A 288,358-nucleotide genomic window follows, 5' to 3' on the forward strand; every position below is an offset into this window, starting at 1 on the left:
ATTTATTATGGTCGAATGACCACATTAATCTGGAAAGTGAAAAACAATAGTCTATTATTTGGCAATAAAATATATCCAGCCTGGGAACAAGTTTTAGTTAGGCGTTTCGTTAGACAGTTCTGATGGGAACCTTTGGGAACCTTTGGGAACCTTTGGGAACCGCTGTTCTCCAGAAAAGCTTTGTTTTATATGAACTTCATTGATTTAGGAAAATCACCGCCACTTCAGTGAACATATTAATTTGTCATCGCTTATGGTATTACGATAGACATGTCACTTACTTTATTACTTATTAGCCGCCAGGGAATTGCGTTGATTGTTACGGCTCGATGGTCTTTCAGATCGATTTACTTTCGGTAAACAAATCAGCGCGAATCAGAACATAATGTTTGCATTACCTGTAGATTGCATTGTCCTTTGATAAGATACTTCGCTATACTGACTATACGGTAGTGTGGGCCGACGATGATGTTTTTTGATTTCGCATCCGCAATTGGTCAAAAAAGTGCGTTTTTAAATTCTTCTCTTATCGTTTTCTACTTACATTTACATTTTTTCAATTTTATTGTAATTGGTTTTTCGCCCGGCTGGGCCTTTACATGAATTATAAGAACAGAATATACCTAATGACTTGTGAGATATCGAAAATTATACACAATGTTCTTACGGCATGATACAACGTTAAATTGATAAACTAAATGTGTAACAGTATTAGTAATTGTTACCCAGATTGGTGAGTTTGTCTCATAGTTGGTTGTGCATGCATTGCAGAAGAATGTTACATTTTCTCTTGTGTACATAGTCGCCACATGGAATTTAATAGTGGCGACGATGGCAGGGCTGTCAATTAAGTTGCTGATTTTAAAACCTATTCTGATATAATTCTTGTCAGACATCGTTATTATATGCAATTGATTCATCAAACAGACATAATGAATGTATTCAATTGGAATTTCGAGCGTAAAAATGATGTGTTTTCCGTGGTTTTCAAGGTAGCTCCTCCTCGCATTCTTGCGCTGAACCGACGGGCAACGTTAAGAACATGACATGATATGGTGATATATTTGATCACTCAAATACATCCCCGATCTTCCTCTGCTTCTCCCGCCAAAACACTTTGCCAGTGACCCTTCAGGCTGGAGTCCACAGTTCAGCGAGCGGCGCAAACTATCCGAGGATACACTCTACAGTTGATGGCCTATTGGTTTGGATGCATAGCTCTTAACAATCCTAAGCATTTTCTCTTGCATCATATTTCGAGGGCGTTAGCGTCGCGTCAATCCGCCATGATCATTTCACAGATATCGTAAAAATTACGTTATTCCTTTTTCTCCTGCAGTGAAATGTTTTTTTTTCCAGCAACTGTACTATTTCCTAATTATTTAAACTAACTAACCATCACACCATTTCCCCACAAGGGTAGGCAGATAAGATACGATCGCCACACAACTCTGTCTCGGCACACACCCGTTTCTTCATTCAAAGTATTCATATGAGTAATATAACAATATGAGTGAGTATAAGTATAACCTAAGATAATTTGTTATATAATTTCATTAACCTCACTAGATGTAACCTGTTCTGAAGTATTGGCATTTATATTTTATTGATCTTCCTTACTTGCTACGCTATCTAAGGCCGTGTTGCAACAAATAGTCTACGACTTCATTTTGGGAATGATAAAAGTAGAAACTCAAGTATTTCCGACTAGTATTTGATCAAATCTTCCTCAAGCTTCCCCCACTTTCTCTACCGTTCTACATGCACTTGTCATATTTATAAAAGATCTTCCTTACATTAATTTATTTGTTAATTCATACTACATGTCAATCTCAATCAGTTGAAGGTCTTTCCAAATCTTCACATTTATCACACAGCCATACATGAAAAACAAAACAAACAACATCACACTACCATATTGTCCACTTTATTACAACAATATTACACTACTATACCGTCAATATGTGTTACCCTTCTTAGCAACAATATTACAATACCATTTCGTCCACTTTATGTTTTACTTCATTACAACAATATTACACTACTATATAGTCACTTCAAAAATCTTCATTACAACTTGCTTGTAAGTTTATTTCTCTTCGTATTTTATTGGTATTTTGTTTTGCCTACGTACAGGCAGTGCCTTTGTGGGTTCCCTTAACTTACCTGTTTTTAGCATTATATAGCAATGAATTTTATTATTGTAAAAATGTGTAAACTTACGTCTAACAAAATTTTTTTGGGAAAACATAAATGAAAAGAATCTCATTTCCCTAGCTTTCTGTTTACTTTCATCCTTCCTTTGCCATTTCCACGCCACAGGGTTAATATCAGCATCACATCAGGGTTGGTATCAGCACTCTATTGTTGATTACTGGCTTTGCTTCTTCGGACATTGTTTTGATTAGCCCCTAAACCGCGTTCATTTCTCCATTAATGGAATTTCCTGCCTTTACCCTTCATTCCATAGCCCTCTAATCTCTCGTTAAGATATTTATCATTTACAATAATAAAAAGTACTAATTAATAACAATAAGAATAGTATTTTTAAACGAGCAGTAAATATTTTACTTTCATACTCTCAGAATACATTTTTCATCTTGAAAATGTCCACCTTAATTTTCAACACATCCTGAAAAGTATCCCACATTATTTGTGAAAATACCTCTTTTCATTTTGAGTCATTGAACAAAAATAAAAGGGGTGTTTGTTTCAAAACACATTTTTAATGAAGGATTATTTGAGAACGCCAAATAAATAAAACACGTTTGGATGAATCGATGGGGTCCGTTGGGCGAAGGCATTTTATCTTATGGCGGATGTGGTTGTTGACTTTCATTTTTGGAAATTTTCAATTAAGTTCCTACCTAACCAGTGACGGAGGGTGACTGGGGAATGTGAGGAAGGGTGGATTCTCGTAACCTGTACAATTTATTTGTTTAAAAAGAAAATTACTATTTTTTATGTGAGTAACGCAGGAGAGCATAGCTGACCAATTGACATCCTCCATGATCGAGGGCTAGGGCTCTCGATTAGCAAGCTGGAGGTCACTGGTTCAAATCCCGGCGTGCGCAAGTAAATTTCATTTGATTAATTTATGAGTTAATAATAATAATAATAAATTTATTTCACACAAAAATCATACAATAAAACATGCGGAAACTTTGACTAGCCAACTAGGAATGAATCCTGTTTTAGGCCAGTCAAATTGACAAGTTTAGTTCATATTATAATTTAGTACTTAATATGAAACAAAACCGGTAAAGTAAATAACAGCCAGATAGTAGTAATAAAAAGACAGATCACCACAGGAGTTGTAAGGTAGAAAAAAATGGGAAAGGTAGTTTATAAGTTTATAATGTAGTTGGATGATTAGAAAATAATCGATAGCATTGATAAATAAAGCACAGATTAATACAGAATTGACAATTGTGTTGACTTTAAAAATTATGTATCAGTGTTTTGACAATAATGTACATATATTTTTTTTATAATGAGATTATCTATTGATCAACATATCTTCACTTTTTACCCTCCCTAAATCAAGGAGCCAGTCGTTGACCAATTTGCGCAAAACATTTGTACTTTTCGTTTTCCAAGCATTAGGAATGATATTAAATAATTTAGGTCCTAAGTACGAGAATTGCCGTTGCCCAAGGGACGTCGTGGTTTTTATTGGGACTATTGGATAATCCCTTGAGAGTCGGGTGTCGTGAAGGTGGTCGATGGAAGGGAAGTGCTGACGTTGTTTTTGTGCAAGTAATATAATCTTTCTAATATACAGTTGTCTAACATCGAGAACTTTTATTTCCGTGAATAATGCATCACTGGGGTACCTGAATGGTTTTTTGAGGATGACTCTTAGTAGTGATTTCTAATATTGGGGAGTCTAATATTGTTTTGGCACAGCCACCCCAACCTAGGGATGCATATTCGAGTAAAAAATTACACATGGAATAGTATATGGATTTCATATCTTTTACAGAGAGAATATTTCTGATGGTCATAAAGAGGTGGGTAAGTTTTCTGACTTTTGAGGCAGTTGAGTTAATGTGTTCTTCCCATCTCAGATATTTGTCTATGGTGATTCCTAAATATTTTAAACTATCTACGGATTCTAGGTTTTTGCAAGTACAAGTATTCGGTTCATTACAAATGTAAATAGTAATATTCACTATTTCCTTGGGTTGTCCCGCTTGAGTTGCACTAAAACGTATAAATTTTGTCTTTTCCGTGTTGAGAGTAAGGAGATTATTATCTAGCTAATGTTTAACATTGTTTATCCCAATTTCGGCTTTTCTATGCGTTTCGAGCCAGTTTTTCGCCTCAAATATTAAGACCGTATCGTCAGCAAAAGTGATGATATGATCGGCAAGGTTACTGTTACAAAGATCATTGATATAAATATTAAACAATATCGGTCCTAAAGTACTTCCCTGTGGAACACCAAATTCGATATTGGCTGGATCGCTTAGAGTGCCACTAATATTAACTCTTTGGCTTCGATTTTCTAGATAACTTCCTAACCATTTTAGTTATTTTACTTTTTTTATTTTACAATAAAATATAGTATATTTGCGGAAGGTTCCAGAGTGTAAAATACTCTCAGTATCGCCCTGGAGTAAGACCACCATTCGGAATGGCTTTAGCCGTGGTTGGCGAATGTCACCGGGGAACAAAATGTATTTTACATATTTTACTCCAAATAATGTCAGGAATCACTGGTGATTGAACTAATGTTTATAAGACAAGGTTTTTTATGTAAAGCACAAAAGATAACAAATTATTGTAACAATAATTAGGAATACTAACGGGACATTGCCATCTCAGGAGACACATGCAGATATTGAGAGTGGAAAACACCAATAGATGCAGGAAATGTGAAGAGGATGATTCTGATGTCCGGTCAGGTGCACTGGACCACTGAACTACGTCAGCTAATTTCCAACACGCCAAATGATTCAATATGTACTAGTACTTCTATCAACAATTACTGCTTATTATATTTTTTTAAGAAATTTATTCTTACTCGGGAGATATTTTCAATTTGCATTGATATTTCAGGCGACCAATTATTGCTTATAATAATTTTATATTACTTTGTGTATTTAGGTTAAAATGCTATGGCGTCTTAAACAACTGGAATTGGGACCTTTCAGCAACGTCCTTAGGTAATTTATACTAATTTTATAACTATCACTCCATTCCACGCAGGGGTGTGCAGATAGGATGACGCTGTCTTGACCACTGATGAGATAGGCAGATGTTTGTTGTGGGCATTTTCGGTGAGTACGAAGTACGGTAAATTGTTGCTTTACTTAGCAGCGAAATTGATCAAAACTTGCCTAACTCATTTCTGGAACATTCTGAGAGGGAGGAAGAAACAAACCTCCTTGGACATGTTTTTTTCTAAACTGCCTACAGGTGAAAGCGGGAAAAATGTAGCGAAAAAGGCAAAGACCAGTAAGGATATCTAATTTATTTATTTACATTCTCTTTTTTGTTTTTGCACAATAAATATTTGTCATTTATAAATACGTTTTTACTATTCAAAACCACGTAACAAAAATAACTGGGGTGAGATTTTGGGGGTTGGAACGGATTAATGGTAGTCTAATTGTTTTGTATGGGGAAATCTGCTTCGATATACGAGTAATTCAAGATACGAGCAATGTTGTGGAACGAATTAAACTCATATGTCGAGGTACCACTGTATTCATAAAAACTTCTGTTTAAAGAATTTAAAGTCAGAATTTTATCAGCATTATACATCTATCATCCAACATTACACATTTATAAAGATAATTTTCTAAATTAACCTGCACCTCTCAAAAATAATAGAAAACTCAGGTAAATATCAAATCTGCTCCAAAATAAAAAAAAAGTATCTGTACTTTTTTAATACGTTACCAGAAATTATCAGAAATATAAATAACAATAAAGATTTAAAATTTCAACTTAATAAACACACTGAAAATATAAACTAAATACTTTAACACACACATAAAGAAATAATTAACCTAATAACAGGTTCGTTATATAACATGTACCACCATAATAAAGCTAGACTTCTGTGTATGGGGAATCTGTCATTAGGCTCGTTACATAACATGTACCACCATAATAAAGCTGGACTTCTGTGTATGAGGGATCTGTCATTAGGCTCGTTATATAACATGTACCACCATAATAAAGCTGGACTTCTGTGTATGGGGGATCTGTCATTAGGCTCGTTATATAACATGTACCACCATAATAAAGCTAGACTTCTGTGTATGGGGGATCTGTCATAAGGCTCGTTATATAACATGTACCACCATAATAAAGCTGGACTTCTGTGTATAGGGGATCTGTCATTAGGCTCGTTATATAACATGTACCACCATAATAAAGCTAGACTTCTGTGTATGGGGGATCTGTCATTAGGCTCGTTATATAACATGTACCACCATAATAAAGCTGGACTTCTGTGTGTGGGGGATCTGTTATTAGGTTATTTATATAACATGTACCATAATAAATCTAGACTTTTGTGTATGGGGGATATGTTATTAGGTTCGTTATATAAATTGTGTTACCATTGACTTCATCCAATTTTCATCTGTAGTATGCTTGTTTTGTTGTTCGTATTATTTTTGTACACCAATTCCGATATCTTTTATAGTATTCCAACAGTTCTTTGTTATAGATTTCTCTTCTACATTTATTGTGCAATTTATCACGTGTTCTGAGGCATTTGATTTTTCCAACAATTATCCATGGTTTTAGATATTTTCTGTAATGTTTCTCAATTTGTACTAACGTACAACTTTGCACATGAGTTTTCAAAAATTTAATGAAATTATCTGTTGCCAGATTGACGTCGTTCGTTGATAGTACTGTATCCCAGGATTCGTCCTTTAATTTGGTCTTCAAAAGGTTGTTTTCAACAACAAGTTTTGGTTTTCCATTATTATTTGAAATATTTTTAAGAGTTAAGCTCATAAACTTCATCAAAATTGCAAAATGGTCTGTTATGCCAGTAGTAAAAACCGCTCCCTGTGGTTTTAATTTTGATTTCGCCATAATATGATCAATGCAGCTTGATTTGTTAGGAGTTACTCTTGTTGGTGAGTTTATTATGGGCTTAATACCATGAAATGCTAGAAGTGATAGATATTTTTGTGTTTTTATGTTCTTCAAATTTAGAGTATCAATATTTAAGTCCCCACATAATATAATCTCCTTATATTGCAAGCTTAAATTGTAAAATTCTTAATTTCAAATAAAATATAATTTCCGTCGATAACAAAAGTGGACTGGAGTCCACTCGGATAAATTATAGTTACTTCACGAAACAAAGTATATTTGTAATATAACTGACTGGAGTTCACTCGGATACATTAAACACCTACCTAGTTACTTCACGAATCAAAGTATATTTGTAATATAACTGACTGGAGTTCACTCGGATACATTAAACACCTACCTAGTTACTTCACGAATCAAAGTATATTTGTAATATAACTGACTGGAGTTCACTCGGATACATTAAACACCTACCTAGTTACTTCACGAATCAAAGTATATTTGTAATATAACTGACTGGAGTTCACTCGGATACATTAAACACCTACCTAGTTACTTCACGAATCAAAGTATATTTGTAATATATCTGACTGTAGTCCACTCGGATACATTAAACACCTACCTAGTTACCTCACTTTTATATAAATTTATTCCAGTCATTTCGTAGACACCTGTGGTAGGTATATAAAAAAACGCTCCCCAATTATTGTTGGTATGACAAATATACACTTTTTAATAAGATATTAAAATTTTCAGAGTGGTATTCATGCCCGAACTATTAATTATAACTAAACACAAACACAGATTACCTTTGATTAGCAATATTGTACAGTTTGGCAATAAAATGCAGAAATGTATTCAATTTGAACTAAATCTAAAACTTTCATGACTATGGCAACACCAAGCTACTAAGTTTGTCATTGAAACTTTCTTCGTAATCAATGTGTGAGTGGTTTACTTATGATCGATATTAAACGTTGTAATCTACCTAAGTAGCCATCATTTAATAATAAAATAAACTTTTTGCAATTTAAGCTTTAAAATTGCTAGATGAATTATTTGTCTGCGCGAGTACACACGCATTATGAATATGAATAAGTAGTTGTATGCCTTTCTTGAAAGCATTATCGTACGAAGTTTTTATACGGACAAAACTATTTATTCATATTTGTATGTACGGGCACGAACAAATGTCTGTGGGCACGAACAAATAATTACAAAAGGTATATTAAGGTTAAACGCAACGCTCGTTGTATTCTACGTGTTCACAGATGGCGTTAATTAATTGATTTTGTTTAAATACGCTTTTGCAAGGTATTGCTTTACAGTATTAAGACAAATTATTTGTTTGCGCCCTCATATACGCAATATGAATATGAATCAATAGTTTTGTCCATATAAAAACTCAATTCTATCGAGAAAGGCATACAAATACAATATTGGATTGAATCATCGGTAAAATATTGTATTTCTGTGCCTTTCTCGAAAGAATTAAGTCTTTAAACGAACAAAACTATTGATTCATATTCATATTGCGTATATACGGGCGCAAACAAATGATTTGTCTTAATATTGTAAAGCAATACCTTGCAAAAGCGTATTTAAACAAAATTAATTAATTAACGCCATCTGTGAACACGTAGAATACAACGAGCGTTGCGTTTAACCTTAAGTGAAATTCTTAAATTTGCGCCATCTATGAAAGAGCAGATTATTAATTCTTTTAAAGAATTTGTTCTGTGAATTGGATATTGATTTGACATTTTCTAATAAGTGGCTATGTTGGTACTTATTTTTTTTATTATTCATCTAAACATAATTATTATAAACATTTATGTAAGTGTTTACAAATATTGTATACTTACATACTTTTGTTCTCCAGGCTAGGAGTTCACAGTTCACCTGTTGTGGGTTTACTTTACTTTACTCTATTTACTTTTCAAGATGAAGAATAAAAGATTCCAGATGAAGATAATAATACAAACCATTTAAAAAATAAAATATAGGAGCGGTACAAAGTCAAGATAATTAAAAAGTGTACATTTTATCAGGGGTAAATTAATCAGTGGAAAACTTTAAAATAAAAATAGGAAATAATTTAAAATAAAAATAGGAAATAATTAAAAATAATACGAAAACAAATTTCGCTGCATAAAATTTCAATATTATTATTTGATAAAAGGCCTTGATCGAAATTTCAATTTGTTGCACTTTTCCCGCTTCAAGTTTATAAAAATACTCCTGACACCTGTTGAGAGAATTTGAAGTTGATGACTAAAGTGATAAAATTTTTACTTTTATTTTATTTGAATGAAATCTAAGTACCGAAATTGATCATAAATAATAACAACAACAAATCACATTGTTGTTATGAATTAAAGCCAAAAATTAAATGAGGCTTCTTGCAAAATAATATTACATTTTTACAAAAGTTACTAGCGCCATCTGTTGATATTTAGATTTAAATTATTAAAACAGAAATCTGTTTGAGTTGTTACAAAATACATACACTAATAATAATTGTAATTACATAATAAGTACGTACTTTCATAATATTTATATTCATTATGTTTCCATAATGGTTTTCATATTTTTACTGGAATGATCAATGTAGTACGTAATCCAAACGAAACAACGATTATATTTATGGAAAACACCTGTAACCTCATTTTAGCAGCAGCGCAGCAGGAAAGACAAACATCTTTATTCGAAAAACAACTCCTCCTGTGTTGCATTAAAAAAACACACGTTTTTTTTAATATGCATGCCTGATTTCTAACAAACAACTCAACAAGGTAACATGATAAAAATACGAAAGATTTGAACAAGTAGTATCCGTGATTGATAATAATACAGAACACGTGCGCATCAGTGTTAGTTCGACATTCTGCCGCCAGGGACTCACCATTTTACGTTTGCCGTCATATCGCAACATATGTTTTGTTTCTTGAGATTTTTACTATCTTATATCTTATGTACAATGGTGTAGCCGCAGTCCACCACTGTGTTGTTTTAATATTGACACAATTACATTATTTACATTAAATTCCAGTGTAAAATCGTCGGGTATTAGTGGAGAAAAGTACCTACGCACGGAGAAACGTCAAAAGTGTATCGAATCGGTACCTAACCGCACTTTTCCAGGTAATTTAAAGTCATAGTATTATTTTTTTCATTAGAATAAAGTGTTATTTGACCAGTGATTCGAGATAATGTATCCGGACGTGGAAGCGGGCAGTAATTTGCGCTGTTGTCAGTTATCAGACAAATTCTACCAAGTTTTAAGGCAATTAAAAGCTATTATCAGCCCGCTTGACAACAGTGTATACACATACAGTAGTGATGGGAATTTTCCTAAAATCATTTCGGATCGAATCTTTTGCACTCGAGATATTTCGTCGTCAATGTAATATTTTGTTAAAAAAGTAAATTCAATGTTTCTGTCAAGGCCACACGATTGCCCTGTTATTTTATAGAAATAAAAATGATGCTTTTGCGTTTTTGGTTAATATACGTTTTGACATTACATCAATACATGTTTTATTTTTGTCGATCGCTGTCATTATTTCGTATTAAATTTGTCAAAAGGCATCTAAAAATCTCTAAATAGTATACAACTCGCTATACGCTTCTGTCTGAACGAACAAAAATTGTATTTTTTTAATGTTTAAACATAATTCGTTTCTACTACTCGTTCTTGAGAGTTGAACATCTCGGCTATGGATCGATTTGCCGGCCTCTGTGTTTGCTCCCGCCTACTAAATGACTCTCTTCAAGACTTCTTTCACCCTCCACACAGCATCCTCAAAGATGACACACCCCCTCACGGATTTTTTTTTCCTCAGGGCCAGGAGGCCATGGAGACAATGTAAAAAATATGATTTAAGATTTTCACGGCCAAAAGTATTTTTGTTATTTGTTTTTGGGGTGCTATGCCGTGTTGCGCTAACTCCTTCTTTAGCCAACGTTTCGGACAGCATTGCAGTGTCCATCATCAGGGCAGATGATGATTATTGTACAATAACACATCTGCCCTGATGATGGACACTGCAATGCTGTCAGAAACGTTGGCTAAAGAAGGAGTTAGCGCAACACGGCATAACACCCCAAAAACAAATAACAAAAATGTAAAAAATGATTTTTGTTTTGTAAACAAGGTATTGAAGTCGCAGTGGAATATAATTTGAATTTTCACTAGTGAGTCGTCCAGTACATCAAACGATAATTATTATTACATCATTATATTATCAAAATATTGTACGATTTACGCTCGGTTTTACGAAAAGATACAAAAGTGTACCCAAACAAACGTTGATCTGTATTCAATGTTTTGAATCAGTCTCCAAAATTTGAATATTTTTTTCGTGTTCGTTAATGGTGTAGACTGATGAAAATTTATAGCTTTTATTGATTTTACCTATAACCAAAACAAAATTTTCGTGAATTTGTTGATTTATCCATTGGCACCCGATTTACACAAAAACGGCCGAAAAAACTTTATTTGAAAACACCGACTTTGCGGGTAGCAAACGTTTGTAAAATAGGTATTGTGGTCCTTCTGTTAAAACATTATCACTGATTTAATACCCCGTTGTATTGTACAAATTAAATAATTAATTAATACATCAACATTTACTTCAAAAAAAATCATCTATTCGTCCCTTAGACCCACCTTTAGCCGGCTGTGTTAAATTCTGGTGATTAGTCGCTGGACTCTCATCTCCCGATCTCGACCGATTTCATTGAGTATTAGTTTCACCTTTGATATATGTGATAATTTCTAAATATTATTGTATAAAGCAATCACTTTGTGATTTGACAAATTAAAAAAAATAAAACAATTATTTTAATACATTTCTAAATATTTTTATGACGCTTATATATCATAAAAAATATATTTTTTTGTAAGGACATCAAAATTGCAAAGAAAGTGACGCCAGGACCGACTGGAAATCACAAAATATTTATCCGAAAACAGTGTTTTTTTTATAAATATTATTTTAAGGTGCCAACCAAAGATATTAGAAGAACGAGATGTGCTATGCGCAGTTCGTACTGAGTGGAATTGTTTTGCCGAGTGTCGCCGGTTTTGTTCACCAATACTACTGCACACCTTCGCTTGCGCTAAGGTATCCGCACTAATACATAGAACAGATTTCTGTGCGTACACGTCCCGATACCGTTCAAAGTACCCTAATTAGGTAGTACTCCGGCTACGGTCCGGCGGCCAACATAACATATCTCGTTCTTCTAATATCTTTGGTGCCAACCAAACACGGTATATAAATATGTAATTATTTTCCGTTTTCCGGTATTGTAACAGTATAAGAAATTGGACATAGCTCTGTTCTTCCAATTAGTTGATTGCCTGGATTGAATTTAATTGGAAACATGAGTCTCGAGTGTTCTCGATATATTTATGTCGATTATTACAAAATATTTATATTATATATACAATACATATCAGATTGCGCATCACTAGTGAGAATTGAAAACAACTTTTGCGGGAACATCATATTAATTCTACTATACATAGTGTAGGTTCGTCAATTATGACGGCGTTTTATTGTAATATTTTCCATTTTAAACACAGACGTAATCACCGTTTTACGAATGGATCATAATAATGATGTGTGCAAGTTATAATCCCTGTTCAAATAATGTAATGTTTACCTAACAGAAGTGTTACCAAGCATAAGTTGTGAAAAAACATTTGGAGGTTAAACCCGTTTCTAGATCTAGATAAACTATTAAAAAAAACCAAAAGGTTACGCAATATACTGTTTCAATGTTGGCTGAACAGTAATTCGTTTTTATTTTATTTTTGTTTTTTGATATTTCAAAATGTCGTTTTGAAATAATTAAAAATACTAATTTCAGTTATAATTCTGTTTCAATGAACTCTGTTACTCGGAATTGCATTGGATTTAAGTGTCATTTTGAATGACAGCAATATAGTAGTTAATTAGGTACCTACCCATAATATAATATTAACAGAAAATGATTTTTCAAGGGTCTGCCCTAGTATACAATAATCGAATCGGCACCTCCGACATTGATCTTCGAAATCAAACGGTATATCAATTATTCTACCTAAAATATATGTAGACCCGTGAAAAATCACAAAATATTATAAATTTATAAAAGCACTAACCATTTATTGGATACCCATAGGTCACCCCAAGTGGTTTGTCTAGGTCAGGGCGGCGGATGCGTGTTGAGAGACTGGTTGAGGGAGACCTTTTGACATCTCCGGCCGGACTCTTTCGGCCACCGAAGTGAAAGGATTCATTCAAAGGATGACTCCAGATTCCAACCCACCATTCATACCTGTTTCCTTCCCAGAACTTCCTTACATTCCTTTCCGTAAAAAGACCCACACGGGATCCCCGAATATGACATAGGCTCTGAGGGAATTTTTTAGTCCTCAAGTTTTCGAGAAATTTGCGATATGTCTGAGAGGGAAACTTTTTTTAAATTACCTTGAATTTATGACTATAATGCACCAAATACATAACATCAAACATGCATATTTAAAAAAAAATGTAAATTTAAATACGTACTATAATTACTTTTGTAACTTTATGGCTACATATTATAATACACACTATTTTAAGATTTAAAAAATAACGGGAAAATCTCGGAGCAAAATGGGGGAAATAAACCTGGTATTATTATTTGTTTATTTTTATATTATTGCACAGTATGATTCCATTACCATGAAATTATAAAGAAAATAGTTAATAATTTCTTATGTTAATCTCTGAAGATTGCATACTTATTTGAAGATCTCGTTAAGGTGGTATTGTGTCTGGGTCTGGAATAAAATTTGTATTGTATTGAAATTAACCTGGATTGTACTGTATAACACGTTCGTTCGTTGAAATTAGTAAAAAAAGAATGGCGTCTTCATCATCATTGATTCTGTAGACATTTTGACAGTGACAGGTCGGTCAAACAAAGTTAAACAAGCTGAGATAATTAGTGAACTAGTTACTTTTCTCTAAGGTTAAACAAGCTGAGATAATTCGTAAACTTCGTAAATCGTAAACTTGTGTTGCGTCGTGAAAGAAGCTGCAGAATGAACCGTGCAGTAGTCAAACAGTTTTAGTTTGGTTTCGGTTTCCTCGTGAGTGGAAGGCCTTAGTCTTTCTATCACCAACTTTTGGAGGTGATTCTACACGTTGGTAGAAGTAAAAAAACACTTTAAGAATTCCATTGTTTAACTTACATACATTTTTTCCATAGAAGAATATTTATCTACCCATTCAAACCATTCAACTAAACTTCTTTTAACCTAAAAACTACCTTAAAACATTGGAATTTCGTAAAAAGTTGTTTTCAGTGATAATTTGCACTATACCACTGACCGCAGTGAGTATTCAAGAAGATCAAACTACAACCTTGTCTTTAGTGACAATTTGCACTATACCACTGACGGCAGTGTATATGTAAGAAGGTCGATTTACAACCTTGTCTTTAGTGACAATTTGCACTATACCACTGACGGCAGTGTATATTCAAGAAGGTCGATTTACAACCTTGTCTTTAGTGACAATTTGCACTATACCACTGACGGCAGTGTATATTCAAGAAGGTCGATTTACAACCTTGTCTTTAGTGACAATTTGCACTATACCACTGACGGCAGTGTATATTCAAGAAGGTCGATTTACAACCTTGTCTTTAGTGACAATTTGTACAATACCACTGACGGCAGTGTATATTCAAGAAGGTCGATTTACAACCTTGTCTTTAGTGACAATTTGCACTATACCACTGACGGCAGTGTATATTCAAGAAGGTCGATTTACGAACTTGTCTTTAGTGACAATTTGCACTATACCACTGACAACAGTGTATAAAATAATAATAATAATACTTGGATGACTTGTATAGCGCCGTTTTTGTGCAAAAACACCTCAAGGGCGCTGTACAAACTAATAATACATTTCTACAGTGATCTATGTTATTAATTAACTATTTATGGAGAAAATATACAGTACAATACTTACCTGGTAGGTCACTTGAGATTAACACTTAATTAACATTATCTAGTTGTATATTCAAGAAGGTCGATTTACGACCGTGTCTTTAGTGACAATTTGCACCATACCACTGACGGCAGTGTATATTTAAGAAGGTCGATTTACAACCGTGTCTTTAGTGACAATTTGCACTATACCACTGACGGCAGTGTATATTCAAGAAGGTCGATTTACGAACTTGTCTTTAGTGACAATTTTCACTATACCACTGACGGAAGTAAATATTCAAGAAGGTTGATTTACAACCTTGTCTTTAGTGACAATTTGCACTATACCACTGACGGCAGTGTATATTCAAGAAGGTCGATTTACGAACTTATCTTTAGTGACAATTTTCACTATACCACTGACGGAAGTAAATATTCAAGAAGGTTGATTTACAACCTTGTCTTTAGTGACAATTTGCACTATACCACTGACGGCAGTGTATATGTAAGAAGGTCGATTTACAACCTTGTCTTTAGTGACAATTTGCACTATACCACTGACGGCAGTGTATATTCAAGAAGGTCGATTTACAACCTTGTCTTTAGTGACAATTTGCACTATACCACTGACGGCAGTGTATATTCAAGAAGGTCGATTTACAACCTTGTCTTTAGTGACAATTTGCACTATACCACTGACGGCAGTGTATATTCAAGAAGGTCGATTTACAACCTTGTCTTTAGTGACAATTTGTACAATACCACTGACGGCAGTGTATATTCAAGAAGGTCGATTTACAACCTTGTCTTTAGTGACAATTTGCACTATACCACTGACGGCAGTGAATATTCAAGAAAGTCGATGTACAACCTTGTCTTTAGTGACAATTTGCACTATACCACTGACGGCAGTGTATATTCAAGAAGGTCGATTTACGAACTTGTCTTTAGTGACAATTTTCACTATACCACTGACGGAAGTAAATATTCAAGAAGGTTGATTTACAACCTTGTCTTTAGTGACAATTTGCACTATACCACTGACGGCAGTGTATATTCCAGAAGGTCGATTTACAACCTTGTCTTTAGTGACAATTTGCACTATACCACTGACGGCAGTGTATATTCCAGAAGGTCGATTTACAACCTTGTCTTTAGTGACAATTTGCACTATACCACTGACGGCAGTGTATATTCAAGAAGGTCGATTTACGAACTTGTCTTTAGTGACAATTTTCACTATACCACTGACGTAAGTAAATATTCAAGAAGGTTGATTTACAACCTTGTCTTTAGTGACAATTTGCACTATACCACTGACGGCAGTGTATATTCCAGAAGGTCGATTTACAACCTTGTCTTTAGTGACAATTTGCACTATACCACTGACGGCAGTGTATATTCAAGAAGGTCGATTTACGAACTTGTCTTTAGTGACAATTTTCACTATACCACTGACGGAAGTAAATATTCAAGAAGGTTGATTTACAACCTTGTCTTCAGTGACAATTTGCACGATACCATTGAATACTGATACCAGTGAATACTCCAGAAGGTTGATTTACAACCTTGTCTTCATTGACTTTCTGAAATTGTGTTTAAAAAAAATCAAAATGATGTTTCCCAAACTATTGTCTACGAGATCGTTGAGAATTCACAATAATTTTTATTTATGTTGACTGCCACACAAGAGCCCGAAATGTCCGGAGCCAGTAGGACTATGGTATCCCCAATTTGGGATATGTTATTAGTATGAAAAAGTGGGAAGTTTCCTTGAAGTGGGGGAGAAAAGGAAACGTTAGAAACTACCTGATTATTCAGATCTAGTCACTCGGCATGTTCAGAGCAACAGACCGCCATTCAGAATCGACGCTTTGCTTTGAAATCATTTTAGCCGTGCTCGGTGACAAGAACTGAATAACCAGGTACTTCCCAGATGACCCCACCTTCCTTCCCCGCGTAGCCTTACTAACCCCACCGCTTCAGCCTTTTAAGAAACCCTAATGAGGATGCCACAGTCCCACTGGCTCCGGGCTGTTGGGACTCTTGTGGGATATTCAGATTATTAAAATAAATAAATAATATGAACATAGCTAGTGATTTTAAGAAACGTTTCGATTCCGTACCGTAATCTCTCACCAAAGCGATACTAGGAGTATTTACCATTTTTACTCATACTGGACTGCAGAAAAGTTTGGGAAACAACCTTTAAATAATCTTAATCCATTTGAAATATAAATCCGTGAAAAAATACTTTGTAAGGCGAAATTGAATATTTAAATTTACTTATCGGAATGCAAAACATGGCAACATAATTAATCAATTTATTAATATCTTAGATTAATTACTTTAGAGTAAGTACTTGCTCAGCTACTGCGTGACGTTAGCCGTGTAATAACTTAAGTGCATGGAGTTATAAAATTACGGGGTCGCAAGGAGAACGTCAATATCACACAATAAGAGGTCGCTTAAGTTTAAAGGAAGGTAGATCATTTGAAGATTTAAACGAGGTCGCCAATCTCCCGTCCATAAAGAGGTCGCTCATTACAAGTTTAAAGGGAGGTAGATCATTTGGAGTTTTAAAGGAGGTCGCCAATCTCCCGTCCATAAAGAGGTCGCTCATTACAAGTTTGAAGGGAGGTAGATCATTTGGAGTTTTAAAGGAGGTCGCCAATCTCCCGTCCATATAGAACAACGCTCCTTACAAGTCCATAAAGAGGTCGCTCATTACAAGTTTAAAGGGAGGTAGATCATTTGGAGTTTTAAAGGAGGTCGCCAATCTCCCATCCATAAAGAGACTTGAACTTCTTCCTGAACTTTATTTTTGCTTATATTTACTCAATTTTCACTTTCTTCTTGAACTATAACTAATTAACTATCACGCCGTTTTCCCGCAGGGTTCGGCGAAGATAACGGACTGCCAAACAACTCGGTCTTGGCACAACCTCCTTGCCTCATTCACATTCATACATAGTTGCATACATAGTCTTCTGTTATTCCGACTCTTAACATGGCCCGACTCAAGTATCTGATTCACTTGGTCGTGCCATGTCTTCCTCGGGCGGCCCAGACTTATTCTACCATTCAAATTCGCGTCATATATTCTCCTTACACTTCTTCGTTCATTCGCTCTACATGCCCAAACCATCTAGGCGTCCCTTTCTTAATCTTTTCATTACGCTTACATCAGCCTTGAATTCTTTTCGAATCTCCACATTTCTCACACGATGATACATGTTTTTATCACACATACGCCTCGGGATCTCATTTGTAGAGAATTCAGTTTACTTTCATCTTTCCTCTGCCAGTTCCATGCCTCATTGCCATACATCAGGGTAGGTACCACCAGCACTCTATTGTGGACTGCTAGCTTCGCTTCTTTGGACATTTTTTTGTTAGCGCCAACTGCGTTTAGTCCTCCATTAATGGAGTTATCTGTATTTACCGTTCTTTCAATATCTCTGTCGCATTCTTCGTGAACCATACTGCTATTTTTTTACACAATATTCTTAGACTGATTTTCTGTTCTGTTCAGATTTCGATGATTTCTTCTTTAATGTCCTGCCCACATTGTTTTGTCTGGTATTTTTTATCTTTTGTCGAATTAGAATATTATTTCAATGTTTTGTAACTTATCTCTTAAAGACTGCCCACGTAAAATTGTGTGCCATCTAAAGGTAAAAAATTTAATTTCTTATTTATGTCTACCAATAATAATACTTAGCTATTTTTTAAAGCGAGTTCTAACCTCAAGGGAGCTTTATAAAAGGAGAAAATAACTAAAAAGCTTTAATTGAAAATCTTTTAATTAATTAGGCCTAGATGTTTCATCTTTTAGCTTTGGTTTAACTAAAAGTAATCTACCTTTAAAGGGTGTCGTAGTTTCTGTGACTCTGAGCAGAGAAATTTTTGTGTTGTATTCAAGGGAAAATATGTATTTTGGTGATGTACTACGTTGCATAATAATAATCCTTGAACACAATTTCTCCAACAACTGGTGAATTAGTTATACAAGAACTAAGTTATATCATTTGCGTTACTGATTAATTCTTTTGAAATATCTCTTGCTATTTCAAAACACTTGTTTTAAGTTAAGTGTAAAGATGTTTAATTTTTTGGGTTGCTATGCCGTATTGCTCTTCCTTCTTTAGCCTTCCAGTGTCCATCATTAGGGCTGATATGTAGATTGTGTGCCTGCGTGTGTCTGTGTTTATGTATGTTAAGTGATAACGTGTTGCTCGCGCTAATCACCTTACGGCTGGTATTTCAGTATAGCAATTAGTGAAATTAATGCGGTTTTCGGAGTTTAGTTTTGGTGTAACCCTCAAGTACCGATACCAATAACTATTAAGCTTAGCCCCGTCCATCGTCCCTATTAATAATATTAATGGTGTTTTTGTGGATTTCAATTGCCTCCGTAATTAGACATGCTCTATGAGTTGATAATTTAAATGCGAAACATTCAACGTAAAAATAATTCGATATTTTTGCGTAGTTTACATTCAAGTCTCAAGTGCTTTTGTGGAAGATACCTCCTCTCGGTATTGTATTGACGAATAACTAAAACCACCACACCATTTAGGATCAAAACGTTGCTTGTAATCGCTTTAGCCATATTTGACTAGATTTGAATAGCCAGTAACTTATCAAACTTCCTCTTCCCCAACACTGGCTGCAGACAGGGACTCTCGTGCGATAGGTCATATAAAATATTATTTTAAAAGTTACTCATATTGGTACCTACAGGTGACTTTATAATACAGCACGATGTATTTGACTTCACTAATTGTAACATATATAATAGATATTATTCATTGTGCCTGTGTCTTTTATTTCCATTGGATACATGAATACATTGCAACACAGAATAGATCTTTACTTGGAAGCGGTTCATCTAAGAAATCAAACTGTTATTTTTCATCGGTATTTGTAGCGGATATAAATTATCGATAGGCAGTCGTCTCTAACGATAACTCTCATGTTCTATTGTTTAACATGCATATGAATCGTGTTAATGTTACATATTTTATTGTAAGCATAGCATAACGTAGGCTTCGATCAATCTCAGTCAGTCATTGTTTCAGTGAGGTTTTGCTAGAAGCCTCGAGTCTGATCTATCATACTCAATTACAAATATATTTAGTTTCTTGCAAAGATTTGATCTACATAACAGTTCCTCACCATGATTCCACTCTACTTTCGCAGGAAGAAGAAGGAGAAGAAACTCCAAGACCAGAAAAGGAAGAAAGTCAGAAGCGAGAGAAGATAATCAGTAATTAAATCCTCCTGATCTAACAAAACCAAATTAAAAAATTATTTCTTCAAAAGAGATTTCTCCTGAAATACCTCCGAAGATGCAATTTGCCCTTGGATGAGTATAAGTGCTAATTTTTTAAACATGGCTGAACCAGGCCCTAAGAAGAGGAGGATGGAATCACCGATAAGGGAAGACAGTGAAGAAATAATAGACGAAAAAGTGGAGATAGAAAGACTGATCACATTGATGAAAGTCTCGACGCAAAATTTAAAACCCGTTCTTGCGGACGATCTGGTGGGAGAACTGCCAACTGTAAACGTGTATGTAGGTACAGTATTCGAGAGAAAGTCTATACATAAAATCATAGTCTCACTGACCAGTTTGCTGCCGCTTGCAGAGCTTCAGCACTTAAAGAGAGCTAGAAACACTGAGATACTTATTTGTCCTTCGGATGGTGAAAATATTGATACTATAATAGCTTCTTTGAAAGATAGAGGGTTTGATTTAAAAACACATCTTCAAGATGATTTCAAAATTGTAGCTGTTGCGTCAAAACCTCCACAGCTCAAATGGCAACATGAAAAGGCCCACAAAATATGGCCTTGCAATTTCCACCCAAATAAGTACACGGAAAAATTGGTCAGCGGTGATTTTTTTTCCAAGTCTGAAGTTGAACGGCATAGAAAGTATATGGCTCTGGCTTACGAGGTGGCTGAAGTGTACGAAGGGACCAAAGATAGATCTGAAGAAGTTTTTAAAAATGTTGCTTCTTTTGAAAAAGCCCCCAGTAAAAGAATTGCGAAAGATGCTGAAAAAGATGAACTGATTTCAGTAAAGGATACTCTAAAGCCTCTTGAGTCCATCAGGAAGGAACTAGCACAGCTTAAAGGTGTTTTGATTGTAGATCCCGAATTAGACTCTATAGTCGCAGTTGGTTACGACAGAAGAACCACTAATCCCTGTCAGCATCCTGTCATGATTGCAATTGACAATGTTGCCAGAAGTCAGTTCGGAGGAGCGTGGAATGATAACAGCATGTTTGCTGAAGAAATACCCGAAGAATGTCTTTCAACTCGTGAAGAGCTGGTAAAAGACGGAGTTCCTAAGATGTTCCGGAACATATTGAATACTAGCCATGCTGATTTGAAGTTTGGAGCAAAGCGATCGATAAGAAGAGGCGAAATGCCAAATGAAACTGCTGATGATAAAGATGAAAACGCAACGACAGAAGATGAAAATATTAAACGGTCAGAAACAACAAAAGCGATCAAAGTATTAAGAAAACGGAATTCAGACATAAGTGATGAAGATATGGGACAAATAAAGTCTTTTGGAAGCTCTATGAGTATCGGTTCGCAAAGCGTATCACTTTTGGAGGATTCTGGACCTTCTAAGCCATCTGGTCCTTATTTATGCACGGGATATGACGTGTATACGACCAATGAACCATGCATCATGTGCTCCATGGCTTTGGTTCACAGTAGGGCTAGAAAAGTGATGTTTTCTTTGAAGACCGAAAAAAATGGAGCATTGACTTCCACAAAACTGCACACGATACAAGCATTGAATCATCGCTATGAAGTATTTACGGGATTCTTTGAGGAACCTTTATCGTAATAATAATCTGCTATAGCGAATACACATCGAGATGTAGATCTCCTATCAAGGCTGATTAAATCTGATTGATATCTATTCCGCCAGTCCTAGATGTCTCCATAATACACCGCGGGATCTACATCGAGATGTAGATCTCCTATCAAGGCTGATTAAATCTGATTGATATCTATTCCGCCAGTCCTAGATGTCTCCATAATACACCGCGGGATCTAAATCTCCTATCAAGGCTGATTAAATCTGATTGATATCTATTCCACCAGTCCTAGATGTCTCAATAATACACCGCGGGATGTAGATCTCCTGTCAAGGCTGATTAAATCTGATTGATATCTATTCCACCAATCCTAGATGTCTCCATAATACACCGCGGGATCTAAATCTCCTATCAAGGCTGATTAAATCTGATTGATATCTATTCCGTCAGTCCTAGATGTCTCCATAATACACCGCGGGATGTAGATCTCCTGTCAACGCTGATTAAATTTGATTGATATCTATTCCGCCTACCTTAGATGTCTCCATAATCTTCACACACCAATTAACTAACTATTTTTATTTCAATTACCCACAAGTATTTTTATTATTTTCTCTTAATAATGCCTTTAAGGGTTTCCTGTTCTTAATTAAAGACTGAACAACTAATTTAACTCTTTAAAGTTTTTTATTGTACTTTTTGGTAGATGATTTGGTAGATTAGATAGATTAATTATCCATATACAGACCTACAGATTTCTTAACAGTTGAGAAGATAGGATTGAAAAAAAGGTTTAAGGTTATTTGAAGAGTTTTATTTTTAGGAATGGTTTCATTCCATTACTCTTATTATGCTCTGCTGTGCTTGATCATTCGTTCTGCCGTGTGGTATCTTGAAAAAATCGTAGAGACGACTACGGCCGATGTTTTCACGCACGTATTTAACGTTTCGGAGGCGGGCTTGGGTACCGCCGCCCTGGTAACATTTTTTTGGATAACCCTCTACCGTAGAAATTGAAGAAATTCTGAGTTTGAAATATGATCAACAAAATTGACATGTTAGGTATTAGGTCCCAAGGGTCGATTGGTTAACGATGTTGGTTCAGGAAAGATTCGATTCCTAGTTGAGACCGTTATCTTTTTTTTTATTTTTATGTGTCTTGTTCTGTTTCGTTTAGATTTAATAGTATTTTCTTCAACTTCAAAAAAAAAAATAATACCGCTCAAGAGTCCCAATTGCCAGAAACCGTGAAATTACGGCATCCCAAATTTAGTTTTGTTGTGAGGTTCGATGTACAGGGTCTAGAAGAGGTTGAAATTACCTATAATACTGAACGCCTTCATTTGAAATGCTATAAACACATCGGTGTTGTTTAACTGTAACGTCATAAAAGTCAACCTACAGAACATGACGTCACTTCTTATAGGTTTTTTTACGGTTAAAAAACACAAACATGTTTTGGTCATTTCCAATTGAGTTTAATTGTTTAATGTCTGAGAGCAGAATAAAAAAACCTCTGCAAATTGGAAAAACAAATTTGTTTGTTCCAATTTTAAATATTCACGCTTTACACCTATCTTGTATTTGGAGTATCTGTCAAATAATATTACAACGTTAGAATGTTATATTTTTTAGGTGACCAAAAGAGAAAGTAGACATTTTTAATATTATGTTTATATTTTTAATTATAACATTATTTTTTTTTAAATTCGGCTATTGGAACGTATGGAATACACATAGAATATATGGAATGGAACACATAGAATATATGCTATCATAGAAACCGTTGTCTCTCTTACCGTCAAAGTTAGAAATATGAACTAAATGGCGTTAGTAAGAGAAAAGGGCACTAAGCTTTATATTTAAATACAAGAAGTAAACCACGTTATAATTAAAACTAGTAATAATTAAAATGAACATCTGCGGTCGGAACCTTTGGTTTCAAAGGGAAAAATTTGTGAATTTAAAAAAATATATTTTGTAATGTTAATAATGTAAGTAAGTCATGGTGTTTGAAAGAAAGAGAACGAAAACAGTGTGTAATATAGTTTGAGAATGAGAACACTTAGAACAGGTGGATGAGTTTGTGTATTTAGGAAGTATGTATGTTCTAGAGAGATGGGAAGGCTGACAGAGATATTGAAAGAAGGGTAAATGCAGGTAACTCCATTAATGGAGGAATGAACGCAGTTGGCGCTAACAAAAAATTGTCCAAAGAAGCGAAGTTAGCAGTCCACAATGGAGTGCTGGTACCTACCCTGATGTATGGAAGTGAGGCATGGAACTGGCAGAGGATGGATGAAAGTAGACTGAATGCTTTACAAACGAGATCCCTGAGGCGTATGTGTGCTAAAACCATGTATTATCGTGTGAGAAATGTGGAGACTCGCAAAGAACGCAAGGCTGATGTAAGCTTAATGAGTAAGATTAAGAAAGGGACGCCTAGATGACTTAGGCATGTAGAGCGGATGAACGAAGAAAGGAGTGTAAGGAGAATATATGACGCGAACGCGAATGGTAAAAGAAGTCTGGGACGCCCGAGGAAGACATGGCACGATCAAGTGAACCAGATACTTGAGTCGGGCCATGTTAAGAGTCGGAATAACAGAAGAGTATGTATGCAACGATGTATGAATGTGAATGAGGCAAGGAGGTTGTGCCAAGACCGAGTTGTTTGGCAGTCCGTCCTCTTCGCCTATCCCTACGGGAAAACGGCGTGACGGTTAGTTACTTTTATTTTATATTATCAAGGCAAATGCAGGTGCACGAACACGTGTTCCGATATTAGGAATTTACAGTTTACATAACAGTTTTTTAGGAAACGGCCTGCCATCCCGTTTTTACCCGGATTTTTTTAAAATTTTTATATTAACTCCACACAGGAGGCCCTGTGTTAAGGCGATTTAACCAGCGGACGAGAATTCAAATTTCGTTAAAAGACGATCTCGCGATCGGACGTTTTTTTAGACCGAGACAGAAATACCGAATTCATTCCGCTGCGAGCCGTACACTCGCGCGGCTGTGAAAACTACAGCATGGTTCCGATGAAATAACAATTATTGTTGTTTAATTCTTGGTTGTAGCTTTCTTCCTTATAAGTAGTTACATACATATTTGTAAATTATACGTCGGAGTGCGTAAACATAAATAAATACAAATGCAGTTTGTTGACATGGTAGATATAAAATATGTAGGTATATAAATATACATTTAAAAAAATTTCAAATATTTGTTTAATTTGTTTTTTTTTAAAATATTTTACACGAGTTTTCCAAAGGTGAGTAAAAATCTTTTGTTTTACTTATTTATTCGTTTGTCCGAAAGGTATTACCGGTAAGTTTTATTTCTAATACTTATCTTCAAAGTATTACTTGATTTGATATGTATGACATTGAGAAGAGGGTTTATTCCTTACAACTGAAGTAGTTTATATATTAAAACTAGGTTTTATTTCCAACTATTTTCTACGGTACCTACCTACATATGTAGTTATGCGATTGCATAATATTGTATCGCTTTCATGTATTTGTTTTCATGATTAACGGAGCGACCTGACTCGTCTAATTTTCGAAATGTCATTAAATTCACGAGTAAAAATCATAGGTTTGTATGTCAAAAATAACCTTGTTTTTTTTCCTAAAACAAGAAGCTCAATTCACAATATGACATTATGAAACTGACAAAAAGTAACACAAAAAACATTAAATATGTTGAATTATACCAATGTAATAGTGAATTGGAAAATAAAATAGAAATTATGAACAAAAAAATTATTTGAATCGCACATCACGAATCGAAATTCATTTGGTTCGTGTCACTTTTTGACTACCAATCACAAACAGTTTCACGTACTTTGGCATAAGTTTTAACATTTATACATGAAAAAACGATAACAGACATAAACTCCTGTCCATAGTTGATTCTTTTCCCTGGAAATTAAACAACACAAAATTATCGCCAAATGTTATAAAAAATATGTGCTTATTCTGACTGATTCTTTCGAACGACCCTGTAGCATATAAGTACGAACAATGTACACGGATAATTAAATATCACTAACCTTTGTTTTTTCTGAAAATATATCTCCCACGTACGTTTTTGATGTCGTAATTTGTGCTATCTAATATAACTTTTTTTCGAGGGTATTTTCCTCCTCATTTTTAAGCGAGGAATTTCTTTAAAATGTTATCAAGTAGACTGGCGTGGAATAGACGTCCGCTCGCCGCCCTGTCGCAGCGGGGAATGATAAAATTTCGGCTTGCGCCGGGGCAAGACACAAACAACAAACGCGAATCGAAATTAATTACTATTATATACTTTAAGAATATATTGTTTGGTCATAAATTATTTCTAATGTTTCAATTATGTCTTGGTAAATTATTTTTCTAAAAAAATCTGAACTATACCAATTTGTAAGACCATAAATAAATAGTCCAATTGAGGGATTTTCGTCACAAAACGCGTGCTCGGATTTATTTATTAGTAATTTTATTTGAAATAAAAACAAAATTCTTATACATACATATGATAGATAATTTATTGATTGTTTATACATTATTATTCAATGATTTGAAATATTTGTTGTATAATACAACTTCACCTTTGAAAATGCAACAAATCTGCGCATCGTCCAACGGTAACACTTTATTATGATATGAAAATAATATTATTTTTCAAAATTTTACATCTTACTTTGCAAGATAAAATAACGATCTTTCGAAATCAATTTGTGTTTTTTTCTAGAAAAGTGTCCATACGTCTAAAAGTGGCCTCAAAAATGCCAAATTTCAGGTCAAGTCTACCTATTTCGCCTTAAGACAAATAATGTTAAGAGATATCTAATGATACATCACTAAGCAATACCCATTTTGTTCCCCCTGTTTGGAAATAATTCAACCGATCCCGGTGTGCTTTTTAAACAAATCGACCTTCAAAACAGGACGAGTCACCGTCGAAATGATATTTCGTAAAACCACCCACTCCTCTTTTCTACTCCTTGAAACAGAATATTGACACTTCAATTTCATTTGACGATCAAAATAAGAGGAAAATTACTGTCTAATCTAATTCCTAAAAAAATCTGCTTGAATCCCGGGCAACTTCGGGGACTAGTCTTAAACAAATCTACAGTTTTGTTAAGCGATTGGTGAAATTTTACCCACTAAATTAACTTCAAAACAAAATAATGCTAAGATTTCTGAAACCTAAACTCACTCCCTATTGAATTTTGATACTTCCTAACCTAACCTAATCGAAACGGTACTGTGTGTATCTGATTCCGAGAAATTCTTCGTAACTTACTGGACATCAGTTAGTCTATAGACATTCTTCGTAACTTACTGGACTTCAGTTAGTCTATAGAAATTCTTCGTAACTTACTGGACTTCAGTTAGTCTATATAAATACAAATGTAAATGTTTGTTTGTTCAAAATCTTAAATTTCCTCAACTTTCCTTCTTCACCGATTGCTTTGAAATTTTGACACAACGATGCATTCGAATACGCATGTGCTTTTATATGCCTATATTATAAAAAGGTCACCTGTGACGGGTAAAAAAACATGTTTTTTTTAGAACAGTGCCATTTTTTGGACGTAAAAGCAACGCGCCCTATTAATTTACTATCTGCACAGACAGACTGAGCCACACCGCAAAAGAATCCCAACTATCCGAAGCCAGTGTGACTATGGCAACCCCATTTGTGGTATTTTGTGAGAAGATGTGGGAGAGGAAGGTTGGGAAGTAGGTACCTTTCTATTCTAGAAAAATAATTTCCCTCAGGGCCTATTTCATATTTGGGGATGCTGTGTGGAGGGTTTTTTTAAGGAAAGCAACGAGAGGAAGATGTAGCAAGGAAAAATATAAATGGGTACAAATCTGAGGTCAGTGTGTCCAGGAGTAGCGGACGTTTGAATTCATTCCTCCCAGTTCGGTGCAAGGCGATGGATCTAACTCTATGTCTTTCTAAAGAGAGACTGCTTGAAGGAGACGGCCCGCCACACAATAGTTGTCCACTCGTAATCCAAGCAAATACTGAGAGTATATACCACTCTTGCCTAAATGCCTCACTGCCGGCATTATTTATTTATTTCATATCAACGGTATAAATATACCATAAACAATGATAACATGTCACAGTTAAATTCGTAGATTATGCCGGGTTCACACAAGGACAGGACAATACTATCTTGTCCCAGTCTGGACCCATTGTACTAGTGTGAACAGTAGTTTGTAGGACAGGACAATGAACCAAGATTTTGTCCCAGAGATAGACGGGTAAGATATTTCCTCAGGACGCTGTCTTACCCTCCACCACCGCGCCCGGCTGTTGTAAACGCGCTTAGGACAATACTCTCGGCGCAATGTAGCGTAAATGGAACAATACAATACATCTTGGTATAACATTTTTCGGTTCTAACGCGCATCGTCGTGTATTCATTTCCGCAGCGTTCAGCGTTTGAACTACGGTAGAATTGTTGTATTGTCCTATTATTTTTCCCTGCGCAGTCGAGGCTGTTCACGAAGCAGGGACAGAACAATATTGTATGTATTATGTTCTGTATTATCCTCGTGTGATCCCAGCATAAAGTCGGTAGAATTGTTGTATTATCCCATTGTTTCGCCCTGTGCATAGCCCAGTCAATGAAGGGAAAAAAAGACCCAATGTCGGAACTAATTCCCCGGAAGCTGAATTTTTCACAGATGTTAGAAGACCTTTAGACATGTATTTTTACAAAAGTCCCCGACTTTCCCCCTTGTGCTTCCTTCCCCACCCCCTCTTGAATATATTTTTCAAGGCCTTTTGGAATACGCTAATATCTCCTTAATGGTTTTATTAAATCAAATTATTTATTTTTTATTTAGTTTGTAATTAGTTATTCTAAAAAATTGTATTCTTTCATTTTTGCGAGAAAAGCTATACAATCTCTACAATTTATTAGTAAAGGAAAAATATCAGTTTTTAAAATAGTATTTCAGAATATATTTGCACATAACTTTTTTCTGAACCCGTTAACGAAAAAAAATAAATCAACAAAACTTGTAGACAATATTTCTAGCTATAAAATAATGTATATAATAATGGGTTTTAATTTATAATAAGGCACGTAGGCTGTTAATAAGGAGCACGGCGCGCGGCGGCTCGACCGCGCAGCGGTTCGCGGCGCAGCGAGAAGTTACAAAAACCTAAGGAAAGTAATGATTAATTCGTGTGTTTGCTTTATTTTTATAACAAATTCATCTAACGTTGAAGAGTTTTATTGTTATTTACGTTTGATAGTTCGGAGGGGAGGGGGGGAATATAAATATTTTCCCCTGCCCAATGAAGCGCTTTCATTATCCACTAACCGCCGTGCCCCGGTCTGGCTAAACAGTCATATTATGTTGTTTGTTTGTTTGTAACTTATTATTTAAATAAAGGTATGTGGGAAATTTATGGGAATCAGTTTACGCGTCCTCAAAAGTAACCCACATGCTCCAGGAACATGAATATTCTCGGGCAAACAGAGCCTACACTTTAACAGCAGCGTCTCTTGTCCACGTAATGAGAAAATAATACCGAGATATTGATGGGAAATTAAGACAAATAGAAAATATGTATCAAGATTTAGTTACGTGGAAAAAAGATATGGAGGAGGTTAATAATTATGACAATCTAAAAGAGACGATTCCATATACTGAAGCAAGTGAAGACAGGATTAAGGAATCTTTTAGTAGGACTGCCAAGTTGTGGCTTTACCTTCTACATTGAATCGACCTCATGCTTAGATTTATATTTGTCCGGGAATCGGAAAATGCACTTAAATACTATTGTTGATAGGCTTCAATTTTTCCACCGGCAGGACATTTACCATACAAAAAATCAGCACATATGTATGTTCAAAGTATGTTGCAACTCGAATCAAGAATAACTAAAGAAGAATATTAACTATTCACTGAAAATGGGTGCTTTACAATAAGAAGAAGCGACAGATATTGGTCCGGTACGTGGACGGAAATGATCATCGAGCAGTGTCTCATGCGACCAATGAAGTCAGTAGGAGGTTTGACACATGGGCGCGGAATCACTGACAGCGCTTTGTCAAAGTGGAAACTTGGAACCACTTACTGCGTGAAAGTGCAAGAGAGCATTGAAGAATTCATCGGTATAGAATTTCATTTTACTGAACAGCATGTTGAGCTGCGCGAATCACGGAAGAAAAGGGATGAGCTAGATATAGGAAAATATACATCATGGCTAAGACACCACAGCCCGTTCACCAAGCTCTCAGGGGAGCTGATGTCCTCTATCTTCAGGATTCGTTTCAGATAATAGTGTCAATTGTGATAACGCCTATGAGGTGGGCCTGGCAGCAATGCAAAAAATGAAAGGGTTTAATTTTGGAGATATACGACTGAAAAGGAAATACATGGTGACTACCCAGCAAGATTCAAATCCGCAACTGTTCGGACGAGACAAGTTGCAGTAAACCCCCAACAGCTATTTAACAGAATACTGTGCATTATTGATAGTCCTAGCAAGCTTTAGACCTACTTAGGATATGAATTGGCTTCAAGACCCCTTCTATTTTTGATGAAGTCTCCCTTCGTAAAGGAACAAAATCATGTATGGCGAAAGTATTTAGCGAAAGTATTCTTGATGAAGTTGATTTGGAAAATGCTGCAATAGTCCTCGATGGGGGATACCTCCTATACTCTGTTGTTTGGCAAACTGAAACAACTTACGGAGACATCATTAAATCATACTCACGTTTCGTCCATACTAAATTTGGCAAACATTCTATTGTCGTTTTCGATGGATACCCTGAAGAACCAACTGTAAAATATGAAGAGCAAATACGTAGGTCGGCTAACAACTCATCGTGCGATATTGAATTAAACTTCACTATACGTTGTTTGACTAAGACGGAAGCTTTCTTATCTAATAAGAATAATAACAAAAAATAATTATTGAAGCACTGTGTCATGAATTTAGTGAATCTGGTTTGAAAACTGTCACGGCCGCAGGTGATGCCGATATTGGCATTGTACGTACCGGCATCGAACAACTAAACATCTTCTCACAAGTGATTGTTGTTGGCACGGATAGTGATCTTTTGGTATTACTTGTAAGTCTTGCTACTGAAGAAAAATCTATTTTTTTCTGTAAAGATGTTGGTGGAAAGGCTTCTTCAAGAACTTTCTACATCATAGAGAAGCCTATAATGTTACTTAAAGATATTCGAAAACATATGCTATTTACCCATGCCATTACGGGCTGTGATACGACCCCATCTTTATATGGGTTAGGAAAGATAAAAGCTGTTGATATGATGAAAAACAATCCCGAAGCAAAACGCGCAGCGAAGCATTTCTGAAAAAAGATGCAACTGAAGAGAACTTTTTGCAAAATGGGGAAAAATTCGCTCTCGCCATGTATGGTCTTGGTAGCTACTCTAATTGAAACGAAGCTCGATACTATAAGTTTACCAGACTAACGACAAAATCAGCTTTTAAATATAAATTTGACTTGACAAAACTACCACCGACTTCAGAATCGTGTCATCAACATTTTTTGAGAGTTTATTTGCAAGTACAGTTTTGGTTAGGAAACAAACTAAACCCTATAAACTGGGGATGGAGGTATGAAACTGTAAATGAAAATGGTGGAAAGAAGAAATTTTTGAAACCATTTGCTCCTGATGACCTTCTTTCTCTGGTGTCCTGTTCCTGCAAGTCTGGATGTGGAAATTACTGTGGCTGCAGAAAATCTGGATTTACCTGCTCTGCCATGTGCTACAACCGTAACTGATTATCGTATCTGAACCAATGGTCTGAACACACCCCAGTATGATGAAGAAATGGAAGACTCTCTTGACTAGAAAATTATTTGAATATTTGCCTAATTTTGTCATAGATAATATTTATATATAATATAATTTACAAACCGTTTTGTCATTATAATATTTTTAGGTATATTTTAAGAAGCTTGTTTGAAAGTAAACCATTTTAGATCTATGCTCTATTGTAAGTGATTTGTTGCTTCGGTATTTTATTGTTGATAGGTGCACATAATAAAAAAGTGAGAATTACCACAAAAGATTTTTTAGAACTTCGCCATAACATAAGGTCTGCAACATTTTAATGTGGTGAAAGGGTAGTCCCATGCTGTCGTAGGTATTTTTGGCTTATTTCACATAACTTCATTTAAATAATGAGTTACAAACAAACATACAACATAATATGACTGTTTAGCCAGACCGGGGCACGGCGGTTAGTGGATAATGAAAGCGCTTCATTGGGCAGGGGAAAATATTTATATTCCCCCCCTCCCCTCCGAACTATCAAACGTAAATAACAATAAAACTCTTCAACGTTAGATGAATTTGTTATAAAAATAAAGCAAACACATGAATTAATCATTACTTTCCTTAGGTTTTTGTAACTTCTCGCTGCGCCGCGAAACGCTGCGTGGTCGAGCTGCCGCGCGCCATGCTCCTTATTAACAGCCTACGTGCCTTATTATAAATTAAAACCCATTATTATATACATTATTTTATAGCTAGAAATATTGTCTACAAGTTTTGTTGATTTATTTTTTTTCGTTAACGGGCTCAGAAAAAAGTTATGTGCAAATATATTCTGAAATACTATTTTAAAAACTGATATTTTTCCTTTACTAATAAATTGTAGAGATTGTATAGCTTTTCTCGCAAAAATGAAAGAATACAATTTTTTAGAATAACTAATTACAAACTAAATAAAAAATAAATAATTTGATTTAACAAAACCATTAAGGAGATATTAGCGTATTCCGAAAGGCCTTGAAAAATATATTCAAGAGGGGGTGGGGAAGGAAGCACAAGGGGGAAAGTCGGGGACTTTTGTAAAAATACATGTCTAAAGGTCTTCTAGCATCTGTGAAAAATTCAGCTTCCGGGGAATTAGTTCCGACACAAAACCTTCATTGACTGGGCTAGCAGTCGAGTTGTTCACGGAGCAGGGACAAAACAATATTGTATGTATTGTGTTCTGTATTGTCCTCTTGTGGTCCCGGCATAAAGCCACGGGTACTGAATAATGTTTAACGATCTAATCGCGGTTTTAAACAATAGTCTTCTTATTCTAGTGATTATTGATTTCAATTAAACTCGTGGTTTTTAATTAATTGGTTGTTTTAATTCGCTGGTGGGTACCAAAGTGGATTATTGCGTCATATCGTTTTATCCTTGCCAATGTATGTTACTATGGGCAGAAAATTCCCAGAATAATAATGTTTGCTCAACTTTATATCGCGCCATAGTGATTCAATCAACTCACGTGCCCTTTACATTGGTTATTTCTTCTAAAAAAGTTTTTTTTTGTTTCAAATTGCACATTAGCTATCAAGCTGGTGGTCACGGGTTCAAATCCTGGCGTGCGCAAGTAAATTTTATTTGATTAATTCAACTCATTAAAAATAACATATAGTATATTTCCGACATGTTCCAGAGTGGAAAATACTCTCAGTATCGTCTTGGTACGAGACCACCATTCATAATTGAAACGTTGCTTTAAGTGGCTTTGGACGTGTTTGATGACCAGATCTGAATGGCCAGGTATGTCCCCCCTTCCTCTTCCCCATCTCCTTCCCCTCTCCAGTACCTTCAGCCTCGCGACATACCCCAATTGGGAATGCTGTAGTCTCACAGGCTCCAGACGGTTGGGAGCAGATGGGACTCTTGTGCGGTCTCACATTTAAAAAAGGCCCAAATATGCATTAAGCTTATACATTGAACAAATAAAACAATGTCAAACATTGGAAATTTAAAACATAATCTTCTATATATATATAAATGTAAGTTTAATGAACTCAATGCCGATGATACTACACGAAGTGAATGGTAGAAAAATTAGGGGATGTATATAATTATTTGAGGTAAAATGAGGCGTACGTGATGCACGAAGAAACATGTGTAAGGTGCGTGACGTGTACGTGAATGGTAGAAGAAAAGTAGGGGAGGTAAATAATTATTTGAGGTAAAATGAGGCGTACGTGATGCACGAAGAAACATGTGTAAGGTGCGTGACGTGTACGTGAATGGTAGAAGAAAAGTAGGGGAGGTAAATAATTATTTGAGGTAAAATGAGGCGTACGTGATGCACGAAGAAACATGTGTAAGGTGCGTGACGTGTACGTGAATGGTAGAAGAAAAGTAGGGGAGGTAAATAATTATTTGAGGTAAAATGAGGCGTACGTGATGCACGAAGAAACATGTGTAAGGTGCGTGACGTGTACGTGAATGGTAGAAGAAAAGTAGGGGAGGTAAATAATTATTTGAGGTAAAATGAGGCGTACGTGATGCACGAAGAAACATGTGTAAGGTGCGTGACGTGTACGTGAATGGTAGAAGAAAAGTAGGGGAGGTAAATAATTATTTGAGGTAAAATGAGGCGTACGTGATGCACGAAGAAACATGTGTAAGGTGCGTGACGTGTACGTGAATGGTAGAAGAAAAGTAGGGGAGGTAAATAATTATTTGAGGTAAAATGAGGCGTACGTGATGCACGAAGAAACACGTGTAAGGTGCGTGACGTGTACGTGAATGGTAGAAGAAAAGTAGGGGAGGTAAATAATTATTTGAGGTAAAATGAGGCGTACGTGAAACTTTACTCCAAGCCATTAATTACCCGAGCAACGCCGGGTGCACGTCAGCTGGTAAGAATACATTTAATAACAACAGAAAGAAAAGACGCTGAACCGTATTGCGTATACAAATATTGTTATTAAATTAAATGGATCCGAGATTATAATGTCCCGATATAGTTAACGATAGTTATAAACCTCAAATGCACCAATCTGCCGTATTGCAACACCATATGTTATAAATGTTGCCAATAAAAACATTGTCTATACATTTCACATGATTTTTTCCCTGACAAACTCAGCAAAAAGTTATATGCAAATATTTAGAGAAATATTCTCTAGAAAACTGAAGTTTTCTCTTTATTAATAAATTGCAAAGAAAGTATAGATTTCATCGCAAAGTCGGGGAGGAACTATTTTTAGAGAAAATAATTGAAAATGGAACTGAACTAAACAAATAGTCTGACTTTATACAGTGGTTATTGGAGATATTACTTGTTGATACTTTGATTGAGCGGTTGTATTAGTCTGGTTGGTGCGAGAATTAACTTGCTTGTGGGATACTACAAGTAATATGTACTCTGATGTACAAGGAACGAACCTTTTGTGATCCTTTTAGAGCAGTTCAAATGTATGTAGGACGCAACGAATCAAACCATAACGCTTGAACCAACCAAATGGTTGGTTCTGTGAAAAATCCAACTTGCGGGGAATTATTTACGACATATAACCTTCATTGACTGGACTATATATAAGGTATATCTTTTAATGACTGTGGATCAAAGCACAAAAATGAAACATCTTGCTGTGTACAATAAATCAAAAAATTCACTGCTTACAATAAATTTACCAAATTGTCTCAAATCCGGTCATAATAGATTATTATTTTAATGACGTCATATTATCTTATCTGCGTCAGTTTTGATTATTTGAGTAATTTTATCGAACTAAGATATCATCAGCGTCGAGATAATGTACCTATTTTCTTTATAAAAATCATTTTGTTTTATGTTTGACTTTCTTTATTAGATATTATAATAATAGCATGATTGATATCCGTTTCGTTTATTGAATGTTCAGTTGTACGTAACACACCGTGTTTTATTCTCAAACCGCGCCATTTCTGGGTGTTTTATGTTAAGTTTTCTTTCGGCTTGAACACCCTACCAAACTGAAAGTGGGCAACTTTAATTATTTGTGACTAAATGGAAATAACAACAACAAAAACTATCTTGCTATCAAAACACTTAACTCGGTTGTCTGTGCTGTGCGTTAGTTAGACCTGTGTGAAATCTGATTCAATGAACTAAAATTTGCTTTAATTAAGTGTATTTTTCAAAATTTGAACTGATTGTGTGCAGAATTAAGACAAGTGATAAAGTAAGTACCTACCTATAATACAGTATTTGATCAGAAAATAATTTATTGTATTTTTTTCAATTTGTAATTATAATCCCAATAATATATCCCGTGATTTTTCACGGGGCGGCTCTAGTATAAAATAAATAGTTACAACCATGTTGGACAAAAAGTTGGGCTATGTTGAGCCGCTCTGTGTGAGTGCTCAAGGCAGACCCCCAACCAGTTATCCCGTACTCTATTAGCGATTGACACAAAGCGTAGTACACTTTTTGGGCTATATTGAGCCGCTCTGTGTGAGTGCTCAAGGCAGACCCCCAACCAGTTATCCCGTACTATATTAGCGATTGACACAAAGCGTAGTATACTTTTGGGCTATGTTGAGCCTATAACATACATTCCTAAAGCAGAAGTGAAAACAATCTAATGCAGAACTGAAAACAATGTATTGCATACATTTCTAAAGCAGAACTGAAAATAATGTATTGCATACATTTCTAAAGCAGAACTGAAAACGATGTATTGCATACATTTCAATAGCAGAACTGAAAACAATGTATTGCAAATGTTATTTCTAAAGCAGAACTGAAAACGATGTATTGCATACATTTCAATAGCAGAACTGAAAACAATGTATTGCATACATTTCAATAGCAGAACTGAAAACGATGTATTGCATACATTTCAATAGCAGAACTGAAAACAATGTATTGCATACATTTCAATAGCAGAACTGAAAACAATGTATTGCAAATGTTATTTCTAAAGCAGAACTGAAAACGATGTATTGCATACATTTCAATAGCAGAACTGAAAACGATGTATTGCATACATTTCTAAAGCAGAACTGAAAATAATGTATTGCATACATTTCTAAAGCAGAACTGAAAACGATGTATTGCATACATTTCAATAGCAGAACTGAAAACAATGTATTGCAAATGTTATTTCTAAAGCAGAACTGAAAACGATGTATTGCATACATTTCAATAGCAGAACTGAAAACAATGTATTGCATACATTTCAATAGCAGAACTGAAAATAATGTATTGCATACATTTCAATAGCAGAACTGAAAACGATGTATTGCATACATTTCAATAGCAGAACTGAAAATAATGTATTGCATACATTTCTAAAGCAGAACTGAAAACGATGTATTGCATACATTTCAATAGCAGAACTGAAAACAATGTATTGCAAATGTTATTTCTAAAGCAGAACTGAAAACGATGTATTGCATACATTTCAATAGCAGAACTGAAAACAATGTATTGCAAATGTTATTTCTAAAGCAGAACTGAAAACATTTAAGGTTTTGTATTGCACTGCTGAAAATTGTGATTTTTCAACAAAATTTTGCAATGAAAACAATATAATTATATTGTGCATCGTTGTAACATTCCATCTACCACAGAAATCAAAAGATATAATATTTCTTATATGAATGAACAACTTGTCCATATAATATGCGTGAACTCTTCACTGTGTAAAAGGAGCTACTCATAATCTGTCCTGCCGGTGAGATTCCATCGTAGCCTCTCTCTTCTGTTACATATGTCGTTTATGAGAAAGAGAGAAATGCTGCAACGGACCTATAAGCGGTTCGCCTTTAATTGATTGGTTATTGACTGAAAAGTGGACAAACGGGTTTTACGTGAGCCGAGTACAATCCACTTCTTGGCTCGTGATAGGTACCTGGTATCACCAATAATAATATACTCTTATTATTAATTAATACACTTGTTATTATATATTTCATATTTTTTCGTGTTAACCTTTTATAGTTGCATTAATTTAACTATGTCCTATTAAACACCCAATCTGGCATAGAGTTTTGTTTAATACAAACATACAAACATTCATGGTTATTTTTTATAAATATCAACAAAGTAACTACACATTGCTCTGTAATTACTTTAATAGTACCATATTTTGTACTTTTTTTATTATATGAAATTATTGAAATCCTGCTTTATTGTTCATACTCAGTTTATTGTGTAATGTACTATACACTTATCCACTCGAGTGATTTTCGGCATATAATGCCGAGTTTGCAAAACGTCTTGAGTGATCGCACGCCATAATATGCCATTTTTGTATCTCAGAATTCGGGCATTTACGATTTTTTAATATTTTTTTATATAAATGGTAAAATAAAAGTGAATCTATTGGCTGTGCAGCATTATAATCAGTTTATATGTCTACCTATTAAAATAGAGAAATTTCCAACTCGAACGCCAATCAATCGACTCATATTCCAGTTATTGACGCGAGCACTCGAGTGGTTAATATTGTACCCCAGAACAACTTACCTGTAACAATGTGTATATGTAAATTTCCAACACGAACGCCAATCAATCGACTCATATTCCAGTTATTGACGCGAGCACTCGAGTGGTTAATATTGTACTCTTACAACTGAGCAATTTACCTATAACAACGTTATGTAAAAGCCTCCAAGGCATAAAAAATCATTATTATTTCACTGAAGGTGTATTGTATCACTAGTTGTTTTGCGAGTAGACTTCGCGTATTGTTGATTATTTTGATTTGACGGATCGTGCATGAGCGTGCTCTGGCGGAGTAAAAATATACTATCAAACACGGCTACCACCTTGAATCCGGTCAGGACTGACCTGACCCGGAACACATATACATATTTACAGACAGACGCAAAGTGGTCGAGTGTAAAGAGGACTTCGCTAGGCAGTCAATTAAAAAACATTAGAATTTAATGCTCCTATAATACTTTAAATAATACGTAGGTATTATGTATATCATGTTAATTTCACAATTTTTTATAAGATCTGAAATTCCTTGATATCGCTAAACATTAGACGTGGGCAATAAGGACGGGTTGTTTCACAGAACTTTTTTTGACAGAACTGAAATAATAATAGAACTAGAAAAAATCTTTCACAGAACTTGAAAATTAACTTGAAAATCAAATTTTCATGACGGGTTGTTTCGAAGAATTTGAACAATTCATCAAATTTCAAAGTTGATTTTTAAGTTCTGTGAAGGTTCTATTCGTGTTTTGTTATTATTTCAGCTTTTTCAAGCAACTAGCCTATAATGATATTATAACATGACTTGAATGAGACCAAATAGAGCAAAACCCGAAAATGAACGTTGAAATTTTAAGAATTGTTTAATTCTCCGAAACAACCCGTCCTTAATTTTCTAGTTCTGTTGACAGATTTTTTCTAGTTCTATTATTATTTCAGTTCTGTCAAGCAACTAGCCTATAATGATATAATAACAGAACTTTCACAGAACCCGAAAATGAACGTTGAAATTTTCCGAAACAACCCGTCCTTAGTTGGTGAAAGACCATAATTCATTAGTGACCAGATCGGAATAGCCAGGTACTTCCAACCTTCGTCTTTCCCGTCTCCTTCCCATCCCTACTCACTTGATGATGCAATAGTCCCACTGGTTCCGGTCAATTCGAACTCTTATGCATTATTCAATAAAAATAAACGTTTTTTATGATTGCAGAAAAATCGTGGTTAAATACTCTATCGATTATTATTATTATTGACACATATTTTCTTTATTATTTTTAATATTTTCCACTTTTAAATGTGAATACTGCACAAGTTTCCCAACTTTTTTTTAAAAATGTTTTTTTATTCATAACAATATATTTGGATACAGGTTTTTTACATGCTTTTCGACTACCACACTAGACACATGTCCGTATTATGGTAGTCGAAATTTGTGTATAATTATATAAATGCAATACATGATTCATTTGTTAATATCTGTACCCGAGAAGCATACGGATGCAAGTCCAAAATTTGAAGAAATGAGTTTTTGATGAAGACATGAAGTAAATTATCATGTTCATTAGTGGCAGAAAGATGCAAGCCCTATCTTGAATGTTTATGGTATTTTCAAAAATATTATAAGGATGCAAGGACCATTAGCACATTCACACCGTAGAAGCATAAATATGTACATTGGACTTGCATCTTTCTGCCTCTAACATTACTACGCTTTCCATGGAAGTAAACATTCGAATGTAGACTCAAGTCCATTTTGCGTCCTTCTGCCTCTAATTTCTATGTTTTCTGTGGAACTAAACAGAACAATCCCAGTGCTCTCATCATTATTTATTGCATTCCTGCAATGAATAATGATGAAAAAGAGTATTTCCGTGTATGAATGTATGACGAGGCTCAAGAAACAGAATTCTTCTTAAAAGACTGATGGAAACATAGGTGGTGATATTATTATTGAAGACCTGACCATGTCACTTATTTATTTATTTACTTACATTTACCTTACCTCATCATTATACTACTGAATGGACTATATAGGGATGGAAAACAGGTGACAAATGAAGTAGCTTCTTGCCTCTTAAAGTGGATATACAGCGATATGGGGAATAATCTTGAAGAAATAACCGTATGGTCTGACAACTGTGCAGGTCAAAATAGAAATATAACAATAGCCATATCCTACGTATGGCAGGTTTTATAAAAAATTAAAAACCTCAAGATCATTCATCTTAAATTTTTATTACCTGGAAGTAGACTCTGTCCATTCAGCGATTGAAAGGGCAAAAAAAACTACCCAATTCCAAATATTTTACCGCACGACAAAAAAAAATTAAAGGGAACAATTCATCAGATATTGCAAAACTAATAATCAGTACATTGTACACTCAATGAACTTAGAAAATTTCAAATATTTAAATTCCCTTTAAAACTGGTTCACAATCACCTTTTGTATATCGAAAGAAGAATATGAATGGTAAGGGTTTCCTAATATCAACGGTATTATGGCTACGAGCTGACGTAAATGTGTCGGGGATGCTACTGTATAAAAATGGTTTTCAGGAAACTGAATTTAAATATTATTATATTAGAAGAAAAAGGAGAGGTGTTTTGAGCGGTGACCGGATAAATCATCAAAATGATAATTCGTGATAATTTCCCATTTTTAAAAAGTTATATAAAGTCATGAAAAGTGATGGTAAAGTGAAGAACAAAATCTCTATTAACTGGGTTAGGTTAGGTTTAATTTATTTTTTTCATCGTTTCTAATGACTTTATATCACTTTTTAAAGGTGTGTTGAATTGTCGATTTATCATTGAACCGTTTTGAGCACCCCGGAGGTATTGCCCCAGGTAAATACAATTCCAATCGCATTAAATACACCAAATTTTGGTGTCCTACAAAAGATGTTACAGTGGGTACCAGAGCCACTGCACTTTTTTTACACTTATTTTTTTTAATCTCGTTTTCTCTGTCAGATGACGAAGATATGGAAAATACCAATAATTTGTAAAAATAATTATAATTAAATAAAAAAATATATAAATAAAATAGATATTTATATATACCGGTTATACAGGGTGTCCGGAAACTCGTAGTACAAGCGGGAAACTGGTGAATCTACATCACATTTGGAGTCGATTTTGTAGTATATTTTTTTTTATTTGAGCTTTCGTTATCGAGTAAATCGAGTTTGAAGTTGATTTTTTTATTTTTTTTTTTTTATTTTTTTAATCAAATTCTTATAAATTATTACTTAAGATCAAAGTACCCAACTAATTAAAACTATTTGAAAGTAAAACAAATGAAGAAACTCGGATTTGAAGCATTATTTTGAAATCACCCTTCATTTAACCCGGTGTAATCATAAAATATTTCTGCTCTGCAGGGTTAAAACATCTGTTATTCAACCCTAAACACCAGAAAAAACTTTAAACCTAAAATAGCCGAAAAATATTTTTTTTTGGTTTTTTTTTTTTTTTGAAAATGCTCAAATCAAAAAACTTTATGTTTTTTTGGGTTCCCCATGTGGTGTAGATTCTCCAGTTTCCCGCTTGTACTACGAGTTTCCGGACACCGTGTATAGTTATTATTTAACTTCCAAATTAAATTTCAACATTGATCTATTTTATTTATATTTATATTTACCTATAAATATCTATTTGATTTTTTATTTATATTTACCTAGTAAATATAAATATTTATTTTATTTATAGGGAAATATAAATACAATAGATATTTATATTTACCTGTTATATAGTTATTATTTTACTTCCAAGTGAAGTTTTCAACATTGATCCCTTTATAATATACCATGTGTCATACCAAAATATTCAATATCATTTTGAAGCAGAAGTACTCAAGTCCACAATGCTTTTCATTTTTTTTAGGCTTTGCATATAAAATATTTTATTTTATTTTCTCATTTTCGATACAAAATTAATTGATTCAATAGGATAAAAAATAAAAATCAATTATCATGAATATCCGCAGAAGTTATGAGACCAAACTTACAGAAAAAAAAGTATTTTGGCTCTCCTGAACATTTAGCTTTTTGGACTTGCATCCGTATGCTTCTCGGGTACAGATATATTCTTTTGTGAAATGTAATGTATTTGTGAAATAGGTAATACTTTAACTGAAAATAAGAAAGAGATGAAAATAATGATGAATTAATTAATTTTTTTTAAATGAAATTTTAAACAGAATTTAAATGAAAAGAATAATAAAGCAAATGAACTTAATTTAATCATGTCAGGTATTCTTTTAAATAGTTCCTTCCCTTCATAAATAACCAATTCTGAATATATAATATTAGGTGCATTTTACAAACCATACTGCACACAAATTCTAACAAAATTACAAAATTTTACAATTTATCATAATACGAAATACTAATAAATACTATAAATTTTTCAACACATATAGTACAACACTTATTTTTCTATTTTTATATTACTCATTTTTCTACTACTATTTTTCTTATTATTTTTATTCAACTATTTTTTACTAAACATTTGGTTTATATATAAATTGTTAATTACCAGCCTCAGAACAGACTTTGTCTAGTGAGGAGGGTAATGAAAAAAAAACATCTGTACAGAACCAACCTTAAATAAACGCCCGGGTTGCCGGCACTGAAACTTAGGTAGATTAAATCTTGTAAAAATAAAGATACAAATAAAAATAAGGTAGGATACAAATAACAATAATAGATAATGTTAGGAATAATAGAAATAAAAATAAGAATATAAGAATAATCGCATCAGCGTAATATAAAGTTTTTGTTGAAAGTTAATTTAGAGATAAATTTTTTACTCAAGAAATATGAAAAAATAAGAACCGTTTTAAGATGTAAGGCATTCTTTATAATATTTCCTTCCCTGAGCAAATAACCAGTTCTGTACACTAATGGCATAAAGATCATCAGTTTTCGATGTCTTAATATCAATATGAGTAAGTTGAACATTTTAGGCGCTATATAAGATAACTGTCCGGAGCTAGAGGGAAGCTATCCCCAAAAACTGAAGGAAGTGGGGAGGGGCAGAAGATGAGCAAGAAGAAGTAGGTACCTGGTTATTCAGATCTGGTCACTCTAAAGCCGTTTCAAGCAAAGTTTCTATTCTTAGAACATTAATTGTTTATAATAAAACTTAATATCTATTTTAATATCAGTGGTATCCCCTATCTACAGTAGCGACGCCCCTGTCTGCATAGTTTTACTGATCGATCCGTTCCCATAAACCGCCAACCTCTGTGTCGTCACTCCATTATTTTAATTTAGCAATTAATAATTCAATTAAATCGTTTGCAAGAGATTTAAATGAAATCGTTATCATAATAAAATAAATAATAATATTTATTACAATTTTCTGAATATAAAAATGGTTGTCACGTGATCTTTGAAATCATGTGCCGTCATAATTATTAACGACTGGTTTCTTGTTATAGAGAGCTTTAAAAGTCCCATTTATTTAATTTTACTCTCAGCTCCCTGTTAATTGGGTGAATGTTAAAATTCCCGGTTAATCGAACGTGTTTATAAAGAAGTACTAACAATTATTAAGATTTCTGAAGAGGTAAAGCGTTAGAGGTGTGTTGTATGCCGAACGTGAGGTCAATTTGATCTTACTTTGGATGAAATCGAAAAATATTAAAAAATGGAAAAATTTACTTAAACAAATAATCATTTTAGTTTCGCCTGGAAGTAGACAGCGCTTAGAAAGTATTGTGTACAGGTAAATGCTGAAAACGAGTAAAAAACATTGGTCACGCTTAAAATCCGTGATACGTCCATTACAGCCGGCAGACCGCCGCGCCCTACACTAAACTATCGACCGCGCGATACACAGAGCGAAACTCGTACCCCTCTCGTTCACTACCACAGTTATTATAATCTAATCTAGTCTCCTTCAACAGAAGCAAACCACCCAAAATTCCTTCCATTGGTATGCTTGGTGTTACCCTAAGTGACCAGCTCGGGCACCGAAGTTCCATCTCAGAAGCAGGGCGTCCTGTAGACCCGCGGATACTGACTGTTGAATTTGTCAGCCATCTCTGATCTGGAACCCAAAATATTACAAATAAAACCTTTGACTATGCAGAAACAGACGATCCGTTTGATGGATTCCCCTATCTTAACAAACGGTTTGCAATATTTAAAGCATAGGCGACAGATGGGAATGCTGTCCTTGTTCTACCGGTATTGTCATTGGTCCCCTTCGGCACCGGGCAACACAGTGAACACGGATCGTTTCTACAACAGCTTGGCTGTAGAACAATTTTCTGGCTTCTGTGTTCCCTCCCTCCTACAACATCTCTCTCTTCTCTTCAAGACCTATTATTTTATCCTATACATAAATTTTATGCATTGCTGCGGGACACCTAAACTATGAACTTATATTTGCATTTCACATCCCTTGCATGTAAATGGGAATTGAACTATATGTATATATTTTATTTTTTTATTTTTATTATTAATATGTAAATCTTATTGTTTATGTAAAAACACTAAAGACGTAAATAAATAAATAAATACATACATGTTTACTGAGCCATTGAAATATTGAGAAGCAAATCTGTTGTCAGCACCGATAAGAAAGTCTTAAATATTATTATTGGTTGTAAACATATAATGTATTATGTTTAGATGAGATATGAAGTGAAAAAAAGGTTCCAAGATTTTCCGTCCAATTGTTCGATTTGACCAACAACGCTCCCTACGCTATGCGGACCGACTGCTCGCCGACCGACAGGAAACTTCAAAATCCAGTCTAAGCGCAGTGCGCACCGATTATCGCTAATGGAACACGTTTCGAAAAGACGTTAGTATGCAATATCGCCTCTAATTATATAACTCTATGGTTTGAAATGACAATGAAAATTCACTATAAATATGATGCCCGGTTAAATACACAGTTATACCTAGTTTACACTGAGCTTTTTGTAGAATTAGCGCATATATTAAAAATACCAGACAGAGTTGGAAATGAGACACGTTTTGAAGGCGTGTGTTTTTCAACAAAATGCTTGGGATTTTCCCGTTCTCTAAACGTGTTTGTAGGTAATGTACAGAGTACCTGGTATACATCGGAACTGTCACTTGATGTGAACTAATAGAGGAGAGATTCAAGTAAAGAAGTTTATGAGCTGTTTGGAAGTTTGGAAGAGCCATCTTTAAGGGGATTTACAAATCTGATGAATTTATCGGGCAGGACGTGTAGCAAGAATGGAAATTAGCCGAAAACCAAAGAGGCCTATCTGTATTAAGCCCGAAGGAGTGCTTAGAATGCTATAGAAATGTGAGGTGGGTGTATGGCGTACATACACACCGTTAGTGGCTGAGTTGGCATCGCGTCCGGTTTCCACCCAGGAGTCGTGAGTTCAATTCTTGGGCTGGTCCTGCTGTGCAGCTGGTTCAAGTCCTCCATCACTACGCAAGCAACACTCTCCGATTACTGTGATGGTAGTGGGAAATTTTAAAATATTGTTAGGTTTCGTGACCAGGTAATGTTCGTCTTTCTCTAAAAAAATAAAAGCGACGTGAATCGATTTATAGCCGTGGTTCCAAAACTTTCCATATTTTTCCAAAAAAAGATATTTTCTCACTTATTCGAATGAAAATATCCCTCTCACTTTTTTAAAATCCATGTGCTTGACTTCCCAGATTGTACTTTCTGTGGGAACTTTAGATCACATCTTTTTTGGTTATCCCTCTCTAAACAATTACCTATCCTCTCTTTTATCGAGTCTTATCTCAACTGAACTTAGTCTGAACTGGATCACAATCTTCCATATTATAATTATGAAAGTTGCCCATTTAAATAAAACCTATATATCATTTCGGTTTCCCTCTCCATAATTTGAAAAGATGGACTAGAAAAAAACCCTTGAAGGGTGAAAGCCAATAAAAATATATGACGTTATCTATTATTATATAGCAATGCATCTGAGTGGGCTCCCAGTCATAAATATGGCCTTATCTATTATAATATATAATATATAATATATAATATATATATATATATTATAATACCAGCCTCAGAACAGACTATGTCTAGTGAGGAGGGTAATGAAAAAAAAATCTGTACAGAACCAACCTTAAATAAACGCCCGGGTTGCCGGCACTGAAACTGAATATTGAAATGCATCTGAATAGGCTCCCAGTTATAAATATAATAATATTTAATATAAATATTGTATAATATCATTAATATTTATTAATGACAATAATTTTAATGTTGAACTGAAATGCAGGAACTCTTTGTGAAAACTTTGTTTTTTCAAATATGAAGATATTTTTGTTCAGCGATTCAAGCGCGATTCTCACCTTCCTTTTAAATAAATATGGCTTTTCATATTTTTTTCTTGTTATTCATCATATCTAACAGTTAATTGAATGTTCATTTAAAGATTTTTATAAAATATTAACCACCAAGTGAAATTCATAGCAGATATTTTTTTATATTTTTTTTTAAATTTAATTAAAATCAAATTTAATAATATAATTATTAAGTTTTGCAAGTATTTTTTGGTTTTTGTTATTGTTACAGCTGTTTCAATTCAGCTGTAACAATAACAAAATGCAAGGATTCTACAAAGTGAATATAATTTGATCCCCGCGTAGCCTGGCCTGTTTGACCAGACGATAGGCCACTTGCAAGGATTTTCTAATGACTTGGAAAAAAATGAGTGGATAGATTTCTCTACTAAGATTACGAAAATGTTACTCAAAAAATTTTGAAATGTATAGTTTTTTTTAAATAAAATAAATAAATCTGTTATTTTTGGCTTGTGACGTCACCACTTGAAAATGTTCCGTCTCCAATATTATTGAATTAATTTTTGTAAAATTCCACACTGATTATTTTTTTTATATGGCAACACCTTGATTTCCGGCGACTTGTGAATTTGAATATTGACACTTGTTTGGGGTTTGGCTGTTTGTATTGTAGTCCGCTAACTTTGTTGAGAAATTAAGCATATATTATTTGGAAATGATTGAAGTAGGTTTTGTTCAGGGTCAGTCTGACAATTTGCCGAACATAGATTCATTTATGATGGCTACTTTTCTAAGTAATAATATGAATTTCATTGGAAGCGAAATTAGAAATGTCAAAACAAAAAGGTTAGTATTTTTTCTGTATCTTCTAATATACGAATATTATGTTATATATTTTGACAACATTTAATATGTACTTATATATTATGTTTCCGTCAATTATTATTATTAAGACAATTGTTAACATTCAGTTATATGCAACTGTCTTTTGTTTTCAACGTGTTATTATTATATATTTTAAAGGTCTGCACGTGAAAGTTATGGTGATAATGCTATCGGGTATGTGCAGGTAAAAAGAGAAGGTCCTATCTGCACAGTGAAAGCAAAAATAACCCCCGAGCACCGTGTCCGCCAAAAAGCATACTCTGTTGTACTTTTGTGTGATGAGATGGAAGATGAAATACAAGTCTTAGAATGTCAAGACTGTGCAGCTTCTAGAGGTTAGTTGAACTGTATGTCGCTATATTGTAAAATATGTTTCTCTCCTCTAACCTCTACACTCTTCTACCCTATGGAGATGTGGGGAAGAGCAAACTCTTGTGTGATGTAACAAACACAGAATCATTGCGAGGGTCTCTGCCAGCTACCTGTTGACAAATAATTTATATTTGGAACATTTTGCTTTCAGGTGGCTGTAAACATGCACTGGCATTTCTAACATGGCTCCATAGGAGAAGTGAAGAACCAGCGTCGACATCTGTCGACTGTTATTGGAGAAAATCAAAGTTATCGTGTGTCGGAACCTCCCAAAAGTTCATTCTGGCATCCCAAGTTGGCAAGAACGCAGTAAAAAGCGTGGAAAAAGGTAATGGAGATTTCCTGGCAGCAGTACTCCAAAGGAGTCTTAAGGAGGGGCTTCGATGCCAACTGACTCAACTTTACATGGATCCGAAGCCCACTGACTGTTTGTCCATGCACAGGATGATTTCTGCTTTTAAGAAAACACGAAACCTGCACAATACAAGTGCTACAGATTTCATCAATTTTATTACATGTGATCTAAATATTCCTCCAAATATCTTCGAGGAAGTTTTTTCATTAACAAGAAAGCAGGCTAACTGCCCGTTATGGTACGAAATGCGATATGGCAGAATTACTGCATCCAAACTATACGAGGCAGCTAACTGCAAAACATTGGATGGAACATTGACTGAAGTCATCTTAGGGGCAGCCAAGATTCCAGACACAAAGGCTATGCAACGAGGTCGGCTTTTAGAACCTCTGGTGTTAAAGGTACTAGCAAACCAACTGGGACACAAATATAAAGAATGTGGTTTCAAAATCAGTTGCAAATTACCAATTATCGGTGGCTCCCCGGATGCAGTCACTGATGATTATATTGTTGAGGTCAAGTGTCCAGTCAAACATAGTACAATGAAAAATTACTTTTTTGAGGGTGTTGTTGCCAGAAAGTATTATGCACAAATGCAAATACAAATGTTCGTACTGAACAAATTCAAGGGAGTGTTTTGTGTTGCTGAACCCAACTTTGAATCATCTGGCAAAATAAATGTTTTCCACATCGATTACGATGAAGAATTCTGTGTCGAAGCTATTAATAAAGCCATGCTGTTTTGGTCCAGAGCTATATTTCCTGTACTTAAAAAAAATGTATAGGTATACATTATTTGAAATAAATCACGTATTTACTGCACTACACTCGCTTCTTTATTCATAATAATACATGATTATATTGATTATGTACAATAGCATCATATTATTTTCATCCCATCCACCATAGTATAATATGTATTTGTATAAAGTGACAGAAAAACAAAAACAAAAAGTTTACATAAGACATATTTTTACATTTATACCTAGTATTTATTTGATAATACGTACACATGTTATTGTATTATCGCATAGATTTTTTTTGTATTTATTATTGGAAGTAAGAAAATGATTACAAAGTGGAAATTCTAACACAAATAGATATGTATTAAAAAGTGGAACATGATCACTTTGCTACAACACAACTGTATTTATATAAACTTGATGTAAAAGTAAGGCGTAATGAATGAATAGCAATCAATCCACTCTCAGTAAAATATTGGAAGCATTATTATAGTCAGTACTTGCACTGACTGGTAACGCTGGCCGCTAGATGGCGCTAGTGTAGCATGTTGCATTTCTTCGGGACAATACAAACCTAATGGCGGGCTTTAATATTCTTTTTACGTGTGAGCATAAGAACAGTAAGGTCGTATGTAGGTTACTAAATATTTTATTTTCGACTTATATAATTTATTAACGTAAAATAAAGAAAACATTTCAAATAACATGCATTAAAAAAAACCAACCCACAGAAGTCACGGGGCTAGGAGGCGCTAGTATAGCATAATCAGAATGTATGGTAAATGTAAGAAGTTGAAGGTGTTAAACATAAATTATTCTACAGTATTTGATATTATCCCTTTTGGTGGCTTCATTGCCTATAAACTCTAAGTAAAAGCTCCAACATATGTTTTTATAAAAAACACATACTGGCGCTATAATTACATAATATTATACACTTTAGACTTATTCTATATACATTACATGAAGGATAAACAAAATTACACTGGTACATATTATGAATATTTATATTCAAGTTAAAGTTTATATGATAATGAAGCGCACATAACATTTTAAACTAAGCATTAGCGTAGAGCACAAAACACTAAAAGACTAATAATATTAATAAGACTAATATGATCAAATTATTGGTTTTTGTAGATTTATGAGTCCACATGCAATCATAACAATATGGTCAACTTGTTGAGTCAAATGGAAGTCTATACAAGAATGTGGCTTTAGAATATTATACTCTCTGAGCCGGCTTATTACACGTTCAACGTGTATACGCAGGGCTGCTATTTGCTTGGATAACTTCACCTCTCTTTTAGTGCTATTTACACCTGTAACAACACTTGGTGGACGCACAAGTTGACAATGTTTGCCTTCTAAAATAGTAGCTAGTTGCTTAAAACCTCTATCTGCCATCACCGACATGCCTTCAGACAAGTTGTCCAAGAAGCCGCACTTTTCCACAATCATCATATCTGTAGTACGTCCACCAAAGCCCTTTGAAATGAAGTTAATAAAGCCATCAGGAGTGATTGATATTAGGTACTTGAGTGTATTGCATTTTTTATATTCTGACCAAGTTAGTGCCTGCTGCAGTGGATTTGATGGCTTCTCTATCTGAATTTCAAAACAGTCTATGATTGATACGACATGTTTGTATCTTGCTCTGAATGGAATTGGTAGTAAGGCTTCTATTGTTTCTGACTTAGGCCAAAATACCAGTTCTGCAAGATGACGAGATAACTTCGGTAAACTTTGCTTAAAGATTCTTGAAGCTTGAGCCTCAGAAAGGCCAAATTCATCACCTAAAATGCTGAAACTAGAGTTTAATTTAATTTTTTTTAAAACGATTAAAACATTTAAAATGTTTATATTTTCAAGGAGTGCTAGGGTTTTAACAATCCAATAAAAATCTTTAAGGATTCCTAAATACAGCTTTGGTTTGTTTTCAATATGCTGCAGAGTTAATTTCAATGACAGACTTTTGAAATCACTACTTGAACTACTATCAACGTACGAATCTGACGTAGCTTGTTGGGAGTATTCTGAACCAGATGCCGATTCCGAGGCAGAACTGTCTGGCTGAAGAGTGACATGCTTTAGTTGTACATTCTTGGTATTTTTATTATGCTTCACAGGAGAAGTACTTACGTCACGAGTAGTTAAACACTCGATTGGACCCCTACTGTGTTCTTTTCCTGTATTTGTCAATTTACTTTTGAATTTCTTTTTCAAATTGCATTGAATGGCTTTCGAATCAGTTGCGTTCTCAACTATCAACATGTGAAAGTTTTCTTCGGAGCTTGATGTATCTTGTGGTCCATCCACATGTTGTTGAAGTATTTGGAGTCCAGAGCATTGAGGCTTCTCGAGAGGAAACGACACTTCCAGTTCAACGTAGTCTTGAGGTTGATTGATGATCTGTTGTGGCACAGACTCATCCACATCAGACAGGCAAGGAGACATTGGCTCGAGACTTGCAACAAACACTTCACCGCCTTTAGATGAGCTTGGATGCTGATCCACCACATTGAGTAGATCTCGCCCATCAGCTCCAATTTGACATTCAAATTTATGAGGAATGGTTCCTTTTTTTAAAAGCACCCTTTTACTTAGATGTTGGGGCCATTTCCGAGCATCCACGCTTAACTGAAAATAAAAATACAACTTATCAAGAGACATTGTATTTATTCAATACAAACTTAACAATGCAAATATAATAAGTATCTTCATTTGAGAATAGCCTGCAAAAGTGTAACAATATTGTAATGTGTGTAGGCTTGTTGTCACTAGGTAATAGACCCACCTACTCAACCTACTGTACTATTCAGCAAACTATTCGTGAAGCATGCAACAAAGAAAAATATGTATTTTTTAAATATTGTGTTCAAACAATAATATTGTAAAAAATATACTTACATTAAAATGATCTTCACAGACATATCGTACGGTTTTATTTGACAGTTCACCCAATTGACTGGACCTATGAATTGCAATACACCATTGTTTTCTAATTGCTGAAATTCGCGGTACAACGAAAAATCTTTTTTCCTTAGTAGTCGCCGAAGTATTTGGGCACAAAGGAACCATACAATATTTATAATTATTTTTACGATCTCGGATCCTACGGTTACTACACGAATCCATGTTTAATTAAATAACAAAACAGTAACAAAACGCAGCGTTAGAATTGGAAGTACTTCGTTTTGACATGACAGATATTATTCAGAAGTGACAGATGTTATGATGTGAAAATCGTACAGATTATCCTTCCGTGGCGGCTGTCTTAGAAGTATAATGGTGATGGTCCTGATTTTAACAAAATCAAATTTTATAATATATTATTATGAGTTTATGAGTACAAGAATAATTTAAATCGCAACATTTGGATAATATCAAACAAGAGGTACAATATCAAGTTATATGTTATATAACTAGAATGTGCAGCTGTTAAAAATAGTCTCATTGCAAAAACAAAAACCAACCTTGGTACATATAGAATATATAGGTACTTCGACCAACTAAATATATTTTATGAGAACCTTCTTTATACTTGTTTATATATTTCATATTGTTGATAAACCTTCCCCTTTAATTCATTTAATTTTATTTACATTAGGTTTTATTGTAAAATATTTGGATTAAGTGACTGAACATTATAATCGTATATATTCACCAATCCTATAATATTGTGTATAAGTATATTTATATTATATGTCATCTCATTTAATATGGCAGACTGAGATTGCAATATCCTCCCAGTACTGCTGGAATAAAACTTTAAATAAATTAATAAGGATTAATGATCAATAAGAAGGTTCAAGGAAAAAAATATTTATGAGATGTAATATTTTTGGTATGCCTCGTTATTCTCCTCTGCCATTCGTGTGAAATGCGTCGTTTTTTTTTTTAAATGTTTTTGGGCTATGTAATTATTTTGTTTTCGCACCCATAAATTATGTTCCGTCTTTCCGGTTTATGAAAAAATGGTCCGATTTTTCGGATTAAAATTTTCAAAAAATCGCCATGGTTTCAAAAATACGATTAAAAAAAAAAAAAAAATACAGAATGTCTTAGAATATTTGCCTAAACCGGAAAATAAAATAAAAAAATGGGGTGCAAGAGGCCTATTAGGATGATAACCTTCGTTTCATTTGAAAAAAACCTGTTTCATTTAAATTTGCACATGTATTTACTCTGTTCTCGGCACACTAATCGAACACAGAGTTCGTACACCTTTCTACGAGGAGTTTTTTAGCTTTCAAATTCCATACAAACACTGAACATATGATACACCGTTAGAAGTGTATCGAGGGCGTGGCCGTGTGCCCGGTGTAACCATTTTTTTACGAATGTTGATAAGAATGTAACCTTTTTTATGCATTACAGATTGATTTAATCCTATTACAATACACATGAAATATACAAAGCTTTAAATGAAACATTTTACAATAACCGATATTTCAGCGCCCTTGAGGTGATTTCTCACGAAAACGGCGCTATATAAATTAGCCAAATAATATTTAGAGTTCTTGCCTAAAATGACTTGAAATCTTCAAGGCCAATGTTGAAAATGTCAAGAGACCTAGAGGTATCATTTAGCAGCACCATACCTCTTGTCATGCTATGCTGGGCCATAACGGACATAACTGGGATACCTCATTCTAAGGTCACATTATACATGATTTTTTTAGTTACCTTTTGTGTACTCAAATATGACAGGAGGAAAAGTATAAAGCAAAATTATAGCTTGAAAACATAACGGAACGTTAATTTTGAGATTCTGCTGTTGTCTCCACAACATGAAGTACACACCCGCTTTTCATCAAACCTGGTATGCGTGCTCCTTAAAACTAGAACCACATTCGTTCAACGACAATTCTGGTTCATCGCTCCTAAAATATATAATGCATGGAACACCGATATAAAGTCAATTAAATCTAAATCCCTTTATACTATCCGTGTTTATTAACATTGGATATTTGAAAGGGGACGAGCTTTCTTTAAAGAATAAAAGAGTTTCTAACACTGTTTAAAAATATATATATTTTAAGTCATCATTTATTTAGTTTTATTTTTATTTTTATTTCTAAAATGGTTTCTATAATAATATGCATTTTTTAAATTTAAGTTTTACCATAATAATTTCCTATTCCGTTGTATTGTATTATTGTTATTCTTACATAAATAATCATGTACGACTACTAGGGTGTCCCAGGACATAAGGAAGAATTTTTTTTCATGAATTTAAATATGCATACCCTATTATTTTATTCCATTTGATTCCAATAACTCATATAATAAATATTATTTTGATTAAACACCGGCAACCCGTGCCGACTTGATGCCAAACATATGGTACAGAGTTAATATGGAAGGATTTTCAACTTTCATTTTTGTCGGATAAATAAAATTTAAAAATGCAAAAATGTTCAATTATGTAGTATTTTATATTTAAAAATGGTTTATTGATTACATTTTTCTTCATAGTTTGTTTTTTACAGTCAGGATAAATCTTCCGGTGTTCCTAAACGCATCGTAACAAAAAATATTTTTATTCCTCTTCGACCGTGAGATTAAGCCATGAAAATCTTGCATTGACTTAACAGTTCTTTCAGCTGTATCATTCACTACCCTCAGCGGCGACACCTTCTTTCTGACTTCTTGATACGAAGCATTATTTGACCACATCGTAGGGAATTCGTTAAGAAAACTGGCATCTGTTTTCAGACGATCTAACAAATACTTGCTCTTGACTGAAATGAAGTCGTAAATATTTTTCTCTGAAACAAAAGTCACTAAATTATGATATGAATAAAAACCTCAATACAAAACATAATTTAAACTACTTAATAAACTTACCATACAATTTACCATCAAGATCTTCCTTCGATGGGATGTAACGTTTGTCATGGGTTGATAAATTATTTTTTTTTATATTTCGAGCATTTTTATTTTAGTTGTTTGATTCACAGCGTCGTCAAACAGCGATGAAATAGATCTTTCATCGGTCAAATACCATAACTGCTTACTGAACAGAAATAAAGCTGCCATTGAGATGTTTTCATCAATTTTTTCTTAAGCCTTCATCGATTTCAAAAAGCACAAATCCTGGTAAGGTGCTTTAACTACTATAATACATTGTAACCATGGCTTGACATAGGATGTTACTATGAACAGGCAAACGTCTAAAAGTGCCGCCTTATCCTTACCGGTAATTTTAAATTGCGCACAAATTAATGATATTTTCAAGGAATAAAGCGCCTTTGCCATCCATCGAGCACCTGGAGGCCGAATCTTAAATTTCCTCGCTGTATCTCCTCCTAAAACTATCACATAGAGCTCTAAAAACTCTCAATGGTCATCTACAAGAATTTTTGTTGTCAGTGCAGTATGGTAAAAGTCAAGCAAATCATCGATTTCGGAAGCGGTTAGGTGCAATGTGAGATTTTCTCTGTAGCACTGAATTTTATCGGGATCAACATTTTTACAGTTATCTCGATCCTTTTTGAAGAGTGGTATGTCAGGGCTTGTAGTCACTTGACTGATTTTTACTTCAAACACAGCTTTCAATACAAACTATGGCTATATTTGGTATGTATTGACAGTTAAATTCACTTTCCGGATATTGTAGAGCAAAACTTCAAGAACTTGTCCATTAGATGGCAGTTTAGAACCCGATATTTGGTGTTTTACGACTCCTATTAAAAATATACTCTTTTTAGAAGTGCGTAAATCTAACAACATCTTGCCTGAACGAGTGATTTTCGTTTACTAACAAAATAGCAAGTTACTACAAGCTCATCAACACGTTTGCTCGCTGGCGTCTTAATGTACAAGTACTGACATCTTTCGATGCAAGTCGGCACGGGTTGCAGTTGTCCAAAGTAAACGAAATTTTTTAATAAGTGTTTTGTCATTATTAAAACAAAATGGGTATTGAGGGTATGCGTTCAAAAATAACAACTTTAATTTTTTTGGGACACCCTAACGACTACCCTAATACGGGCACGAGCCTAGTATGGTGGTTGAGAAAATCACAAAAATTGTAGTTTGAAAAAAAAAAAAATATATATCTTTTACTTTGCAACATTGTACCTATATTCTTTCTTCCCGTATGTTCCCGTGTCCATAATCCATATCTTAATACTTCTTTTGAATTCGGTTATTTTTTAAAGAATTTTATTGCAAGATTAAATAGTTTTATATTGAAATGTCGCAAATTTCTTTGCCCAAAAGTAGTTTTAAATGTGACAATTATATAATAACTAGTGCAGGACGATATTGTCTGTATCTTCCATTCCGGAAAGTGCCAAAGATATACTATATATTATTTTAAAAGAGTAATTTGTGAAATAACACAAATAAATCAAACAAAGTTTTCTTGCGGGCGCCGGGATTTGAACCCGCAACATCCAGCTTGCTAGTCGAGAGCCTTACCCCTCGACCACCGAGGCTGTCAAAGGTAGACATACAATCGAAATTAGGATGTTTGATGATTCTAAGCATGGATTAATTTTATTTTGCGTGGTAGTATATTGAAAGTACGAGTATCGCGTACACTCGTGTGTAAATCTTCGTTATTCTATGAATGTACGAGTATTCTACTGTTTAATTTACTTGAGTGCTTGATTTCGAATCCGCAACCTCCGGGGCTCAGGGCCAAGGATCTTGCCGCTCTTCCGCGGAGGTCATCGAAATAAAGTTAGCTTAATAACATAAATACCTTTAATTCACTTTGTACAACATGTGAAGGTCATAAGAACTAGCAACATAAAGGTCAGCGATTTTGTCATTATTTGTTTCGAAACCAAATTTGAATCTAAACCTTTTTTCTTTCTCCTTTTGTTATGTTTAGCATGATTCGTAGACCTCCGCGGTAGAGAGGTAAACTATGAACCCAGAGGTTGCGGGTTTAAAACTTTGTGCAATCTTTCAGCGAAAGGTAAAAAAATATGCTTCATGGGGTGGTTTTTCGAAATCTCGTGTTTTGAAGTCAAGTGTAAAACTGAAGATTTGTATGAAAACAAAAAAAGCGCAATCTGTAAGTCAATCTTTATGTTATTATAGTGTTTAAATATGATTTCGAGCATATGGGCGCCGTGGCTGGCTCGATTAAAGCAAATTCTGGATATCTAATTTTCGAGCAACTGGATGTTCCACTTTTTACTTCCAACTGACCTCCAACGCTCTAATCTACCGAATCCGGAAACACATTTCGAAGAGATATCAGTACGCAATAGCACCTCTAATTGTATATCTCTGTGTTAAAATAAAAGCACCGTGGTTTAGACAATAATATTTGTGTATTTCCCTTTGAATTCAGAAGATCTAACATTTAAAGAGAAATAACTTAATGTGATTGAAATGACATCCCTTAGGCGTACGTGTTGCGAACCCGTATAGGTAAATGTAATTGCAAGATTGATAAATTGATGCTTAGATGGTTTGTACATGAAGAGCGGATGTACGGTGAAAGGCGTGTCAGGATCAAGTATCTTATATTACGCGCAAGCGGATACTATCACGTATGTTACAACATACTCAATCGGAAATGTTATAGTCCCATTGGATTCTGACAGTCGGGAGAAGTTGGGACTCTTGTGTGATGTTGTGAAAAATATCTAAAAATAATCAAATCGGGTCAAAACGAGAGTCTGAATAATGTCAATGTGGACGAAGCAAGGAATTGTCTAGCATCTCTGAAAATCCCTGCAGCAAATATAGCATGAATATTAGTTAGTTAAGCTAGGTTTGATTAGGTACGTCTTTTAAAAACTTACTCCAATTAATTTCCAATATATAATATGGATTCTGTTTCTAATGTTCTAGATCAGAGGCTCCCAACCTTTTTGGGCCCGTTGCCCACTTTTCAAGTATATTTTTCTTCAACGACCCCCCTTCCTCCCATTCAAAGAACATGTCGTCGCGTACTCTTATCAAACGGAACCTATTCTGAACATCAATCTAAGCGCGGATAAAGAAAACGTCGCAGGCGAAAATTTTACGATGTCTAAAGACAAACCAATAAATGCTGTAGATTCTTGTCGTTTGATGAGTTTTTTTTTCTTCTTTTATTCAGTATATTTCAGCACGGTTACCCAGCACGAAGCACTCGGTCTTGGCACACACTCCTTGCCTCATTCACATTTATACATCGTCTCGTACATACTCTTCTATTACACCTTACATTTACATAGGTTTATATACAAAATTATCGATAGTTTTTTTTAATGTTTTACTCATTTAGTTATTTACAATCTCGTGGACTATATTATTCTGACCTTATTGATATGATTCTCTGAAAAGATGAGTTTGTCGAGTCCGTGAGTATTTCCAAAACTTAGTAGGTGGATGGTGCTAGCTTCTATATCTTAATATATTGCTTAGGTTGGGAATCACTGTTTACTATTCGAAGTTGATAAAATCTTTTCAAGCTAATTAAGTAATAATATTGGACGAATAATGTGTGTCGCCGGTTGTGAGTGCTATTTCATTTAATTTACATTATTATTATCAATTAACACAGCCTGGTCCTAAACTTTTTTCACGTTTTTCGAAATTTGCAAAAATCATACTTTTATAAAAAAAACTTTTTCTTCACTGGATTTGAAAATTCCATCTATCAACCAACGTATTATAAACAACTTACTCCATTTTCAACTCAAGTTATGCATAATTCTGATTAATAATAGCTAGTTTTTTTCTGATGTGCGTTTGTGCTGTCAACTCCCATAACAAAGATAAGAAAATAAGACAAATTAGTTTTTTTCCACACTTACACAGCGCGCTATTAAAATTCCGCGATAAAAATCCACCAGCCCTTATTAATCCTGCCCGAGAACTAGTCATAAATAATTCCCATACGTGCGTTATGAATTCAGCGACTATGGGACTGTATTTTCTAAGAAAAAATCATACAACACATACTAGTGGCGCATCATCGATAAAATGTGTGAACTTTGACGAATGATTGTTGACAAACGCCACCATACGAGATGTTTTAAGTCAATACTGTATAGCTAGACAGCTCTATCTATTTATTTATTTCATTTCAACAAGCATAATAGAAATGACAATGTATGTGGAATGCATAGTAGGTACTATAAATCACATATCTTTATGCTGTTACCTATCCAAGGAAGAACCGTGAATACTTATTTACTTCAAGATCTGTAGATCTAGGTAAGAGGTGTATCTGTAGTGTGATATTTTGTCTACTTAGCCAGAATCGCTGTTTACATATATTAATCATGATAACGCCAAATGTGATACATATATATACGTGCCGGATGCGCAGCGACTGTAAGATTTGCTTTCACCAAATGTAAAACGCATCCCTGGATGCGCAGCGACTATGAAATTTGCTTGCACCAAATGTAAAACACATGCCCGTATGCTCAGCGACTATGAGGTTTGCTTGCACCAAATTTGTACGGAATTACGTTTTGCAAAATCGATAGACTTTCCTGTGATTATCTTGTTTAAAGTTGTTATTAAAATAAGTTAATTAGGTACGGAAGATGTTACCTTTTCGATTTTCATATTTAAAACTACTTTTTATAACCTTCGACATTAGATTCTTTCTTCTAACACAGCAAACTTATTTTGTGGCACCATTTTAATTGAAATTAATTTCAATTAGATTCTTTAGCCACAGACTCCTTAAATGATCGCCAAATAGTATCTTGTTGCTAGGTCGCTAATCTCTGGTGCACTGATATGGTGAAATTCCCGTAGGCGTGGGAAAGAATATATACAATTATGCAAAACAACATATATGATCTAGATGAGGTAATTTTATTTCATCCTTCTTTAATCTCTGATTGAACTACCAATGAGATAGACCACGAACCGCCACTAATGCCTAGTAAAGAGGTCTGTACTATTTATCTTATGATTTATAACCGCCACTGATGCTCTGTACCATGCGAGTATATCTTGGGATTTATAACCTCTTAGAAAAAATGTTTTTTTTTTTATCACAATACATCTATTTTTAACAATATGTAGGACCATTTTTGCTTTGACTATAGATTGAACCTTCCCTCCCAGGGATGGTGTCAACCGCGCTAACAACGAATGAGTGATGAAGAAAGAAAGAGGTGTAAGGAGAATGTATGACTTGAAATTGAATGGTAGAAGTCGAGGACGGCCGAGGAAGATATGCCACGATCAAGTAAAACGAATACTTATTACAATATAACAATATTATCTCCACCATAAAAGTACACCCGTTTTTCGGGTAGGTATACTAGAATTTACAATATCAAAACTTTACTCCAAAATTCATATCCGAGCGAGGCCGGTAAAAATCAGCTAGTCACGTATAAAACTGATAAAAATAGTATATTTTCTGCACACTCGATACTTTGATCTATAATTCTATAAAATTAGCATATTTGAATTTAAAGGATTTTGATCCGAAACACGAGCGTCAGCCCATTAGATGGTGTTCAGTGTTCACCATTAGATTGCCATTAGTTTGCCATTAATAATTATCAACCATCGCGCTGTTCAAAGGTTTTGTAACAGTTTTGTGGCAGAACTCGATTAAGGAGGTTTCGGTCGCATCATCACTTGTGTGTCTCCGACGGGGTAGGCGGATAGAACTCTTCTCAATAGGGTGAGCCATCCTTTGTCATATTGTTTCAATGTGTACCAGTGACAGTGACTTGCCGTGACTTTTAAATTCATTGTTTTTTCAAATCGACTTTTTTTATCGAAAAAAAATATTCCATAAAACAAATTTGAATAACGGCTTTTCTGGATGGATATTTTACTGAATTAGTGGTATTTTTTAAATCCTGGATGTTCCCGATTCGATTCCCTCCGAAGTGAAATTAATTGTTTTTCGCCTATAAAGGTCGCGACACGGTCCTGTTACGTACATATTTTTAGTTTATTTGTTGAATTCCGGATGTTCCTGATTCTAATCCTTCCGACGTCAAATAATGATTTTGAATATTTCTGTAACTGAGATCTCCTTCTCTCTTTCTGTTACATGACAATTTTATGAGAAAGAAGAATATCAGTGTTAGTCCGTGTGTTGTAATTTATGGAATCGGGATGTTCCTGGTTCGATTCCCTCCGAAGTGGAATAAATTGTTTTTTTTTGTTGGAAAATTATTGCATTCAAAAAAATTATTGTTTTTTTGTTTGTTAGTTTAGGGTAGATTATCTTTTTTTTACTAATAGTCGGTATTTCATATAGACTAGAAACTCATAATTTTTAAAATATGTGAAATTTTGAATGTGTTTAGTGTATTTCTGTGTATATTTTTCATGTGTAATTTTATCCTTTTGTAATTATCGATGTGTAATTTCATCGCGTAATTGTTTGCATCACTCTCTTTCGTATTCTAACACTAGTTCTCCGTGTTTGTCAGTTTCCGACGGTACCGGCATCGCGACGCTAAATCAACCTAACCTCACATTTCGCCACGTAAGTATCATTTTATTTTCTCCTCATCGGTGGCGGTGGAATGACGACTGGTATTAGATTTTAAAAAGCGTTAATACTCTTAGTATTGCCCTGGTGAAAGAGCGCTATTCAGAATGTATAACGTTGCTTGAACGTTACGAAATTGGCGGTCCGTGTGTTATGACTCCCCTTAACAAACGGATTACAATATTTGGAGCATAAACGTCAGTTAGGAATGTTTTCCTTACTCAACACTTACTGGTATTCCAACAGAAGATGCTTTGAAGAACTTACGTTATTGAATTCTTCGCCATCGGTAGACAATCGGGAAACGTAGTTGAAATTTTCCATAGGAGAGCAGGTCCTTTCTTCTCCTCGTTCTTGTGTTTATTTTTGTCTTATATTTAATTTAGTCATAATATTTGATATTTTGTAATTATCCAGATAGCATTTTACTTTTTTACAGCTACTATAACAATATATTATCTATTTTTATGTATAAATAAAATGTAATGTCTTCGTTTTTTCCAAATCTTCAATCTCTGAAAGTTCTTGACCGATCGCTTTGATTTTTTGATATTATACATATAGATGTTTTTTTGTATTTCTTGGGCATTAACTGTGTAACAATTTCTAGACGTTTTTGTTTTATTGAATTTTATTCTTCAATTTACAAACTCAATAAAACTGTTTTTCTTCACTGTTTCTCCACTGCACAGACAGACTTCGGGGGCCACAGCTAGAATGTATTGAAATTAGAATTTCGCAACTTTGAGACATAACCCAAGATAATAGAATTCTATAATCTGAGGACAAAACCCTTGAAAGGTTATTATTTAATTAAGGTAAGCCTAATCATCTAGTGATGACCCAAGGGAGACATTATGTCCTTTGAAATATACCACACCATATCGTCACCTCAGTTGGACAAGGTTCTAACTGACATTATGACCTTTGAAATATACGACAACCTTTGCTCAGAGACACCATATCGACACCTTAGTTGGACAAGGTTCTAACTGACATTATGACCTTTGAAATATACGACAACCTTTGCTCAGAGACACCATATCGACACCTTAGTTGGACAAGGTTCTAACTGACATTATGACCTTTGAAATATACGACAACCTTTGCTCAGAGACACCATATCGACACCTTAGTTGGAAAAGGTTCTAACTGACATTATGACCTTTGAAATATACGACAACCTTTGCTCAGAGACACCATATCGACACCTTAGTTGGACAAGGTTCTAACTGACATTATGACCTTTGAAATATACGACAACATTTGCTCAGAGACACCATATCGACACCTTAGTTGGACAAGGTTCTAACTGACATTATGACCTTTAAAATATACGACAACCTTTGCTCAGAGACACCATATCGTCACCTCAGTTGGACAAGGTTCTAACTGACATTATGACCTTTGAAATATACGACAACCTTTGCTCAGAGACACCATATCGTCACCTCAGTTGGACAAGGTTCTAACTGACATTATGACCTTTAAAATATATGACAACCTTTGCTCAGAGACACCATATCGTCACATCAGTTGGACAAGGTTCTAACTGACATTATGAACTTTGAAATATACGACAACCTTTGCTCAGAGACACCATATCGTCACCTCAGTTGGACAAGGTTCTAACTGACATTATGACCTTTGAATTCAAAATCATTCCTTTTGCTCATTTCTATAACCAAAATGAATTTCATATAGGTATTTGTATTATCAAGTTCTAACATCAATTTTAAATAAATATCCGTGCTATTTAAATATTTTTCACAAAATTCAACCTCAAAATCTGAAATCGTCCTTTGCAAAGTTTGACCCCTCTTAACTCAAAACAAGGTAAAGTGAAGTTAGAACCCTGTTGAACTCAGGTGAATTTAAATATAGCACCTCACGCATACAACAAACTGCCACTACAGACCGTAGCAATAACTAATATGTATTCCTTTAACAAAACATCACTGAATGACTAATGAGAAAAGATCACAAGGAAGGAAATTGAAGACCTTGTAAAATAGAACTTGTTTTTCTTTATCATTGCTGATAGTACTGTATTGCATTGTCATTTTATCATTGCTAATAGTACTGTCTTGCATAGTCATTTTATCATTGCTAATAGTACTGTTTTGCATTCTCATTTTATCATTTCTAATAGTACCGTCTTTCATTGTCATTTTATCATTGCTAATAGTACTGTCTTGTATTGTCATTTTATCATTGCTAATAGTACTGTTTTGCATTATCATTTTATGATTGCTAATAGTACTATCTTGCATTGTCACTTTGTCATTGCTAATAGTACTGTCTTGCATTCTCATTTTATCATTTCTAATAGTACCGTCTTGCATTGTCATTTTATCATTGCTAATAGTACTGTCTTGTATTGTCATTTTATCATTGCTAATAGTACTATCTTGCATTGTCACTTTGTCATTGCTAATAGTACTGTCTTGCATTGTCATTTTATCATTGCTAATAGTACTGTCTTGTATTTCATTTTTTCATTGCTAATAGTACTGTCTTGTATTGTCATTTTATCATTGCTAATAGTACTATCTTGCATTGTCACTTTATCATTGCTAATAGTAGATACTGTCTTGCATTGTCATTTTGTATTATTGTATTTCGATTCACAACTGCTGACCCTGTACAAATCGCAAGTGCGCCCTACTGTCGAATTTGGCAGCCATCTCTGGTCCGGAGCCCCAAAATACCTGAAAAAACCCTCGACTCTGTGCAGAAACGGGCGGTCCGTTTGATACTCGTAGATTCCCCAATCTTAACAAACGGACTGCAATCTTTAGAGCACAGGCGTCAGGTAGGTATGCTGTCCTTGTTCTATCGGTATTACAATGGAAGATGCTCTGAGGAACTAGCGTCATTGATCCCTTCGGCACCGGTGCGTAGTCGGGATACACGCCAAACGCGCGCCCAACATTTGTACACGGTTGACATTTGTCACATGAGAACGGGTCGCTTCTACGATTCGTTCTTAAGTTCAACAGCTCGGCTGTGGAACGAACTGCCGGCCTCTGTGTTTCCTCCCTCCTACAACATGGGACTCTTCAAGACCTATGTTCACTCCTTCCTCTCCACAAAAAGACCCTCCACACAGCATCCCCAAAGATGACATAGGCCCTGAGGGAAATTATTTTCTTCAGGGCCTCCTGTGTGGAGTTGATATAAAAAATATATAAAAAAATTACCTAATCGTCGACTTTTTTTTTTTTTTTTTCTTTATTCATGAAATATTAATGTGTACAGTTTTTACATGCTTTTCGACTACCACACTAGACACACGCCCGTATTATGGTAGTCGAATCGAATTAACCACTTATTAACCATATGTCTAAAAGTATACTGTTTTTCTTCTTCTTTTTCACACTAAATACTTTATTAATTTGTCTCATTCAATATTTATCTAAATTTAACATTTTCTAAATCTGCCAGTAACATAGCGATGAAATATTTCGACTGTAGGTACATTTCTGTCGCCTCTGTAGTTAATGTAAAGCATACAATTAAATTGTAAACAATATTAATTACGGTAACAACTAATATTGTTTTACATATCTGTCCAGTAGCTTAACACGCCATAACACTATAATAACTAATATTGTTGGTCTCTTTTTTTTGTATGAAAGTGTAAATATTATATTTCAATAAACGCGGCACAAACTGAAAATAAAATTGTCATTTTCAACAGGGAGTTTTTATTTTTTTATTTTATTTTTTATTCTTTATTTTGGCTTTCACCCATTAAGAGTGATCTTGGCCATACATTACAACATTTTTCTTATTAATAAATACAACAAATTACAGGATAAAATTGACATGATTGACAAAACAACATTGATAAAACAACATAACATAACATAACGTAACATAAATAAACCAAACATAACATAAACATAACATAAATATAACATAACATAAACATAACATAAGCATAACATAACATAAACATAACATACTTACAGTGGGTTGCCATATTAATAGGGACACTTACGGAAAATGTGTTTTTCATACTTTGTGTTCATAAAACAAAGATGTTTATAATTTTAGGTGCGGTTATTATTATTTGTTAACAAGGACATTGAATTTTGAAAATTATATACACCGTATTTGTCCTTAATCTGCGATTATTTTTATTTTTTATTATTTTTAAACATTATCGACCAAAAAGTTAATATTTCGTAATTTCGCCTTTAGCCGCAATAACAGCTTGTACACGCCGTGGTATACTCTCAATGTACAATTTTGCTGTAATCTTTAGTTCAGGAGAATGATGCCACACCCGGATGAGGGTTTCGATGAGCTGCTGCTTCGTTTTGACCACATCCTTGGCAATCTCCCTCTTGGTGAGCTCTTACAGGATTTCAATAGGGTTCATGTTAGTGGAATTCCCCGGCAAAGGTAAAACTGGCACATTTTTTTCAGCCAGAAGTGCACTGACAGTCCTAGCTTTATGACAGGGTGCAGAGTTGTGCATATAAACGTATTCCTGGCCACCAGGGAACCATTCTCCGACTTGAGGCAGTAATCGATTTTCCAGTATTTGTCTGTACTGATCCTGCCTCATAGTCTCTTGCACGATGTGGAGGCGCCCCATCCATTTGGAAGAGATGACTGACCACACCATGATACTGGTAGGGTGTTTGATCGTCTCAACAAGGCAGTCCGGATGAAATTTCTCTCCTGGGCGTCGTCGAACGAACGATGATTTATCCAACAAAATTTGGAATATGGACTCGTCGGAGAAGCACACCTAAAAAAAGGCCATAATCAAACTAATGGAATTTTTTTAAGTTTGATAACCACAAAATTGTTAATTACCATATTCCAGTTCTCTATAGTCATGTTTTGGTGTGCGTTGGCCCATTCCAGTAGTTTTTTCCTCATATCTACAGTGAGGCGAGGTTTTTTAGCTGGCCGATGAACAATGAGGTTCTCCTCAGCCAATATCCTTTGGACTCTCCTTTGGGAGACTTCGATATCATCTTTTTTGATCATCAAGGTTAGACGAGCCACACTCTTTTTGCGGTTTTGGAGACAGACGTCTTTGATTTTGCGGTCAGTACGAGGTGTAGTGATTCGTTTTCTGCCACATTTCCCATTGTGATTCAATTCAAGGGGCAGGTTTTGATTGATTTTCTAATTTATCCTGTTAACCACAGACTTTGAAATACCTTTAATGGTTGCTATTTCCCTTTGGGAATGTTGATTGTTTAACAATAGTGACTTCACTTCCGCACATTTTCTTTGGGACGTGTCTGAAGACCTAGCCATACTGAAAAAACAGAACATTGGACTCAATATGGAAAAACTATTCACTGAAATAAGATATGAAAAAAAAATTACAAAATTAATAGATATTTAATAATTACTTACAATTTTGTACAGCTAAACTGTTAAAACTCTTATATATAATTATTATGTATATTTATTTACCAGAACTTCAATCACGAATTTTCACAAAAATGCTTACCACATGGAAAAAACCTTAAATTTTCGAGGGATGTGGCACTTTGCGAGTGTTGCCACTTCTTAAAAGTATCAGTGGTGATACCAGCAACAAAAATAACGAAGGAATGGCCATCATATCCAAGTTATTTAGAAGTAGAGACAACGTAAACATAAAAATCAGGAAATATTAGAACTGTCCCTATTAATATGGCAACCCACTGTAACATAAACGGTACAGAGCTGGTAACAGTAGATTATCACAAAATTATAAAAATAGGAACCTGTGTACAATATAAGTGGGCGCTTTTCGTTATTAAACCAAAGATTTTTCTAAAATTAGTAGCGTTTTTTAAAAATAGAATTATGAAATTGGCAATCTTATAAACAAACACAGCATATGGGAGTAAACAAATGTGATTATAAAACATAAAGAAAAACATAACACAAACATACTATGAACATAACATAAACATATCATAACATAACATGCACATAACATGAACATAACATATCATAAACATAAACCTACCATAAACATAACATGGGTGTAACATAAACATAACTTAACAAAAACAATACAGAGCTGGTAATAATGGGTAATTACAAAATTATAAAAATAGGAACCTGTGCACAATAGTAGTGGGCATTTTTTGTTATTTAAAAGAACAGATTTTTCCAAAATTAGAAGCATTATTTTTTTTAAAACAGTTCTATGATATGAATATAAACAAATACAATAAAAGAATCAAGAAAAATATACAAATGCATAAAGAATAGTGTTTTAACTCAGTCAAAATATGCAGAGTTGGGATTAGTAAAAATAGATGAAAATAGGAACCTGAACAAGTGAATACAAATGAAAGTGAAAGAAATTTGGTTTATATTTATTATTATGGTCAGATATTAAGGCCATTTTTATAAATAAATTTTGCCAACAAATGGTAAATTTCAGGAGTGTTTAAACTAAGAAGGCAGGGAATACTGGTAGGCAATTTAATATCAAGTTTTACCAATTCATGCATGAAGTTTGGAAATTGGTCATTGATAGGACACTCAAAAAAATTATGGTGCAGAGTATCCTCTGACCCACAATCACAGTACGGCGAACTGACTATGTGGAACCTGGCAAGATGGCTAAGACAACAAGTGGGACCCAGCCGCATTCGGGTTAAGGAAGAAATATATTTTTTAGGCATGGTAGTGTATTTGTGAAACCAGGGCTTAACAGGAATAGAAGGTTGAATTCATCAGGGAGTTCAACATTATAATAAATTTACATGTAGGGAGTTTAACATTTTAATACATTGATATGTAGGGAGTTTAACATTACAATAAAATGACATGTAGGGAGTTTAACATTTTGATAAATTGACATGTAGGGAGTTTAAAATTTTAATAAATTGACATGTAGGGAGTTTAACATTTTAATAAAATGACATGTAGGGAGTTTAACATTTTGATAAATTGACATGTAGGGAGTTTAACATTTTAATAAATTGACATGTAGGGAGTTTAACATTTTAATAAATTGACATGTAAGGAGTTCAACGTAATAATAAATATTATTTTGTATTTTGTGTAAAAGCCTAATATCATCGCAATTTCTCGTTAGGGTAGCCATGAACAGCACTTCTTAAAGGTGGGTTTCCCGGTACTAAATGTATTAAAAACATTCAAACATTAACAAAGTTACGTGTTTTCCATCAACCACATACAAATATATATAGCCAGGCTCCAACGTTGCAAAGTTTTTTTTAAATATTGGGTTCGCAAGAGACCCAGATTAATTAACACGTAATTGGGTTACGTTTTATTCTTTAACTTATAAATAAATACTAGGTTATTGTAAACTAAACGTTGCCACACATTTCGCATATTTAGATGTATTAGCTTTTGCTGTGGAATGACTTTCCGGCCTCTGTGTTTGCTCCCTCCTACAACATGGGACTCTTCAAGGCCCAGATCAACTCCTTCCTTTCTTCAAAAAGACCCACCACACAACATTCTCATTTTGTGTGGATTTAAAAAAACAGTAACCTAAAATAATATAGAAACTAGAACAATACTACATATAAGACAAATCACTAACAGTGCATTACCACCGCTAATCTAATTTGTAGGATTCAACAATAAATATATCAATAGTTCCTACCTCCGAACTTGTTGCCCAGATCATGCATCCTAATGGTTAGTGAGTGTGTCTGATAGTTGGTTGTGTATGAATTGCCGAAGAATGTTACATTTTGTCTTGTGTTCCTAATCGGCCGTGGAATTTAATAGTGGCAACGATGGAAGGGCTGTAAATTAAGTTGTTAATCACTCTGTGTAACACAAGCAGGTCAGGCATAATTCTCCTGTCATGCTGCGTTATTAGATGCAAATGATTCATCTAACTGACATAATTAACGTATTTAATTGGAATTTTGAGTGCAATAATCTCATAAAAACCATAAATATGTATAAAGAGTAGTAGAGTAGCGGGCAGGAGGGCAGCCTGGCTTTGTTTACCCGTAGGGGTAGACGGAGAGGATGGACCGCCTCACACCTACCTCTCTATATGTACAAAGAATAGTGTCTTGGTAGCGGGCGGGAGGGCAGCCTGGCTTTGTTTACCCGTAGGGGTAGACAGAGAGGATGGACCGCCTCACACCTACCTCTCTATATGTACAAAGAATAGTGTCTTGGTAGCGGGTGGGAGGGCAGCCTGGCTTTGTTTACCCGTAGGGGTAGACAGAGAGGATGGACCGCCTCACACCTACCTCTCTATATGTACAAAGAATAGTGTCTTGGTAGCGGGCGGGAGGGCAGCCTGGCTTTGTTTACCCATAGGGGTAGACAGAGAGGATGGACCGCCTCACACCTACCTCTCTATATGTACAAATAATAGTGTCTTGGTAGCGGGCGGGAGGGCAGCCTGGCTTTGTTTACCCGTAGGGGTAGACAGAGAGGATGGACCGCCTCACACCTACCTCTCTATATGTACAAAGAATAGTGTCTTGGTAGCGGGTGGGAGGGCAGCCTGGCTTTGTTTACCCGTAGGGGTAGACAGAGAGGATGGACCGCCTCACACCTACCTCTCTATATGTACAAAGAATAGTGTCTTGGTAGCGGGTGGGAGGGCAGCCTGGCTTTGTTTACCCGTAGGGGTAGACAGAGAGGATGGACCGCCTCACACCTACCTCTCTATATGTACAAAGAATAGTGTCTTGGTAGCGGGCGGGAGGGAAGCCTGGCTTTATTTTTTAGATTGTTGAAATTTTGCACACTTGAAGTTCAAAATAAGTGGAAAATTACTCTCTACTTTTTTTAAAAAAAAAAACTCTTCGTTGATACCGAGCAAAGACGGGAACGTTCGAACGTCGTCGTCTCAAACAAAATGTTCTGTTATACCTACCGATATGAACCGACTTAAGGCGACACAAGACGGGGGTTTTCTCGATAATATATGTTTTTTGATCGATACCTAAGTAAGTTATTTATATTTAAAATTAATAAAAAACAGTACCTTAACATTAAAATATTTTATGTAAAACGGTTTGAAAATTTTATAAAACGTTTTTCAACCATGAAATTACCAGATTTTATTTTTCAAGGCGATGCATTAATAACTTCCCGAAACATCTGATATTTTAGTAACACGTTCATCAGAAATAATTCAAATAAACCCCATGGATATATCAATGTTCTACGCCTGCTAGGGTAAACTGCCCGTCCATTGCGACAGTCCGCGCGCCGAATATTTTTTTACACGACTTCTTCACTTATGAGCTTCCCACTTTATTTTAGAGATTTGCTAGGGCATATTTAACCGTAAGTCTGTCCAATAAACCAGGACCGGGCGTCGTATATTTTGTGCATGGCTTTTTCACTTACGTCGTTAAGATTCCAACTTTATTTTTGTTGTTTAATATTACATGTAACCGTAATCATCATATAGAGGTCTCCAAACTTTTTTAGTACACTCCCCATTAAATCCCAAGGGCCAAGGCCTACCTTTATTGTACCTTCTATAATTCTCTAGCTACCCCAGTTGAATTTGGGTGTAACCGGGTAATCCAGGTAACCCCCTCCCCCAGAAAAATTTGAAAAATCACGGCAGGACGACCCACTGGAAAAATGGTACTATTTTTTTTTAGAAACCAGTACCTCAATCAGAGAATCGGTTTACCCCGATTAAATAAAATAAAAATAGTAATTCAGACATCAACCATCTCTAGTCCGGCCCTTCGATTATATTATAAATAATATCCAATGGCCCTTGGCAGCAAAAGGGTCAGTCCGCCACTGGTCTAGAGTTGTCATCGCCTGTCACTCTAAAACTTTGAACAAAGAACACTGTTTTCTTCATTCAAGACTTAACGGACTTCAAAATATAAACATCCTAGCTCAAACCCGTGAAAATTGAAGGATTGATAATTGCATTTTAGCCAAAAAGCTCAGTCTTTTTAAAACCACGAAATCTGACATTTGTTTACTTGTCAAGATACACTCTAAGATATTTTAACAAAAGAAATACTCGCTTCAAATGTAGAATTTTAATTTTCTGATAAAAAAATAGTTTTTTTTTTATAGGTAGGTAAATGTTTTTTTATTTTTATAAAGTATTTGTCAAATGAACCCTATGCGGCCGCCATATTGTTTTAAATCTGTCAAAACGAAAACACATTTTTTTCATTATTGGCTATAAAAAAATAACAAAAATAAAAACCGAGTTCCCCGGTAAAACATTGAGGATCTTACAGAAAAGTGGTTCTTAGTGATTATCTCGGAACTACTTAACGTGAAAACAGCGGAAAGTGATTTCTACAAAAACATTGAGGATCTTACAGAAAAGTGGTTCTTAGTGATTATCTGAACTACTTAACGTGAAAACAGCGGAAAGTGATTTCTACAAAAACATTGAGGATCTTACAGAAAAGTGGTTCTTAGTGATTATCTCGGAACTACTTAACGTGAAAACAGCGGAAAGTGATTTCTACAAAAACATTGAGGATCTTACAGAAAAGTGGTTCTTAGTGATTATCTCGGAACTACTTAACGTGAAAACAGCGGAAAGTGATTTCTACAAAAACATTGAGGATCTTACAGAAAAGTGGTTCTTAGTGATTATCTCGGAACTACTTAACGTGAAAACAGCGGAAAGTGATTTCTACAAAAACATTGAGGATCTTACAGAAAAGTGGTTCTTAGTGATTATCTCGGAACTAGATACTTAACGTGAAAACAGCGGAAAGTGATTTCTACAAAAACATTGAGGATCTTACAGAAAAGTGGTTCTTAGTGATTATCTCGGAACTACTTAACGTGAAAACAGCGGAAAGTGATTTCTACAAAAACATTGAGGATCTTACAGAAAAGTGGTTCTTAGTGATTATCTCGGAACTAGATACTTAACGTGAAAACAGCGGAAAGTGATTTCTACAAAAACATTGAGGATCTTACAGAAAAGTGGTTCTTAGTGATTATCTCGGAACTACTTAACGTGAAAACAGCGGAAAGTGATTTCTACAAAAACATTGAGGATCTTACAGAAAAGTGGTTCTTAGTGATTATCTCGGAACTAGATACTTAACGTGAAAACAGCGGAAAGTGATTTCTACAAAAACATTGAGGATCTTACAGAAAAGTGGTTCTTAGTGATTATCTCGGAACTACTTAACGTGAAAACAGCGGAAAGTGATTTCTACAAAAGCATTGAGGAACTTACAGGAAAGTAGTTCTTAGTGATTATCTCGGAACTACCTAACGTGAAAACGGCGGAAAGTGATTTCCACAAAAACAATTTGTTTACTTAAATAATAATTCTAAGAATACCATCTTGCGAATCTCAAAATTTAGAAGAAAACAGATTAGATGTATTTTTCATTGGTAGATATATCATAATCTTATCCGTTTCGCAAATTGCATCGCCATTTTTTTTTTAAATCTCCCACTCGTTAATCTGCACTTAATTTTATGGTTTCTCTTTATTCCATTAAAATAGTTTAGACGTTCAAAATCTGATCGAATGCAGTTCAAATCAATTTCATCGGGATTACATATGGATAACCTTTAAAAGGTGATTAACTTAATCTTTTAAAGGTTGAACGGGGATCAAAGTGAATCTACTGAAACGTAGTTTCTAAAATCAATAATCTTTATATTTTTAACCCAAGTAGATTATAATTTACATTACGCTACCACCCGGCTTTACCCGGGCTTAAGTTTTCGAAATGTTCCCAATTTAAAGTTTAAATTTGTAGTTGTATTTATTGTGTGGAGGGTTTTTTAAGGTAAGAGAGGAGACGAAAATCAGGGAAGGAAAAAGGTATGACATCAGTGTATCCAGATGTGACGGACGTTTGAATTCATCCCCCCCCCCCATTGCGGTGCTAGGCGATGGTCGAGAGCGTCCTGCTGAAGAAGTAAAAAGATTTCCTTCAACCAGTTTCTGTGCAAATGACACTACGCCGAAGCTCTAGAATCGAGAGTGTTTGGTGTTCCGTCCATACAGATTTACACTGCCCACTTACTTTATCTACTATGCGGATTCGAACGTACTATTTTTAAGTACCTACCTATAGTTTTATGGGTAACCGGATAACATTATTATGATTTAATAATAGGTTAGGTTATCACTTTTCTTCAATGTTCTGTTTTCTCATTAAACCTTTTTTTATTCAAAATATCTACAATGGCGATACGCCGACTGCGAAGTTAACTGTGTCGATCTGTACCAATGATCTTCAGAGTCACTCGTGTTGCTCCTAAGTCTTTCGGATCTACGCTGATGACGTCAACGCCATCTTCAACGCAAATGAACCAAAGTGTCTGATTGGTTGACCAATTGACACCAGGTTCATTCTAGTTAGACTGACTTGATGGAATAAGATGTAAGAAGTGCTATAGATATTATTATAAGTTCCGTGTAGGTACTCGTACTACTGCGCCAAGACTTGGTAAAAGAAAACTCAATTAATGAACGAATGAAGGGATGCGGTAGTCGCTAATAAAAGAAAAATGTCAAAGTAGCGAAGCTAGCAGTCCATAATGGCACGGAACTGGCAAAGGAGGAATGAATGAACGAATGCAGCAGTCTCTAGTCTCTAGTAAAAAGTTGTCAACCGCGAGGTTAGCAGTCCACAACGGAGTGTGACACATTGGTTGTATTACAGGGAGGCGTGGAACTCGCAGAGAAAGTACGAAAGCAAGAAGAATTGAGGCAACTGTAACAATGGAGGACTGAATGATGCAGTCACTAATCAAAAGTTAAGTCAATAGAAGCGAGGCTGGGGTGTTGATACCAACAGTATTGTAGGAAGGCATGAACTGGCAGTGGAAGAAAGGAAGTAGACTGAACCATATATTATGAGATCCGTGTGTTTTGTAAAATTAAATAGGCCGTATTACGAATGTTGAGATCGCAGAAATAATGCTACATGTATCTTCTTTAGATGAATGTGTGCTAGGAAAGTGTTACGTGGCGGTCCATGTTCTATGTCTCCCAGTTCCTTGTCTTTCTTCGGATGCCGTCATATATCAGCGGGTTAGCTATTGACAGGACAAGCGATTGGAACCCTGTTGACTTCAGCTCGGAACAAGTTAACAAGTGTGTACTTATATAGAAGCATACTGTGTTGCGCGCTCCATCCTCTTAGGGACGGTATTTCAATATAATTAGTAAAAATTAATATGATTTTCGGCGTTTAGTTTTGGTGTAGCCATCATGTACCGGACACCAAGAACTTTTCAACTTGGCCCAATTGTCTCCATTCAAATTTTGAAAAGAGCAAATAAATTAATTTTCTGGTAAAATATTATGTTATTGGTAAGTACTTTAACGATTTATCGCTTTATTACAATCAGTTCCAATTTTAAAAATTATAGATTCATTCAAAGCAGCGATTCATTCCGAGCTCTAGAAATGATTGTCCCATAGTTACACACAACCGAATTTAGTTTTTTTGATACCACTATTCTGACACGTCTATAATGTTGACAAATAAATAATGTGTAAGTTCCTGCAGAAGTGGTGAAAACAATTTAAAACTCGTTTTCGTATGTCCCTGACCGAAGTATACACTTAAATCATACACAAAAAGCAATTCCATTGTAATTCTAGTATAGATTACATCATAAAAAATAATTTACTCTGTAAAATAGTACTAGAAGTGTTTTTTGGCGGCTAATATTTAAACTTAATTAAAATATTTTATTAACCCTTCAAGCCTCTGGCATATTGATGCTGACAGAGAGACGGAGAATTCGTGTGTATTTCTGCTTCGCAATAAAGTCCAAATAAATGGCATATTTCTGAAAGTATCACAAACTAAAAACTGTTTTTGAAAAATGATGAAAAACGCTTTCTGATTATATTAAAAAATTAAAATTTTTAAATCAAACAAAAATTTTTCACCTTACGGTTTTTGGTCTAAACACTGAACTTAAAATACTGATATAAATTACTGTCATCTCACTTTTTGTTGTTTCATATAAAAAAATAATTAATAAAATATTTACAAAGTTTCATAAATTTGTCTCAAATTGCGGTCGGAACCTTTGGTTTCATAGAGGTATACATTTTTATTATTCTGTACTTTACTTTTACATTTTAATATAAGGCTTGGTGTTTTCTCATTCTAACTATGACGGTAATGGACAACGATTTCTATGAGCTGTTCCCAAAACCGAACAAATTAGCTCGAGGAGTTAACGTCTGTAACATAAACCTTCACGCGTCTCGTGCCTCATACCCAAGATGCGTTACCCAACTTTAAAGTTTAGATCTCAAAGCACCCCTTAATGCAGGTCCTGCAGGTTTATTAAATAGAAGCCACTTTGATGGTCGACTATCTTCTATACTTGCTCTATTTATCCTGCCCGGCGGACCTGTCTCAGCTTTATGAACATTGTTATTGACGTCTCCTCAAACATTTGTAACAATGGTTGTACCATTGTTACAAATTATTTATTTAAATATATTTATGTTTAAATTGTTTTTTCATTTGTGATAATTTTTACGTTTCAGGTCTTCGTGAACATCGTAAAGAATGGAGGAAAATCTACAACTAAAAATAATCGAGTAGTTTACCTTACGAAATTCAATCCTAAAACATACATTCATTAACCGTGTCACAAATGGCTGTGGAACTATTCTCAGTGACAAAAACATTAATTTAAAAGTACACATCTCAGTACGTATTTAAACGTAGCAACTGTTCGTATTGTTGAAACTGTAGTTAGTTAGTGATCTTCGGGAATTTGGAATTGCAAATTTGAGCTTCCACGTTTTGCAACGCATCCAGTCTGCCTGAGAATTCTGGAAGAGAATTCATTAGCTTGCTTTTGCTACCATAAAACATTGACTTATGTCCGCTACCTCAAATTATTGATTGATTGAGGTTTGTTAGTCCACTAGCTCAGAATATTGACCTACTGTAATTTGCTGTCACAAAATATTGACTCGGTCAATTCAATGAATATCTTCGGTCGTAGAGAATCGTAGTGCAGGTAAAAGCTGTTACTCTTGACCCTTTTCAAATATATTCTACGATATCAGTGAAAGAAGAGTCGAGAAATATATACAGTATTTCTATCAGTAATAAACGGGTGGCAGAAACTTAAGAAGGAAAAGGCAACCCTTTAGGGCTAGGCTATCGAATGGCCCAAAACGAGAGGCACAGATTGGAGACGAAGAAGAGGAAGGTTGATCTGGTGGCTGCCTACCTGCTCTGCTGAGCGGACCTACTTACAGGTAAATATGCTTTCTTCTGCTGTTTTGTCAGGAAATTCTCTAGTTTCGCTGTGGTAAAGACTGTAAATAGAAGCGTTGCTTGAAATTACTTTAACCGTGTTTGGTGACCAATTCTGATGAGCCAGGTACTTCCCAACCTTCCTCTTCTGATACCATTCTGCTCTCCACTCCCTTCAGCAACATACTCCAATCATGGATGCCATAGTCCAATTGGCTCTGGACAGCGGGGAGCAGTTGGGACTCTTCTGTGTTATTCACAAAAATGACGTTTTTGGGGTCTAGAAGTTGATAGTTCTGTTACTTATGTTAATTAGTGTCATTTTTTTCAAATAGAATCTGTTAAGTGCATGGATAGTGGAAACAGGAAAGATTGGCCATTAAAGCAGGCGCACAACGCGTGTCGCCAACATCGTTCGCCCATACTACTGCATTTCGCGTGTTCGTGCAACATGGTTTATGATACCATCCACACCCACACACCAAACGGATAAATTTCATTGCACAGTCGCTTTCATAGTCCCTGGAGTTCAATTCCTGGAATTGGCGACAATCAGAACGCTTCCATGCCATAGCTCCCTGTGTTTCTATTGGTCTAATGGTATTCCTACATATGTACATAATGTAACCTACGTCCTGCTTTTAGGAACCCCGCCCCGTTGTCCCATAAAAGCATCGGGGTGGCGAATTGTCCCGTTATCAGAAACCTGGGCACTCACGACATCGAATTGAGAGCTAAATATTATTATATAAACTAGACATCGTCATAGAAAAACGAATAGTGTTTAGAAGTGTTATCTATACCGATTTGAAAGAGAACTGATGTCACAACTTAGATGATTAAAATATTTATAAAACTATTGAAGTCCTAGGCCTAAGGCAGACAATGAAATTTTAATACCTGTTAAAGAAAGACTTTCGACATTTGTAAATATTGGAATTAATACAAGCAATAATTATTAGCCTGATATATATATTTTTAAATCTTCCGAGAAATAATAAATGCCGCCGACGGAAATTGAACCAGCAGCTTTCCGACTGCCCATCAGCTCCTCTACCATTACGCTTCGTCGGCTTATTCTAATCCCGCCAAATAATTCAGTATATACTAGATTATTAGATTTTTCACCTGAAAACAACCTTTACTTTATTTTTATTGGAATGGCTTTGTTATTGCCAAATTTTCCACTGGTGAAATATTGTATTAATATTTTAGGCTAATAATTTGTTATCCTTTAACCTTGTCTATAAACATTACTTTATCATTATAAAATAATAAACCATGCTGTGAGCACGCAACATACTTCCACGTGTGTGTATCGTGGGTCCAATATCTAGAGATGGTCCCGGTGATTTTTGGTGGGGGTGGGGGTTCACAACCAAATAAAGAGTGTTCATCTCTACCAATATCCCGTTTTAAGGCCAAAAAATGTGGTCTCCTTATGTATATCTAAATGACCACCTTAAAGTAAGTATCCACGCATTGAATGTCTATTTCTAAACATAGCCGTCTCTAGAATAATCATTAAGTCCTCCGCGTTGACTTTGGGACCTTGACCCTAGCTCTGCCGGCAAACCATAATGATCTCTGGCTAATTCAGGATGATCCCAATGGTCCATCGCAGCCTCACTTCATCGCGCTAATTGAGGCTGATCAGATAAGGCAAAGATATGACAGACCATAAACAAAATAATACATCACACGAAATCCACAATAACAATTATAAACATAACTATAGTCATACGTGTTTCGTCTCGCAATGAGAATTTTTTTAATGTGAGTTCCACGCAAGAGACCCATCTGATCCCAACCGTCTGGAGCCAGTGTGATTATGGCATCCTCAATAATTGTGGTATGTTTTGATGCTGCGAAAGTTACTAGAGAGGGCAAGGAGATGGGAAGGAGTAAGGTGGGGAAGTATCTGGCTATTCAGATCTGATCAAAAAACACGACGAAAGCCAGCAATTGCACAGTTTTTACGTTACTCAAAACTACATCGTAAAATGATAACTGTAGCTTCAATTCAAGATATACGAGTATTTAGGATCATTGTGGGGTTCTCTTCCCGCGCTGTGGCGATACTGACAGTTTTATTGCAGATTTATTAGTTTTCGAATGGAAATCAAATATGTCACCAGACAATCTACATATAATGTTTCTGTGATAGTATGTGTGTGCTCTTCATTGCTCGTATTAACATTAACAATACTAGGGAGCCGTAATACTGGGGAGGTCTCGTAAGTCCAAAGTTGCCGTGTGCCAACATTTATAATTAATTTGTAGCAACTATTTAATATTCTGGGAACAGTATTATTTATAGTCCCTAAAAGTGTTGTGAGTTGTGATCGCTATCGTTTTTGAAAGATGACATAGCCAATTTTAAAATACCTGAGACCTTTGGCTCGTAAATGTTTTTAAATATTTGGAAAAGTTTACCGTTAATTGAGATTGTTTTTGCTTACTTTCTCACAATTTATTTCTTCAGTGAGTATATTTCTTTTATACACGGTGACCGGAGCTCGTAGTACAAACAAAAAACTGGTGAATTTATATCAAATTTGTAGTCGATTTTATGGTTTAACTTGTTTTATTTAAGCTTTCCTTTTCGAGTAAATTGAGTCCGAAATTGGAATTTTTTAAGCCAAATTTGTAAAATATCAGCTGTGAAATGTCTTTTAAAGTGTTTGGAAGCGTGAAGCCGAATACAAAAATGTTTTTAACTCTAAAATTTTTTTAAAAAGATCGAAAAAATTAGTTTTTAAGGTTCTCTGTGTTATGTAGATTCACCAATTTTCTACTTGTACTATGGGTTTCCGTACACAGCGTAGATTGGTTATAAAGATGCAAAATTCAACAATGGTGTCTGGAAACTCAAAATAAGAGGAAAATATTTTTTTACATCTGATTTCTAAAAACTCTGTCTAAAGCCCGGGTAACGCCGGGAAGGACAACAGGTAAAATATTATAAAGTTGACCTTTTTTAAATTTATTTTTAACTGGTATCCCCAATTTAGGGTGGAGTGAGAAGCTAAAAGTGGTGGTTAGGGGAGTGAGTTATGAGACGCTAAAAACGACTTATTCTATTTAAGCCTATACAGTATCAGTACCCAGCATACACTAGATCTAGGTCAAGGCTAAATAAACAAGCACACTATTATAATAATGATATCCTGACTTGAATCTCCCGCTTGGTTGCGTAACATTTAATTAATACTATCTTTGGATAATATTAAGTTGCTGAAAGAATTATTAATGAATTGTATGTAATATTTTTCGTGCTGTTGCGTTGTTTCTGTTATAAAATTCATTATTTTTATCACCAGCTCTGTCCTCCTTGTATCTAATACAACAGTAGGTAATTTAGTAATTATAAAAAGATTTCTATTTTTCCACTATTAGTTACAAACAAGTGTTATTCCTCTAGAAATAACAAAATCGCAGGAGATTAGTAGTATTCTTCCGGTTGGATTTAATAAAATGCGATTATTTTTCAGATCTTAAATGGAAATGTTTAGCATATTTTCTTTACTCAAATTTAATTATTGCTAAAATAGAAAGATTACAACTAGAACAAATTTAATCATTGCTAAAATAGAAAGATTACAATTAGAACAAATTTAATTATTGCTAAAATAGAAAGATTACAATTAGAACAAATTTAATTATTGCTAAAATAGAAAGATTGGAATTAGAACAAATTTAATTATTGCTAAAATAGAAAGATTACAATTAGAACAAATTTAATTATTGCTAAAATAGAATGATTACAATTAGAACAAATCTAATTATTGCTAAAATAGAAAGATTAGATTTAGAACAAAATTAATTATTGCTTAAATAGAAAGATTAGATTTAGAACATTTTCCGATAGAAAATACTTTTAACAAAATAAAAATATTATCTCTCAGAAATTACTTTCATTTTAGGGTTTATTGTGTTTCCATCAGAAAATAAGGTTTATAAATACATCTACGGAAATTAATGCACTTCCCTACTTCATAGGGCAGATAGACTCGTTGTAGAGAACAATGCATTCTATCAGATTTTAGTGTACGCACCCGCAGACATACACGCATTTCTCTGAAATCTAATAATTAAAGCAGTTACTATACGAAATAAATCTCTGATCAGCATTTGGCGAGGTAGTCATTTGTAGAAGGAGTTTCAATCTTCAGAGAAGAAGCCACAAAATATTATGTTTCAAAAGACATTTTAAAATAGATGCCTTATAGTAAAAAAAAATTGAAAATAAAATTCACTATTTCTATAAGTTTACGGTAAAAACTACAATTCTTACGCGAAAGATCGGTATTTCTCCAAGATCTACAAAAATTATAAATATTCAATATATCCATTTTTATCAAAAAAATAAAAGTAGCTTTGTATTTTTCTATTATGAGTTGAACGTTGAACCATAATAGTCAAATTCCATAAATAAATGCATGTTTTTTTCCTTACGAAATACAAACACGCAGAGATAAGAATTTTTCCGTTAAAATAATATACAAACTTCTAAGAGATTATAACTTTTCCGTTCCGAATTACAAAAACCATATTCTACCTCAGCCTGGTTAACAATAACGCTTCTCTCTAACATTAGAAAATATAAAAAATAAAACTATGATCTTTAATATTTACATTATCTCCAGATCTTTTCACGAAACATAACGTGTGTTGCTAAGGGATTTAAGTAGTTATAGTAGCCGCGTGACCAAAAGCATCAGGTTCCTAACCAAACATCGCGGGTTCAATCCTTCGCTAGCCAAGTCCTCCATAATTAATTACACAGGCAAAATTATTATTTATTCGTAACCTGGGAATATTCAAAATACTAAAAAATATATTGGTAAATTTTTCGCTAACCGCCGCACTTTTAATAGGAACAGACTATGGAAATTACATTTCGTTTCAACTTAATTACTATAACAACGATTGATGGCAAAAGTTGCATTAAAATTCCATTTTTATTTAATCACAGTTCAAAATTTATCTTATAAAACGATCCCTTTTGCACTTTGCCATTTTGGACTTTTTAAATCTAAATAAGCATTAATTATTTTTGTTATTTGTTTTTGGGGTATTATGCCGTGTTGCGCTAACTCCTTCTTTAGCCAACGTTTCGGACAGCATTGCAGTGTCCATCATCAGGGCAGATGTGTTATTAACACATTAATTAATAACACATTAATTAATAACACATCTGCCCTGATGATGGACACTGCAATGCTGTCCGAAACGTTGGCTAAAGAAGGAGTTAGCGCAACACGGCATAATACCCCAAAAACAAATAACAAAAATACTTTTGGCCGTGAAAATCTTAAATCATATTTAAGCATTAATTACTTTATTTACCCATACCAAGAACCTAATAACTTATTTTTTTTACATGTAAATAGTTGTTTCATGTAGTAATTCTTGAAATACAGCGTCATTTCCATAATCTGTGTCTAAAAGTGCAGCGGTTATGGAAATAATTACCAAATTATTGATGTTGTCTCTTTTCATCGTTAAACTGGCGGCATCCATTTACTCTCTAAAGTTTTGTTATAGATAGGTACATATATAACGTACTACAGAGCACGTTGTGTGATTGGTGGAGTGCGAATTGTATTCATATTTGTCTTGTTCAATTCAGCAGTCGACACTGCGATATTGTTTTGTACCGCATTCTCGCCATTGTGTCGTGTTATCGTGATACACCACCTTGTTTTTGACTGAACAAAAAAAAATAATTACATTTCACTTCGGTGTTCAATAAATCAATGTTTATTTAGGCTTTACAAATAGTGTGTAGACTTGCCCATAAAGTATAGATGGGATCTTTATTACTACGTTATTAATAAATGGTACTTTTTAAATCAAGCCTTTTAAAAGTTTTTTTAATAGTGATTGCGTATTAATTGTGTAAAAGTTTTTGTGAATAAGTTCTTAATTATGTAAAAAAATCGTTAACTTTTTAAAAATTAAGTTTTAAAACATTTTAATTTGTGTCTAAATGAGATTAAATATTATAAATATAACTTGTCCTGCAAACGGAGTTAAGTAGTTATAGTAGCCGCTTGACCAAAAGCATCAGGTTCCCAACCAAACATTACGGTTTAAGACATACTCCGGCTACTCTGTGCATAAAACTCTCGCGTGCTTTTCCATTTTCTTCTCGGTGCATATCTAAATAAACATTTTGATAATTTAATTAAAATTTTGGAAAGTGATGTATGTATTTGTAGGTACATACCTACACATACAATGTTATTAAGTATTCAATATAACTATTTCCTCACAAAGTTCATAATTTCAAAAATAAAAAAAATCGCTATTTTAGCAGGTGCCTATTTATCTGTGAATCAAATCGCCATTTCAGTAGATGCCTACGTATCTGTCAATCAAATCGCTATTTTATTAGGTGCCTATTGACTTATCTGTGAATCAAATGGCCATTTCAGTAGGTGCCTATTTACTTTTCTGTGAATCAAATATCTATTTCAGTAGGTGCCTACGTAACTATCAATCAAAATGCTATTTCATTAGGTGCCTATTCACTTATCTGTGAATCAAACATTAATTTCAATAGATGCCTACGAATCTGTGAATCAAATCGCTATTTTCTTGTCGACAACTTAACTTTAAGTTATCATTATATGTATATCAAATTAATAATATTTGAGTTCGAAATTTTTTTTTTATGATGATACATATTCATGCCAATTATAAATCATTGCATTTTGAACTTTTCTCAAATTTAAACAAAAGTGCATTTTAAACGGAATGTTCTTATTAATTTACGTATTTAATCATGGTTTTATTTGACAGGATAAATTTAAAAAAGACTATACGTAATTCGGCCATTATCAAAGGTGATATTTTGGTCAATAAGTGAAAACGAAAAATATTTAAAAAAAAAAATACAAACAGTCATAATTAAGAAAATTAGAGTGATTTTTGCTATAAACAAAAAAAAACAAAAACAGGTGATAGTTAAATTAGCATTTCCTGCTGATTAAAAAATTATAAAAAAAATACAAGAGAACATTATATTTTCGTGTTTTAACAAGGCGGACAAATATGAATTTTGAGTGATATAACAAATCTAAAATAAGATATATTTGTTCAATAATATTAAAAAATATTTAAAACTAATAATATTTTCACGTAAATAAGTAATAATATCAGTTTAAACTAAAGTGAAACAGATAGTTTGTTTGATGTCACTCTCTTATGTGTGGATAATTAGTTAATTTGGTGTACTGGCGGCCTATCTTCAGGACAAATGTATTTCATACTGATCTACAAGCAATATCTCATGCTGACCATCAAATAGTCATGGTGCTTACGTATGCGAACAACCATGGCCTTAAAGCAGGGACGGGATAGGCAGAGAGAAGTTGAGGAAAAGGTTACTTTCATTTTTGTTTTTCGTAGAAAGCGATCACTTTGTGGTTTTGACAAAACGTTATCAAATAATTTGTAAGGTTTCGCTTAAACATTTATGCAACAAACATTTTGTACCGAGGTTTTAAATTATCTCTCGTCTGTAATTTATTATTTAGTTAGTAAATATTTATCGTTACTACTTATTTATTTTATAACTAAAGCAAGAATTTTTGTTAAGCCAAAGTTGTCCCTAAAATCATGGAAATCAATTTTATGACCTATGTTTTATAAATAAAAACAAAAAATAGCTATCAATACATACAAGATATGTGGCCAAACCTTTTTAATAAGTAAAGATCGTTCAGTTTTTCGTTGAGTATTATTATTATGAGATGTTAGGCCCTAAATCCAAATTACAGTCTGTTAAAATAACTGAATTGTCTTGACGCCACAAACTGGCGTGTAGTCTGTTAAAATACGAATATTTTATTTGTCATTATTCAACCAGTCCAGTTGTAAATTATGCAGACGCTGTGATTATCGACAGCTTCGATAATTTACAATTTTTGATTAAGTCATTTCTATCCCAAAATCCCATCAAATTGCAAAGAACAACGTAGGAGCGATTTGTTTTCCAATGATAATCTGCTGAACATTTGAATTAATTAATGTCAGCTGCAATAAAAACCTTGTATTAAAATTTTGTAATTAAATCATACATTTACATAATATCCTGATTATCGCCAAAAACGTGTTTTAATATTTGATTTCCGTCACTTTACTAGAACTTTCATATTAATAGGATTTCAGATTATCAGTTCGATTTAAACTGAGGCGTTTCGTTCAGTTGAATGAATTCTTCGTCACGTGAATTGTTTCGGTAAAGTAATTTAACTGTAGTTTTGCAATTGAAATAATACTTTGACGAGTAGACAGTAACTTCAAGTTAACAACCATCCTTCCAAAATCTGTTCTTAGCATTTCTCAAGAATTCCCGCACCCTTCGTTAATCCGCAGAAGAACAACAGTTTTTCTGTCTCGAAAGCATCCCTGTACCCACCTACCCACCTATCTGTAGAATATAATATAGTTTGTTGTAACATTATGTATACAGGTGATTTAAGATATATATACCGCATTTACTTTAACCAATTAAATTAAAATAAATCATCGAATAATTAGGGTCGGGTTGGGATATTGGGCGCACGGAGAAAAATTAGTGATGCTGATTTATTAAAAATCACTTCACTTATTGGTACTTCTGTTAAAAACGGGACTACAAGCCGTTTCCTGATAAAGTCTTAGTAAATTCGTAACATTATCGGAACACGTGTTCATACACCTGCGTTTGTCTTAATAATATATCTTGACGAAATTTGGTATTTTACTTACAGTTTATCAATCCATTCGTTAGTGGCCTTCAATCCCGTTTTAACTGGAATACGAATAATTTAAAAAGATTCTTAATAATTTAGCAATATTTTGTTATCAGGAGAACGAGAAGAAAAACGAAATTTCGTTACATTTTTTCCTTCAATAATGTCAGAAATCACTGGTTAAAGTGAGTCAGGTAGGTTTCTTAACATCCTGTGTATGAGAAGTCTATTGGTATGATCATGATTGGTGTTGGGGGGCATCACTCCGCAGTTTCCATCATCCGAGCATCTCCACGATTGCTTGAAATGTTGGCTAAAGCGGGGGGAAGCGCAACATGGTAACCAACTTTGATAATAACCATGTTAATATTGTTTGTCATTTTGCAGGTCTGTGCCTGAGGCACCGTGTACCGCTATCATCCGTTGTGACCAGCCGCCCAAGGCCGCCCCACGAAAGCCCTCCGCCCACGCCGCGCACTATCAGATGGACCCCGCCCTCCGCGGCCGGCTAGACTACTGGAGCTCCTGGAGGAAGGCCCATTGCCATCGCGACTCGCCGCCACCGCAGCCGGAATCCTTTCAGACTTTTCCTTTAATGATGCTACTCCTTGCGGAGAAATCACTTCTTCATAGCCACAGGCAGCGGGAAACAACAGGCATCAAGAAACTGTACAACTCTTTCTTCGTCTTATTTTAACTGGATTGCCTCTCCGTACCGACAAGCGAAACGCTCTGACGGGGTGTTTTCGTTTATCGTCACTCTCCTTTCTCGAAGCTGAGTGGAACTTTGCGGACTTTTCCAAGTCCTCCAGTGAAATACTGGATGTTTGGAGACTTTACAAGTTCTCCAGAGAAGACTTTAGAAGTGCTCCAGTGAAGTGTTGTACCTTTGAGACTTTAGAAGGCCTCCAGTGAAGTATTAGACCTTTGGTGACTTTGTAAGTCCTTCTGTAAAATACTGGACCATTGGAGAATTTACAACTTTTTAGACTATTTGGGTTTGCCGAAGTTATCCCCTGTAGTGAACCTTCATCGGGTTGTTTTGGAGTCGAGTGGATCATTTCGTGTTCGAAAGTGAAACATTTTCAGTTGTTTGAAGTCGTGTGAATATTTTCGGGTTCTAGTACGTGGACGATTGCTTATTCTACTTTTGTTCATTTAGTTTAACGACTGACTCTGTGGCGTTACGTGTTTTTAAAATCTAAGGTTAAGATAAATGAACGCGGCACTTGTACATAAGTGCGGATCGAAAATCGAAGTGTTTTTAAAAGTTTCGAATCTTCTAAAACATACTGCAAATCTTACCATTTAAGATTTTATTTAGCAATCTTTGTTTGAACAACAATTGTGTCCACGTTTTGACAAAGTGCGATAAAACAAAAATATCCCCGCCTTATCAAGAAGTGTGAAAAATCGTTTGTTTAGCAAAATTTGTGCTTCATTCGAAGATAGATAAGTGTTTTTTTGGACCAAAAATTCGTGTGACCTCATTTATCTGTCGAAAATTGCAGTAGTTATCATATAATATATTGTTTAAATATAAATAAAATAATATTTCCATTTAACAATATCAGTAATTAATGATTTTGGTGGTGGAAGGCGTAAAGCCAAATTCAAAATACTAAATATTGCTAAAACTAAGACATTGTTTATAGAAGAGTGTTTTTTTTATTAAATAACCGTAGTATATACATAGAAACAAGACTTGAAGAATTTATGTATTTTTGGAGTATTGTTTAATAATATTGTATTTGTTTACAATTTGCTACAAGGCACATAATTTCTTTTCAAGGGAGATTATGGAACTGCCTATCTTCTCGTACTTATCAGCAGTAGGATCATATAGTGCTCAAACCTTCGAATTTGTCGGCCACTCGCCCCTGTCCGACAGCGACAATAGCATGGATGCTGGGGTGCAAGACGTCTTGAAGTTAAAACAGACCCCCGAGGAAGACTTCTTCACCTGGGCCGGAGAAATAAGAGTATCACTAGACGAAGAAAAGAACAACTACGAAGATCAGCAGAGCAAAAACGATCAAGGTACAAAGAACCCACAAATCGCAATCGCGTTCCCTGATCAAAGAATTGGACTATACGAAAAGAATCAAATTCCGTACAGGAGAGACCAGATCTCCAGTGAATACAGCAATATAAAAATAAACAACCAATTCAACGGCGTTTTGACAAAAAGCCCCAACAGCTTTGAAGGACCAAACATACACTTGAGCAAGAACTTGGAACTTTTCGACAAAGACAGCCCAAATCAACGCCAAGAATTTGACGCTAAAGAACAAGAACGCATGAAGGACGAAGACCGCTTTACCAAGAACTCTTCGATTGCTGGACATCAGAAGGTGAAACTCCTCATGAAGGGGGGGAACTGCAACAACTCCGACGGGGGAAGGGCGGAAATAGACATGTACCTGGAGAAGTCACAGATGGCAGCCACCGGAAACCAGGTAGAGACGTCCGAAAACGGCGTCGCCAGGAAGCGGAAGCTGGACGCGGCGCCGTCTTGGCAGGGCGGGAAGATCGCCAGAGTGGCAGGCGGCCAGGGGAACCAACGTGAGTTACTTATTTTATCAATTGTTTATCAACGGAAACTTACCTCATTTATAATGACGTCGGCAACTAATCGATTATAATACTAATACTGTAATTGTTGCGCACTTTAAACAACGATATGTATATTAGGTATATAGGTACAGCGTGTTGCAAATCTACGACCTTGTTAAGAATTTTCAGAAAAACGATCCTTGGTACACAAAACTAAATAGTTTTTAAAATAATATAAAACGTATATTTTTCATAAAATAAATAGAGGTTTAATACATAATAATAATAATTTTACATTTGTATAGCGCAGCTTTGTGTTTTTTTATTTTTATTTTTTTTATAGTGAATACCTCACAAGAGTCCCAACTGCTCCCGTCTGGAGCCAGTGAGACTATGGCATCCCCAATTCGGGGATGTTGTGAGGCTGAAGGTAAGTGGGGAAGGGAAAGAGGAAGGTGGGGGAAGTACCTGGCTATTCAGATCTAGTCACTAAACACGGCTAAAGCCATTTGGAGCAACGTTTCAATTCTTAATGGTGGTCTTACACCAGGGCGATACTGGTAGTATCTTCCACTCTGGAACGTGCCGCAAATATACTATATATTATTTTAATTAATTAATTGTGAAATAACACAAATTAATCAAATAAAATTTATTTGCGCACGCCGGGTTCGAACCCGCGACCTTCGGAATGGCAGTCCAATGCGTTACCACTGGACTATGCCGGCCGTCAAGCGCGTCGTTTCACTTCAAGCGCGTTTCAGGGCCATTTCGTTTTTTTTACAGTTGAAAAGTCCCCAATTAGCAGAAGAGAACAACTGTCATGTTGATAAGTTTGTCAGCTTATTACAATTTGATAGAAAGCTGAAACGCACCTAGAACCTTTCAAAGGCGCGAAAGACCTTAATTTTTTTGAAAAAAAAATAGATTTGTTCGTAAATTCAATTTATTAAATTCTCCCCGAGCAGGGATGGATAGAGTAGGTACCTTAGAGATCTTCGCGAATCGTTCCTGCGATTTGTCACACGTGATTTTATGATTTTACCGGAGTGTTCACCGAAACCGTTCCAGCTGCGGAACAGGTTACTTCCTTCATGTTTCTTCAGAACATTTCAAATTCACCGCTGCGATGTGTCACATGTTTTAATAGTTCATTTTACCGGAACTGGTTACACCAAAACTGTTTCCACTGAGGAGCATCTTGCTTCTTTCATATCTAGGTAATGCCACCCTTTAAAATAAATTCACCCCCAGCCGGATGCTTCCATCTTTGTGACTCGTTCCTGTGATTTGTCACATGGAATTATGTGATTTTATCGAAACGAGTTCCACTGGAACTGTTCCAACTTTTTCTTTTCTACTTTAGAACCATGCTGTTTGTATCAAGGCACTTTTGATCAATACATTAGCTGGGGGAGAAATGTGTGTGTATGATTATAAAACGTATTGCATAAGTAATCCTTATCACCATTTCATCGCGATGCACAGCTATATATGACGTAACCTCTCTAATTTAAATAATTGACTGTTAATCTTCGCTTATAATTTTTTTGGCGTATTTGTTTCGAAAGCGGGAAAACAATTTTTTGCCTTCATTTGTGTTGTATCTGCAGGATTTTCTTACAAACTCTCTTATTAAATGAAACTCCGACTCAACAAAACTCTTTGAACTTGAATGTGATATATTGACAATGGGCTCTGATAGGCGCTTGGAATAATATGAACCTTGAGGTAGCCACTTTATTTATTATCCACTCGGTCTCTACATTACTCGCTAGTTAAACGCCATCTATGGATAATCTAATTGAGATTTTCAAATATATTGACTCATCTAGTGCCATCTATGGGTGAGCTCTTACCAGAGATGTGCTTTATTTCAAATAAATCCATTTCAAATGGAAATGCAAAATGCAAAATGGGTATTTTCCATTTTGCATTTTAAATGCTTTTCTAAAAACCATTTTGCATTTTGCATTTTAAATGCTTTTCTCAATGCATTTTCCATTTTAAATGCTTTTTTGCAACATTCTTCCTACTTTCTCCACTCATCTTTTTTCATAAGCCCCAAATATCAGTCAGTCCTCAACCTCGCTATGAGAGATAATTTACATTTGTCAAGTTGCTCCCTGGTAGGAGCCCTGGCAATTGAGTGATACCATTACAAAAAATACTGATTCAAATACTGAACATGGGGCCATGACGCTGTAATATTAAATGTTAGATAGCAGTTTATATGTTTTTACGTTGGCAACATTAGTCCCGCGCAAATTTTTCGTGGTTTCATAATCTGTAGTCGTTGTGTTTTTGGATTTACCATCATGTAATATGTTTGTTCTACATTGATGTCCATTATTAAATGACAAAATTGTTTAAAAATTCTATAATTATTTTAATTGTTTGACCTGAGAAACCATTTTGCATTTTCAATGCATTTTGAAAATAGGTATTTTGCATTTGAAATGCTTTTCTAAAAACCATTTTGCATTTTGCATTTTCAAATGGAAAAGTTTTGACCCATTTCCATTTTGCATTTCAAATGGTTTTGGGTACCCATTTTGCACATCTCTGGCTCTTACACTAATATCAAGGATATTACAAATTGTCTGGAGACGTTCTAGGAAGAGATAACAATATGTACCTACGTCATGATCAGGCAAATAAAACATTTTAGTCGGATCATGTCAAGTTTCATAAAAACAGAAAATCGCGGTTGGGACGATTTATGGTGAAAATGGTGAGGTATACACTGTGAAATTAAGTATTGCTGATTTATTGAAACCCTGTTGAAAACGTGATCCTGCAGGTGTTCTTTTCCTGGATAATATAATTACGAAATTTCCATTTTCTTTACAAAATCTTTTTATTAATTTATTCTATTGAGTCAGTGTAGTAGCGACTAGCGAGAGATTACTCCAGACCGATGCGCACGCAGTTGGTGTTAGTCGACGGTGAATTCCCCGGGCCGAAAATCGACACTGCTTCGGTGGATGTAGTCAACGGCGAATTCCCCAGGTCGAAGATCTACCCCAGATGTAAGCGGAGATGATGGTGGGGGTTTGGTCGAGGCAACGAAGTCGGAACCTTGATACCGCGTCAGTGGAGACCGGACTTGTAGATGGTGTTCATTGTTGACATTGAGACTTCCTGGTACTCAAAGAGAGCCGAAGATGCTGTGGATCTTGTGGCCCTGTGCAGAATCGTACAGGCACAGTCGCGGCACGAGGGGCTGGCCGAAACGGCCTCCCGATGTTTAACTAGTAGGTTCTAAGGCGATGCTGGTCGCATGTATGAACGTTCTCGAACCTTCTAGTAGCTACCGCTACAGTTCTACAAAATATTATTTTGTCTTTCTTACACAAATCATGTACGACTACGATAATACGGTAATGAGCCTAATATGGTAGTTGAGAAAATCACCAAAATTGTAATTTTAGAAAAAATTATAAATTAGTAATAGAAATATTAGTATTTTTATGAACACGTGTTCCGCCGTTCTCATTACACAGTCGTGCTTTACTGATACTTTGTTAGGAAATCTGTAAATTCATTCGTTAAATACGAATAGTTTGACCAGATTTTTAATAAATCAACAATATTTTATATCACTAAGTTTTCTCCGTGTAGATCAGAAATCCCAAAACTTTTTTGTCCCGTAGACCACATTCCGATTTTTTCAGTTTTGGGTAGACTCCCCTGCTTTTTTTCCTAGTATTGATTTTAGGACCGAAATTTTCCTACATTGTTACCGTGGGATTAAGTGGCAACAAATAAAAGCAAGGATGGGTTTTTTATTTAGAAAAAAAAATTAAGAATACTAAAAATGTATTACCACAAAAAAGACCTCGTAAAAAAGAAATTAATTAGCATCCTACTATATAATCTGTCTGGCGCTGGGCTTGCATAGGTAAAATGAAGGTGTGATACCAGTTCGTTCTTGATGCGAAGTAGTAGATTACGGTTCTTCACAGCAACTCCCAGTATAATTTATCCAAAAAATAATCTTTTAGTCCAATGCAAAACAGCCTCACGCTGCTGGTCTCCAAAAAGGGTCCCTCTTAACCAATGAGGATCTCGGACGCCATCCGATTCCATCAATCTAATGGCCAATGCTCCATATGCAAAGCTTATGCTCACTCAGGAGCGGCGAATGTGTTCGTCGAACCTCAGCCAAGATGAATGCCCGCTACTCTGGGCTGGTGATCAAAGAATGACTACTGCTTCCAATGCAAATCACAGATCCTTGCTCCCTCAGGTTTCGCAACTCTCCAAGTCAGAATTCCAGGGCTGTCAATTTGACCAATAGCAAAATGACAATGTGTAGGTACTTAAAGGTCCCACGCACCATGTGATGTAAGAAAAGTGATGCACACACACCTTGTTACAAATCTTATATGTAACAACATTTAAGAATGGATTTGTATGTATGAGGTATTCTCGATTGCTCAGTACTGGTTTCCCCACAGTATTTTAGAATCCACTAATTCCCCACACAATATTATCAAATTCATGAAGGTGGGGAGGGTAGCTAGAGATTTTTTTAGAATAGTTCCTCAATTCCCCACTATATTTGAGAATCCACTATTCCCCTACACAATATTATCAAATCCATAGGGGGTGGGAGGGGTGATTAGAGAATTACTGCGAATAATATCTCACAATATTTTCAAATGCATGGGGGGGGGACTAGTGAATTTCGAAATAATTAATTCCCCACAAAATTTTCACAAGTAATTTGGAATGTTTCGAGATTTTCACTAGAATATTTGAGATTTCCCCAGAATTTTATATAAATATCACATCAGTGTTGAACTTTCAAGACTATTCCTTATGAAACCAAAAAAATATGGACTAAAATTAGCCTAAATGGGACCCACTCTCATGGCCCCCATTTACATATCATGTAGTATGCACCCCCAAAATTTTCATTTGCATGTACCCCCTGCGGGTTAATCTCGACCCCTGGGTGTCGATATAGACCACTTTGGGAATGACTGGTGTAGATGAAGCAATAATGCTTTTCAGGACGATTGGCCAGGAATAGTGGACGTTCCATCCCTTCTGCCTACCCCCACAAACAAGACTAAAATTATATCAATTATTGAATAATTCTGTAGGTATTATAATAATAATAATTTTTAATATGTATTATATGTCAATTATAATGTATAATAGTTTTAAGTCATTGGAATATATTTTTTCTTGAAAGTGTCAGTGTTGATAAAATATAAGGGTTTGTTGGTGAAAACCTACAATTACTAAGGTAATTGATTCACAAATGTGGTAAGGTGGTTAGTCACACCGAATTAATTCAGTTCTTCTTCGATTGAATAAATCCTCTGCTGTATTTATATTGTCAGCAATTGAAGGTGTCAACCGGTTTATTGTCTGAATTGATTTGTTGCAAAAGCTACAAGTACAATTCACTCGTGTTGTGTCAATGAAAAATTAAACTTAATGTTATCATCCGGGTGCGATAAAACTTTGTTCTAGATTGTTCTAGCACCCCGAAAATAACATTCAGGTATTATAATTTATCATCTGATGCTCTTTATAGAAAAGTCACATAAAATATAGTGGCGGAAATTCCCTAGGGAAGACGTCCAGATTTCTAGATAATTGGGGAAACCAATTCCAGAGGGGGGGGATTGACTTGCTTCGGAAGTAGCCCAGGAAAGGGACTCCCGGAGTCGAATCCGGCCTTGCGACCATAATGCGACCACAAGGGGAAGAAGATAAGATGAGATAACACTGGCGGTTTGATTACACCTTCTTCTGAAGTCTAAACAGATGACGCGTGTAATAACGCGGTCCCTCGTTCACCTCCAGTATTTCTAGTGCTAGTGATGCTATGTCTAGGGAGAAGTCCCCAGGTCTGGGGAATTTTGTGCAACGGTAAAAAATTTGGTTCAGTAGCCATCTGTGAGCGATGTGTCGAACGTAATTGTCTCAATTGGTTTAGATGTTGATCAAAATCTTCAATCACCGAAATTTCTTCACCGATTGCTTTGAAATTTTGACAAAATGTTACCTATATTATATAAATGTCACTTGTGATAGATACAAACATGCTTTTTAAAAAACAGCGCCATCTGTTGTTCGTAAAAGCAACACTCGCTGTTATTTCTCTACTTGCTGTACAATCTAAGCCACAGCAACGCGTGGCGGGGAAGATCTGAATGATTTTATAATTGAGTGATTTTTACGTCTGCCAAGTTACTCTCTGGCAGGAGCCCTGGCAAGATGAGCCTAGTGAGACCATTATGCAGTAAAAATAGTGATGTACCAGCCCTATTTCTACCGGATGTCCTTTGTTTTGTTTCTTTATTTCTTCTATGGCTGTTGCGCCTGTTTTTGGCATTGAGGTACCGTATATTTCGAATTTGGGGAGTTTTTTATGAAATCTGGGAAGTTATTTTTTTGGGCATTATAGCATCACTTGTCTTTACCTTCCTGCTACAGTCCTCTTCCACGCTTTTATCCCATTCGCGGTCTGCCTCTGGATAGATCCGAACTGCCATAATTGAACTGACATTAGCCATAATTGTTAGTCTCCTGTCACCTGTCCTTTCAACACTTCCAGCCAATCGTAGTCTTTGGGACCTACAGAATGTTATTAGTCTCCTCTCATCTGGTATTCTTTCAACTCGTCCATCCCATCGTAGTCCTTGGGACTTACAGAATCTTACGATGGTCTCATGCTCAATTAGATTTCGTGGTTATTTTTTTCACGGTATGATCCAATAACATCCACTAATTGATTTCTGCGTTTTGTCGATTTATTGCCAATTTTGTATCTTCATTTTGGATTGGGCATCATGTCTCAAAACTGTTTAACTGCTGGTCTTGTTTTCACGGAAAAAACTTACTGATATAAAATATTGCTAATTTATTGAAATCTGTACAAATTATTCATATTCCTGTTGAAAACGGGACTGCAGGCCTTTAAAGATGAATTGACAGATATCCTAAAAAACTATCAGTGAAACACGAATGACGTTTAATATGAGGATGTCGGAACACGTGTTCATTAAAATCAAAATATACTTGCGTATCGTCGTTCTGAATTTACTGATATGTTGTTGGGAAATGGCGTGCAATCACGATTTAACCAGTATTTTAATAAATCATCAATCCTCCCCATTAAGTTCAGCCTCACAACGTACCCCGATGGGGAAGCCATAGTCTCACTAGCTGCAGATGGTTGATGGTAGTTGGGACTTTTGTGCCGTTTCACATAAAAAAAAATTAAAGTTGATTCGATCACTTTTTGCAAATCGCCCTCTTGCTACTAATAGTTGTAACGGCTCACTCCATCCTGCTATCAGTTATTTACATATTGTTCATGATAATTATTATTACTGCAGATAAGGCTAGAGGTCATATTTTTGAACTACCGTCTCAACTGATAGCGGGACAGGGTTAAACAACCCCGTTCATTTTTATTCCGGTCGTCTTTCAAAATACAATAATAAATTATAATAAAAACCACTTTTGACAGTATTACGTAAGTATGTGGAAATCCGGAAAGAATGCATGACTGATGAAAATGAATAGGCTTACAACAGAGACACTTTGATGGTTTGGATATGTAGAGCTGATAAACCAATAAAAGAATATACGGAGAATATATGATCCAAAACGAATTGTAAAAACAAGTTTGTAACGCTCGAAGAAGATCATCAAGAGAATCAAATAGTTGAGTTGAGTCGGGTCATGTCAAGAGTCAGATAAACAGAAAATAGTTGAATCGGGTCATGTCAAGTGTCAGATGAACAGAGAAGAGTTGAATTGGGTCATGTCAAAAGTCAGATCAACAGAAAATAGTTGAGTCGGGTCATGTCAGGAGTCAGATCAACAGAAAATAGTTGAGTCGGGTCATGCCAGGAGTCATATCAACAGAAAATAGTTGAGTCGGTTCATGTCAGGAGTCAGATCAACAGAAAATAGTTGAGTCGGGTCATGTCAGGAGTCAGATCAACAGAAAAATATGCTTACGATGGATGAATATGAATGAAGTTAGGAGTGCAATTAATAGATATATCGTGATAAATAATAAAATAATCAACAAATTTAAACCCTCAGACTCCGATCAGCAGGTCTAGCACGGACGATCGATAAAGGCATGATCGATTTGCGAGCATGGTCAACATATGATTTCGACGGTTGGTAGACAAAAGAGGCCTCCAAGGTGTTGGATAAGCTGTCAATAAGCAAAACTTTTTGGATAATGTCGTTTATACAAAATAACTGCCATATAATTCCAACATCTGCGATTGCCCTCCTCTAGAAAAAAACAGAACAAATAAAGTATCTAGGAATCTTAATTGACCCATAACCTTAGATGGATACCTCACATCAAACAAATTACAAATAAACTTCTCAAAACAATACACATTTTCCTAAACATAAGAAACATGTATAAAATAAAACAATTGAAAACAATATATTTTGCACTTAGCCAATTAATAATAGAATATGGAATTATTGCTTGGGGAGGAAAAACAAACTCGGCTATCTATTACATAGAAGCCGCACAGAAAACGATCTTAAATGTAATACTAAAAAAACATAGACTGACTGATACGGACTAAATATTCAACAGCTGTGACGTACTAGATATACGCCAATTATACGTTAAAACACTACTAAACTACATTTTTGACAAAAAAAATAAATTTCAACATACACAAAATAACACTAACAGACCAGTTAGACAAGCGTACAAAGAAAACATAAAAACTTCGACAGTAAATTAAGGCTTTAGACAAAGAAACTACCAATACCATGCTATAAAAGCTTTCTACAGTGTAAAACTTGAAATTAAAATTGAGGAAAATAAAAATAAATTCACACACAAAATTACAAAATGGATTAAAGAACAAAAAAGACAATATTACCAAAATGTCATAGCATAAAATAAAAATAAAACATACACAAAACCAATATAAACACACATCACTCACAAACACACAAGATTATTTTCAATGTATTATTTTTTTTAATTTTAACTATGTATTTTTAATTTTAAATGTATTATTTTCTCTTTAAATGTATTATGTAGATTATATTTTCATATTATAAAATGAAGGCCTCAGCACGGGCAAGCCTCCCAGTGAGGCCTACATTACTGGAAAACTTAAAATGTAAAAAATATTGTATCAAATAAATAAAAATAAAAAAATTGAACATGGTTTGAACATTTAAATTGGTAGACGAATACGGTAAAAAATCACGTTGTTGTCCCTTTTTATATATAATATATACATCTGAATGAAGCAAGGAGTGACTGTCAAGACAGATTTGTGTGACTGTATATCCTCTCCTCCTACCCTTACGGGAAAACGACATAATGGTTAGTCATTTAGATAGTTAGTTAAATTTATGAAATCTTGCCAGACACACTTGAAGAATCAGGTATGCTACCCCTGGCCGAAGGTTGCGCGAAAATCTATGGCTTGCAAACTTGTTAAATGCTGAAATAATGTTTTTAACAATGTTTTGGATAGGGTAACGCGTGACTATTATAAAGTAGTCCCAGAGATAGATCGTATGTGACGCCATCAAAGATAGTCATAAGTATACATAAAAATCTTCCTTCTCACACCTTTGAAAAGACACAAGATACTAGAATGATGACGTCACGTACTATCTCTCTCTAGGATTTTTATTCTGTCTTTATTCATATAAGTTATTGTCCAAGTTTTTTTACGTGCTTTTCGACTACCGCACTAGACACGTGCACATGCTTGTATATTTATAATATTTTTCCAGGAAAGAAATATTTGGGAACTGCTTCTTCTAGATAATAAATAAACCATAATGCCTGCGACAGACTACGCTATATTCTCAGAATATCGCTCGACATACATTCCCTTAAGTAGTGTATTGTAAGCAATATGCTGAAAAAATCCAAGCCTTGATGCGTATACCGTAATCTGTCAGCTCCTTGATGAGTGTACTTCATTAACGCATATAAAATAGTATCTTGTCTCCCCCGCTATTGCAGCGCTTCGACAATGTTTTTGCCTCTACTGAAGATCTTTTTTCTCTCATTGATCAACCGAAAATATGGAACATACAATAATACTATTATAGCTTCTTTTCTCATTGTTTGACGGTTAAATGGATTGAAAACTCAAAAGTTCATGTTGGAAATGACGTTACGATCTGTAAATTCACTTCATTCAATTGTTTGTGCCGCTTCATACATTCAGGTTTCTGCTGTGTAGCCAGTAATAATAATATTTGGCTAATTTATATAGCGCCATTATCGTGAAAAATCAGCTCAAGGGCGCTGGTATGTCGTATGTTGGAATGCTAAAGGGAGTTGGGAGGAAAAGGAGATGGGGAGTAAGGTTGTGAAGTACTTACCTGCTTATTCAGATCTGGTCACCAAACACGGCTAAAGTAATTTCAAGCAACGTTTTGATTATTATTATTCTAATTTATTACATATCTTTTTTGGAAAGGCAAAGGTCGTCCTGTGTATTTTGTATCGGTGTTTTGTCTGCTACCGACAGTTCTGACCTACGTCATTTATCATTTAGCGCCTACAATTAGAATGCCAACATTTAACAGTGCTAGGTGTATGTCAATAGTACTTGCAAACAATTTGCTGAACAAACACTGCGAAGTAGTGATGGCCATATTCGAAACTTTTAATAATCGTAATTTTCCCTTTTTAAAACATTTTTACAATAGAATGGTGTTTCGAATTATGTAGGTATTAATATTCAATCAACTTTACATTTATTTTATTGGAATAACTTTTGAAGTGTTGTACCCATCAATGTAATATTTAATTACATTTTACATGTTTGCATGAACCAGTAAAGTTCCATATTAAATTTATGTTCAGTTAATGATCTTCCGCTTCAATGATTAAACTTAACATTTAAATTAATTTTGGTCAGAAACACTAGTTTTCTGCCACATGGGCCCACTCAATGGGCTAACCAGCCATCTCTCTTCGCTTTATTCACATTAATAGATCGTCTCGTTCTTATGTTCTTATTTTCCGACTATTACATAACACTATACGGATATTTGTTTCATTTAATCGTGTCATGTCTTTCTGAATCGTCTTCAACTTCTTCCATCCATCCGTTCTAACCAACCGACTAAGCATCCCTTTCTTAATCTTGTTCACTGAATTACTTCAGTTTAACATAGTTTTTTTCCGTATTCGTAACAGGTTTGTATGAATGTTTAAAACTTGCTGTGTACGCCAAGAAAGAGTTGTTTGATGATATATCCTATCTGCTTGCCCTTTCGTAAAACGGCACGATGGTTACGATTTTTTTTTTAATGTTACGATTTTTAAATTAATCGTTTATTTCGCAATGATTATCGAATATGCCCATCCCTAAGGTATGGCCGAGGATTGCCCGCTGTGCCGCGTTGTGATGTTTCGGTTTTAGTTGATTAAACTTTTATTGAACGACATTTCTAACTAAAAACTTGATCAACTTGAACAACCAAAGCGAATTCACACTTGTCAATATGCTTTCAAGTAGAGAGTTGATCAACTAAAAATGAAACCTCTGAACGAGGTGTTTTCCACATTAGTGATCCAACCATTTTTCCTTTTTTTATTTATATTTTATCCCATTAGTACAGTAGAATTCTTGATAGAGCCATCTTTTCTTAATTTATAGTAATCATGCCTAACAATGGGCATCATGGCAATGTATCAAAACTGTTTTATTTGACACATTAAAACGAACGTACCGTTTTTTTCTATTTCTACTGGTATTGGGAAAATTAAGCATTCTGATTTTTGGTGGAACGGATGAGAAGCAAACATTTTCTCTTTTGACCCCCATTTAGCGTAGTAAATAATCTCCCAGAACCCGGTTTAGACCTGTACTCAAAAAGTATACAAATTTCTCAGTAAAAAGTATTTAAACTCGCAAAACTCTTACGTGCAACTAACACAGAGTAACATTAACAGCTGCTGTCACTCGAAAGTGTTGATTGTTCATAATGGAGATACTAAGGATACTGTTTCAGCAACTTTGCAAATTTATGAAAATATAATGTGGTGCCTATTTTCCAACAGCCTTCCAAAGGGTTAAAACTTAGTAAACTTACATATTTATTTTGTATTATTTCAATAGCTTGTACACCCAAATTATAATTGTTATTATTTTAGGCTGTTTTAAAATTTGATTACAATGTTGTCATTGATTGTCCAGTTTGGCAGATGTCTCATTTGAATCGAGAACTTACTATAATAAAATCGTCTTATCTTTTGCCTTGTGCACCGACCTGCAAACACCTAACACCCACATATTATTGGAGTATTTCCTTATGTTCGTCATTTTAATGTTTGCGGTTTTGTAGCGCTTTGATGAATGGATCTCAATTTAAGTATCTACTCAATTAATTATGTCACAGCATAATTTTAAAAAAAATCTAATTTATTGTAAAGTTCAATTATTAACCTCACTAGGGCTAAACCTGTACAAACATATTCACATTATAATTCTAGTATCACTCATCGTCGTCATCATCATCCCAGAGTGGGAGACGCTTCCAGTATCCCCCTGGTGAAAGACTACCATTTGCTTACTTCCCCACCTTGCTTTTCCACATTTTCTTCACCTCTCCACTACCTTCTGCCTCAGTGCATACCCCAATTATTACGGATGCCATTATCTCTGGCGGTTAAGAGCAGTTGGGACTCCTAGATTTAGAGCATGGAAGGCCGTTGAAGTTATCACTCCATCTACTCGTTCTGTTTTAATTTTCTACGATATTTTTCAAGTCAATCGTTATAATTCTGTTCAATAATGTAATAATTTCCCCTTGAAGTTATCACTCAGTCTACACGTTCTGTTGTAATATACTCCGTATTTTACAATTCATTCGTTGTAATTCTATGCATTAATGTAATAATTGTGCGTGATGGGCCGTTGAAGATATCACTTTATCAACGTCATTTTCTCCGCGATTTTTCAATTCAATCGTTGTAATTTTATTCATAATTATGTAATAATGGTGTGTGATTTTTTCGTGGAAGAAACAATTTCATAAAGAATATCTAACAATGGGCCAATGGGGACATTTCATACATCTATGACGAATTACCACCGCCACAGTCCGCACTTGACACTTGTAATGATTTATAATATTGGAAATTAATGCAAATATGTTGTGGCTGACATGAACAATGTTCATATTTATCATGCCCCATATTTCTTAATAGTTAACTCAATTCAAAACAATACGTTAACTCTTGTTTCAAACGAAACAGCTCTTTTGAGGCCTTGAATAAAATAGTCTCCCTCGGGGTCTGTGTCATCTTTGGGGATGCCGTATGGATGAGGAAGTACAAATGTATGATGGGCGGGTAGGAATCTAAAGTCAGTGTATCCGGGAGCAAATGAAGTTAACTACGGTGCAAGGCGAATTAAGTGTCATTTTAGAAATTGGATCAGAACTGTTCATACAAGCGATTATTTAATTTTTTTTATTTTACAAGCGATAAAGTAGGTTACCTACATTATTTAACAGACCGGCCGGACAATGGCTCGGTTGACATCGCGTCTCTTTTCCACCGAGACGTCATAATTTCGATTCTCCGGCTGCCTAAGTCCTCCATCACGATACAAGCGACATTTTTCGGTTTCAGTGATGGTAGTGTGAAATTAAAAAAAATATTGTCTTATTTTTCATAACCTGCGAATGTTTCTCTTTCTTAAAAAAATAATGACTACCTATACGTATATATATATATATTATTTTTTATACACACACATTATACATTCAGTATTATACAGCCCTGAAGAAGCTACGGGTTGTAGCGAACCAGGTCGGCATTGTTTTATTTTAAAATATAAACGATTCTTTATTTAAAATATATATTAATTTTGCTCAAATGTTTGACAGATGCTCAGATGAATTAGAGATTGGACAAATATCGTAATTTGTCAAGTTTACCAATATTCGAAAGGTCTTCTTTTGAAAGGATCCTGGACCAAATATTTTAATGAACACTTTCAGCTAAATCCTACAATTATAATATCCCGTGATTTAACACGGGTCTGCGCTAGTAAATAATAATTGCGTTTCATTCTTGATTTCTTATCAGTGGCAACATAGTAGACACGTCCTTACACGGGTATATTATGATAGTATATACTCGTAGCTATGCACACGTACATATCTGTATAATGTACAACACACATACATACATATTCGGACATGCAATAGGCTCTGCCACACATACCTACACTTCGGAGCGGCGAAACCATGGCGGTACCACGCGCCGCTCCAGGCCGCCGCGCAGAAAAGTATCACAATGGACTGTGCTGTAAACCGTTAACCTTACTTTCGGACTTTACTTTTCTGCGCGGCGGCCGAAGTGTTCGCGTGGCAGAGCCTAATACCATACAAACACAATAATAACATACATTGACATGTTAAATTCAATGCATGTTATTACAGATGTGTACAACACGCATACATACGAACACAATAATAACATAAATTGACGTGTTAAATTGTAGAGAATACAATTTTTTTTTACTGTTTTCTTATCGTGTTTTATAATAGTGTTTACATTGGAATTACTTACAGTAGTGGATACGTAGGTACTATCAGTTTCAAACTGTTGAAATCCATCATTCAGATTAGAATTTTTCTTGTAATAGCCAGGTAGGTTTGGGAAGTATCCCAACCTTCATCTCTCCGTCTTAACTCACCTACTTGGTCACCGCATTATCAGCTTCTCTCAGATTCTATTGAAAAATGCAGCACAAATGTTTAAGACATATAAATTATAAACTTAATACTCCTATTGAAAATATAAACCGTAGCTGATAAATCATTTAAAATAATAAATAAATAATTAATAAAGTTGTCCGACAGAAGATTGGTATCTGATGTCATTTTTATTTTTCAATCATTCATTCCCCTATTGATAGCCGTACATTATTGCAATTAATTTCCTTTCATGTTCCTAATAGAGTCACACGAACTAAACATATCTTTGAATGCAACAATAATGTCAATACCAATACGTTTTATAAAGTCCCTCAGCTTATGTAGGTAACCAGTATGCAGGAGTAGCAGATATTTTTAATAGCACCGAAAGAACTGGCAAACAATTTATTTTATTTATTTATTATTGAAAAAAAATTATACATACGTAAATAGTTACATAAAATATTGAAAACTTTATAAAAAATATTGTAATAAATGTACTTAATTAAAAAAAAAATCCCACGAAGGCGAAGCCTGAGTGTGGGTATTATAAGTATTTTTATCTTATTTCCGTGGTTTAAGTGGAGATACAATATCAAATAAAAACAATAAATATAACAAACAATATCATTTAAGTTATTTTAAAAGAGTTACTGTAGAGATGCAATACAAGAAACTTAAGCATGAAATATGTAAGAGTTTTAAAATAACACAAAAAATTAGGTAAATACTAGTTTTTAAAGAAGACATCTTAAAAAGTGAATTAGCAGACAAAGCATTACAAACAATAAAATATATCCACTGTTTTGTATGTATGTGAAATAATAAAAAATAATCTGTCCATGGATATAAACATTACAGAAAGAAAAAAATATCTAGTTCAGTGTTTTTTAGCCAAGATTTGATGTAGTTTTTAAAATATTGAAGGTTTACACACATTCATTTCACTAATCTTAAAAAAAACTTATTAGTTATCATTTTGTTTCCTTTAGCCAGATTGAAAAATGTAGTTATCATACTAGTTTGTGTACACTGTGTTCTAATCCTTAATTTTTCTGTATTTGAAGCTATCTGTACCGTAAATAAATAAATGTCCTTCATTCTCACAACTAGGGATGAGGAAACTTGAGAAGTGAGAACCCGGCCCTTCAGATCTGGTCACCAAACACTACTAAAGTAATTCCAAAATCATCTATTGACATTCACGGTACGGTACAAATAGCTTTAATGGCGGTCTCTCACCGAGGCGATACTTTTTTCATGTGAAACCGCGCTAGAGACCCAACTGCTCCCAACCGTCTGGAAGCAGTGAGACTATAGTGGCATCCCAATCGGAGTAAGTTGTGAGACTGAAGGTAGTAGGGAGGGAAAGAGGTAGGTGGGGAAGTACCTGACTATTCAGATCTGGTCACCAAACACGCCCAAAGCCATTTCAAGCAACAACGTTTCAAATCTTCACCATGGCGATACTGAGAGTAACTTCCGCAAACATACCGTATATTATTTCAAATGAGTAATTTGTGAAATGCCACAAAACAAATACTGACACTGAAAATATAAGTGTTGTACATGTTCCTAATAAATCTGTATCCTGTCCAGTTATATTGTCCATAGAACGTAAACACAAAATCGCGCAACAATAACTTAGCATATTGCACCTAAAAATATGATTTTCTTGACAAGGTAAACACGACATTAAGTTGTGGCAAATAGTCAAAATGTCATTTTATTTGATTTTCAATAATTTTACTGTAATTAATGTTTTAAAAAAAATTTATTCAGCTAAATTATATTTTTTTACGAAATTATTTTCCGATCAATTTATTGTTGGACGAAATTATTGTTGTACAAATTTACTGTCAAATTAATTTATTGTTTGACGAAATTATTTTTGGACGAAATTCTTGTTCGGTTAATGTATTGTTTAGCTAAATTATTATTTGTCATGTTCATTGTTTTACTAAATTAATGTTTAGCTAAATTATTGTTTTACGAATTAATTGTTTAGCAAATGTTTGTTGACTTATGGTATCTGAGACATCAAATCTTGACACTAAATAGGTCTATTTCAAGCCATTTCAAAGAAAAACGTTTCGGTTCAATGATAGTATTCCACCAGGGCTATCTCTCAACCCGCTGAGAGTATCTAATCTACCGCGCTGCCCTTGAAAAATAATAGCTGATTTTATTAATTTATTTTTTGCCGAAGTGTCCTGATTTTACTGGTGCGCGTTTTAATGCGCAATCATCTGTCTGGCTGTTATCACATTTCTGAATCGTCCGGACAACGCTTGGTACTTAGTAGTTAGCAGCTAGCGTCGGGGTACGTTGTCCTGTGTTGTCTAGCGACAGTGTTTTCGCCTTGACACCCGGAAGGGTCCCGCAGACCTACCGGGGTTTACTCGAGCAATTCGTGGGTCTCCGCTACCTGTTGCCACCGCCAAATGTTGTTGTCCTAGTGAGTTTTTAGCTGAGCAAATAGTGCTTGTGTGTTGACCGACTGAATTATAATAGCTAAATTAAACACATAAAACCAAAGTTCGCTGTGTTTGTGTGACGCGTCATCTGACTGTTAGTTACTGTAGTGAATTGTTTTATGTTTTACCAGAGTCAGCTGTTATTGGAGTTAACCTTTATCGAACTGATTTGTTATTGGAGTTCAAATTGAGTAAATGGGGGTTAAGTCAGTCCAGAACTAATCAATGAGGCATACCTTTATTAAAGTGATTTGTTATTGGTATGTAAATTGAGTATATTGGAGTTAAGTCAGCCAAGAACTAATCTACGTATAATTTGTGTCTACATAGGCATCTGTTAACCGTTCTTGGAGTGTAAAATATGAGTAAAAGGGAGTTAAGTCAGTCCAGAACTAACCAATTTTCAATTTAGTTGTCGTGTCTACGAAGTCCGCTGTTATTGGAGTGTTATGTTACTGGCGTGAATTGTTATTGGAGTCTGTTCAATTGAGTGAATGATAGTTGAGTTCGGAGTGATGTTGGATTAGTGGATTTTTATGTTGTGTTAACCCTTTCCTTCCTGACGGTACAAATTTGTACCTGTTGATTTCCTGCCTAAAATCTATGCCGCATTATCGTCTATACCTTTACTAAGCCTGACGATACTTTCTAGTACCGTCTAGCTAGCCAATAACAGCAAAGTATTTGACATACGGCGATTTGGCGCCAAGTAGGGCAAATAATAAGTCTTCGCAACGACGACCGTAATGCGTGGTGACGTGCTGTTGTTTTAGAAAATATTTAAAAATAGTTATTACTTGGTAAGTGCCATTATTGTTAATTACACTTGGAAATTAAGGTTTTGTTTATGTAGTAAATGTGTTTTTAGTGCATAATTCTAGTTATTAGTGTTTGAATAACTCGAAAAATCGTTAAGGACTAATAAGTACCGTCAGTAACTTCTTGTTATACTTTATTTGTTTGAGACATGAGTGAAATTTATTATTTTTATATCGAACAAGTCCACGAATGCATATGAGACAACAATTTTTTTTTTTGATTTACTAGATTCTTATATGCCTTGAAGAGGTGAATCATTTAAATTTACTGAATTTAAAGTTAATGTTCTTTATACAAATAGAACGGCGTCATATGCGCCTCGCAATTTTTACCTCATGTGGGTATTTTAAAAATAATTTTTTTTATACAATCGTCCCGTACAATTTTTTTACGCTTTTTTCAGGTCTTCGAAATAGATATTTCAAAAAATAATGCTTTGATTGAAGCATTACTTTTAGAAGACCTTCCGGATTGCGATGCGAATTCAGATGTGGAGTTGTCTGACGAAGAAAATATTGAAAATATGCAACTACATACATCTATAACGTTTGATCAAATTTTCGAGGAAGCGTTGGAACAATCTTAAGATCAAGCTGAACTTGAGGTTACAAATGAGATCGAAGAAAAAAATGGAGAAGTAAGTCAATGCGCATTACCCTCCGGTTCTTCAGAAACTGTTGCTTTGATACCATCTAAAAAGAAGAAGAATATTGAGCCGAATCGTAAATGGAAAAAACGCGATTTAGAAACTTATCTTCCAGAATATTCTACAAATACGGGTGTGGTCGAAGAATGTTTTGCTGGATGTAATACACCCACCGATATTTTTTTAGTTTTCATTGATGATATTCTGGATATAATTATATATCAAAGTAACTTATATGCAGTCCAACATGATAAGGTCCTCAACCTAAAAAAGGAAGAACTGATGGCTTTTATTGGAATGAACTTTTACATGGCCTACAATACTAGACCTTCATGGACAGATCATTTTTCGTCGGCTCCTGATTTGAACAATCCTTTGGTAAGCAAGACCATGCCCAGAGATAGATTTGCAATTATTTTGTCCAACCTCCATTGCAATGATAACTCTCAACTGCTTCCTAACTGCAAAGACAAACTATACAAAATCAGACCTATAGTTGATGCTTTGAACAAACAATTTCAAGGGTGCTACCACGGAACGAGAGAAGTGAGTGTTGATGAATCAATGATAAAATTCAAGGGAAGGTCAGTCTTGAAACAATATCTTCCGATGAAACCAATAAAGAGAGTGTCTGGCTGACCAAAGAGGTTTTATAAAAAAATTCATGATTTATCAAGGAAAAGACGAAGTAATGAATGCAAAATTTTCCGATTGCACTTTAGGAGAAAGAGTGGTTTTGGAATTGACAGAATCTGACTGGGGGAAGGATAAAGTAGTTTACTTCGACAATTTTTTTACATCGGTAGCTCTACTGGAGAAACTGAAGACTGAAAGAACTTACGGATGTGGAACAATGAGGGTTAATCGTAAGGGTGTACCCAACAATCTGTTAGCTGACTCTAAATTGAAACGTGGAGAATGTGACTATCGATTTTCTAGTTTGGGCATCGGGTTTTAGAAATGGAAGGACAACAAAGTCGTAAACATTGCTTCGAATTTTCATGGCAACGAAGAAGAAACTGTAACTCGCAAAGAAAAAAATGGATCCAAATCGACAGTATCTTGTCCAAAATCTATCAAAGACTACAACTCTTACATGGGCGGTGTAGATACAGCTGACAGATTGAGGGCCTTGTACTGTGTAGACCGAAAGTCTCGAAAATGGTGGCACAGATTGTTTTGGGGAGTTCTGGATATAGCTTTTGTAAATGCATATGTTGTTCATGGGCTGATACTTGAAAAGACTTCTGTAAAAGAGTTTAGACGGTCAGTTGCACAAGGATTGATGACAAAAAAAGATCTTGACAAGAAAAAAAGGTTATCGAGGGAAAACCAAACCAGCCCTGGCCCATCTAAAAGGCGCAAAGCAAACTATTCGACATTGAAAGATGTTAGGTTGGGTAACAGAGGCATACACTGGCCTACTTTTGTAGAAAACAGAGGCAGATGCGAAGTATGCAGCATCAAGAAGATACAGTCAAAGCCTCACTCAAAATGTTCTCACTGCAATGTATTCTTATGTCTAAATGAAAAGAAAAACTGCTTTACTGAATACCACGAGATTCATTTTTAATTATTTGTAACTATTAATATTTATTTAACGATTTAATTAGTTTAAAAAAAAAAACTTTGTTTTAAAAGTTCCTATTATACACATTACTATGATACACAAAGTTCCTGACGGTACAAATTAGTCCAGGTCACAGTAATAATACCTAGAATGCAAATAAAAATCTTAAAAAATTTTATGTGTTTCCTTTATAACATATTATTAAGAATCTCATATAAAACCATTAATTTTGTACTTTTTTCTCATAGCCGTTAGGAAAGGGTTAACGAAGTTAGTTGCTACCGCTTTGAATTATTTGAGTGTTACCGGAGTTAACTGTTTTCGGAGTGTGCTGAATTGAGTTGATGAGCAAGAAATGTTGAAATTTTGAAAAGGCTTCTAAAAGAAAAAAGTACTTCTAAAGTACTGAAATGTGATATGATATGTCAAGTGCGTTAGAGTTAGTGAATAAGATTTAACTCCAGTCTGAAAGTGTAATTTTGTGTGAACGGAGTTTGTTGTTGTTACCGCAGTTGAAATGTTATCAGAGTTAACTGTAATTGGAGTGAACCATAATAGTAAATTTTAACGTTATGTAATGAGTGGGTCAGTGTGATGTTTTGTAAAATGAGTGTTTGTTTGTTAAGTTTTATTGTTAATATCTATGTTTGTTGTTTATTTGCAAAGACTTGTTTATTTAAAAAACAGCGCCATTTGTTTGACGTAAAAGCAGCACGTGCTATTGTTTCAAAGACAGACACACACAGAGGCACAGTAACGCGTGGCGGAGTACAGCTAGTAATATATAATAATTAACAAATGTGCATACCTAAGTACATTACAAAATAAAACTCTTCTAAAACAAAATATCTAGAAATTGTTACAAAAAACTAATCTACCACTTTGGCTGGATATATTATTTCCCTGAAAATTTATTTTCAAAACTGGCAAAACATACTTGTGTTTTTGTTAAACAAACAGAATTTATTTCTTTTTTCGCGATCGCTGCGCTCATGGGTCCGAAAATAACATCTCAAAGTTTGCACTGGAAATTAGCTCCTTGCGGGAAACTTGGGTATACGTCAGTAGGTGGCCACGACAGGCGACCGGCATCAGTTGAAAAGGCGATTTGTCGCCTATTTGCGATTTTTTGGTTATCATTGTGAATGTTATTTACAAATAGAAAGAAAGTCCTAGGGCGAGTTACTTATATTATAAAGGTCACCAAACACTGTCTGATTTCAGTGTATGTCATTTATCCGGCAAAGCTGAGATTTCTGTCCACAGGGTCAGGGCACTGCATCAATGTCATACTCACATGGCATTATTGATGTTGTTGTAGCTGAAAACAATTATTTTTTTTGAAAATTTGATTTTTTGTATGAAAATTTTCAGGAAATTTCAGTTTGGCCGTGCGCCACACGGATTTCCTGAAAATCTTCATACAAAAAATCGATTTTTTATCGAATTAGCACTCTAGTACAGTGGTCCCTAACCCCCGGTCCGTGGAGCAAATAGTACCGGGCCGCGAAAAAAAACTTATTCTGTTGAAAACATCTTTACGCTAAGTAACCGTCCACACAATACCGTTGAACACAATTAAATAAAAAATATTAAAAACGTTCTAGAATATTAACATTTAATTTAACCACCCTCAGCAGCCGCGGTAAAATTTTCGGACGTTGACCGGTCCGCGGCGACGAAAAGGTTGGAGACCACTGCTCTAGTACACCCAAAAGTCAGGAGCCGCCCTGTCACTGGTTTGGTGATTATACAGTAAATTCATACCTGAGGACCCATAATTCCTGTCATAACTGATCTAACGTTTCCTGGCAATCACATCCTCGGGGCTGGGTCTGGAGAAGGTCGGTCGCACCCTCGACTTGCCGATATATTTAATCTAGTTTTTGTTTAATCACTTTTCATGACTTCATCACTTTTTAAAGGTGTGTTGAATTACCAGATTAAACATATTAATTTCGGCTGTCGGTGCATGTGTGAAGTGATTTGAATTTATTGTATTCTTGCGTAATGTGAAAAATTAATGAAATAATGTTGAACATTGGAGTACCTATAATTCGTATCAGACAAGCGATTAAATGGGTACCAAAATTATTTCGTTTATTTGAAATGTGTTCTTCTTTTGTCGTAATTTACTCGAGTTTACTAACAAAACTAAATTTCTTCTTTTGAAAGGCAGATCCTGGGCAAATATTTTTTCTCGTTAAAATAAAACTGCACGTTTTAAAAATAGACTCTTCAAACACGACAAACGTCAATTCTCCCAATTTCAAAATGTGCGATGAGAAAATGAAGACAATGTTGGTAGTTCTTATTTGAAGTATGATAGAGTTCAATATGACCGAAGGGGATAGGGTCCCATTAGCTCAGTGGTAGAGCGGTGCCCCGGCAAGGCAAGGGTCCTGGGTTCAAGTCCTAGATGTGAACGTATCTTTTTCTGATTTTTCTCTTTTAAATTTTCGATTAAGGATCGCCAATATTGTCTTCAATAATTCAATATTATAATTTTAAGTTTTACTCATTATCAAGTTATTCCAAAAATAAAATAATAGCTTTATATTTGTTTTGCCGAAACGTCAATTATATGAAATTCCCTCGATAGAGAAAGATCGCAAAGTGAGCTCCGAAAATTATTAAAAACACGTTTTGTTTTGTTACTTTATATGTTATAACATGAAAAATGTATCTTTAAATGCAACTAAAGCTTTTGTCGAAAGATTTTTTCTCTTTTTCAAACGAGTCGTGTTTTATTAAATATTTTCATTTTTTTCGCTCAATTATTATCGTTTTTTTAATATTAGCGCGCTCCCTCTAACATTCTTATTTACATATCTCCCTTTCAAACCACCTTTGATCGCTTACTACGGGGCCTTCAGCTAAGCCTGCACAGAGGTGGAAGAAATGATTCAACACTGTTCTATTGTTTGGAGGACTTCACTAGCGGAAGATTTAACCCGCGACGTTCAGTTGGGAACCCTACGCAGTTGTTCACTGAGCTACTAACCGGTTTTCTCCCTACGCGAGAAGCATATAAAGGTATAAACATATACCTAAACAATGTTTGGTCGCTTAGCAACGCTTGACTGCATTTGTTTTCTGTCATGCTCTCTAAAACCCTGGTTAATTCCTTTCTTTCTTCGAAATTATTCTTCACACACCATCTCCAAAATTGCTCAGGACCTTATGTGTGGAGTTAATATTTTATTATATAAGGTCTTTTTTTAGAAAGAAAACTATGTTTTTCCCATGCTTGCTGTCGAATCCTCGACATGTAGTTTCGAAGCCAGAGAGCTTATCGCTCTGTCATGAAAGTCAAATACATTTAATTACCCTTTTCATCACCGGTGTCAGTATTACTATCATTATAACGTTCGCTTTTCTTTTTTACACGTGTCTATAAATGACCAAGAATTGAAATAACCCTGAAATTCTAGCATATAAATATATCATAATATTACTATCAAGTACCTACCTACTTTATTGAATTTTAAAATAATTATATTCAACTAAGAAATAACAGACAATCTACAATGCGGAAAGTGCGATAATAATTTATAAATAAACCTTTTTTATTACTTACTATTACTGTACGTGTACCCGCCCTTGCTCGGGGTTGGTTAGGAATGGTTTAGAGTGGAGTTTTGAGGTTGTGAAGTGAACCTGAAGATTATATCTATTTTAAGCTGGAAATAATATTATTCTTTAAAAGTTTTTGTTTCACTTGATCGTGCCGTGTATTCCTCGGCCGTCCCCGACTTTTTCTACCATTCAAACCACCCTTTAAACAACACTCCTGGCACTAATAAGAACAATCGTTGAAATTTTCCGCCAAACCCATCCAGTACTTTAGTAATCTGCAGTCTGCAGGGCACAAAATAAACATATATTTATGTATATGTAGATTAATTTGTGTTGACTTTTTTTTCAACTAGTCGGTAACATTGTTACGCGTGAAAATCACGGGATATAACTTGACTAATTGACATAATTCCAGTTTGTAAGTGGCCTGCTAAGGGAGATTTTACCTCATCTATTCTATGATGATCTATTTCGTAGAATCTATGAAATGGATCAGTAAGAACGTCCGGTGGAAATAGAAACCTAATCTTGAATCAACTTCAATTTTCGTTATATAAGACACCCACAGAACTGTCGACTGCTTTGATTTTCTTTGCGTGAAAAAATAACATTGCAACGTTTTTCCAATACATAAATTATTACTAAGACCGAGAGAAAATAAATATGTTGCTGTCAAAGGGATATTTGCATAATGAATTATCGTTATTTGTGTAGGTGTTTAGTTTATAATATTAGAGCAACATGGTAACAACACTTATGTGAAACTTGTTAAAACGTTCACAAATTTAAATATGTTGAATACATCAGTTTGATAATGCATTAGTTATTCCATTTATAATAAATATAATGACATAATGTAATAATGTTTGTAAATTATCAGTATTACATTTTGCACTGCTAACTTCGCTTCTTCCAACAACTTTTTAATTCTATTCTTTATATATTTTTTAATTAAATGCTTTTAGTAAAATACATCTTGTCCTAATGATTGCATTTGCAGGACGTTTTATCAACTGTTGGGGCAACACGTACCCATACAGAACTCTCTATGGTAACTTGTATTGTACCTGCTTATATAATTCGTACTCAGTTTATTATGTAATGTACTATTTATTATTGTACTCTTGAACAACTTACCTACAACAATGTACGAGTATGTTAGCCTGGTTTGAAAGCTATCTTACTGGAAGACAACAAATTGTTAGAATAAAATCCTCCCTGTCGGAAAAAATTAATGCAACAAGTGGAGTTCCACAGGGTTCACACCTTGGCCCGATCTTATTTTTTTATTTAAATTAAATAAATATCCTTAAATTGTCAGACAGAAGATTTTCACTGACTTGGAATTTCTATGTAAAATTTCTAAATGATTTAGTTGATAGTCCGGTATTGCTAGAATTGATAAACTTCCGGATTCCACAACGTAATACTAAAAGTCAGGATTTATTTCAGGGCAGAAATTCTGGGACTAACTACCATATGTATTCCTCTTTGCTCAGAATACTAATGGAGGGAAACAATTATACCTAGTCAGTGGACCTCTTCAATTTATCTTTAAACAAATATGAAATGTTGTTAATGAAGCAATTCAGTTACGTACAATAAATAATGTATATTTCTTAATAGTCATATGTAAAAGCCCCGGAAAAGGGCGTTAATTAATAAATAAATAAATATCTCGGAAATCGGATGACATTACAACAATTTATTAATATATGAAATAAATATCGGTAGAGTTGACGACTCCAGTTCCTGGGTAGGAAAGTTCAATCCTCTGCAAATCCCAAAAAAAATAAGAATTTAAAATAACTTTGTTTTTTGCGGGTTGATTATTATTTGAATTATTCAGTTTGGTTCAGTATTTTGGCCTCAAATCCATTTTTTGTTTGAAAGGTCCGCGCAATTTCCACTTTTTACAAACCTTTTTCGGATTTTTGATTGTATTCCGTAATGTGGCAAATTACGATCTTTAGAGGTGATCGAATTACATTTCAAAATACATGACTGAGCTTCACAATAAAAAAGCCGTCACGGGACGCCTGGCAGATCTGAAACATCGAAATTGATTTTTATTGAAGAAAGAAAAAAATAAAGTAAACAAGTATTTATATTTTTGATATTAAAACAATACAATTTATACAATGCGGTTAAGTGGTATCATCAGTTGTATCGTAAACGATTTTTCTTCTCAACAAAGAAATACATCAGATTTCTCAAGAAAATATTTATATTGAAGAAAGTCTTACTGGACAACAACAAAGATTACTTTGGAATGAAGAAAAATATTTGAGAATAGCACCAGGACAACAAAACATCTCACAAAGCTCACTCTTCGATTAGCCTTCCCCGCACAGAGTTTTGGCGGCCGGGCAGAATAAGCCGACGAGCCGCGAGGCTGGCCGAATGTGGCGTCGTTCCGTTCTTACCACGCTTACTACGCCAGAGTCGGAAGGAATAGGCACCATTAGGCGCGCCAAAACATGTTTCACATCAATAAAGTATTCATTTTGACTATGTTTTTTGTATCCATCGAAACAGTGTCAATTTCAACCTTATTAATCTTTCAATGTTAATGTGCCAACTAAAACTTCCACGTAACGCCAATGATAGATGCCCATCATGTCCGCCATGATTGTTTGTACGCTGTCTATGTGTCCATATTAACTAACTAACTAACTAACCATCACGCCGTTTCCCCGCAGGGGTAGGCAGAGAGGACGGACCGCCAAACAACTCGGTCTTGGCACACACTCCTTGCCTCATTCACATTCATACATCGTCTCATACATACTCTTCTATTATTCTGACTCTTGACATGGCCCGACTCAAGTATCTGATGCACTTGGTCGTGCCATGTCTTCCTCGGGCGTCCCCGACTTCTGCTACCATTCACATTTGCATCGTATATTCTCCTTACACTCCTTTCTTCGCTCATTCGCTCTACATGCCCAAACCATCTAAGCGTCCCTTTCTTGATCTTACTCATTACGCTTACATCAGCCTTGCACTCTTTGCGGATATCCACATTCCTCACACGATCATACATGGTTTTACCACACATACGCCTCAGGGATCTCATTTCAACAGCATTCAATCTACTTTCATCCTTTCTTTGCCAGTTCCATGCCTCACTTCCATACATCAGGGTAGGTACCAGCACTCCATTGTGGACTGCTAACTTCGCTTCTTTGGACAATTTTTTGTTAGCGCCAACTGCGTTCAGTCCTCCATTAATGGAGTTACCTGCATTTACTCTTCTTTCAATATCTCTGTCAGCCTTCCCATCTCTCGTAAACATGCTTCCTAAATACACAAATTCATCCACCTGCTCCAAGTGTCCATATTTATAAGGTATTTTCGATAATACATTACAATCGCCCGCCGCCACTGTTTGCCGTCCGTCCATTCCACCTTTCGATGTTTACCAATAATGAGATGTTTGCGTTTCTACTGTTTTCTGGTCTTGTTCATATTAATGTATCAATTTCGTATGGACTCTATAAAGGCTCTTTTTCAAAAAATTCTCTTATTTATTCTTTTAAATTTACTCCACAGAGGCCATGTCTGTTTATATTATCTTTGTCCGAATTAGCCTCTCTTATCGGGGGTTGGCTATCATCGGGGTATTCCCTCGTACCAGTCAAGTAGACGTTGATTGTGTAATTTTCTTACGCGTGACAACTGACAACCCGTCTTGTTCTACCATCTATTAACTATTTTTGTATTAAAACAGCTATTTTATGCGATTTCCATGCCACATTTTCGTCACAAAATTAATCAACATACAAACCAAATATGTACATTCTAGCTTGTCTTTAACACCACGAATAAAGGGAGGTAATATGCATCAAATCAAGAAATAGTACTTTTTATTTATTTTGTGAGTCAAAATGTTAATTTTTGTTTGTTCAAAATTGTTCGAAAGTCTTTTACTGATTGCTTTAAAATTTCAACACAACGTTGCATTCGATTACGCGTGTGTTTTTATATACCTGTATTTTATAGATGTCACCTGTGACAGGTAAAAACGTGTTTTTTTTAAACAGCTCCATCTCTTGGACGTAAAAGCAAAACGCGCTATTATTCCCCATCTGCACAGACAGACTGGGTACTGCTAGTAGGCTAATAAGAATGAAAAAGTTAATTGAGGTAACCATCACAAATAATCTTAGACATAAAATTATATTGTTTAAAGTTGTTTCTTATAAGCGTTCATAATATTTTAATTAAAAAAATAAATTATTATGTAGTTATCGCTTATATTTGTTAAAAATTAGAAGGCTTCAAAATAATGCAAAGCTTCTTTAGGTATTCTTAATGTGAACCGATTGTTAGTAGCTACAGATTATTCGAAAACGGTAATTTCACTGATAGCTTCGCCCTTATAACCTACCTTTAAATCAATAGCTTTAATATAATTTAAGCCATTACATTTGTTATTTTGAATACCAAACAAAATGAATTTATGCCTCCGTTCTTACAATAGCTGGTAGTTTAATGGTCAGCATAATTGCCTTTTCTCAGCATTTGATCGGGGTTCAATTTGTCAACCTTTTTTTTACATTTGTGTTTTTAATTTAATTTTTAAGAATACGTTTTTTTTTACCCGTGATTATATATAATATTGTTTACCCCGTTATTACATATTATGTTGCTGAAAATACCGAATGTTGGTTGTTAACAGCAGCTGTTTGAGTGTTTGGTCAAATGGCAAACTCATCAAACTTACCTATTTACGAACCAAATATTTCTATTTCTGAAACTATTACTAATTAATGCAGCAGTTTTTGCAAAAATTGTGTGTGCCTTTGTAATCTTTAAAAAAATTTCAATGTCTCAACAAGTACACAATAAAGTTTAATTACTTACTAAGCCCGTATTATTCATTATATGTAGTACAACTCACGAGGGATCTTTCATAAGTAATCGCGTATTCCTCGTGCCGAAGCCTGATTCAAAAAAGCTATCAGTGTAATCAGTAATTTCTATTATATCTTTCTTTTGTTAACCAAATAACGGAAATCTCTAACAAGGGCTTACAAATGTTGGGATTCAGAACTAGGTGAACTAAAAACTTCAACAATATTAAGTATATTAAACTGTTATGTTTTGCCTTTGTAGAAGTCAACTTGAGTACGATTCTCCCGTCTGGAACCCACATTACAATATCCGAGTACAAACTATTGTAATTAAATACTTCATAAATTCTTACGTTTTCTAAGTACCTAAATGGGTATTCCAGCAATTTTGTTGAGCTACAACAATCTTTTAAATTAAATGCATATGTTTAAATTGTCTTTCAGAAGGATTTTTACTGACATAGTATTTCTGTATAAAATTCTTAATGATGCATTTGACAGTCCAGAATTGCTTGCTTTGATAAGCTTTTAGATTCCACTACGTAATACTAGAAGTCGGGATTTATTTCAGTGCAGAAATTCTGGTACTAACTACCATATGAATTCCTCATTGTCCAGAATACTATTGGAGGGAAATAATTAAACCGAGTCAGTGGACATCTTCAATTTATCCCTTAAAAATTACAAAAAATTGTTACTGAGGCAGTTTAGTTATGTATAATAAATATGTAGCTACTGTATTATTTTTTATGCACTATAATAATTTTTACTTTTCATGTGTAAAAGCTCCTAAAAAGGGGGTTAATAAATAAATAAATAAACGTTAGGGGAGACCGGGGCTAGTTGACCCACTTTTCACTTCGTGATTTAAAAAAAAAAATTAAGGCTCGTCACCATGGACTGTTAATCCAATAATGTAACATACACATTTGACTATGTGATCAGTTGATAAAACAAGTTAAAATATCCACCTACAGGTCAGCAATTATGTTTACAAAAAAAACCTCCCACTGAGTCAACAAACCCCGGGTGTGGGGCTATTCGACTCATAGTAGTGGGTTAGTTGACTCAAATGAGTCAATATCGAATTGAAAAAGAATACAGTCAAAATTTACACATGAAAATTTATTACACATTATAAACATTACATATCGTCATCTGAATTACAGTTGATTCATTGGTAGTAGGTAGCGTTGCTAGATACACATTTTTTGTGAGCCCATAATTGGCAGATCATACACTTCACCCATTCTTCCCCAGGAACATTACATGTGTAGAGCTCATTGATGTATTATACTAGATTGGCCCTGTCTATATTAAATCCATTTTAAAAATGACCCCACATAGCGCGTACGTCACAAATATGGAGATGAACTTAACAACCCAACTCTGTTTAAACTCTTTGTACAACCGTTCAAACTCGTAAGCGAAACCACGGAGAATTTGTTGTCAGAGGTGCTGTAATATGGACATAAAACCAAAAAGAAACTAACACTTACAGCAAATTTTATGTGCTGAATAAGGGCTGAATCAGGAAAAGAATTGATAAAAAACACAAAATGATTTTAATTTATTTTATTTGTGTTTTTGAATTTTATACAGGTCCTATAGAACCAAAAACGTTTATATTTTTATTACTGTGCATAGGTTTTTTTTTTTAATTTACCATAGTTTTTATATAGAATGGTATATAAATATTGAAGAAAGCAATCACTTTGTGACTTCACATCATTTTATTTTCTTTGGTTTTATTCCCAGTCGGGCTTTTGCATGCATTTTAATACAGAATATATCTAGTAAGCTATCGAAAATTATACAAAATAATTAAAGCTGATGAATATAAAATAATATTAGTAAAACGTTTAACAGTAACATAAAAATTATAGAGACTAGAACAACACTATGTAGTATTAAATAATTATACCACTATCATTCAATTAAAGTTATTTTGTCTTCAACCACTTTGTTAGAATTGAGACATTGTGTCAAATAGTTTATCAACCTTCTTCAAGATAGCATTATTGAAAACTAACCTAAGTACTAAACGACTTTTCATTAAACATAATGTAAGATTAACATAAAGAGAGAGATAAATCATATAATGTTGCGTGTTCACAAGCGAGCTGAACCACGACTTATTAAGAAATATAAGATTGCTTCGTTCCTTTCCCATAATTCGTAGTTCGGCTCGCGTTCCGGTTCGCAAATGAATAAGCAGCAATGATGAGGACAGAGCTTCAGGGATCGTATGGGAGAGGGGTAAGGGGGGAGGGGGTGGAGGTTACATGATTACAATACATACTTATTTATTTATTTACGCCCGTTAAATAGAATTTTACGTGTTATTTACGGCATTCACGCACATCGATTGTTGCGATTCTGGTAGAGGAACAACCGGCTTGTCGATTACAGAAGAAGTTTCAGCAGGATCCAGAACCAGTCCTGTTCGAGAAGAAACAATGACGGTATCTCCTTTCGCAGGACCTGTGGCCATGGTGGACAGCAACTGTCCAATAAACAACGACATTATCAATTAAAACCTGTTTAAAAAAAAACTTAAAAATTAAAACCAATCAATACATAATAAACTTGCTTAAGTTTTCACACGAAAATCAAACCAAATAATTACCGGAATAACAGGCAAAGCTTTTCAGTCTACACGTCGGAAGCCGCTTGCAGTTGAATAAATATGTTTGGCGTGAAAATTATTAGAGCAAACGCGGTTTCCTGCTGATGGTACCCAGTTATTGTCACATAATTGAATGCGGATTGCTTCTAACCATTTCTCCATTTTTTTCCGGTTTATGTGGAAACCTAAGCGAAAATACACAAAAAATAAATGAAGTTATTAAATGACGCAATTTTATTTCTATCAATTCTTCTGCAAAAAATCGAAAAGGCGAAGCCCGAAAGGCAATGACGACTTAATACAACCCTGATTAGCAAAATGTACGGACCAAATAAATCACACATACACATGAGTTGTCGCGCCTCTCAATGCGTGTCAACGCTAGACGACTAATACATCCATAAGTATCACGCGTTGGTTGCGTGATTTTCGTATGCTCACCATGTGATAATAATTAACTTGAATCACCCTATTGGTCGAATCACTTGGAGGTGTGTTATGCATGTGACGTCACAAATTTGCCGGAAATAAATCTAATCTCGTTGAATTTTTCACATTTGTTAATACGCTGCCCTCAATCGATCTGTAAGGTACTGATATTTTTTTGTATTCAGATAGCTGATTACATTTCCTAAAATAAAGTCCGCGATGGGTGCAATCTAAAATATTTGGAACTGGGTTATTTTTGTGATTGAAAAAATGAACTTGCCCAGCATAGCTGACACGCAAAATAGCTTAACTCTAGACCAACAAAAGGTAAAACGCAATGCACAGTTGCAATTTCGCATTGCGACACAATGCGTGCGCCTTTTCATAAATGTGCACGTGAACCAAAACAAAATTGAGTTGGTGTTATTTTTCACTGGTTACACCTAGTCTAGTTGTATTTAGTCTATGGTAGAGCTCATCGAAAATCAGGCATGATGTTTCATCTTCAGAATCCTCGTCGTCATCAGTAAACAAAGTTTTGGTAGCCATTGTTAATTTAGTAGTGTTGGATTTCTTTTTTTGTTAGTTTTTCCAGATTGCTTCTCTTTTTTTATTTGTATCGCAAGTTTTCCCCTTATCGGTTTTTCTTTTGTATTTTCTCATTGCGAATATCTATCGAAATGAAAAGTTCTCTGTTAAAATTATACGTATACTAGCGACATACAATTATATGGATTACAAAAATAAAATATTAAGTAAATATGCAAATAAATTCAACGCGCTGGGGTTAGTCGACTCAGCGAGTCGACTAACCCCAGCGCCACTGAGTCGACTAACCCAAGTCGCCATTTTTAATTTTAAAGCATTATTTCCAGTAAACGACCAGTCCCACAAAAAACACAACTATCGCTATTCACTCACAAAAGAAGCACAATTAGCACCCAGTTTATGTTTATATGATCTTGATTAATTAGGGCACAGCAATGATAAAATAAATTGCAATAAAAAAGTTACTCACCAAAGCAAAATATCGAAAATCAGAACTATATAAACCGACACGTGCGTAGGGATCCAAAGGAACACAAATACTAATCCGCACCGGCTATTTAAATGATGGGAAGGACTTACAGCGCCCTTTCTTGAGAACCGTTCAAGTTATCACCGCTGAGTCTACTAAGGCCTATAGTCAACTAACCCCGGTCTCCCCTACTGCGAATCGGTGTTCATTACGAATACCAAAAAAATAAGTTTGGATAAATTGAATCCAGGCTGTCTCTCAGTCAGAGACAGCTTGGATTCTCACTGCCTCGTAAACTCTGGTCCGCCATCAATAGGATAAGTTCATCCCACAGCCGCTGTGCCAACATGATGTACAGGTGGGGCCTTAAAGAGGCGATGTGTGAATGTGGTGCGGTGCAGACAACCGAACATGTAGACAAATAATGCCCGCTGCATTCATTCCCCGGCGGGATTAATGACTGGCTCACTAACCTAGCTGTTCTCCTCTGAACCCCCCACCATCCGAAAGAAGAAAAGGATAAATTGAAGCTTTCCCTATCGTTTCGCTTGAATAGAATGAAAATAAAATTGTTTTTTACTCTAGATACATAAGGGTAAATTTCAAAATAATGTTAATGTTTAACTAAATAATTAAGAAGGCATATAATAAACAACTAAGAAAATGCGATTTGATGGCAAGATTATGTGTAACGGTTTCACTTGATTAACTTTTTTTTCTTATTAAATTATTCACAAAATAAATATGAACCACTTTTGCGCTTTAACCATTTCGGGACTCCGTTTGCCAAGCGATTTTTATGCCTATTACCTTTATTCGTAGTGATATATGACACAAAGAATAGACATATTTTTGGATTGTGTATTCCTCTCAATTATGTGCGATTCTCGAATAACGTACGTTCTTCAATTTCTACAAGTATAAACACTGGTTTGCTTGTTTACAAGCTGGCCCGTCCGACGCGCTACTGTTACAACCTCATTATTACATAACTAGCATGGCGTTGCTCGGGCTAATGGCTAATAAATGGCTTGGGGTAAAGTTTTGATATTGCGAGTTCTAGAGTAGGTACCTGACAACTGGGTGCATTTTTGAAGAGGAAACAATAGCATTGTATTGTAATAATGATTTGTTTCACTTGATCGTGCCATGTCTTCCTCGGGCGTCCTAACCCTCTTCAACCATTAGATACCTTTTACTTTTTTTTATTTTAAAAGAAAGACAAACAGTCCCGGGTTACGAATAATCTGACAATATTTGAAAATCTCCTACTACCACCACAGTAAGCTGAAAATGTTGCTTGTGTTGTGATGGAGGACTTAGCTAGCCGAGGAATCGAACACACTACGCCTGGGTGGGATCCAAACGCGATGTCAACTCGGCCACCGACCGGTCTTTCAATTCTAAGACATACATTCTCCTAATCCATTTTCTATGTTCATCACTTACGTCTCATTTTACCACGAGTAATTTTGATGATAAACTAATGTTTATAAGACAAGGTTTTTTTATGCATAGCACAAAGGATAACAAATTAAACGACGACTAATTATTGCTTATAATAATTTATTACTTTTTCCTGTCTTCCTCGGCCATCCCCGACTTTTCTACCATTCACTTCATGTAGTATCATGAAATCAACATTGTTACTGTAAAAAACTACATTATGTCGTCTTTAATTGGACTTCGTATCTCATTATAAGAATTTTACGAATATTATGCAGAGTTATTGGTATTCCCAGTCAGTATCTATAGTGAAAGACCACCATTTAGAATCGAAACGCGTTGCTTGAAATGGCTTTAGTCGTGTATTGCGACCAAATCTGAATAGCCATGTTCTTCCCAACCTTCCTCTTCACTTCTTCTTTCGTTCCCCACTTCTTAAAACTATTTAAGGCGAAGCTTAATGCTAAATCACTATTTTGATAAATCTTTATAACGAATTGGTTTACATTATGAATACCAAAAAATATGCTTTAGATAAATTGGAGGTTATGCTATCACTTCGCTTGAGTAGAATACAAATAAAAAAAATAAATTACTCAATAAAAAATATAAATATAAACTACTAAAAAAAACATTTTTTCAATATAAATGTATGAATGCGTAAAAGAAACAATTTTATAAAAATACAGTATTATAGCTAAGATTATCTGTGACAGTTTCACTTGATTGACTTTTTTGCTTTCTTGTAAAATTATTTACAAAATAAATAAAAACCACTTTTTTGCTTCAAATTGAACGTTTCTAGACTCCGTTTGTCAAGCGATTTTAATGCCTATTACCTACAATATAAGGTATACCAAGAATATACACATTTTCGGCTTGTAGCTTCCTCTTAACCTCGAAACAAATCACAATTTGTGGATACCAGTCTCACTGGCGACTCCGCGCAGTCGGGTCTCTATTTTGTTACAAAATTTGATAATTACATTTTTGGTGTAAGCATTAGAATTTTTAGATTTTTTGTTAGGTTAGGTTTGATTAGATTATATTACCTACTTCTATCTATTTAAAGGACGCTTAAATAATATGGCTTTCAGATAAATACATAAAATAAGTCACGAGTGATCCCATGAAAACAAAAACAAAAAATATTAAAAACATTTTTAAATCAGTCTTACTACAATTTTCGTCAAAGTATAAAAATCAAATTGTTGTTCCGTGAAGTGTTCAAAGACCTTGAGCGGCTTAACCTCTTGAGTGCCGCGGCATGACCATAGCATAAAAATATGAGGCACTACAATTTTCATCAGAGTTTAAAGAGCGAATTATTATTTCGTGATGTGTTCAAAGACCTTGTGAGACTTAACCTCCTGAGTGCCGCGGCGTGATCGTAGTATGCGCAGCGAGTGGTGTTCATCATGGGGAAAACTATGAAGAGGTTAATACAAGAGTTGGGGGGGATGGGGAATATCAATGGGATGGGGCTGACACCACGCCATCATCATCCCCACCCGCAGGATTATGGTAAGCAATTTAATATTAAAATATATGTAGCATTAAGACGCCACAATACCCTAAAATAAAGTCACAATCTTAAGGTTTGACAATTTGGCCGCCAAGAAATGTTTCAGATGCTTTAATTAAATACTGCAAGTAGAATACATATTGACCTTTGAAATAATCGAATATTTTTTAGATAAGTCTTTTTATAAGCCCAGAAAAAAATAATGTAAAGGCCCATGAAAACTGCTTTAAAGTTCAAAATGTCCTACTTACGAACCCATTTTCGGTTATAATTTTATTGTATAATGTGGAAAATTAAGTTATTTATAAAATGATCAAAAAAAAAATAAATATTTATGCCTGAACATCCACAAATTAAAATAAAAGGCATTTTTTGGCCATGTTTTTTTCTTGGATAAATCAAAACAGATGGATGGTGTGAAGCGGGAATTTAAGCTTTATCGCCATCTACATAAGGGTTGTTATTGATAGCGGCTCAATTTAAAATATTACACGACGTAGTGCATCGCCTTAATAATTGAAAACATTTTAATAATAATTGAATGTGAAAATAAAGATTTGCCCAAAATCGAACTAAGAACTTTCCGCTTCCCCCGCCCTCCACATAATTTTTATGGACCGATGTGGGCTCAAGAATAGGTAACCACAAGAATGAGGTGTTTTCGACCCCAATACTCGTACATAAAGCCGTATGTCAATGCGGTTTTGACAAAATCCGTGATCTATGGTCAGTTAGCGATATTTGTAAGCACGGTCATTAGACAAAAGCTGCTGCTTTAGCGTGGCCTCCAAGGTGTCGGATAAACTGTCAATATGCACGACTTTTTGGATAATGTCGTTCGTTATACAAAATAACTGACGTATTCATAAATGTGAAGTGAACTAACTAAGCTCTTAGATTTGAAAGAAATATTCGTATACACGATCCATGTACTTAATTAATTCATCTAAGATGCGATCAGTTGATTCTGTTCCAGCCTGGAGAAAAAAAAGTTGTGACTAAAGATCTCATGAACTAGTTAACTCTTTTTTTAGTGTCAAAAAGTACATGCGGACTGCCAATGTATATGAAATTTATCATTTCAATTCGAAATTGTCTATTTATTAGCATTTTCAACTTTTCAGCTGAACGTTTAGGTTTGTAAATTCATAAAAAATGCCTCCAATGTTGCACGTGTATGTCGATTTCTAATTTATTGCATTATCAATATCTGTCTGGCTATCGATTACTCGACCGTGCTCGAGAAATCGGTTGTTACACCTGTCGATCCGATATTGTAAAGTTATCTATTTCACTGTGCTAGGTAATCAGTACCTAGTCCTTTACAATTATTTATAGAAGAATCCACGTCTGCTTCCGGCATTGAAGAGATAAACCAATAGAAGGGGTTTCTGGGCGTGTCCGTGTGCCCAAAGTAAATATAATTTTTCCTTACCTTTGGTGAAATTAACCAAAATTTTAAAATATGGAAGTTCTTTTTCTGGAAAACCGTTCGTGCACCAGTGACAAGAATTTTTCCCCGCTGACAAACCGTTCCTGAGATGCTGGCATTGGAATTTCGCCTTAGCTGGAATATTTTGATATGCGATTTAAAGCTATATGCCATGAGAAAGTGCACAAAATTTTTAACAGAATCGCTTGCACTTGTAACACTTTAGAGTTGTTAATTTTTGATTTCCCTCAAAAAGGGTTTGGTGTTCCAAAGGGAACCATATCGAATTTGCTCCGAATTCAGCTTTTTTTACAAAATTTATTTAAATGTGTTTTTTCTTTTTGTTTCTAGGCGACATGATAAGCGCCGGGCGCATTTCCGCCAGTTGGCAAGTTGATGACCTGGACATAGATCTCCCTGGAGAACTCGCCAGTCCTTCATACATCCCCATGAAGTGAGCCTATTATTTATTTTTACTTGGATCCTATATTCCAAGCACATGTCACGGGCTCAATCCTCTGCCTAACTACTCTACTTACTCCTCTATCATTTCCCAAGCAAGTAGTAGGAGGAATTCAAAAATTGTGTGAAAAAAAGCAAAAGTCCTCGATTCGCCCCAGTTTTGTAAATCCTGGGCTTGTGTGGTTGTCTGTTCAATTTAACAGTAACAGTTCTACAACTTCAAGATATCCTTTACTTGGAGCTAGCATTAGTCACTATCCCTTGTGTGAATGTCTGCTCCATTTAATAGTAAGAATCGACCTCAAGATGTCCTTGCAGCTAGCATTAATGTAGACCAGCCTTCATTATTCCTCGCGTGGACGTCTGCTCCATTTAACAGCAAGAGTTGTACGACCTCAAGATGTCCTTTAATTGCATCTAGCATTAATGCAGACCAGCCGTAATTTTTTTTAATTTTTGTATTTTGGTACAATATTTTTTTACATTTCATAGTTATCCAGTAATGTTGACCTCACTGAGTGACTTACCCGTGCTGAGACCTTCTTTCATTATTCCTTGTGCGGATGTCTGCTCTATACAGACATGCTCAATTCTGATTTATGTTAAAATTATTTTCAGTGAAGCGCTTCTGTCTCTGCCGACCTTCAAGCAAGAGGCTCCGTCTCCCACCGGGGGTGCCAGGGACCCCTCCAGTCCATCATGGCTAAACAGGCAGAATGTCATGGTGAGTTTTTTTTTGCCTCATTGATTTAATCAAGAAATCTTCCTATATCCTCTAAGATTAATCAAGCCTCTAAATCGTTCATTCACCTAAGTGTAGGCCTCCGAACACAACCTTACGCGCTGCGTTATATTGACACCACATTTATAAGTAAGGTGGTTAGAATTTAACCCATCTTGAACCTTAATCATCCTTTTTTTTTCAGATGAACAACAACATTGCTTCTATGAATGGGGCCAACTGCAGCCCGGACCAACACTCCCCCAACCTGCAGATGGGGGCATGCAGTGCTGCAAATCAGCAACAGCAGGGTACTATCGCTACTACCTAGATATCTTTTAGTTTACCTCATCATTATAATTTTTATCCCCTTTTTTAAATTAGATCGGAGACCCATTCTCAAAGTGCGGTGGGAATGATGTCCTCGTTCTTCGTTGATCGATGCTCTTGATTGAGCTCAAACAAAAAGCTTATCGTTGATCCTTTTGACAGCGGTCGACATTTGCTGTATGAGAATGGTTCGCTTCTATGACTTGTTTTACGTTAACTCCACACAGGCCTATGTCATCTTTTGGGATGTTGTGCAGGGGTCTTTTTAGGGGAAGGACGGAAAGGAAGTTCTGAGAAGGCAAAAGGTATGAGATGATAGGATCAGTGTATGTATAAGGAAGAATGAATCTATCCTTCTCGCTGCAGTCGAGAGAGACCAGTTAGAGAGGTGGGGTGAATAGGAATCAGGGGGTCAGTGTGTCCAGGAGAGATGTATGAATCCATCCCTCCCATGTCGAGAATCCGGCCTCTCGGGATCCGGCCCGCCACGCAGTTTCACCAAACGTAGCGAATCACTTGGAGTGACCCATGGTAGAGGTGTGTGTTGGTTAGCCAATAAATGGTTCCCGGTGGTCGTATTTTCAACAGCTCGACTGTGGAATGATGTACCGAACATGACTCAATCATTCCTTTCCTAAAACAAAAACTCCACACAGGATCTCCGAAGATTGCATGTGGAATTAATATGTATTTATTTACGTACGTTGTGAAATTCTTGTATGTAAGTCTTTTTCGGTGCTATTAAAAATATCTGCTACTGGTATTCTTGTCTCTATTACGAACATGAAATGAAATCAATTACAATAATGCACGGCTGTCAATTAGGGATGAGAAACCAATCTTCTGTCAGACAGCTTTATTAATTTTATATTGTTTATTAGACAGTTATAGTTTATATTTTCAATAGGAATATGTATTAATTTTATAATTTGTCTGAGTGAAAAATGTATGAGTGAAATCTTACTAAAAATTTGAAGTAGATAATATATTATAATATAATCGGTTTCAATTCTAAAATGATTTAAGATTTTCACGGCCAAAAGTATTTTTGTTATTTGTTTTTGGGGTGTTATGCCGTGTTGCGCTAACTCCTTCTTTAGCCAACGTTTCGGACAACGTTACAGTGTCTATCATCAGGGCAGATGTGTATGACACTGTAACGTTGTCCGAAACGTTGGCTAAAGAAGGAGTTAGCTCAACACGGCATAACACCCCAAAAACAAATAACAAAAAAAAAGAGGTTTCAATTATTATTATGAAACCAAGCATTTTCATTGCGTTATATGTAAGTGACAATTTTATTTATTTATTTGTAATCAAATACTATCCCCAAATAACTTATTTCATCGACTAAAATGAGTATTTATAAGTAAAAATTGTTGTGTTTGCCGCTGTTCCTATAATAAAGTTTTGTGTTGACATTCCAGCCATGCAGCAGAATGCCCAAATGAGCATGCACGGAGGCCTGAATCAGCAGCAAGGCAATGCCCAGCACATCATGTCTGCCTACGCCAGCAGTGGCCAGATGCCGGGCAGCGGGAGCCAGGAGCAAGCCGTCATGGACGTGGCTAATGGTGAAGACAATCTCCAATACTATTTATTTACAAAATAGTTTTTCTTTAAAACATCACATATATCTTTAAAAATAATACTTATTATATTTGAATGAAATTTTTTTACATAGTATGTAGTCGACAACACCCAAACTACAAAAGTACTGTGAAATTAAAGTCTGTAATACAACTCCATAAAGTGAAGTCAAAGTCAGTTTTGTGCCATTTAGTTTGTAGCATGTGTAAAAAATTGATGTATTTTATTGCATTACAAAATATTTGGTTTTCACTTTTGCACAAATCATTGAAAAAAAAGTACGATTTTCACATCTCCTGTGCCATAAGTTATTGGAGTTATTACCCATTCTACAGGTTTAATTTAGTTTCCTCATCTCCAGCTTCAGGAGCATAAGTGTATGAATGTTATTACCCATTCTACAGGTTTATCACTTACTCTATAATTTAGGTAATCCTAGAAACAGTATTTGGTAATCGATCTGCTTTCAAAAACACTATCCCATTACTTTTCTTTTAAGACTTTAAATAATATCTGTCAAATTCTCTCGAAATTACTCATATGTTCTCCCCCAGTTCCCCATTACTTTTTTAAAATTCCTTGCCGCAAACAAACCACTAGTGCAGACATTTTACTGTAAAGTAAAAATAACATATCGTTGAGTTATGCTCGATTTCGTTTTTTATATTTTGCAATACTACTTAATGATTGACCGCTGGGTGAAGATGGGCGATGTCTGGTTAAAACAGTAGGTAGAAGCCAATATCTGAGTTACTGGAAAGGGCAAAATGAATATTAAGAGACACGACGGCTCCGTGATGTATGGGGGGGATACCATTGACCTGTGTTTTTGTTAACTCCATGTATGTTAAAGTCAAGGGATTGGTCTACCGTCAAGGATAAAAGGTGAAACATGGGATGTAGCACGATGGGTCATGGGTCTATGACCTGCTTAGCTATGAGACTGTCTCCTTATCATATGTACCTGCATAATGTATTTATTTACATAATGTAATGTTATATAAGTTGGCTGAATACTGTACAAATTACTCATTTAGTAGTATAGTTTAAAATGCATATGTATACAGTTCAGTGATTGAATTTAGAAATACAAACAAAATAGTAATGCAGTTAGAGAAAAACTTTAGATGTATGTATACACTTAGCAGTATTTTACACTTAGCAGTATGTAAAATTGCACCTTTGTGTGATAATTAACAAACAACATTAATTTGTATCCTTTCTTTCAGGTTTGTTGCTGTGTTCTCCACACGGGTCCATAGAAGGCTACGGGAGTTGCTCCATGAAGCCAGTTCATCAGCAGCCCGATTGTATTGGATCTGCAGACAATCGGTAAACATTATATTGTTACGCTCATACTTTAACTACAATATATGGATGTATCTATGTTCTTGAAAACCAAAAGAGAAGGGAATACGTTGCGCATATTTAAATCTCATTATTGCCTGATAAAAAAATTCTTACAAAAATTAGTTCAATGTATCGCCACTCAAAACGAGGAAGGGCGCTAGTGTTCAAAGGTACACAAATAATATTTAGGTAAATTAGTGGAGAACTTTAGTGCATGACCTGGATAGATATGTTTTATGTAAGCATGTTTTTCACAGTCAAAAGTTTGCAAATAGAAATTCATTATGTACTATCAAAACATGAGAAAAGTAGTGCGCACATAAATGGTCTCAATATCTTATAATGTACCTTCTTTTAAAAAAGTACACATAATGATATTGGACAAAAGAACAATATACAAACTTAGTTGGATTGGATTTTGCCTCTTCCTCTCAGTGCGAATTTTAAACAATTAATCTAAATTAACATTGAATAGTATTTCTCCAGTTAGTCACAGTGCTTTTTAACCTTTCATCTTCCTGAATTATTTCTAATCTGTCGTAAAAATACTTTAATGCTTTATCACAGGGTGTGAGACGCACAACCATTCTACCAAAATAGGTGAGAGTTAAAATATGTATACATTGAAATCTCTTTTTTGATAAAACCTTAGAAATGAACCGTCCGGTAAAGAAGTGCTTTCGCTTAAAGAAAAATTGTCATGTTATCTGGCAAATTATTTAGGAATCTCAGTATTTTTATTTGAATACTTTAATTTGTACGTGAAAAACGTGTCTTTCTTTAGGATATTAAACATTTATTTATAAATATAGCTTGCTTCCATTGTTTTTCTGCATTCACAGCACCTTTTAAACATAAGTTCCACTTCCAGAAATAGTACATTGTAATTAAATTTAACATTATTTGCTTTGCAGTTTTCAATACGTGCTGGCGGCGGCCACCTCTATTGCCACCAAGTGCAATGAGGACACCTTGACCTACCTCAACCAGTGCCAGTCCTACGAGATCAAGCTCAAGAAGCTGGGTGATCTAAGCCACTACCGGGGGAAAATACTGAAGGTATTGCATACATACTTATACAGTTGCATATATGTACTAGTAGACCTCGCATCCAATTAAGGTGGTTTCTAATTTTCTCTTCTTTTATTAATCAAAACCATCATTTCTTCTGAGATCATAAGAATTGTAAGTAGGTAGGTATGTATTTAAATACCATTACATATTTCATGTCAAATTTTTATTATTTCATAAAAGATATACAATTTGTCGAAAGAAACATCACTATCTCAATGACAATTCTTTTTTTCAAACTTTCTTCGGGTAGGTAGGTACCATCATAATGAAAAAAAAACAAAAGGAATGTCTAAATAAACAAGACAATTTCAAATTTAATTAAACATATTTACTGAACCATTAAAACGGCCACTATATTGAACTGGAAACAGAACGTACAAACAAATTAACGGAGATGAAATGCAAAATGGTCGAGTTTAGACAGGGCTTCGCTACGCTCAGTGAATAAGTCACTTTCCCTTTGATGGAAGAATCATGTTGCCTATTTCTGTAAAATATGTTGACTCTTAGGCCCCAGAGGGGCTAATAAAACTGATTATATATTCAAGCAAGAATTTCGATATTTTAAGATGTATGATCGTTTAACCCGAAACAAGATAAAATTTACCTTTGGATACACAGATGCGCCCTAATCATACTTCTGTGGGTTTATCAATTTCATCGTTTATAATAATTTAAAAAAACAGAATAGTTGGTTAGTGTGTAATAGACGATGGTGTTATTTACCATTTTGGCTAGAGTGAAACATTTTGAATGCATTTTCGTTGCTTTGTTAACCAACCAGAATATTTTTTTTGTTTGCAGAGCGTCATTCGCATCTGCTTCCACGAACGTCGCCTGCAGTTCGCCGAACGTGAGCAGATGTCCCTCTGGCAGAGTGAACGGCCGGGAGAACGCATTGTGGAGGTAAATTTGCATTACATTTTGTTTATTCACATCTGCTTCCACGAACGTCGCCTGCAGTTTGCCGAACGTGAGCAGATGTCCCTCTGGCAGAGTGAACGGCCGGGAGAACGCATTGTGGAGGTAAATATGCATTACATTTTGTTTATTCACATCTGCTTCCACGAACGTCACCTGCAGTTTGCCGAACGTGAGCATATGGCTCTCTGGTAGAGTGAACGGCCAGGAGAACGGCCGGCACGTTGTTTTCCTTCAGATTTACCTTCAATGAGTAGTTGAAAACTTTGTTTTTTGGTCGTTATTCAACTACCGGCACGTTGTTTTCCTTCAGTATCACATTTTAGAAATTTATATTGTCCTAATGCTTTTTTTTATTTCCAGGTGGATGTACCACTATCATATGGTCTGGTCCATGTATCACAGCCCTCTGACCAGCCTCTTCTCAACACCGTAGAATTATACTGGGACCCTGTCAAGGAAGCCGGTGTTTACATTAAGGTATATATTTCTAAAAAATTAAAGAACCTGCCGATATATTCTAGAAATGTGATCTATACCGATAAGAAAGAAAACTGATGCCTTTCTAGTCCTCGGCTCCAACAGACCAATGAATTGATTTTATTTTCAAGAAAAAGATTGTTATTTTATTGGGACTCAAAGGAGAACGGGATGTTTTGGACCCACCCCTAAATCACCCATCCAATGTCAAAGCCGGTGTATTTGGCTTGGCGCTCGAGTCTAGGTACGTGGCGGACTAGTAGGAATATCGGCAAATGGCAGAGCTTGATTTTGTGTTTGAAACTAGTAATAATAATCAAGCGACAGATTTCTGAGAGAGTACTCGCTGTCCTAGTTCTTGTATGTTCAATAGACCTTTTTTTGCAAAACTGAGTTATGAATGCCAATATGTACTATTGCGCATTAATGAAGTTCAAAAAAACCATATTTTTTGGTTTTTAAGTGACATTTTAAGCATTTTTCGAGTGCCAATATCCACTCACGGAATAATGTTTCAGTTCTTATTTGTTCAATCTCCTGGATATTGAACATTCAAACACTCAAAGTTATGAATATAATATTTTTTTAAAAGTTCATAGATATTTGTTCAACATCCCGCAGAAGGTTGAGGTCTTGAATGTTCAATCTCCACTGTCAACCAATCAGGAGCCGGCTAGTTAAAATGTGCGGCCATGTTGATTTTTAGTTGTTTTCTAACAACGAAATTGTTCCACTAAAAATACGTTTAATTACGAATATATACTGTTATTGAACTAAAAAATGACTTCACCGACTCCAGAATCAATAAACCTTAGAACAGTAGCTCAAATAGAAAGGTAAGTCTTAAAATTATGTCATTTATATGCTTTTTCACCATATTTTACATGTACTTCTTGAATTTGCTAGGCAAATATACAGGATGCTTCATTTATTATTTATTTATTCAATTATTTATTTACAAACTTAGGACTTTTAACTAAAATGAGTATTAATTAATTATATTAGTGCATTAAAACTTATTTTTATTCAAGAAATACAACAAAAGAGCCAGGAAATGGAAATGTGCAAAAAGTCGACTGTCCTCATAGTCTGATTGAAAGGCATCTACGACACATATTTTGTCCGTTATCACTGCTGAAATCGCTGATGAAAACGAAGTCCAAATATTTCAATTTTGAATTCATTCAATTAAAAGTTTCTGATTTTTTTTTTTTTTAGTCACATAAAAAACAATAAACATATTCTTATGTAGGAACTACAATAAAACCAACTAGGCAAACGACTAACAACAATAAATGTAATGTTAAATAGCGCACACCCATAACCCAAATCGCGGGATATTGTAATTTTAGGATTTTAAGAGCTGAAAGTATTTAAAAAAATAATATTTTACTCACGATAATCAACATAACTTTAAAAATTACATTTATCAAATGTAGGTAACGAAACAATAAAAAAAAACAAATTTTCAACTGAAAATTGAACTTCAATAATTTTACGCATCACTCGGGATTTTTTTTTCTACAGTCTCAACTGCTCCCAACCATCTGGAGCCAGTGAGACTATGGAATCCCCAATTGGGGTATATTAGTATATTGTGAGGCTGAAGGTAGTGTGGAGGGGAAGGAGATGGAGAGGAGAAAGAGAGGATGGAAGATGAAGGAGAAGAGAGATGGTATGTGAGTATCTATTCAGGTCTGATCACCAAACACGGCTAAAGCCATTTCAATTCTTATGTTGGTCTTTACACCATATCTTCCTCTCTGGAACATGCCGCAAATAGACTATATGTTATTTTAAATGAATAATTTGTGAAAATAACATAAATGAATCAAATAAAATTTACTTGCGCACGCCGGGATTTGAATCCGCGACCTCCGGATTTCTAGTCAAGACTACCCCTAGACCACGGAGGCCGTAATACGTACGATGTAAGAATATTTCACATTACGCATGCACCGACAACCGATAGTAGTGTATTAGCGGTAGGTACCTTTGTACTTGTGCATTGTTTTCAAACTTCCAAAATATTGGATGATTTATATAGAGCAGTTTTTGTGAAAAATCAACTCAAGGACTCTGTTTGTATATTTTAAAGTAATACTTTAAGTCAACTACTAACTAAGATAAAAGTAAAGTATTTGAAATCTGAAAATCACCCTGTATATACAATTTACCACTAATTGGCTAATTGAACAAAAAATACCTCAAACTTATGGGAGCCGAATTGTTCAATCTCCAGACGATATGTTCAATATGCAAAATAATCATTCATCATTTTCATGCCATGTTCAACGTCCACCTTTAAAGTCATAATATGGGCATATTATAGCTTCAATCTTCGAAAAATGATCTTTAATAATTTTTTAGAATTTGCCTGTAAAAACAAAAAAAACGTCTCCTGTAAAATTTGCTAAATGGTCTATTGAACATACAAGAACTAAGGCAGCGTACTGTATACACAAATGGATAGAAAATTAGATACTGTTTCCACATATCTCAAATGTTTGTCTGTTGGGAGTTATACTGTCTTGAAAGTGATCTTAATCTAACATTCTAATGTACCTAATATGAATATCACTTTCAAGATTCAATAATTCCTCACCAACAGACTACTGTTTGTTAACAACAGACTAATGTTTCACTTTAGAAAAACCTCTACATTGGTATATCAACTATGTATTACTGTAGGCTCAATTATTTTATTGAGGTATGGTCACTTTAATTTTCACCCATTCTTCTTTGAGCTGAACGTTTACCAAGGGTTAACATTACGCCATTTTCCTCAGGTGAACTGCATTTCCACTGAATTCACTGCCAAAAAGCACGGGGGCGAGAAGGGAGTCCCATTCCGTATCCAGGTGGAGACCTTCCTGCCAGGGGAGGGCCCCCCGGGCACAGGGGCTGCCAAGGGGCCTCCGCAGGCGGACCGCAGGCTGCACGCCGCTGCTTGCCAGATTAAGGTAAATAATACTTTTAAAAAGAAAGTAAATATTCTGCCTGGAGCCGGTGAAATTATAACATGTTTTGAGGCTGAGGGAAGCGGGGAAAGGAAGGAGATGGGAAGAGGAAGGCTGGGAAATACCTACATGGCCAAAGTATATTCAAGCAATGTTTCAATTCTGATTGGGGATCTTTCACCATCTTTCAATATAAATTAGAACGTGGAAATTAATAGAAATTCTGTTAAGGTTAAACATAGCGTATGTTATATTCTACACATTCATAGATGGTGTTAATTAGTAATAAAAAATTATACTGTGCAGATTAAATATCGCTATCTCTTTCCAGGTTTTCAAACTGAAGGGAGCTGACCGCAAGCATAAGCAGGACAGAGAGAAGATCCTACGCCGCCCGGAGTGCGAACGAGATAAATATCAGCCCAGCTATGAATGTACCGTCTTCACAGATGTGAGCTGAATCCTTCATTTGTTATTTCCTGATTACATTCTAATAAATATAAATAAAGAATAACTGAGTTTTATGCTGCTTATGGTATATTTTTTAAATATTATTGTTTATGTCTTTTCACAGCTTCCAAGTGATGCGGTGTTCTCTCCAATTGGACTTTCAACTGGACAGCCTTATTCTCCTGAGCAATGGTGAGTGCCTTTAATATTTATTTTTAGGTTTTAAGTACTCCTTAATTTAGAAAGAGAAACAGATTTTGTCCGCAGATGAGATGTGCTGATGATTTAGAAAACTGAAAGAAACTGAACTTCGGATGAGTAAAAGCTGTCGAGGATTGGCAAATCTGGAAATATTTGAATGTCTGAAGATGGACGCCAGAAGGCTCATGAAGAAGAAGAATGACTAATATTAAACAAAGTGTGCGAAAATTCGTAGTACAAGCAAGAAATTAGTGAATCTTCATTATACCGAAAACCCTAAAAATATATGTTTTATCGATTTTTTTTTTTAACTAAAGCTCAAATAAAAAAAGCTACACAACACAATTGACTCCAAATGTGATGTAGATTCACCTGTTTGCCGATGTATTACCGTGTCTAAATAATGGCTAGTCGATCTTCATGGTTGAGAAATCTCCGAGATTGGCTGCATCACAACGTTTACTTTGTCAAGAGTTCAGGTTTTAATGATTGCTGTTCAACTTAAGGTAGGAGCGGTACATCAGAGACTCGTTGTGTCTTAATAGCATGAGACTGACTTTTTCATCCCCAACGCCGTCAGCTTGAAGCGAGTGTGAAGAGAAGGAGATGGGTTGGGAATCTAGTCACTAAACATGGCTTTAACCATCAGCAATGTTTCAATTGTGAATGGTGTTTATCCAAGGTGATACTGAGAGTATTTATCACTCTCAAATGAGCCGCAATTAACAGTATTCTCTCTTATAATCCGCCCTTATTTTTACTAGTTGCAAGCACAACATCAAGTTCTGTAATTTTCCAGTATTCTTATATCGCCGCGTGCCTAGACTTGAACACCATGTTTTCTTCACCGACGGGTTGGGTTATCATTGTTTGTTTTCATATAATATTACGTAATATTAGTCGGTGGCTGAGTTGACATCGCATTTAGGTCCCACCGTCGTAGTGTGTTCAATTCATCGGCTGGCTAAGTCATCCATCACAAACACAAGCAACATTTTCCTCTTACTGTGATGGTAGTAGGTTATTTTAAAATATTGTCAGGTTATTCGTAACCCAATAATATTTGTCTTTCTTTTAAAAAAAAGAAGAAAAAAAAGTTAATTGGATTGCACATTCCACATAAAATTCTTACCTATTCTTTGACTATGGTACATGAATATACTTACAAGCTACGTGACTGTACTAGGGTACCTACTAGATATTTGCAACACCTTTCATTTAGTATGGTTATAACCTGTAAGACTTAACCTGTTGAAGGCCGTAGCATAAAACAGAAACAATGTTTATTCAACTTCAGAGAGGTGCAATTCATAAAAATCAGAAGTGTAACCTAAAGTTTTATTAGCGCAAATGATACTTTTTGTTTTTCATACATTTTTCAAAGCTTTAAGGTCAAAATCACAACGCAAATTATTTTACCAAGGATAATACTAGAATGCTCGCATGTTCTCCGGAGTAGTCCACTGGTTAAATATAAATACAATTTTGTGTGAAACACGGCCCGACCTCTTAATGTGATTGGAGCGTGTTGTGTAACGTCCCATCTTCGGGTAAAATTCCGTTTAGGGGAGTCACTCGAATAACCGAAATTGAACTTGATTTAGACTAATTTAGGGCTGGGGAATCCGAATCTGTAAGAATTAGGTGGGGGTCGGCACTATTAACTGAGTTATAGGGTCTTGAAATTTTGTACGCGATACATAGAAACCATGTTTTATTTATCAACTATGACTTAAGAAAATCAAATTAATAACTATTTACTTCTTTCGAAATTTCAGTAGTGCAAACCAAAAAAAGAAAAGTGTTGCCATATAATAATAATATCAATGCATGGAAAATTCTGAAAATTAAATATCATTTGCCAGATTTGTAGTTTATTATTTAAAATCTTGTAAATAAATCCCTAAATTAGTCTAAATCAAGTTCAATTTCGGTTATTCGTGTGACTCCCCTAAACCGAATTTATTCCCCATCTTCTCTGCCTATCTACCTACCTACCTCAGATAATTGGTTGGTTTGACCCAGGTGTTTAAACTCTGGTCGCATTTGACGTTGTCATAAATTTCAAATATTTATTTATTTTACTATACATAACTTAACTGTCTCAGTAACAATCTTTTTTTATTTATTTATCAATAAATTAAAGATGTCCACTGACTCAATATAATTATTTCCCTCCATAAGTACTCTGGGCAATGATGAATACATATGGTAGTTAGTCCCAGAATTTCTGAGGATTTCTCTGCAATGAAATAAATCCCGACTTCTAGTATTACGTAGTGGAATCCGAAAGCCTATCAATGCAAGCAATTCTGGACTATCAAATGCATCGTTTAGAATTTTATATAGAAATACGTAAGTCAGTAGAAATCCTTCTTTCTGATAATTTAAGCATATTCATTTAATTTAAAAGAAAGTTGTAATCCACCAAATTTGCTGGAATACCCATTTAAAACTTAGAAAACGTAAGAATTTATTTAGTATTTTTTCAATAGCTTGTGCATGAATAATGTAATGCGGATTCCACTTTTGATACCGAGCCTCAATTTATTAATCGCAGATTTTCGGCCATTGTCAAATTTTATTAATTGACAGTTATGCTTGACGGTGAGCTAAGTCCATAATTTGAAGTAGCTATTGTTATTGTTAAACAAATTGGTGTTAATTATTGCCGATTTGTGAAGATATCAAATACGACGGATGTTCAAACAAATATGAGATTCAAACGACTGCTGTATTGTTTCAAACTCTTCGTCACAATTTATGACCGTCGAACGCCGATTCTCAGCCCGTTGTGGCTAGAGGTGGGTCCTATGAGTACTTTTCGTTACTGGGTATAATGAGTACAGGTACAAATAAATACCTGGTAAAAAATACCGGTGACAAAATACTCAAAAGTATTTAATACCGACCTGAGGAGCGATTAATTCAGAATAAGTAATTTCTAAACTGTACTCACATAAATTCTACCCACATATTCCCCACAAATTTTCAACGTAAACTTGATTCCCCCACTTGGAGTGTTGTTACAGAACTTCTGTGAATAAAAATTTCCCCACAAACAAAAATTCATGTTTTTGTGATTTGTTTTTGGGGTGTTATGCCGTGTTGCGCTAACTCCTTCTTTAGCCAACGTTTCGGACAGCATTGCAGTGTCCACCATCAGGGCAGATGTGTTATTTAATGTGTTATTCAAATAACACATCTGCCCTGATGATGGACACTGCAATGCTGTCCGAAACGTTGGCTAAAGAAGGAGTTAGCGCAACACGGCATAACACCCCAAAAACAAATCACAAAAATACTTTTGGCCGTGAAAATCTTAAATCATATTTAAAAATTCATGTATTCCTCACAATAATTTTTCTAAATACATGGGGGGGGGGTGTGGCCGCGGAATTCCCTGACGAAAAATTCCCCACATTTTTCTAATCAAAAATTAAAAATACCCATTAAAGATACCCATCAAAAATACCCATCAAAAATACCCATCAAAAATACCTATTCAAAATACCCATCTAAAATACCCATCAAAAATACCTATTCAAAATACCCATCAAAAACACCCATCAAAAATTCCTATCAAAAATACCTGGTAAAAGTACCTATTAAAAATATTTAGTCCCAGTATAAAATACTTGTGAGTATTTTGAAGATTCGTCACAAGTACAAAGTATCGCATGAAAATACCCGGTACTTTAACTGGGTACGATAAATACGCCTCACCTCTAGTCGTGGCCTTTGAACAAATTGTGATCTACTGACAAGCATAGACACACAATAGTTACGCTTGATAACTGTCACATTCTGATCAAACTCTGGAGGAAAGTGCTGAGGGTCGGAATTTAAAAAAGACCATTCAAAAGTCAAAAAATACAAAATGGCGCCGAAACACCCTAGCCTTAGTTAATACGAGTTGCCTCAAAATATAAACTAATTGGCCTCAAACTTCATTATAATATGACGCTATAAAATATTAATATTCTCACTAGCCTTCAGTGCCTTATCGTAACAAAGAACAATTAGCCATCGAAAACCAGGACTAAGCCAGTTAAATCTAGTATAAAAATATTTATTTTACCTGTAATTCAGTTAAAAGTGATAACTCACTGCTTTCAAGAGATTATATCCAAGTAGAATAATAAAAAAAAAACAATTATTTTTATTTTCGGCCGAAAATTTCAATGATCCTCGTAATAATGAATATAATTACATTCTAAATTATTGTAATCTTCAGTTTATTTGATAATTTTATTTTCTCTGATCAATTATGTCAATTTGTCTAAACACAGGGTGTCCCAACATTATACTTTGAGGGCTGATGAGAACTGATCAACTCATGATGGACCAGAATATTATAACTTGGCTTTTATAAGAAATTTACAAGATATTGGAATTTTTATTAATTTCATTTTTGTAGTACATTTTCTACATTATGGTGAGACGAAGTTATCTAATAAAAAAAATAACTTACAAATCACACAATAATGTTCTTATTTTCAAAAGCCGTATGCACTTGTATTTTTACTTTGGGATGTGATCAATAGTGGGGCTATTCAGGGTTGTGTAATAAAATTAGTTTTACTTTGGGATGTGATCAATAGTGGGGCTATTCAGGGTTGTGTAATAAAATTAGTTTTACTTTGGGATGTGATCAATAGTGGGGCTATTCAGGGTTGTGTAATAAAATTAGTTTTACTTTGGGATGTGATCAATAGTGGGGCTATTCAGGGTTGTGTAATAAAATTAGTTTTACTTTGGGATGTGATCAATAGTGGGGCTATTCAGGGTTGTGTAATAAAATTAGTTTTACTTTGGGATGTGATCAATAGTGGGGCTATTCAGGGTTGTGTAATAAAATTAGTTTTACTTTGGGATGTGATCAATAGTGGGGCTATTCAGGGTTGTGTAATAAAATTAGAATGTGAAATTTTGTAGCTGTGGCACACGAAAAATAAACTCATAAAAGTGGCAATATCTCGTAAAATAACGAATTTTTACTATAAAGTCATGTTATGATATTCTTTTAAGTCCGTCATGAATTGATCTATCAGCCCTCCAAAGGTTAACATTAAGCTTTGGTTCAACCTGTGCAATTTTAAAAAACTTTTTGATTGGCAAGCACTATACAACCCACAATATATAAATATATCTACAGGTTTGAAGGAAAACTGATGTTGCCAATTTACATAAGATCTTTCGACTCCCAGGCCCCAGACAGGCCAATAAAATTGCTCATCCGCTCGAGACAGAATTTTTGCATTTGAAAATGTTTGATCAATTTCAGCAAAAATAAGGGAAAATTGAGCTTAATTGTTTACACACGGACACGCTCACCATATTCTATCCATTTATCTTTTCAGTGTAATTGGAACTTGGAACCGTTGAAAATATAGTTTTTTTAAGTAAATTAACACTACTATGTGGTCGTTAGTTTTTAGCCAGTTCAAATTAGTTTTCTCCTATTCATTAAATGTTTTGTACAAACATCAGTCAGTTTTCAGAAACAACGTAAGTCCATAAAAATTACGTGCTAAATTATATGTATTCCCTTTTGCACAGGCCTAACCCAAATTAATCTGGACTTATTCAGATTCCGCAATTCTTTAAAGAACAATAAAGGATTATTATTCCGGACTTAACCAGTTTTCACAATTCTTTGAAGCCTAAAAAATAATAATTTTACGACCTTTCCAGATATCGCAATTTTTTAAGCATAAATAATTAATAAAAAATAAGTAAAAGCAATATAAACTGCTAAATTCTACACAATTTTTCGGTTGGAATAAAACATTTTAATTCCAGCTTAGGTCCATTTACTAAAAATAATTTATTGTTGCATAATATTTTTAATAACAGATTAATATATTTATGTCATGTGAGGTGAACCAAAATATATTTTTAATATCGATTCGATTTTAGACCACATATTATCATGGAAACATAGGTAATCTCAAATGAATGTTAACAAAATTAAGGTATTTCACAAATATTAAACATCTGTCTATCTAGGTAAGTTTTTAGATTCTCACGGCCAAAAGCATTTTTGTTGTTTGTTTTTGGGGTGTTATGCCGTGTTGCGCTAACTCCTTCTTTAGCCGACGTTTCGGACAGCGTTGCAGTGTCCATCATCAGGGCAGATCCGGTAGACATCATACACACATCATCACACATCTTCGGATCTACCGGATCTGCCCTGATGATGGACACTGCAACGCTGTCCGAAACGTCGGCTAAAGAAGGAGTTAGCGCAACACGGCATAACACCCCAAAAACAAACAACAAAAAAAATCTGTCTATCTAGTCTATAAAGAAGGGTGTCTGTGGCGGGAGGCGTGATTTGATTTTTATTCAAATCTACACTTTTATTCCGAGATTGATGAAATTTTGCACACTTAAACTTCAAAACAAAAGGAAGGTGACTGTCTACACGAGATTTTGGAAAACCACACCATCTCCTTTCCTTCTTCTTCCTAGCACTATCCCAACTCATTGCCTAGGTAGGCTGTTGGGGTCGGCTCTTCTCGTTCTCAGGTTATAGCTTCTTCGGTTCTGAGTGGCGCTTTCATCTAGGCCGTTTCTTTGTAGGATTTTGGAGCATTGGGTCATCCAGGAGTTCTTTGGTCTACCTCTGGATGACTGTCTTTGAAGCTCTATAGACATTGCCTGCTTCACTGTGTGGTCTGGTGGTCTCCGTCTTATGTGCCCATACCATCTTAACTGTCGTTCCTCTAGCTTACTGTTTATGTCAGTGACACCCAGGCTACCACGAATGCGTGAGCTTTTAATTTTATCTTTTAATGATACTCCTGCCGTCCATCTAAGCATTCGCATTTCTGCTGATTCGAGTTGCCTAGAGTAGGAGTTGTACATAGTCCAGCATTCGGAGCCATACATTATCGCGGGTCTAACAATAGTCTGGTATGTCTTTCCTTTAAGTTTTATTGGCATTTTCGTGTCGCACAAAATTCCTGTTACGGATCTAAATTTCATCCATCCCACTCCTATCCTATGGTTGACATCCGCTGCACATCCTCCGTCTCTGTGGATGAGTGAGCCCAGATACTTAAATGAGTCACAGTTGGCTAATGTTACTCCATCCAATTGCATCGAAGGAGTTACAGCATTTGGGTATTCAAAAGGTAAATACAAATATTCCGTCTTTTTCCTACTAATTTTTAGTCCATTATCCTCCAGGATCTTTCTCCACCTTTCCAGGCTATTTTGTAGATCACAATGATTTTCTTCTATCAGTACTACATCATCTGCAAAAAGCATAGTCTTGAGAATACTGTTCATTTCTTGACTCGTTAGGTAATTCATGACCATTATGAATAGCAATGGGCTGAGGACAGATCCTTGTGTACCCCCACTTTAATTGGAAATGTTGGTGACATCCCTGATGTGCATCTTACTTGTGTTTCTACGTCTGTATACATATCTTGTATGGAGAGCACATATCCTTCTGGTACGTTTTGAGATCTCAATCACACCATCTCCTTTCCCATCCCAGAATTTCGATATTCTTTAAATTTTGAAATAAGAGGAAAATTACGGTCTACATCTGATTTCGAAAAACTCTGTGTAAAGCCCGAGTAACGCCGGAAACTTTCGCTATTATTATAATATAATGAAAAGTGTCCTTTTAAATCTACAGTTTTTTTTCAAAATTTATAAAATTTATGCAGTTGACCTTCAAAACAAAAGAGAGGTCACTGGTCTACATGAAATTTCAAAAAACCACCCTCATCGCCCTTCCACTCTTTAAAAAAATATATTTCTTGTTGAAGTTTTTGCGCACTTGACGTTTAAAATAAGAGGAAAATTGGTGTTAACGTCTTATTTCGAAAAACTCCTTGTAAAGCCCGATCAACGCCAGGAACTTCGGCTACTATTAAATAAAAAAATAGTTTACAATTCGTCAAATAAACGTTTATTAGCTAAAATCGTAAAATCCAACGCCAACCAATAATTTTAATAGTAAAAAAAAATATTTTTTGTCTTGTTTTGTACAACAAACATGATCATTTTCACGTAGGAGCTGAGAACACGTATGTATAGTGTATACGCACGTTTTATTTTTGCTCTTTGTGGTATTTCCTTCTTCTTAGTCAAAAAACATATATTAACGAATTCAAAACGTATGTAAGCGTTATTTTTTGTTTTTTTGTGTTTAGAACTCCATTTTTTTTAAATTTTATTAAAATCAAATTTAATCAATATAATAATTATAATTAATAATGTTCTGCAAGCATTTTATTTTTATAATTTTATTATTGTGATAGCTGTTTCGGCGTTCAAGGTCATTTTTAAACTGCGGTTAGGTCACGTTGAGACGACTTATTTATATGATTCTATTTCAATTTTTCATGATGTCTAAAATGCTTTGTTACCGGTTAAACCGATTTACTGAGAAAATAATTGTAAATAACAATAAATTCTCTATTCTGTAGGGTAATTTGAAATCTATTTTTCCCACATTAAAGGGGTTGACAAATTATGCTATAAGTACAAAGCGTTTTATATAACTCCATATTGCTCGCCATACAATCCCATACAGACCTGTCACACCTAAAAAGATGATGTGTTATAAGTTTTAAGTGTGCGCAGTAATCAATCTGTCAAAAAATCTGTCATCTGTCAAAGTGACAGATCCCATACAAAGAAATGATATTCCGCGGCAGTTCCCCAATTGATCTGACCCTCTCCTGAGGAAGATTATAACGTAGTGTGTCACCCCGAAAAATAATATGCCACGCCCAAATTATGCGCGCATAATATATCTTAATGTGTCTAAGGCTTAAACGGTAATTAAATGTGTTATATTGTGTAGGTCTTGTGAACATACTGAGAAGTGGGGAATAAATAATTTTCCTTGGTGATTTCCTTGAGGTGATTTTGCACAAAAACGGCGCTATACAAGTCATCCAATTATTATTATTATTATTATTATAGTATGTAAGAGGCTCAAAGTTATGCGGGGTATGGGCGTGTTAATTATTTGGTTAGTGATTCGCTATTATGTTTGCTGGGTGATTTAATCATAATTAAATAAAATTCTCTCATCAACTCGCCCCACAGTTAGTTAGTTCATGCATTGAATTAATCATAATTGAAACGGCCAGCGTAAAACCGGCTGGCTTGCGTAGCCCATTCTATATCCACCCAGCCAGCGCGCCACTCAGCGCGAGTCACAACACGGCACAAGTCACCGCTCGCGCTACCGCTGTCCGGAGTACGCCGGTTGAATCCGGATAGCGCGGCCGCTCCCGCCCGCTCTCGGCTGCCGGGCCTGGCTTGTTTTCACAACTGTGGCTCGCTAAACCGGAGATTGTTTGGTATTAGGCATAATTAACGTGACCATCCTGTATCGTTGTCCGGTTACTGAAAGCGGGACACTCACGGCATCAAATTGAAAGATAATCTAATAGATATATGGTATTAGGTACGAGTATATAGCAAAACGACTAGTGTTATTATTAGAAATGAATATGCTTAATTTGTAGAAGGATTTTCATTGACTTGGTATTTCTTTATAAAATTCTAAATTATGCATTTGATAGTCCAGAATTGCACGGAGAAAAAATACTGATATTGAATATTGATAATTTATTAAGAATCTCTTCTAATTATTGGTAATCCAGTTAAAAACGGCATTGCTTGACCTGAATGAATTTATTAATTTCCTACGATGTCGGTCATAAAAATTCTGATATTTCTGCATTTTATCATTGTATATTATCAAGGCGTGAACCGTTATGTTAGGAACTAACTAGTTTATCGGGAAACGGGTTATCAATAATTTGAACAGATATTTAATAAATTATCAAATCTCATTTTTCTCCGTGCAACACTAGAAGTAGGGATTTATTTCAATGCGGAAATTCTGGGTCTAACTACTATATGCCCAGAATACATATATTTGGAGGGAAATAATTATACCGAGTCAAGTGGACATCTTTAAATGATTGAAAAACAAATGAAAAATATTGTTACTCTAATTGTTACTAATATGGTCATCTTCAATTTATCACTTATAATGCAAAAGATCAATTGAGGCAGTTTAGTTATGTATAATAAATACTGTATAATTTTTTGTACTCGTATGTAAAAGCCCCTAAAAAGAGCACTAGTAAATAAATGCCAATTTGAAAGAGAACTGATGTCGCCACTTTTATAAGCCTTCAACTCCCAGACGATTACGTTTGCATATCCGCTCTTTGGGCAAACAACACACTTAATAATAACATTTAGAGAGTAAGTTTCCTCTTATTTTGATCCTCAAGTGTGGAAAATTTTGTCAATCTCAGAACAAAACTTCAGATTTGTATAAAAATCCGATCCACGCCACACCACGCGCCACACGCCACGGAAACTATTCTTTATATTAAATAGATTCATAGAAGATTTCGCAGTTGGGTACTTATTTCGTATTATCATAAGCTCTGAAAAGCTTTGGAAAATCTATGTTAACTCTCTAAAGTAAACCACAATATCTTGTATTTGTATATTGAACTGTTAAATACGAAATAAAGTTTTGTAACTCGGGCAAAGCCGGGTAGAACTACTGATACGAGTATAAAAAAAAAACTTCATCGAATTTGTTATCTTATAATACAAATGATTGATTGAGGCAGTTTTATTTTTTTTAGTTGGGTAGGTACCGATAAGAAAAAAGTTTGATATTCTTCAGTCTAGCCATGCCTCCGAGGTTAACAAACAACGCTATTCTCAGTTGTGAAAATTGTTGGTTGTTACATTGTACGTTGTCGTTGTCGTTGTACGTCTCTTGCCTCTAGTTAAACTATTATAACGCGAACTTAAAACTCTACCTTACTAGAATCGCTATTAACCAACAGTTGCAACAACCTACTCTTAAAATAGAACATACTTATATGTTAAATAATAACTTGTCTATGTATCTAAGTTAATATTGTTTACGGCAAAAAGGTAAACTTTGAGTGTAGTGTTTATAAATACCTGTGTCTTCGTGTGTTTATTTATTCAAATAGTGCTGTTTATAATTTAATAATAACTTTTAATTAAATTTTCGTCTTATTTTAATAATATAATAATTTTCTATAGAAAACTTAATTTTTATTTGTGTCGTCTCTATAAACACGAACTTAATTATGTTTTTTGTTAATAAAAATGGTTCACTTTATAACTGATATTGTAGAACTTGTAATCTTATTAAAAAGTAAAGGTTATCTTTGTTAATTTAGTATATTATTGTGAAAGTGGTGAAATTGTAGCAAAAATTTACTGCATGTGTATTTTATAATGCTAGTAAAAAGTGACTACCGGCTTTGCTTGAGTTCGAACTGTTTTATTTTTCTTTTTGAACAATTCAAAAATGTTGAACAAACAATATTCTTGTTTTGTTTTTTGACAGCTCATTGGATATTTCACAGCCCCATAGCGCTGATAGAGCTGATACTGAGAGATAAGAGCGTTGCGTTGACCTTGAAATTCCGGACAGAAAATGATGTGCATATTTCACGATACCGAAGTTTTTTTTGCTTCATACAATCAGATTTGTACTTAGTTTAGATTATAAATAAATAAACGGGGTTAAGGATTTTAGATAATCTCCCCATTTTCTTGTTACAGCCGTGGTTTCGTAATAAGCGTACACGTTATAACCAGGTTCCACTACTGAGTCATATTTAATCGCTTAATTAATGTTTTCCATCAGCAGATTACCGAGTATTAATAGCTTTTATTTGTTATCGCATTATGTGTGGTTTGTTTACATTATTTTTCATTTATCCGTCGCTTGTTTAGGTCGTTCAGATGGGTTAGGTTAGGTTAGTTCTCGAAAGTTCCAGTTTTCACAGGATTTATATTATTTGTTTTGCTCGGCGTTATCCGGTAGGCGTTTGTGTATGTTAAATTATTCATTCAGTTTCGGGCCGTGAACCAATGTGTGTGGAGCGCTTACTTTAAAAAAAAATAGTGAAACCCGCTTATGATGAATACGCTCATAACGAGATCATGTCTGTAGCGATAAAAAAGACAGTTTTTTTTTTAATTTTCGGAAATCTCCGTGGCTTATCTCATGGTTATATTTATAACGCATGTGCTTCATGAATATATCAAGCAATGTAGATACACCATTGGAACACTGCAAATAAACGTACCTAATTGATAAGAAGTTCTCAATTCTTTGAACAATTTATCATGAAAATTGGTTGGTTAATATTTTTTTACATTCTTTATTACGAACATATAGTCCGTGTTAATTCGTTCAATGAATGTTTTTATAATTGATTAGTGATGACTTCATTTTGAGAACTATTTATATAAGAGCTCAAACTAAAGTAAATGGTAAACCTATTGGAAATCAAAATAGAACCAAGGGATACCCTGATATAGCACGGTCAATCAATTAAGGATTTTTAGAACAGTTCACGTCGAATAAATTAAGAACACTTATGCACTGTTGCTTGTTCGTTGCTCGGGAACGACCACAAGTTCCAACAGTGTCGATAAAACCTCTATCTATGGACAGGCAACTCTATTTATACCCATAACTTATATGGAAATTATTTAAATACATATATGGTCAATATTAAAATGTGGATATTTTTATGGAGTTAGATGGGTCGGATTAGGTTAGTTTTAATTGGTTAGGTTAGGTTATGATCCTATCAAATCACGATTTTGTATGTTATAACGTATTTGTGAGCGATTATGGAAAGTATAATTTAATTTATTAATTAACGCCCTTTTTCGGGGCTTTTACATATGAATATTAAGAAATATACATTATTTACTGTACATAACTAAATTGCTTCATTAACAACATTTTATATTTGTTTTAAGATAAATTGAAGATGTCCACTGTCTTGGTATAATTATTTCCCTCTATTAGTATTATCATATGGTAGTTAGTCCCAGAATTTCTGCACTGAAATAAATCCTGACTTCTAGTATTACGTTGTGGAAACCACGTACAGTGGAAATCGTACTAATTAAAAATCCGTTAAAACGTTTCTTAGTTCCTAATAAATGCCATATGATTTCATACATTTATTCACACTTTGTAAACGTTGTCAGTTCCATTGTTATTAATTCGTGTATATTCTTTTAGTTATTTCAACTTCAAAGCTTTTGCTGAAATTTTTGTTTATTTCAATTTTTATTTTTATTTATATAGTTACAATACAAGATTTCTTATTTTGACAATATTTAGTATGGGAATATAGCTAATTACTTATTTTACCATGAAAAGTTTAATCCACTGATTTCTACCGTATTCTAATAGTTATATCGTATGATATAATTATAATACACAAATAATAAAACATTGAATAATGACTCGGTGACTTTACCTCGAACAACTTAAAATATGTTTTTGATAATCTTGCAGATAATCGGCAATTTCAACGGCATTAAATTTATTACTAAGGACAATAATATTTGGATAATTTATATGGCGCCATTTTTGTGAAAAACCGCCTCATCTGTTTGTATTAAATGTGTACCACTTATTAACGTCACTTCTCTAAAGACTCTTCTAATTACACGAACTTCTTAACATCTAGCTTCAGACAAATATCTCTTCTAATTACATTACCCTTTTAAGATCTAGCCTCTTCGTATTACATGAGTTTCTTAACATCTGGTTTCAAAAATGTATCTTCTAATTTCACGAGCTTTCTAATACCTAGCTTTAGACATAGGCCTCTTATAAGTACCTGAGCTTCTTCTAATTACATATAGCTTGGGAAAAATGCTTCTTCTAACTTCATCTAGCTTTGGAAAAATGTCTCTTCCAGTTACATCTAGCTTTGGAAAAATGTCTCTTCTAATTACATCTAGCTTTGGACAAATATCTCTTCTAATTACATCAAGCTTTGGACAAATTTTTCTTCTAATTACATCTAGCTTTGGAAAAATGTCTCTTCCAATTACATCTAGCTTTGGAAAAATGTCTCTTCCAATTACATCTAGCTTTGGACAAATATCTCTTCTAATTACATCAAGCTTTGGACAAATTTTTCTTCTAATTACATCTAGCTTTGGAAAAATGTCTCTTCCAATTACATCTAGCTTTGGACAAATATCTCTTCTAATTACATCTAGCTTTGGAAAAATGTCTCTTCCAATTACATCTAGCTTTGGAAAAATGTCTCTTCCAATTACATCTAGCTTTGGACAAATATCTCTTCTAATTACATCAAGCTTTGGACAAATTTTTCTTCTAATTACATCTAGCTTTGGAAAAATGTCTCTTCCAATTACATCTAGCTTTGGACAAATATCTCTTCTAATTACATCAAGCTTTGGACAAATTTTTCTTCTAATTACATCTAGCTTTGGAAAAATGTCTCTTCCAATTACATCTAGCTTTGGACAAATATCTCTTCTAATTACATCAAGCTTTGGACAAATTTTTCTTCTAATTACATCTAGCTTTGGACAAATATCTCTACTAATTACATCTAGCTTTGGTCAAATGCCTCTTCTAATATCTAGCCTCTTCATATTAAATGAGCTTTTTAAGATCTAGCTTCAAAACATGTATCTTCTAGTTGCACGAGCTTTCTAATACCTAGCTTTAGACGAAGGCCTCTTCTAAGTTCCTGAGATTCTTATATTTACGTCTAGCTTTGGACAAATGTCTCTTCTAAATACATGAGCTTTCGAATATCTAACCTCTTCATATTAATGAGCTTTTTAACATCTAGCTTCAGATACAGTGATCAGTGTCTCTTCTAACTGCACGAGCTTTTGTAGGAAATATCTAACTTTACGCAAAGGCCTCTCCTAATTCCATGAGCTTTCTAACATCTAACTTTAGACACGGGCCTCCCCCAAGTGTACCCTATCTTGTCCGCTCTTCACCAGGATTTCACTTTATAATTTTTGGAATCCTAGTTTAATCCATTTTAGCGGAATTTCGGCACTGGTTTTCTTTTCAACGTGCTTAGTTCTCTAGCTCGTGGTGGAAATGATGTAGCAGTTTTTTAAATGTGAATACCGCCCAAGAGTCCCACAACTGTTCCCAACCGTCTAGAACCAGTGAGACTATGGCATCCCCAATTTGGTATGTTTAATAGGCGGAAGGAGGGGAAGAATGGGTGGAAGAGAAAGGTGCGGAAGTACCTGACTATTCAGATCTGGTCACCAAACGCGACTAATTCAAGCAACGTTTCAATTCTGAATGGTCGTCGTTTACCGGGGCGATACTGAGAGTATCTTCCACTCTAAATTAATTAATTGTGAAACAACACAAATTATTCAAATAAAATTTACTTGGTGCGATTTATGTGTGCGACCATTATTTACTATCTATTTCCATTATCTTCGTTATCTATGTAATATTTTCCTGTTGTTTTTTATATTTTTATTTCAGGCGATGTATATTTTTGCCTTTATCGATTGTTTTCCCGTGTTCATTGGTCACTGTGGCCGGTGGCAGTCGGCCTTAACCGGTTCAAACTATTATAAACTGTTTCAAAACGTTTCATCCAAATGTAATTTTGCTTAACGTCGATATGCGTAACGTATCGACGCTGTTCCTGTACATCAAATCGGGATCCTTCGTAAAACACCTAATAGTTGTTGGTAATGGACAAGTGGTCCAAAGCGTCGGGTTCCCAGTGTTCCCACCCAAGCATCGCGGAAATCCTTTGCTAGCTAAATCCTCCATCATTACATATTTTCTCACTATGATGATAAAAATAACTAACCGTCACGCTATTTCCCGCACGGGCAGGCAGATATGATCAACCGCAACACGACTATGTTCCGTCACAAACTCCTTGTATCATTTACATGCTTTTTTAAATATTCCCAGTTGAGTTCTTTTGGACTGAATTTCTATTGTTTATTATGTATTAATATATTTCCTTATTTTCCAAATGTGTCGCATCTCAGAGAAAATTCAAATTAAAAACACATTTTTTACTTTTTAATTTTTACATCACGATTTACGCATTATGATTGTGGTTGAAGGTTCCTCGTATCTTATCTTTGTTTAATATTTTTATTGTTTAACCCTCATAAAAATTTCCATTATTTGTGTTCTTGTGATGTCAAGTATGATCCTGAAAACGTCAAAATTTTAGAGATTATAGAGATAAGTACAACGTCTACTTCGAATCTCATTAAAAACTTTTCCGATGCATCTTGTGATAGAATTATATACAACGTACATTATTATCTTGTGATAGACTTACATACAACATAACATAACATAATTATCGTCCCACGACTTTCGTTGGATTCAAAATATCGCCTGACTGCAGATTTTTTTTATAATTGGATTTAACAATTTAATTAAACTTTCTGTGATGATGATTAATAATGATTCGCCGAATATTATTCTTATGCAATTTTCGAAACTTTTTTGGAGTTGTTTTTTTATGTGAGTTTTCAAATATTTCCGTTTTTGAAAACATACAGTACAGACGAATCATACATTTCATAAATCTTCTTGAAAAAATTTGGCTTGTTTATTATTATTTATTTCATGGAGTCGATTCCTAATTTATTAAGAATCTCCTGAAATTATTCGTAATCCGGTTAAAGACGGGATGGCAGCCCTTAACGAATGAATTGACAAGTTTCCGGATTTTTTATTTCCGGTTTACTAATGTATTATCACGATGTTGGAACACGTGTTCATAAAAATCCTAATATTTTAGCATTTTGTCATTATATAATATCAAGGCAAATACAGGTGCATGAACACGTGTTCCGATATATTAGGAATTTATTAAATGTTTATCAGGAAATGGCCCGCAATCCCGTTTTTAGCCGGTTTGCCAATAATTTGAAAAGATTAAGATTCTTAATAAATTTGCAATATTTATTTTTTTCCTTGTGTTTGACGAGGAACGTAACCCCCACTACAATTTGTATGGTGGACAAGCCTCCTCCACTCCTCGCAGTTCTACGCTGCATGGAGAGCCAAGGACCTTTCTCTGCTTCTCCTGCCTAACACTTTGCCATTGACTATAGTGACTATGTGTTTCTCCATGTTGGAGTCCTCAGTTTGGTGAGCTTCATGCCGAACATATTTTAAAATACATTGTAGGCAGACGTTTGATAGGTTGATAGCAAATACCTACCGTAGATGGCCTATCTCTTCCAGAATGGATTCATTTGTACGCCACGAATGCGCCCTATCTTCTATCTATTTATGTATAGGAAAGTGTCTGGCGGGTACCTGGTGAGCGGCGTGGATTTCATTTGTTACTAATTTGGCCTCTTTGCTCTTTACTAGTAAGCCGGGGTTCGAAGTACATTTTATTAATCTGTGTTATTTAACAATTTACTCATTTAAAATAATATATAGTATATTGCGGCATGTTTCAGAGTGGAATATACTCTCACTATCGCCCTGGTGTAAGACCACTATTCAGAATTAGATCGTTGCTTGAAATGGCTCTGGCCGTGTTTGGTGATCAAAATAATAATCTGAATAGCCGGGTACTTCCCAACGCTCCTCTTCCCCTCCTCACTACCTTCAGCCTCACACTGTTGGAAGGACTTGGTACTCTTGTGCGGTTTCACATAAAAATAAAAATCTTCAGTTTTATTTCGAGACTGCAGAAATGTTGCACACTTAACCTTAAAAGCATGAGGAAGGTCACTGTCTGCATTATATTACTTCTATACGTCACGTATGTGTAGGTACTGCACCGACTGATAAATGTGTAATTATCAATTTGGGCGGAAATAAATAAATTAATTCGTCTAGGCCCAGAGCCTAGTGCGCAGTGTAAGTTGCACGTTGAACCGTAGGAACCAAGGTCTTTGTTCAATAGCTGGTGAAGAACCAGTTTGAGCTGGTATATTGGTTTCCTGCCTTCCGGATGCAGCCGATTCTCTCCGGTTCAACTAACCACCACGTCGAATTCGGCTTTAGAAAAACAAAAACAATTTACAAAAAATCAATCCAAAAACTGCGTGTTAGATTGTCATCATGAAATGTGTCTTTACCTCATTAGGTGTAGTCCAAGTAAGGAATGAATACGGTTTTCATAGAAACTTTGCATCGTTGCATATGTCCGGGTGAACGGTGGTTTTTCGGGGTGGTTTTACATCACAAAAGGTGAGCAAGGTTATTATTCAATCTATACACAGATAATTTGTATGCAATAATTGAAAGAGGTGGGCTAGGGCGCGAAAATGAGTAATCTGAAAGTACGATGCCTGTTATTTGCTGACAATGCGGTGCTGACTGACTATCTAACAGTATGGAAGATCTACAGTCTCTCGTGTCTAGGATAAACGAAGTATTTTGAAGTCAAGAGTCAGAAAACTGAAGGTTATGTATGAGACGATGTATGCACGAGAATGAAGGAAGGAGTGTGTACTAAAGCCGATTTTTTTAGCGGTCCATCTTCTGCCAACCCCTCGGGAAACGGCGTGACGATTGTTTACTTAGTTAGTCTTTACATTTCGTCTCACAAGAGTTCCAACTGTCCGGAGGAATATAGCATCCATAAGTGGATGTTATGAGGCTGAAGAAAGTGGGGATGGGAAGGAGGGTAAGGAGACGAAGAGAGGAAGGTTGGGAAGTACCTAGATTTTCAGCTCTGGACACTAAACACGGAAACAAAATGGCCGGTTAGTAGCCGAGTGTACATATTTATTTTAACGAAAGACAAACATTCCCCGGTTACGAATAACAATGGTTGACAACAAAGATATTAGAAGAACGAGATGTGCTATGAGCAGTTCATACTGTGTGGAATTGTTTTGCCCAGTGTCGCCGGTTTTGTTCACCAATACTACTGCATACCTTCGCTTACGCTAAGGTATCCGCACTAATACATAGAACAGATTTCTGTGCGTACACGTCCCGATAGCGTTCAAAGTACCCTAATTAGGTAGTACTCCGCCTACGTTCCGGCGGCCAACATAGCATATCTCGTTCTTCTAATATCTTTGGTTGACAATATTTGAAAATCTCCTACTACCACCACAGTAAGCGGAAAATGTTGCTAGTCGAGGAATTGAACACACTACAAACGCGATGCCAACTCAGCCACTGAACGGTCATTGCGTCGGTTTTTCACCAGGCGTCGCGGGTTCAAACCTCTGCTAGCTCATTATTATTGCACAAGCAATATTTCAGCTTATAATTATGGGATTCGAAGTAATCCGGGGGTCTTCGTGACCTTTTTCATAAAAAAAATTTCCATTTGAATTTGCGGACAAAATGCCCAACCAAAGTAAATTAATAATTAATCATAAGGTATTGCAAATATCTAGTACGGGAATGTCATATTTTATTTGTTTGTGTTTTAAATAATTAATTAATTATGCCATTAAATAATTTAATTTTTCATGATTTTAGAGGTCACGTTGTAATTTTTTTGTAAGTTAATTACAATGATTAAAAATAATAATCTTGCCCTACCCCTGCTGTAATACTATAACGAAAAATCAAATAAATAATAAGAAGTCTTAAAAAGTGGTTTTTTTTATAGAAATTTTAATGTATTTATCGGTCGTTTGTAAGTTGATTTTACGCACATTAAAATTATTTTTGAATCATTTTTATTAATAATTTAAAACACAAATAAATAAAGTAACCCATATCCTATATAAACCCATCCCTACTATATTTATTTATTTATAATATTGATTACATTTTATGCTTTTGACTGTCCAACTAGGAAGGATTCCCGATTTAGGACAGTCAAATAAACATCCCTACTATACCCATCCCTACTTTATATACACATCCCTACTATATATACACATCCCTACTATATATACACATCCCTACTATATATACACATCCCTACTATATATACACATCCCTACTATTTATACCCATCCCTACTAGTTATTTACTATATTTTGATTTTTTACTTTTTTATGTAGTTTGGTTGGGTATTTTGGCCTCAATTTGAAATAAAAGTTTTGTAGGAAAACGGTACCAGGACGCAGCCGTAGTCTGTTCCCATATCTGATACACAATCAGTGGCGGATCCAGGGGGGGGGTCACGGTGGTCATGACCCCCCCCTGGGCCCCAGCCCAGGGGGGGTCATGACTACCTAGGTCCTGGGCCCATCCAGGACCTAGGTGGACCACTAATTAAAATTGTTAAACATAATGTTTTTATATATTTTTTGTCACAATATAAATTTTATTTAAGTACTTTCAATATTTAATTAATTTAATATAATACTTTGTTTGACGGCAAACGCATTATTCGGGAACGAAAGCATCGAAAATTCGAATGTTACCTCGTCACCGCGCACCGCCACCGGCGCGCGCTCAAATTCTGCAAATGCAGAATGCTACGGATATGGTTGGCGAGTGGAAACGTTTTAAGCAATCATTTCTTTTATATATGATGGCGAATAACTACAACGAGGAAAAGGAAATTCAAAAAGTTGCAAGATTCCTACACACAATACTATGTTGAAGACACACCTGACACCATGTTATATTGTGGTGAAATAAGAACACGATTAATAATTGTAATCTGTACTGTATTGGTTGACAATTGACATTACACGAGCCTACGCCGCACAGTGGGCTGAAAATCGCCTTTCATAGACATAGAGACTTGAATTTTCAAGGGTATTTTTTTTGGCTAGAAATGGATTCTGCTGATCATTACTATGCTATAAAATGTCGTACGAAGCAATTGCGTGTACAAATGAAGGAGTTATAATTTTTTTAAGAAAAATTTGTATGGCGCTGACATTAAAAATGAGGCTATCTCTGGAATCATAAGGTTGGCCGTTCTATCCTTACACACAGATAATAATATTATTTATTTGTATTTTTTTGACATACTTCATATTGTGGCGCAAGGTGCGATTTTTTTAAAAAAAATCCTTAAGTGAAAAAAAAATCTTTTTTTTTGTTGATGATTCATTTTAATGCTTAAATGCTTTACATATGAGTATGCTTTGTCTAGTTTACAATATTTTATTTACACTGCAAGCCAAAACACTGTGCACAGTGGGCTGAAAATCGCCTTTCATAGACATAGAGACTTGAATTTTCAAGTGTATTTTTTTTGGCTAGAAATGGATTCTGCTGATCATTAATATGCTATAAAATTTTGTATGAAGCAATTGCGTGTACAAATGAAGGAGTCATAATTTTTTTAAGAAAAATTTGTATGGAACTGACATTAAAAATGAGGCTATCTCTGGAATCATAAGGCTGACCATTATTTCCTTACACACAAATATACTACTATTTATTTGTATTTTTTTGACATACTTCGTATTGTGGCGAAACTTGTGATTTTTTTTTTTAAATCCTCAAAGTTGAAAAAAAAACTTTTTTATGTTGAAGATTCATTTTAATGCTTAAATGCTTTACATATATATGAGTATGCTTTGTCTAGTTTACAATATTTTATTTACACTGCAAGCCTAAAAGCGTTTAAGCATTAAAATGAATCATCAACATTAAAAAGGGTTTTTTCAACTTTGAGGATTTTTAAAAAAACATCGCACCTTGCGCCACAATATGAAGTATGTCAAAAAAATACAAATAAATAGTAGTATTATCTGTGTGTAAGGATAGAACGGCCAACCTTATGATTCCAGAGATAGCCTCATTTTTAATGTCAGCGCCATACAAATTTTTCTTAAAAAAATTATAACTCCTTCATTTGTACACGCAATTGCTTCGTACGACATTTTATAGCATAGTAATGATCAGCAGAATCCATTTCTAGCCAAAAAAAATACCCTTGAAAATTCAAGTCTCTATGTCTATGAAAGGCGATTTTCAGCCCACTGTGCGCCGCCCGGGCTTGCGGAGCAAAAGACAATCTTAATGATATACCTAGTGTTACCATATCCAACAATACCTACTTTTTACTTGTATATATTATTATCAAAATTAAATTATAACTTCTTGTAACTGTAACTGACCTCCACCACAACACAAGCAAGCATTTTCGGCTTTCTGTGGTGGTGGTAGGAGTTATTGTTGGGTTATTCGTAACCCGGGAATGTTTGTCTTTCTTTAAAAAAAAAAAAAAAAACTTGACCACGACTACGTGACCCCCCCCTGGCGCCAAAGCTGGATCCGCCCTTGTACACAATGGTGTTTGTATGTTTGCTCTCGTTACGAAAATTGGATGACATCATTGATTATACATAAATTATAACCAATCATAAGTGCCCTTACAAAAGGAAGATTAATTTCAATAAATAAACCACAAAAGTCTTAATCAGTTCTGCATATTTTCATTAGCAACAATGGATCGCCATCGTTGTCAACTAATTATAATAAAAATAACACACTCATAATAAAAATAATAATAATTCTATATTTAGAAGACCTTTGTGTCTTGTGATCGAAATTAGAACGAACTGACCGGAACCGGTTCCTCTCAGTACTCGTTGGTATCGGAACGGTTCCAGCTAAGTATAGGATTATTTACATGAGACGTTACATCACTACTGGATTTATCGGCGCTACCAAAAATAGTGAGCTTATAATGAATATCAATATATTTCTAAACATTTTATTTCCATATAAAGTAATCGATTATACATGGTGTCCGGACACTCGTATTACAAGCGAACAGGTGAATCTATCACCAGGTTAATCTATATCACTTTTGGTGTCGATTTTATGGGATAAAATTTTTTTTGAGCTTTCGTTTTTGAGTACCTAAATCGAATCCGAAATTGAAATTCTTTAAGTTAAATAAAATCAGCTGTGTTGTTCTTTAGTGCGTCGACATGTAGACCAGGCCCATAACTTTTTAAGCCTTTAGTTGTCGAAAATAGTGCAAAAATTATGAAAAAAAAAACGAAATGCTTAGATCTAAAAAATAAAGTTTTTTGAGTTATGATTTGGATATGATCGACTCAAAATTCTAAATAAAATTTTTATCAAGGTAATGGAACGTTTGATCAACGACAAACTGCTCACACACCTCGAGAAGAACAAAATTATTAACGACGATGGATTGCAGTGAAAATCGTGGACTAAAAAGTGTGTGTCAGTATCGCTTTAATTTATAAATTTCTGCCATAAAATTCTCAAGTTCCACGACGCCAAATCTCATAGTTTTTCTTGCAAATAAGTTTTATGCTCTCTTTTTAAGATTTGTTTGTATCCAATGCATCTTGGTTAGGCTCAATCTGTAGGTTAAATTTACGGAAAGAGTAAAAGTAAATTCATATAAAAAATATGTTCATTTTTACCTTTGTATTATCCTAATAAATATTTCATTAATTTGTCTTCCTATATCTGAATTTACAGGTAATTAAATATCTTAAATCGGTGAAGCGTTTTTAAAAACAAGTGATTTGAAAACAAATATTGATAATATAAACTAGGTGAAGTCATTTGTTATCCGATTAATAAATTGTTACTATTTATTTAAAGGACAAAGTGTATAAACAATTATAATATAATGTGGTCGAACAATTCAGCGACATTTTTCAATAACTTCGTGTTTCCCCGATAACAAGATCGAGTTTGGATTGCCCTTAAAATTGAAGAAATAATTGTACTTGCTTATCTTGATATTGTTGTGCATTTCGCGAACGAATGCCGAATCAATGACTCAAAAGTAGTACTTATTTCGTTTAAAATCTAACAAAGAAGGACTCAACAAAAATACTTTTCTTTCTTCCTCGATAGATAACCAGAAAATACTTGCTCTGTTCGAGAAAGGTAACCAGTGAAGTTTTAACTTTGTGAAACCTCTGCGCTTTACGAGATAAAGAGTTAATCCCAGTTTCCGTAAACCAATCACCGGAGAAATCCTGACTTTTCCGAGCTATTACTGTAAAATCGTGTATTTTCTTACGGTACATCGAGAAAACTAGAATTTTCCGAGACTCTTACCAGTGAAATCCTGAATTTTCCGTTGAAAAACCAGTGAGAACCAGCCTATTTCGTGAGTTTTCCAGTGAACCACCGCTTCCTTTAAAATACCACTGATTTGGTGGAAGTGCAGCCCAAGAATTCGTTTAACTGCGTCGCGCGACTTCGTGACAATTGACCGCGAGAAGGCGGAGAACTCTTCTAGGCTGGCGTACTTGATGGTCGGAGTTGTCGTTCACATGGCTGTAGGCAGACCCCACCGTCGTCCCCGAGCTTTCAAAAGCGTGAAAACGGCCGAGGAAGTTCGCAAGGTGTACAACGATCTGAATTTGAATCTGACAAACATCTGACGTTAGATTTGACGGGCCTAACATAGGATAAAGGGGCCTTAATTTGACGGAACCGACAGTAAAGAATACTCTCAAGCTGACAGACTGGAGAGCTACGACAAGCCTGATTTGTGACGTAGATGACAAACTTGTGTACATGGGAACGCGTCATCTGATTCTACCGGGCTGGAAAAGAATACCTATTCGAGTGTATTGACGAAAAATTTAACCGACTGGAAAGCTACAAATCGCCCATTTTTTAAAGGATTGGACTTTGATGACAGACTATTTGCACCAATTGAAGACAAATAGAGTAAAGTCCTTCTATAAACGAAGGAAAAATACATCAAACATATCTGAGGAAAAGATTGTCTCCTTTTGACTGGCTGTTGCGATGTAATTTTGACAGACCTGAAAAAGTATCAAAAGAGTTACAGTCAAATACGGAATCGATAATCTTAAAAGCAAAATTATCTTCAAATGCTATTTTTGCACGAGATTTCGAACTAGTCAAATTTGATATTTAGATGTTTATAGTGCGTTTGCAAAAAAGATTGGGTTGAAAACAGTATTAAAAGAGCAAGATTTGAATATTTGTAAATCGAACATAAGAGCAAGATTCTAATATTTGGAAATCGAACATAATAGCAAGATTTGAATATTTGTAAATCGAACATAATAACAAGATTTGAATATTTGGAAATCGAACATAAGAGCAAAATTTGAAATACACCAAAATGTGCTACGTAAAATCGTTTGTGATCGTCGAGGATAAGCGCTTTGCACGCCGCGTGCTGTTTGTTCGCACGACGCGCATTTCGCGCGATAGACTGCGCGTGCGCGCGCTGCTTCTTGTGGAAGGGGTCGGAGCCGGAAACGAGACCTTCAGAGTCTGCATGTGGGTTCCCTTTTAATAAACATAACCTTTTTATAATGATCTATTTTGTAATAACATTATTATCCTGTCTTATTACTATGTTGTCTAAAAGAAATTCGGCTTTGTTTATTTAAGTGGGTACTTTTATTAATGTTAGTAATGAGTCTTTTGTTAAATATCAATAAAGAGGGCTTCTGTGAATGTATCTGTATTTAAGTATTTTATTTAGTCATTGGTCTGTATATTGATATGTATACTGGTACATTTCACCAATAATTTTCTACATTTTAATCATTTTTCTAAAACGTTGAACATTAGGTAGACGACACATTACGCTATACGCATCATGGCTTGGCCTATTTCAGCATATCGCTCGCCACACAATACCAATGGGAATGAATGATAGGCCAAGCCACGAGAATGAAGCGTGGTCGGTCAATTATTATAAATATCTGTTTAAATTAACCAAATAGTTTGTTTCCTTCATTTTATATTCTAAAACGCTATTTCATAGTTTGTTCACTATTTAATGGGCCTTTTGATTTATTGTTATTTTATCATTGATAATAAATAATAATATCTAACTGTACTTTTGTCTTTTTTTCCAGTGGTGGCACACTGCCGGCTCGTCCGTCCGCCCCATCTTCTGCTTCACCACCCCGCGTCGATGGACCTCTGCAACAATTGTGTTAGTTAAATCTTTACCAATATGACCCATTATAAATTCAATAGGGATGTTATTGCAACGCTGTACCATTTTGAAGTTAACACTAACTACCTTTGGACAAAGACATATTAAATACATGGCGTGCAAATCATACAGCTTAGACAAATAATAAAAACACTGACTAAATTTAAACTCTATTTCAGGGGCTTAGGATCACAGGAGCCTAACTACAAAAACTATTGTTTTTAAATTAACACGTTGACTGCCAACTACAAGATAACTCGAGACTACGAGATAACTCGTAGTGTGTTTACTTGCCATATTCGCTAAAATACGATAAAATTCGTAGTATATCAGTGCTAATATGGATAGATGGCTTCTGGGAAGAGAACAAAAAATCAATGCTGGCTTACAGAACAGAAATTTATTAATAAATTAACAGAAAATATAATTTTAAAAAAAAAATTATAATATAATATGATTAAACGAAACTGGCTTTTTAGACCGGAATTCTGAAAATTGCCGTGGCAGTCAACGTGTTAAGCTTGGTTTCGGTAATGCCATAATCTTATTTATTTATTATTTTTTTTTATATTAACTCCACACAGGAGGCCCTGAAGAAAATAATTTCCCCCAGGTCCTATGTCATCTTTGGGAATGCTGTGTGGAGGGAATTTATTAGTGACACGAAGCTCTATCTTGTACATATAGCTGTTTAAGAGATATAGTAGGACAATATTTATTTGTGTTTATCTCAAAATTATATTTTTATTGATAGGCCCCTGTGATCCTAAATCCCCGTTATTGCAAACTACTGTAAAACATATGCTTAAATGCAAAATATATATTTTACATGGTTCCATGAGAATTCAACACACCTTTAAAAAGTGAAAGTCATTAAAAGCGATGAAAAATAACGAACCTAAGCTTGTTTTTGTTTCATAATTTTCCTTTTTTCATATTATCCGAGGTATCCGGTTACTATTTTACATACAATCTATAATACCTAAACATACACCTATTCATATAATATCTTAAAACTTAGCTTAACAGAGTGTCTCTGGGTAAAGTCACAAACTTTGGGAGGTAATTCTAAATTACTTTTTTTCCATAGAAGAATATTATTTTTTCCATACAAAAAAATCAACTTTTGTACCTGGAAACAACCTTAAACCTTAAAATTTCAAAAAAATAAATATTTTTTACTAGTACTAACATGTAGAATCACCTCCCGTAGTTTGTGCAATTTCCTCCTGGATACCCTATATATTTTATTTCATCTTTTTGTTCTCGTTTTTTTTACATTTTTTCATTTAAATTTCTTTCTTATTTTTAAAAATTACCTATTATTTACCTGAAAACATCTGTACACAGGAATTTCCCAGTAAGACACGCAATGAAAAAATAATAATAATCTTTTATTGTTCCCTGTTTCCAGTATTGGGATCTCCTCAAAATGATCTGAAGTTGGAGCAGACACTAAGCAGAGTTAATTCACAGTAAGTTAAAAGTAGTGGAAATTATTTACCTTTTATAAATTATGAAATTTGTTTTAGTCACTTTTAAATACAAAAATTTACTAGTTTCGTCACTTTACTGTAACATTTTACGCGAAACTTCACTCGTTTTACCAACCCAGTAACTTGTAATATTATTTTAAAATTTTATTATAACTTTTTTTTCCTGAATAAAATTAAATTAAAAAGAAACAATGTTAAAATCAAAACACGCTTTTAGCAAAGAAATTTAAAAATGTAAATAAATGTTTAATTATTAACCAGGAAAAATTAAATTTTATAATTATTGTGGGATTTGTGAAGCTGAAAGTATTTATTGAATACCTCAGAATCATTGCCCATCAAAAACAAATGTTGTGAATTTTCGTTATATTATTATAATATTTTTTTGTTAGAGAGACAACCAGAATTGCCTTTCAAAAGAACACCGTTAATAAACTTTAAAAAGAGTCACAGAGACTTTAAAATTCAGATTTAGATCTGTCAAACATTTAAACCAATTAATTTCAAGTATCAAATAAAGAATTATTTATTTATAAAATAATTTTGATACCTGCTTTATCGCTTGTCTGATATGATCAGTTCCAATTTTTCAAAATTAAAAGTTCATTGAACTTGATTTATTGTTTCATTATGCAAGAAAACAATTTCAATGTCAAAAATTCTAAAAGGAGGTGATGGTTGTTTTGATGGCCATCAAAGTCAAACATTCTAAATGGAGCTGATGGTTGTTTTGATGGCCATCAAACGTCAAACATTCTAAATGGAGCTGATGGTTGTTTTGATGGCCATCAAACGTCAAACATTCTAAATGGAGCTGATGGTTGTTTTGATGGCCATCAAACGTCAAACATTCTAAATGGAGCTGATGGTTGTTTTGATAGTCATCAAATTTAATGTGAAGAGAGTTTAAAATAGCCCAACACTAGCTTTAATTCATTCCGTTGAACTTTTGAAAAAAAATCCACTAATAAACAGTTTGTTTGTCACCATTCCAGCGGATCTTCTTTGGACTGTGATGACGACATCCCTTGCAGAGCTCTGGTACAAATTACTCCAGCTAGTCCAGGAGAAGTTTTCGAAGTAAGTTGACGACTAACTAACTAATCATCAAGCCAGGCAGAGAGGTTACACCGCCACACAACTCTGTCTCGTCACACACTTCTTGCTTCATTCACAATCTCCTGTTATTCTGACCCTTTCCATGATCTTACATATGATTCAGTTTCTCCGATAGTTCTTGATTTTGCCTGATCAGTCGTTACTATTAATGTGAGTAATCCAGTCAAATTTTGAATGGTTAAAAAACATTAACTGAAGTTTGTCTTTCAAACCTATATCTTTTTCCTATCTATTAATAATATTAACTATTATAAAAAAAGTTAACAACATTTAATTTGATTAAGGTAGATCGTTTACCCGTTACTCTCGGTGTTCCGATGCTCAATTTTCGCCATCCGCCAGTTGATCCTATTTTCGTAATAACTTACTTGCTTTTTGCAAAATTATATTTTTTAAATTGTACCGTTTTACCAGATAGTGTGTCTATCTATCTATATAAATAAACATGTAATTGTTCGTTTATTCAAAATCTTAAATTTCCGAAAGTTCTTCACCTATTACGTTGTAATTTTGACATAACGTTGCATTTGAATACACATGTGTTTTTATATGCCTATAATGTATAGATGTCACCTGTGACAGGTAAAAACATGCCTTTTTTTTAAACAACTCCATCCGTTGGACGTAAAAGCAACATGCGCTATTGTTTCTCTATCTGCACGGACAGACTGAGAACTTTATTTATAAAAATAGTATATAATTCCCAGAACAACTCGGAGAAATGTTTCTTTTTACTGTGCCTATTGGCAACCACGGAACACATTGGTTAACCACAGTAGTAAAAGTGTGACTAACTAACATCACGCCGTTCCCCCGTAGGGCTAGGCAGAGAGGACGGACTGCCAAACAACTCGGTCTTGGCACACACTTCTTGCCTCATTCACATTCATACATCGTCTCATACATACTCTTCTATTATTCTGACTCTTGACATGGCCCGACTCGAGTATCTGATTCACTTGATCGTGCCGTGTCTTCCTCGGGCGTCCCCGACTTCTGGAACCTTTAAAAAAAGTGTGTGCCTTCAAAATTGTTATGGTATGAGTCTGAGAAAGAACAAAGGCAAAAATATTGCCGATTCTGTTGCTGATTCCATAGATATGGCGTAATAACAAATGGTTTTTATAAATGGCGTTTACACTTGCCTCTGATTTAAACTTACCCGACATTACTAAATTTGATTCAGTAATAACTGTTGCATCCGAAACTGCTTACGAATTACAACTTCAGATGAACATGAAAGTGAACTGTAAATAATTTAAACGAGACCAAATGAATTTGTGTTTGCTGGAATCAAATGATAGTATGTCTAGGAATGAACAATGTATGGAAGGAAGTAAAAAAGGATGACCAATCACTTACCACTGTATCTCTGCGAACGAGCACACAACACAATCACAATATAGTGAGATCCACGCCTCGATGCCTTCTCAAGGTAATTATTGCCACAACACAAGAGAATGAGTACTTAAAAACGATATTATGCACTTCCAAGATAGTCAACTTCCTTCTTCTTACTTTTCAACGAGACTATGTACACGAAAAACAACAAAAACTTGCTTCCAAGGTAGTCCCAATCCTCCTTCTATTTTCAAAACAAATGCACTCGAATTTGCACTATGTTATTGCCATTGTTCCAAATTTCAAATACTTTTCCAGCAAGGTGATGGTTAGGGATAGGTAGGAACTGGATGAATGACATCCTGGTAGGAACTAAGTGTATTCCCACTCAAACAATTACAGTGTAATACTGTAACAATGTAAGCATCGTTGTCTTGGAATGTTAAAACCCTACGATCTGATACATTATTATTTATTTCCAGACTACCGCCTTGACAGAATGTGCCACGGCTGCGGAAACCAGGGCCTGGCTCTCGAAGAACAGGTTCGCCGGGCTCATCCCCACCTTCACCAACTTCTCCGGATCTGATCTTCTCAGGTTTGTCGCAGTTGTTTTGTACGCGGCGCGTAAGGTTGGAAAAGTGAAAACCTTATCCACACGACTATCCTTCTGCGTCAATCTCCATACGGAGGGTAGTATAGCATATTATGTGATCCACGAAGTTTCACTAAAACTAAATACGCTATTATATTACAATAAAACACTTATCAAACTTCTTTCTACAACTTCCAATGTATCTTTATATCTTTCATACTTTTTCATGTGCACCTTTTATCGCCGTAATAATTTAGTTATGTTCTGTAAAACACCCAATCTAGCGTAATAAAGGTTTGTTAAATACAAACATGATTAACAACAATCTTTTCATTTTACTACAAATTGCTCTGTAACTACTTTCATAGTACCTTAAGTACTTATTTTTTGTAACTCCTTTGTACAACAGAACTCAGTTTATTATGTTATGTACTATACACTTATTATTGCACTCCTAAACAACTTACCTTCAAGACGTGAATAAATAAATAAATTGTATGAAAACATGGTGGATGGTTAGATTACGTTGAAACTGCATGATATAGCGTTGTCACGGTTGTTGTTTGTTATGAATTTTAAAATAAATAATTATTGATTATTGGTTTTTTTGTTTTCAGGTTGTCGCGTGATGACTTAATTCAAATTTGCAGCTTGGCTGATGGCATTCGGCTCTACAACGCTCTGCATTCTGAGTGAGTATTATTCTACTTAGAATATGTATTATGTAATATGATAAGCTAAGCCATTTTTACATACACAGGTAATAAATTCAAGGCAGATGGGCCATGCGCACACCGTTGCCTCGCCTTTGTTTCTACCCGCACACCAAATGCATAACTGCCTTTTCTTAGCTGCTTTGATCACAGTTTGGTCGTAACTCGGTGACAGTCGGCACGCTTCGATGTCGTCTCTTCGTTCGTTTCTATTATCTATGGTTTTATTTGAATTTAACATGCAAGCCATTGCAAGTTGAAAGTTCACAAGAACACAATTTGAAGGGGATTTTAGTGAAGACAAGAACATACAGTAAAAAAAATAGAAACAATGTTAATTTAATTTTTTACCTTTTTCCAGACATGCACCAGCCCGCTTGACCTTGTACGCCAAGAAAGGCGGAGAGAAGCCTTTCAGTGCGATCTACCTGAGGAGCTACCAAGCTACGGAGCTGCGGAGAAAGCTGTTCACCCTGTTCCAGGTGTGTACACAAATCAATTAATAAACATTAACTGATGTTTGTTGTTCAAAATTTTTTTTCCTACCTATCCATATTATAAAAATGTTATCAACATTCAATTTGACTAAGGTAGATTGTTTACACGTAACTCTTGGGGAGCTGATGCAAAATTTTCACTGTCTGCCAGCTGATTCTATTTTCATAATAACTTATTTGTTTTTTGTACAATTATGTTTTTATGAATTGTACCGTAATAATATTATTATTCTTCAATGAGCAGGCAGCGTTCTTTAACAGTAATTTGTTTTAAATTTTAAATAAGTTATTCTTTTCTTCTCTTCAGATTACAATCCAATAAAGCTTTAAATTAAAATTATAATTAATCGTTACTCTCCTTGATTTCAGGATGGCTCTAGTAGAGCGGAGATTTCAAACATATACATGGCTGGACCGAACGGTATAAAGATTCATCTGACCGATGAAGTTATTCAAAACCTCAAGAATGACTCCATGTTTCGTTTAGAATCCATCGAAGGAGGTATCCTAATGAAACCGGCATAAATATATCATATCTTAAATCAAAATACTCACCAACCATCCTGCCATTTCACCACTTTCACTTGATCGTGCCACGGTTTCCTTGCTCGTCTCCGATTCATTCTTTAATCTGCATCAACGGCGTATATCAAAAGTTGAATGGAAGAAATATCGTTTATCACTGCTCAGATGTCTGGTTTAATGCCTGTCACTGCAGTGGTAGGCAGAGACACATCTCCACACACCACTATAGTTGTGGCCATGTTGTTTGCCTTCTCTTCTTCCAATTCCCTTCATCCTAGCAACATTTCCCTAATGAGGGTATTGTAGTTACAATAATTACAAACAATGTAACTGTTGTGTGGCGTTACAATGAAAATATAGGTAATTGTGGATAATTAATGATGGTTTCATAAAATACATCTGAAAATAACATCCTATTTTGACAATTTTTGTTAATAGAATTATTGGGTGACCTAGAAAAATCTTTTGTGAAATGAAAAGAAAAGAAAAAATCGTCAAATTGATATTATATACAAGTTGTACAAATGTGCAATTAATTTAGCAATATTCATAAGAATTAGATATGGTAATATTATTTGATTGTAAACATTTTAATTCATTTTATATTTGACAAAGTGTTTTTTTTTCAATAAAATGTCTACATATTTCTATTTGGTAAATGAAAAAAAATATTTTTTATTTTTCTAATATTGAAATATATTATATAAAATCAATGTTGTGTATTTTTATAGCTATATTTTTATGGTATAAAGAATATATTTTTAAGCTTACATATTATTAAAAAATCATATTAGAAATATATTTTTTAAATTTTATACGAACTTTGTCTATGTTAATCTAAAGTGCTGGGTCTTTTACAGTTACGGTTTGATTATTAGAGTTATTTGGTGATAGCCAACCTCCAATGGGAGAGGCCCCAGAAGAAGAAGAGTTATTTTGATTGGGATGTGCATTTTGCAGGTACAGTGAAACCTCTATCGATCGTTCCTCAAATAATCGTTTTCCCGGATGTATCATTTATTTCTTCTAGTCCCAATTCATTTCATACAAAAATAGATCGCATCGATCGTTTCTACGTCCACCATTTTCCCGCATTCATCGTAGGAATTACGTCGCGTATTTGATATATTTTGTCTATGTTTAAACGGCGCCAGACAGCACTTGTTACGATGCGCGAAAATTGTGAGAGAGAAAGAGAAAGAATAACAGTTTGTCGCCGCCATCAGTCGCTAGTTGTCTTCAGTTGTCGCTAGATACCCGAACTTAGTGGAGTGTTTGCAGTTATCCTTTTTGAGCTTTTAAACTATCTTCGAAATGAGCCGTTTGATGAAAAAAGTACGTACTCTTCAAGAAAGATTGAAAATTATCAAAGAGGTGGAAAAAAACCCCGCTGAAAAAGCGTCGATATAGCCAAGCGTTTAGGAATCGCGGCATCCACGTTAAATTCTATTTTCTTGAAAAAAAACGAAATTCGGGAGCAAATTCAAAAGTGCGGAAAATCTTCGAAAACTAGAAAAACCAGTAAAGAATTAAAGTTTAGCGAACTGGAGAAAATTCTTATCTCTTGGTACCAAATTTGACAAATTTTAACAATTTTGTTACTTTCGACGACAATATTCCAACTTGTGGGATAGAAACTATCGAAAGCTTGTGTGACGCAAGATTGACGGAGACAACAAAAGAGGTCGATATTGATGAAGAGGAGCCGCTGCCTGTACCTTCATTTTCAGAAACATGCATACTCTTTGAAAGATTGAAAACTTTCTTCTACGCACACTCAATAACTGATGCCGAAAAGAATATCATTTGCAAAGCCGAAAATATACTGTTGACTTGCGGAAATAAAACAGTAAAAAAACAAATGTCGATGAAAGATTATGAATTTACAATGCAATAAACTTTAAAATAAATTTTCTTCTGTTTAGCTTTGTATTTTTTTAAATAAATACATTTATTTACATCTAAAACTTATTTTCTTCTTATAATTTTAATCTACCAACGGTTATGCAGATTGGGAGGACGGTATCTTTACTGGATTGTATCTCCTTGTGTTTTGTCCTCTTAATCCCGCATTCATCGTTTATTTCGATAGGTCCCTTTAAAACCAATAGATAGAGGTTTCACTGTAACAGAAAAGCTCACTAAACTATATTTTTGTAGGAAGTTTTATTGTAGTTTTATTTTTAGGCAGCTTAATGTATTTTTTTAAATAAAACATGTACAATACCGCCAGGGGAAAACCTGGCAAGTGTCAATTAGTGAAAATGACAGATTATAGTGCAAAATATGTTATAAATCAAAAACAGGTACTTTGTAAAATCAAACGAACATCGCTACATATATTTCGTAAAATTTAATTTTGTTTAAAGTTAAGATGCGTAGCTTGCGAGAAGATACCATATCAACTTACAAACACATGCGACAGTTGCTAGAATTCACAGAGGACTTAGGGGGTATTTCACTATCTCTGATTATGTTCTGACTAAGCACTAATCCACGGATTAGTCATTTTTTCGTTTTCACTATATCTGAATAACGCTAACGCTCGGGTTAAAGTTCGATTTGACTAATCAGTGCTCGAACTTCACGTTAGGCGCTATTCCTCGAATCAAAGATGGCGTCAAAACATTCCGAGTTTGACAGCTGAGAAGTGAGTCGAATTTTGTTGAATGAATTTGAATGCTTGTATGATCCATCCTGAATTATTTGATTGTGTTCAAAATAAGAAACAATGTATTAATTCGACACGAATCTATCTAAAATGACCTGATAATCACTTAACAAACCTTAACCTGATAATCATTTAAACACTTAACATAACATAATCCTTATTCCCTAACTTAGCGGTATAGTATGTAAATAAATAATTAGTATGATCTATTTACTAATAATTTGAGTAATTCTTATAATCTTATAATCTTCTTATAATTCTCTAACGTCTTCATTCTCTTCTTGCAACCCTAACTAGCTCTTCACAATTTTTATTATTATTTTTTCATACCATAGTAATGTATAGATTCTATTCAAACTGTAAAATTCACCCGCCATAACACAGGGTCATCCCTAGCATGGAGGGTGAAATATCAAAAAAACTATATGTACCCTCTAAGTCTTGTATTAATAAAATAAATAAATAAATAAATAAATAAATAAATAAAATCAACATAATATAACCAAAAAAATGCACACTTCGCGGTGTGCGGACTGTGACGCATGACAGCCGTGGCAGTAGATGGAGAAACTGCAAACATTTTGCGATGTTGCCAGACTATTTCGAGTGTTATCTACCCGGAAGCTCGGAAACAATGATGAAACGGTCGCCGTTGAATAACGAAGTTATTCTGATCTTCAAAGCCAGCCAACGGATAGCTAGTCAGATATTTAGCCCGACATAGTGAAATACCCCCTTAGTGGTAAGGCAAGCTAGACGACAGTACAGTAACTGACCGTGCAAGAGTAAGATAACCCAACCCGGTCGCATCGGTGCACAAAGCTTGGCGCTCGCGTCCTGGTACTCGGTTGATTGTTGAATTTGACGATATGAATATGGACGAATTATTGATTGTGTGCTTACAAGTTGTCGGGATTGTTTGAGAGAGTATGGTTGTTTTTACTTGGTACTTGTTTAAGTTGTGCGCTGACATCAGACTTTGTATTCGTTAGGGTACACTTCCCGGGGTAGACTTTACTAAAATGGCTATTGAATATTGAAAATATTTGTATCCTTGTATTTTACATGATGACCTCATCAGAATATTTGATATATTTTTGTAATTTGTAAAGTATAATAGAAAACCCTATTCATTCGGTGCAATTTGTATTTATCCAAGGCAGCAAAAGCACTCCAACGGAGCCTGTCATAAAATTTGCACGGCTTTATCAGTGTGTAAGTTTTACGTCGACGCAACTGTTTTCAGCTCGGGACGTTATTTCAATAGTTTTTTTATAAAATAGGGCTAGACATCACATCATAATTAGATCTTTATAATTCTCTTTTAAATCTTTGACCAAGCGGTAATAAAACTAGTTATACAAACTGTGTACAAATTATGTAGCATTTTGATTTTAACATTAGAAATTATAGACAAGGCTTCAGAAGTCTAGTAAGTAAGCGTACCAGACTTCCCTTCAAGCATTAAATGCTACTGTGTGACGCTCTCATCATTCATGTAAACAAGCCATTTGTTAGTAATATTATATTGACGGGATATCAGTAATATATTTTCTTAATATACTAAACATTTCAATGAATGTGGTAGTACGTATACTATTAAGTATTTTTAAAAGGTTGTTTTGCCCCGTTATTGATTGTTTTGCTCAGCTTTATTTTAGAAATTGTATATTTTATTGTGCTTTTTGAAGACACAGACATTATTAAAACTTATTACATAAGTAGCTTATCTTTAAATATATCTCATTAAGTGGCTGGTTCATTGAGGTTTTATCAAATTTGCAAGAGATTATGTATGAAATCATTTTAGTGTTTTTATTTGATGTTATTATTAGAAATAAACATTAGCATAGTTAGGTACTTTTAAGAAATTACTTATTATTTAAAATTTTTGCTCAGCAAGTAAAAATAAAAACTAAAAGAAATTGTTGTTATAATATAGATAATGGTCACGGATTACTATTTATTATAACATTGATGAATAAACAATTTCGTTTTATATTATGGTGCTGACAGATAACGTCAAATGCATCCTGGCTTGGCCTATTGCTTATATCATGAGCATTATGCTGAAATAGGCCATTCCATGAGAATATAGCTTGGTCTGTCACAGGCTTCATACTGTCAGAATATCAAACTAACAGGAGATTAAACTGACTCTGTGTAAAAGAATTCTTGCAATTTACATTCTTTGTCTTATTATTTTAAATATAATATTTGCTAATGAGATAGATGGGCAGCATTTCACGTAAAATTATTACATCAACAAATATTATTGTATTATATGCCGTTATTGCAATTTTTTATTAAATTTCATTTCCACCGTGGACGGTCCGTTGTCAATTTAACGGTATTATGTTATTATTTATTTGTAATTGTTGTAAAATGTTCTTTTTTTCTTTTTGCCTACTGTCAATGAAAAATTATTATTGAATTTTAGAAATGATTTTTTTTTGTTTGAAAAATAAGAATGAGAATTGTCTTGAGGGCTATTTCAAACATGACCTTTAGCCAAACGGCGCCTGGAGCTAGTAAAACCTCAAGGGCGCTGGATTAGGTTATTATTGGTGCCTTTGCAAGAGGACGCCCGGAGCAGACTGCCGCATAGGACTGGTCCTACGTCAGGGTAACCAGATAACTCAAAACAATGACAATTCAACACACCTTAAAAAGTGATATAAAGTAATGAAACAAAATCTAGTTAGTTGTTTTTCATCGCTTTTAATGACTTTATGTCACTTTTAAAAGGTGTGTTGAATTGTCATTATTTTGAGTTATCACAGAATCGCCCACAAGATGTCACTTCACAATACATATGTTAAAGATGAAGTCTGAGAAGGTGTTGCAATTGGTTAAATACTGGATATATTTTATAAACATTTTTAATGTTGTCTAACAATCCCTTTTACAAGTTCAGATGAACTTATCTATAAAGTAAATTTAACCATTGTTAATTATGATAAAAATATATTTTTACAGATTGTCTAACAATAGTTTATTTTGTATAATATAGTGTATACATGTAGTATAAAATATATATTTGATATTGCAGGTACAATAAATTTAAAAAATCATTCATAAAGGCTTAGTTACGCCTGTATGTTATTTAGTATTATTTTTAAGCTGTTTATTTTAATGTGTAGTTTTTTTATGGCATTGTATTGTGTTGTCTAAAACATGAATTTAAATCTATACTGTTAAGTTTACGCCAAATTTGGTTTTTCCGCAGAAATGTTTAGAATTTTTTGTATTTTAATCTAAGTGGCCATATACTTTAAGTACTACCTGTTAATTTCAATAAATATGTATATTTAGATATAAATTGTGGTCTCTTTTGATTGAAGCAATCTTCCCAACAGCCCCCCATTGACTAATTTGGTGCGAGTTTAAGTGACCAGCTTAGGCACGGGAGCTCATTTGAAGCCAGAATTAAGTTTCAGAGTAAGCCTCAGAAACCGAGCGTACTGTACCGAGCTTGCAGATTATCGGGTAAAGAACATCACAGGAAATGTAATGGGTGTGTTTGTGTTCCAAAAGTCTGGCCAGTCAGATTTAAGTCTTCAGGCTGATTTCCTAATTCACCGCTGCGTACACCGAGTACACCTCTACCAAATCAAAAGTTCTGACCGCAATTTGACAAAAATGTATGAAATTCGTGAATTTTTTATTAATTTTTTTTATATGAAACGAAAAGTATTTAGGTGACTAATGTTTATGATGATGATGATGATGATACATTTGTCTAATAAATGTGCGCTTTTTCATTATCAGTCATTTTAGTTCCGTGTTAAGATGAAAACACGTATGGTGAGTCATTTTTAGTACTTTTTATGTTATATTTCAAAAATGATATTTTTATTGCAGATAATTAAATTTTAAAGTGTTTTTCATCACTTTTGAAAAGCGGTTTTTAGTTTTCGGAACAGTGGACATACTCCGACCTTCTGACAAAATATGTCAGAGGCCTGACAGGTTAGATTTCAAACACAGAACTGTTATTCATTATCACTTTGAAATACAAATGTGATGGTGATATACGATGTCAGGCAAAACGTAAGAGAGTCAGAGCGCATGTTAAATGGACTAGAAGCTAGAACCAAAAGGTATTAAGTTAGTGGTGACCATAGACATATGAATATTAGTAGACCTGCCCTAAGTGATTAAAAGCGTATTATTCCCCACTCCCCATACCGGTTCCATTGGAGCCGGCTGGGCTCGCGTATGGCTTCCCGTGAATCTTGAGAATGTGACGTCATCATTCTTGTTCGAACTAGCGTCGAGCTATGGTCGAGGCATTTTACGAAATAACACGGCAAAATGGTTGCTTGTGGTATGAAAACTTGTAAAAATAGATGTGAAAAAGAGAATAAACCCAATTGTCGTATTACATTCCATATATAAGCATTATTTTACTTTATTTCAAGCATATTCACATTGTATAATATGGATCAGTTGTAGAAACATATACTATCACAATGAGATACGTCTGAACACAAAGCTGGTTGGTTGCTGGGAAGTAAATTATGAACATTTATAAAAGTGTCTTAACTAAATACGTAAACGAAATATTCGAGTGTGAAAATAGAAGAAATTTATTTTGCCGAATTTGGACTTCGCAAATTTGTTCATAACGTGGCGAGTAATTTGCGCTCCCATGTAAAAATGTCTATTCATTCAAAAGCAAATTTTACTTTTAAGAACTAAATGGTATTATTATAATGCGAGATGCCTATATACTGTCAGATCGATTTATTGACGAATCACAGTCAGTTTTACCCTCTTCGTTCTTCAACAGTTGATTTTACCCCTCATCTTTAATTTCTAGTCTATATATTCATATGTCTGTGGTGGTGACTTTGTTTGCCTTGCAAATCTACGTGGAAGTCATTTGTAGTATATAATGTTTGGCTAATTTATATAGCGCCGTTTTCGTGAGAAATCACCTCAAGGGCGCTTATCTACTCAGTGTTGCAGACACTATTATGTATAGTTTGTTTGTTTTTGGGGTATTATACCATGTTTCGCTACCTCCTTCTTTAGCCAACGTTTCGGATAGCATTGCAGTGTCCATCATCAGGGCAGATATGTAATATCAAATCAAACCTGACTATTATAGTTGACAAATTCTGACCCTGTACAAATAGACAGATAAATGGATGCCCAACATTTCCCAATCTTCCTCTTCCTCACCTCCTCAACCCTCACCCTTCAGCCACGTGACATACCCCAATTGGGGATGCCATAGTACCACTGACTTTGAGCAGTTAGTATTCTCGTGCGGTGTTTCACATAAAAATAAATAAAATCCAGGTGACATTAATTTATCATTTCAGATAAAGAGTTTTACAGCTTGTTGTTCTGATGAACAGCTTGTTCTTGTGGTGAACAGCTTGTTCTTTTGGTGAACAGCTTGTTCCTGTGGTGAACAGCTTGTTCTTTTGGAGAACAGCTTGTTCTTGTGGTGAACAGCTTGTCTTTCAAATGATCTACTGGCTTTTGTGTTTCCTCTCTTCCTACAACATGACAACAACATTCACTCCCATTTTCTTCAAAGATCCTCCACACAACATCCCCAAATATAATATAGGCCACTGAGTGATACCGCACAAGAGCCCCAACTGCCCAAAGCCAGTGGGACTCAAATCAAAATCCCCAATCGGGGAATGTTATGAGGCTGAATAGAGTAGGTAGGAGAATGACATGGGGAAGATGAAGGTGGGGAGTACCCGGCTATTCAACACGGGGCCCCAACAAAGCCAGGATCAAGTTAGCCACCTCTGGTCCGGAGCCCCAAAAGACTGTGCAGAAACAGGCACTCCGATCTGAATGATGAATCTTTGGAGTGCAGGCACCATTTGTATACGGTTGACATTTTTCATGTGAGAATGAGGTCACCTTTACGACTCGTTCTTGAATTCAATAGCTCTGCTATTAAACGAATTGCCGGACCTCTGTATTTCCTCACTCCTACAATTTATTATTATATATACGAGGCGTATCCAGAAAGTAAGTGTACTGAATTTTTGTAGGTTACAAATCTTTTTATTGAAACAAAAAAATTACATGGTTACCGTAGTACATATGTAAGCTATTTTTCGACATAGTCGCCATTCCTCTCAATGCAGGTGGTGAAGCGGGGGATCAACTTTTTGATGCCTTCCTCGAAATAGTTTCCCGCCAACCGCTTCGTCCACTTTTCCACCTCCTCCTTTACCTCCTCGTCGGTTAAAAACCTTTTTCCACCCATGTACAGCTTCAGGGAGGTAAAGACATAATAATCTGAAGGTACTCGGCTAAGGGAATGCGCGGGGTGGTTCAGGATATCCCATTTAAACGAAGCAAGCAGTTCCTTTGTGGCGTTGGCCGTGTGTGGTCTGGCATTGTCGTGCAGCAGGCTGACTCCCTTTGTCAGCATGCCTCTCTTCTTGTTATGAATCGCCTTCCGCGATTTTTTTAGGGTCTCACAGTATCTTGCAGAGTTGATGGTCTCCACTTGAGGCAGATATTCAATCAAAATTATGCCTTGACAGTCCCAAAACACGGATGCCGCGATTTTCTTGGCTGAAATTGTGGTTTTGAACTTTTTGGTGGAGGGTGAAGAGGTGAGAACCGTTTTTAAACTCGCGATACCACTTGTACACACTCGTAAAATTCATAACTTTATCACCATATGCAGTTTTAACCTCATTATAAACCTCAAACGGAGGTTTTTCCTTCCAAACGAGATAACGGATGACGCCGCGTATTTCGCATTTGGCGGGAGATTGGATTGACATTTTTCACGAAACGTGTTGTCGCGTTGACACTTCTCAACGTACTGACCTTGAACAGGTCTCGTTGCGGAGGGGAAGAGTCAGGCTACACGTAAGTGTAGCCAACATATCGAAAATATAATTCATTCGGTCGTGAGAGCCTCAGTACACTTACTTTCTGGATATGCCTCGCCCATATTTTTACTCTTTCCTCTCCTCAAAACAAACATCCACATAGCATCCCCGAAGAAGACATAGGCCCTGAGGCAAATTATTTCCCTCTAGGCCCCCTGTGTTAAGTTAACATTGAAAAAAGAATATTGATACGAGATGAAAATGAACCAAAACCCCGCTACTGGAAAACACACCAACCAGACCGGCGCAGCGCCAGATTGGATTAGTTCGAATGCTACGACAGCGGGACGCCTGTCCCGCCGCAGCCCGCCATGACCCGCGCCCGAGCGGTTTGATAGACAAGAATTTGGCTGACTTTTAAAGCAAAAGTGAGTTCTCCCGGAGCTGCTGACTCCAGCAGGTACCAGCAGTTAGCTGCCAAACCTACCACGGACTGTCCGACCGTGGAAGTTCCCCCTCAGGACTGCAATCGCCTGTAAAATTAATTTATATAGGCTAAATTCAGTGCCCTCGTACAAAAGTAATTTGTGTCAAGGATTAATTACAAAAGTAATTAGTCCGTTTGTGTACAAATTCCAATTAATAGACTAAATTCAGTGATAGAGACACTCAGTAGTATTAAGAATCGTTGTGAAATAGACACCCCCTATCTTTAAGAATATTATATGTGAACTGTTTAAATAAAACTACCATCACAAAGACACTTGTTTTTTTTCCCGAGCCTGATTGATACCTCCCATCAATGTAATTGAAGAATCCCAACTGCTCCCAACCATCTGGAGTCAGTGAGACTATGGCATCCCCAATTGGGGTATATTGTGAGGCTCAAGGTAGTGGGGAGGGAAAGAAGATGGGGGAACACCAAACATAGTTAAAGCCATTTCAAGCAACGTTTCATTTCTGAATGGTGGTCTCATAAACTTGATCTTCATCAAGGTGACACTGAAAGAATCTTCCAACCTGGATCGTGCCGAAAATTCATCAGACTAAATTTTCATGCGCACGCGCGGATTTAAACCTGCGACCTTCGAAATGCTAGTCCAGAGCTTTACCCCTCGACCACAGCTGCCACTGCGGAGGATAATGTATTTGAAGGGGAGATCCATTGTGAAATTATTGCCACAATGCAAATGTACAGGACACACAGTACTATTCCACACATTTAATTACAAAACAAATGTAGCATCTAATTTCCCAATCAACCGTGCTCTTCATACATCAATAATATTTGTCTATATTCTAACATCAACATTGAGTAGTCACCGAACCTCGGTAGTGTGCAGTTGTGTTTACCAGTGCTCTGTGTTTGACGGCTTACTGACGGCGGCGCGGCGTACAGATAAGATTTATTTATTGTTACCTTGTCGTATTAATTATTTTTGTTTCTATTATTGGTTTGCGACGCAGTTGCGTGTATTATTTCTATAATTTATTATTTCTTAAATAGTATTTATTGTTTAATTTTTTTTTAATTTGTTGAAATGGAGGAGGATGAAAATCGACCGCCTGACCCTGAGTCCATTTCTAATATTGCAGACGTCTACGATTCTGATGATTCCCAAGCTTCTGTAACCATTCCTTCCCGAAAACGACGACCTCCGCTTTGCCTTAATGTACCTCCTAAAATTAAATCTCTTTCACAAACAAACGAATCCCCAATCTCTAATGGAAGTTATAATGATACCATTCCTACAGAAGCAAAAGCCATTGAGCTTATGTATTCTATTTCATCTTCAGCTCCATTTATTGTTAATGTCCAAAGGACTGAACAGGGGAAAATAATTCATCCCCTGGATTTTGGTAAATTTATTTTTAGCTCAAAACTCAATAACCTCGGTATTATAAATGAATCAATAAAACCGGAAGTTCGATACAAACTATCCATAGAAATTAAATCCGCCACATTAGCTAATGATTTTGTTAAAAAAATAGGTTCTCTTTCAAATAATAAATTTAAATCTTTCATACCTACTTTCAATTTAACCAGAATGGGCAGAGTAAGAGGTATCCCAACCGATCTATCAGAAACAGAAATAGTAGACGCTCTTAATGACTCTCAATTAACTCCAAAAGTTTTAAAAGCACGTCGTTTGAATTTCAAGGATACTTCCACCGGCACCACTATATGGAAACCTTCTCAATCCGTTGTTATCACTTTTGAAGGTCAAACATTACCATCCCGTGTATTTATTTATTATATCAAATCAAATCAAATCAAATCAAAAATTATTTATTGTAAAATTAAAATTACAAAAGGTATAGCTTATGGGTAGACCCCATTTCTTCCAGCTAACCACATTTATTTAATTACAATGTTTATACACATAAAATAACAATATACCAATGAAAAAATAAAAAAATACAAATATATATACCAATAAAAATAGGTGTTTCATTTACGTGAGGTATTCACTCAACGTGTAGTGACATTTATTAACAAGGAAAGTGTTTAGTAACGTTTTGAATTTGTGTGTATCTTGTATTTGTTTAATGTTATGTGGAAGGTTGTTTATAAGTTTAATTACCCTATTAATTACGATCCTTTCAAATAACAATAAAGTACCGTCCAACGCTGCCGATTATATGAAATCTTTACTCTCTAGCCTTCCCGATGTAGCCGCAACTGAGCAAAATACTTCAATGGAATAGTAGAAGTCTATTCGCCAACAAAATTGATCTTGTACAGTTACTTGATGAACATAATATTTCAGTTGCTGCCATCTCCGAAACGTGGTTAAAACCCTCATACCAATTTAAGATTCCTGCATATCATTGTCTAAGACATGATAGACTGGATGGCAAAGGTGGCACTGCTCTTATTATACATAATTCTATCCCTTTCAAACAAATTATTTTCAACACTCTCCCCAATAATTTTCAGATAGTAGCAGCTGTTGTATCTGATATTACATTACTATCAATATATATCCCCCCCTCTACAATTTTTGTTGAAAACGAATGGTCAACATTTATATCCCAGATTCGCCCCCCGTATGTGATACTTGGGGACTTCAATGCTCATTCTCCTTCTTGGGGCAGTGAGTTAACAAACCGTTCTGGCCATAATCTATTAGAATTTATGGAAACCTATAATTTATGTATTCTAAATGATGGATCTCCAACTCGTTTCACTGCCCCTCAACATCGGAAAAGTGCAGTCGATTTATCTCTTTGCTCATCTTCGGTGATTCCCATATGTTCTTGGAAAATTCTTAAAGATCCACTTTCCAGTGACCATTTTCCTATAATAATTACCTTCCACCATCTATCTTCCACGCATTCCTTTTCGATAAACAATAGTTTTAAATTTAAAACGAAAGACGCGAATTGGAGAAATTTTTCTTCAGAATTAGACTCCATTGTTCAAGCATCTAAGTCTTCCCTTGTCAACACTTGTTTACAATGTGAATTATTTCCTAGCATGATAATAAAAGCTGCAGAAAAAACACTTAAAAAACGTAATGTAAACATTAAGATAAAACATTCCACCCCATGGTGGGATGAAGAATGCACTAGTGTCGTTAAATCCAGAAGAGAAGCAATTTCCATTTTCCGTAAATGTATGTCTTTCGAAAATTAGGCCCAGCCCAGGCAGAAGCGAAACGCGTTTTGAAAAACAAAAAGCGGTCTGGATGGCGAAAATTCTGTGAACGCTTGTCTCCTGAATCTCCCCAGTCATCCGTATGGTCCAACATAAAAAAATTCGGTTCGTCATATACTCCCCAGCGTACCAAACATATTCCAGAAGAAATTATTATAGGTTTTGCTGATAAGATAGCTCCTCCGTCAGTTGCCAGATGTGAGGAAATGCCTTCCTTTATTTCTTATCCATCTCACTCTAGCTGGCTGGACTCTTCTTTCTCAGTAAGTGAATTAAATCGAGTAATCAATTCCCTTCCAGACTCTTCTCCTGGCCCTGATGGAATCTTATATAGTTTCATTAAAGCATTCTCAGATATTTCGGTTGAATATTTTTTATCCCTAATTAATTACATGTTCGCAACAGGATTTATACCGGAAGTCTGGAAAGTTCAAAAAATCCTTCCGATTTTAAAACCAGGCAAAAATCCATCTGAAATCTCATCCTATCGTCCTATTGCTCTTTCGTCATGTTTAATGAAAGTAGCAGAACACTTGATAAAGAACAGATTGGAATTGTTTGTTGAAAATAACAGAATTATCTCTCCTAATCAATATGGCTTCCGGAAAAAGAAATCAACCATAGATAATTTAAGTGTGTTAACAACAGACATCCGTATATCTCAGTCCCTTAATTCTTGCACTCTGGCCACATTGCTTGATCTTTCGTCAGCTTACGACGATGTATTAACTAACACTAGCAGTTAAAAACCCGCTCCGCGGGTTTTTGCTGCTAGGCCCTGCGGGCGGCACTTACTTGGGCTTCGCCCAGTTTATGTGATACTAACAGTTACATTTAATAGGTAGATATTAGATCATTGGGTAGATATATAATAGAAAGACATTCTGCACCATTAAACACCCCTCACCCCAACATAAATCTCGTCAATGAGAAAAATGTTTCCTCTTCCATACCACCGAAACGATTTAATTTTTAAATCGAAATTAAATTGCAAAATATTTATGTATATATTTTTTAAATTTTTTATATTAACTCCACACAGGAGGCCCTGAAGAAAATAATTTCCCTCAGGGCCTATGTCATCTTTGGGGATGCTGTGTGGAGGGTCTTTTTGTGGAGAGGAAGGAGTGAACATGGGTCTTGAAGAGTCCCATGTTGTAGGAGGGAGGAAACACAGAGGAAAATCGGTGCACATGTCAAAAGGTCATTGATGTGCAACAAAAACAAAGTCGGAGACAGAACCGATCCCTGTGTGACGCCAGCATTTATAGAGTGTGAGGATGAGGTGAAACGGTCAGCAACTGCCTGAATCGACCTATCCCTTAAAAAGTCAGCAATCCACGTACACAGGGATGCGGGAAGTCCGTAAGAAGGCAATTTGTTGACAAGTCCTCGGTGCCAGACCCGGTCAAAGGCCTTGGATATGTCTAGTGCGACCGTTTGGGTCTCACCGTGACGTTCCAGGCACCGCCCCCAAACATGCGACACATACGCGAGAAGTACACCGCACGAGCGGTTCCGCCGGAATCCGTATTGACGGTCGTTGATAATTTTGTTCTTCTCGAGGTATGTGAGCAGTTTGTCGTTGATCACACGTTCCATCACTTTGGACAGAACTGATGTGATCGCTATGGGGCGGTAGTTGGCCGGGTAGGAGCGGTCACCTTTCTTGGGAATAGGGTGAATGACCGTTTTTTTCCAACCAGAGGGCACAGTGCCACACTTCAGGGACATTTTGAAGAGCTTTGTCAAAACTGGAACTATTTCCGCAGCACACCTCTGCAATACCAGGGCAGGTATTCCATCAGGTCCACTAGTTCATTTGTTAATCAAACATTTTCCCTAATAAGTTAGCCTTTTCGCTGGCGGTGTTTGCTAGTGAGCCGTCAGGTCTGGTAAGAGGTGGCAAACTGGGTTTGCAAAAATTCCGACCTATTGAGCCCGCAAGGGACCAGAATGCTCTGCTGCCATGCGGGCAGGCAGCCAGCTTTTTGCTGATCTGCAGGTCGTGTTCAAATTTTGACCTTTTAATGATTCTCTTGCATTCCTTTGCCGATTTGTTGTATGCTGATCTGCTTTCGGGCGTTCGAGATGTGTTGTAGGCTCGGTAAGCCGCGTTTTTTCGTCGAACTGCTTCGGAGCATTGTCGACTGAACCACGGCTTTGAGCCCACACCAGTTTCTTTAGTAGTCGATTGTATGAAGCCATCCATCGCCGATTTGATGACTTCACCAATCTCCTGGGCACATCTTGAAGGGTCCGAAGTCCGAAAACAAACAGCTGACCACGGAAAAGCGTTGAAATGGGCCCGCATACCGAACCAATCTGCTGACCTATAGTGCCACACTTTTCTCCTCAGCCTCTCATTGGTTGGTCTGAGGCTAACGGGGATTGATGTCGTCACTAGGCAGTGGTCAGATGATCCCAGAGGCGCTGTGACGTCAATCTTATAACCGTGTGGCACAGTAGTTAATAATAGGTCTAACAGATTGGAACGGTGAGTCTGGACATCAGGAACCCTTGTAGGCTCCTGAACCAGTTGCTCTAATCCGTAGCAAATCGCAAAGGATTCCGCCTGTCGGCCAGCCGAGTCCGTTGGGCCAGAGAACTTCAACCATGGTTCGTTATGAACATTGAAGTCCCCCAGAACAATAAACTCGGCCGAAGGGTAGCGGGGCAAGAGATCATCAATAGTATCTCTTAAATGTTTGAAGAGCTCGGAAGTGTCTGATTCGCTATGGTTCGGGGAGCGGTATAGACATGCGTAGAATCTTGCCGTACTGGCAAGATTGACGCGCACCCACATTACGTCGAATCTGGAGTTTTCCAGACTCAATAGTCGTACACAGTTGACGTCAGCTCGACTGTAGAGGCAGACTCCTCCTTTGAGACGGAACTTGCTTGCGAGGGTAAAGCCCGGGCAGTCCAGATAGGAGGAGTCTGGCGGCTCGGCTATCTGAGTTTCGGATAGGAAAAGAAGGTTGGGACGTTGGGACAAAAGATGGTGATGAACAGAATTTAAATTAGTGTGCAGACCGCGAATGTTGGCAAAATTTACCAACAGTTTTGGCCCGCACCGGGGACGCCTGCTACTCGCCGCTGTAATGATGTTAAGTTTGTTTTTATGTATATTCATGATTTTAATTTTGTTTTTCTTTTTTAAGGGTATGAAGTGAAAGGAAGGTCTGGAATGGAAAGGTATGAGGGGTGGGTAGGAATATGGGGTTCAGGCTGTCCAGGAGTGATGAGCGTTTGGTTCCAGCCCACTCACTGCGGTGCTAGGCGATAGGCTGGGAGAGTCCGGCTGGAGAGGGCATCCAATGCGCCCCAAACGCTGCTGCTGGGTCCCCTCCGGTCACGAACCGGCACAACAGCAGTGGCGGGGTTTTTTCACTCGCTGATGGGGCAGCCCACCCTTAGTCGTGAGCCTGAGGGTCGGGCCCCTGTACTATCGAGCGGCCCGGACAGCGGTAACCGGTTGTAAAGGGTCTCCCTCAACCAGCATCTCCCAACCGGCCCGCCACGCAGAAGGTGGGCCGACGCACCCGCCACCAAGACCTGGGCAAACCTTAACACATGAACCCGGGCACCCCTGCTAAGTCACCAAACGTAGCGAACCACTTGGGGTGACCTGTGGCAGAGGTGTTGGTCATCCAATAAATGGTTCCCAGGGCGGCGGTACCCATCCCGCCTACCAAATTATGTAATTCGAAAATAAAAAAAATTCAACATATTACATATAACTTTGGTAAAATAATATACTCTTACCAAAAGACTGTCAAAGTAATTACATATATTAAGAATTATTTTATTGGGATAAGTCCTAAAAATCTACATATTTGGGTGAAATAATATTACGCTCTTACCTAACGATTGTCAAAGTAAATACACCAAAACTCTCTTAATTCTTAGGCGGGAAAACCTTACAGGTTTTTTTTTTTTTTTTTTTTTACAGTATTACCGCACAAGAGTCCCAACTGCTCCCGTCTGGAGCCAGTGAGACTATGGCATCCCCAATTGGGGTATGTTGTGAGGCTGAGGGTATTGGGGAGGGGAGGGAGATGGGGAAGAGGAAGGTGGGGAAGTACCTGGCTATTCAGATCTGGTCACCAAACACGGCTAAAGCCATTTCAAGCAACGTTTCAATTCTGAATGGTGGTCTTACACCAGGGCGATACTGAGAGTATCTTCCACTCTGGAACGTGCCGCAAATATACTATATATTATTTTAAATTAATTAATTGTGAAATAACACAAATTAATCAAATAAAATTTATTTGCGCACGCCGGGTTCGAACCCGCGACCTTCGGATCTGTAGTCAAAAGCGTATACCACTAGACCACGCCGGCCGTCAAGGTGGGATAAATTGAGTCATTTTCATTTCAAGGGACACAAAAAACAAAACTTTTTAAGCAAGTACAATTTATTATACTTTTATTTTTTACAATCTACAACATAATATTATACACTTTCATTAGGAAAAAATATCTTTATAAACAATAATATCCGTATACCAATCAGTCAGAATTTGTATAAATAACGATGACTGCGCTCAAACTGTTCATAAGAAAATACTGGTTCAGGAAGTAACAGTCCACCCCGTTCAAAAGTTTGTCCTTGAGATTTATTTAATTTAATTTGACTGGAAACTGTTTCCTGCACATATTGAATTATATTGTAACATCCGACAAAGTGTTTTAAATTCTAGGAATGAAATGTACTGTACCTTTTCTGTTCCCTGTAATGATTTTGGCTTGAATTAAGTTACAGCTGAAATTTTTATAGCACCGCTTTTGTGAGATATCACCTCAGGGGCGCTTTCCGTTGAAGTACATCCTCATTGATTGCATAAACATGACTATTTTTAGGGCACAATATGGTACGTTGACTCAACCCTAAGGCATCAGCAGTTGTATGTGTCTCACCGTATATATAGTGAATCTTGACAAATATTTACATTGGGAATAAGCACAGATGACTCTAATGTTCCTTCTACAAAAGGAAGTTTGAATTCTTCCAAGTCCAAAAGTCATTTAGAAAATATATTTTCACTTTCTAAAGCTCAGACATTTGTTTTTAATTGAAAAGTTTTGAAATGGTACCAAAGTGTGCTGCTTTTATGCAAGCGGCAATTAATTGTCCTCGTGAAGCACGTCGACACACTGGAAGGATCTGACGAAAGTCTCCGCCCAAAACAATAACTTTGTTACCAAAGACAGAATCACTTCCCATGATATCACGTATAGTACGCTCAATTACTTCTAAAGCTACACCTGTCATCGGTGCTTCATCCCATATTATAATATCTGCTTCCGTTATAATTTTCCGATTCTTTGATGTGACCTTACATGTTGTATTGTCCTGTAAATTGAGGGATAAATTAAAAGCAGTATGACACGTTACCCCACCTGGAAGCAAGAGTGCTGCAATGCCTGTCCAAGCGACTGATAAAACTCTTTTACCTTTTCGTCTTAGAGTGTGAATTAAAGTTTAGTAAAGGTATGTTTTCCCTGTTTCGCCTGGGCCATCAATGAAGAAAAATTTATTGTCATCATTTTCATGTGAAAAAAACTTATTCAAAATAGAATTATATGCTTGAAGTTGTACGTCATTGAGTTTGGCAGCCATCAATTCACCTAAAGTGTTTTCAGAAATTACATTAAAATCAGATACTTGTCCAAAACTGCAACTTTCATCAGGTTCAGGTAAGCCCTGCATTCTGCAAGATGAATTCTCCTTCATGAGAATATCCTGTATGTTTAAAAGACAAAGATTAATAGCTGTTTCTTCAGCAACACCATGATGAAAAAAATCTTCAGCCGAAGATCGAAGGGATACATTGTATTAAAATTAAAACAAATAGATGTCTAAGAATTTTAGGCGTCAAATACAATGAAGCCTCCGTCATACTGCGACCATTCTCGTATGTCATCAATGAGCTTCAGTTCACGCGCCGCATCATGAAAAGTAGCTACATAGTAAATTGCCATCAACAGTTCGCAAAGATTCAAAGGATGTAGCTCCAGCCACCTTTATAAGAATCAGCCGTAAATGATACAGTTCTATATTTCTAGGAGAAATTGAAGGTATTCATCCAATGATGTTTCCGCCTCCCCGCTGTCGCCTTGTCCACTTTTTACCAGCTGTAAAGACATAGTTATTTGGTACATCTTGATAGAGAATAGAGCGTCCCTCAATATCTTGAAGATTAAATTGGAACCACGCTGTTAAAGAGGTGTTCCTTGTAGATGCTTCCCTGAGAGCCTGTTCCTCCCGCCCAGAGGGGAGGGAGGAACAGGTTTATTTTGTAGAGACAAAATAAACATGTTATAATGGCTGTCGGGTAAATGTAAAGCCAGAAGTAAAATTGAGTGAGATTGATCATGTATAGATAAATAAATACTATCCAAAGAGGAACAAATTTTAACATTAATATGAGCATCATATTTTTTGCTAAGGAATGCATATATGGAACAACAAATCGATTGTCGATACGTATATCCCGAATAACGTGATTTTCAGAAAAATTATCACGTCTCCTGTAATCTGGGTAGCCTGCGGAATTATTATCAGTAGCATCTTTAAATGATTTGGGGAATTTTTTAGAGCACTTACCGTCTACCATGCAGACTGACCTTGGATTAAGTACGCCACATGGTCCATGAATGTTATTTTTTTAAATAATACGGTACAAAGCCGAATTCTTCGGATGGAGTAGTTTTGCAGATACGGCATTATCAATATCAGAAGCTGTATACAATTTATCTTCGCTGCAAAGTGTAAACACACCATGTACATGAGGTAGTCCTCTTTTTTGCTGTTCAATTGTATACACCCAACAAATTACCTTTCCAAAAACATGTTTCTCAGTCATATCATGAATAAATTCCTTGACTTTTAGATGGAAAACCTTGGCTACTATATCAGGCCTGTCCGCGGCCGATTGATAATGTTCCAATTCGGTTGGTATTTCTGGCCATTTGGGATTGCATGTAAAAGTTATGACGACGACAGGACGACCAAATTTACGTACCATAGCCATTGAAACTTGATAAAGTTTATTCACATGGCGTGGTCCACCAGTAAATGAAGATGGAAGAATGACTATATTACCTGCACATACTCCTCTATCAGTGGCTAAATTTCTTACATGGTTTTGCAAACCTTGATAGCATTCCACTCTGAGGTGTCGTTGGTTTTTCCCAATGTAATCTAGTCGACCAGATTCATAAATAATGATAATAGATATATTAACGATACTCTAAGCGATCCGGCTGATATAAACTTTGGTGTACCTCAAGGAAGCACTCTAGGACCACTTTTATTCAATATCTATATAAATGAATTATGTAACAGTTCATTTGCCGATCATATTATCACCTTTGCCGATGACACAGTATTATTATTTGAAGGCAAAAATTGGAATGAAGTTCATAGTAATGCAGAAATTGGTATTAACAAGGTAAAACAATGGCTAGATAATAATCTTCTCACTCTCAATACTGACAAAACTAAATTCATTTGCTTCAGTGCAACTCAAGCGGGACAACCAAGAGAAACTCAAAGAATTATTATACACCATTGCAATGACCCAAACACTTGCAATTGCAATACCTTAGAGTATGTGGATAGCATAAAATATCTAGGAATTATTGTAGACAAGAATCTGAGATAGAATGAACATATCTATTCAATCTCCACAAAGGTCAGAAAACTCACGCATCTTTTCATGGCGATTAGAAATATTCTATGCGCAAAAGATCTAAAACTAATGTACTATGCCATGTGCAACTCTTTACTTGAATATGCATCTTTAGGATGGGGAGGATGTACCAAATCAATTCTGGACCCCTTAGCCAAAGCACAGAAATCACTACTAAGGGTCATACTTAAAAAACCATTTAGATACCCCAGTAATGATTTATTCAAAGAGATAGGAGTTCTGGATGTGAGGCAACTATTTATAAGAAAAGTTATATTATACACACAAAAATATCGTCACCTCTTCCCCTCCGTAGAACATTATCACAACACCCGACATGCAGGGAGGAATCCAATAGTTCCACTTGCTACTATGACATCCCTTGCTCAAAGACAATATTCTTACCTAGGTCCAAAAATGTTCAACCTTATACCCGGTTCTTGGAAATTGAAAAGTGGAAGCGTCCTGCGTAAATTAGTCAATGATTGGATTCTAAACTTATGGAGAGTCGAAAGTGAACGTATGCTGTATAACTGTTAAACAAAATCACCAAATCAACTGTTAAACAAAATCACCAAACTTCTGATGTTTTTCAACCTAAGATTTATGGTTATGCGCCCCTGAAGCCTGTCTGCTCATTAGGTACATCACTACTGTAAAGCGTATCACATTTGTACGTCGCACACTAACTCTGTGTGAAACTTGGTACCTACTACGGTAATGATTTATAATAAATACATAACACAATATGGCGTACGAAGTAATGCACCAATTTCACCAAAGTAGCACTAAATCAGGTACTATGTATTTATATTCATAGTTTATATTTCTATCTATATATATAGTTATTGTTTTTACATTTTAGCAGTAGTTCAAGAAATGAGCGCGGTATATATTCGTATTGCCGTATAATATAATTTGTTCTGAATTCATGTTTTAATTCAGTGAAAACAATCATGCACATAATTTATTACACATTCTAGTTACAACGCTTACCTCATACTCTGTAAATTTTAATATTTTATGTTACCAGGTTAATTCGGTAAATCCGATTATAATATATGCTACCAGATTAATTTTTTCTACTTCTCACAAAACAATGTATGTGTACTTATATTTATTATATACATTTTCTTTATTACACAACTTAATTTCAGAGAAAAATGAAACTTTTTTTTGGTTTTTGTTATGTAATTATGTACATTTCAGTAATAATATGAACTAAACATGTCAATTTGTCTGTCCTAGAACGGGAAACTTTCCTAGTTGGACAGGCAAAGCATCCAATATGTAATATGTACTTTCTTTTGATAAATAAATAAATAAATAAAATAAAGATAAATAATGTAAGCATGAATTAAATACTGTTGAAAAAGTTTACCCGCATAATGGATTGGATTAAATATGTTTCTTCGCACTGCTAATTTACTTGCATAAAACTACATAGCAGTTACAGTATAATATTGAGCAGTACAGAAATCAGCATGATGCTTAAAGCCGGGGGTCCAACCACATTCACCTGATGGAAATAGTAGTGGGAAAACCATAGGATCTAAATGCTTTGATAAAGTTGCCATCCTTTGAAGTCCTTAACATTTTTAGGTTAAACAGCGATATCTATACCCGATGGCAAATTCCCGTCTGTCTGCTACGTATACCATGGCGATATCGTGAGAACTGGTTGGAGCATTTTACCTCTGATGAACGTGTAAATAATAGACGTATATCTCTCACCTGCCCACCCTCAGCCGCAATGCGTATTTCTTCTTCCTCGACAGATTCTTTTAGTTTCTTATACTGATGAGGGCTTATTTGGCGTATTTCACTATTAGTCCAGTCAGTGGGGGATAAAAAAGGGCTCCACCTTGCAAAAGGTTAGGTAGTAGCGATTTTCACATATGTTGTTAAGATTGGGACTCTAAAGAAAAAAAAAAGTTTTCGACCTTGGGAGGGTCGAGCTCGATCCGCCATCTTGGATTGAAGGTGCCAAAATTTGTTTTTTTCAAAATAATTGTGAAGTGGTCGTTTTTACAACCAAATTGTTGAAAGCAAACTTAAAGACAACTAAATTACCTACATTTTTTGTAGAAAGTTTTTTTTTGTAAGTCTAATAGGTAACGAGTTACAGTGGTTGAAAGAAGAAAATTTTGACAAAAAATTGTAAAACTCCAGTTTTCTTGATAAATTTTGTACGAACATATTACACAATATCATTTTAACAAATTTCTACGTTACAATATACTTATATAGCATCATCCGTGTGCTCGATGACGTTGATTTGTTATAGTGGGATCCTAGTCTACAGCTGACTTGGCAACACTGATTGAGTCGGGGTGGTTACAGGACGTTGCCTGGATGCTCGGTCACACAGTGTGCTCGTGCGCAAAGGTACGAAATCATCATTTTTTTATGGTGTTTTCGAACAACTTCCAGAAGGCGTGCAACTTGAAGGTAGCAAAATTAATGTTGTAGATGGAGGATATCTTTTACATAAAGTTGTATGGAATCGGAATGATTATTTTGGGTCAATTTGCGAGAAGTACGTTCACTATGTAAGAAATCACTATGGATCATATGCAGTCATTGTTTTCGATGGATATCCGCTTGATGATGGTGAAAAAAATACGAAAACCGCAGAAAGACTTCGCCGATCGAAGAAGCACATGTCTGCAGATGTTCTTTTCGATTAAACAATGCCAGTTCAAGTTTCACAAGAACGATTTTTAGCCAATGAAAATAACAAAGTCCGTCTGATTTCGATGCTTACAAAGCAATTTATACAGGATGATTTTACAGTTAAGCAGGCTGAAGAAGATGCTGATGAGTTGATTGTCAATACTGCGATTTCCTTGTGTTCATCATATGACGCTGTTTTCATTATTGGCGAAGACGTTGATCTCCTAGTTCTGCTGACAGCATGACAGCATTAGCACCACAAAAAAATAGTATATATCTTCGCAAACCCGGTAGAGGCAAAACTTTTGAAAGATTGTATTTCGCGAAAAGTGTGAAATACAAAGAGGCGGCTGAGAATATTCTGTTTCTTCATGCCTTTAGCGGCTGCGATACAACATCGTCCTTCTTCAACCAAGGAAAAAATAAATTTAGTTCGCTTGTGCAAAACGACACAAGACTCAATGCCATGATAAGAATCTTCAAACAACATGATGCAACACCAGAAGACATAGCAGTTGCAGGAACACGCTTTCTTGTTGCTTTATACGGGGGTGACATGGATAAGGAAACCTTGGAAGAAGTCCTCTACAAACGTTTCGCCATTGTTGTCGTTGTCGACAACAAAAAGCAAATTCAATCTTGCCTCTTTGCCACTAACGAACGACTACACGGTACCATGCATTTAGAACGTACCATCAAGTCCAAAAATGGTATGGAATCCAAAAAAATCCAGAAAACTGGGCCTGGAAACGTGACATCAACGGGCTTGTTCCAGTAAGAATGACAAAGAAACCAGCACCCGAGACTTAAAATTTATTTCATGCAATAGTAAAAAAGGATGCGGCGTTGCATGTGGCTGCAGGAAAGCTGGATTTAAGTGTTCTATTGTATGTGGGTGCTGTAATGGTCAAACATGCCGAAATTCGCCAGAGGTTCACATCGATGTCGAGGACGAAGAAGAAGAGATTTTGTCAATGGAAGCCCAAATATCACAGGCAATGAGTTAGATGATGACATTGATGACGAAGACTGTTATTAAGTAACATAATTTATAGTAACATAATTCACAGTAATGTAACATAATTTACTGTAGCATAACGCTGGTATATCTGTGGAGTTGACCTACTGGGGATACCACAATAAAAAAAATGCGCAATGTTCTCTACCTCATGGTGGTGTGGAAATGAGTTAACAAAATTATTATAATTATGTAATGAATAACCCGCAAAAATTACAGAGTTGGGAATTTCATCACTTTTTTGAAAAATATTTACATTTCCGCCACTGTAACTCGTTACCTATTAGACTTACAAAAAAAAACTTTCTACAAAAAATGTAGGTAATTTAGTTGTCTTTAAGTTTGCGTTCAACAATTTGGTTGTAAAAACGACCACTTCACAATTATTTAAAAAAAAACAAATTTTGGCACCTTCAATCCAAGATGGCGGATCGAGCTCGACCCTCCCAAGGTCGAAAACTTTTTTTTTTCTTTAGAGTCCCAATCTTAACAACATATATCAAAATCGCTACTACCTAACCTTTTGCAAGGTAAAACTCCCCACTGACTGGACTATATCAATTATTTGCATTATATTTTTATAGCAATCGGCATTAGATGGATGACTCATACGCACTCTAACAGCCTCATCAGGATCGTATAGATAAAGCTGAGCATAGGAAGGTATTTCACCTGCAACTTGTATACTTCTGGAAGTGAGATGATAAACCTAACCAGAAATTTTTAAACAATATGGACCATTACCTGGGATATTAGCTATTTGCGCTCCAAATGAGGCAAATCTATTAGCACTCTTGTATTGACAAATAAAATTCCTAAAGCTTTTAGATTGAATACAATCTCCTGTCAATAATTCGGTGCTGGATAATAAGCTAAAATTTGTGGTATTATTTTTCCAGTATGGACAGCAAGAATGTAACAGTTTACCTTTTTATATGACGCCGAAATAATTCTGTTCTAGAAGCACATAATTAGGATTATTGAGCACACTTCAAGAATAAACTACTATCGCTTCGCTTGGTAAATTTCCCTCTCATTCGAACATTCCGAAATTCGACCAATTCTGGTAAAATATTGTCCACATTCCTTTTAGCCATAGTAATTAAATTGGGTAATTATTCGGAATCGCTGGACAAGGATTATATTAAATATTTTTAAATAAAACCTTCTGATTTACCTTAATTACTATAAAAGGAATCTGACTGCATTTGGGATATTTTTAATTATAGCATTTTAATTTTTAATTGAATAAATCGAAAATTCACTTTCGTTGTATGGGATGACAGCTGGAATGATTTCTGTTGATAAAATTTTCTTTTGTTGATTTGCTGATACGAGTGGCTATATTTTTTACCATGTGCAAATACTAGGTAGGTACTATTTAAGCCAAACTCGAAAAATAAAATAAAGATATTTAGGTATGTTTTATAAAATAGAAAAATTAAAAAAAGGTGAGGTTATTATAGGTTAGGTTGGTTTATTATTAGGATTTAGGTTAGGTTAGGATATATTGGATATTATAGGTTAGGTTGGATTATTATAGGTTAGGTTCGATTATTATAGGTTAGGTAGGATTATTATTAGGATATAGGTTAGGTTAGGTTAGGTTGGATTATTATAGGTTAGGTTACGTTGGATTATTGTAGGTTAGGTTCGATTATTATAGGTTGGGTTGGATTATTATTAGGATAAAGGTTAGGTTAGGTTAGGTTGGATTATTATTAGGATATAGGTTAGGTTGGATTATTATAGGTTAGGTTAGGTTAGGTTCGATTATTATAGGTTAGGTAGGATTGTTATTAGGATATAGGTTAGGTTAGGTTAGGTTGGATTATTGTAGGTTAGGTTCGATTATTATAGGTTAGGTTTGATTATTATTAGGATATAGGTTAGGTTAGGTAAGGTTGGATTATTATCGGTTAAGTTAGGTGTGTTGGGTAAGGTTTGGATATAGGTTAGGTTAGGATTTAGGTTAGGTTAGTTTAGGTTTGGTTATTATAGGTTAGGTTACTATAGTTTAGGTTAAATAAAACAATAATTATAATAATACCTAAATATAAATAATTTAAGTTTTTTAAGTAACATAGAAATATTTTATTTTTCGAGTTTGGCCAAAACAGTACCTAACTAGAATTTGCATTCTGAAATGATTCAAATTCTAGCTACTCGTATGTATTCTAGGTACTACTACCAGAGAAAATGTCATCAACAGAAATCATTCCAGCTGTCATCCCATACAACGAAAGTGAATTTTCGATTTACGTAATTAAAAATTAAAATGCTAAAATTCAAAATATCCCAAACGCAGTCAGATTCCTTTTATAGTAATTAAGGTAAATCAGAAGGTTTTATTTAAAAATATTTCATATAATCCTTGTCCAGCGATTCCGAATATTTACCTTTCTTTTTAGCGATTCACAGGTAGTTTGTAAACAAATTTCTTGGTTATCACGTCAATAATTCTGTAATTATCACATATTATGACACATATCAAACATTGACAGCGCATGGTGGCGCATGGGGTCGGTGTTGTAATATCAAAAAATAATTAATTACGTATTTAAGTATCGAGTGGAACTGGTTATTTTAGCAGCCGGCTTTTTAATGGTGGATTTATAATAATATATTATATTTATAATTATATATTTGTATATATATATATCTAACTTTAAAAAATTACACTGACATTGTACATTGCTTGACACTAACTGGCTATAAAGGCTTTTTGCATTGATTGGAAATCGATATACGCTGGCAGCACTGAACAATGTGTCTTTCGCGTGAATAATGATAAACGTCAAATTTCAATACGTAATTGTGGATAATTTTTACTGTAATGTAATTAATCCAATGGATTGTGAACTTTCTAAAACATATTTTGTTCGATATTATCCAAAAATTATATGAGCATCGTGTCTTAATTTTCAAATCGTGTTAATTTTCAAGTTAGCGGAATTTAACCGAAACAGACAATTTAAATTTGACCAATCAGAGGGCCTACATCGTCCAGACGCTGGAGTATTAATACTATCAGATTTTGAAAGAAAAATTAATTAAAATAAAAATTCCCTTAAAACTAGTTCAATTTATTATTAATTTACTAACAGACAGATCCATTATTATCCACTTTTCCTCAAAAACGATAAATCGCAAACTATGGAAGGGGTTACCTCAGTGGTCCGTAATCAGTCCATTATTATTTAATATATATATAAGTGATTTAGACAATGTAATTCCTTCATCTATCAAGCGACTTTATTTTGCTGATGATTTCCTTATATATTTATCACACAAAAATCTATCGCGCGCTGCGAAGGAATTGAATTTGGCTTTACATAATATTAAAGTTTGGTTGTTGACTAATGGGATGAATTTAGCTACGTCTAAAACCAAAGTAGTGGCTTTTACGCGCAAAAGAAAAATACCCCCCTTTTTTGTCTGCTTTGATAATGTCCCTCTTCAAATCGTTAAGCAAATTAAATTTCTTGGACTACTTTTGGATCATAAACTTTCCTGGCTCCCGCATATTCAGAACATTTCGGCTAAGTGTGAAAAGGGGCTAAATATTATGCGAGCTGTTTCCAGAGTGTGGTGTGGATCTCATCCTACTACTCTTAAATTAATGTATGGTGCTCTAGTGCGAAGCCATTTGGATTATGGAACATTTCTTATCGATCCTCTTCCTAAATATTTGGACAAAAAACTTGAAAGAATTCAGTCGAAAGCGCTCAGAATAATTATTGGAGCGATGAAATCTTCTCCAATTAATTCTCTCCATGTAGAATGTGTTGATCCCCCCTTAATTTTGAGGAGACAATTCCTGGCTGATAAATATATTTTTAAATCTTTTTTCTGTATCGCGTCACCCTTTAGAACAAAGCCTTGATTATTTCTTCAATAACTTAAATAACGAAAAAAGATCGACAGATAAAAATCGACTTCCTCTCCTTCTAAAAAGTTTTCTTTCATTCAAATCTCTGTCCTCTTCCCTCCAAAATCTACAAAAAGATCCTATCCTTCCTATTTTTATTATCCCATTTGATTCTATCAATTATATCCCCAACGTTATAACTTCAGACTTCCGAACTGATATTTTAACCTCATCTAATCAAAATGTTGAGGAAAAATTTAAAAACATTACATCTTCTAAGTTTCCAGAATTTTCACTCATTTACACAGATGGTTTTAAGTCTGATAACAAAGATTGTGGAGCTGCGGTACACATTCCCGAATTCGATTTAGATTTGTCTTATAAATTGCCTAAAGAAATTTCTATATTTACTGCAGAATGCTTCGCAATTGAACAAGCTTTGAGCCAAATCCAGCTTTTCAATATTCGACGAGCCTTACTGTGCACTGACTCACTAAGCGCAGTGTTGAAAATTTCCTCAAACATCCATAAACCAGAAGACTATATTATTTATAATATCAGAAACACCCTTAAATCTTTAAATGAATTAAATTTCGAGACAATATTGGTTTGGGTCCCTGGCCATTTGGGAATTGAGGGTAACGAGAAAGCCGATTCTCTAGCTAAACTTGGAACAATTTCTGGCTCTAATCCTTTAGATTTTAGAATTCCTATCTCTGACGTCATCCCAATTCTTAAATCCAACATGATTCGCTCCTGGGAAGAAAATTGGTCTAATACGAAAACCCGAACTGGTGCTTTTTATGCTGGAATACAAAATCATATACCAAGTAAACCTTGGTTCCACGGCAAGAAAAAATCCAAAAGATTTATTTCCTGTATCTCGAGAATGAGAATTGGTCATTGCTCCATTGCATCCCATTTGTTTAAAATCCGGGTCCTAGATAGTCCACTCTGCCAGTGCGGCATGGAAAATGAGACTCTTGATCATGTTTTCTTTAACTGTAAAAATCATTCATCTTTCAAAGGCATTTATCGTGTACTTATAAAAATCACCCACCAATCTCCCCTTAGTATTCCTTATTTACTTTCTCTCAACAATTCTCGCATTTTCTCAGTTCTATACAAGTTCATAGACTTGAATGACTTCAATATTTGAGATTTCCTATTCCCGTATAGATTTCCCATAAAATTATAACCATCTCCCCTAACTTTAACGGCACATAGCACTCTTTTTAGGGTGAATTGCCTAATACAAAAAAAAACATCAACATTTTTCGGATTCACTGCATCATGTCAATAATATTATAAACTGTTCAATGATCATACATATACCCGCTCTCACACATACACTTATACACTACACATCTAACCCAGTAATTAGAGAATGTACATACCACTTAAAAGACATTACAAGGAAACATATCTTAAGTACCTTCCTTGAAATATTTAATATCGGTAAATTGTTTCATCACTGTAACTAATGTACTGTTTTTTCTATAATTATATTCTAACTAGTAAGTAAAAAAAATTTGTTAAAATTCTCGTGGCACCTGAAATCTTTTTTCTATTTGTTGTTTGAATAATAATAAAATTGTTGCTATGAATTATTAACATTCTAAATAAATTGAAAACAATAAATTATTGATGCATTTGTTAATATAATATACTCACTTTATTTTCAAATAAATATCTGTTTTACAGCTTTTAACTATTGTTACAATAATTTAAGGATATACATTTAATAAAATTTTTGGTAAACATAATAGGTTATGTTGTTATTTTTATAAATATTCTACTAGCTTGGCTATCAACACAGCATTAGATTTAGGCCAATAAGGAATAGGAAGCAGTTGTAATACCTTCATGGAAAAAAAATCACTCATTTTTAAAGTGTTCTGTAAAATCTAAATTATCATGGACAGCTAGGTTTCTGACTGCTATGCTGAATTGTGTGCACTGACATCTGTTGATTATTTTATGAAGCATTTACCATTAGAGTTTTCTGTCGATAAAGCAGTTTGTGTTTGCAATTTAGATTTTGTTTTTCTCATAATGGTTTTTGGGTATATTTAAAAGAATTCATAATGTGCTCTTTCATAGATGGCGTTAATTTAATTATTTTAGGAAAATACACTTTCTGCATGTTGTGCTTAAAAATATGAAGACGAATTATTTATTTGCGCCCGTATAATATAATATGAGTGCGAATAAATAGTTTTGTCAGTGTGCAAACTCAATTCTTTCAAGAGATGCATACAAATACGTAAATGTTGTATCGGTAATTCAATACAATATTGTATTTAGATGCCTTTCTTGAAAGAATTGAGTTTTTATACGAACAAAACTGTTTATTCATATTCATATTACGTATGTACAGGCGCAAACAAATAATTCGTCTTCATATTGTAAAGCATAACTTGTAAAAGTTATTTCAATAAAAATAATTTAATTAACGCCACGAATGAACGCATAGATTATAACGTACGTTGCGTTTAACTTTAATGCTATGAATTGAAGGGAAGGTAATTTAAGTGTTATTGTTAAAAAATCAATTTTTGGAATGAAAGAAACAATATTTTAAAAAGGAGATTACACGAATCACAGACATATTAATATTTTATCGTAAAACTTATGTCTACGTAATATGAATTGATATGTTTTATACCACAAAGATCTTAATATTCTACTCACTAATAAATAGTTTTCAATGCCAAGACAATATCTGCTTTTTTGTATAATATAATTATTTTAAATATCCAACATTTTAGGCCTCTACTACCTGGTTTGACAAAAAACTCAATATAAAACAAATTTAATAAAAACACATGTTCATGTAGGTATTAAATTTTCAAGACAAGACATGTCGAACTTACATAACATTATGTAATTATATATTTGTTAAGACATGTCGAACATACATAACATTATGTAATTTGTGAAGAAGTTATATTGTAAATAATTGAATACTTATACCTTTTTTATTGTTAGACAAATAGAAAAAGCCATCATAGCAAAGATGTTAAGCGCATAAATAGACTTTTTTTTTATTTGCACTCATTTTAACATTTACCGATTTTTTGTTTGTTTAATGGTGAGAAATATATTGAACTCTTTGAAATATTAATAAATAATATTTAAAATGTCTAACCCCCAACTTTATCACAATTCCGCCATTCTTTTATAATAAATAAGCTTAACTACTTTAATTCTAAACAAAACACCAAAGAATTAATCGGTGATCTTAAAAGCCTCATTTTGAAGCAAATATTATGGCATAAAAAATAAACATATTTATTAAATATGCAATCATGTGTGAACCACCCATGATTACCAAACCTAATTATTACAAACAAACGTATATAGCATCCCTAAGTTGGGAAATGCTGTGAGGCTGATTGTTGCAGGTAAGGAGATTGGGAACAGGAAGGTTGGAAAATATCAAGTTTTTCTTATCTGGTCACTAAACATAGCTAAAGCCATTTCAAGCAACTTTTCTATTTTTAATGCTGATATTGACGAAATTTGGAACAAAAATGATAAATTCGTTTTTAAAAAACAATGAAGTAACTTTAAAATATGTGGCTTGCTAATAATACAGGTGTTAACAACATAATGTAATAATGAAGTGTACTATGTATTATTGTAAATAATCGTTATAATAAATTAATTTAAGTACTTACTCACTAGTTTGAAATAAATTTAAGTAAGTACATACTTTAAGAAATAATTTAAGTAAGTACTTATTTATAGCTAAATTTGCCTCAGCCAGATTGATATGTATCGTTAACAATTTAGTCTTAAGTATTTTTAACATACAATACCATTTATTTATATTATTAATAAATTATTTGGAATCTACAGTGGAAAAAACGTTTTAAACTTTTTTTCATTGATTCTTAACTATAGATAAAAAATGTATTGATAGAACACAGTGCACAAACTTAACCATAGATTCTTAATCTTGTAAACCTTTTATTGCTCACCCAAATAGAATATTGGTTGGAATGTAACAAAACAATAATTTACTAGATCAAACTGTTAGTTTTAGAATGTTGGTTGGAATGTATTCCAAACAATAATTTACTAGATCAAACTGTTAGGTTTAGAATATTGGTTGGAATGTATTCCAATCAATAATTTACTAGATCAAACTGTTAGTTTTAGAATATTGGTTGGAATGTGTTCCAAACAATAATTTACTAGATCATACTGTTAGTTTTAGAATATTGGTTGGAATATGTTCCAAACAATAATTCACTAGCATGTCTGACATGGAAGTACATGTTTTTATAGATCAAAAATGATATAACTTTAGAACGTGGAATGGACATAGTTAAGAATCAATGTAGATATATTAGTGGTTGGCTAAAAGCTTTGAGCATTTCAAATCAGTAAACAATTTTTTTAACATGTTTTGTAAGCGTGTAGATACAATTTCGAGAAAAGTTGTTTTTCGTAACGGTAGCAGCATGTTTAGAATGAATGTTATATTTGTTATTCATCATTTTTTAATGCAGATTTGTACCAATATTTCTCAAATAATATGTTGCATAATATTAATGGTAAATTTTCAAACAAAAACCAAAGACTTTAGCATCACTTTACCATTTTTTGTGTTATAGTTTTACTTAACAAATTCTTGGACAATACCTATACACTTTCTTTGCCAAATGTACACACATCTATAGATGTAAAATAACACTTTTGTCTTTACGTCGCAGATGCCAAATGTTGATCATTTTAATCATTTTTTGCCTTTACACTAACACCAGGTTCACTCTGTTATAACACAAGTCAATACAACCAGAAGCACATAGATAGGACAGATATCCACTCACAGACACGGTATATTATGTTATATTTCTTTATATTTGATGTCCACAAACTCGACGTATATAAAGTAAATATAAAATATGTAATATTGAAAGTTTCAGTGTTAATACAAAGTACAATAAGGGATGAACGTGAAGTACATACAGGTAATATACCAATCAAAATGCTCACAGATTTCAACCTTAGTAAAAAGTGAATAAAAAGTTATTTTTGTTTATAGATTTAAATAATAATTAGATTCAAGTGAAATTTCAAATATTTGACTTAGCGATTACAAATACATATTTTTTCTTAATCTACGACACTTTTTCGTGTCTTCTATTTAAGATTTAGGTACGTTTGCGAAACTGAGACGATAACGTGTTTTTTTAAACACAAAAGTTATAGTAAGTTATAATACTTATCTACACATTTATAATCTTTATGTTATAAACAAAATTTCTACAAAACAAAACACTGCACGAAATATAAAATTTACTGGCAGAAAGTTTGATTGGCTGAAAAGAAAAGACCGAGTTTTCGGCATTTATGACCTGACATCTATTGGTGAAATGCTGAACTATCATTCTTACTGAACGAGTTCAAATTCTCTTCAACTAGTGCCTACCTTCCATATAAATGTCTAGATACTAGCAGCGCCGATGATGGCAGATGGTAGATGGGCAAGAATAAACAATATAATAAAGAATATTCTGAATTCGTAATCGGTAATAAATATTTCAATGTGAAGTTCCTCAATTTTCTATTTAGATATCCTAAAAACAGTGACTTTTTACAACATTATATTATTGTTATAGTTTTACCGATTTTTATGGCTATAAATAAAAAAACCTGCACAGATACAAATATTTAATTACGTACCTCTTGAACAATCCACTATTTTTCAGCATAGTCACCATTTAAATTCAAGCACTGCTTATTATAATGTTTTACCAATTTTCAAATTCCTTCTGCATAAAACTTGACAGAATAGGAATGCAGTCAACCTGTCACAGCATTTTGTGCTGGCCAAGTCACTTGTTCATGAGTGAATAGATGCATAACACCCCCCGTTCCCCGTACAGCCTGGACTTAGGTCCCTCTGTTCACTCGCATGAAGAATTGGCTTCGGGAAAGTACTTCCATGACGATGAAGATCTTTAAAATGCTTTGACAGGTTGGTTACATTCTGTAGTTTTAAAAGGCAACTAATAAAATATATCTGTTTCTTTACAGATTTTTTATTTGCAACCAAGCGGTGGTCAGGAAAAGACATTGAGTAAATCAATAAACATCAACCATGAAAGAAATAATTCTGTTTGAACAAGATTGGAGCCCATAATGTGTGTCAGCATCTGGGCAATTCTGTTTGAACAAAATTGGAGCCCATCATGTCTGTCAGCCTCTGGGCAATTCTGTTTGAACAAGATTGGAGCCCATCATGTCTGTCAGCGTCTGGGCAATTTATAGGAAAGTATTTGTTATGTGTAAGTACACTTTGATTCTGAAATAAAGAGTAATAGGTAAAGCTTAGACTTTATTACAGCATATTCTTCATATGATTTTTTTCACAAGGATAAATAAACCATTGAGAGCAGCAAAAGCTTCACAGTATACCTATACATGTATAACCTATCCGTTTAAATAAATTCAAACAGTTTTTTTTGTGTGTTTTTTTTTCAAATAGCAATTTACATTTCGTTTGAGGGAATCAAAACATTACGCCTTATATTAATAAATATTAAATGTCTACAGTCTCAACCATTTCAGCCAGAAATTCGAAAATATCAAATAAAACTAATGTCAAAAATCCTATCCAAAATTCTTTGCAAGAGTCAAAAGGGTTGGACAAAACATTCCGAGATTTAAACCATACGATTATGAATTTTAATATTTATTTTGAAATATAATCCATTCAAACAATTGAACACGACGTTGTGCGTTATTCACAGGTATTTGAATCAGCCATTTACCGGATTGTTGAATTATCCTCGAAAAACAATGATTTATAACATTTAATCTCAATTTTACGAAGAGTTTTAGCACTTCTCACTTCGAAAGTGTGCATTTTCAAATAAAACCATTTGTGTGGTAAGTGCCTTCATATTGTAAAAGCATTTTTTTCAAATGGCTAAAGCAAAAAACATAAATTTGGCGGGATTATTTAGAATCTGACAGCTGTCAAAACTCAGAATGTTTTATCCAAGATGGCAGAACAAATAGCATCCCACACAAAAATAAACATTCAAAACAGAATAGAACAGTTGTATTATAATACAAATAGATTTCTGTTTCAGCATATTTATAGTTTTGTGAGTGTTATTGTAGTTTTTGCTTTATTTGTTTAATGGAGGGAGTTTTTGTAGGATGTGATCCTCTTTTCTCCAGCTGTGTGCTGGATGTCGTTGACTTTGATTTGATCCATCGCTACTGGACCGATGCAGACGAGAGGGTCTTTGAAGTAAGAGCAAACCTGAAAATAAATATAAAAAAGTCAAATATTTTATATGAAAATTATAAAATTGCATATTGCACGATCCTAGCAAAGCCATCATTAAACATCCATAGATATAATAAATATTAATTTATGTTGTATACTAGCGCAGATTCGTCAAAAAACTCGGGATAGTCTGAATTTTTGACAAATCAGTTCCAATTTTTAAAATGGAGATTAAAATTATTTTCTCTTAAAAATATTATTTTATCGGTAGGTATTTTATCGTTATTCTAAATTCTTCGCATAATCAGTTACAATTGTGAACATGACACTTAAATTCAAAGCAAATTTGAGTTTATTTAACCAGAAGTAAGCAGGACGCACAGACAGTCGACATTAGTATCCCTATATGATGAAAATTTCTATTAGCTCCTCACAAGAGGCCTGAGGGAAAATAATTTCCCTCGGAGCGTATGTCATCTATGGGGATGTCGCGTGGAGGAATTTTTAATGAGGGGATAATGAATGAGAGAAGGTTCTGGGTAGGAAAAAAAGTTACGAGGGGTGAGTAGAATCCTGAGGGGTCAGTGTGACAGACGTATGAATCTATCCCTCCTATTGTTATGGGTCGAGAGAGTCCGGCTGAAGAGATCGAAGGGTCTCCCTCAACCGGTCTCTCCCGATCCTGCCTGCTAGGCAGCGGGTGGGCAGACTCATCCGCCGACAAGACCTGGACAAACATCATGGCAGAGGTGTTGGTTATCCAATTAATGGTTCCCAGGGCGGCGGTTCACATACTCGCCTCTCAATATTCTAGTCAATTTTTTTATCATGCAGAATTCTTCCATTGTTATCTTCACACGTTTTGAATGAAAATCAAAAAATACTGCAACGTCGAATGTTTCCCATCAAATACCCATAGAACTTAAAAGGTAAATTAATTTTTTCGAATGTTTTTTTCTTGTGTTGAATTAAAAACATCGATTAACGAAAACGAATTTTCCGTTAAAAACTAATATTCTCCAAAATAACAGTATACTATGTCAAAGTTCCACCGGCTCCGCGCAGTTGGTTTATATTTATATTGCAGTATCACATAGAGAAAAAATCGTAACTAGCGATATAAAAATTCAGATTAGGTATGTCAATTCATAGAAGATGTGGCCAGCGTATGTCGATTTCTAATTTATTACACTATCAATATCAGTCTGGCTGTCAACAGCGCGACCGTGCTCTGTAAATCTGTATAAAATCACCGGTAGTTACGCCTATCGATCCGATATTGTAAAGTATTTCAGTGTGCTAGACCCCGGCGTGGGACGTGTGAAAGAAAAACGGCGGTGGTGAAAGGCCTCGTTTTGTAATTAAAATGGGAGCTAATGAAAAATCTTAGCCTTACTAATGAAAAATCACTTCAAAACCGTTGAACGATGTTTTTGTTACACATTGTACAAAGACGGTACAATTTATTTTTCGTATTATTACCAATAAAAATAAATACCTAACTGCGCTGCGAAGAACTTGCAACGACTTCACGCATGCGCCGTGCACGTCCGTTTCCCGGCGAATGAGTTATGATTTTACATTTGTGATTAAAATCATGTTTTTGTTAATAATTTCTATTCTTATGACCAATTCACTAGTATATTAGTATAAATTAAAATATTTACTATTGTTCATGTTATTTTTTATCCGTTTTAATCTATTAATAATTAGCTGTAGGTACCCAACACGCGTTGCTGTGGATCTGTCTGTGTAGAAAGAGAAACAATAGCGCGTGTTGCTTTTATATCCGACGAAATGCGAAAATATTATAATTTTTATGAACTTTACTGATAATTTGTTATGAAATCTGTCAATTCATAAGTTAAAGGCCTGCAGTCCTGTTTTTAATAGGAAACCGAATAATTTGACTAGATTTTTAATAAAATAACAATGTTTTATATCAGCCGCGTGTGCACGTCGGCAAAAGCTAATATAATAAATCAGTGGCGACATTGGTTTCCATTCAAATTGTGCATCACAAAAACGAACATCTATGAAAATCTATATATTATTCAGATGCCTTAGATTCTAAGGCATCTGAATAAGTGAGTGAGTTAGTCTCGGGGGTTCGGTGGAGGTCAAGACTTATATGATTCACGGTGACACGCCCCGCTTGTCCATCATTGGCTGCAGATGATAACTGATAACGCAGCGGTAGAGCTTGCGATTACCGGTCAAGATGACCGCCCGAAAATGACCATATGTTACGTGTAAAATTACGCGAATTTCTGAATTGGTTTCTGAAATGAAACAGCAGAAGTCAAACTGATTTAAAATAAATAATAATTAATATGTTTCATGTTTTGATTTAACCATTAAAATTTAATGTTTTGATCTTTGTTTTTTATTTATTTATTTTTTCATTTTGTACACCTATATATAAATATATACCTTGTTTTGAATTTGTAAAAATCGAATTTTATTTTTCAAATTAGGAGGGGTTCGGTGAATGCGCATATGTAACTGGTGGGGTTCGGTACCTCCAAAAAGGTCAAGAACCACTGCCTTAGAATGTACGTCTCGGCTCGTCTTCGACAAGGAAAAATTTCCCCACGTCGCGAAATACACATAAATTATATCTCATCTCATAAAAGAAGCATACATTATCACAGCGCGAAAAGCTCAGAAAATTCCCAAGGCATAAAAAATAGGCGAATTTTTAACATTATTTATGTACTTGGTGAAACCTTTTAGGATGTGAGCGAACGGTGATTACTTCAGAGTGTCAAAAAATCCTCCCAGAATATTTGAAAATGTAATATTTCCTAAATCCGGTACCTGTGTATTAGATTTCAGGCTCGAACATACAACTGGACTAAAGGGGATGTAGCACAGGGCCGCTGAATTCGTAGATGCTCCGGAGTTTGATCAATAAATAGACCTGTCGAATGAGTTAAAAGCCAAGTGGCCAAAGACATTTGTTAAAAACTCAGGCGTTGCAGGTTCTTTCTTCTGCTTGCTACGTCCTCCCGTCATTGTACTACCAATATATTCCGCGTATAATGATATTAGTAGAAGAAAGTAAAGTGTTGTTAGATGACAATAATTTCACGACTATCCCAAAAGGCTTACGTAACAATTCTTTACTTTTCGGGAGAGCGATAAAACCGTCTAAATTAAAACAGCTTACTGTTTGGACTAATTTTAAGATTAGTTTTCATCTGTGTTTTATATTTTACTTCTGTGAAAACAGTTAGGTACCACTAGAATAAGCGCCATAGAGAAGAAAAAAAACAATAAATGCAATAAATCGAGCCTTGTCACAATGAGATAATGATTTTGACTCTAAAATCCATTATCTTAGTCTCTCCGAAATTTGAACTGATAATCTAGACAACCCTTGAAGAGTGAAAGCCATAATTTAAAAATAAGTTCACTATTTTCTCTGTCCAAGGTTTTGAATTTTGACACGTTATTTAAAAGGGGTTGCGAAATAAAATATAAAAACGAAATAAAAACATTGAAGAAGAAGATAATACATACTAATAAATCTAAACGAAACATGAACCAATACAAGACACAGAAAAATAGAAAGGTAACGGTCTCATCTGGGAATCGAACTCAGGATTTCTGTCTTACCAGGACCTACTCGGACATTGGAACCTTTTTTTGATTTTACATCTTTTAGTCGATATCATTTTTCAAATTCAGAATTAACTTATTATTATCTTCAACTAATAATATTCCTATTAAAAAAATAACATATCATTGTTGTCGCTATTCCGAATTCCTGTAATATTCAAAAATCTGTTAATGAAAAAATAAGAAAATACACAGATTTAGGAAATGAGATAAAAAGAATTCAGCATTCTCAAACTATAAAAATATTATCATTTGTTATTTCGGCTACTGGCATTATACCTAGCTCTCTCGTTCAAAATTTATGCGTATTAGATCTGTCAAAGAATTTATATATAAAAATACAAAAATCAGTCATTTTAAATGCATTTAGGATAACGAAAGATTTTTTAAATACTTATTTTGAGGGATTAGTAGGGTTTATAGGCCCTGTTAGGAGTTCTACCGAGCCGAACCCTCTGATATGAAAATATCTGGAGTCGGTGAATTATTTTCTCTGGTGATTTGACGTGTTGTATTTTTTATGCTTATATAATGCACTTGCATAATGGGGATTGACTAGATGATCATTTGTGTAAAAGTGTGTGGAAGGGTTTAGTTTTTCCCGTGGGTAAGATTTAACCCGGACATAAAGTCGGAAAATGATTTAAAAAAATAAATTAATACAAAGTTTCTGGATCAGGTCCTAGTCACTTATAAGTTAGTCTTCAATGTTCAATCTTGTCCATTTGAATTGTAATATCACAGAACAAATTGAATACTTTGGGTAAATCCGGCACTGGTCCGAGGTTTTCGTCTTGTAAAAAAGAATTTTGTGGCATAAAACATGTATTAAATAGAAAGGAATGTTTCAATTTTAATGGCCTGTCACCAGCGGAATTTCAAAAGCACAAATCCGACGGTAATTTGGACACAAACCTCAAATCTGCTGTTTGCGTAAAAATATTATCTCGTAAGTATTTTTTCGTGTATAATTTGCCAAAATGTTGAAGTAGGTACCCTTCAAATATTACAGCGTTGTAACTCATAAAATACATTTATCTTGTGGCTGAAGATGTTATAAAAAGCATTTTACGAAAATGTATTATTTTGAAATATTTTGTTAGGTAAAATGCACGGCTATAAGTTTTATAATGGTAGCTAATGTATACCCAGCTTTGCTCGGGGACTTATAAATAATTATATTTTCAATAATTTTGATGTCCCAAATGTACAAAAAATATATGCTAAAAATATACTATAGAAACTATTTTAATGAACGGAATCCTCTACTATACCGTGTATTCGTCACACCAGATCAAATCGCAATGACATAAAAACATATTCCAAGTTATATATATACTATAGTGAGGAGGACTGAATATCTCTAGTCCGCCTCAGCACAGGTCACCCTACCGAGGAAGACTAAATATCTCTAGTCCGCCTCAGCACAGGTCACCCTACCGAGGAAGACTGAATATCTCTAGTCCGCCTCAGCACAGGTCACCCTACCGAGGAAGACTGAATATCTCTAGTCCGCCTCAGCACAGGTCACTCTACCGAGGAAGACTGAATATCTCTAGTCCACCTCAGCACAGGTCACCCTACCGAGGAAGACTGAATATCTCTAGTCCGCCTCAGCACAGGTCACCCTACCGAGGAAGACTGAATATCTCTAGTCCGCCTCAGCACAGGTCACCCTACCGAGGAAGACTGAATATCTCTAGTCCGCCTCAGCACAGGTCACCCTACCGAGGAAGACTGAATATCTCTAGTCCGCCTCAGCACAGGTCACCCTACCGAGGAAGACTGAATATCTCTAGTCCGCCTCAGCACAGGTCACCCTACCGAGGAAGACTGAATATCTCTAGTCCGCCTCAGCACAGGTCACCCTACCGAGGAAGACTGAATATCTCTAGTCCGCCTCAGCACAGGTCACCCTACCGAGGAAGACTGAATATCTCTAGTCCGCCTCAGCACAGGTCACCCTACCGAGGAAGACTGAATATCTCTAGTCCGCCTCAGCACAGGTCACTCTACCGAGGAAGACTGAATATCTCTAGTCCACCTCAGCACAGGTCACCCTACCGAGGAAGACTGAATATCTCTAGTCCGCCTCAGCACAGGTCACCCTACCGAGGAAGACTGAATATCTCTAGTCCGCCTCAGCACAGGTCACCCTACCGAGGAAGACTGAATATCTCTAGTCCGCCTCAGCACAGGTCACCCTACCGAGGAAGACTGAATATCTCTAGTCCGCCTCAGCACAGGTCACCCTACCGAGGAAGACTGAATATCTCTAGTCCGCCTCAGCACAGGTCACCCTACCGAGGAAGACTGAATATCTCTAGTCCGCCTCAGCACAGGTCACCCTACCGAGGAAGACTGAATATCTCTAGTCCGCCTCAGCACAGGTGACCCTACCGAGGAAGACTGAACATCTCTAGTCCGCCTCAGCACAGGTCACCCTACCGAGGAAGACTGAATATCTCTACTCCACCTCAGCACAGGTCACCCTACCGAGGAAGACTGAATATCTCTAGTCCGCCTCAGCACAGGTCACCCTACCGAGGAAGACTGAATATCTCTAGTCCGCCTCAGCACAGGTCACCCTACCGAGGAAGACTGAATATCTCTAGTCCGCCTCAGCACAGGTCACCCTACCGAGGAAGACTGAATATCTCTAGTCCGCCTCAGCACAGGTCACCCTACCGAGGAAGACTGAATATCTCTAGTCCGCCTCAGCACAGGTCACCCTACCGAGGAAGACTGAATATCTCTAGTCCGCCTCAGCACAGGTGACCCTACCGAGGAAGACTGAATATCTCTAGTCCGCCTCAGCACAGGTCACCCTACCGAGGAAGACTGAATATCTCTACTCCACCTCAGCACAGGTCACCCTACCGAGGAAGACTGAATATCTCTAGTCCGCCTCAGCACAGGTCACCCTACCGAGGAAGACTGAATATCTCTAGTCCGCCTCAGCACAGGTCACCCTACCGAGGAAGACTGAATATCTCTAGTCCGCCTCAGCACAGGTCACCCTACCGAGGAAGACTGAATATCTCTAGTCCGCCTCAGCACAGGTCACCCTACCGAGGAAGACTGAATATCTCTAGTCCGCCTCAGCACAGGTCACCCTACCGAGGAAGACTGAATATCTCTAGTCCGCCTCAGCACAGGTCACCCTACCGAGGAAAACTGAATATCTCTAGTCCACCTCAGCACAGGTCACTCTAGTGTGGGTGTAAGGTGGAAATAATATTATTGTATTGTAATAAGTATTTGTTTCACTTGATCATGCCATGTCTCCCTCAGGCATCCTCAACGTCTTCAACCATTCACTTCCAAGTCATGTATTATCCATACACCTTTTTCTTCGTTCATCATTTACGTCTCATTTTATAACAAATAATTATTTGATTTATGTCTTCCTCTAGTATCCCCGACTTTTTCTACTATTCGCTTCAGTAGTATCATGAAATTCACATTGTTACTGGTTAAAAAACTACATTATGTCGACTTTAATTCGACTCCGTATCTTACTTCAGTGCAGAGATAATACTTTAGGATTTTCTTGAGCTTTCACCACTAAGAAAACACTTTTGAATTTTCAGCAAAATCGGATGAATCGTGCAGAAACGCGTACGGATGAATCGTACAGGAACGAGTACGGATGAATAGTACAGGGACGCGTACGGATGAATCTAACAAGAATGCGTAAGGATGAATGGTACAAGCCTTTATGTTTGTCTATCGGTAGGTATATCTGTATTTTATCAATCTGACGGTCTGTGCATCCCCCCTGTTTGTCCGCTCATGTCTGTCTGTGAAGTGTTTGTGTCTGAATGCCTGTACGACCGTTTGTTTGGCTATAGATATATTTGTGTCCTTTCTGTTTTACTACTTGTCTCTGTATCTCCAGTGTGTCTATATCTGTTGTCTTATTTGTCTGCTGATCTGTTTAACTACTTGCCTGATTTCCTGTTTACCTACACATTGTGCATATATGTATGACTTTCCGTCTGTCTGTTTGTCTACATGTATGTATGACATGTATTTATATATATGTATGTTATGACATCATGTGTATTACCTTTCTGGGCTGCTGTCGGTGGCGACGCTGCAGCTGACAGCACAGACCCCTGGAGATGTCGCACTCGCCGGACATGTGGCATTCCTCGGCGTACTGTTTGCTGCTGGACATGGGGGGGCGGCACACGCGGGGCTCGCCTGCACACACACAATATCAGGTTACTGATTATTACTTACGCAACACAACAATACACAAGAGTCCCAACTGCTTCCAAACGTCTGGAGTCTGGAGCCACTGAGACCATTGCATCCCCAATTAGGGTAAGTTGTGAGGCTGAAGGTAGCGGTGAGGAGATGGATATGGGAAGAGAAAGATAGGAAATAACCAGGGTATTTAGACCTGGTTACCAAAAAAAGGCTAAAGTCATTTCACGTTTCGATTCTGAATGTTGGTCTTTCATTAGGGCGATACCGAAAGCATCTACCACTCTGGAACGTGTCGCAAAAACAGTAAATAGGATTTTAAATAAATAAATTAAATAGAGCACAGACCGAGGTTTTAAGGATTGATACCACTCAACAACAGAGGCCGTCGTTATTGACGATTACTGATGATCGAATGCTTAAGTAATTACAAAGAAAACAGTTAAAGAAGTAGTTATTCTTACCTGGAGCGGTGTCGGTGCAAAGCAGGCCTGATTCACAGTCGTTGTCTCGTCGGCACAGCTCTCCCACCTTTCGGCCGTACGCGAATAGGCAAGACCCGATCACTGTCAAATAAATAAATAAATCAATTTTACTTCAAACCATTTGCACAATGTTATAATACAATAAATTATTATCGTAATTATCGAAGAAATAAACCGATAGAAGTGTGTTTATGGAGTGAGTGAGGTCAGAATTTTCTTAAATTTTATTGGTATGTCCGGGAGTGGATTCGGAAGGTCTTAAATGTTAGTTTTCTTTCAAATCGTTTTTTTTTTTTTTTAGTGTAGGTCATATTTCTAGGTTCTACGAATTGTTTGTCTGTTCAGTTGTTGATTAAGTAATTCGTTATTTAAAACTAGCGCAAATATATAATTGTATTTGTATAATAAATATAATTGTAGGGTTGATCAGTGCATGTTAGCTAAAAAAGGCAGATCCTTGAAAAATCACGAAATCTGAATTTACTTGTGAAGATTAACCCTTAAAAATTTAAATGAAAGAAACACACATTTTAATAATATGGACATAAAATAATTTTCTGTTAAAATATAACGAAATTATAGGTAGGTACTTTATAGCTTGTCTGAATTCTTGACACATCAGTTCCAATTTTAATTCAAAACAAATCTGAGTTTATTGAACATGAGTTTCAATCAAGAGAGACCCACAAAAAAATTAGTATTTTTGATGATTGTTGATGGATATTATAAAAACTATATTTAAACCCATGTTTCTCGTTTCAATCTAATCAATTCTCCTTCCGTTCCCCCTTTTTCTCCTGTCTTAAACCAATTATGCGTACTGACTTGCTCCCTTTTCAGAATAAGACATCTAGGTGAGAAGTTACAAACTGTAATAATACATTTTAGGCTCATAGATCATTTTCGTTTTTCAAATTTAAAATAAATTGCACAAGTTAAAAAAAGTTTTCCTTTTTACTATGAAATCTAATCTAAGAAATAACCGGCTTCGAATATAAGCTCTACGTGATCCATTACGGAGAAAACCATTGGATTGTGTACAAAAATCATTTCTATTTTGGTCCGGGGAATGGCAATCTCTAAGGGTAGTTTTTCAGGTTATTAGGTTTTTATTCATACATTTGAAATATTACTGAATAGAACCAAAAAAATACAATCTGATTTTCCTAAAAAGAAAATGTGATATTTCTTGCAGTAGCACGTAGGCGTATGTGTTTAAGTAGGTGTATAATGTTTAACTCGAGGATTATATATTATTGCAGTTATTGGTTATACTATAAAATATACTTGCAATTATATCTTCAAGTTGGCAACTAATTAAATATCAACATCTAAAATATATCAAAACGTGTTAAATTTAATATCTGACAAAATCCAGAGAACTCATGTTCAAGAGTCTACATTACAGAGTTACTACTACTTACAGCTTACGTCCCAAGAGTCCCAGGTGCCCAAAGCCGGTGGGACTATGTTTTTCTCAATTGGGTTACACTCTGAGCACAGAGTGAGCGGAGAGGGGAAGGAGATGGGCAGAGGATGGTTGGTACGTGCCTGGCCATTCAGATCTGGTTACTAAACACTTCTAAAGCCAACTCAAGTTTCAATTGTGAATGGTAATGAATGAATGTAAATTAAACATGGAGCTATCTGCCTACTCCTTCTTTATAAACTTTCTGTGTATGGTGAGATGTGGTGCACCTAGGATTTTGGGGGTGTGTTACAATATTGAAATAAGCTATGCATTTGCAATAAAATCCAAATAAATGGAATTTTACTGAACGTATCTGAAAACTAAAATCTGTTTTTGAAAGATGATGAAATACGCTTTAATAAATTTGTAATAAATTAAACTTAACTTAAACTTTATAATAAATATCACAAATTGAATGAATGAAAAGATTTTTTTTTTATTAGATTCACTTTAAGTTGTTGTAACTAAAATCACTAATAACGAAAAAAACACACACATTTTACCTTACTTTGTGGTCGTTTTATAAAAAAACAATTCAGAAAAAATCTTTTTTTTTTCATATTGGGGTCGGAACTTTTGGATACATAGAACAGGTTATCGATTTAACAGGTGTACATTTTAACTATATCTTGGTTAACTTCTAGATTATGAAATGTAATGTTTTCTCTTTCTAACGCCGCGTTTAGATTATATTTCTCATTGTAAGGGAGATGCAACGATTTATATGAGATTAAATGAGTTGTTTCCCAAAAGCGAGCGAACAAATCAATAAAAATAAAATAAAACAAAGGTTTTAAAGAAGATGTTCTTACGTCCGTGTGAACAAGCCAGTTTTACAGAAGATGTTCTTACGTGCGTGTGAACAAGCCAGTTTTCCAGAAGATGTTCTTACGTGCGTGTGAACAAGCCAGTTTTCCAGAAGATGTTCTTACGTGCGTGTGAACAAGCCAGTTTTCTAGAAGATGTTCTTACGTGCGTGTGAACAAGCCAGTTTTACAGAAGATGTTCTTACGTGCGTGTGAACAAGCCAGTTTTCCAGAAGATGTTCTTACGTGCGTGTGAACAAGCCAGTTTTCTAGAAGATGTTCTTACGTGCGTGTGAACAAGCCAGTTTTACAGAAGATGTTCTTACGTGCGTGTGAACAAGCCAGTTTTCCAGAAGATGTTCTAACGTGCGTGTGAACAAGCCAGTTTTACAGAAGATGTTCTTACGTGCGTGTGAACAAGCCAGTTTTCCAGAAGATGTTCTTACGTGCGTGTGAACAAGCCAGTTTTCTAGAAGATGTTCTTACGTGCGTGTGAACAAGCCAGTTTTCCAGAAGATGTTCTTACGTGCGTGTGAACAAGCCAGTTTTCTAGAAGATGTTCTTACGTGCGTGTGAACAAGCCAGTTTTCCAGAAGATGTTCTTACGTGCGTGTAAACAAGCCAGTTTTCTAGAAAATGTTCTTACGTGCGTGTGAACAAGCCAGTTTTCTAGAAGATGTTCTTACGTGCGTGTGAACAAGCCAGTTTTACAGAAGATGTTCTTACGTGCGTGTGAACAAGCCAGTTTTCCAGAAGATGTTCTAACGTGCGTGTGAACAAGCCAGTTTTACAGAAGATGTTCTTACGTGCGTGTGAACAAGCCAGTTTTCCAGAAGATGTTCTTACGTGCGTGTGAACAAGCCAGTTTTCCAGAAGATGTTCTTACGTGCGTGTGAACAAGCCAGTTTTACAGAAGATGTTTTTACGTGTGTGTGAACAAGCCAGTTTCTCAAAAGTTACATAATTAGGGACCTGAATATTTCGCGTTTTTTGTAATACCTAACAGCCATGTAGTACGGAGGAAATTGGGTATTGCCAATTTATTAAGAATCTCTTCAAATTGTTAGTAATCCGGTTAAAAACGGGTTTGCAGGCCGTTTCCGGATAAACTTATAGCAAATTCCTAATATATCGGAACACGTGATCATGCACCTGCAAGTGCCTTGATAATATATAATAACGAAATGCGAAAATATTAGAACTAAATATTACGTGTACAGACGTCGTGATAATATATTCGTATTCTACTAAAATTTTGTCAGGAAACCTATTAATTAATTGTTTCAGGGCCAGCAATCCCGTTTTTAACTGGATCAACAATTAAAGAAATTCTTAATAAATTAGCAATATTCATTTTTCTCCGCGCGCCATTTAGATTATTTGAATGATATATTTTTTAAATAATTATAAGCAGTAATTGTTGATTGAGGTACTAGTACATATTGAATCATTTGGCGGGTTGGAAATAAGCCGACATAGCTCAGGGGATACAGAGCACCTGACCGGACATCAGAAGGCACGGGTTCAATTCCCGTTGGCGGCATTTATTTTTACTCGGGAGATATTTTCAATTTGTATTAATATTTCAGGCGACTAATTATTGCTTATAATTATTTGTTATCCTTTATGCTATGCATAAAACCGTGTCTTATAAACATTAGTTTAAAATTAAAAAAATAATTTATTTTTTAGTTTTTTTAACAAAAACTTCGATAGGCGCTACTGCGTAATAATATCTCGTGGAAACGTCGTGCGCGTAGACCGGATTAGGTAGTTTTAGTTAGAGCGTTGGGAGAGTTGGAGGTCAGTTCCAGTTGGACGTTAAAAAGCGGAACCTATTTTTCGCTGCATGGGCTCATCTAAATATAATACACCAATGCTTTGCGCACTTTTTTCAGAGATGATATGATTAAAAAACATGAGCATAAAAGAAATTGCTTTTCTGCCATGAGGTATAATCAAAGTCCAATTATTGTTGATACACATATTTTTTACCAATTTCGAATCCATTTTGCAAATAAAATTTTATGTTACCTATTTTCGTTTGTAAAAAATTGTCGCAACAAATTTTCCATCAAATTACTTAACATTTTATTGGCAGCTTTATATTATCAGCCCTTTTGTTCAACATTTTCATATTTCAATAGAGACAAAGTAGAAACCTAATACGTGTTGAAAGAGTAATCAGTTTTCAAGGATACTGTCATCTTATAGGAAGCAGCAGGACAATGAGTTTTATTTTAAGAGGAAGCTATGTGTGTATTATAAGCATTAAAATCGCTTGACAAACGGACTCTAAAAACGTTCGATTTCAACCAAAAAATGTTTTTTATTAATTTTGTAAATAATTTTATAAGAAAGCAAAAAAGTAAATCAAGTGAAACTGTCACAGATAATCTCAGCTATAATAATGTATTTTTTTAAAGTTGTTTCCTTTATGCGTTCATACAATTCTATTGAAAAAAAAATAATTTTTTAATAGTTTGCATTTATTTTTTTCATTGAGTAATTTATTTTTTATTTGTATTTTACTCAAGCAAAGCGATATAAAAACCTTCAATATATCTAAACCTTTTTTTTTGGTATTCATAATGTACACCAATTCGTTCTAAAGATTAATCAAAAAAGTGATTTAGCATTAAGCTTCGCCTTAAAATCTTTGAATACATAAATAATTACAACATCTACGTTTTTAGGATTACCAGTACCAATAAAACTCATGAGAGATCCGTCGTCAAATTGAGATACTTAATTTGTCATTTACTATTATTTTATAAGCAATAATTATTAGCCTGAAACACTCATCCACATTGAAAAATCTCCTGATAAAAGATACATGACGCCAACGGGACTCGAACCCGTGTCCTTTCGATTTCCGGTCGACAGCTCTGACCACTGAGCTATGGCGGCTTATCTCTTATCCGCGAAATAATTCAATATATACTAGTGTTTCATTCAACAATTACTGCTTGTTACATTTGTTCACCTGAAAACTGTCCCGTTGGCGTCATGTATCTTTTATCAGGAGATTTTTCAATTTGGATGAGTGTTTCAGGCTAATAATTATTGCTTATAAAAATAATTGTTACCCTTTGTGCTATGCATAAAAAATCTTGTCTTAAACATTAGTTTACCAAAAAAATAATAATTGTCATTTACTAACTAAATTTTTCGTCTTGTTTTGTCGTTTGCCAGATAAATGAATACGTAAATAAAAGCTCAATAACTTATTATGGAAATGACGTGACGGACTCAAATAAATTTTACTAAACAAATAACTTTGTTTACATCATTTTATTATATGAAAAAAATTGTTATTTTTTAACGTCAAAGACTAAGTGATTGCTGCTTTATTAAAATCCCGTAAAAAACGGGATTGCAGGCCGTTTACTTTTAAACTTTTAGTACATTCCTAATATTTCGGAATTGGTGTTCATGCATCTGCATATTAGGATTTTTTATGAACGACATCGGGATAACACACTCATGTCTACTGAAAGTTTATAAGGAAACCTATCAATTCATTTGTTAAAGGTCTGCAATCCCATTTTTAACCAGATTGCGAATAATTTGAAAAGATGTTTTTAATAAATTAGCAATATTTTATATCAGTAAGCTTAATCCGTGTGGTTTAAAAATATATATTAATTGTTATTTGGCTGGTGAATGAACATTTTAAAGCTTTACTTCTTGATGGAAAAGACATGGTGCACTGAAAATAATAACTTATAATTATATTTTAACTAAGACAAAAAGTTAATTAATAATAAAATATATCCAAGGATTTCTAGTAGGTAATAACAGTAGATATCGTTCGTTCCCCATCACAATTTCTTTAAAACTAAACAAATATAACTCATCCTCAGTAGCTTTTACATCTCTTTGAAGTGTCAATAATATTACGTTCATATTGTACTATCATTTTTTTATATTTTGCGATCTTTCCATTTTAATAATATGATATTCTGGGAAAAAATTTGCACGAAAAGAATATTTTCTATAACCTTAAAAGAATACTGTCACTTCGCTTAAAAGCACTCCAATATTTGAATAAATACAGATAGTAAAATATACGTTAGCAATATTATATAATTTCACTTGTGGGTTTACAGAATATTACGAGTATAAGTAGAATAAAATAACTCAGTTTGAATACCACTTTATACACAAACCAACCGGTTTCGATTCGATCTAATCCTGAAATGGTATTCAAACTAAGTTAATTTATTTCAATTATATAATCGCTGGTAGCTTTGCAGTCGGTGGCGTTAAGAGTCCCAACTGCTCCCAACTGTCTAGAGCCAGTATGGCATATGTTGTGAGGCTGAAGGAGGCGGGGATGGGAAGGAAATTTACTAGGAAATAAAGGAGGAGACATTATTTGTGTCTTCTTCTATTATTAATCTGTTAACTATTTATACAAATAACCATATTTATTTTGAGAATGTTAATTGCTAAGTAGCTTGACTGGTCAGTAGTTGAGAGGACCAACAAGCGTCATAACTGTAAATTAAGTTCAAACCCAATTATAATGTTTGAAAATAGTATTTAAAGATAGGTATTTCATAAAATACACACATGTTTAACTATTATTCTGGGGACAGATAGCTCTGTGATAACTCAGTCTTTATTTAGGTAGGTATCTGATAATACAGTACAGCATAATTTTTTTAATATTCTTCCAGAAAAAAAAATTAAACACGAAAATAAAATAATTTTTTGAATTGAGTATCAAAGGAAATGATTTTTTACAAATCTGACCTCCTCAGGCAAATTAAAAATACAATTACATCAAAGAAACCAGTAGGACAAGTGGATTAAATTACAGAGAAAACAATTAGAATATCTCAGTCAAAGAAAATATTTAAATTAATTTGAGGAATCCATCTTTATGAAAAGATGGTGTCTCTTTAAAACAATACGGTCCCTGTTAAATGGATTAAGGAGATTTGCCGATTGATATCCCGGTTATCTGAAGATATTTTATAAGGTTTCGTGATAATTCAACACAATGCCAATTCAAGACACCTTTAAAAAGTGATATAACGTAATTAAAAGCGATGAAAAATAGCTTACCTATAAACCATTAACCCAATCTATATAACCAATTTAATTACATTTCAAGACTTTATATCACTTCGTAAAGGTATGTTGAATTGTCATTTTGATGAGTTATTCGCTCACCATTTTAGAAATACGTAATGTTTTCATCACTTGCAAATAATCCCACCAACTTTAATCTATGCCGATTTAGAAGAAAACGGACTTTGACATAGGCCTCAGGTAGGCCAAAAAATGACACGTGACACAATGAAAATGTTCGATCAATTACACCTAAAGTTATAAATAATATTAATACACACGGACACACACACACATTACGGGCACAATTTCCAAATTGGGAGGCGGTTATGGGTACGCCGCCCCTGAAACCATTCATTGGATAACCAACACCTCTGCCATATGTCGCCCCAGCGGATCGCTACGTTTGGTGAGTTAGCAGAGGTGCCCGGGTTCATAGGGTGAGTTTTGTCCAAGTCTTAACGGTGGATGCATCTGCCCGACAACTGCATGACAGGTGGGATCGGATGAGGCCGGTTAAGGTAGACACTTGATGACGTAATCTGCCGGACTCTCTCGACCCATCGCCGTATATGACAGTGGGAGAAATGGATTCATTCATCCCTCCTGGATATACTGACCTTCAGATTCCTCTACCCACCTCTCATACCGTTTTTCTTCCCAGATCCTCCTATCATTTGTCCATCATACATTATTTTCCTCAGGGCCTCTTGTGTAAGGTTAATGTTAACACAGTTAATTAGGTGACATATTTTGTTTAAAGTTTAGTAAAAAGTGATAACGTTGTGCATTGACACAAGAAAATTGTTTTCATCGGACGGAACATGACGTAATTTAATGGATATATAAAGATATCAGTGTGGTGTACCAATTTAGCAAACTTCTTTGCAGGCCCCCATAATGACAAATACATACTGATGTAATAATTAAACAATTTGAACATTTGACAGACAAATCGGTGTAATACGCTTTCAATCAAATAGCTACGCCCTCGCTATTCAAAATGGATTCCTCCGTTTGAATTAGTTGGTACCTTTAAATTACATTCATTACAATTTGTACCCTTTTGTTCAGGTAGCGAGTTGTCTTGCGGTGTTATATTATCACACTATCTGACGTGTACTCGGCGTTGCTCAGAGACTTATGAATGGTTTGGGTAAAGTTTTGAGTTTGGATTTATTTTTACTATTATTGTATTATAATAAGTATTTGTTTCACTTGATTGTGCCATGTCTTCTTCGGGTGTCCTTTACTTATTCAACCATTCACTTTCAAGTGATAGATTGTCCTCACACCTCTTTCTTTGTTAAATAACTGTATTATATCGACTATAATTCGACTCCATGTATCATTCCATTGCAGAAATAAGAGTTGAGTCTTCCTCAGTCGTCCCCGACTTCTGTCACATTTCAAACTTCTCTCTAAGCACTTCTAATAAAAAAAAACTTTTCAGTGAAATCGGTCCAGTAGTTTTGGAGTCTATGGGGGTACAAACGAAGAAACACAGATAACAACTTGCGGAAAATACTGGAACATCCTGAACATCTTCTGACTGTCTACTTGTCATATCGGTGAGCTTGGTTTCTGTCAGGTGTCAAACTTGAAATCACTCTACATGGTATTAAACCTTCATCAAGTTTTCGCAGGGTTTTGTTGAGTGGCGGGCACACACATCGGGGAATCCAAATAGGAGAATATCTAGACTCAAATATATCTTTCTGGCCATATTTTAATATTGAGAACTGAAACCAGTATTAGGGGATACTTTGAAGAAACTTTCCTTACTTCTAAGAAACAGTGCAATAAATACAACATTTCCGATATATTCTCGGTAGAATAATTCAAATAATAAGTAATAACTCCATAAAAAAACGTTGTGTAATAAACGACATTTTGCTACTAAAAAAGAGTTATCCCCAACGGTCGTGAAACCAACAAAACTCCCGGGATACAAGCGCAGCACTGGGATTACGGTGCCGATAGAGGTCCGGGATTCCAGGGATCCCGGGAAGCTTGGTGAAATGTATATTTGTATTCTTCAGTTTTCTTCTACATTCAAAAAATCAGAAATGAATCATTGCTTGAGATGTCTATTTTAATGCCTAGTGTGATGAATAAGATAAAATTTTAAAAAATCTTAATCTATCTTCACCTAACAACATAAACTATTGTTATTATATTTTTATTTTTCTAAGAAAGACAAACATTCCCGGGTTACGAATAACCTGACAAAATTGAAAGATCTCCTACTACCACCACTGTAAGCGAAAAATGGTGCTTGTGTTGTGATGGAAGACTTAGTTAACCGAAGAATTGAACACACTACGCCTAGGTGGAACCCAAACGCGATGTCAACTCAGCCACCTACAGTTCATTTTATAAAATAGGTTTAATTTATTTCGTTAACTGAGTCAGATTAACAGGGATGTGACTGTACATAGACGTCGTGATTACTTTCTCAATTTATTGCGCAAATGTTAAATATATTTTCATCGTAGTGAAATGTTTTGAATAGAAGACGATCTTGTTTCAATTTGAATAAGAATTTCGAGTAATTGTAAAATATAGGAGATGGGCTATGTGTAATGTGAATATGGCTTTAAATTACTGGTGCGTGGGTTACAAATTTGCTAACTCTGTAATGTGAATACGTTATATCAAAGATTCTCTATGACTTATTCAATGGTTCCTTCCACATGAACAACGCACAACGCGCTTATCCGCTCCCAACTACCAAAAGGACAAAATATAGTGTACCGGCAATCCCATGAATGTTCCAATATTTACTAACTTTCTAGATAGTTCACGCAGCTCTGCTTGCTGTGAGTTGTTCATGTGGATGTATTATTTCAAAAAGGGCTTTATTCATAGACATATGACTAATATTCATATGTCTATGGCTTTATTCTTTCACGTGATTCCAGAGATTTGATCCCCGACAGTTGGCCCCTATTTTAAGTAGATATAACGTATTTCCCTAAACGGAACACATATACAAGTACGTCGTATTTTGTTATTCGGCCGAATGTCCTCACTGCATAACCCTTCGTGGACATGGCATTTTTGTTATCAAAATATTTGTTTGGCGAATTTCCATACAAGACGCATGCAGATATAATTATATCGACTTTTGTTGTACGGCCTATCCTCTATGCATACTAACTTTGCCATTGAGGAATGTTAGAAGAAATAATCCTTTAGGGGATCAACTGTTTGAGCGATCAACTGGTAGAGGGATCTACTAGCAGAGGGGTGAACTCTCCGGGAGGTAAACTGTCGGCGAGACAACTTCGACTGTCGGCGAGACAACTGTCGGGGGATCAACTGTCGGCGGGCCAACTTTCGGGGATCAACTGTCAGGTCACCCTTCCAAGTTTTTCTAGTAGGTACAGCGGATTTAAACCTCGTTACGCTTGATTTTTAACGGTTGGCGTTGACATTTAAACAAAATGAAACAAACGCAGATCCCTCCTTTTGTCTGCAATTATTTGTCAGACTTGTAAATTTGATACAATTATTTAAGTGTTTATTTTAGTAAAAAGTTCGGTGGCAGATTTCACAAATGTGTGGGTTATTGCCATTACTCAAAGCAAACGTATTTATTTTTTCTTAGTAGGTTTTTCTCTTGAATAATAACGCTGGTACCGCTTTGGGCTGTGCGATTTGAAATTCAAATAAGGATTCGAATTTGGAAGCGAACAAGCGGAAAAATTCCAAGGCTTATTGGCTGAAATATGTTATTGAAATATTTATATGTATAATAGGAATTTGCTTCAACGTAAAATGTCGTTTTCATATTCGAGCTAGTTTCCTTCCGAATAACATTTCATTACCTTAATAAATTAAATTTAAAATATGAACGGGATATTTAAGTTTCATCGGTTTTTAACTAATATATTACATAATTAATAACCTTTAAAACTGTCTACAATTCAAACCCACCCCTTTAACCCTACACAGCTAACGTTCCTATTACTGTACCTCAATTATCTAAACATTCGACTTTATGACTAACACTTTTTCTTTTTATAATTAGCTTTTTATTAATGAACGGTCAGTGGCTGAGTTGGCATCGCATTTGGAACACACCCAGGCGTCGTGCGATTATTCCTCGGCTGGCTAATTCCTCCATCACGATACAAGCAACATTTTTCGCATGCTGCGATGGTAGTAGGAGATTTCAAAATTCTGTTAGGTTATTTGCAACCCAGGAATGTTTGTCTTTCTTTATACTATATTAACTGTCTTCATCATTTATATTATAGTCTTTAAGTCCTCCATCACGACACAAGCAACAAGTAGATGATTTTAAAATATTGTCAGGTTATTCGTAACCCGGGAATGTTTTTTTATCTAACTACTGTTAGATAAAAAAACTACTTACTGCTAGTTAAATAAAGAATGATGAGGTTGCACATTAAAGAATATAACGTATGTATATTTAATCAAATTATAAAATATGTACTAAATCAGACATCCAAAATGGCTGTATGTGCTTTCTCTTAGATAAATTTTACATTTCAACTTAGGCTCCGTAAGTAGTATAACCGCCATTCGACTCATGGCCTGTTGATACGTGGCGGCTATACTCTTAGTACAAGCATTTTACAAAATGACGAGTAGTCAGTGGGCTCCGTAAGTAGTATAACCGCCATTCGAATGAGTGTCTCATGGCCTGTTTATACGTGGCGGCTATACTCTCAGTACAAGCATTTTACAAAATGACGAGTAGTCAGTGGGCTCCGTAAGTAGTATAACCGCCATTCGAATGAGTGTCTCATGGCCTGTTGATACGTGGCGGCTATACTCTTAGTACAAGCATTTTACAAAATGACGAGTAGTCAGTGGGCTCCGTAAGTAGTATAACCGCCATTCGAATGAGTGTCTCATGGCCTGTTGATACGTGGCGGCTATACTCTTAGTACAAGCATTTTACAAAATGACGAGTAGTCAGTGGGCTCCGTAAGTAGTATAACCGCCATTCGAATGAGTGTCTCATGGCCTGTTGATACGTGGCGGCTATAATCTCAGTACAAGCATTTTACAAAATGACGAGTAGTCAGTGGGCTCCGTAAGTAGTATAACCGCCATTCGAATGAGTGTCTCATGGCCTGTTGATACGTGGCGGCTATAATCTCAGTACAAGCATTTTACAAAATGACGAGTAGTCAGTGGGCTCCGTAAGTAGTATAACCGCCATTCGAATGAGTGTCTCATGGCCTGTTGATACGTGGCGGCTATACTCTTGGTACAAGCATTCTCAAGAGACAGGTAGATTTACATTCGCTGATCTTCATTGTGAAGAACGTTAGCAGCTATCCAGGGGTTTACATGTTGAATGTATTCTCCTTTTTAATAGTTTACAAAACAGGATTATATTTCCAATATTTAAACTAAACTAAATTTTAAATTAACCTAAATTTCATGCAGTCTATTAAGAAATTTTAATTAAATTGTAAGACTGGTCGGTGGCTGAGTTGACATCGCGTTTGGGTCCCACCCAGGCGCAGTGTGTTCAATTCTTCGGCTGGCTAAGTCCTCCATCACAACACGAGCAATATTTTCCGCTTACTGTGGTGGTAGTAGGAGATTTTCAAATATTGTCAGATCATTCGTAACACGAGAATGTTTGTATTTCCTTTAAAAATAATAAAATATATCATCAATTCGTTCTCGTTATTTATCATCACTGAATTACTTTATTTTTTTTTTATTAATTATATTAGATTTTTGGGTTTCAACGGATTATTTTTTAAAAATAAGGAAAAAAATTGTTTTTTAATTTAAAAAAATATATATTAATTTATAGTGTAACACGCATAAATATAAATATTACGTAAACATAATAATGAATCGAATTCCAAGTAAAAAAGCCGATACGGGATTTCCCATTTTATTTACCTACAGTATTTCTTGCTGGATTATTCCACAGATTGCAACCTTAGCATAAAATACGGGGCGATTTGTTAGACAAAATCAAGAGATATTAATTGTTTTTTTCATGTTCCTAAGGAGGTATCTGGTATTGAAAGGGTTAAATGTAAAAATCGGAGTATTTATTCGTAATTTGACGCCATTTCCTCGCAGGGGTGGGCAGAGAGGATAAACTGACACACAATTCTATCTTGGTACACGCTCCTTGCTGAATCACTTCTTGAAATGACCCGACTCAATTATTTCAGCAATTCAGTTTAAATCGATGATGAATTTGTGTTATTTGATTAGTTGCGTTGCGCAAACAACAGGGGATAAAATACCTCCACAGTTTAACAACAAAAATCCTGTAAAATCTAAAGAATAACATTTAAACCAACATATTAAACAAAAGATAGAATCAGTGGAGTGAATCAGTGAATTCCAAAAACAAATAATAGTCCCTTTAACAGCATAAAAACCTGGTACAATAATACTTAACCTAAAAGTTGAGCGGTCAACTGTAAGTCAACGACTATACCTTAAAAATAAAAGTGAAACCAGCGAATATAATATCACATGAATATAGTGTTAATTAGACATTAATCAAGTGATATGTTATGCGGAAAAAATATCACTTTAAACCGAATCTAATATAATAATAATATTATAATTAATCTACCTACTTAGTGCAGTTAACACCTGTCAAAATATCTCCCGATCTTTAGTTTAAATTGAAGTCATTTAACGTATAAAAAAAAACTTTAATAGTGAATAATCAAAGTTTAATACATAAAAGAGTGAATTTCAAATAAACAATAATAAAAATTCAAAAACTTTACTCAACAAACCTAACGGTCTTCCGATATCTAATTTGTCAACACCATTGTTTTTCAGTTTAAAATAGTGCAAAAACAAAAAAAAACAACAGTAGAAATGAACAAAACAGTGTTTCCCTGATAAATTCAACATAAATAAAATAAAATAACAATTAAAAACTTTATCTAACTACCCTAAAACTGATCAAGAACATTATCTAGTGTCAAATAGTGTTTCATATATTAAATAGATCGCAAAAAGTGATTCTCAAAGCAAAATCCATGTGATCTTAAATTATATTCTGATACATTCAACAACAATATAAAAAAGCGACACTTAAAAAAAAATCATAAATCATTCGTTATAATTTAAATAATTATTTATAATTTGTCGTACTACACCATCTATCGACAAATGGACCAAGCGAAACCAGTCACCTACCGAGCAATATCTTTCAAAAACTAGAAGTAAACCAATAGATGTCACTACAGTGTTAATTTAATATATTTTTACTACTGTTATTAAATAAATCAATTACCGTTGTCAAATAAAATCAAGAAACCTCGCATAAAAGACAAATATACAGAAACCGAATAAATAAATACATTATTACAATAAACGTAAATAATAACAAAAATGGACTGCTATAGTTGCGATAATATTATTAGTCCAAACAAGAGCATAAAATGCAGCATATGCTTAAATGCATTTCATTACACCTGCATAAATAGCACCGCAGAAAAATTTAAAAAAATGTCAAAAACACTCAGAGACAACTGGAAATGCAAAGAATGTAAAACATTGGATCCTAAAACTCAATCACAATCCAATTACACTCCTTCTTCTAGTAAGAACTTTCGGCCTTCCGACTCAACACACACTGAAAACCCAGAAAATATGAATTACATTATAAATTACATCGACAAAAAATTCGATGAAATGAAAACAGTGATTTTAAACAAGATAGAAACGGAATCTGCGGACAATAAAAAATCGCTTCAATTTATAAGCGACCAATACGATACATTAATAAAATCTATTGAAAAAATTCCACAGTTAGAAAAAGAAATATCTGAAATAAAAAATGAACTAGAACAAAAAAACATAGAATTCAATAGTATTTTAGTAAAAACAACAGAAATGGAACAGGCGACACTGGAAGAGTATCTCGAAATATCAGGTATCCAAAATAATGATCCTAAAATGACAAAAAACATAATAAAGGAAATAACTGCTGCGTGCGGAGTTCAAACTGAAGACACAGAAATTTCGAATATAAATCACATCCAAGATCGCCGACTAAACCACCCACCGAAAATAACTTTCAAATTAAATAACAAAAATAAAAGGGATGCCATACTATCATCAAGAAAAGGTCTCACCACGGAGGCAATACACCAGCCCGGAAAACAAAACATTTACATTGGAGAAGTAATGACGCCATATTACAAGCAACTAATGTGGAAATTAAAAAACCATGCAAAAATAATTAACTACAAATTTGTATGGTTTCGAAGAGGCCATCTATTAACCAGGAAGACCCCGGAAGGCAAAATTTTCAATATTAAACATTGTGATGACATTAACAAACTAACATAAACACAACTCCACACGTAAATACACTTCACATCATATACTTTCACAATTAATCACCAACATGGCGGATTACATGGAATATACAGACTCGGACAACCAACACTACTGTGTAAGTACAAACGATTTTAATATATGGACAAACATTACAAAAGAAAAAAATAGAATCAAAATATTACACCAAAACATTAGGTCAATTAATAAAAATTTTGATGAATTTACGATATACCTACAACAGCTTGATAATAATTTTGATATAATTGTGCTGACAGAATGCTGGTTGAACGATAAATATGTACCAAAAACAATAGAAAACTATAACACACACCACACAAAAAAACACAAAAATCAAAATGGCATAGTCATATACATCAATGATAAAATAAATACAATCGTCAAAGAAATACTCATAATAGACTCCAACTGCATACACATAGCATATGATAAAGAAACGTGTATTCTTGCGATGTACAGATCTCCATCCAAAAACGACATCACACATTTCCTAACTGCACTTAACAATACTTTAAAAGAAATCAACAAAAATAAAAATATCATCATCATTGGAGATCTAAACATAAACATCTTACAAAACGGACACCCACAAAACATAGAATACCTAACACTACTAGCACAGCATGGACTGGACCCAACGATAAAGATTCCAACACGAGTCACACAAAACACAAAAACTTGTATAGATCATATAATGATCAAAACAAAACTAAAAACCAAAACCGTAGTACTTGAAAGCACTATCACAGATCACTACATGAATATGATAGCAATAGACACCGAAAACACAAAACCCAACCAAGACAAAATATTCACAAAAAAAATAATTAACTACTCAAACTTAAAAGAAAAACTCAAACAAATAGACTGGAGTACAATATACCAAATAGAGAACGTGGAGGAGGCCTGGGATAAATTTCATAACATGTTAGCACAAGAAATAAATAAAAACACTATCATAAAACAAGTAAAACTCACACACAAAGCTAAAAAAATTAAACTATGGATAACACAGGGAATATTAAACTGTATTCGTAAACGAGACAAAATTCACAAACAAATTAAATATACACCCTACGACATGGAACAACTTAACTACTATAAAAGATATAGAAACATCTGCACCAAAATTATTAGAGTGGCTAAGGAATTATATTATGGCGAAAAACTTAAAAAAGAAAAAAATAACCCAAAGGAATTATGGAAAATATTAAAAGAAGTCACATACACACAAAAATACAAACAGAAAAATACTATTGAAAATCTAAATATTAACTCCAAAAAATTAGATGTCAATACAAATACAGAAACTATAGCAAATCATGTAAATAACTTCTTTGCAAATATAGGAAAAGTTTTAGCGAACCGTAAATTGCATAACACAAACACACTAACACAAACAAATAGATCAAATATCAATAAAAAACCGACACAACACAGATTTACAATAAAAACAACCTCGGAAGAGGAAATTAACAAAATAATAAACACATTAAAAAACCGAATTGCTCCTGGATTAGATGAGATAACAACGGATTGCATTAAGATATTAAAAAATGAAATTTTGAAACCTATAACACACTTAATCAACCTTAGTATAACACACTCCTGCTTTCCTAGTACTCTTAAAAAAGGACTAGTTATCCCCATTTATAAATCCGGAGACAAAATGGAAATAACTAACTATAGACCAATCACTCTGTTAAACTCGCTATCAAAGATTTTCGAAAGAGTATTAAAAAACCAAATTATAAAATACCTTGAAGAAAACAAATTAATCTCGGATAACCAATATGGATTTAGAGACAAAATAGGCACAAAAGAAGCTTTAGCATGTACAGTAGATTATATACATAGCAACTTAGATCAAGGGTACAAATGCATAGCGATATATCTAGATTTAGCTAAAGCCTTTGACTCAATCTGCCACAATTCACTTTTTAAAAAATTAGAAAACATGGGTATCAAAGGCAAGGAACTTCAACTATTTAAAAGTTATATGAGTAACAGAACTCAACAAGTCAAAATTAACAACCATACTAGTAAACCACTGCCGATTACATATGGAGTTCCACAAGGAAGCATACTAGGGCCCGTTCTTTTTACTATTTACATAAATGAACTTTGCAGCATGAAAATAGACGGTGAAATAGTTAGCTATGCTGATGACACAGTTTTACTTTTCAAATCTAAGGATTGGAATAATGTATATAACATAGCGAATTTGGGAATCTCGCAAGTGAAAACATGGCTAGACTCAAACATACTTACACTTAACATATCAAAGACAAAATTCACAACATACAGTATAAATAGCACGGGACAGCCAAAAAACAATACAAACACCATAAAAATACACGAATGTTTAAACACCAACATCTGCGATTGCCCTCCTCTAGAAAAAACAGAACAAATAAAGTATCTAGGAATCGTAATTGACCATAACCTTAGATGGATACCTCACATCAAACATATCACAAATAAACTTCTCAAAACAATCCACATTTTCCTTAACATAAGAAACATATATAAAATAAAACAATTGAAAACAATATATTTTGCACTCTGCCAATCAATAATAGAATATGGAATTATTGCTTGGGGAGGAGCAACAAACTCGGCTATCAATTACATAGAAACCGCACAGAAAACGATCTTAAAGGTAATACTAAAAAAACATAGACTGACCGATACAGACCAAATATTCAACAGCTGTGACGTACTAGATATACGCCAATTATACGTTAAAACACTACTAAACTACATTTTTAACAAAAAAAATAAATTTCAACATACACAAAATAACACTAACAGACCAGTTAGACAAGCGTACAAAGAAAACATTAAAACTCCAACAGTAAATTCAACATTTGGACAAAGACACTACCAATACCATGCTATAAAAGCTTTCAACAGTCTAAAAATTGAAATTAAAATTGAGGAAAATAAAAATAAATTCACACACAAAATTACAAAATGGATTAAACAACAAAAAAGACAATATTACCAAAATGTCATAGCATAAAATAAAAATAAAACCTACACGTAACACACAAAACCAACATAAACACACATCACTCACAAACACACAAGATTATTTTCATTGTATTATTTTTTTAATTTTAAATGTATTATTATGTATTTTTATTTTTAATTTTAAATTTATTATTTTCTTTTCAAATTTACTATCTTCTCTTTAAATGTAATATGTAGATAAGATTTTCATATTATAAAATGAAGGCCTCAGCACGGGCAAGCCACCCAGTGAGGCCTACATTACTGGAAAACATAAATTGTAACAAAATAATGTACCAAATAAAAAATAAAAAAATAAAAAAAATCGTGCGTCCCCTTGTTGTACCATTTTACCCCAACTTCCGTGTAGTATTTAAAGTACTGTAAATAATATTTAGCATAAATACCCGGCGTTGCTTGAACTAGAGTAATTTATTTATATATTCAATTTCAACGGTATAAATATATCATTAATAATAAATTATAATATGCATTGATATCAGAAAGTATAAAATTAACAGAAACTCTAGACGGAAATAAAATTAAGACAAGTACATGCAAAATTTTTAAGCAGTAGCGGCTCGTGACTTTTGGGTGTACTAGAGTGCTAATATTACAAAAATGACTTTATCGATGTTTTTGTAGCTAAAAACGATTTTCTTTTCGAAAATTCTATTTTTTGTATGAAAATTTTCAGGAAATCCGTGACGCACGGCTAAGCTGAAATTCCTGAAAATCTTCGTACAAAAAATAAAAAATCGTTTTCAGCTACAACAATGTCAATAATGCCATTTTTTGTAATATTAGCACTCTAGAACACCAAAAAGTCACAAGCTGCCACTGCTTATAAATAGACTTAGGTTAGATTAGTATTGATTAAAAATATATGATATTGTTAGCATTCTTGTACCTACATTCCGTGCAGTTAAATAGATCCGCAACAATTTATTATTATAAGCTATTCATACACTGAATTTGTTGGGAAATTCGAACGACAACATATTTCCTGCATCAACCGTCTGTCTCAAGTCACAAATAACACAAAAATCTCTTTTATTTTATTGCGCGAATCCCCAAACAAAAGTTCTCAATAATTATTTATAAAGCAAATTGAAAAACTGTAATTTAGTTAGTAATCCAACAGTTGAAATCTTGTTGAAGTTGTTTTTTCAATCCTGGTAATATATTTCTTCAAGGTGTAGTATACAAACAGAAATTCAAAATATTATTGGCTCATCAGAATTTAGGTTAGGTTAGGTTAGTCCTACTGCGAACATTATTTCTAGAATTTTCTTTTCAACGATTATTAAATATCATGATTTGAGTTCTCTTTTACTCGCTAGAAAATAAGGAGAGACAACGTATTTGAATACAGTGTATAAGGGTCCAAGTTGGATAATATGTCCCTCTGGGAATCAAAATGAATTATGTATTTTATTTCTTTCTTATGTTTATACAATCTAAAAAGAAACAAACTATGTGATGTGACGTTTTTAAATATGTGCATATTATGCTAAAATGTTGTTTTCGTTATGCGGAACACTGAACCCATAATGCCTAGAAGTGTCATCTACACCGATTTGAAATAAACAGTAGTCGCCAATTGATATAAGACCTTTTGACTATTAGCTCGCGGGCAAGTCTGAACAAGCAAATTAAATTGTTCAAGAAATAATTGAACCGTGTCGAATTTTTTTGATAAATTCATGCAATTTTTAAATCACAAGTGTATAGACGGGTTATTTCGGAGAATTCGAACAATTCATAAAATTTCAACGTTCATTTTCGGGTTCTGTGAAAATCCTATCCGAGTTCTGTTATTATATCATTATAGGCTAGCTGCTTGACAGAACTGAAATAATAAAAAATCTTGAAAAATAACAAATGAACATTGAAATTTGATGAATTGCTCAAATTATCCGAAACAACCCGTCCTAAGACTAGTGGCGGTTCATGCAACGAGGCATATAAAAAATAATAATCTTAAAACTTTAGAGGGGAAAAGAGGAAAAAGAAACACGTTTTCATACATCCAAAATATAATATAACTTTAATTTATGTATTGTTCAAGCCTTAAAGTTACTTCATTTGAATTTTCCTTACGAATATTTTCTTATTTCACTATTATCCTTGTGTAACTCATCATAACAGTGTGCCGCGGCCGGTGATATATCTACGCTTGTGAGGCATAGTTAGGGCCCGCCTACAAGAACCGCTGTCTTCGCGTAGGCAGAGGGGGGTGGGGAAGTCACACGAAATAGTGTATGATATGTTCGCGCGGTGTTTAGTTGGAGGCGTGCCTCAATCAACAAGAGTTGTTGCCTCAAGACAACACTTGTAGAACCGATCATTTACGATTATCTCTAGTGGTTTTGATGGAAACGGCAGTACATTAGGAGTATGGCGATTATTTGGATTAATTTACTATGAAGAATTTGCAGTTGACGGGGTTCATCTTGTGTTTGTGTCTCATGTTTGAAAATAATTATTATTATAGTTCGACGTAGGTAATAGTTTGCATTGTTTTTTTTTCTAGGTATAGTTAGATGTACACGGAGTACTGCTAATTTATTAAGATTCTCTTTTAAAATAAAATAAATTATTCCAGTTAAAAACGTAGGTGCAGGCTCTTAACAAATAATATTTAATATTTTAAATGTGTTACCATAATTATATGTATATGTATATAAGGATTGTATTAGGACATAGATAACTATACATAGGTACACCTACTTAAAAAAAATAACACAATAACACACAAATAAATTGATAGGTTTCCTGATAATTTTTTAGTGAAATTCAAAGCAAATTGTTATGAAAATAAATAATAATCGGAACACGTATTCCGATATACTAGGAATTTCACTAAAAGTTTATCGGGAAACAGCCTTCAATCCAGTTTTTAACCGGATTATTAATCATTTGAAGAGATTCGCAATAAATAACAATAATCATTTTTTTCAGATTAGCTTGTAGTGTAGTCATAAATATACTTGATACATTTAAAAAAACATTTGTGCCTCCCCACTTTTAACCCCACAAGCCGCCACTGTTAAACTAACCTGACAATCTTTTAAAAACTCCCCACACAATCATTTTAGCGAAATCATCAGAGGAATTGAACCCACAACGCGTTAATTCACTGACCAGTTTTAGTAAAGTGCTTTAAAATTAGGTATACCTCAATTATAAATAAACCCTTTTTGTGGTACTTGCACTCTAACTCTAGTGGTTTTACATTAAAATAATATTTGCACAAAAGGATCTGTATACGAAGGCGGTGAGCTTACCACTGAGAGATAATTAATACCTTTAAAAGGCTGCGGATATTACTTTACTCATCCTCCAACCCAAGGCAGGCTATCTGTCACTCGCGGGGAAGGTTTTATTAATGATTACACCCCTAATATCCGCCCTAATTATCATTACAAGTCATTATTCAAAGTGGTGAGGCATTTGGTTTATAGGGTGGCCTTCAATTAAATACATTATAAAAGCGCTTTGTTTGCTTTTTACATAATTTTTCAAAGAAATATTTTAGTTTGTTATTGTAATTTGTAATATATAGAGAGGTATCACAGCCAGAGTTCAGTAGTTATACGGATGGATAACCTTCCAACACCATGGTTCTAACACATTCTGTAACTTCTAAAAAGAAAATCAGAGTTTAATTTGATTAAAATTAGGTTAGCTCGTATCTTTTAATCATCAAAAAATGAGGTATGCATAAAATTAATACTTTGACGCCAGATATTTCTCAGTCTTCCTCTTACCCGTCTCCTTCTTCTCTCCAATCCTTTCAACATACCCCAATTGGGGATGACATAGTCCCACTTTCTCTAGACAGTTGGGAGCAGTTGAGACATGCGCAAAATTCACGTGAAATAAAAGTAAAAGTCTTAAGTATTTCAAATAATTATAAGCAATAATTAGTCCTCTGAAATACTAATACTAATTAAAAAATATCTCCCGAGTAAAAATAAATGCCGCCAACGGGAATTGAACCCGTTCCTTCTGATGTCCGGTCAGGTGCTCTGTAACCACTGAGCTATGTCGGCTTCAATTCCCGAGCTTTCCTGAGCTATGTTAGGATCAATTCCCGTTGGCGGCATTTATTTTTACTCGGGAGATATTTTCAATTTGTATTTGTATTTCAGAGGACTAATTATTGCTTATAATTATTTGTTATCCTTTATGTTATGCATAAAACCTTGTTTTATAAACATTAGTTTATCATTAAAAAATAATTAAGTATTTCAATTTATCAAAAACCCTTTGTTTATAAACAAGTTTTATGTGTAATTATTACTACACGTGACAGCTGTTTCGCCTTCTGAAGGCGTTATCAAACTTAAAATTAAAATGAAGTTCTACAAATTAATCATGATCACAATGTATAAAAATCCCGTAAGTATAATTAGTCTAAAAAAAAATCAGGAATCACAGGAAAAGTTTTTACTTGCTTTTTTTGGCCCACGTAAACTGGGCTCATCTTCATAGCATAAGGTCAGGTTGTGGTAAGGAATAGATACTACTAACGTACAAACCAGTGAACCACCCGCAATTGCTGGGGTAAATATGCATCAGATAAGCTGAACTGTTTGGGCTTTATCTGTCGGAACCCTTTTTTAATATATATTTTATTTCAAAACCCTGAAGATTACAAAACTGGTCAAAGAAAACTAAAACATTTATAATAAATACATATATTGTATTTAAAGAGTTACCTATTAGTGACAGTAAAATAAGTATTTCGACATTTACAAAAATGACACAGTAAAACGTGTGCAATGGTGTCTCGTGACGTCACGATTCAGTAAAATCATGTTTTGAATGGCAGTGCTCAATATGCTTATATTATCGGCACTTTTCGGTATTTTCCATAAATTCAAAAAGTCGTGTCCTCGACGTACTCTTAATTAATATGATTGTAAAAACTTGAAATTTCCTTGAAGGAGATGACCTCATTCTTGTAACACATCTTCTAATTTGTTCTTTTGCCATAAAAGGGTCGACGAGAAATTCGTATTTTATGTTATCAGAACCCTATCGCGGAATATTCTGAATTTAAATAATAAAATTATTTCTAATTTTAGAGAAAATGTTCCGTTTCGCTGACGCATACCGTAGAGGCGGGTAATAAGATAAAATGTTCACCCTAAATCCAGTCAAAACTTTCAGGAATGTAACTAGAATGAATGAAATGAATGGTAGAATTCTATACGGATTTTAAAGAAAAATTCTCGAGCAAACAGCAATTCAGCACAGTCCCGTCAATTTACATCATCAATAAATTGTCTGATATTATTAATAACTAGCGCAGACCCATCAAAAATCACGGAATATTATAATTATAGGATTCGTAAAATTGAAAGTATTTATTAAAAAAATATTGTCAATTTTAGAGACGATCAGATATTTACCTTTTGAATGAACACCATTTGTAGACTTGAGCCAGTAAGACTATTGCAACCTCAATTGGGGTATGTTGTGAGGCTGAATTTAGTGTGGGGGGGGGGAAGAAGATGATGAAGAGGAAAGCAGGGAAGTACCTGGCTATTTAGATCGTGTCACCAAATTCGACGAAGCCATTTCAAGCAACGTTTAAATTCTGAATTTTGTTCTTACGCCAGAGCGATACTGAGAGTATCTTCCAAATGCTGAATATTAATAAAATATAATTATAATAAAATAATGTTTGCACCTACTTCATCAATTATCTGAATTTGATCAATGACACTTCAAAGCAAATCCCAGATCTAGAGTTCATTGAACCGGAGTTACAACGGAAATTAGTAATTTATTCCAAAATCTATACAAAGGCATTGTAAATTAATGGTTCGTCGGTGGCATCTTCACAGTTTATAAATGCCTTTGGAAGGCGAAACAGCTGTCACACGTAAAAATAACTTATTCAAATAGAATAAACTTTGTACAAAAAGGTTAAAACTCTTCAGAATATATATTATATGGAAGAGACATAATATTATTACGTTCGATCTGAAAAATCTTTAAAAAATGTAAAACATTTCCAATTTGAAGCTTTCACGCTTAAATTAAATGACACCGTTAAAAAGAGCGATTAATTAAGAATAAGTCCGAAACGGTTCAGAAAAATCTCCTTTGTTGAAAGTAAAAAGGTTATGAGAACTGTTAATTATGACATAATATCTTTTACGAGAGATTTTCCTCCACCAAATTATTTTTCTGATGAAAGAACGAGACATTTATTTTAGTTTATTTTTCTTTCGTCAAAATTCATAACGATTTTTTAGGAAAGTATTTTTTTCTAATTTGCCGTAATATTCTCACACTTTATCGAGATTTTTTGTCAATTCGTCTTCGTAAAAAGATTACAAATCCTACAAATCTCTTTACGACAGCGCTGTCTCATCGCTATAGGCAGTGTATAATAGAGTTTTAATACCAATCCTTACTTGTATGTGGTAGTGAGGCGTGGAATTTGCAGAAGAGGAAGGATGACGGTATTAATGAGATCAAATAAAATCATATACAACCGAATATCGAGAACAGAAAATGAAATTATCGCGTCTAACAGGCTAACGGGTATAAAACACTTAGGAAAGGTTTCGGAGAATTTGAACAATTCTTCAAATTTAAAAGTTGATTTTCAAGTTCTGTGAAAGATTTTTTTCATTTCTGTTATTATTTCAGTTCTGTTAAACAACTAGCCTATAATGATATAATAACATAACTTGAATAGGAGTCTCACAGAGCCCGAATATAAAGTCTGATGAATTGTTCAAATTCTGCGAAACAACCCATCCTAAGTGTATAATGTACTAAAATACAAAAAATGGTTTAGCCATTTGTAATAAAAACGTTAACCCAAAACTAAATGTTCACAATAATATTATTCTGCCAGAAATGTAAGAAAAAAATGTAAAATCCTGAGAAAAAATAATACCGAATGTGAGAAAGAGAAAGAATATAAAGGAAGGAATAAAAGAAAGAAAAGAATAAACAGAAACTAAATAAATTATAACTATACTATCGGATAATGCACCCTAATGAGAGTGCTTTGTGGCCCTTTATTTAAAGTTTCAATTTTACTGTTAAAAAAATCTTTATTCGGATTTTGAGTTTCACGATATTCAAAAATCCGGATTTTCCTAAACGGATCCGGTTTTCTCTTGATTCCTAGTTGAACGTACTTGATAGCGTGCTCTGTTATCTACACTCCCTTACGGTGACACAGCTTATACGCATCGGATATATCTTGAGGTCTTACAGCATACAACACGTCACAGTTTGTCCATGGGGGCAAGTACGATAACAAAGTGCCTACCTCCCTAACTGTAGCTATACAACAATGACATTTAAACGTAGTCACGCGATAGTAAAATCATTCTGCCATAAATACAACTGATTTTACTTGGGAAAAGATTCCAGGAAAATTAATTATATCAGCGGTCCGCAACCCCTGGATAGTGAACCTAAATGGGATTGCGAATCATAATGATGGGTCACCCAAAAGTCACCAAGATATTTTCACTGACAACTTACAAGACGATTCTGAAACCAAAGGAAAATTAATTTTATTTATTAACGACCTTTTAGGGGCTTTAACATATGAATAGTGAAAGTAAGTATTCATTATACGTATGCTGAACCCCGCCACGCGTTGCTGTGGGTCAGTCCATCTATGCAGATAGAGAAACAATGGCTGGTGTTACTTTTACGTCAAACAGTTTTAAAAAATACATGATTTTACCTGTCGCAGGTGATATCTATATAATAAAGGTATTTAAAAACACACGCGTATTCGAGTGCAACGTTATGTCAAAATTTCAAAGCATTTATTGAAGAATTTTCTGAGATTCAAGCTTTTGAACAAACGAATATATACATTTTTATTTATTTAGATAGATACCTAAACTGCCTCCGTAACAAACTTTTGGATTTGTTGAGTGATAAATTGAAGATGTTCACTTACTCGGTATAACTAATTCCCTGCATACTTATTTTGGACTATTAGGTAAACGATATGGTAGTTAGTCCCAGAATTTCTGCACTGAAATAAATCCCGACTTCTAGTATTACGTAGTAGAATCCAAAAGCTTATCAATACAAGCAATTCTGGACTGTCAAATGCATTATTTAAAAATATCAAGCCAGTGAAAATTCTTCTGTCCGACAATCTAAGCATATTAATTTCATTTTAAGAACTTTATAGATCAATAAAATTGCAGGAATAACCATTTTAAGGCTTAGAAATCGTAAGAATGTATTTATTTTATTTTTATTTATGTCTATTCTTGAATACACGTTTTACAAATTATTACAGTGGTTTATATTGCAGTACAGAGAAAAAAAAGTACAGAAAAAAGGTATAAAAAATGAAGAAAAAGGTATAAAAAATGAAGAACATAGGTTGATTTAGGTAAAACTGTGTGTGTGTGTGATATTATATGTAACGTGAGCACCTCACTAGGAGAACCTGTGCTGAGGTGTTAACGTGTTTGTGGTTAAGGGTGACAGATATTTATGTGTTATGGTAGAAAGTTATTATTATTATTTTTTTTTTCACAGACATATATTGAAACATGAAAACACACTTTTATATGTGAGTGTATGAATTTGTGGATAATTCTTGATGAACGTGTATAATATTTAATTTTACTTGTTATATTTTGGTTATGTTTGGTTTGGAATTATAATCTTTTGAATAAAGTGAATATCTTGATTTTTTATCCAGGCTATGATATGTTTTTTGAGAAAGTTTGTAGATGTGTTTGTAGTCAATAATTGTTTCAAAGTAATGGGCATACTGTTAAAAAGTTTGGTTGCGTAGTATTGAAAGTGTCTTTGACAGTGTGTGGTGTGTGTTATTGGAATGTTCAGTGTTTTATTTGTTGAGGACCTGGTTTTTATTATGGCTTTTGCTTGATTTGTAATATGAAGATTATTATGGATGAGGTGTAGGAGAGCAGTTTTGGCGTAAAGTTGTCTTATTGACATGACGTCTAGTGTTTTGAAGATTTTGGTTGAGTCTGTGTAGAATGGTACTTGCAGTATGAGTTTTATTATTGCCTTTTGAACTTTTTGAATTGGGTCAATTGTTGTGTTTGTAGCGCTTCCCCAAGCTAATATTCCATAAGTGGCAATGGATTGACACAGTGCAAAATATATTGATCTGAGTATTGTTAGTGGGAAAATGTTTTTAATGGATTTTATTAGGTGTAAGACTCGTTTTAGTTTATTGGTAATAAAAGTAATGTGGTCAGTCCATTGTAAGTATGCATCAATAATAACTCCTAGGTACTTTATTTGTTTAACCCTTTCAATGTGTTCGCATTGGCAATTGGATGATGTTTGTTTACATTCATGCAAAAACAAGTCCAAGTTAGACGGAGGTTGACCTCTTTGTGTAATACTGTGTGTGATATATTTTGTTTTGATTGTGTTAACGGTAAGAGTATTTCTGTTTAGCCATTTTATGACAATAGACAAACTTTTTTCAGCTGTTATGAATAAATCTTTCCATGTGGCTGCTTGACACAGAAGAACTGTATCATCAGCGAAGGTCACGAGTTTACCATCAATTTCAATGTCACATAATTCGTTTATGTATATGAGGAATATTAATGGACCAAGGACACTCCCCTGTGGGACTCCGTATGTGATTAAGAGTGGTTCACTTGTCTTGTTATCAATTTTAACTTGTTGTGTTCTGTCAGACATGAAACTTTTCATTAATTCAAATTCTACTCCATTTATGCCAATGTTTTTTAGCTTCTTGAAAAGTTTTTTGTGCGAAATTGTATCGAAGGCTTTAGATAAGTCTAAATAGATTGAAATAACTTTTTTTTGCATCTAAATTATGTGTAATAAACTCGGTTACAGTGGCAATTGCGTTTTCTGTGTTCCTATTTTTTCTAAAGCCATGTTGGTTGTATGTAGTATTCTTTTATTAGGTTGTACATGAATATTTTAATGTATGTTCCAGACGGGATAATTGTATTCAAGTTCTTCAAGACTTCTAACAACTTATTGACAAAAAAATTTATGACCTTTTAAAAGAGATGCATTGTTTTTAAAAAATTTCGATTTTTAATGGTCATTCTTTTTCCTCTGGGGTTCCGGAAAAAACCTTCTTTGGATTTGAGGTCGAAGTTCCCAAAAGGTTGTGGTCCGCTAAATTAGATGATGCAGCACAATGCGTGAAATAAAAATATTTTAGCTGCGTTTTCAACTAAACTCTTATTTAACTAATAATTATTGACCCATCACCTAACCATACCTTTTTTAAACTTTTCCATTTTTTAATGTACGCAGTAACATTAAGTGATTTTGTAACCTGATATAATTATTTTTTTACAATGTATAATGTAACCTTGCTCGATGTAGCCCCACCAAATGTGATGTACTATGCATCGGTTAGTTGGTGGAGCGATTGCCGGATTCCCACTCAGGCGTCTCGAGTTCTCTTCCATCATTGCTCAAGCAACATTTTCCACTTATGTAAGTGCGAGGAATTCAAATAATGTCACATTATTGGTAATCAAGAAATGTATATCTTGTAAAAAGGAACAGAGAGATTGGTATTTGATTTTTTTACTGTGCTTAAAAACTTAACTAAGAACCTACAAAAATATAACCTTATAAAAAATAAATGTTTTACTTAAATAAATTAAAAATGAATTTTATGACGTGCGAACGCTCAAGACGTTGTAAAAACTTGGCACAATATGCCAAAAATCTGGCATATTTCTAATATGTAACTTCACGAAACCTTAATCGAGGAAAAATTTCCGAAACTAATAATTGTAACTAACGTAAATTTCCTAAAAAAAAACCTGCCGTAAGTACCATCACCATCGCATTAGCTAATCTATTCGAAACCTGTAACTAAGCCATAATTGATTGCGTTAATGCGTCATAGATGCTAACAGTGCCTGAAGTAGTATATTTTTGGATGGTAAAATTTCCCAAATAAGGATCTTAGTCTAGGTCTTGCATATATTTTTCAATGTGGTTTGACTAGTTGAAGTTGACATCTATTTTAAGACCTAAAATATAGGTAACTACCTGTTTTGTAATATATATTGTAAATGGGAAGACTTTTATATGTATTATGAACAGAGAAGTGCAAAATGGGTACCCAAAACAATTTGAAATGCAAAATGGAAATGGGTCTAATTTTCCATTTGAAAATGCAAAATGGTTTTTAGAAAAGCATTTCAAATGCAAAATGCAAAATACCTATTTTCAAAATGCATTGAAAATGCAAAATGGTTTCTGAGGTCAAACAATTAAAATAATTATAGAATTTTTAAACAATTTTGTCATTTAATAATGGACATCAATGTAGAACAAACATATTACATGATGGTAAATCCAAAAACATCACGACTACAGATTATGAAACCACAAAAAATTTGCGCGGGACTAATGTTGCCAACGTAAAAACATAGAAACTGCTATCTAACATTTAATATTACAGCGTCATGGCCATGTTCAGTATTTGAATCAGTATTTTTTGTAATGGTATCACTCAATTGCCAGGGCTCCTACCAGGGAGCAACTTGACAAATGGAAATTACCTCTCATAGCGAGGTTGAGGACCGACTGATATTTGGGGCTCATGAAAAAAAGATGAATGGAGATAGTAGGAAGAATGTTGCAAAAAAGCATTTAAAATGGAAAATGCATTGTGAAAAGCATTTAAAATGAAAAATGGTTTTTAGAAAAGCATATAAAATGCAAAATGGAAAATACCCATTTTGCATTTTGCATTTCCATTTGAAATGGATTTATTTGAAATAAAGCACATCTCTGATTATGAATAATATGTTTCATAATCTATTAATTAAGACAAAGTGTGTAGAACCTGCAGACACCCGGCGGGTTTAGGGTACCGCCGCCCCGGGAACAATTAATTGGATAACCTGCGACAGGTCACCCCAAGTGGTTAGCTACGGCCGGTGACTTGGCAGGGGTGCCCGGGTTCATGGGGTGAGGATTGTCTAGGAGAGTCGTCAGCCCGCCTACTGTGTGGCCGGCCGGATTTGGAGAGACTGGTTGAGGGGGATTTTTTTACCCCTCCAGCAGGACACCATCGACTCGTCGCCTTGCGCGCTAGGGGTGTGATGAATTCAAACGTCACCCCTGGACACACTGACCCCCAAATTCCTACCCACCCCTGAATAAAGGCTAATTCTTCCCGGATCTTCCACTCCTTAAAAAAAACCCCACACAGCATCCCAAAAGATGACTTAGGCTCTGAGGGAAATTATTTCCTCAAGACCACCTGCGTGGAGCTAGTATAAATAAAAATGGCAGCTTTGCAGGACAGCCTATTTTTGATTGGTGTAATTCCTGTATTAAATAAAAAAATACAAAGAAAATCCAATTGTCTTTGAAAATCAAGAACTCCTTTCCCTCAAGTTCTTTTGGACTTTTCCTCATCACCATTCTTTTAGATTCCAAACACACCCCTCCAATACATATGACGTACAAATTAAAAAACATTTTTATAAAAAAATCTTTTAATTAGTTAATCGACGACTTGCAAAAAAAACACACACAAAGGGTTAAACGTTAAAATAGATGGCGGTGATTGGTTGGTATTTCTAATTAGTTTATTTTCGGTGATTACCGCGAATTTCTCGCGCCATTTTTCGACTGTCATCCATTTAATCTCTCTGATGGTTGTAAGCACGCAATGCTACAATTCTGTAGAGGAGAAAAACTTTCCACAAAACTCTCTTCATTATTATACCAGTTGACGTGTACCCGGAGTTGCTCGGAATTGTGAATGGCTTGTAGTAATTTTTTGAGGTTGCGAATTGGGTTTAGTTTAATTTAAGGTGGAAGAATAGAAAAAGTTAATTGTATGTATTTGATTTTTTTTCTATATGCGTAGATATGTGATTTTTTCGTCGTTCGAAAGATTAATAATTATTCTTCTCAGTTTGTCTCAAATATTTATACATGATTACATGGTAAAATCCAAAAAAATCAATGTTAAATTTTTTTTAATATTTTTTTGTATAAACGGCATACAAACTGAAATCAGAGTTTTTGTACTAATTCCCTGCACAAAGGATTGTGTTTCCTAAATATCAAATTCTTTCTAAGTTATGGATTTCGTATCAAAATGTCCGGGTAGGTTATTTGTTTACTTTTCATTCTTTATATTAAAAATTTCATTTTTTAGAAACATCAATGTTTATATCAAATACAAACATTTCGAAGATAATTTTATCTAGTTTCTAAAATGGTATTTCTTTTTACGACAACTTCAAAAATAAAAAATTCCGAAATTTCGTGAAACTTTACCATGTCTTGTAATTAAAAATATTTTAAAACCTGGAGGGTTAAATTATATTATAATATATTTACGACACGTTCCAGAGTGGAAGATACTTTCAGTATTGGCCCGGTGAAAGACCGGACACGTTAGCCATGTTTGGTGACCCCACGTGAATTAGCCAGGTTTTTCCCCACCTTAATCCTCCCCATATCCTTCCCCTCTCCAATACCTTCAGCCTCACAATATACCCCGATTGGGAATGCCATAGTCTCACTGGCTCCAAACTGTTGGGGGCAGTTCACATATTCACAGTATTCACATAATCCAACATAGGTATTCAAAATAACCTAACTTTAACCTCCCTCAGTTGTAATTGTCTTCCATCAGTACTTTTTGTATTGTATATATATTGTCGTTGCTCATCGTTAGTATATGTTCTCCTTTCACTGCCACCTTTGTTTTTTGTTCGTTTATTTGTTAATGGACTGTTATCAGTAAATAAATGAATAAATAACTGTCATGACATTGAATAGCGTGATACGCCAAACGTCATATCACGTAGTCATGATTTCGCGTAATAGCCTTAATAAATGAAACTATATCGCTTCCATTTTACATAAAGTTCCTCAAATACAAGTCATTAAACTATAAAATGATTCATACAATTTTAGAGCCTGTTATTATCTACACTTAAACAACCAGATACATTATGGAACACGCACAAACATTTGTAAAAGAATGTCTAAAACACACGATGATTTTCCTGTTCGAATACCATATTAATAATATAACCTTTTTTATGTTTTTAGAGGCATCATTATTTTTTTTCAATTATAAATGTGCAACGTATATCGCAGCTTACTGTATCATTTAACACATTATAATACCAAACTATTGCATTCCTAAATCTAACTCTTCTAATCAAACCGATAAAAGAGAAACGTTTTTCAATTATCTGAATGGAAAATTCGATGTTCTGTCTTTTTAAATACATCTCTTTGAAATTCTTTTTTTTCGAGAAGCAGACATTCGATCGAGCTGAAACTCGGCAGATAGTCTAGTTGTCGATAAAAATGCATTCTACCAACTTTTGGTGCAATCTACCACTGATTTAACTTAACTCTATCCCCTTTGGTCATATTAAAATGTATCCGACTAAGATCTACCAATATTTTCTTAATTTTCTTAACGCATATTTTTATTGGCTGCTATCTTTGTTTGTATGATTGCTAGATTCTACCGGAAGAAAATGCAATCTAGGTAGTGTATTTGATAAATATATCGTTTTCTTATTATTCTAATGTGCGACATCTTTTGACTTTTCTACAAGTCTTGGATGAATATTTATTTTTATTTCTGGAATAACTTAATGAAAAAAACCTCAAATTATAATATTTATTTATTGAAGACTATATTAGCGATTCCTTAACGAAAATCTGAAACAGAAAATCAGAAAAAGATACGGTCACATCCATAAAGATAGTTGCCAAAAAAAATATGCGGTGAGAAAAAATGAAGACAATGTTGGTAGTTCTTATTCGAAGTATGATACAGTTAAATATGACGAAAGAAGATAGGCTCCCATTTTTCTGTTTCAGATTTTCGTTTACAAATCGCTAATATTGTCTTTAATAATTACATATTAAAATATTAACGACTAATGCAAAACAGATGATACAGTTAAATATGACCGAAGGGGGTGGGGTCGAATTAGCTTAGTGGTAGAACAAGGCTCCGGCAAGACTCTTGGGTTGAATTCCTAGATGCGACCGAATCTTATTCTGATTTTTCTGTTTCACATTTTTCTTTTTAGAGTCGTTAATATTGTCTTCAATGATTAAATATTACAATTTGAGGTGTTACTCATTGATATATTCAAAAACATATTCGTTTACTCAATAATATATTCAAAACAATTTAAATAATTTTTTTCTTAGTTTTGCAACAAAAAAAAAGCCACACACTTGAATTCACGTATATACTTTTGCCATGGTCATGGTAAAAAAAGGTTTTCCAAATAAATACTTTTTCAAGTTCGTCGTTGACTAAGGGTGGTAACAGAAAAGAAAAAAAGACAGTGGAAGTAGAGGGGGAAAGGTCTAGGTTGGTTACCAAAGGGTGAACGTCTTCTACTCCCTTAAAAAATAGGTCATTTGCGACCCCTATGTGGGAGGGATGAGAATGGTAACTTTGCCGTAATATTTAGTTTGTAGGTTTTCCATGTTTTTTCGATTGACAGGGGAGTTAACTAAAAGCAAAAATATTGTCTTAACCCAGAAAAAACATCTCCCAAATGGATTGTGCTTGAAAAAGAAAATATAAAGTTGGGAGCGTTTTTCAATGTTCTTTCGATAACATTATCAAAGCGGTTTTCGTAAAAAAATCATGATGAACAGAAATAAAATAAAGATGTGCGAAGAAGGTACAATTCGAATCTTACTAAAAGAATATTCGGCCATATATATAGTTTTATAAATAACCTGGTGCAGACCCAGGATTTGTGAAGCTGAAAGTATTTATAATATATTTTTTCATGATATAACTATATCGTTATGTCGACAAATTAGAGAGAAGACGATCAGAAATTTTCCTTTCGAATGAACACCCTTAGTAAACTTGAAACATCTGATGATGGACACTGTAACGCTGTCCAAAACGTTGGCTCAAGAAGAAAGAAGCACAACACGGCATAATACCCTGATAATAAATCACGATAACACTTTTGGCCGTGAGAATCTGAAAAGATATCTCTACATGGATGAGGTTCTCACATAATGGTACGGCGATTGGAGAATCTCAAGAAGAGAAGAAAGCATCTATTGGGCAGCCTGGCTTTTCTCAAGAGGTGCAAGGTGCAATCGATAGTACCAATATCTGGGGATCTTTTCAGTACACACCCTTTAGGAGTGCAATCCTAACCGAAAAAGGTTAGAAGAATATTGAAATCCACTAAAATCTCATTAATATTAATAAAAACGCCGGGACTAAGCTTGATAGTTTTTGGAATCTGGTAATTGACGGCTGCACCAAAACCTTAGAGGATAAGAAAATCATTTTAAACTGACAATCTAAATCCATCGATAAAATACTTCAAAAGGCCAACTTTTAGATTTAAATCTATGTCTATTTAGGAAAATTATATTCAAAGCACCTATATAACTTTACGACCTATCGATTTTCGTTCAACCTTCAACATTCAAGAACATTACTTAGCATTCAAGTCTATTTATAAACCCTTACGAAAAACATTTCTATCTGGATTTTGGAATTTTAAAACTTTGATCGTCGCGTCGGGCATCGGTGCCTACAAAATAAAATAAACTAGTCACTTTTTACGATACAAGAACATATTGTGTAGTCTATTTACCCTTTATGTAAGTCCCTTGACAGTACCCAAGACTTATTATTTCACTTTATGCCTTTGTAAGTTATCCCTTTGAGCGAAATTCAATTTGATTTTGTTTTTGAAATGTTATAAATAAATTAAATCTTTTCTAAATTTTTTAATATTAACAATAAAGAAAACAATTGTTTTTCAAAGTTAGTCCGTAGAAGCTATATTATTATTTGTTTGAGTGGTATTATTTAGCGTTTTAACAACGTATTAACAAAGTAACTTGAACCTTTTAAAAAACCACGTCGTTTTAGTTTTTTTAAAGCCATCGTATTTCACGTTGCCCTCCCAGGCGAAATCGTTTTGTAACAACGTTATCGCCAGTGTATTTGCAAATGAAATTATTTGTAACAGGATTCTCAGTTAGATAATCAGAAATTTTACTCCTCACGTTGCGTGTGGAAAAGAGAAGAATATCATATCTTGTACAATTTGTTAATTTTTCCATACCATTCGATTAAGAATGATTTCGCTTTCCTACCGTTCATGATCTCATGTGAATTTGCCTAGCTATAGCATTTTCTTTTCGTATTCCTAAGTACGAGTATTGTCAGTATTTCATTACCGCCCTAAAACTGAGTTGTTATTAAGTTGAAATGTGTTTTTAAACAAACTTGCGACATCTACTCCAAGACAAGAGATTTACTACTGTTCTTTTCGACTTCTTAACTTTGCATAAATCTCAACGGAACGAACCTGGTGGGATGTTTTTGTATTAGAAAGTTTTAAACAGCAGATATGAGAATGTTTCCCAAAGCAACTTTAGTACATATGAGTTTGGGTACTCTCTCCACTTTTAGGGCCTTTTTAGCCAGTGTCTAGTCTACGCCTCTAATTGTCATAAATGGCCACCGTACCAACAGTGACGCATTTAACGATTTTCATGTTCTATAAAAAGACGCTCGGGTTTTTTTTTACTTGAAATGTGAATAGAGCATTACCCGAATAAATCGGAACATTCGATTAATCATCAGCCCACAATATTAAAGGCAATATAAGACGGGATGTGGGTGTGTTAGCACATATCACATTCGAGGAAACAATTTAACGAAGTATTATTCTATTTATATTTCCGTGTGTTACAGTATATTAGATTTTTGAAAAACCATTTGATTTATCGATCTACGTTCCTAAATATAGAAAGAGCATGTTGTAGGCTACGAGCTGTATGTTGGCGGCCGTGAGTGTAGATAAAGGTTTAATGATAATGTAACAATCATTTAGATAAGGCACTTTTACAATAGTAAATTTCTTTCAGATGAGAACTTTCGAATTATCTTTCTTTTTATTTATTGGCTCGCCAACAGAATACATCACATAAATTTTACAGCAATCTACATTTATACATGGTTACAATGATGCTTCCAATTATAGGTGAGCACAACATATAAGATTTTGATTATATTCGTAGTCCTCCTCACTAGGAGATCCTGTGTTGAGGGGGACTAGGTTTTGGAAGTTTTTCAGCGACTTCTATGATTCGACTTCATGTTTTGGGTAAGGTTTTCCATAAACTTCTACGACGATGTTTTAAGTATGCTAGTAAGTTCTTTATCCGGTAGTTCCTTAAGCCAAGATTTAATATCCTTAATGTAGTTATTTTTTGTTCATTCATCTCAACACTCTCTGTGTAGTAGCAACTGGTCAGTTACAGTAATAATAAATCCATTATCTTTCGGTTTCAACTGACATAATTGTAACGGAGCACACAAGTGTTAGTAACTTTTCGGTCTCAGAAAAGTCTGTTGATAAACCAGAATTACAAAAAGGTGTAAAATTGACAAAGCGTCATCAGCGTTAGCAAAATCGTCGCGGGCGTAAATTGCACAGAGTTTACCTTTTAAGTCACAATACGACATAGAAGGATAACGGATTAGATTGTATTAGGCTTTTTCCTAATTTTCCTTAACTTTTCTTCCATATTCTGTTTAGTGACTGTTTTGTTTGACCGTCTATTTTGGGGCTTGTTGGGCAATAGATCAGGTTGTTCACCTCCATCGACGTTCACGGACATGGATCCAGACATAAATATATTATCTCAAAACGGAAGATTTTGAAGTGTCACGTGATCAAGTCACGGTTCCATCGAGCAACGATTGCCATGTAGTTTTAACGCAAGCATATTATACAAAGACAGTTAGTTATTGACGGTCTTATTCCTTACCTCCATCAACGTCCACGCAGACGGACCCCGGGCAGCAGTGTTCATTAGCCGTGCATCTCTTGCCGTAGCACGGCTCCTCCAGTTCCTGCTCGGAGAGCTGCCCGTCTTCAGATCCCCCGTAGCCCTCGTTCAGACGCTGAGGAAGTACAAAGCACATCATTCTTGTTAGTTTAAATTTGGCAAACCTTCAATACATCTGATTCAGTAGTGGAAGGTACTCTCAGTAACATACTTTTGAAATACTACCATTCGGAATTAGGTTTTAGTCGTGAAGAAAACTGAATAGTCATGTTGCTAATACCGCTCTGGAATCTGGATATATCTATCTATTGATATTTAGCGAAAAGTATTAATACCATACTGATTTCAAATTTACTTGGCGAAGCTTAATGCCAAATCACGAATTGGTGTACATTATGAATATAAAAAAAATATGCTTTAGATAAATTGAAGGTTATACTATCGCTTCGATTGAGTAGAATACAAATGATAAAATAAATTACTCAACAAAAAATATAAATGCAAACTACTAAAAAAACATTTTTTCAATAGAAATGTATGAACTCGTAAAGGAAACAATTAAAAAAATACAGTATTATAGATAAGTTTTTTTGTTACAGTTTCACTTGATTAACTTTTTTGCTTTCTTATAAAATTATTTAAAAAAAAAAATAAAAAACAGTTTTTGGCTTGAAATCGAACGTTTCTAGACTCCGTTTATCTAACGATTTTAATGCCTGTTACCTACAATATAAGGTATACCAAGAATTTACACATTTTTGGCTTGTAGCTTCCTCTTAAGCACTTTTTGTGAATGTATCATACCAGTAAAAATTTCCAGAGCGTGTTTTGCATCTCCATGACTAAATATAGTCAGTATTAATTGTGGAAGAAAAGAGTCTGAGGAATCGAATCTATTTGACTCAGAATCGAATCGAGTTCGTAAAATACTTGGAACAACACACCCTTAATCTAAAATAATAGCACTCCCTTCAATAGTTGGCGCAACTTTCTAATAAATTATCAAGCAATCAAAAGGGCAAAATAAAGTGTATGAAATCAATTGTGTCTATAAAAGTGTATTCGGGCCTTGCCATCCATCATTTTGTGTTTATTAACTTACTGCTTGCTGGTTTTGACGACCTCCTTGGTAGCAATCCGAAGGTCGCGGGTTCAAATCCCGGCGGGGCAAGTACATTTTATTTGATGAAATTGTTAATTTATAAATAATTTTTAGTATATTCGGGGCGCGTTCCAGAGTGGAAGATACTCTCAGTATCGCCCTGGTGTAAGACCACCATTCAGATTGAACCGTTGCTTGAAATGGCTTTAGCCGCGTTTGGTGACCAGATCTGAATAGCCAGATTTTTGATCCCTCTCTTTCTCATCTCCTTCCCCTCCCCACTACCATTAACCTCACAACATACCACAATAGGGGATGCCAAAGTCTGACTGGCTCCAGACGGTTTGGAGCAGTTTGGAAAATAAATAAAAAATAAATAATAAAAGTTGGGAGCGGCTCAAGTGCGTTGTGCGGCCAGCCTGGGCAATTTCCTATAAAGTTTCCCCGATGAGTAAAGGAATGAACAAGAGAATAGACATGAAGAGTAATGGGACAGTATTAACTTTTACGATCGGTAAAGATAGCTCAAGATGGACCGTAAAGCTTCCGACTTTCATTAAAGGAAGAGGAATCCGAAGCAAAAGTAATGATGTTGATCGGAACTACTGGGGAACACTGGAGACTACTTGGTTTTTATGTAACACCCGGCTTTGCTCATTTTTACAAATATTTTTCAAAGATGTAAATTCTATAAAATAGATCAAGTTGGCTAATAGTGAAACAGATGATGACCTTTAACGCGAAGATATTTATACAAACAATAATAAATAACCTATTACCAAAATACTTTTCAAACAAAATTATATGCAACAAGGAAATTCGTATACACTAAAAGTTTAAAAAAAATGACAATTTCCAATTGAAATATTTACTTTAATATACATTGGCAGTCAGCATATACTTTTTGACACTAAAAAGGAAGTCAATTAGTTCATGAATTCATTAGCCATATTGTGGATTATGGATTGTGTGAACGATTTTTTTCAATTCTAAGAGTTTAGTTAGTTCACCCACCCATTCATTATAAGCCAGTTATTTTGCAAAACGAACGACATTATCAAAAAAGTTTTGCATGTATTGACAGCTTATCCGACTCCTTGAAGACCGCGCTAAAAGTAGCAGCTTTTGTCTACCGACTGTCGGAATAATATTCTGACCGTGGCGTGCTCGCAAATATCGCTAACTGACCATAGATGACGGGTTTCGTCAAAGTCGTATTGACGTAGGACTTTATCGATCGTCCTTACCAATTTAATAATTGGTATCAGATGGTCATTCCCCACCCCTATTAACAGCTAAAGCAAACTACAGAGGGTGGGGTTGTGGGGTGTGAGGTGTGACGTTGCCAGGCAACTGTATTTACATAATATTATCCGCATTTAGGCAACTGTCATTGAAATGTGGATATTGGCATGATCGATTGGACGATTCTATTGAATTGGACCAATGTGTGCTTTCGTCAAACCTAACTACTATTACCACCCAGCTCTTTTGATGATTGTTCACCTGTGTTCAATTCTTTGTCATGGCCGTCTATGATGTTTTTTTTTTAAATAATTTTCAACTGTTATCTCATTTATTTAAATAATTTCCATTAGGGCCTATGTCATCTTTGGGGACGCTGTTTGGAGGGTTCGTGACGAAATTGGAAACTCAACGTTTCGGACAGGTTTACAAAATTAACCGACTACATATATAAATAATATATATTTATGTTTGGGTAAGCTTTAGATTTATTGGAAAATATTATGAGTCATTTAATAATACATTATGTTTTATATTGCGTATTACTATAATGAGCGAATACAACAAAAAATCAACGTTTCATAAATTTAAAATCAAATATCCCGCTAGAATACATAAATTATCATTACAGACACACGCAAAATAACTTATTTAACTTTCTTCTTTAAAATACTAAACTCTTAATTAGACTGCTCTGAACTCTCAAAAAAACAACACGATACAATACTCTATTCCTCCATAGTGTGCAGAAGTGCAAATACATTGCCCGAAACAGAGGTTTCACACTATAGGAAATCCATACATGATATGTTTAATGTTAAGTTGGTGAATTTTGTTAATCATATTAAAAACCTATTATATTATACTAAATTTTAGTAATTATATCTATTTGTTACAAAAAAATAGGATAGTAAAACACTTATTTTTATTATTATTCCAACCCTATTCTTGAATCTTTGGTTGTCTCTTTGTAAACCTATTTAGCTACCACTTTATTTCTTTAATTTTGCGTTTCTTGTTATGATTATTATTATTTTATGTTTTGATTATTGTATTCTTAATTTTTATTATTTCTTTTTCGTGTTCTAAATTATTCATCATATCAAAATTATATCACGTATACTTATATAAAAGCCCCACGGCCTTAAAATGAAAATTAAATTCTCAAATCATAACAGACTTGGTTATATAATATAATAATCAGCTTTCTCGCCAATGGAACCTCGTCCCGAATAATTTTAACCACTACGGATTTTTATGCAAATCCAATTTTGTTTTCCGAAATGTTACGAGAAATAGGAAATTTATTCCACATTAATTAATTGCAGACGAAAAATACATGATAATGTACAATATTACTATGTCTTTATTTAACTAACTAACTAACTAACTAACTAACTAACTAACCATCACGCCGTTTCCCCGCAGGGGTAGGCAGAGACGACGGACCGCCAAACAACTCGGTCTTGGCACACACTTCTTGCCTCATTCACATTCATACATCGTCTCATACATACTCTTCTATTAGTCTTTATTTATATATTAGATATACCCAGTCCAGTAGTTAGAAAAACACGTGATAATGTACAATATTACTACGTCTTTATTTATGTGTGGAATATACCCAGTCTAATAGTTTGAAAAACACGTGATAATTACAATATTACTACGTCTTTATTTATGTGTGGAATATACCCAGTCTAATAGTTTGAAAAACACGTGATAATGTACAATATTACTACGTCTTTATTTTTGTGGGGAATATACCCAGTCTAATAGTTAGAAAAATACGTGATAATGTACAATATTACTACGTCTTTATTTTTGTGGGGAATATACCCAGTCTAATAGTTAGAAAAATACGTGATAATGTAGGTACAATATTACTACGTCTTTATTTATGTGTGGAATATAACCAGTATACTAGTCAGGTCATTCTTGCCTTCGGTGGGAGAGGGGGTGAGATCAATATACGGAGCGCCGTGATCTCATACAAAAAAATGATATTCCGCGGCAGTTCCTCAAATGATCTGACCGCATCTCCCGTAGTGTAACACCTCAACATATAATCCGTAAAGGCCACTCCTAAATAAGCGTTGATGCGTATAGCGTAATGTCTTAGGCATAATTTTTATATAATATTACAGCAACAGAAATAAGAAAAATAAAAGTGAAGAATATCCACATATTTTACTAAAAAAAAATTAAGTTTATACTATTAAAATAGTCGTTTTCACGATTTTCAAGCCTAATTCGACATAAATAAAACTTAAAAACGAAAATTGCTTTTTATTGAACTAAAAAAATACTTTATTAAATAAAAAATTCTCCTCGTAATAAAACTTTCTCGGTAAACACTGTTGATTATACATCAACACAGCCAGTATTTGCGTAGACGTCTGGCTAAAGGTACTTTATTACAGTTTCTTGAGGCCGTGAATTTTTTATAGTTTCTCGACTTCTATATTATTTTCTTTTGAACCTCAAATATTCGTGTCTGTGAGATTGGCAGTTTTTTGTTATTATATTTTTGCTTTAATGTGATGATTATCTTGATATAAAATGTTGAATTTTTCCCTATGTTTATTCCTGTTGATTACGAAGAAAGGGCAGTTTTTTTGAAGGAAGATAAACATTCCTGATTTACGCATAACTTGACAATATTAGAAAATCTCCTACTACCATCACAGTAAGCGGAAGATGTTGCCTTTGACATGATGGAGGATTTTGGCCAGCCAGAGGAATCAAACTCACTAGACGCAATACCCACTCAGCCACTAGCTCGCTAAATTAGCTTTAAAAATAAAAGCAATCATCGACTTTTTATTAGACTTTCCAAAGCAATCAATGTATTGGTGTTTTTTGAAAAATCCTTCTCCCACGCGAATAGCGTATTTTCAGATAATACTATTTTGAGAGGAAAAACAACCCCATCGAATGCCTAGTGTGTTTGAAAAAAGCTTAAACTCAAGAAAAATCCCATTTTGAAAAAAAAAGTGATTAGAAAAAAGTTTACACTACGGCAAATATCTCGCTAATAAAAAATGCACACGATCAAGTGCGCATTTTGACAAACATGCAGTCGAGCGAAAAGCGTGTTTTTTTTTAAAAACAACTGAACATTTCACACATTTTCGAGCCGATTTTTAGTGGATTTCGTTTTCAATAAATAGCTTTATAACATATCTATTTTTATTATGATATATCTATTTTTACTATAATATATATATTTTTACTATAATTTATCTATTTTTACTATAAAATATCTATTTTTGCTATAAAAAACATATTTTTAATATAACATATCTATTTTTACTTTAATATATCTATTTTTACTATTACATATCTATTTTCAATTTTAGTTGCACCATCTCTTGGGCTGGGTAGTAAAAAACATTTACCAGGTAAATTTACCCTCTTTCGAAGTTGCCCTTCCTTATTGAATTCGGGCCAAAATTAGGTTTCAGATAAACGAATTACCTTAACGTAGGTTAAAGGTACGTCGGGCGTTCTATCAGTAAAATCACATTTCAAAGTAAACCTAGCTCAAGGTGGAAACAAATTGCCAATTTGTGGGAAGAGTGATAAAGGATAATTACATCAATGTGTTTAAAAGAAGAATTAATTAATAATACAAGGAAATACATTCTTATCCTAAAAGAAATTATAAATATACCTTTTGTAGAATTTAGGATGTTTGGATATCTGAGAAGTGGGCAATAATTAAATAAGTGAGTTTTAAAATCGTCAATGGCCACCAGCACTTCACATCATCCTATATTCATCTCTTTGTTTTATTTTATTTTAAGCTTGGTTACTTAATGTACACAGCAGACTACATCAGTATACTCGTAAATGCCAACCGTCCAATAACGTTGTACAACAATATGTAAACGTAAAACAATGAGGACCTTCATTATAAACACGTTTTTAATTTGATACACTGATATATATATGGATTTTGGAATAATTTAGTGAGTAAAACCTCAAATTGTAATATTTAATTTCCAAGACAATATTAACGATTCTCAAACGAAAAATGTGAAACAGAAAATCAGAAAAAAATTTGGTGGTGGAGGAAAAACCCCGGCAATTTCTAAATGTCACCGAATCGTTTTCTGATTGTTCCTGTCGAGAGACGTTAATATTGTCTTCAATGTTGATATATAACTGATAAACAATCATATTAATGGATGTTTATCAATTGTGGAAAACATAAAATACGTTTTTTAGTAAGGGGGTTAGTTTATAAAACAACAACAAGAAACCAGAAAAAATAAAGTTAGAGTCAAATTAAAACAAGTGATTCTAGAATTATTTTTTAAAATTAGATCCACAGGAGGCCCCGAGGAAAATAATTTCCCTCAGGGTCTACGTCATCTTTGGGGATGCTGTGTGAAGGTTTTTTAAAAATGAAATGAATGAGAGGAAAATCTGGGAAGGAAAATGGTATGAGGGGTGGGTAAGAATCTGAAGGTCAGCGTGTCTAGGAGTGACAGACATTTAAATTCATCCCCCCACTGCTATGCAAGACGATGGGTCAAGAAAGTCGTGCTGGAGAAGTGAAAAGATCTCCCCCAACCAGTCTCTCCAAATCCGGCCTGACATGCACTAAGTGGGCAGACGCATCGGGGCGGCGGTACCCATACCCGCCTCCCAAATTTAGCAAAGTTCTGGGGACTATCGCTAAATATGGCCAGAATCTTTGCCACTACGGTGGATGTTATATAGTCGACACATTCGCACAAGGGGTTGGGAGAAGGTTAAGTTAGTTGGTTCTTTAAAAAGGAATATGGAAAGTTTCTGGGTTTCTCAGTAGACGGTGATTTCTATTGATTTTGATTGTAGCCAAAAGGGAATATTTATAATTTTTAATATTCAAACCAATTAAGCGCTCCTTTCTGGATTTTATTCAGTGGCCTTGCATTTTCCTATCTCAATTATGGCTCTATTATCCATTTATTTTTACATTCAGTCGTTGCTTTCGTCCTACATAATATGCCAGTTCCATGCTTCACTGCCATACGTCAGGGTTGGTATCAATACTCAAATGTAGACTGCAAACTTCGCTCACATTTGATATTGTGATCAAATCGACCATCAATACCATTTAGAAGTTTTAGTGTTTTATGTCTTGTCGATATCTTTCTACCATACATCAGGGGTGGTAATAGAACTCATTACGTCATGTCGATACATTTCTACCATACATCAGGGGTGGTAATAGAACTCATTACGTCATGTCGATACCTTTCTACCATACATCGGGGGTGGTAATAGAACTCATTACGTCATGTCGATACCTTTCTACCATACATCAGGGGTGGTAATAGAACTCATTACGTCTTGTCGATACCTTTCTACCATACATCAGGGGTGGTAATAGAACTCATTACGTCATGTCGATACCTTTCTACCATACATCAGGGGTGGTAATAGAACTCATTACGTCATGTCGATACCTTTCTACCATACATCAGGGGTGGTAATAGAACTCATTACGTCATGTCGATACCTTTCTACCATACATCAGGGGTGGTAATAGAACTCATTACGTCTTGTCGATACCTTTCTACCATACATCAGGGGTGGTAATAGAACTCATTACGTCATGTCGATACCTTTCTACCATACATCAGGGGTGGTAATAGAACTCATTACGTCATGTCGATACCTTTCTACCATACATCAGGGGTGGTAATAGAACTCATTACGTCTTGTCGATACCTTTCTACCATACATCAGGGGTGGTAATAGAACTCATTACGTCATGTCGATACCTTTCTACCATACATCAGGGGTGGTAATAGAACTCATTACGTCTTGTCGATACCTTTCTACCATACATCAGGGGTGGTAATAGAACTATTTTATAGATTGCTAATCTCTGAATGTTGGTTCTAAATCATTTATTTGACCGGTGATTAATTTTCCTAATTTACAACTAACCCGTTTAGAAAAACTTTTCATAAATTAAATTAGTAAACCTTTTTGAATTGCCTCGTGCCAAGTGGATTATTATTATTGGATTCCAGGTGTTATTGTGAATACCTTTGAAGTTACGCAATGAATACTTAATTACATTTCATTCCAGGTAATCAACTTCAAATGATTTTTTTCCTCCCACGGTTATAGCGGAAAGCTGATTATTATACTGGCGACATTATTAAAAAGTTACTTAAAAAGATAACAATTTTTTTTTTGGTATGGCTGAATTAATCATAAAATGATCAAAGCGTTACTTAAAATGGCTTTAGCTTTAGAGAACAGATCTGAATAGCAAGGTACTTCCTCTTTTCCATCTCCTTCACCTGCCTGCGTCCTTCTCCCTCAAAACAAACCCCAAACTAGGGACGCCATAGTCCTACTAGCTCTGGGTTATTTTGTGCGGTACTCGCATAAAAAATAACGATTGTTATTGACAATTAATATAATGTTTCACTAAAAAACGAACAATGATCTCCGCTATTTTTTTCATACAATTTATTATTTTTTAGAAGAATCCGTTTGTTTATTTTCGCTTAGTAGTGAAATAATACATATTTAAGAAGGTAAATGTTTTCCTTTGCGATATTTAATTCACTGCTTCGAGGAATTTCGTATACAGAAGATATTTAATACACATTTTCTGTTTGTAACGAGGCAACTAAACGATGGTAAATATTTAAGAGCGTAATAAAAATGTCTATACAAGATACAAGAAAAAATTTATTGCTTATCAAATATACCAATATAATCACCTGAAAAAAACAGTTTGCCCGATGTGTTGAAATTGTGAAGCGGGTTGAGGAAGGGGTAACTGTTCGGGCATAGCCGATTATCATTAGTTTAATCCATACCTACGCCCCACCTGTTCGCTTCTTTTGTCAACAGGAGAAGAGGGTGTCCGGGCAGTAACTTTTCTACCGCACGGAGAAAAATTACTGATGTAAAATAGTGAAAATTTATTAATAATCTCTTCAAATTATTCGTATTTTGGTTAAAAACGGGACTGCAGGCCTTTAACGAATGAATTGACAGGTTTCCTAATAAACTCTCAGTAAAACATTAATAATTGATGACGATGTCGGAACGTGCATTAGGAAACGGCATGCTATCCCATTTTTATAGAGCAATACTAATTTTTCTTCGTGCAACAAGTGACAAGTTCAAAGCCGCGTTGCGCGCAAAAGTGAAGCAATTCTCTGTGAATTTTTTTGTACATCTGAAGAAACAAGGATGATACCATTATCAAGGTAGACCTGTTCGATGTTCTGGTGGCATCCTCACCCCTACCTGCAATATCGTGTTCCGTTCCTTTCTATTTCCTTCCATTGATATCATCATCAGGAACAAAACTCGCGGCCCCAGATTGCAATTCCAAAAGCTGTCAAAACTCTAATCGTTTTCCAGATGCTTGCAAATGTTTGCGGAAATTTCGGCTTGATATTATGTACACATAACGTATGCAATTATATCAACCAACGCAATAGAAGCATGTCACATTATATTATTCGTCGTAAAGTAATGACATAATATGATGTAATAAAATATCTCCCCGACACCGTTGCTCTGCAGCGATACGAATGGATTAATCCGCTATACCCTAGACATCATAATAACGCCTTTAATAATTCTCATTAAATACCACCACCCAACTGAAAGTCTCTGTCCTAGGCTATTACAACACCTAACAAATAGGAAAATACTGCGTATCCTTGTTTTAAAACATATCATGTTCATGTTTTCTTAGGGCGGGCTTATTAAAAGGCACATTAAATTATGAAGGCTGTTGTTTTACTGTATTTTAATGAGGAGAAATTAGGATATTTTGGCTGTTTGCTTTGCCTGGGAGTATAATTATTTCCACCTGTTCGATGTTTTTTTGGTATATTTTAATTTATTTTTTGTCTGTTGATGTTTGCACATGTATGAATTTAAACTGCTCGTATAATGTTGTGTGTGAATTATATTTTTTGAAAGCCGTAGAAAAGATGGACAAAATCATAGAGAGGTTATTCAACCAGTTTTTTTACATTAACCCAACACAAGACGATCCGAGCGTAGCAAACCACTTGTTTCAAACAAATTTGTTGGAAAAACAAAATAATCTTCATTTTAAAGGATTCGAGATATTCAATGAACTACCGACGGATGTTAAAGAAGCTTAACGCCTTGCAGCTTTCGATGGGTTAAGCCTAAATGCTATAAATAATAAGTTTTAGATGCAGTGTAAAGTGTTCCTAAATGTCATAGAAATCAGTTGTATGCAAGTAATCCTGAAGGTTTATACTAGATATAATTTTTTTATAACTAAATAAAACATACAAAACAGAGGAAATGGTCCAATAAATCGTTCCTGGGGCAGCGGTACTTAAACCCGCCTCCCTAATTGGTGGCAACTGGAGTCACTTGGTTCAACACAGTGCCTACGGAAAACTGATGAAGGGAATATTTATCTGTGTTGTATTTCCGGGTTTTCTAACAAACTCTCTTATTAAATAAAACACTGGCTCAAGAAAACACTTGGAATTAGAGAACCAAACACGCAAAATGACAGTGTTTGTACTGGATGCGGTTTAATGAAGTCGAAGACAAAATTAATATGATATAAAAATAGTATGTGTTATCAATGTCATCATTAGAGTGGTAAGATTAATGAAGGAATTATTCATAATTTAATTTTAGGCGCAGGCAATATTTATTGAATCGCCACAATGGGACGCATGCGCGTAGGCCCGTGTTACCCAAAACAGCCAGCGCGGTTGGAAATTCTGTTTCGAATGGTTTCAGATGTAGTATTTATCTCTTATATATTAATCTCACGCGTTTCCGAAACCTTTCTGATAATATCGCCTAGCGAATTTGAGGTTGTCGGGTAAAGTTAATTCAACTATCATATCAGCATCCATGGCAATAAACACGAAACATCTTTTCCCCTCGCGATATCAGAATAACCCTGATCTCCGGTGAGAGTCGACCATTCAGAAAGGAAACATTGCTTAAATGTAGATACTATTAAATTGGCTTTAGCTGTATATAGTAATCAGATTTGAAAAAACCATTTACTTCACAACCTTTCTATCTCCCTCCCTCCCACATTTCTGTTCGTCTTACAACATTTCACAAATTAGAGATTTTACATCACACAGACTACGAAAAAACCTAGTGAGATATAATTGTGTTGGATGAATTCTTTAGTATGAATTAGTGACCCGGAAGGATAATTATAATGTAATCCTGTTGATCCGGGTGATACCGTGGAATGTGAGCTTTAAAGGGTTATAAACCGCTTTAACATTATTAAACTCGTGAAGCGGCAAGAGAATCCTAAATTTTGACATTTCAAGCACGACCTCTGTTCTGTCATCTGTAAAATATCTAAAAGGCGCATAAATAGAGTTTTATTTTTAAGTTTCTAGCGAAAAACCTGGATTATATTTGTCTCAATATATTCTCGGTTTAGTTAATTACCATCCATTAGAAACGCGTCGATGAAACTGAACTTTTATTTTTTTTCTATTTTAATTATAGGTACTAACAATATGCAGATCTAATTTAAACATTTGTTAATAACGCGCAGTGATCAATTATGAAAAATTATTTCCTAATACGGCAGTCAATAAACATATGGGAATTAATTGAGAATAATATGGGCAATTCAATTGAAATAGAAAAAATACCGAATATACTTAGGTCTCGAGAATTGGAATCGGTTAGGTTTAGACTATAGAGGATCTGGGTTCAAGTCCTAGTTGATAGTTGATACCGCTACCTTGTACACGTTTATGTGGCTTTCTATTTCATTTTATATTTAGGTTATTTATGTTAGCTTGGGTTAGGTTAGTTCTTGTTAAGTTAGGTTGGGTAAGGTTGGGTGATGTTTGTTATTTGTCATGGAATAATTTAAAACTCACCTGCCTGTACGGCTATTATCTGTAGTGGGACACGCCGCCCCTGTAGTCAGTTAGGTTGAATGGGTTTTGGTTCGGTTTGGTTATGTCATATTAGGTTAGATTAGGTTAGTTTTGTTTAGGTTATGTTAGGTTTGGCTAGGCTGTTTTAAGTATTTTCTTCACTTATATACGTGTTCTGCTTTGTCGTGGAATGATTTGAAATAAACTAACCTGCATGTAGGGCTGCTGCCGGTACTGCGACACGCCGCCGCCGTATCCGAGGTTGGCCAGCATCTCCGGACTGAAGCGGTTGAAGAGGCCGCCCCAGCCGTGGGCCACTGGCGCCACGGCCATCGTCACCACCACCACGCACGCCAGGGTTAGACCACTCGTCATCTCGAAGCTAGTTTCTCTAGTCTGTCTGAAATACAAAGAGGGATAGAATCGTATTAGCTCAGTGGTAAAGCAAAGCCCCGGCAAGGCCCAGATCCTGGGTTCAATTCCCAGATTTTTTCAATTTATTTAATATTTGTAATTTTTACAAAGAAGTACAATTTTACATGTTATATATTGTTATAAATAAAAAAAATGTCATTCCTCACCATAAAGAGACGCGGCTCTTGTGTTTGATGAGGGAATTCTATACAAAATATACAAACTTAAGTATATAAGTTAAACTAAAATATAATATAAAAGTAAATAATTATAAATGGTAAATATTTACCTACGACTACCGTTTTTAATACGCATTAAAAAAACAATCATTTGATCAACTTAATGACAATAAACAATAACTTTTTGCATTTATGATTTTGTAATAGGTATATTGATAATAATTATAAACTAGCAGTTAAAAACCCGCTCCGCGGGTTTTTTTCTGCTAGGCCCTGCGGGCGGCTCTAGCTTGGGCTTCGCCCATTTTAAGTGATATTAACAACAGTTACATTTAATAGATAGATATTAGAACATTCACAGAGAGAGGGTGAGTATATATATTGTTAAAACACGGAACAGGAAGGAGTTAATTAATAATAACATTCTAAATTTACGCATAATAAGAATGACAGTTGTTTGAATAAATGAAATTTTACGTATTTGTGATGGATTATTTCAAATGAAACACTATTATTGACTACATGTCTACAACTGATATTAACTGTTATCGTACCTTATATAATTAGTTCATAGGAGACTTGCAGTGCTTAAATATGTGTTACAACCGTCAATGTCTATAAGTTGAATCAATATCGTTTAGTTTGTCACAATTAAAGATAGTTTTAACAAAGTTGACTTAAATAATAGATTATTACATATTGATTAATTGTACCCGTGTTTATGAATAAAAGGAGGGTAATTGTGCGATGACATTAGCAGTCGGTTTAATTAAAAGGTGTTAATTTTACTCCAACTGGTGGTAATTCTTTACCTACAACTGTTACTGTATCTAATAAAGTTTAAAGCTAGATTATATATACACCTTCATCAGGAGAGTAAAAATCTATATATAAAGGTAGATTATTACAATATAGCGCCCCTGAGGTGATATCTCACAAAAGCGGCGCTATGCAAATTGTCCAATAAATAAATAAATATAATGTTTACATTTTATTGTGTATACACCGAAGTCAAAAATTAAATATAGATTGCAATTGGGAAAGAAGAAGTGGAAGGAGGGGGGAGGAGTAAGAGTAGGCTGGGTTTATAATAATTAGGAATTACAATATCGTTAGACGGGAAAGACCAGTTGAGTGGGAAAATATTTAAAAGAGAGTTTATAAAAAAATTCTTGTTAATTATATCTGCTTTTATATTAATATGTTTCCTCATTTCTAAAATTTCAAAATTATTTATAGTGAAGTATTTTAAGACCTGAAAAAAACAAATAGCATATAACCATAAAACAATATATTCATAAGACAAATAGCATTTAATAACGGTTATTCTAATAAATTGATAGTTGAAATACTAAATAAAAAAATTAAACACATTCTCTTCAAACGGTCTTTCTAAAGATAGAAATAAACAATGGCGTAGAATTCTGTTTGTGGATAACGATACTTCTAAAATTATATATATATAAACAATCCTGGTACCATTCAACTGGCGTTTTACACTAATAACAATGAAGAAATATATTCTTAATAATAATGATAGCAAAATTCAAACAAAAAAAACAGGAGTTTAAAAACTCAATTGAGATGATTGTAATTTCTTTTACAAAGGTAGAACCAATAGAAACTTTGAAGTCAGAACTAAAGAATATCGCAGGGCTATAAATGGAAATAGTGAATCTGAGTTTGCAAATAATCTTTTAAATAATGATCACACTTTCGATAAAAATTCAGGTCTTAAAATACTTCACTCAGGATATAAAGCATCGCAAATAAATAATTTTGCAATTTTAGAAATTAGAAAACATGCCAATATAAAATCAGATATAATTAATAAGAAAAAAAAATATAAAAAATAATGATAAATGCCATTACAAAGTGATAAGCTTCCAGAAGAAATCTTCTTATAAAACGCTTGTTAATGGTAAGTAGTCAAGTATTGTTAGCTGCATATTTAAATATTCGCGCCAGGCATTTGGTTCGTTTTTAAAACGCCAGAGGTGCGCTCTGTCGGCCATCTTGAAGAAACGCGTGAATTTTTATAAACGTCAAACATAATCACGTAACTGTGGAGAATTTTCATTGTAATGTAATTAATCCAATGGATTATGAACTTTCTAAAACATATTTTCTTCGATATTATCCAAAAATTATATGAGCAGAAACGATGCTTATGAAGAAATCTCGTATTATTATGAGGCGATCCTATTTTAGTATGGAATTGTGTCTTAATATTCAAGTTACCCGAAACAGACAATTTAAATTTGACCAATCAGAGGGCCTACACCGTCCAGACGCTGGGACAATAATACTATCAGATTATAATTATAAATTTACAAGGAAGACAAATGCAAACTTTTTGAAAATCAAAGTGAAAAACAAATTTTAAACGCTTTCTTATGAGCATAATATACAAAAACAACACCAGAAACGTACACCTTATTGGAAACATAAATATTCACATATTAGAAGATGGCCATCCTAATAGAACTGAATAAATACAAACATTAGCCTTTCACGGATTTAAAAGTATGATTAATAAACCTACGCGAGTATCCAATGACTGCAAATCTTGCATCGACCACATACTCAGTAAGACTACTAAACAACCAACTCTATCATATTCAACTCTACCATAACTGACCGCTATGCGACAATATTGTCCATTACGAGAGAGAAAAAGCAATACCTTAACTCTACCCAATACTCTACCCAATTATCCTGTAAAAAACAGAAACACAATGGATTGAAGTAAAACAATAGTTACTTAATACACACTGGAGAATCAACCCATTGGACAATTTTGATACAAATAATGCCTGGAGTAAATTCATTGAATATATAACTCACGCCATCTTGTCGAGTACCAAAACAACAGAAAAAAGATTTCACATAAAAACCAACATGTTAAACCATTGGTAACTCAAAACGTTATAAATTGCTTCAGAAAATCGGCGTCCCCCAAGGAAGCGTACTGGGACCGATTCTATCTATTATCTGTATAAATGATTTCACTAACCTTAATATTAAAGGAAACTTAATCAGTTTTGCTGATGATACCGTAATATTATTTCAAGAAGAAAACTGGACGGAAACATTATATGTGGCTGAGCAGGGGATTAGTACACTTCAAAATTGGATGAAAATGAACTCACCTACCATTAATATAAGCAAAACTAAATATAAAACATTTTCAATGAACTCAAGAGGCCAACTAGTAAAATCACTCGAAATAAAACTACACGAATGCCATAGTCATTCTGGTTAGTCATATGTCATTCTCGTATTGAATATGGAATAATAGGATGGGGATCTGCTGTATCTATGTATATAAATAATCTAAACACAATTCAAAAAGGAACGACAAAGACCATACTGAAAGTATCCATAATTTTATCCGAAATTTTCAATAGTTTGATTTACCAAATGTACAACAAATATATGCTAAAAATATACTATTGAAATTATTCAAAAATACTGAGTCCTCTACAATACCGCGTATTCATCAAACAAGGTCAAATCACAATGAAATAAAATTATTCTAGGTCATAAAACCACATTCGGACAAAGAAATTATATTTATTTTGCGACGAAACTCCACAACATCCTTCCCCATGATATAAAGAGAATAGAAAATTTGAATGGTTACAAATCAAGAATAAAAATCGGGCTGAAAGAGATTAATGAAAAAACTCTGAAAAAAACGGTAAAAACGATTTAGAAAACTAATTAAATAGGATTAAATAACTTTAGTCCACCTCAGCACAGGTCACCCTTGTGACTAACAAATATAATTTACTGTACATATATTTTAAATCATGTTTTGTATGTAGAATTTTTAAATAGTCGCCATAATAAAATATACATATAATAATAATATTTGGAAGATTTATATAGCGCCGTTTTGTGCAAATAATAAATTTATAAGAAAAACTAAAGATTTGCCAACATCGGAAAAATAAGATTAAAAAAATAATACTAACACATAATCATTAGTTATTGATATATTTTTTTAAATAATGAATATTTCGATAATTTTTATATTTGAGGAAGTTTATTAAAATAAATTATTCCTAGATAGAGATAAATATTTTGAATGTGCATTGTATTGAGTTTTAGGATTTGTTATTCTGTTAGCTTGCTGATATAATTAATTGTAAGTTAAGTTATTGTTACTAACCGTTTTTCTTTAAAAATGTAGTATTGAATATATTTTCTACATATTGTCTGTTGTACCTACAACTGTTGTAGGTACAACAGACAATATGTAGAAAATATATTCAATACTACATTTTTGAAAGAAAAGCGGTTATTGAATATTGTATAAAGAATTTCGGTTGAAAATGTAGGTAATAAAATAAAATAAAACTTTTCGTTTTATAACCACGACTTTTTTATAATTTTAGAACCGACCGGTTTCGCTTTGCTCAAGCATCATGAGGGTACAAATTATTGTGAAAATGTAGGTGTTTTTTTCAAGATTACCTTAATTATCCGTCTTTAAACTATTTTAAGTGGATTTAAAATATTACCGTATGTTTCTCCTCAACCAATAATATCATTTTATCGTATGTTCCTCCCCAACCAATAATATCATATTATCGTATGTTCCTCCCCAACAAATAATATCATATTATCGTATGTTCCTCCCCAACAAATAATATCATATTATCGTATGTTCCTACCCAACAAATGATATAATGCGACCGAATATTTTTATGATTTTTGTTTAAATTTTTTCATTTGACTGTTAATATTATCTTCGATGATTAAAAATAATAATGTAGTATTTTTAAAATGATGATTTTCGTGTTTCCTTCGTCAAACCCAAGAGTTTCCTAAATCCTCGATCACATTCTGACCGTTTCGATAAACTAAAAGATTCCTCGGAACCCTATCTAGAAATAATTCAACATTTCCCCAAAGGCCATTAATATATAAACATTAATCAGCGTGGCTTAAACCTGTTGAGTTATGACCAGGACTTAATCAAAGGAAAGATATTACGTGTAAATGTTTAATCACGTTAAATTACGGAGGTACTTTCAGCGTTTACGTGTTTGCCCGAGGCTTCTATTACGCTTCTTGTGTTTGAGTAGATTAGACGAAATTGAGTAAATTATGATTAAAAAAAAAACTTTTAAAAGTTACTAACTTCATGCAGAGAAAATTTTACAAATAAATTTAATATTTTTTTTAATGGGTTCCAGTTATTGCTTCTAGGTAATTGATACCTTTTGATTTAGAACATAACTATTCGATCTGGTTGAGTACGAGAATTTTGCCCCCAGATTCAAATTAAGTTTTGTATGACCGTTTGTCCGCACAGTCGTTCCTCTTAAATCTACGGGATTAATTTTACTATCATCGTTAAGGCGACACAGCGTTATAGCGGGTTTGCTCGAAGCTCACATTTAAATTAATTAGGATGAATTTGTAAGTATAATACTTAATTTTCAGACCGTACCTACTGATGTAAATTTGAGATTAATAAAAACAGTACTTTATCATTCAAATATTTTACGTTAAAAAGTTTGAAAAATTTACAAAACGTTTTTCTACTATAAAATAAGCACTAGATTTTATTAGTAACTTCCAGAGGTATTCATTTAGAAACATCTGAAATTTTAGTAATAAACTTCATTATCAGAAAATATCCATTTTCTAGGCTTGCTAGTGAAAATTCGAGACCGTCCACCGCATATTTTTTTACACGTCTTCTTCACTTACGTCGTTAAGATTCAGACTTTATTTTAGTGTATTATGTCATCTTAAATGTTATCTAGGTGAATGACTTAATCTAAATTTGGCATGAAACGTTTGTTTACTTATTAAATTATCCCGAGTGGCGCGTTACAAACACGGTAAATGTATTTGCATAAAATTGCTTGCGATGTGATACGAGTAGATTAAATGCGGTATATCGTCGCTTTAAAGCTAAAACTGAATAAGTGACAATTCACACATTTTGAGATATTACCGAAAAATGATTTTAGTGTGTCACTTCTGCATAGTAAGTGAACCAATTGCTAGAAAGAGTTGAATTTTTAGGTCAATTTACCTACTATCATAAACTTTTATATTTATATCACCAACATATACCTACATTTCATTTTACACTGGTAATGAAAAATTTAAATGTGCTTGTTCACTCTTTCTTCTAAAACGAGAGAATTTTTTACGGTAATGTAGCTGTTGCCAATGTGGTGTAGAGGCTGAGTATTATTGTAGCGAATGAAGGTCGTACTTAATAATGATACTTGAACTTGTACTGCTATTTATTGGGGAGCTGCTTGTAACAAAAGAGGCACACAAATAACGTGCATCGCCTTTTATAAGATCTTGGAAGCATTCGTACAGACATCACAGGTACTTACAAAAAAGTCAAGGTATAATGTACTAAATTTTTAATGGCAAAAATAACATTATTTAACTTAATCATAATCACATTATTCATCAGAAGCTTGTTCTGGTAGAAAATCGACCATCAGTAGTAGTTGCAGGTAATGACTGATACCAAGGATGAGGCTACAAATGCCACAAAGCTCTCTCCGGATCAGGTCTCCCTCTTATGAAACATCCTTCTGTAGGCCTGTCTCAGTTCAGAATCATTCTTGATTTGTTTGGAACGGCGACTGTTCCCGCACACTTCATTTTTTAACAAGCAGAATGGTGGTCATACAAAACAAATTTTGAGTTGAAGCTGCTTCAAATTTAATGCATTTAATTTTCAGTCAGGATACCATCACTCCATATTCAAGTTAATTCCTGTTTTTTTTTCATTATCTTTAAAATCTCAGCTCTTTTAACTCAGACACTTCATAGGGTTCTTTTGGCTCAATGTGCTTAGATTTTTCCTGTGTGAGGTTTCTGCGTTTGGACCATGCGTTCTTAAAATTTTCCAGTCCTTCATAATGAAGACTGACCGATTACCCGTCTCATACTCTGTCGTCAAATGAATGCTATCTACGACCAAGACTTTCATCCATCCGTCTTTTGAGGAAAAGGTCGATTCAGACGGTTACCAATGGTTTCACCTCTTCCTCGCACTTAATTAATGCTGGCGTCCCACAGGGATCGGTTCAATCTCCGATATTGTTTTTGTTGCAAATAAATGACATTTTGTCGTTTGCACGATGTAAGTACAGCGCATGATATTTTTTGTTTGACAAACCTCAAAGGATTGTTATGAAACAGTGTTAAAATTGTTATTTACTCATAGTAGCGGAATAAATACTGCTTTATAACATAATCCGTCCCAGTACAATCCGCACCAGTTAATTACTAATTAATTATTTCCTTACGGGTTATCAGTATGATTACTAGGGTAACACTAGAGGAAGGAGGTGGAGATAGAGTTCCGTTTTCGGGGGATGGCGGTCACTCTGGGATTTTCGATGGCACTGAAAACCATCGAAGATAGCACACTACAAAAAAATATTTTACTAACCAAAACACGAAATTTACAAAATAATTCTGTTGATTTCCTTTATTTTCATTTATTTATCCGCCTTACGTAACACATAAAATAAAATAAAACTTTCTTAGAATCCTTATAAGCGATCCTTCGGGGTTCTACCTGAACAAAACTTTTAAAAATCCTTTTTTCTCTTTCAGAACAAAGAATAAAGAACTACATAAATATATTAAAAGTTTGTTGATCCTTGTTAAATGTTGTTGAGTTTATCTTATAGTTAAAGGGTAATGGAGGTAAAGAAAGTTTATTTTCTTTTTTCTTTATGTTTTCTTGAAATAAATACAAATATTCCCGAGATACGGATAAACCGACAATACGATATTATTTCTCGACGTATTATCATTCACCACCACTCCAACATATCCCTCATTCAGATTGTTAAACAAAGAAAATACCGAAAAAGAACCGTCTCTTTGTTCATTTCAGAAATAGGATAACAAAAGAAAGAAAAGTTATAAGAAAACATAAAACCTAAAATATATATACGTTTCCCTTAAATGTTGGTTTGACCTGAAATGTTCTGTAAAGATATGAAAAACCTTTAAATTATTCTACGACTAAAGCATAATTTTTTTGTTTTTTTTTCTGATAATAAAGAAAATTTTAAATTTATTTTACAGATGTATAAAGAAAATAAATTTCAAAATAATATTGTGCTTTCAAGATGTTGATCTTTTTCAGATATTTTCAAATTCGGTTCTGAATGGTGTTTTTTTTAATATATAGCACAAGTTGATGCAACATTGCATCGTCAATTGGAATATGTTGTGAGGTTGAAGAGAATGGGGAGGAAAAGGAGTCGGGGAAGTACCTGGCTATTCAGATATGGTCACCAAAAACGGTTAGAAACTTTAGAAAATGTATTTATTTAGAATTTAAGGAACGCCGTCAAGCCGTTTACCCGCAGGGGTAGGAAGAGAGGATGGACCGCCAGACAACTCGATCTAGGCACACACTCCTTGCCTTAATTAAATGCAAGTTATTGGTACAGTCAATAAGACTATATTAAAAACATATTTTCAATGACACATCTCTAAATATTCTGACTCTAAATATTATCAAATTGGTGACGTCATGGTTTCAGGGTAGGAAGCGATATTAGCAAATTGTGACGTCATGGTTTCAGAGTAGGAAGCGAGATTAGCAAATTGGTGACGTCATGGTTCCAGAGTAGGAAGCTAGATTATCAAATTGTGACGTCATGGTTCCAGAGTAGAAAGCGAGATTAGCAAATTGGTGACATCATGGTTCCAGAGCGGGAAGCGAGATTAGCAAATTGGTGACGTCATTTGGAGGTAAAACCGTTGCCGCCAGAATGGGGTATTTTCACAAACTTTGAATAGCATTGAAAATGTGTGGAAGATTACAAGTTTATTTTTCAGATTCTGATTAAGTGATGAAAATATTATTTCACTCATAATTATTGATTTCGAAACGGTTCCAACTGGCGACAACGTCATTAGGACATAACGATAATGTCTAGTAGGACGGCTATCACAAACGTCGCCCGGCGTGAGGTCAACGCCGACAAATTGACGATCTAATTGGCGGTATATGAAAATGGCACATTTTAAATCGTTATAGAAAATTTATTCGTCGACTTACAAATACCTTCACTGTCGTGTTTTTTCGAGAGCAAAACAAACAGTGGAAATATTTTATTGCTTCAATTTGGAGAAAGCTTCAAGAAAAGAGCGAGTGTTGAGGCTCTTAGACTCATTTTCACAGTTTTTTGTAGCCACCCGTTATAATTAATAGATAATCTAAAAATCAAATTCAAAATCAGTTTTAATACTAAAAAAATACTTCATACAACGTTAAAATTACAAAATTCGGAAACAATTTTGTTAATTTACACGTACGTGTATTTTTCTTTTTTAAATAAATTCTTCTCCGTGGTATTTTCACAAATAATATTGAATGTTTGTTGAACGCGATTGCAAAATGCTCTTATTTTCATTTCTCGCCCTGAATTCGCAATGGAATTTTTATTGGTGATTTTATAGCTCTGAAATGTAATCGACGCCCAAGTTTATATTGCTTTTCTAAATTAGGAAGTTATGAAGTTTTTATAATTTTTATTATTTTTGCATCCGATAGCAGTTTGAACCATTAAAAACAAATCGTTTAATACATATAATTTTTAACCAAGAGGAAGTTGGCACTTTTGGGGCGATTTGTGGCGGAATATAAACTTGAACAATTGTTATAATTCGGCACATATTATCCTAAGTAATTTAACGTGAATTCCTTACAAGAGTCCCAATTGCTTCCTACCGGGGTGCCCAATTAGTATATGTTGTGAGACTTAAATTAGTGGGGAATAGTGTAATTCAGATTTCGTCACTTCAAGCTCAGTTTAGATTCTCAAACTTGATCTTTCAACAGGGCGATACTGAGAGTATCTATCACTGTAATATTATAATATTAATTTTTATGTGACACCTCACAAGAGCGCCCTTGCCCGTACAGTTTAAAGACAGAGGAGCTTTGTCGCCACCCTGTTAGGCAGCGTTGTGAGGCGGGTTAAGGTAGGGACTGTAAGAAGGGATTTATTAATGCAAGTCTTTTGAAGAGGCCCGGATTATATGTAGGAGGAAAAACAGATTCCGGTAACTTGTTCCATATACGAGCCGTCTTACATAAAAACGAGTCGAAGAAGCGACCCGTTCTTACGAAGCCAACATCAACTGTGGATGGGAGTTCCGCTCGTGTACGCTCCTCAAGTCAAATGCGTTCAATTATTATCTCAACAAAATTTCAAGGCCCAAAATTTTAATAAAACTTTAAAAAAATATAGTATTTAAATATTTGGAAAATAAATTAAATTAAATTTTCAATGAGAATGCGAAACAGAAGAAAATAACAACAAAATGATTAGGTCCCAACTGAGACTCAAACTCAGAACCTGTAATCTACCCAGAACATCTCTGCCAATCGAACCACCGAGCCCTTTTTGAATTCCGTCTAATTCTGTTTCATATTTTCACTAACAATTAATGAAATTATTTTCAAAATCTGATATCACAATGAAACGTATCTAATCTTTAAAAGTTAATTAAGATTTCAAAAATGTAATTATCCTCAGAATTATTTTTATTCACCAAACTCAATAAGTCGAATCATAAAGCATCAGTTATAATTAATACATAAATATTATGCAAAAAAATATTGTCATATTTTTTCTGTGCAGCAGGAATCAAACCCTCAAGTGCGAACACGAGACCATGGATACCTTTATTGTTAACTCCACGAATCTATCTTAACTCAATCTTAACTCAACTTTAAAAAAAAGTCATAACTACATTTATATTTTGTCTTAACATTAATAAAATATCATAAAAATAACCCTGCGTTTGTCTAAGAATTATTGAATCAATTTCGAAATTAAACACGCTCGCATGTTTTCAAATAATGTTTCAATAACTTTAAAATCTAGTTCCAAACTAGACATAGCCTTGAAAATAGATTATTTAATTAATTTAAATTAATAGCGATCATTTTTTAAATGTAAGAAAAAAAACAAAAAAAACGGACGTACTAAACTTGCAATTGCATCATAAAACCGACCATTTTCATAACTCTTTACCGTCCTATGACGTAACTAACACAGCATTACGAATTGATAGAAAAAATGGTATTTAGGATATAATATTTTCTTTAAATATGCCCACCCTTTCCAAAATAAATACGATACAGACAACAACAAAAGAAAAAAAGTTTTCCATCAAAAACAATGACAAAATACAAATCAAAATAAATAAATTTGGATTGAAAAAAACATACAGATTTAAACAGTTTAAATTGTAATAAAATGTATTATTTTCTAACCTCAAAAGTGAATCAGGCAATCACTGCTTCTCGGCAATTTTAGTTCTGGTTTGTTCTGTTAGGGGCTGAAATAGATGGTCTGTTCTGAAGAGCTGTTTCTATGGCACGTTATGTATCTTCAGAGGCTCTCTGTCGACTGAGGGAGGTGGTAGCAGAACCGATCTATAAAGGAGGCACCGTGGCGCATGCGTGTGCCTCCACCCCTAGATATTTAATGGGAACGCCATGAATCGGGTTATGACGCCTGTTTATTTGACACCCACGTATTTTTAAATAATTTCCTTCATTTATTTTCCTTCGGTCTTTTTGAGAAGAGGAAGGAGTGAACCTGGGTCTTGAAGAGACCAATGTCGTGGGAGGGAAGAAATACGAACGCCGCACGTAGAAAAACAAATATTGCTGATTTATTGAAATCATGTTAAAAACGGGATTGCAGGCCGTTTCCTAATAAACTTTTAGTACATTCATAATATTTCGGAAAACGTATTCATGCACCTGTCTTTGTAATGATAATATTATAAGGACAAACACAGGTGTATTAACAATGCATATGTAATGATGAAATGCGAAAATATTACAATTTTAAATGACACGTATCACCACAAATATTCACCCCAACAAATACGCCATCCGATGGTGTTGGATTTTGAGTATGGAAATTGAGTTTTTTGTCTTATTTCGGCTACTAAATGGATTAAAAAAACTTTTGGAGCCGGGTTGACCCTTGATAGTACCCCCCTAGCGAATGATTTTAAAAAAAAAAGAATTACCCTCAGGGCCTATCTCATCTCTGGGGGTGCTGTGTGCGGAGTATTTTTAAGGAAAAGAAGAAGAGCAATTCTGGGAAAGAAAAGGGTATGAGTAGTTGATGGGAAACTTATTTGATGATTTTCAGTGCGGCGGTACCTCTACCGCCTACCAAATAATAATGGTTAAGATTAAGAAAGGGACGCTTAGATGGTTATGGCATGTAGAGCGGAAAATGGCGTGCATATAATGAGGCGAATGAGAATGTTAGAAAAAGAAGATGACACCCAAGGGAGACATGGCACGACCAATTGAACCGAATATCTCTTTTAGTCAAGACGAATGCGAATGAAGCAAGGTATGGGTACCAGGACATTTTATTTAAAATGAAGTTATTTAAAAAAACATATATTATGCATAAGAGTAAGTTAGTAAAAAAAAAAAAATTCGTTTCTTCTCCATTGTTCCACCAAACACTCCCCTCTTTTTCCTACCTAGGTCAAACATTTGTGCCATAACCGCCGAGCGACAGGGACGGACTTACGTTGACCCCGGCGCGTGCAACAGGGACGAGAATACGTTTTCCTGAAGAAAATCTGAAATTATTACGAAGCGCTCTACACTGAGACTATAGCAGGAAACTAGTTTGTACGCTTTGGGACTTCCCTATGTGTACAGTAGACTCTCTGTAAAATGAGATAATTTTTATTTTAAATTTATATAAATTGCTTAGAAGTTATTTATCAAATAGGAAAGTATCTGTAAAAATTACGTCAAAATCTTCTTACACTTTTTTTGCCTTAAGTGAGGACCCCCAAGGTTCCCACCTAGGACCAATTCTATTTCGATTATATATTAATGGCTTTAATGACAAGATATTTAAATCGACCGACAATTCTTCCGATTTGCAAATGAACTAAAATAAAGTTTATAAATGTTGCCTCGTAAATAACCTAAATTTAGACAAATGTCAAACGATCCTTTTCACACAGATCCAAAACCTCCCAATTATTCGACTACTCGATTAATAATATCAATCTTTGATCTTTGACTCCAAATTACGCTTCTCAAATCATTTCCAACTATTACCAGTAAAGGATTGCAATGTTTGGTGTATCAGACGCAAGTCCTTTACATTGACTGTAAATAAGGGGTGTTGAATCTTCTAGTCGGTGAGCTGCTTTATGTTCAGGGCCTTTTCCGGTTGCTGTGATGTCGTGTATCCAACGAGAGAGCAGTAGGTAGTCCAAGGAAGCGCAAGGTCAGAAGTCAAAGGCGGTTTTAGTGGTTCCAGCGGGAGAAGCAGTCCAGAGTGAAGCGGTCAGAGTAGATGTCGGAAGAGAGAGTTAAGATCGCTTTACGCACGGTATATATAGAACTAGCGGAGGCGTGCACACATCGGTGTGCGCGCGTCTGAACCGCCCCGCGTAAACGAGGTGCATCTTTGTGCAGCTTCGTGTGTTTTCATATGACTTTAATAGTCAATATTAAAATTATTTATTCAATAGTACTCTTTACGCCGCTTCATCTCATGAAAACTGTTTTTCCCTAGCATTTTTAATGTTTTTATAATAAATTGTACAATATGAATCAGTGGGTCCTCAGACCGACATTGGTGTGAGGAAATCCTTATAACTACTTAATATTAATGTTAACATATTTCAATATTACTTTACAACATAGACGCGAGTCCAGCCTTTCAACCTGTATATTTTTATTTTGCATTATGGCGGCGAGACTCACGCAAATCTAACATTAATTTGCGCAATTATGTATGAAAAGAGAAATATTTCTAGCTTTATTGTGCTTTGCGGTGATTGGTTAGCCGTCGCCGTTCACTGTTTGGCTTGGCTTCGCCTGGGCAAAGGAGAGGGGATGCGACGTAAATACTGGGTCCACGGCTTGCGATGTGCCCAGTGCTCTCCAGCCGGGGAGGGGATACCACGTAAATACTGTGTCCGGGCTAGGGATTGCAATCCCGCAGCTAATTCAATCCCGCGGGATTGATATGCGGGATTGCTCAATCCCGCGCGGATCCCGCTGGATCCCGCATCTTTGAAATAATGTTTAAAATCAAATTGAAACTACAGATTTTTGGGTAAAAATCAACTTTTATTTAACATTTCTAACACAAACATTAAAAAAAATAACAAAACATTGTTTGAACAACATTATTCATTAAAGTGAGAAAAGAAAAAAAGAAAAGAATGAAAGAATAAAAAAAATGATAATAAAAAATTTCAACCTATGGTGATAAGTTTTGAAAGTCACTCTTAAAAAGCAAATGGCATTAATTGTGTCATCTCCGAGCCTGCTTCTGAGCGAACTACAAATATAACCTGCTGCTGAAAAATCTCCCTCGGCTTCTACGCTAGTAGGCTGCACCGTCAGGATATACTCATAGGCGAGCGTCAGGTACTCTCCTCTGATACCTTCGGAGTCAAAGACCATCATTTCCTTCTTCAAAATATTCTCAAAGTCCTTTTTTTTGCTGTCTGGCTTTTTCTTGAATATTTCTTTTTCTTGAAGAAGTTGTTTTTCCAGTTCGTCTTTTAGCGTTAGAGTGGAAACAGTGGAATCTGTATCAGTAGCAGATGTATTTTCGAAGTCATCTGTATATGTTTCATTTTCATCGTCTTGAACTACGACTCTTTCTATTATATTCTTTATTTCTTGGCGTATTGCAACTTTTCTTGGCATGAAGAATGTATAAGTACGGTCTGTATTTTTAGCTTCTTCGTCGTACTTTTTCGGATTTTGCAAATAAATCAAAACTCCTGTTAAATCAGTGCGGCGTTCTTGAATACGTTCATGTAGAGTCTGTGACAACTGGTTACTCAACACCGTGTTTTGTTGTTGCAATTTATCCAAAATAAATCGAACTGTTGTGTCCGCAGTTATAAGCGTTGACTCTCGCCTACAAAGTGCCTCAACTCCTAATTTAAAAGGCTGCAAGTTAGCGATGAGATCTTTAATTATGAACCACTCATTATCGCTGATTTTAATCTCAGATTCAATATCGATTAATGCTTTATCAATACAATTCTTCAAATTGTAGAATCGTTCTAACATATTCAAAAGGCTATTCCAGCGAGTACGGCAGTCTAATATCAATGCCAATTATTTTTTAGAACCTTCTTGTTCCTTCACATATTTTTGTAAGAAGACGTCATTTTTAGTTGGTGACCGCTTAAAAATTTTTACCACTTTCCGTACTTTCTTCAAGAGATCGTCATATGTTGTAGAAATCATTTCAATTGGCAGTTAATTTATATTTACAGTCACACCCTGTTCATTGGCGTCCATAACATCGTTATCATCATTATCAGATTCCGTCGTAAATGCTGCTGCTGGGCATTCTGATATCGAAGAATTGCTTTTCTTATACAGTGCATCAACCACCACTAGTTGTAAACCGTGTGTAAAACAAAGCTCCTGGGAACAACGTAAAAGTCTGCCAACCTTCACCATCACACTAGCGCCGTCCGTTGTAATTGCGATAATATCTGTGTCTAAGTCTAGACCAAAACTCAGGAGGCGTTCTTTCACCAAACTAATGCAATGTTCTGCGGTAGCCGAGCCATGTATATGGACCAAACCCAGATTAAAATGGTTTTCTTTCTGGTGGACGTTGATATTTAAGCATCGATGATTCCTTTGTGACGTCCATTCGTCAAATGTGAGTGAAAATCTCTGTTTTCCTTTTTTGAGACGCTCAAATTCAATAATCATGTCAGCTTTAACTGTGTTATAAAAATTTGTTACGATAGATCGTATTGTATTTGGCGAATTGGGTAGTGTGTATCCGCTTTTAGAAAATAAATTTCTTAAATCCGTAGATGTGCACAAGGAACTTAAGGTGAATCCGTCTTTACATACCATCCTAGAGATCATTTTTTCCATGTTCATGGGGTTTTCTTTAGTAAGAAAACTTTCAATTTTTTTGGTTTTCTTCTTTGGTACTACAGGTAAGGATTCCTCTTCAATGTCGTCGTTTCGAGAATCGATATTGTGTTTAGTCTTTAAATGTATTTTCAAGCCTTTGGTAGAACGTTGACTAATTTTTAGTTCATTTGAACACAGAAGACATTTGCCGCCTTTGTCATTTTTCTTGAAATAACGCCACAGACTTTTTCCAAGTTGGCTGATATTGCCATCGCCATCACCGTCGCCTTTTTTCTCTTCCCTAGGATTCCCAGTTTCAATGTACTTCCACATGATTTATTAACTCGTTACCTGCAATTAATAAATAAAGTTTATTTTAAGTATAGATTTTGATTAATTTATTTCACTTTAATACCATTAAAATTGATTATTATAATCGATAACCATATCCAAAAAACATTTTTCACAAAAACCACTTTTAAGTCATAATAATGTTTCACACGAACGACGTTATATTGCTATAGATTTATCTTCATTTATTTAGTTTTTACACCATTACAATTGATTACGATCATCGATAACCATATCAAAAAAACTTTATTAACAAAAACCACTTTAAGTCATAATAATGTTTCACACGGACGACACTATATTGCTATAGATTTATATTAATTTACTTCGTTTTTACACCATTAAAATTGATTACTATCATCGATAACCATATCAAAAAAAACTTTATTAACAAAAACCACTTTAATTCATAATGTTTCACGCGACATTACGACATTATATTGCTATAGATTTAGTTTCATTTTTACACCATTCAAATTGATTACTATCTTCGATAACCATATCCAAAAAACTTTATTATCAAAAACCACTTTAAGTCATACTGTTTCACGCTATATTACGACATTATATTGCTATTTACGGCACAATCTGCTTTAAAAATAAAACAGAACAAAACTGAATCAAAAACATTAAAATTTAGGTACTTACATTAAACGCCGGTCGGTGAATACGAAAACACTCGCCACCTACTTTTTGACTTTTTGAATAAATGGCATACAGAGCTCCGGGCCAATAAGGCCCCTTTCTCTTTCAACATGAGTTTAGAATTGGTTGAAGGATGAGATTTTTAGTTGGTTTTGTGAAAAGATTTGTGTGCAATAAAATGGCTGCAATTAGGGGGGAAATTTTCTAAGGATTTGTTTGGGTTTTTTATGTTTTGTTATGGTGTTTGCGTCGTACTTGGCGAGGCAATTAATTGAGGGGTTCGTATGGGTTGGAATGCCCGAGTAAAAAGATTCCGCGAGACTTATGATGTGGTTCTTAAGGAGGGGGACTTCGGAGTCTCGATGGAGTTGGGAGACCCTCATCCACTTGGGGGCTCCCAGGGCTGAGCGAATGACTTTATTTTGGAATGTTTGCAATCTGTTTAATTGAGCATTTGAAGCGTGGGCCCAGATTGGGCTTGCATAGGTTAGTTTTGGCCTAATCGTGGATTTGTAAATCAGGAGTTTATTTCTTGTAGATAGATTTTTGTTGCTTTTGTTTAACATGGGGAAGAGGGATGAAAAGGTTTTGTTGGCTGAGATTAATGTTTCTGAGATGTGCTTTGACCAGGTGAGTCTACTGTCGAGGGTGATGCCAAGGTATTTAATGTTGTTTTGCCAGGGGACTTTTTCACCGAATAATTGGATGTTGGGGAGTCTTGTGGGGCGTTTGCGGGAGAAGACACAGGCGGCACTTTTGGAGGGATTTATACTGATGCGCCACTTTTTGAAAAATGATTCTAATTCTGAGGCGAGGGCTTGGACGCGTCGTGTTGCTGTTTTTACGCTTAATGAAGTCGACATGACTTCAGTATCGTCTGCAAATTTACCTATTTTGGTGCGAGTGTCGTAGATACTGGGAGTGGGGATGTCGCTAAGGTAGATGTTGAAGAGGGCTGGCGAGAGAATTGAGCCTTGAGGGACACCAGCTCTTAGCAATCTCACAGTGGAAAAGATTCCATCTAGTTTGATTCTAAATTTACGGTTTTTCATGAAATTGGCTATGAGTTGAAGCATTGGGAGGGGGATACCGAGGAGGTACATTTTGTAGATGAGACCTCTGTGCCAGACTTTATCGAATGCTTTGCAGACGTCTAGAGAGAGGATTACTGTGTGTTGGAGTTCGTTAAAGCCGTTAGTTATTTCGTAATTGTAAAAAGCATTCACTTTGTGGCTCATCATAATTTATAATAAAAACACATAAATTTGTTTTTGACCACGATAGTTTTATTTTCACTCTACCGGTTTCGGAAGATCCCTTCCTTCGTAGTCCCTTCCTAACTAGTTTAGTCTAGTTTTAAATATTCTCCTGACGAAGGAAGGGATCTTCCGAAACCGGTAGAGTGAAAATAAAACTATCGTGGTCAAAAACAAATTTATGCGTTAGTTATTTGTTCGACCACCCGCAGAAGTTGGTGGAGAGTGGAATGGCCCGATCGAAAGCCGTGTTGGAAGTCAGGGATGAGGTTAAGTTCGTCAACTAATGATTTGAGTCTGGAGAGGATGAGTTTTTCTAGTATTTTACCTGTGCAGGGAAGGAGGCTGATTGGTCTGTGGTTTTGGGCCTGAAGGGGGTCTTTGCCGGGCTTGGGAATGAGGATGACTTCGGCAGTTTTGTAGTCTTGAGGGAATACACGAAGTCTGAAAGACGCGTTGCTGATGGCTGTGAAAGCGCAGATGGCTTTGGAGGGAAGGCATTTAAGTATTTTGTTTGAGATTAAGTCAGGACCGGGAGATTTTTTTGTCTTGAGAGATCTTATAATTTTGGAGATTTCCTGAGGGGTTGTGAAAGAGATTGGATTTTCTGTTGGGATTTCTGTCAAAAGGGATGATACTTTGGAGTCTACAGTTGAAACGAAATGGGGGTCATCGTAGGTCGTGGTCGGGGAGAATTGGTCTTCGAGACTGTCGGCAAAAGTCTCGGCTTTGTCTCTGGAGGAGTAAACAGTGCCTTTAGGGCCGGAAAGGGGACATATTCTGGTGGGTGGTTTTCTGAGGGACTTGGAAAGTTTCCAAAAGGCAGTTTGGTCGTCGTCGAGAGTGGAGATGAAGTCGTGCCATTGGTCATTTCTGTGTTTGAGAAGTTCTACTTTTACCTGATGGGCGAGGCGGTTCATGCGAATGCGATCGATCGGGTCTGAGAATCTTTGCCATTCTTTACGGGCGTAGTTTTTTTTCCCTTATTAATTCTTTTAATTCTGCGGGTAGGTCGGGGCGGAGTTTATCATTCGCGACTTCGACGGTGGGCTCGTCACCTACAGAAAGACGTGCGCTTCGCAGTAGTATTTATGAACAACTGGCAGGCGCCGACAGGATTCACAGGATACTGCCGTCAACCGCTAGTGGCGCTAGTCCCCGGCCAATCCTCTAGTGGCGCAGGCGGGCTACTCGTATCTTGTGCTAAACGGTAACATTGCGCTCGTGCTACTCTCGATTTACGCGAAAGTTTTAGCGCCAAATTTTTAACTTGCGGGATCCGCGGGTCCCGCGCTTTGAAGGTGCGGGATTGCGGATTAATAAAAGCTGCGGGATCCCGCGGGATTGCGGTATCCCGCTTCGCGGGATTGCAATCCCTAGTCCGGGCGCACGTTGTGTTCAGTACTCGCCGGCCGGGTAAATACTAGCTTTATTATCCCTCCATGGTCAGAAAGCTGCTTTGCGGCCTTTGGGTAGCATTGCGCAATGCGTTCGATACACTTGGAGTTATTCTCAGAATCGCTAAACACTTCAATAACCTGAAAACCATAAAATTATTATACATATCTCTGGTTAGAAGTGAAGTAGAATTTAATTCATGTATTTTTACTCTCATTGCTCACAAATCGAATAAATTCTTAATTTTTTTTACATTAAATTAATTTTAAAATTAGTATTCTTATAAATGAAATTAATTATGTAAATTTACGAAGTAAACTCAATTTATCTAAATTATCAGAAAGGCGAAAAATATTTGATCTCCTTTTATTGTAGAAAATTATTAATTCAAGGTTTGACTGCCCTGACGCCATGAGTGTGTTGTCACTACATGTACCTCCCAAACATACTAGATGTAATATTTTCCGGGACGCATAGTTCAGAGATGTAGGATGGGGCCATTTCATTAATGGATTTAAACACCATACAGCACAGTTTGTACTGGATTCTTTCAGGGCACTTGAGCCAGTGAAGGTTACGAAGGTGTTCTGAAATGTGCAAATATTTAGAAACCCCGGTTATGAGCCTTGCTACTGCATTAAACACTGATTGAAGCTTGTCAATTTAAATACAAAATATTATGCCACAATTTAAAAGGAGAAAGATGAAAAAATATATTGGAAATCCTCGGATAGCACAAATAATTTAACATTATTTTTAAATTTACACAAGGAATTTGACGACTTAATGTGATCTGGAAGGCTATTAAATAGAAGTGGACCCTGGTACAAATAATGTCTTTGCCCAAATGAGGATTAGGACCAGAGCCAATTCTTGTAATACGAATTTGCTGCGTTCTTTTCGCAGAATTAATATTGTTAAAAAATCTGCTCAGCGCTTGTGTGATAAATATATTTTTTAAATTCATGATATTACATTCCTTATAAATAAACTGTGTAGGATATCTAAATTTTTCTTGTACATAACTTTGAGAATCAGTTTTTGGGCAATATTAAGTGGTTCTATTACAGTCTTCGGGCAGGAACCGCAGCACACTACATTATACGAAAGTAGACACTGAATTATAGCAAAATAAACTGTTTTCATTTTATCAGTGAGGTCACACTGGTCTGAGGCAGTCAACTCAATCAGCAACATCATCAGCTGTAGGCAGACTTATGGAACCTAAGCGCAAGCCAAATACTAAGTTTGGTGATCGCGCTTTCGGAGTATCTGGGCCGAAGGCTTGGAATAAACGCCCTCCAGAACAAGTCCAACAGAATTCAGGTCTTAACTAAAAATTTACCCTTTTAAGCTGTCATACCCTTTAATTAAATATACCACTCCTGAGAGAAAGTCCAGTTATATCCAATTATTTCCTAAATCCTGTATCTAAATTTCGCTATTAAAGAATTAGTAAATGTTAATTAAGTGTTAATCTCAAGTGACCTACCAGGTAAGTATTATACTATATATTATCTCCATATATAGAAGTTAGTAATAACATAGATCATTGTAGAAATGTATTATAAATTTTTACAACGCCCTTGAGGTGATTTTGCACAAAAACGGCGTTATACAAATCATCCAAATATTATTATGTATTCATCCTTTTCCTTCTATATTGTAATTTTTTCTGTTTCTTTTTTCTCTCCTTTTAAAAATAATAGTTAATTATATTATTTCTTGTAATTAAATATCAATGTAGGTATATCATGGTCAAAGAAACAATAAATAAATAAATCAAATGAAAGCTGTTGACAACAGCACATAACCTTTTGAAATACTTGTGTTGTTCCGAGATGTAAAACCGAGGTACCATTAATGAAAATGATTATTATACTAAAGAGTTGTCCTCTAATATCATTGGCATAGATATTTTTTCATTAAAGAAAATATTAGCGACTCTCATAATGGATGTTTATTTTCGGTTATAATTAAATTATATAAAATACCACTAAACAGTGATGCGGTTAGTGGTTCGTGGTACAAAGTTTTGGGCTCCATCAAAGGATGTTTATTATTGGTTATAATTAAATTAGATAAAATATCACTAAAAATGATGCGGTTAGTGGTTGGTGGTCCAAAGTTTCGCGCTCCACCAAAGCATGAGCAACTTTTTCACGTAAGTGAAAGTAGAAGGAATTCAAATATTGACGGATTATTCGTAACCCGGGATTGTTTGTATTTCTTTTAAACAAAAATATACACACGGCTAGTTAAGGGACTTTAAACAGTGATTGGTGTGAAAAATTTTATGTCTCCGGTAACATTCAGATGTTTTTTTTTCAACTAAAAAAATCATAAAATCAGTAGTTATGTGGAGATTTTTTTTGTAAAAAAACATCAAAATAGTCACCAAAAAGACCAAAATTTCGTAAATTTTTTTTACTTCAAATAATATCAGGAATCACTGGTTAAAGTAGTCAAGAACGTCCCTTTACACCCTTTTTTAGGAAAAAAATACACATTTTTACAAGTATTAAAGTCATAAGTAATGTGATCAATACCAAAAATTGGCTTTCAGCAAATGGGTGAAGTAATGGTAGATTCCAGATAAAATGTCGTTAAGTGTTCGTGTTTAAGTAATAATCAATAGTAGTTTTATCGATAACACGCATTAGTAACAATTTCAGAACAAGCTATTTGTAGCTTTTCAACAATTAAAATTGAATAGGTAAATATTTACATTTCATAAAACCAGAGCAAACAAAATTGACAAGCTAAAGATACGTAACTGTTATACTAAGCTGTGAAGTTCCATACAAATTGACGAGCTAAATATACTTAATCGTGATACCATCTATGCATAAAGTAGCTCTGAATTTACAGTTGTAAAGTTCTATAACAAATTGACGAGCTAAATATACTTAACTGTGATACCACCTTTGCACAAAGAAGCTCTGAATATATAGCTGAGAAGTTCTGCAAATACGAGTAACAAATTGACGAGCTAAATATACTGAACTATTACACCACCTGAATTTATAGCTGTGAAGTTCTATAACAAATTCCCACCCAGTATAAAACAACATTAAAACAACAAAAGTACTACTAAATATTAAGTACAGCAAATCTCGGGTTAAGAATTATCGGGAAAAGAACTTACTAGCATTAAACATCGCTATAGAAGTTACTGAAAAAAACCCTTCCTAAAATATAAAGTTGTAACATAAAAGTCACTGAAACCCTTCCATTCAAAACCTTACCTTACAATCTAGAATACCTCTCTTTTACATTTACGTTTCATATAATTTCTAAAAATAGGAGTATTAAATGTTAATTAAATAACAAAATAATTTACAAAATTTTGATCGAATATTTAGGTATATAAGGAAGGTAGTTTTATAAGTGAAAGTCTCCTATATTTATTTTTATACAATTTTCGCACAAGAGTACCTACTGTTCGGAGCCAGTTGAACTATCCCCAATTTGGGATATTTTTTGAGACTGAAAGGAGTTGGAAGAAGAAGCTTGGAAAGCAACTGACTATTCAGATTTGTCCACTAAATATGAATATTTAGCCATTTTAATCATTTCTATTCTAAACAGTGGTCGTTAAACATGGCGATACTGAGAGTATCTACCAGTTGTTTATACGTTGTTACGTAATACAAGTCACCCTACATAAAAAGGATGCTCACTTTAACCCCACTTTCCCCATGCAAACGGTCGCGGCATACGTGACGGACCACCCACAGAGTCCACGGCTCGAGACCCATCGCTGCCCACCGAGCCGCCAGTCTAATTTTGACCCCGGTCCCCTCAACAGCGTGGCTGCTCGCGGAACAAATTCAGCCACGCTCGCATTGATTGCCGCGCAAATTATGCATTATTAGAAACAGACGTGATCTTGTTCTAGTTTATAATTAATATCACACACCCAAGTCACAAACATGTGCTGACATCTCCACTCCAGCTTCACCGTCGGAGCCTTGCTTCCGGTAAATTCCAAGTGTGACGCAATAACAATTGACCGTTGCGTACCCCGGAGACGCAGTACATCTACGACTCGACACGCCATGCCGCTACCCATCATCAGAACCTGGAAACCTGTAAGCTTCCGTTACACCTCTTTCTTGTGTTCAAATCATTAATACATGTGAAATCCTCGTTTCATCCGGTCGTTACAGAGAGAGAAGAGAGTAGAGATCCAATTCAACCCTGTGTTTTCTTTAGAAGATGATTAATATACCTTGTGCCTTTTACTCATGTGTTATTATTGTGATGGCCTTTTCCAAACTCCTGACCGACGGACGAACTAATGGATAAAGGAGTTCCTCACCCCTGATTGTATCCGAGTTCTCATCTGCTTACCCTTTCACTGAGCTAGCCAATTTACAACACGGGTTCAAGTCCCGATGGGTTATAACCATATTATAGCACTGAGCTCTGTGTACCATAGCAACGTGCATTTAAACTTCGCCAGGTTTAATCAAACTAAATATATGCTAAACAGCTATTTATTTATCACACAAATTTTTATTTATTTATTTATTATTTATACCCGCTAAACTGCCAAAGCAGTCATTTTTTTAATAATATTGATATTCATAATACAAAAACATTTATTGCATAAAAATACAGAGTACAAATGGTATAGCTTCGTAGGTTACATCCTATTTATTGCAGAAATAATACTACTAGAATCGGCTCTGGTCTGAACTTTGTGGTAATTCACACTAAATTTTCATTTGGTCAAAGTAATTATCTGTACCAGGCTCCATTTCTATTTAATAGCCTTCCAGAACATACTCATTCATCTAATTCCCTGTTTACTTTTTAAAAGATAATCAAAATATTTGTGTTAGCCGCGGATTGCCAACACTTTTTTTAAATCTTTGCCCTTTTAAAATTGATATCTTGTATTTTTTTCATCTTTGGTCTTTTTAAATTAACATAAAACGTTATTCTTTCAATATTTGACGGCCGGCATAGTCCAGTGGTAACGCATTGGACTGCCATTCCGAAGGTCGCGGGTTCGAACCCGGCGTGCGCAAATAAATTTTATTTGATTAATTTGTGTTATTTCACAATTAATTAATTAAAATAATATATAGTATATTTGCGGCACGTTCCAGAGTGGAAGATACTACCAGTATCGCCCTGGTGTAAGACCACCATTCAGAATTGAAACGTTGCTCCAAATGGCTTTAGCCGTGTTTAGTGACTAGATCTGAATAGCCAGGTACTTCCCCACCTTCCTCTTTCCCTTCCCCACTTACCTTCAGCCTCACAACATCCCCCAATTGGGGATGCCATAGTCTCACTGGCTCCAGACGGGAGCAGTTGGGACTCTTGTGAGGTATTCACTGTAAAAAAAAAAAATTATCCTTTTTTAAATTAACAGCATGATATGTTATTTCCAACCAAATATTAACACGTGGTCATCCTACGTGTTTACAACAATATAATGAATTGGCTTCCTTTAGTTTAGTTGGTATACATTAATTGTAAGAAACGTTAATGTTAAAAGATTGTTTTTTCAAATTATTATTTTATAAAATTATTTACCTCAACCCTGGCTAGTCCTGGAGAGGTTTAAAATGAAATGTAAACAATCATTTAAAGAAACGATAAACTAAACATGCATAATTTTGGAATAATAATAATGTAACTAAATATACCTATAGTATCAAAATCATTAATTCATTTATTCATTTTATTGAATTAGATTTTTTAAAAAAGAAAGCTATTAGCCAAAAATGTGTATATTCTTGGTATACCTTATATTTTAGGTAACAGGCATTAAAATCGCTTGACAAACGGAGTCTAGAAACGTTCGATTTCAAGCACAAAACTGGTTTTTATTTATTTTGTAAATAATTTTATAAGAAAGCAAAAATGTTAATCAAGTTAAACTGTCACAGATAATCTTAGCTATAGTACTGTGTTTAAAAAAAATTGTTTCCTTTACGCGTTCGTACATTTCTACTGGAAAAATATATTTTATATGTTAAATTTATATTTTTATTTTTTTTCTACTCAAGCGAAACGATAGGAAAACCTTCCATTTATCTAAAGCTTATTTTTTGATATTCATAATGTACACCAATTCGTTATAAAGATTAATCACAATAGTGATTTAGCATTAAGCTTCTCTGGAAACGCCAGCGACTTCAGCTATTTAATACGTACGTACGATTATATATACGAATCGGTCGGTGGCTGAGTTAACGAATGCATCGGATTCCCACCCAGCCGCCTTGGGTTCAATTCCTTGGCTGGCACAAGCAACATCTTTCGCTTATAATTATGGTGGTAGGAGTTTTTTTTTAATATTTTCAAGTTATTTATAATCTGGGAATGTTTATCTTGTCTGTAAGAAGAAAAAAATACGAAGAGCTTTCAGGCATTTCAGTTTTAGTTTTATCCACACTGACAACCGGGAAATGAGCTCTAAAAGCATGCTTTCTCCCCTAGATCTTTTAACAGGGTTCTTACTATCTTCTAGTATGCTCGACTTCCGTATACGCTATGTACGTCATTACAGTGCCGTCCCGGTTAGTTGGGTCTCTGGTTACTAACGTTGTGTCTAACAGATTACAGGCGGCGTCTAATTCGCTGGTATTTATTATAATGAATCTACGTGGTTTGAATAGGTATTGAATTTCTAATAAGCACTGAAACATGTTATAGATAATAAACACTAAAATAGAATACAATCACAAGAAATTGGACATAAAAGAAGAAGTTATTATGGCCCTAGTGAAATGTTGTTCAAAGAAAATAAAAACAGCGTGTTTGTCTAACATTTCATTTGTCTCAGATTAAAATAATTTGTTTTCAAGTTACGGATTTTTCAGAGCTCCTTGGCTTATATTGGTGCTCTTCTTGAAATAGATTTTTCAGCTTTCAACAGGTGTCGCTTGAAACGGTTTACGTAAAAAACTCTTAAAATTCCAAGACGCCAGAGCTCACTGATATTGAGTTCTTACATCTTAATTACA

General features: G+C 34.8%; 4 protein-coding genes across 11 annotated transcripts; 2 read left to right on the top strand and 2 right to left on the bottom strand.

Moving 5' to 3' along the window:
* The first annotated feature begins 9,929 nt into the window (after positions 1-9,929).
* Positions 9,930-85,858, top strand: LOC149410433 (tRNA-specific adenosine-34 deaminase regulatory subunit adat3). Of its 7 annotated transcripts, XM_089647824.1 has the most exons (4): positions 9,930-10,212; positions 61,159-61,214; positions 75,691-76,416; positions 85,549-85,858. In XM_089647824.1, exon 4 carries the CDS (start codon positions 85,646-85,648, stop codon positions 85,856-85,858), a length of 213 nt encoding a protein of 70 aa, XP_089503950.1. In that variant the 5' UTR covers positions 9,930-10,212; positions 61,159-61,214; positions 75,691-76,416; positions 85,549-85,645. The 7 variants fall into 7 exon arrangements, with proteins under 7 accessions (XP_089503950.1, XP_089503949.1, XP_089503948.1 ...); XM_089647823.1 differs by lacking the exon at positions 61,159-61,214; XM_089647826.1 differs by lacking the exons at positions 9,930-10,212; positions 61,159-61,214; positions 75,691-76,416 and adding exons at positions 82,058-82,350; positions 83,225-83,807.
* Positions 48,967-51,845, bottom strand: LOC149410434 (uncharacterized). The gene is made up of 2 exons (XM_089647816.1): positions 51,689-51,845; positions 48,967-51,418 (listed from the first exon to the last, which is right to left on the bottom strand). The coding sequence occupies exon 2, from the start codon at positions 51,233-51,235 to the stop codon at positions 49,898-49,900; it is 1,338 nt and encodes a 445-aa protein (XP_089503942.1). The 5' UTR covers positions 51,236-51,418; positions 51,689-51,845; the 3' UTR covers positions 48,967-49,897.
* Positions 85,859-86,955: 1,097 nt separating the features above from the next.
* Positions 86,956-171,360, top strand: gem (transcription factor CP2 like gemini). 2 transcript variants are annotated; one of them, XM_089647821.1, is made up of 20 exons: positions 104,728-104,884; positions 122,996-123,422; positions 125,207-125,309; positions 125,936-126,041; positions 126,244-126,349; positions 127,796-127,942; positions 129,188-129,290; positions 130,223-130,367; positions 131,187-131,288; positions 131,667-131,783; positions 134,573-134,746; positions 135,075-135,194; positions 135,318-135,385; positions 161,000-161,079; positions 162,497-162,557; positions 163,574-163,658; positions 165,521-165,636; positions 166,251-166,325; positions 166,708-166,828; positions 167,213-171,360. In XM_089647821.1, exons 2-20 carry the CDS (start codon positions 123,317-123,319, stop codon positions 167,366-167,368), a joined length of 2,091 nt encoding a protein of 696 aa, XP_089503947.1. In that variant the 5' UTR covers positions 104,728-104,884; positions 122,996-123,316; the 3' UTR covers positions 167,369-171,360. The 2 variants fall into 2 exon arrangements, with proteins under 2 accessions (XP_089503945.1, XP_089503947.1); XM_089647819.1 differs by lacking the exons at positions 104,728-104,884; positions 122,996-123,422 and adding an exon at positions 86,956-87,726.
* Positions 171,361-199,891: 28,531 nt separating this feature from the next.
* On the bottom strand, positions 199,892-273,217 carry spab (space blanket). The gene is made up of 6 exons (XM_089648375.1): positions 273,088-273,217; positions 261,400-261,589; positions 248,926-249,061; positions 211,354-211,455; positions 210,747-210,883; positions 199,892-203,083 (listed from the first exon to the last, which is right to left on the bottom strand). The coding sequence occupies exons 2-6, from the start codon at positions 261,562-261,564 to the stop codon at positions 202,955-202,957; spliced, it is 669 nt and encodes a 222-aa protein (XP_089504501.1). The 5' UTR covers positions 261,565-261,589; positions 273,088-273,217; the 3' UTR covers positions 199,892-202,954.
* Between the last annotated feature and the right edge of the window lie 15,141 nt (positions 273,218-288,358).

This window comes from Hesperophylax consimilis, chromosome 27 (genome assembly GCF_061612785.1).
Source record: "Hesperophylax consimilis isolate HC1 chromosome 27, BYU_Hcon_1.0, whole genome shotgun sequence".
Classification (NCBI taxonomy): Eukaryota; Metazoa; Arthropoda; class Insecta; order Trichoptera; family Limnephilidae; genus Hesperophylax; species Hesperophylax consimilis.

Excerpts from the sequence above, each read along its gene's own strand:
- LOC149410433 (XM_089647822.1), top strand. The coding sequence starts at position 20,415 with ATGAGTATAAGTGCTAATTTTTTAAACATGGCTGAACCAGGCCCTAAG.
- spab (XM_089648375.1), bottom strand. The coding sequence starts at position 261,564 with ATGACGAGTGGTCTAACCCTGGCGTGCGTGGTGGTGGTGACGATGGCC. Across the intron at positions 211,456-248,925 it reads CTGCGTGGACGTTGATGGAG|TGATCGGGTCTTGCCTATTC; the intron begins GTAAGGAATAAG and ends TTTATTTGACAG. Across the intron at positions 203,084-210,746 it reads ACCGACAGCAGCCCAGAAAG|GTTTGCTCTTACTTCAAAGA; the intron begins GTAATACACATG and ends ATTTATTTTCAG.
- gem (XM_089647819.1), top strand. The coding sequence starts at position 86,961 with ATGGAACTGCCTATCTTCTCGTACTTATCAGCAGTAGGATCATATAGT. Across the intron at positions 127,943-129,187 it reads CGTCATGGACGTGGCTAATG|GTTTGTTGCTGTGTTCTCCA; the intron begins GTGAAGACAATC and ends CCTTTCTTTCAG. Across the intron at positions 161,080-162,496 it reads TGGACCTCTGCAACAATTGT|TATTGGGATCTCCTCAAAAT; the intron begins GTTAGTTAAATC and ends CCCTGTTTCCAG.
- LOC149410434 (XM_089647816.1), bottom strand. The coding sequence starts at position 51,235 with ATGTCTCCTTGCCTGTCTGATGTGGATGAGTCTGTGCCACAACAGATC.